Source organism: Pseudorca crassidens, chromosome 5 (assembly GCF_039906515.1).
Source record: "Pseudorca crassidens isolate mPseCra1 chromosome 5, mPseCra1.hap1, whole genome shotgun sequence".
NCBI classification, from domain to species: domain Eukaryota; kingdom Metazoa; phylum Chordata; class Mammalia; order Artiodactyla; family Delphinidae; genus Pseudorca; species Pseudorca crassidens.
The window spans coordinates 93,981,868-94,231,612 of NC_090300.1; the positions used below are offsets into that span (position 1 = coordinate 93,981,868).

Below are 249,745 nucleotides of genomic sequence, written 5' to 3' on the forward strand. Positions count from 1 at the left end.
GAAATAGCTAATAGCAGATACAGTCTATTTTCCTACATGTAAAATGCTTAAGCATCCAAATTTTCTGGAAGAAAACAATTTGCTCTATTACACAGATTTCTATGTGATGCCCTAGAGGCAGTGTTATTAGCAAAGTTAAAGCATTCTGAGAAATTTTGTTCTTATTTGAAACACAACTGGCTCAAACAAAGTAAAACCAGTTTATTTATCATAAGACTTATAGTTTTAGTGAGCTAATATGCAATTTATCTTCTCAAGAGGAGGATTTATTATGCAGCATTTCCAAAAATTATCACATAAAAGAAGAATTCCCTTATTTTTTTCAAAGCATTTTGTAGAACTACTGTTCTGAGGTATGTATTTTAGCAACTTTTTCTTCTTGTTGAACAGGCTCTTACCTTCTGGCCTCCTTCCACATTTGGGGCCTGGATTACTTGAGGGGCACCACAGAGAATATCAACTTTACCACCTTTATAAGAATTTCCATCTTGAGATGTTTTGCTTGAGATTATAAAGGAATTAGCCCTTAAAATTCAAATGCCCCAGGACAGGTAACAAAATTAGCATCCTTAGAATATCTTAGACAGTGATACTTGTTCTAGTGGATCCTCCTTCAGGTGAGATATACATTAGATTAAATTTTGAACAAAATAAGATATTTGGGGCTAGGACCTTTCTAGGAGAAGGTAAGCTCTAGTTGGAGGACCCTAGGATGAGGAACATAGAGTAGAAGTGGAAACAGGAACACCAAGAAGTGATGCACAGTCAGGATCCTGGCTAGAAACAGGTGCACCTGTCAAAAGGAATGAGGTGCAGGCAGGGCTAATGGAAAGAACAGGAGATGATGAAGCACTTGCCACTTAACAACAGAGGGAGCCCATGACAACTCCTAGGCTTAAAGGTATTAGAGAAGTATCAGTTACTGGAACCCAGTGAGATATATAGCTGTAAGAAAGGACTGCCTGGCAGGAACTATGGCTTTCAGTTAAAAACCCCCCTCACCCCCCAAAAAACCCAGCCATTTCCAGTTATGACCAGGCAAAGAGGGATTTGTGGGAAAACATCCCAATTTTGTTCTCTGCCCTCCAATCTCAATCTCCCACTCATTTTCTTCATTGGTCAAACCCAGCCAAGTCAAAGGGAAAGGCAGCCTTCAGGATACAGTCTGTAGAAGTCAGCCTCACATGATCTAAGAAAGGTGAAGAACAGAGAATGGGTCTGGAGAGATAAATATGTAAGTAAGGGGTGCTGAGAATGAATTTAATTTTAAATAGATACTATCTGTCCTGCCAGACATGGACTTTATAATTTTGTAAGTAGACTTATTCTCCTGAGCACAGAAGAGTAAATAAGGGCAATCAATTTTGAAATTTTTAACTAGATTCATCAAGACAATTTTATTGACCCTATAATAATACCTGAGATGTCCTAAATGATAAGTTGGTTCTGCCACAGGAAAACTAAGGATAAAATTTATCCAGAGGTTGTATTAAAATGATGGAAGGAGTATATAATAAAGGAAACTATGTGTGAAAAGTTCCCAGAGTTTAAGAAAAATAAAAAATTTTAAAGTGAAAAGACTCAAAGGTGGCCAGAGGGGAGAGAGAACAGTAAAGCCAATGTGGCAAGGGCTTCACATTTGAGAAGTTTAAATGAAAATTATATGAGACTAGCCTGTATTATTCTTGCAGTTGTTTTGTGAAGTCTGAAATAATGCCAAATGTAAAAAGGAATAAATATATGTGAATTACTTAGAACAGTATCTGCTATATGTGAAATAGTAAGTATAGGTGTTGATGCTGTCAGTATAACCTGATAACAAAATAAGATAAAGACACTACAAGAAAAGAAAATGACAGAAAAGTTATTCCTCATAAACATACACGGGAAAATTCTTAACAAAATTTTAGCAAGACTAATCCAGCAACATATTAAAAGGATAATATATCATGACTGAGTGGGATTTACACCAGGAACAAAAGATGGTTTAAGCTTAGGAAATCAATCAATATAAATCATCAGGTTAATGACTAAAAAACCTCAAAAAACAAAAACAACCATGTGATCATTTCAGTAGAGGCAGAAAAACTATTTGACAAAATCTCAACGTGCATTCCTGTCTAAAACAATAAAACTCTCAGGAAACTAAAAATAGAAGGGAACTTCCTCAACATAATTAAGAGTACTTGAAAAAAGCCTATAACTTACATCATTCTTAATATTAAGGATGTCATCCTTGTCAATTACTGAAGGTTTTCCCTCTAATATAGACATAAGGCAAGGATATATACTCTCACCACTTTAATTCAACATTGAACTAGAAGTTCTAGCCCAAGCAATAAGCAAAAGAAATCAAATGCATCTGGACTGGAAAGCAAGAAGTAAAGGAAGAGGTCTCACAGATGACATGATTCTGTGGAAGCTACAAAAAACGATCCGCTAGGATTAATTAGCAAGTGTAGCAGGGTTTCATAATATAAGATTAATGTATAAAATTTTATATTAGCTACAAAAAATCAGAAATTAATATTAAAATAGGAACAGAAATTAGATCAGTAGTTTTGAGGGGCTAGAGGTTGGAAGAGAGATTGACTGAAAAAGGACAAAAGGGAACTCTCTTGGGAAAAATTAAAAACAGTCTATTTTTACTCTGTGTAAAATTATACTTTGGTAAGACTAACTTTAAAAACTTGGAGATAGGAAAGAGAGAAAAAAGAATCTATGTGTCCATGTTGATAAGTAAATAAACAAAGCAATGGATGAATAAATAAAAAGGGAAAATTGTTTCTTGAAATAGAGTGGAAGGAATAATGGAGTTAGAACATCCACCATCTATCAACTTAATAACTGATTCAGAAAAAATAGTAGGTGCAAAGCTAGTAAGTTAATGATCAATGAGCAAAGTGATATTTACCTATTTTAAAATTACAAACTTTGACCAAAAAGTCTACAAATTACTTATTAATTTAAAAGGAAAATATTAATCTCTTGGTAGAGAAACCTAGCAGATATAATCTTAACTAAGTATCAATGTTAATGTTATCAATAATGAAACAACTAAAGTCATGTATCTCCTGATATGGTACACCAAGATAGACTTGAGAACTGGTTGCAACTTTGAAGGTGTTCTCCACACACATACCTCAATTGGCAACATCTGAGGAAGGCTTAGATAATTCAGCCCAAATCACTGGCTGACCACTAAACCATGCAGACAGAGAGGTCCCCAAAAAAGAAATACTTAAACAAAATGACCAGATACATTGTCAGCTTCAGAAGAAGATATCCTGTGGTTTAAGTCCAGGCAAGTTACTAAAACAAAGAAAAACAATAGAAAACCACAAAACACTGAGCCTTAGAAACATAAAACAGAATGCACAGGTGCTACAATTTTATCTAAAATTCACACAATCATTACAAGACATGCTAAGAAACAGAAGAGTGTGACCCATATTCAGGGAAAACAAAGCAGTCAGTAAAAATTGACTCTTGAAAACCCAGATGAAGTACCCAAATGGAAATTCTAAATTTGAAAGGTATAGTAAATGAAATAAAAAATTCACTAGAGAGACTCAGTAGCAGATTTGAAATAGCAAAAGTCAGTGAATTAGAAGATAGATCAATAGTAATTGTCTAATCCAAAGAACAAAAATAAAAGCGATTTAAAAAAAAGAAATAGTCTCAAAGATCTGTAGAACAATTTCAAGAATATATGTATTGGGAGTCACGAAAGGAGAGGCGATATGGAAGTAGAAAATTATTTTAAAATATAACGGCTATAAACGTCCCATTTTAGTGAAAAACATTTATTTCCAGACCCAATGAACACCAAGAAGCTCATTGAGCACCAGGCTGATACACAAACAAAAGAAAACACAACTAGACACATTATATTCAAATGCTTGAAATCCAAAGAAGAGAAAATCTTGAATGCAGGAGGAGAAACACAACTCGTATAAAAGGGGACTAGAATGTGATTAATAGTTAACTTCTCCTAAGAAACAATAGAGGCCACAAGAAGGAGAAATGATATAATCAAAGGCTGAAAGAAAGAAAAAAAAAAGGCAACCTAGAATTCTGTAGCCTAGTATAATTAGCCTTAAAAAAAAAAGCAGAATAAAGATATTTCCAGATAAACAAAAATTGATAGAATTCACTGCTAGGATACCTGACAAAACAAGGGAAGTCCTTCAGGCTGAAGGAAATGACACCAGATAATAATTCAGATCCATAGGAAAAAATGGAGGTCACCAGAAATATGTGAGTAAATAAGAACTATATGCATGTATGTATAATTTTTTTCTTTTCCTTCCTTAATTTCCTTAAAATTAGAAGATTGTTTAAAGTCATAATTCTAACACTATTATTAGATTTACAATATATATGAAGGTTTTATACATATGTCAATAATACAGAAGAATAAGGAGAAATGACATAGGGCTTTACTAGTATGCTATATTTTAATGAAATTATGTCAGTGCTAACTTGAATTGTGAAAGTTAAAAATGAATATTTTGAACCCTAGAGCAACTAAAAACAACACAAAATCTCAAAGAATACAGCTAAAATGATCAATGAGGGAATTAAAATGGTATCAGAAAAGGTTTTGTTTAACACAAAAGACAGTAATGGAGCAATAGAAGAACAAAAAAAAATGAGATATGAAGAAAACAAGCAAAATAGTGGATATAAATCCAACTATATCAATAATTACGTTAAATATGAGTGAGCTGAACACTCCACTCAAAGGCAGAGGTAAAGGGATTAAAAAAAAAACCCAAAACACCAAGATCTTACTCTGTTTACAAAAGAAATATGTAAAATTCAAAGATACAAATAGGTGAGGGTAAAATTATGGGAAAAAAATGCATGTATACAGTAATGATAACAGAGTTAGAGTGGCTACATTAATATGAGGTGAAATAGACCTCAAGACAAAGAATATTACTAGAGATCATTTTGTTGGTAACATTTCATAATGATAAAAGGGTCAATACATCAGAAAGATATAATTACAAATGTATATGCTCGTAACAAGAGAGCCCCAAAGATAAATGAAGCAAAAACTGACAGAATTTAAGGAGAAATAGAAAATACAATAGCCAGAGTTGGGGACTTAGCAACTCCTGTCTCCGTAATTGATAGAAATGGAGAGAAAATTAGTAAGGACATAGAAGCCTTGAACATTGTAAAAAGGATCCAACTGACATTTTATTTTATATCTTTAAGTTTTATTTATTTATTTAAATTATTTTTTATTGGAGTATAGTTGCTTCACAATGTCATGTTAGCTTCTACTACACAGCAAAATGAATCAGCCATACATATACATATATCCCCTCCCTTTTGGATTTCCCTCCCATTTAGGATACCACAGTGCATTAAGTAAAGTTCCCTGTGCTATACAGTATGTTCCCCTCAGTTGTCTATTTTATACATAGTATCAATGATTGACATTTAAGGAGTATTTGCCACATAGCAATGGCAAAATACACATTATTTATAGGCACAGATGGAACAATCTTCAGGATAAACTCTATGCTAGTCCATAAAGCAAGTCTCAAAAAAATTAAAAGGATTGAAATAATACAAAATACTTTTCATTATTACAGAATTAAATCAGAAATCAATAATAGAAAGATATTTGGGAAATCCCCAAATTTTTGAAAAATAATGACGGACTTCTAAATAACTGATGGTCAAAGAAGAACTCATAAGAGAAATTGCAAAATACTTTAAACTTAATGAAAATAAAGGCACAACATATCCAAATTTATAGGCTGTAGCTAAAGCAAAGCTTAGGAGGAAATACTGATCATAAAATGCTTACATAATTAAAGAAGAAATGTCTAAATCAATAATCTTATCTTCTACTTTGACAAGCAAGAGGGAAGAAATCAAACTTAAAGTAGAAAGAAGAAAAGATCAGAGCAGAAATCAATGGACTAGCAACTGAAAAATAATAAAGAATAGCAATGGAATCAAAAGCTTGTTCTTTGTAAAGATTAATAAAATTGATAAGCATAACTATAGATCCTGTAGGAACTAAAAGAATTGTAAGGAAACATGAACGACTTTAAGCCTATAAATTTAACTCTTAGATGAAATGGATAAATTCCTAGAAAGACACAAAGTACCAAAAACTGACTTGAGAAATAATAGAAAATCTGGATAGACCTATGCAAAATAAGGTTATAATTAAATTAATAATTTAAAATGATGGAAGAGGGAGAATGCAGGGAAGGAGAGTTTACTTTATGAAATTCTATAGTATTTGAATCTTTTACAATGAGAACGGAGTTCTGAATTATCTGTGTGATAATAGAAATGTCTGTTTCAGGACTTCCCTGGCAGTCCAGTGGTTGAGACTTCATCTTCCAATGCGGGGGGTACAGGTTCAATCCCTGGTCAGGGAGCTAAGATCCCACATGCCTCGGGGCCAAAAAACCAAAACATAAAAACAGAAGCAATATTGTAACAAATTCAATAAAGACTTTAAAAATGGTCCACATCAAAATTAAAAAAAAATTTTTTTTAAATGTCTGTTTCTGCCAGTTGTAGTTATTTAGAGTTCAGCTTAACAATTAAACTCATAGGACACATTAGAATTCACCCAGCACCAGTTGTTATTTAGTTTTAAGAAGGCAAACAGGAAATAGCGCACACAACAACAAAGCTGTGGTCTTGGACCTCACAGGCATAGCTTGCAATGTGCCTGCCATGCTGTTTGTAGAACACACGTGGTCATAGAAATGAAAACATGCAGCTCTCATAGCTCAGGGAATCATCAGCTCTGGGGACCCTGAAGCTTTTGGTCCTTGTCATGTTGTTCTCTCAGGTGTATGCAATTAGCCCCAAGTCTCTGCAGCTGCATCTCATAAATACCAGTTAATCATCACTCAGTCTCAATGATGAGGTATGTTTTGGTCCTTTAGTCCTTGGCCAGATCCTCTTTTAGTATAGAACTGCTATAGTTCTCTTCCTAAAAATTCTTTCAGTTAATATTACAAGGAAGAATGAACATGGATCAAATCCTCAGACTTTCCTAAGACTAAAACAAAGGTCAAAGAAACAGCTGTTAACCCCCTTTAAAAGTCTGGACAGACATCACTCAAAGATTAATAACAGGTATGTGTTAATATTACAGGTAATTTTTTCTTTCTTAGTTAAACTTTCACCTGTTTCTGTAATTTTACAATGAGTATTAATTAATTAATTCAGAAAAATAAAGGTGTTTTCCAAAATTTATAAACAAAATCAAGTGTTTGCTCAATTGGGAAAATGAATAGTTGGTACAGATGGCAAAAATTCTCACACTTGCCAATGTTGGAGCCAGAAAGAATTTCAGTGCCATGTGGCAGCCTTAAAAATTACATTTTAACTTTAATAACTCTAATTAAAAAAAAAATACTTCGAGCTTCCAAACAAACTTCAAGACTAAAAGGAACATGAGAAAGGAACATGTTTTGAGTATATCCGATTTCTATTTTTGTAGCAGGTTGGGTTCTCGGGAAGGAGACTCTGAGATAGACATTAGCTTGTAGGTTTACTAGGAGTGCAATTGGGATCAGGTGAACCTGTGGAAGACAAGCATGTAAAGCAGGACTGGGCAGAGGGAAGAGTCAAGCTGCAATGCAGTCTCAACAGAAGGTTCAGCAAAGCCCCAGCTCTGAAAATAGGATGACCTTTCAGAGCTGTTCTGAGTGTGGCAGGGCGGGGAGAGGTAAATGAAGGGAAAGAGGAGGGGTGGGGCCCTTGCAGGCCCATGTTGATAAAAACCGCCTTGGGGCTTCCCTGGTGGCGCAGTGGTTGAAAGTCCGCCTGCCCATGCAGGGGACACGGGTTCGTGCCCCGGTCCGGGAAGATCCCACATGCCACGGAGCGGCTGGGCCCGTGAGCCATGGCCGCTGAGCCTGCGCGTCCGGAGCCTGTGCTCCGCCACGGGAGAGGCCACAACAGTGAGAAGCCCGCGTACCGCAAAAAAAAAGACCGCCTTGAAGGGGGTACGTCCTTGGTAAGTCGACTCTTCACTTGGAGGGATGCCTAAAGGGAGCTGATAGCTTGAGGCCTGTTTTCCTTCCGACAACCCTACCAGCAGCTGGGTAATCAGTCCTTTATTGCTGAAGGGGAATCTGGGCAGTATGTTACGATGTTCACCACAATTAGCAAAGGACAAATGAATTATGCTAAATTTGTCTGGTAATACAGTCTGTGTAGCAGACACTATTAGTTGCCTAGGCAAGATCCAGCTTCTCCTTGGTCTAATTTGTTTGAAGCATGACGTGCCCAAGCCAGGTGAAATAACATGAATGTCTAAACCAATTATGAGAATCCTGTTCTGGGCTTCCCAGAGCCTCCACCTACCTTCCCACCCTCTGCAACAGTTATATGTGTTCAAGGAACCTGATGGTAATAAGATAATGAGACTCAAGGAAATATCTGCTATAGGAATTCTGAAAAATATTTTGTTTCCTTTGTTAAAGAGGAACAGATGAAGCTAATATCCTCTTACCTCTTCCTAATCCCCTCTTCCTTTTCTTGTACACAGCTGTGGTACTTGCAGCTGCAGAAGTTAATTTGCAACTGAGAGGAAAAGAAAGGTGGAGAGAATTTTTAAGAGTTTGTTTTGACTTGTGAGCCACTGAATAGAGCCACAAACCTACCTCTTGGTTTCTTGCTTCTTAAGGAAAATAACCCCTAATTATTTAAGCAGCTAAAATTGGATATTCTGCCACTGACAGAAAGCATATTGCAAACTGACCCTAGTTATAAGATAGGATGATGATTCTATTGAAAATATATAGTCGATAGATGTAATGTGTGTATGCGTGTGTGTTTATCAAATTGTGATATGTTTTCAATAAGATATGTTTGCAATAAGTTTGAAAACAAATACTGTATCATCATTCTGGGATTTCACACTGCATATTAGCATGAATGATATTATTTACATTAAGATGTTCTACCAAAGATAAACCTACTTCAGCAAAGTTATGCTTCTTAAACATATTTGACCAAAAAGTACCTTTTGAAACTTCACCTACTAATATGGAATGGATTGGAAAACATTATTTAGTATGTGTTCTGATCTATGGTTCATTAACTTGTTCCCTATATCTATGATTATTTTCTGAAGCAGTATTCCTAGGAGCATCCAGCTGAAGTTGAATTAAGTAAAAGCAATAAAATGTGGTCACATTTTTTCTTATGCTTATGACTTGATTACTCAAGCAAGCAAACTAGCTCTGAAAACTTGACATGCTGAACCATGTTCTAGGATGTGGTTAAAGTCCCAAAGAGAAACACATGTAGCAGCACATTTACAGGTCACAACTAATCTGCAAACTTTGTTTGCTGGTCACAATTAGCATCCTGTGTCTCTACAATTGTTATTTTTATCTGCCTGCAATCAGCCCCCTTTCACTGCTGTGCCGGCTTGCTCATTGATGGTGCAGAAACAGAGACACGAAGTGGAGGCATGAAGCTTCCTACTTCTGGAGAAGGAGTTTGCCCTCTATTTTGAGACAGGAAGTAATGATTGTGGCCACTTTAACAAAAGTCCTGAGTTGAGTTTGCTCATGTAACTTCACAACCCGGCGCATATATATATATATATATATATATATATTACACACATACATATGTGTATGTATATCTCATGATCTACAGAAGGGCTTTGGTACACTCCCTCCAAAGCCATTCTAGTGTGAATGACTGGATACTGGCCTTGCTTCTCTCTTTGACCTGCTTCAGAAATGGCCCATTTTCCCTTGTAGTTATTCAGGCATTCTTCTGAAGGAAGAACTTTCTGAAACTGAACTTTTGATTCCTTCTCCATCTTCCACGTTTTGATAACAGCACTATCATCACCCAGAAATGTAATTCAACTCAGAAACCTAGAACTCATCCTTGCTGTCTTGACATGTCTCTCACTCTCACATCCAATCCATTTTCATGTCCTGATTTGACTATTAATTAATGCACACCATCTCTTTGCTGCCCCCTGGAGGCCAGTCACCTCCATCTCTTGCCCAGACTACTGCAAAGCACCTCCCTACTTCTACACTGATGGCTTTTATGACCTATTCCCTACACAGCATCTAGAATAATATTTTAAAAACTAAATTAGACCAAGTCACTCCCTTGCTTAGTGGGAGCTTTCCATGGCTTTACATTGCACTACGAATAAAATTCCAACTTCTTACTATGCCCTCAGCCCCATGGTCTGGATCCTGCAGTTTTCCAATTTCAACATGTAACACTATTTTGCTCTATAGTCTAGAGCACGGCAAACTATAGCCCATGGGCCAAATCCACCCATAACCTGTTTTTGCAAATAACGTTTTACTGGAACACAGCTACTCTCACATCCACGGCTACTTTTGAGCTGTAAAGCAGAGTTGACTTTTAACAGAGCATATGGGCTGAAAAGCCTAAAATATTTACTGTCAGACCCTTTAGAGAAAAAGTGTGCCAGCTCTTCCTCTAGAGCGTCACTAGCTTCCTTTCCCCCCCTTGATTAAGATAAACTTTTCATTACCTCCAGTCTTTGTATTCATCCTCCCCTCTGCTTGGAGAGGGTAAAATGTTTCTTTACAAACCTTCTTCCATCTTCTCCTCAATGACTCACCTCAAACTGAAATATTCAGAACAGCCTTCCTTTATAACTCTGACTAAAGTAGGGCACCCATCTCCCCAGGTGCACTCTACACTATCATATCCTGTTTCCTGCATTACACATTAAAAAAGAAATTATTTTGCTTGTTTTGGTTTATGGTCTACTTTGCTCCCCAAGGCTCTAAGCTCCAGGAAGTCAGGTCCTGTGTCTGTCTTCCTCAGCATTGTTTCCCCACTACCTAGAAAGTGACTGCACAAGGTAAGTGCTCAGCAAATATCTGTTGATTTTTAAAAAGTAACTACTATAGCTAGCTTTCCTACATGGCATTCAGTCATTTAATTTCACATCTAATATGAATTTCCCACAAAGAATACAGCTTTTCGTCTCCCTTCAAATGCATGAGAGGATAACAACAAACGCTGTGACTGCAGCTCCTAGAGGTCATCTAGTTGCTCTTTGTATTTATTCATGCATTCATTCATTCAACAAATATAGATTGATACCATCTCTGGGACGTGTGGGGCAAGACACGATTGGATAAACTTGTCCGTTGAGCAGAAGCATGACTTTCGTTATCTTAATATGACTAAGAAATTTTGAAAATCAAAGGGACACCTTCTGAGGTTTCCCCAATGCACTACCTTACTCATCCAGAACCAGTGCCTCAGAGACTCAGCAAGAATTTTTCTGTTAACCCCAGGACAAGAACAGTCAGCACTGATCTTAAAAGCCCCAGCAGAAACTGCTCTGTAGAACTCAGCACGGTTAGATGAGGCTAAAGCATTCTGTAAGTGGGTGTAAAGTTACTGGTGTTTCTTCCAGTGGTTGTGAGTCTGGTGAGCTATGGAGAGGGGGGAGCAGGTTGGGATGGAGGACTCTTTTGGAGCTCAGTGATATTGGGCTTAGATCTGGCTCTGTGTAGGAGGGCTTTGGACAATGCTGTCACTGGGTATTTGTGGAGTTATCCTAGCTGACAGCTAAGAGTAGGGTGGAGAAAAGTATAATTTTCCTACCTTGCACCTATGACAATTGTTCCATCTACTACTGCAAATCATTTAATCGCTTCTCTTCGGCCATGGCCACATCTTGCAGGGTCTTACCTTATTTATCTTTGCAACTCTCAAAGTGTCCAACTCAGAGACTTTCACATAGAATTCTCTTAAATATTTGCTAAATTAAATAGCAAGCACACTTTGAGAGAAGGGATTTTCCCTATGATTTCATCTGCAATGAATGCACCAAAAGCACTTGCAAGGTTTTTTTTTTTTTTTTTTTTTACTTCAGTAAGGTTGGTGTTCTATGCTACTAAACCCACAGTTGGCTAATATAATCAGTTTCTGAATCTTTCTGTCAACTGTACATACAGATAAATGTACAATGGCAGTGTTAAAAGATATTAGGGCTTTCTGGTGTTATAAGATAAAGCTGCCTGGCAATTGTCATCTTGTTTGGAAATGGCAAATGATGCGTTTCAGAATGATTAGCAAGCTGTGATCTCATTAACCTTCCCTTGAAGTCAGTTTAACTATGAGCTGCAAGATGGATTGATTTCCTGTGGGAAACCCCCACTCTGCTCCTAACCCTCCCCTTCCCACCACTAAGTCTTAACTGGCATCATTTTATCATTTTCAAGGAATCTCTGCAGAGTTACTAAATAATAATAATAAAGTGATTATTTTTAAGCATCTACATTTCTAGACAAAAAGGGGAGAAGAAAGAGCATATAAGTGTTATATATACAGTTGCTATTTGTTTAGTCTTATTGAAGTACTTTGCATACATTGGTACAAACCCTTTCAATTTTAGCCTGTTCTCACTATGGAGAGAATTAAGTTTTTCAAAAAGGCTCTTTTGCCTATTTTCATTTTCATACTTGAGAGTCTTCCCTTGCTAAATTATTCCAGTAAATATTCATATATATTTTTCCTGTGTGCCACTATCCTTCTTATATCAGTGAGACTTTGTATTAGAAATATCAAAACAAATTGCTAGCAATCCATGTTTATACAAAAAGCTCAATATTGCCCTGTTGTTAATAAAAGCAAAACTGTTTGGGTGGAAGAGATCACAGCACAGGGATATCACTTTGCTCAGAAATCCAGGTCTTCATGTGATAGCAAAAAGCTGCCAGATTAAAGTCCTTAAAACCATCCAGACAAAATAAAAGGCTAATCAATCATTTTGAGAATTGTGGCCAAGGATAAATATTGGAATTTCACAGCTCTTTCAGGAACTTCCATGTATTTGAACAACACTGAATTAATTATGACCGAAAGAAAAATGAAAAAATAATTTTAGTCAGGTAAGGAAATACATTTAATGTTTTATAATAAAAGAATAGTACTATTAGCTCAATGTAAAACCAACTACCCTGTGGTGGAGAAGAAATCAACACTGTTTCCCCCTACAGGTGAAACACACAAACTCATTGTCCAGCAAAACCCGATGAGGCAGAGATCCAATTTATTTACTGAGTCTCCTGGTATTTTAAAAATCTGGATTTGTAGGAAAGGGTAAATATAGAAGTTGCTTTTAAAGGACTACAAGCTATATTATGCAACTTCTTAAGGCAGAGACTATTTCTTATGCATTTTTGTGATTCTCCATGATGCCTAAACCAGTTACACAAACGTAGGAGGTGCTCAGTGTTTATTTACCAACAGAATGGAATTAGTGCTAAATCAAACTGGTAAACCTAGACAGGCCTAAACTATAGAATGACTTAACCATACTGTACTTAAATATTGTGAAAAACTTCATTTTGTCATGTACTTAAACATTTTTTCTCTCTTCTGAAATTCAAATGCATATAAATGGATAAATTAGTAGCAGTTCTTAATGAACAATAAGCAGATTTTATAGAAGACTAGCTTTTATTTTTATAAATTTATTTATTTATTTTTGGCTGTGTTGCATCTTCATTGCTGTGTGTGGGCTTTCTGTAGTTGTGGCGAGCTGGGGCTACTCTTTATTATGGTGCACGGGCTTCTCATTGCTGTGGCTTCTCTTTGTCACGGAGCACAGGCTCTAGGTGCGTGGGCTTCAGTAGTTGTGACACATGGGCTCTGGAGTGCAGGCTCAGTAGTTGTGGCACACGGGCTTAGTTGCTCCACGGCATGTGGGATCTTCCTGGACCAGGGCTCGAACCTGTGTCCCCTGCATTGGCAGGTGGATTCTTAACCACTGAACCACCAGGGAAGTCCCGAAGACTAGTTTTTGAATTATTTATTCTATTAGCCTAACGCATGGTTCCCGTTTATCATTTAGAGTAAGCTAAAGAGATGCTGTGATCTTTAAGATGCACTTTTCAGAGCAGCTTCTTTTTTTAATCCAAAGATATTTTATATTTAACTGTTTTGCTTTGTTTTTCATTCAAATAATTTATTATCCACCTTTTAAATAAATTTTTAATTTTAGAACACTTTTAGATTTACAGATTTATAATAAAGATAGCACAGAGAGTTCCCATATGCCCCACACTCAGTTTCCCCTATTAACAGCACACATTACACTGGGTACATTTATCACAATTAATGATGGTGTATTTTTCTCGATCCTTTGACTTTTAACCTATCAGTGTCTTTATATTTAAAATGATTTCTTGTAAACCACAAATAATTGGGTATTTTTAATCTACCCTGACAGTCTCTGTCTTTTAATTAATGAATTTAAACCATTCAAATTTAGAACGATTATTGATATATTTGGATTAATAACCAGCTTTGGAACTGTTTTCTATTAATTGCCAGAGGCTTCTATTTCTGTCTTCTCTGCTTTGATCTTTTATAAGATTCTAGTTTCTCTCCTCTCCTGGCATGTCAATTATACTTTATAAAAACATATTTACTGTTTGTCCTAGAGTTTGCAATATTTATTTTTAACTAAGTCTACCTTCAATAAGACTATTCCACTTCATGTGTAGTGCAGGAAATTTCTAACAGAATACTCCTCTTCATCCCTTGTGACATTGCTGTTATTCATTCATTTATCTATAATGTTATAATCACCCAATACATCATTACTATTATGACTCTCAATAGTTATTTTTTAGATCAATTAAATTTTTAAAAAAATTTTATTTTACTTACATTTAGTCCTTCTCTAAAATATGTTCTTTCTTTATGTAGATCCAAGTTTCTGACCTATATCATTTTCCTTTCAACTAAAAAAAGTCTTAATATTCCTTGCACAGTAGGTATGCTGGTGATGAATTCACCCCATTTTAATTTGTCTGAGAAAGGCTTCATTCCTCCTTCACTTTTGAAGGATAATTTCACTACATACAGAATTCCAGGTTGATGATTTTTTTGCTTTCTACATTTTAAATATTTCATTACACTTTCTTCTGGCTTGCCTCTTTTCTGACAACAAGTCTGCTGTAATTCTCAGCCTTGTTTTTCTATAGGTAGGGTTTTTTTGCTTGTTTTTTTCCTCTTGGATTCTTTCAAGATTTTCCCGTTGTCTATGGTTCTATGCAGTTTGACAGTGATCTATCCAGGTGTACTTTTTTGATACATATTATGCTTTGTATTCTCTGGGTTTCCTGGATTTGTGGCTTGGTATTGTCATACTTTTTGAAAGTTCTCAGTGACATTATTTCAAATATTTCTATTATTCTTTTCTCTCTTTCCTCTCCTTCAGGTATTTCAATTACATATATGTTACACTGTAAAAAAATTGTCTTAGAGTTCTTTTTTTGTTTGTTTTTTGGTTTGTTTGTTTTACATCTTTATTGGAGTATAATTGCTTTACAATGGTGTTAGTTTCTGCTTTATAACAAAGTGAATCAGTTATACATATACATATGTTCCCATATCTCTTCCCTCTTGCGTCTCCCTCCCTCCCACCCTCCCTATCCCACCCCTCCAGGCGGTCACAAAGCACTGAGCTGATCTCTCTGTGCTATGCGGCTGCTTCCCACTAGCTAATCTACCTTACGTTTGGTAGTGTATATATGTCCATGCCTCTCTCTCGCTTTTTCACAGCTTACCCTTCCCCCTCCCCATATCCTCAAGTCCATTCTCTACTAGGTCTGTGTCTTTTTTCCTGTCTTACCCCTAGGTTCTTCATGACATTTTTTTTCTTAAATTCCATGTATATGTGTTAGCATACAGTATTTGTCTTCCTCTTTCTGACTTACTTCACTCTGTATGACAGACTCTAGGTCTATACACCTCATTACAAATAGCTCAATTTTGTTTCTTTTTATGGCTGAGTAATATTCCATTGTATATATGTGCCACATCTTCTTTATCTATTCATCCGATGATGGACACTTAGGTTGTTTCCATCTCCGGGCTATTAGAGCTGCAATGAACATTTTGGTACATGACTCTTTTTGAATTATGGTTTTCTCAGGGTATATGCCCAGTAGTGGGATTGCTGGGTCATATGGTAGTTCTATTTGTAGTTTTTTAAGGAACCTCCATACTGTTCTCCATAGTGGCTGTACCAATTCACATTCCCACCAGCAGTGCAAGAGTGTTCCCTTTTCTCCACACCCTCTCCAGCATTTATTGTTTGTAGATTTTTTGATGATGGCCATTCTGACTGGTGTGAGGTGATACCTCATTGTAGTTTTGATTTGCATTTCTCTAATGATTAGTGATGTTGAGCATTCTTTCCTGTGTTTGTTGGCAATCTGTATATCTTCTTTGCAGAAATGTCTATTTAGGTCTTCTGCCCATTTTTGGACTGGGTTGTTTGTTTTTTTAATATTGAGCTGTGTGAGCTGCTTGTAAATTTTGGAGATTAATCCTTTGTCAGTTGCTTCATTTGCAAATATTTTCTACCATTCTGAGGGTTGTCTTTTGGTCTTGTTTATGGTTTCCTTTGCTGTGCAAAAGCTTTTAAGTTTTATTAGTTCCCATTTGTTTATTTTTGGTTTTATTTCCATTTCTCTAAGAGGTGGGTCAAAAAGGATCTTGCTGTGATTTATGTCATAGAGTGTTCTGCCTACGTTTTCCTCTAAGAGTTTGATAGTTTCTGACCTTACATTTAAGTCTTTAATCCATTTTGGGTTTATTTTTGTGTACGGTGTTAGGGAGTGATCTAATCTCATACTTTTACATGTACCTGTCCAGTTTTCCCAGCACCACTTATTGAAGAGGCTGTCCTTTCTCCACTGTACATTCCTGCCTCCTTTATCAAAGATAAGGTGACCATATGTGCATGGGTTTATCTCTGGGCTTTCTATCCTGTTCCATTGATCTATTTTTCTGATTTTGTGCCAGTACCATACTGTCTTGATTACTGTAGCTTTGTAGTATAGTCTGAAGTCAGGGAGCCTGATTCCTCCAGCTCCGTTTTTCATTCTCAAGATTGCTTTGGCTATTCGGGGTCTTTTGTGTTTCCATACAAATTGTGAAATTTTTTGTTCTAGTTCTGTGAAAAATGCCAGTGGTAGTTTGATAGGCATTGCATTGAATCTGTAGATTGCTTTGGGTAGTAGAATCATTTCACAATGTTGATTCTTCCAATTCAAGAATATGGTATATCTCTCCATCTATCTGTGTCATCTTTAATTTCTTTCATCAGTGTCTTATAATTGTCTGCATATAGGTCTTTTATCTCCTTAGGTAGGTTTATTCCTAGATATTTTATTCTTTTTGTTGCAATGGTAAATGGGAGTGTTTTCTTGATTTCACTTTCAGATTTTTCATCATTAATGTATAGGAATGCCAGAGATTTCTGTGCATTAATTGTGTGTCCTGCTACTTTACCAAATTCATTGATTAGCTCTAGTAGTTTTCTGGTAGCATCTTTAGGATTCTCTATGTATAGTATCATGTCACCTGCAAACAGTGACAGCTTTACTTCTTCTTTTCCGATTTGGATTCCTTTTATTTCCTTTTCTTCTCTGTTTGCTGTGGCTAAAACTTCCAAAACTATGTTGAATAAGAGTGTTGGGAGTGGGCAGCCTTGTCTTGTTCCTGATCTTAGTGGAAATGCTTTCAGTTTTTCACCGTTGAGGACGATGTTGGCTGTGGGTTTGTCATATATGGCCTTTATTATGTTGAGGAAAGTTCCCTCTATGCCTACTTTCTGCAGGGTTTTTATCATAAATGGGTGTTGAATTTTGTCAAAAGCTTTCTCTGCATCTGTTGAGATGATCATATGGTTTTTCTCCTTCAGTTGTTAATATGGTGTATCACGTTGATTGATTTGTGTATATTGAAGAATCCTTGCATTCCTGGAATAAACCCCACTTGATCATGGTGTATGGTCCTTTTAGTGTGCTGTTCGATTCTGTTTGCTAATATTTTGTTGAGGATTTTTGCTTCTATGTTCATCAGTGATATTGGCCTGTAGTTTTCTTTCTTTGTGACATCCTTGTCTGGTTTTGGTATCAAGGTGATGGTGGCCTCATAGAATGAGTTTGGGAGTGTTCCTCCCTCTGCTATATTTTGGAAGAGTTTGAGAAGGATAGGTGTTAGCTCTTCTCTAAATGTTTGATAGTATTCGCCTGTGAAGCCATCTGGTCCTGGGCTTTTGTTTGTTGGAAGATTTTAAATCACAGTTTCAATTTCAGTGCTTGTGAATGGTCTGTTCATATTTTCTATTTCTTCCTGATTCAGTCTTGGCAGGTTGTGCATTTCTAAGAATTTGTCCATTTTATTGGCATAGAGTTGCTTGTAGTAATCTCTCATGATCTTTTGTATTTTGTATTTCTGCAGTGTCAGACCCTTCCTATGTCCAATAAAGGAATCTCCAATTTCTCTCTCTCTCCCCCTCTCTCTCTCTCCCCCTCTCTCTCTCTCCCCCCCTCTCTCCCCCCTTCTCTCTCCCCCCCTCCCCCTCTCTCTCTCCCCCTCCTTCACCCCGGGTCAGAGATGCATTGCAAGTCACAGCCCCCACCCCCCAACCCCGTTTCTTGCTGCCTCCCTATTTACTTTCCTGGGGCCTTTCCCCTACTAAAATCCTGGTGAGTTTAATCCCATGTTGGCATCTGCAGCTCAGAGGACTCAAAATACCACAAAGTGTTTTACTGTTTTTCAAATATGTAAGGATAACGATAGAATAAACACAAACTCTTAAAGGTATCACTAAATTCCTAAGCAGTTTTTGTTATTATGTATTACTCTTTATATCTCACATGTCTGCACTTCTTTCAACCCTCCTGCTGTCACCCTCCTCCAGAGTTCACCATCTTTCCCCAAGGTTACTCATCCTCCTAAGGGTCTCCCTGAAAGTGCCCTTGTTCCCCTCTAAGCCGTTCTCCACGTGGTACCCAGGGAATGCTTCCTAAATGCGGATATTTAGCAAACAGAATCTTGCCTAATTCTTTTCGTGAATGAGCAGGACCTGACAGGCTAAAAACATCATGCAATTCTATTCTTTCTCCCATGGACTTTCAGACCTGCATTTCTGTGCCGACTTTCTCCCTGTCAGGATGAAATCTCAAGCAGATCCTGTACCTTTTGTGAGTACTCTAGAAAGAATCAAATAGGCCCTTTGCTCTGGCATGTAAAATCCAGTTCCATCAAATGGTTTTCTAACCAGCTGAGTTACATCTGGGTGAGTTTTCCCTCCTACCCCAGTTTGGCCTGTACCAGTTTGGAAACCTCTTTGTGGCAGGGGCTGCTTCTTTGCATTTAGCTTTCCACCCCAGGCTAAGTTCTGCTCATCTTCAAGTCACATAAATGTCATTTCCACAGGGGAGATTCCTCTCTTCTTTTTCATCCTAACCCTTAACAAGTTGTGAATATACAGTTATTTCTGTGAATCACTGTGTAATAGTTAATGTGGTTTTTTGGGGGGTTTTTTGTTTGTTTTTTCCGGTACGCGAGCCTCTCACTGTTGTGGCCTCTCCCGTTGCGGAGCACAGGCTCCAGACGCGCAGGCTCAGCGGCCATGGCTCATGGGTCCAGCCGCTCCACGGCATGTGGGATCTTCCCGGACCCGGGCACGAACCCGTGTCCCCTGCATCAGCAGGCGGACCCTCAACCACTGCGCCACCAGGGAAGCCCCAATAGTTAATGTTTTTATCCCTCACTAGACTATAATATCTATGAAGGCAGAGACTGTGTTTATTTTTTTGGCAGCCCAAATCCTGCATCCTTAATAGCCTCTCAATAAAATATTTGTTTTGATAAATGAATATGAAAAAATTTTCTTACTGGATACTGGAGAGTATGACAACTATCATGGAAGTGTAAGGGATGTTTAAAAGGGGTCCTTTAAAAAAAATTGTTTCAAAACCCTCTTCTGGTTCCCTACAATGGTGACACTAAGGTCAGCATGGGTTTTTATACATTATTTCTCCACCGAGAGCAGGCTCAAGCGTGTGATTTGGAGGAAGGATTTGGGGAGCAAAACTATAGCATGAAACAGAAGCAGCATCAGAAATGTCAGATAGAATTCTGTTTCTCAAGTACTAGTCTTTTGTTTAAATAATGAACTGTTCCTCAGGAGAAAACTCAGAGGAAAGGATAATATGTGTCCCATGTACTCCACCCAATGCTTTGTGAAGAAAATGGAAAACAAGAACCAAGAAATGCAAACCTGAAGCGAGCATTTTCCTTTGGGATAAGTTAAGTGGTGGGAAAGAAAGCTCTGGATGGGATTGTCTTCCCTTATTTGGACTCCAGACCCACAAAGTGCTTCAAGAGGAGATGGAAATCTGGATTTGAATGTGAAATACCCTGGGGTTAAATGTGAACTAGTTTAATTTTTTTCAAAATATTGTGCATGGGCTTCCCTGGTGGTGCAGTGGTTGAGAGTCCGCCTGCCGATGTGGGGTACACGGGTTCGTGCCCCGGTCCGGGAAGATCCCACATGCCGCGGAGCAGCTGGGCCCATGAGCCATGGCCGCTGAGCCTGTGCGTCCGGAGCCTGTGCTCTGCAATGGGAGAGGCCACAACAGTGAGAGGCCCGCGTACCGCAAAAAAAAAATATTTTAGAATATACTTGTTTATATCTAAAAACATATTGCAGGGGTTTTGATTTTCCTCATGAATATAGATGCAAAAATAAAAGTTAGCGAGCAGCTTGATTATGGACACAGTTACACCTCTGAGGTAGAAGCGGATTTCAAAGGGGATTATGGGAGACAGAGATTATGGGCAATATCCCTTCTTCTCTCCTACTCATAGCTCAATCCCTCTGCCCCAGCAAAGAGGACCTCATGTTTCAGTGTCACGAACTCAGGCAAACTGTCTTTCTGCCCTGCAGGTGAGTAACTATGGGGAAGAATGGCAGGTATGATGCTCCATGCCCTCCCCTGTCTACCTCCCAGCACCTACACCTCCCCCCATCTCACATTTGTATTATCCTGGGGCTGAGTCATAATTCTTGGTTCCCAGAGATCCCTTCCCATTCTCATTTCCTTTAAGGATTCTACTGAGCGATTCTGGGCTTCTGCCTCTTCCCTTCCCACCTTCCTTTCATGGCTGTATATACCAGCCCTTCCTCTCTTCAGTAGTCCTGTTACAGTCAGGCCACTATCACTCCCCCTGTCCTTCATCTCCCTTTCCCTGTTCTCCTGTGTTGGTTGTTAAGGGACAGCACAGAGTTAAATTTATCATGCCCCTAAGAAAATGGAAATGCCCAGGTCCCTCACTTTCACTGGTCTCTTCCATGGCCCTATGTCTAAATTTGTTTTAGTAGTTTTTGTATATTTTTTCCTAAAGAAGACCTTCAAAATTGAATTCATTTTAGACCCCATAAAACCTAGATCTACCTCTGGGGTGCATATGGATGAAAAGTGATTATGAGTGGACCTCCTCCATCTCAAAATCAAAGGGATCTGATGTCTATGTCTCATGTGCTCATGCAGGGTCGGTTGTCACTGGCTGTGCTTGTGGCTACGGCTGTGGCTCCTGGGATGTCGGGGGGGAAACCACATGCCACTATCAGTGCAACCCAGTAGATTGGACCACTGCCTGCTGCTGCCGCCTGACCTGAGAGGGAGGAGAATGAAAACCTACTTGTGACTGTAATGAAACCATGATCCCAAATAGGAAACCTGCCTCAAACTGTCCCTTTCATTTGTTCACAACTCTGCTTCTTGGGTAACAAAAACAATTTTTGCATTTTTCTGTGTTTATATTTTTGATATTATCATCCATGGCCTGGGACTCCTCTAGCCAGAAAATGTTTCCCACATCCCAGTTATGCCATCTCAGGAAAGATTAGGAAAAATATGTGCAGAATGGGACAAACTGAGATAGGCACTCCAGCCCCTAGGTCCCTCAGTATTTAACAAAAGGATAATGACTCTATGCCAAACACTTTGCTTGGACTGGAGGTACAGAGAGACGAAGTAACACACATGTCCTTACGAAGCCCACCAACTAGAATGGTGGCCAGACAGACTTTCCAACAAGTAGGCAGGCAAGAGCAGCTTTGAAAGAATCAACTTCTACATATATACAATGGAATATTACTCAGCCATAAAAAAGAATGAAATAATGCCATTTGCAACAACATGTATGGACCTAGAGATTATCATACTAAGTGAAGTAAGGCAGACAGAGAAAGACAAATATCTTATGAGATCGCTTATATGTGGAATCTAAAAAATTGATACAAATGAACATATTTCCAAAACAGAAACAGACACACAGACATAGAAAACAAACTTATGCTTACCAAACCGAAAGCAGGGGTTGGGGGAGGATAAATTAGGAGTTTGGGATTAACATATACACACTATTATATATAAAATAGATAATCAACAAGGACTCACTGTATAGCACAGGGAACTCTACTCAATAATCTGTAATTATGTGTATGGGAAAAGAATCTGAAAAAGAATATATATATATATATATATATACATAATTAGAATAAATATAGAATAAAAGAATAAAGTTCTAGATTTTTGGCTTGCATGTGTACTCTTTCCTAGACTTATGTGCCAGAGATCTTTTTGATCAAGGTCCCAATTTGCCCTTGTTTTCTCCCCTGGAACAAAAGAGAAACCCAGCCCTTCCCTGTCATTGAGCCTTACCTTGGTTCATCGCCCTGGGGTATAAACATTTGCAGAATGCCAAGGGGAGGATTCAAAATATTGGCACCAATGTTGAGTGATCCAATGACTGGGTAACAAGTCCTTTATAAGTTGAGAAGCTTCCAGTTCGTGATGTAATGTTGAAGGAGGGCAAAACCCAGTTATCAACTGGTAGACCATCAAAAATAATTTTAATAATAAATTACAGTGTGATTTTTAACAAATAACTCAAAAGGAAGTAAAACAAATTGAATAACATTACTACAATAAAAGTTTTCCCTTCCTGTCTGCTTAACTATGAGAGGTAGATATCTCAAAGCTTATAACTATGAAAAGGAAAACTAGGAAAATAATTGGTTCTAAATTTATCTCTTTCTAGGATTATTCATTCATGGGTATTTAAACTACTTGGGAACAAAAGCAGCTCCATCTCTCTCATTTAAGAAATACTTTTCCAAAAGGTACCATTTCTGTTTATTAATTACTTATCAAAATTTGTTATAAGTGCTTTGTTCAGTGGGGTACTATTAATCATTGTAATAACTTAATACTCTTATTTGTGATAACTATAGTGAGTCTTTAAAAATATGAAATAAATCATGTCACTTTCCTGTTCAAAGTACATATTCTAATGACTTCTGATTACATGTAAAATAAAATCCGAAGTATTTATCATGGCCAAGAAAACCCTGCATCTACTCACTGGTTATAGCTCCGACCTCATTTCTGATCCTTGCTCACTTTGCCCAGGCCACATCTGCATTCTTGGTGTTCCTGTGAGTTCTAGCCACCCTCCCACCTCATAGCCTTCCTACTCTGTGTCCCCCAGAGAGACACAAGGTCAATCCTTAATATTTTTCAGAGATGTCTTCCCAGCGGGCTCTGCCTCTTGTCCTGTTTTATTTTGTTTTGTTTTCCCGTAATGCTTCTCAGTTCTGACATCATAGTATGTATTTATCTCTTAATATATTAGTTATCTCCCCCCGTGGAACATGTGATCCAGGAAAGAAGAGCGCTCATTTAATTTGCATGTCGAGTGCTTAGAATAGTGCCTGGTCCATGGAAGTGCTATAATGAACAAATGGATTCGTCCACTACCAAGTCCAAGTCTGAGTCAGCTCCTTCTCTTAGTTTCCATTCCTCTTCCTTCACCTCAACCTTGGTCACTGAGGGACAGATGTTGTTTTAACTAGTCCATGGATCCCATTTTCAAGTTGCCTGTAGGAGATGTAGCTATGCATCAGAAGACCCCTCTTTGAAAGAAAAGGGCCAAAGAGTGAAGATGGAGGCCAGAGAGGTTGGCAACAGCAGAAGCAGAAGTTGGATTTTGTAGCTCTGGCTGACACAGTTCATTGCACACTTAGTGGCCAGTTTCCCCTTTCTCAGTGTTAACAGCATCTTGATTTCATTCCGGGTAGTCATGTGCCCAGTCCCCCAAAATAAATTATGACTTAAGCCAATAGTGGAGTTCCTGCTCCTCTTAGCCAAATATTCTCTTTCTTACACACCCTTACATGGGTGGAGTTGTGGGCTGTGACCCAAATCAGGCTGAGAAAACAAAGAACTCTGCTTGGGCCTTCTGGAAAAGAGTTTCCTTCCTGAATTAAAACAACCAGAGATTCAAAATTATCCATGATCCTTGTTGCTTTGGTCGTGGTGTGAGGATGTGAGGTCTGGCGCTGTGACCCTGGAGCTAGTCAGTCATGTGACCTTTGAGGGAAAATTGCAAGGATTGTGAAGCAGAAGGAGGGAAAGAATCTGAGGCTGTAATCATGTTATTCAGCCACTGAAAAAACTCTAGAATCCTCAAAACCTCATTTCTTCATAACTAAATACCCAATGTTCTTATGTATTCATTTAACAGATACTTACTGAGTTCTGCTGTGCAACAGGTACTGGCATACATTGGTGGTGAAAATAGACAAAGATTTCTGCCTTCATGGAGCCTTCATTCTAATTCTAAGCCTCTTCCAGCTGGGACTTTATTACTTCCCTGCAGACAGAATTAGCCAAGGGCAATGTACTGATATCTGAGCAGATGGCAACCAGGACCCCGAGACCACACCTTTCCTACCTCTCCCTGTTGAAGGAGTGAACAAAAGAGCTATAACGAAAGATGTTAAGAAACTTGGCAATTCTTGGCAAGGTAGCCGTCAGGCTTGTAGAGCTGTCAAAAAGAAAGGAGAGGGGAGAGAGAGAAAGGTGGGGAGATCTCCCTAGGCAGAGAAACAGAGCAAAGGCAGCTGCTACCACTCCAGACACACTGGAGATTGTTTCAAGCTTTTTCTCAAAGCGTGAACCTCCCAACTACCTTAGGTCCCAAGTTCTGCCGTGTTTGTTGTTGGCGGGGAGGAAAAGCCCTCACAACAAGCCACTAGGGTATGAAACGTCCCTGCCCCTCCAAGCTCTGCCTAGACAGCCCTTTCCCAGACCTGGCTGGGGGAGTCTGAGGCATAGCTCTCTTCCTTGATATCCCCGCCTCTCAGGAGGGCTGCAAAAGGATCCAGGCCTCCCCAGCACTGCAGCTTCCCTTTCTCTGCTCCCATGAGCACCCATTCCTTCTTTCTCTTCTTCCCCTCCCCTCTGGACCCATGAATTATTTTTCATCTTCTCTCCATTTCTCCCTTGACCACAGGACGCTGCCTTCCTATAGGATGAACCCATTTCTCACTTCCTTTTTCTCTTCCCCCTTCTCCAGCTGATGCCCTTAGGGGCTGCTCAGTGCTCCTTAGATTTTGCTATGGATGGAAAAATAAGGCATCTCTCAGTGCCCTGGATAGCTGATATTGGAGAGGTTGATGGGGGGGGGCACTTATATTCTTCATGCTCAATCTTGCTACTAGACCCCACCCCATTTCCCAACCATCTCCAGATGGCAACCTCTAACTGGAAGATTCATCCCAAAGTCCCTGCCCTCTCTATGCTCACGGGTTCTTAGAGCTGCTGCTGATACAGTGATGAACAATATAACTGATGCTGTTGAGCATTTACTGTGTGCTAAGCCCTGTTAGGTGTTCTATTATTATTTTATTAACTCCTCAGTACAAGTCTATGAAGTAAGCACTGTCTTTTCCATTTTACAGAAGCGGAAGCTGGGGCTTAGAAAAGTTATATAATTTGCCCAACAGCACACAGTTATTTAGTGACCTGATCCTGGACAGAGTGGCTCCTTTGTCTGAACAGAAAGGCGATACGGGATTTGGGGAAGAGGGCTGGCCACTTTGGCCCCTGTCTTAGCTCTTCATCCCTCCTACAGAGTGTCAGCCCTCAGGTTATACCAGATCTCCCAACGAGCATCACTAATGAAAGTAATCCGTCCTCTTGTACCTCACGTAAATAGTCATATGAGTATGAAGGCGCTTGCTCACCCCATACGCGTTCTCATGCACCTGGGTTCAGGCTGTCAATTCATCACAGTAAAGCAGGTTGTCCCTAACTACTTCCCCCTTCCAGAAGGAAGGAGATAAGAATAATTGGGAGGAGGACTTCACTCAAAATCTAAGGCCTCTCTATGACAATCTCTAGGTCTATCCACATCTCTACAAATACAGAGTTAAGTAAGTCAGAAAGAGAAAAACAAATATTGTATATTAATGCATATATGTGGAAAATGAAAAAATTGGTATAGACGATCTTATTTACAAAGCAGAAATAGAGACACAGACGTGAAGAGCAAAAGTATGGATACCAAGTGGGAAATGGGAGGGTGGGATGAATTGGGAGATTGGGATTAACATACATACACTATTGATACTTTGTATAAAATAGATAACAAATGAGAACCTACTGTATAGCACAGGGAACTCTACTCAGTGCTCTGTGGTGACCTAAATGGGAAGGAAATCCAAAAAAGAGGGGAGATATATATATATATATATATATATATATATATATATACACACATACATACACACACATAGCTGATTCACTTTGCTGTACAGTAGAAACTAACACAACATTGTAAAGCAGCTATACTCCAGTAAAAATTAAAAAAGAAAAAATCTAAAGCCTCTGGTTTTCTCTCCCCCACCCGATGCCACGCAGGGTACATTGTCACCAGATGCTCATGTGGCTATGCTTGTGGCTCCTGGGATGGCCAAGGGGAAAGCCACATGCCATCGGCACTGTCACTGCAATTCTGTAGGGTGGACCAGCCTTTGCCACCTAATCTAAGTAAAGGAGGTAGAGATCTCAGTCTGGGGATCATGTAAGCAATAAAAACATGGCCCCAACCAGAAAGCCTCCACCCCTCTTATTCAAATCATGACTTCTCAACTCAAGTCCCCTCTGCCTGTGACCCTCTGTTTCTCAGATAGTAAAGGTAGCCTATGTGTCTCTCTGTGCTTGTGTCTTTGATGTTACTAGCCCCTCACCTGGGTCTTCTCTATCTATAGGATGTCTCCCCTACCCCAACTTCTCCAATGTGTTCTGGGATGGGGGAGCCTATGAAGAGTATCAGAAGAACTGAAATTAACATCCCACCCTCACCACCGTCATCTCATTCTTCAACAAACATTGAGCAACCCTGTTCCAGGCTCTGTTCCCGGCACTGGAGATATAGAGAAGTAAACCACACACATTCCCTAAAGGTGCACACCGTTTAGAACATTCCTTAGACTTCACGACAAGTAGGCTTTGCCTCTGCTCCTGGGTAGTCTAGCTATCACTCCCCCAATCACCACACACTGTTTTAAAATATGGATTTTATTAATATTTAGTATGTCAAGGCCAGTATCCCAGGAGTTGGCTGCCACTGAAGATAGTTTGTTATACTCATAGATCTCAAAATAAAGAGGCATGCCATGCCATGCCGTGGGAGGTCACACAGGGAAGAACTTGGGTCATTCAGGAGGCACAGGGAGTGGGAGGGGGATGGGCAAGAGCCTTTATTGTGGTTTCCATGGGGAGGAACAGGTGAGGCAGAGTAAACAGGTGTGGGACTAACTAGTCTGAGTAGTTTCAGCAGGCTCAGAGGCACAGGGGCCATCCTAAATATCTGCTACCTGACCTTGTGATGATTATGGCAGGTGGATAGTGGGGTCTCCTGAGTGTGGGACCCCAATAAAGGAGGTAAATGAGGTTATGGGCTCAATTGTTTGCTTTGAATATGAACTCACAGGAGAGTTGTTTGCGATCTCTAGAATTTAGCTAACCTGGGGAAGGGCAGTCCCTCCTGGGTCAGCAAGTCCCCAAGAGGTCAAAGCATCAGGAAATAAAAGGCATGGATAATACACACACTTTACAGGTGGTCTGTTTTCCTGCCATTCCCTCTAGGAAAGGGTCCTGACATGTAACTCCTTTTTAGACTACTGCAATGCTCCAGCCTGAGAATTCCTATATAATGCCTCAGATCCTTCCTAATGTGCTAGAATTTCTATGTCACAAGCTCAGGGAGACATTCGTCATATTGTGAGCAATTTTTGCAGTACAAGCAGTGGGCAGCTGGGCAGAATGTAGGTACCAGCTGAATCCCAGATCCTCTGAGCAGAGTTCAGCGCTTAAGTCTCACTCACTCTCAGGTTCAGGCTGTCTGAGCGCACTCACTGTGCAATTCCCCTTCCATGGGATTTGAGCAATTTGTCCGTTAGTTATGGGTGTGGAGTTGGGCCCTCTACTGATATCAGAAGAGAACCCCTGAGTTATATTAGTCTATGGATCAATGCTGTGAAACACTCAGGAAAAGAGCAGGAAAAGTCTTTTGTCTTTGGAGAAGCCAAATCAGAGAGAAAGTGGCATGTGCCAAAGGCAGCTGCTGATTCTTCCCATAGCTTTCTGGGGTCTCCAGGGCCAGTCCCCGAAGCAGGGCCTCTCTAGAGAATCATGAGGCAAGAGTGGGACATCAACTGACAATGTTCACAGCTTCCCCAAACCATAGGGAGAAATCTTCACTCTACTGCTCTGGGATCCAGCAGAAATGAGCCTGTCCCTGACTCTAACATGCGGTGACCACCCAGCCCCCACCCCCTTGAAATCTGCAAGGATTTGTCCCTGGCTGACTGGTTCTCAACGTCTCTGGTAAGCAAGATAAATCATCCAGTGTTATAGAATCATATAGCCCAGCACAGTCCTCATCAATTCTACACTAGGCACTTAATACACGACTGCTAGTTACTGGATGTATGGGCAAAAAGACAAAGATGAAATCGGGACCAATATCCAGTGTTCCTATTCTCTTCCACATGGGTCCAGAACGGAATACTCTCACAGTTCTGGGTTTGCTTTTTCTCCAATCGGGAATGGCTTAACACCATTTAATGTGTAACGATTCAGATCATAGTTCATTGACTAGGTACCATCTTTCCCTTCCTCAGAAGAACCAGGAAGTATGATTGGTGTTCAGATATTCATTCTAACGGTAGGGTGGTAACACCAATGGAGCGGACGTGGTGTGGGATCAAAGTCAGATTTTATGTGCTGCTCCCTTCTCTCCTCCTTACCTGTAGCCCCACTATAACCATTACAGCAAAGCTCTTGATCCTCACACTTTTTTCCTTTGAAGTTTGTTACTCTTTTAGACAAGAGTTGGCTTACGTATGTTGAAGATGTCTTTGAAAAATATACATTTAAGACAAATATCTTAAATACTCTATACTACTGGCCTTATCAAGTAGCCCAACACAAAATTCTCTTTATTCATGATACTGTGTAAGCCAGAACATACTAATTTTTTCCTGAACTTTTGCCTTTGGAAGAGAAAAATGGTAGCAATATTCTACAAGGAAAAAACTCTGCAAACAAGGATGATAACAGCTTTAATTTTACTACCCAAATTTTTAAACTATCATGATCACAAAGAGAATAGGAAATTTTTCATAAATCTATACATTGTTCAGTGATCTTTGATAATTTATTATTCATGAGATGAGATTGGGGAGGTAGAACATTCAAGACAGGAAACAGAAAAAGAAAATTATAGAAAAAGAAAATTAAAGTCAAAAATGTGTGTGCACGCATGTGTACATTTAGTTCTCTATAATTTTTATTTAAATGCTGAATACACCCCATATAAGCCTCACATGTTGCTCTTTGGATACCTAGAATAACATAATTCACACTCTTTTTTTTTAATCAATAAATTTTATTTTTTAGAGCACTTTTATGTTCATAGCAAAATTAGGAAGAAATTACAGAGTTCCCATATACCCCCTGTCCTCACACACATTAAATCCTCTTCTATTGACATCCCTTCACCACACTGGTACATTTGTTACAATCAATGAACCTGCACTGACGCATTATCACTCAGAGTTCATAGTCTACATTATTGATGTTGTAGTCAATGAGTTTTGAAAAATGTAAAATGACATGTATCCAGGATCGTAGTATACAGAATAGTTTCACTGCTCTAAAAATCCCCTGTGCTCTGCCTATTTATCCCTCCCTCCCCCAACCCTTGGGAACCACTGATCTTTTTACCGTCTCTATAGTTTTGCCTATTACAGAGTGTCATATAGTTGGAATCATACAGTATGTTGCCTTTCTATATTGGCTTCTTTCGCTTAGTAATAGGCACTTAAGGTTTCTCCATGTCTTTTCATGGCTTCATAACTCACTGCTTTTCAGCACTAATTAATATTCCATTGTCTGGATGTACCACAGTTTATTTATCCAGCATCTTGGAACATCTTGGCTGCTTCCAAGTTTTGGAAATTATAAATAAAGCTACTATAAACGTCCATGTGTGGGTTTTTATATGTACATATATTTTCAGCTCCTCTGGCTAAGTACCAAGGAGCATAATTGCTGGGTAGTAAGGTAAAGTATATTTAATTTTGTAAGAAACCACCAAACTGTCTTCCAAAGTAGCTGTACTACTTTGCATTCCCATCGGCAACGAATGAGAGCTCCTGTTGCTCCACATCCTCACCGGCATTTAGTGTTGTCAGTGTTATGGATTTTGGCCTATCTAATAGATGTGCAGTGATTGTTTTAATTGTGTTGTTTTAATTGTCAATGCCTTAATGACATGTGATGTGGAACATCTTTTCATATGCTTCCTTGCCATCTGTATATCTTCTTTGGTGAGATGTCTGTTTGTGTCTTTGGCTCCCTTTTTAATTGGATTGTTCACTTTCTTATTGTTTAGTTTTAAGGGTTTTGTGGTATATTTTGGATAATAATCATTTATCAAATATATATTTTGCAAATATTTTCTCCCAGCCTTTGGTTTGTCTTCTCATTCTCTTGACATCATCTTTCACAGAGCAGAAGTTTTTAATTTTAATAAAATCTAGCTTAATAATTATTTATTTCATGGACTGAGTCTTCGGTGTTGTATCTAAAAAGTCATCACCATACCCAAGGTCATTCAGGTTTTCTCCCATGTTGTCTTTTAGGAATTTTATAGGGTTGCATCTTACATTTAGGTCTGTGATCCATTTTGAGTTAAATTTTGTGAAAAGTGTAAAGACTGTGTCTAGATTCATTATTTTGCATGTGGATGTCCAGTTATCCCACAGTTTGTTGAAAATACTATTTTTTCTCCAATGTATTGTCTTTACTCCTTTGTCAAAAATCAGTTAACTATATTTATGTGGGTCTATTTGGAGGGTCTCTATTCTGTTCTATTGACCTATTTTCCTATTCTTTTGCAAATACCACACTGTCTTGATTACTATAGTTTTATGGTAAGTGTTGAACTGAGTGGTGTCAGTCCTCTGGCTTTGTTCTCCTTCAATATTAATTTGGCTATTCTGGGCCTTTTGCATCTCCATATAAACTTTAAAATCAGTTCATTGATATTCACAAAACTACTTGCTGATATTTTGATTGGGATTGTGTTAAATCTATAGATCAAGTTGATAACTCTCATCTTAACAATATTGAGTCTTCCTATTCATGAACGTGGAGTATCTCTCAATTTATTTAGTTTTTCTTTAATATCTTTCATCAGTTTTGCAGTTTTCCTTATATAGATCTTTGTTATGGACTGAACGTTTATGTCCCCCCAAATTCATATGTTGAAACCCTACCCCTCAAAATGATGGTATTAGGAGGTAGGGCTTTGATGAGGTAATTAGATGAGGTCATGAAGGTGAAACTCTCATGAATGGGATTAGGACCCTTATAAGAGTCATAAAAAGAAAAATTTGCTTCCTATGTCTGCTTTCCACCATGTGAGGATACAAGGAGCAGTTGGCAGTCTATAACCTAGAAGATGGCTTTCATCAGAACCCAAACATTCTGGCACCCCGATGTTGGACTTCCAGCCTCTAAAACTATAAGTACTTAATGTCTGTTATTTAGAAACTGCCCAGTCTATGGTAGTTTGTTATAGCAGCCCAAACAAACTATGACAATTCTTGTGCATATTTTGTTTATACCTAAGAATTTAAAATTTTTGTATGCTAATGTAAATAGCATTGGGTTTTTAATTTCAGTGCTGGTATATGGGAAAGTGACTGACTTTTGTATGTTAATTTTGTATCCTGCAACCTTGCTATAATCATTTATAAGTTCCAGGAATATTTTGTGGGCTCGTTCAGCTATTCTATGTAAATGATCATGTCATCTACAGACAAAAACTATTTTATTTCTTCTTTCCCAGTAGGTATACATTTTATTCCCTCTTCTTGTCTTATTTCATATGCTAGGACTTTCAGCACAGTGTTGAAAAACCAGTGTTGAGAGAGGACATCCTTACCTTGTTCCTGATTTTTGCAGGAAAGTTTTGCATTTCTCACCATTAAGTATGATGTTATCTGTAGATTTTTTTAGTAGATGTTCTTTATTAAGTTGAGGAAGCTCCCCTATATCCTAGTTTTGCTGAGAGTTTTTGTCATGAGAAGGTGTTAGATTTTGTCAAATACTTTTTTCTGAAGCTAATGATCTGATCATGTGATTTTTCTTCTTTAGCTTGTTGATTTTAGTTGATTTTTGAGTCTTGAACTACTTTGCATACCTGAAATAAATCCCAGTTGGTCGTAGTATGTAATTGTTTTTATACATTGTTAGATTTGATTTGCTAATATTTTGTTGAGGATTTTTGCCCCACCCTCTTTTTACACTAGAACAGTGGTTCTCAACTTGGAATTTGGAAATATCTGGAGACCTTTTTGGTTGTCACAACTTGTGGAGAAAGGATGATATTGGCATCTAGTGAGTATAGGCCACAGATGCTGGGAAACACCCTGCAATGCACAGGAGAGGCCCCACAACAATTATCCCACACAAAATGTCAGCAGTGCCAAGAATAAGAAACCCTGTGCTAGAACGTGTGCTTCTATTATCAGGTACATGGACCTATTTCTCACTCAAAGGGAACACTGAAGATGGGTCTTAGCAAAAGTGAAAAATACTAGTCTTCTAGATACCTCTACTTTAAGCTAAAATATATGTATGTCCACTCCCTAATTCCCAAGAGGGCTGCTTGTAACCTAGATCAATGCATAATAGTAATAGAGGATCTCAGCTTTCTCAATAGCTGATCTTAACACTTCTTCCTCTCATACTAGCAATTAAAACCACATTTCTCACACAGGCTCAAACCGACCAATGTTAAGTATCTGGAAGATATTTTAAATGACAGGTTTCTAGTTCTACAGAAACCATAAAAATGACCTTAAGAGACAAAAAGATTTCAGCTACCAGTGTATCATGTGTTTGAGATCCACATGCCATCTGCTTCCATTTACTTGTGTGCTCTCTGAGTTTCAAAAGCCAGAGCTTCTGCACATTTGTGCAGTAGAAACATAATGTGGACCATTTTGGAAGACATTGGTAATCTAGTAAGCCATCATCAGTCACTTGTCTTTAGCATCTCATACACTAATTTTGAGGTATTAAGTGTTATTTTAGTTAGATAAATTTTCTCTTACTTAAGTGAGAGGGATCATTATTTTTCTTTTTGTCAAATCCCATATAGATGGAATGTCAAACCACATGATCTATAAGGGAAAAAATTATGTTAGTATTAAGACTTGGACCTAAGCCCTTAGTGAATGGAGTGAAGATAGAAGAGAAGAGCACTGATTATGAATAGAAACTCCTTTAAGGCCCTAAATAGACTGAAAAGACAACAAGGAAACAGTTCTTTGACTCCACAGTGACAGTACTTGTCTGAGCAGTAATCACTATTTGGATAGTTTGTGATGTAATTTGAGAGATTCTAAGAAAGCTCCTTTTCTTCAAATGTCCTTTCTGCTTCAAATACTATCACGTGATTGATTTGAGGAGTGAAGGTAATGAGAAATCTTTGAGCTTTCTAGTTAAAAACACACACCCACAGCATTGGTCCCACTTTGAGCCTTACCAACCAGTGTCATTTGTATAATGGGAGGAACAGTAGAAACTAAGGTAGGAAAATTACCAAGGCAAAGTTTACACCATTTACTTTGGAGTCAGTCCTAGAGCTCAGCCTTGGAGGGGGAAGGAGAAGGGAGAAAACAAAGAGTTTCCTCTGCTAGTCAGATCTACCTGGGAAAGGACACCAGAGCTCAGGGGTAAGTGGTAGAAATGGTAAGGGTGTGAGGATGTGTTTGTGGGGGTGTCAGGAGAGAAGGGCTGAGAAGGGAAGGATGAGAAGCTGAAGACTGCCTGAGATGGATGTGATTAGATGAAAAATGGTAGGTTTCCTTCCACTACAGTCTGAGGGTTAGTTTGCAAGAAAAACCATTAGAGTGAGGCTGTTTCATTAATTATGGAAAACGCTGAGAGAAAAAATTTGTGAAGCCCTCACTGGCATATGGTTGGCAGGATTAGGACAGGCAAGCCACAGGGTTCACAAGGGAGAGGCTCAGTGTACCATTTAATTATACGCTTATCTTATATAAGCACCTAACGCAAGAGATTTATGGTAAATAAGATAAGCATGGGTTGTGTGGGTCACTCGCGGCATCTAGTTCTGAGTAACCCGCTAATTGTTATTGATTGTGTAAAATTTCACACACCTTGGTAAACTACATTGGGTGTGGCCTCTCTAAATAGAATCACTATCCCTACGAGTAGAGCCCTTAAGTCCTAATATTCATAATAATAGCTATTTTAATTGTATAAAACACACACATATAATTTATGAAGACATTAAAAGGATTTACTGATATAACATTTTTTGAGTTGTTTAATCAATACATTTTTGCTCTCAGTAATAATAGCTAGTTCTTAGTTTTCCCATAGTTTCCCCAGCCATTGAATTAATGGAGTCATCTCTTAGATTTGAGTCTGAAAGCTGACTTCTTTGAATCCCTAGGGAGAAAATAACGTTTAAGATACGGGTTTTCGGGCTTCCCAGGCGGCGCAGTGGTTGAGAGTCTGCCTGCTGATGCAGGAGATACAGGTTCGTGCCCCGGTCTGGGAGGATCCCACATGCCGTGGAGCGGCTGGGCCCGTGAGCCGTGGCCGCTGAGCCTGCGCGTCCGGAGCCTGTGCTCCGCAACGGGAGAGGCCACAGCACTGAGAGGGCCGCGTACCAAAAAAAAAATAATAATAAAAGTCAGGGAGACATCAATATGATTTCAAAATAATGCAGTAAATGCTGGGTGGAAGGGGTGCCCCAGGTACAATGGCGGCCCCATTAGCAACATCTAACTCAGCTTGATTTAACCACCTGAAAGATGTTGTGAAGATGAGAAACAATTTAAGTAAAGTGACTGGTATAAAGCCTCTCACATAGTAGGTAGGCTCTCAATTAGCAGGAACACTATTTTCTCATCAATTGTGTGGACTTGGGGGGACATGGGCCCAGGTCTCAGATGATGATTGAAGATGGAACTTATGCTTCCACTTTCAGTGCCTCTATTACTCTTTTAAAATGTTTTTCAAAATATTTGTAAAAGATTTTCCATTTATTGATGAAAACGTAGACTGTGCCTCTTGTTTCAAAAAAATGAGAGCCTTTGCCTCTTCTTGGACATTTTGGTTTTTTTTTTTTTCTTGCCATGAGATTATAGACAGGCAAATGAGAAGAAACCACCATTTGCCTTAGTGACTTAGAACTAACCATTTTCCTTTGTGTTTTTTCTTATGTTTCTCTGCTCAGAATCACTACCCAAAACTGCTTTATAGCCAATGTGAGGATTAAAAAGTGAACACCTAAATGGTAAGAAAAAGCATGAACATGAGATAGTTGCATAATCTATGCCTGTCTCCTCATCTGTAAAATGGGCATAATAATAATACACACCTCATAAGGATATTGAAAGAGTTAAATAGATACTATATATAAAACATTACATAAATATTAGCTTTCATTGTCTATGTAATCAAATACATTTAAAATGTAATTTTCCAAAGTACTAATTTAGGACCTCGTATATATTAAATGCTCTAGATTATTATTTATCTTGCAAAAGGTATCATTTCTTCTCTGCTATTGACATTAATCTTTTCTTTCTTGTCTGCACCAAATCATCACTTTTTCTACTACAAACAGTAGTGAATCTGGCAGAATAAGGCCTTCATCAAAAGCAAGGAGACCAAACAAGGAGATGAGGAACTGTACCAGGGATCTGTCCATTTATCATTCTGGAAAAGATAAAGAAGACATTTCTGAAGCATTAACTTATGAGCCTAGAATTCTAAATTACATCATCTATAAATCTAAGCTCCTCTTAAGTGATACTTATACCTGAGTTTGAGAGCTGAAGAATAATGGTGTTTATCTGCTAGGGCTCTGTGGATGGCAGAGATCCCAGAATTAACATTGATAATCAAGACTGCTGAAGAAGCACTGACCACTCTAAATCAATTCCAGGTGTTTTATCTGGTGACAATCGCTGTCTTATAATTCAAACAGGCAGTGAGAGTGCCATCGATGGGTAATTCTCTGGTCATAGTTTGTTTTGCTGGCTTTGGGTGGTTTTAAGGGGGTGGGGGGCGGTATTTCTTTTTCTCCCCTCAGGAAGAGCAGTTGTGATTAGCAGGAGTGACTACAGAATGGAAAAATACATGCCTTGATGGTAGGCTTCTGGCCTCTAGTAATTAAGAGCAAATTAAAAATAACATTTTCATTTATCAGATTGACCAAATGAAAAGAATAAGATTATCTGGTGCTAATGTGGATGTGTAAGGAAATAGGAACTCTCACATACTGCTATTAGGAGTGGAGCTGATTTTGCTGTTTCCAGAATAACAATTTGGCAATTTTAAAAAGTTCTTTAAAAGGGAAATGTTCTTTAAACCAGCAGTCTCATTTCTAGAAATTTCTCCTGAGGAAACAATTGGACAAGAGCCCCCCAAAATATGACATCGTTCTGTAACACTATCTAAAATAGTGGAAAATATAAACCTAAATAGCCATTAATAGATTAGTTAAATGAATTAAAACCATACAAAAATGGAATACCACACAGAAACTAAAAATAAAGATCAACATTAAATTGTTTAAAAACCAACCTGGGTGTCTCTGGGTGATGAAATTTGGGGTGATTATAGATTCGTTTTCTTTATCAATTTTTGAAATTTTCTAGCAATCAGCTGTGATCAATCATTGATCTAACCCCTGAAAGAGTCGTTGTGAGGATGAGAAACAATTTAAGTCAGGTGACTGGTATAAAGCCTCCCTCATGGTAGGCTCTCAATTAGCAGGAGCTATTATTATCTTCTCATCAATTAGGTGGACTTGTGGGCACACAGGCCCAGGTCTCAAGAGATGACTGAAGATGGAAATTATGCTTCCACTTTCAGTGCCTCTATTTCTCTTTTAAAACATTTTTCAAAATATTTGTAGAAGATATTCCATTTATTGATGAAAACTTAAATGGCCTTAAATGTGACTCTTGTTTCAAAGGAAATGAGAGCTTCTGCCTCTTCTTGAACTTTTCTTTTCTACAATGGGGTTATAGACAGGCAAATAAGAGGAAACTACCAAATGGTAGTTTAGTGACCTAGAACTAACTATTTTCCTTTGTGTTTTTTCTTATGTTTCTCTGCTCAGAATCACTATCAAAAAGTCCTCTATAGCCAATGTGAGGATTACAAAGCAAACATCTAAATGTTAGGAAAAAGTATGGTATTTGAAACTTATTTCCCTTCATCTTAGAATGTTTATTAAGAAAGTTAAGAAACCACAAGTTTCTATGTGATGTGTGAATCACATTCTAGAAACGTGTAATCTTTCGATAAAAATGGATTCTAGTGATATTTAACAAGGCCGATAGGTCACAGGACACCAGTTTCCTGAGCTGAGCTTATTCAATAATGTGAAGGCAAATTAAACAGGAGTATTATCTTGGTACTCATTAAGAATCATTACGAAGGGTTGACTGTCTCTTGATTACTTAAGTTTTCAAAGAATTGGATTCCTCCCTACGTTGCTGACTCTTTCCTTCTTTGATTCTGTTACCTCCCTTCCTTTCTCCCAGCATCTTCTAGCCTCCTGCTAACCTGTCTTGCACTTGAGCCTGCTTCTTTCTCTGCGATTCACATGCACAGGCTTCAGGTAAGGACTGCAGTGGGAATTAACCATCGGTCGTTCTTCTCACGTGCAGCAGTCTCAGGCCTTCTCTCTGGAGTCTAAAAATAGTCTACTATTGATATTTTCTTTCTACATAAGTAAAACTTTGATCATTAAAAAAAAGAACTACAGTCAAGCAAAAAAAGTGAAAGTGAAAAGTATCTGTAATCTACTCACCCAGAAAACCACTGTTATAGTTCAGAACATATCTTTCCAGTGTTTCGCTATGCGTCCAAAAGAATTTTTTTACAAAAATTGGATCATAGTCTTATACAGTTTTCTAACCCGAGTGCCTTTTCCCTTAATCATTATACAAATCTCTCCATGTCATCCAAAATTCTAGGACACCTTTTTCCATTTCAATTTAACAAACGTTTCTTTTAAACCATATACAACCCTGTGTTACCTGATAGGGACCAGAGGCGAATCAGACAAAGACAGCTTTGCTTGCAAACACAAAATAAGCACAAACCAGGTGAGTGTAGGGAGCGGGTGGACAGGGTGTTATAGTAATAAATGCCAGGAGATTAAAGTTTGACCAGAGGCTGGGGAAGGGTTTCTGAAAAAGTGCCTGTACCTCATAATCTGAATGCAGGTGTTCCAGTGTATAGATGGACCTATAGACTATCCACTCATATTTGAGGCCTCTTCACCTGGCTAGGTCTACCAGGTATTCATATCTATTTTAAAATTATGCTTCATAAGTCCTGTTAGCCATCTGTGTGTAGATAGTCTTGCTTCTTTGCCTCTGTCAATCAAGAGGGTATATGCTTATCTAACAGGTGTCTTCTAGGCCACTGGCCTATGATTAAAAAAGGAATAACACAGAAAAAAAAGTAACTGAGGATTTCTTCAGTCTGGCCTTAACTTCAGAACTGCCTGCTGAATGCACTGCAGGCACACTGCCTAGGTTCAAACTCCAGCTCTACAAGAGGCACTGGGGAAAGTTTCTTTCCCTCTCTAGGCTTCTTTCCTTACCAGTAAAATGGGGGTAATTATTGCACTTCATAAATATGTCATGGGTATCAAGTTAGAAAATTCATGTGATGTCTGGCTTAAATTTAGCATTATTGTTATTATTATTATTAATTATTCATTCATTTAACTGAAATGGCAGGAAGAGAGAGGAATGGAAGGCTGGTAACTCATAAATTCTACAAATTCCTAAGTGACTCCAGATTGCTCCTATCATTGCTAGATCATGGTACCACCGACACCACCACCTGACAGCCATGGGGCCACTCTCCTGCCAGAATCCAGACCATTTCACTACCTGAAGTTTTTCCATCTGACAAGGAACACTCAGGATAAAAGCACCAAATATCCTTGACATTAAGGAAGCCCCAGAATCCTTTCCCAAACCAATTCTTTCACTATATATCCTATTTGTCCCCTCCCTCTTCTTCCAAAAGAATCCAGACCCACGATCTCTTTTTTCCATTTCTGCTGTGTTGGGGGGGTGGGCATCCTGTTTACATCATATATTTTCTCTGACAAAGTTTAGAAGTCTAATGCCCCTGCTCTTTTCTGTCTACTAAATATCCGCCTTTGTTTTTATATTTAGAGAAAGGATGGAATGAGGGAAAGAGTGATTTGGAATATCCAATTCAGGATAACATTCTGGATATGAAATTATATAGGAAGTCCCCAATCAAATATTTGAGTTGACAAATCTCTTACCTCTTTAAAAGGGAAAGAATATATTTCTAACTGTAATCGTTGGAGTAAATGTTTTTCTGCTTCGATATGGAGACTTGGGAAAGCAGAAGAGTAGTTTATAAATAAAGTATTTTCTTGAGCAGTGGACAGCATATGGAACTTAGAGTGTGGAGAACGGTCTCCTGATTACTGGTTGTGTGACCATTTTTGAGGCTAGGATCCCGATTTCTGGGTCTTGGAGACTTGATCATCAAAAATGATCTCAAAATGCATCAAATAATACCTGCCAGTATCATAGAAACGTCGTGAGGCTCATAATATTTGTAAAAGTCACTTACAAATGTTGAAAATTTTGCAAAAGTTAATTATTATTATTATTTTTTAAATGAGCTGCCTCTTTCTTAGGTATAACATCTTAAGAAGTCCATGGAGGAGATAAGTGTTGGGGAGGGAAAACGTTTTCCTCTACCCTTTCTGGGTTCTTCTGGCTGGTCTAAGAATTAAATCGACATGAGACAGATTAACAGGAAAATATCAAATTTAGTTATGTATGTACAGGGGCCTTATAAGAAAAATGAGACCCTGGGACAAGTTAGGCAATTGAGGCTTAATATGCCATCTGAGAGAAGAAGGGAGTAGGGTATTGGGACTTCAAAGGCGAGGAAGGAAATTCACATGGGGATGGAAAAACAAATGTTTGGTAACAAATGTTTGCTGGGCCCTGCGGAGACAATGGGACACAGGGAGGACTTTGGGTTCTAGGCTCTGCTGAACTCCCTGTACCACACGTAGCCCATATTCTTTGTAGGTATCTCTGGGGATAGTGCTCCTCCTGGGCCAGGCTCTTTGTCTAAATTCTTTTAGGTAGTTAAAGGGGGGGGGGTAAAAGAAAGAAGTTCTGGAGTCTTCTGTTTCTTAAAAAATAATCAGCGTAAAATAATCTTCATGCCAAAGAGACATATTTTGAGATGGCAAATTTTGCTCCCCTATGTAAGCCTCCCTCCAACAAATTTCACAAATATTTAGGAAAGAAAATGTATTCCTTTCAAATTCATTTCATGTATTTCTGTTGCCAATTATTTCTAGGAAGTTTATTTAGTTACAAGTTTATTTCACACAAGTAGCTAAGAATATTGCAGATATTTGACTTCACCCATCAGTTAAAGAGAGGTTTTTTTTGACCTTTCACATTTTAGCGTTAGCACTTCTGATGTCAGTTCCTTACAGATTCAAGGCTGGGCACAGGAGGCACATGGCAGGTACAACTGCAGAGAGCTGAAGTCTGGTCTAAGCAAAGCTGGTATCACGGTGACGATTCACTTCCGCTGACCTGCAGGTGCTGCTTCTGCTTTGTGACAACATTGTAGTGGAGCTGGAGGAATGTGGGCTTTTGAGTTAGAGTTATGGTTCCTATGAGTCTTTCAAATTTAGTTTCCTTATCTTTAAGATGTAGATAATAATTCCTACCTTGCAGCATGTTTGAGGACTAAATAAGGTGAAGAATATTAAGTTCTGTAAGAATCCTGGAACTTAGCGATAAAAAAATAAAAGAATGCTTCCTTTCTTCTTCCTCCTCCACCTCTGGCTGATGCTCTGGTGTCTCCAGCTGAGTCCCCGGCCACCTTGCTGCAGCACAGTGAGGGTCAAATTGGCACCAAGCTCAGTTTGCTGCATGTCCCCTCCTAGGAAGGACCCTGAATTACAAGACGATTTCCTAGTACGGTGCTAATTGCTTTGTCGTATGGTATGTAGAAAAATGAATTCAAATCTGTGTCTTATTGAATGCCTGCTCATTGAACATGCACCTATTTATCACATGATGGCAGTGACGATTTTTCCCAGAAAGAAATGTTTCTGATTTACATATGTGTGACTGATACATGAAGTGGGTTTTATAAATCACTATGTTATCACCGCCAAAAAATGCCCTCTAGCTATATTAAAAAGAGCCCATGACAAGGAGCCTACTATCAACTTGAATGGAAAGGCCATAAAACCCTCAGTTCATCTGACATAAAGCTGATGTATTATGTGATAATGCTTCAGGTAGAACCCGGGACCCCATTCATCACACAGGCTGCTCCTCGGCTAGGTTCTGAGCTGTGTGTTAATGAAATGGTCACACTCGACTCATGCTACAGATTGCACTTCCCAATCAGCACTGGAAACCTACACACCAGAAAATGTTCCCATTGAAAAGACATTTCATTCAGTAATGAACTTTCCTGGCAGAAATTTACATCAGGATAGAGGTCACACTGCCTCTTGGGGATACAGTGTCCTCAAGTGTAAAAGGTTGACTCGATCCATGGTTTGCAGTAAGAGAAGCACAGCTTTAAAAGATCTCTAGGTGATTCTGATGCTCAGCCAGAGTTAAACCTTTTTTCTGTGTCATTCGAGGAATAACAGCGTCAGCATCTGCTGGGAGCTTATTAGAAATGCAGAATTTCAAACCTACAGTATAAGAATCTGAATTTTAACAAGATCTCCAGCGATTCAGCGGACATTAGAATTTGAGTAGCATTAGAACAGTGTTTCACAAGCATAGCCCCATATTAACATTGCTTGGGAAGCTTTTAAATATCCCAATGCCCAGCTGCATGACAGGCTCAAATCAGAACCCCTAGGTAGAACCCAGGCATCATTTATTTTGCTGTTGTTTTTTTTTTTTAACCTCCCCAGGAGATTCTAATATGTAGCACACTTGAGACTCACTAGCGTAGAACCTCATTTACAGTTTACACGTGAGACTTCAGCTGGAGTCACGAAAGCACGTGATAACAGGAATGCGCAGAATCACCGGCTTAGGAGGGGTTTCAAACAACAGCAGAAAGGAGAGGTATTCCTTATGCACTCCTCCTTTGGCCAGGAATCGTCTCATCCTTTCATATATGACTTCAAGACAACCCTGTCAGGTAGGAATTGTTAAATATTTTTGAAATGAGAAAATTGCGGTTCAGAGAGGTAAAGTGATTTGCCCAAGGTTATGTAGTTAGAGAACAGTGTTCATCGCACTCTGAAGCTCATGTTCTGTTATATTACCTTCCCCATCCCAGGTACCATTGCGCCTCTCCTGCTGTGCCTCCCAGAGTAGATTAGATTTTTTAAGTGGGAGCATTTTCAGGATTGATAGGTAGAAATAGGGTGATTGCCAATTCCAGGGTTATCAGAATGGAATGTGAGGAAAGATCCAAACTTGAAGCTTCCTGGGGATAAAATCAATAGAAAACTAGAGGAGCTCAGATCTGCCCAGCTGGGTGGTCTGGATTGAGACTTTGTCTTATTGTCTTTTCTCCAGTTGACTAAGGCAACCTCCTCAGGAAGTAATGACCATACTACTATGTGAAATTCAGTACTCACTTAAAAAAAAAAAACAGCTTAATTGAGATATAATTGACATACAATAAACTGCACATATTTAAAGCATACAGTTTGATAAGTATTGGTATATACATGCACCCATGAAACTGTCACCACAATAATGATCATACCTGCCATCCCCTAAATTTTTCTTTGTGCTACTTTGTAATACCTCCTTCCCGTTCCTCCATGCTCCCAGGTAGCTAATGATCTGCTCTCTGTCAATATATATAAGTTTTATGGGGAATTCCCTGGCGGTCCAGTGGTTAAGACCCCACGCTTCCATTGCAGGGAGCACGGGTTCGATCCCTGGTTGGGGAACTAATATCCCACATGCCGCCTAATGAGGCCAAAAAAAATAGATGTTTTCATTTTCTTTTTTTTTTTTTGAATTTTTGAATTTTATTTTATTTATTTTTTTATACAGCAGGTTCTTATTATCCATTTTATACATATTAGTGTATATATGTCAATCCCAATCTTTCTAGAATTTTACACAAATGGAATCATATATATTACATTTTTGTCTGGCTTCTTTCAATAAGTAGAATTATTTTGAGATTATCCAAATTGTTGTATGCATCAAAGATTTGTTCTTTTTATTGTTTATCCATTTAGGTGGTAAGGGGTTGTGATATAATAAGAAATATATATTTGGTCTTTGTCTCTAGGTCCTGACGCAGAGCTCCTAAAACCCTTGGAATTGTCTGAGTGATAAGTTGCTCAGCATGCTAATGAGATGACTCTTGGCCGAGGGGTCCCTTGATAGCTTTAGGATGGGGGCTGGTCACCTGAAAGCCTGAGACATGTGGGAACTTTCAGTGTCCCAACCCCATTCCTTCAGGGATGGGAGAGGGACTGGAGATTGAAGTACTCACCAATAACCAGTGATTTAATCAATTATACCTACATTAAACCCCTTAAGTGACAGGTTCCTGGAGCTGCCCAGTTAGTGAACACACCAAGGTGCTAGGAGGGTACCACACCTAGAGAGGGGCATAGAAGCTCCGTGCTCCTGCCCCATACCTTGTGGTATTCATCTCTTCCATCTAGCTGTTCCTGAGTTGTATTTCTTATTATAAACAGGTAATAATTTTAAGGAAAGAGCTTTCCAGAGTCCTGTGAGCCATTCTAGCAAATTATTGACCCTGAGGAAGGGGTCATGGAAACCCCCAATTTACAGCCAGTCAGTCAGAAATATGGGAATCCAGGGACTTGTGATTGGCATCTGAAGTTGGTGCAGTCTTGTGGGTCTGAGCCCTTAATCTGTGAGGTCTGTGCTGACTCTACGTAGTTAGTGTCAGAACCAAACTGAATTGGTAGGACACCCAGTTGGTGTCCAGAGCACTGGAACACTGATTGTTGGTGTGGAAAAACCCCACACATTTGGTGTCAGAAGTGTTGTGAGTAAAACTAGCTCAGAGGGGCGTTTGGGTTATTTTCAGTTTAAGCTCTATTCACAAATAGAGCTTCTGTGAACATTAATGTACAAGACTTTGTATGGACATATGCTTTCATTTCTCTGGATAAATACCTAGGAGTGAAATGTCTGGGTCATGTAGAGGTGTTTGTTAAACTTTGTATGAAAATTTCAAACTGTTTTCCAAAGTGACATTTTATATTCCTGAAAGCATCATATGAGAATTCCATATGTTCCACATACTTACCAACACTTGGTATATTCAATCTTTTTAATTTTAGATATTCTCATAAATGTATAGTGGCATGTCATTGTGGTTTTAATTTGCATTTTCCTAATGACAAATGATATTGAGCATCTTTTTGTATATTCATTTGAAGTGTGTGTGTATCTGTTCTATTTTTTGCCCATTTTTTATGGACTTGTTTGTGTTTCTATTATTGCACTTTGAAAGTTCTCTATATGTACTGGATGAATGTAACTTATGAGATTTGAAAATATTTTTGCCAGTCTATGGCTTGCCTTTCTATTCTCTTAACAACATCTTTTGAAGAGTAGTTCTTACTTTCAGATGAAGTCTAATTTATCAGTTTCTCCTTTTGTGGATTGCCATTTTGGTGTTTATGTAAGAACTCTTTGCCTAACCCAAGGACACAAAAAAAATCTCTTCTATATTTTTTTCTAGAACTTTTACAGTCTAAAATATTACACTGAGATCTATGATCCAATGCAAGGTGCAAGGTATGGTTCAAAGCTTATTTTTTTATTTGGGTATTTAATTATTCCAGTACCATTTGTCGAAAGCTCTAGTGTTTTCCACTGAATTGCCTTTAACTTTTGGTAAAAACCAGTTGTCCATATATGTAAGGCTAGACTCTATTCTGTTCCCATTGATATATTTTTCTACCTTGACATACTACCTCACTGTCTTGATTACTATAGCTTTAAAATTAATGTAGAATTCAGGTAGTGAAAGTTCTTCACCTTTGTTCTTCTTCAGTGTTGTTTTGCCTATGCTAGGTCCTTTGAATTTCCAAATCAAATTTACAATCAGCTTGTAAATTTCTACCAAAAAAAAAGTCAGTTTGGATTTTTATTGAGATTCTGTTGAATTTATAGATCAACTTGGGAAGAATTGAGACCTTAACAGTATTGAGTGTTCCAATCCATGAAGATGGTAGTTCTCTTCATATACTTAGGTCATCTGTGTACAAAAAGGGTTTTACTTCTACCTTTCCAAGCTGAATGCCTTTCACTTTTTTTTTTTTTTTTTTTGCTTTATGTCACTGCCTAGAACATTCAATACAATTTTGAATAGAAGTTGTGACAGCAGACATCCTTGCCTTTTCCAGAAAATGGAAAAGCATTTAGTCTTTCACTACTTGGTGTTAACTGTAGGGTTTTTTAATTGATGGTCTTCATCCGATTCGGTAAATTTTCTTCTACTCCTAATTGTTGAATATTTTTATCAAGAATGAATGTTGGCTTATGTCAAATGCTTTTTCTGCATTAAGATGATCATATGGCTTTTCTTCTTATCTATTAATATGATGATTACACTGATTTAAAAATGCAAACTCATCATTGCATTCCTGGGGTAAACCCCATTTGGTAATGATGCATTACTTTTTTTATATACTGTTACATTACATTTTTTAAAATGCTGTTAACTTTTGTATCCATGTTCATGAGGGACATTGGTCTATAATTTTCTTTTCTTGAAGCGTATTTATTGGGTTTGGTAACAGAATAATTCTGGTCTCATAGGATAGATTCAGAAGGATTCATTCTTTAATTTTCTGGAAGAGTTTGTGTATAGGTGATTTTATTCTTCCTTAAATATTTGATAGAATTCCCAAGTGAAGTCAGATGGGCCTGAAGTTCTCTTGGTAGAAAAAATTATAACTATAAATTTAATTTTTAAAAATAAATATAGGGCTATTTAGGTTATATATTTTTTTTCTTAAGTTTTGGTTGTTTGTGTCATTCAAACAATGTGTCCATTTCATCTAAGTTGTTGAATTTATTAGTATAAACTTGTTCCTAGTATTCTCTTATTATTGGTTAATATCTGTAGAAACTATAGTGATATCAGCTCTTTCATTCCTGATATTGTCAATCTATGTCTTCTCTCTTTATTTTTCTGATCACTCTGCTAGAGGTTTATCAATTTTATTGGTCTCTGAAAGAAATAAATTCTAGTTTTATTGATTTTACTCGTTTGTGTTTTCCTTATCATTAATTTCCACTGTAATCTTTTTAAAATTGAAGTATAGTTGATTTACAATATTGTGTTAATTTAAGGTATACAGCATACTGATTCAGTATTTTTGCAGATTATACTCCATTATAGATTATTAAAAGATAATAGGTATAATTTCCTGTGCTATACAGTATACATTGTTGCCTACTTTTTTTTTTAACATCTTTATTGGAGTATAATTGCTTTACAATGGTATGTTAGTTTCTGCTTTATAACAAAGTGAATCAGTTATACATATACATATGGTCCCATATCTCTTCCCTCTTGCATCTCCCTCCCTCCCACCCTCCCCATCCCACCCCACTAGGTGGTCACAAAGCACCGAGCTGATCTCCCTGTGCTATGAGGCTGCTTCCCACTAGCTATCTATTTTGTTTGGTAGTGTATATATGTCCATGCCACTCTCTCACTTTGTCACAGCTTACACTTTCCCCTCCCCATATGCGCAAGTCCATTATCTAGTAGGTCTGTGTCTTTATTCCCATCTTGCCCCTAGGTTCTTCATGACTTTTTTTTTTTCTTAGATTCCATTTATATGTGTTAGCATACGGTATTTGTTTTTCTCTTTCTGACTTACTTCACTCTGTATGACAGACTCTAGGTCCATCCACCTCACTACAGATAACTCAATTTCGTTTCTTTTTATCTCTGAGTAATATTCCATTGTATATATGTGCCACATCTTCTTTATCCTCATGGACACTTAGGTTCCTTCCATGTCCAGGCGATTGTAACTAGAGCTGCAATGAACATTGTGGTACATGACTCTTTTTGAATTATGGTTTTCTCAGGGTATATGCCCAGTAGTGGGATTGCTGGGTCATATGGTAGTTCTATTTCTAGTTTTTTAAGGAACCTCCATACTGTTCTCCATAGTGGCTGTATCAATTTACATTCCCACCAACAGTGCAAGAGTGTTCCCTTTTCTCCACACCCTCTCCAGCATTTATTGTTTCTAGATTTTTTTGATGATGGCCATTCTGACCGTTGTGAGATGATATCTCATTGTAGTTTTTTTTTTTTTTTTTTTTTTGCGGTACGCGGGCCTGTCACTGCTGTGGCCCCTACCGCCGTGGAGCACAGGCTCCGGACGCGCAGGCCAAGCGGCCATGGCTCACGGGTCCAGCCGCTGTGCGGCATGCAGGATCCTCCCAGACCGGGGCACGAACCTGTGTCCCCTGCATCGGCAGGCGGACCCCCAACCACTGCGCCACCAGGGAAGCCCTCATTGTAGTTTTGATTTGCATTTCTCTAATGATTAATGATGTTGAGCATTCTTTCATATGTTTGTTGGCAATCTGTATATCTTCTTTGGAGAAATGTCTATTTAGGTCTTCTTCCCATTTTTGGATTGGGCTGTTTGTTTTTTTTGATATTGAGCTGCATGAGCTGCTTGTAAATTTTGGAGATTAACCCTTTGTCAGTTGCTTCATTTGCAAATATTTTCTCCCATTCTGAGGGCTGTCTTTTGGTCTTATTTATGGTTTCCTTTGCTGTGCAAAAGCTTTGAAGTTTCATTAGGTCCCATTTGTTTATTTTTGTTTTAATTTCCATTTCTCTAGGAGGTGGGTCAAAAAGGGTCTTGCTGTGATTTATATCAGAGTGTTCTGCCTATGTTTTCCTCTAAGAGTTTGATAGTATCTGGTCTTACACTTAGGTCTTTAATCCATTTTTTTTTTTTTTTTTTTTGCCGTACGCGGGCCTCTCACTGTTGTGGACTCTCCTATTGTGGAGCACAGGCTCCGGATGCACAGCCACAGTGGCCATGGCTCACAGGCCCAGCCGCTCCACGGCATGTGGGATCCTCCCGGACCAGGGCATGAAACCGTGTCCCCTGCATCAGCAGTCAGACTCTCAACCACTGCGCTACCAGGGAAGCCCCTTTAATCCATTTTGAGTTTATTTTTGTGTATGGTGTTAGGAAGTGTTCTAATTTCATACTTTTAAATGTACCTGTCCAGTTTTCCCAGCAACACTTATTGAAGAGGCTGTCTTTTCTCCACTGTATAGTCTTGCCTCCTTTATCAAAGATAAGGTGACCATATGTGCATGGGTTTATCTCTGGGCTTTCTATCCTGTTCCATTGATCTCTATTTCTGTTTTTGTGCCAGTACCATACTGTCTTGATTACTGTAGCTTTGTAGTATAGTCTGAAGTCAGGAAGCCTGATTCCTCCCACTCCATTTCTCATTCTCAAGATTGCTTTGGCTATTCGGGGTCTTTTGTGTTTCCATTCAAATTGTGAAGTTTTTTGTTCTAGTTCTGTGAAAAACACCAGTGGTAGTTTGACAGGGATTGCATTAAATCTGTAGATTGCTTTGGGTAGTAGAGTCATTTTCACAATGTTGATTCTTCCCATCCAAGAACATGGTATATCTCTCCACCTATTTGTATCAACTTTAATTACTTTCATCACTGTCTTATAATTTTCTGCTTACAGATCTTTTGTCTCCTTAGGTAGGTTTATTCCTAGATATTTTATTCTTTTGGTTGCAGTGGAAATGGTGGTGTTTTCTTAATTTCACTTTCAGATTTTTCATCATCAGTGTATAGGAATGACAGATTTCTGTGCATTGATTTTGTATCCTACTACTTTACCAGATTCATTGATTAGCTCTAGTAGTTTTCTGGTAGCATCTTTAGGATTCTCTATGTATAGTATTATTTCGTCTGCAAACAGTGACAGCTTTACTTCTTCTTTTCCAATTTGGATTCCTTTTATTTCTTTTTCTTCTCTGATTGCTGTGGCTAAAACTTCCAAAACTCTGTTGAATAAGAGTGGTGAGAGTGGGCAACCTTGTCTTGTTCCTGATCTTAGTGCAAATGGTTTCAGTTTTTCACCATTGAGGATGATGTTGGCTGTGGGTTTGTCATATATGGCCTTTATTATGTTGACGAAAGTCCCCTCTATGCCTACTTTCTGCAGTGTTCTTATCATAAATGGGTTTTGAATTTTGTCAAAAGCTTTCTCTGCATCTATTGAGATGATCATATGGTTTTTCTTCTTCAATTTGATAATATGCTGTATCACATTGATTGATTTGCATATATTGAACAATCCTTGCATTCCTGTAATAAGCTCCACTTGATCATGGTGTATGATCCTTTTAATGCGCTGTTGGATTCTGTTTGCTAGTATTTTGTTGAGGATTTTTGCATCTATGTTCATCAGTGATATTGGCCTGTAGTTTTCTTTCTTTGTGACATCTTTGTCTGGTTTTGGTATCAGGGTGATGTTGGCCTCGTAGAATGAGTTTGGGAGTGTTCCTCCCTGTGCTATATTTTGGAAGAGTTTGAGAAGGATAGGTGTTAGCTCTTCTCTAAATGTTTGATAGAATTCGCCTGTGAAGCCATCTGGTTGTGAGCCTTTGTTTGTTGGAAGATATTTTATCACAGTTTCAATTTCAATGCTTGTGATTGGTCTGTTCATATTTTCTATTTCTTCCTGATTCAGTCTTGGCAGGTTGTGCATTTCTAAGAATTTGTCCATTTCTTCCAGGTTGTCCATTTTATTGGCATAGAGTTGCTTCTAGTAATTTCTCATGATCCTTTGTATTTCTGCAGTGTCAGTTTTTACTTCTCCTTTTTCATTTCTAATTCTATTGATTTCGGTCTTCTTCCTTTTTTGTTGATGAGTCTGGCTAATGGTTTATCAATTTTGTTTATCTTCTCAAAGAAACAGCTTTTAGTTTTATTGATCTTTGCTATCATTTCCTTCATTTCTTTTGCATTTATTTCTGATCTGATCTTTATTATTTCTTTCCTTCTGCTAACTTTGGGGTGTTTTTGTTCTTCTTCCTCTAATTGCTTTAGGTGCAAGGTTAGGTTGTTTATTTGAGATGTTTCCTGTTTCTTAAGGTAGGCTTGTATAGCTATAAACTTCCCTCTTAGAACTGCTTTTGCTACATCCCATAGGTTTAGGGTAGTCGTGTCCCTACTGTCATTTGTTTCTAGGTATTTTTTGATTTCCTCTTTGATTTCTTCAGTTATCACTTCATTATTAAGTAGTGTATTGTTTAGCCTCCATGTGTTTGTATTTTTTACAGATCTTTTCCTGTAATTGATATCTAGTCTCATAGTGTTGTGGTCAGAAAAGATACTTGATATGATTTCAATTTTCTTAAATTTACCAAGACTTGATTTGTGACCCAAGATATGATCTGTCCTGGAGAATGTTCCATAAGCACTTGAGAATAATGTGTATTCTGCTGTTTTTGGATGGAATGTCCTATAAATATCAGTTAAGTCCATCTTGTTTAATGTATCATTTACAGCTTGTGTTTCCTTATTTATTTTCATTTTGGATGATCTGTCCATTGGTGAAAGTGGGGTGTTAAAGTCCCCTACTATGATTGTGTTACTGTCGATTTCCCCTTTTATAGCTGTTAGCATTTGCCTTATGTATTGAGGTGCTCCTATGTTGGGTGCATAAATATTTACAACTATTATATCTTCTTCTTGTATCGATCCCTTGATCATTATGTAGTGTCCTTGTCTCTTGTAATAGTCTTTATTTTAAAGTCTATTTTCTCTCATATGAGAATTGCTACTCCAGCTTTCTTTTGATTTCCATTTGCATGGAATATCTTTTTCCATCCCCTCATTTTCAGTCTGTTTGTGTCCCTAGGTCTGAAGTGGGTCTCTTGTAGACCGCCTATATACAGGTCTTGTTTTTGTATCCATTCAGCCAGTCTATGTCTTTTGGTTGGAGCATTTAATCCATTTACATTTAAGGTAATTTTTGATATGTATGTGCCTATTACCATTTTCTGTTTTGGGTTTGTTTTTGTAGGTCTTTTCCTTCTCTTGTGTTTCCTGCCTAGAGAAGTTCCTTTAGCATTTGTTGTAAAGCTGGTTTGGTGGTGCTGATTTCTCTTAACTTTTGCTTGTCTGTAAAGTTTTTAATTTCTCCGTGAAATCTGAATGAGATCCTTCCTGGGTAGAGTAATCTTAGTTGTAGATTTTTCTTCTTCATCACTTTAAATATGTTCTGCCACTCCCTTCTGGCTTGCAGATTTTCTGCTGAAGGATCAGCTGTTAACCTTATGGGGATTCCCTTGTGTGTTATTTGTTGTTTTTCCCTTGCTGCCTTTAGTGTGTTTTCTTTGTATTTAATTTTTGATAGTTTGATTAATATGTGTCTTGGCGTGTTTCTCCTTGGATTTATCCTGTATGGGATTCTCTGTGCTTCCTGGACTTAATTAACTATTTCCTTTCCCATATTAGGGAAGTTTTCAACTATAATCTCTTCAAATATTTTCTCAGTCCCTTTCTTTTTCTCTTCTTCTTCTGGGACCCCTATAATTCGAATGTTGGTGCATTTAATGTTGTCCCAGAGGTCTCTTAGACTGCCCTCAGTTCTTTTCATTCTTTTTTCTTTATTCTGCTCTGTGGTAGTTATTTCCACTATTTTATCTTCCAAGTCACTTATCCGTTCTTCTGCCTCAGTTATTCTGCTATTGATCCCTTCTAGAGAATTTTTAATTTCATTTATTGTGCTGTTCATCATTGTTTATTTGCTCTTTAATTCTTCTAGGTCCTTGTTAAACATTTCTTGTATTTTCTCTATTCTGTTTCCAAGATTTTGGATCATCTTTACTATCATTATTTTCAGGTAGACTGCCTATTTCCTCTTCATTTATTAGGTTTGGTGGGTTTTTACCTTGCTCCTTCATCTGCTGTGTGTTTTTCTGTCTTCTCATTTTGCTTAACTTACTGTGTTTGGGGTCTCCTTTTCGCAGGCTGCACGTTCGTAGTTCCCATTGTTTTTTGTGTCTGTACCCAGTGGCTAAGGTTGGTTCAGTGGGTTGTGTTGGCTTCTTGGTGGAGGGGACTAGTGCCTGTGTTCTGGTGGATAAGGCTGGATCTTGTCTTTCTGGTGGGCAGGTCCACGTCTGGTGGTGTGTTTTGGGGTGTCTGTGGACTTATTAGGATGTTAAGCAGCTTCTCTGCTAATGGATGGGGCTGTGTTCCTGTCTTGCTAGTTGTTTGTCATAGGGTGTCCAGCACTGTAGCTTGCTGGTCGTTGGATGAAGCTGGGTCTTGGCGTTGAGATGGACATCTCTGAAATATTTTCGCCGTTTGATATTACGTGGAGCTGGGAGGTCTCTTGTGGACCAGTGTCCTGAATTTGGCTCTCCCACCTCAGAGGCACAGCTCTGACTCCTGGCCGGAGCACCAAGAGCCTGTCATCCACACGGCTCAGAATAAAAGGGAGAAAAGACAAGAAAGAAAGAAAGAAAGAGAGAGAGAGAGAGAGAGAGAGGGAGGGAGGGAGGGAGGGAGGGAGAGAGAGAGAGAGAGAGGGAGGGAGGGAGGGAGGGAGGGAGGGAGAGAGAGAGGGAGAGAGAGAGAGGGAGGGAGGGAGGGAGGGAGGGGGAGAGAGAGAGGGGGGAGAGAGAGAGAGAGAGAGGGAGGGAGAGAGAGAGGGGAAGGAAGGAAGGAAGAAAGAAAAAATAAAGTAAAATAAAATAAATTTATTAAAATAAAAAATAATTATTAAGAAAAAAATTTTAAAAGAAAAAAAAATCGACTGACAGAACACGAGCACAAATGGTGAAAGCAAAGCTATACAGACAGAATCACACACAGAAGCATACACATACACACTCACAAAAAGAGGAAAATGGGAAATAATAATATATCTTTGCTCCCAAAGTCCACCTCCTCAATTTGGGATGATTCATTGTCTATTCATGTATTCCACAGATGCAGGGTACATCAAGTTGATTGTGGAGCTTTAATCCGCTGCTCCTGAGGCTGCTGGGAGAAATTTCCCTTTCTCTTCTTTGTTCGCACATCTCCTAGGGTTCAGCTTTGGATTTGGCCCTGCCTCTGCGTGCAGGTCGCCTGAAGGCCTCTGTTCTTCGCTCAGATAGGACGGGGTTAAAGGGGCAGCTGCTTCGGCGGCTCTCACTCACTCAGACCACAGGGTGGGAGGGGTACGGATGTGGGGCAAGCCTGCGGCGGCAGAGGCCAGCATGATGTTGCACCAGCCTGATGCGCGCCATGCGTTCTCCGGGGGAAGTTGTCCCTGGATCGTGGGACCCTGACAGTGGCAGGCTGCACAGGCTCCCGGGAGGGGCGGTGTGGATAGTGACCTGTGCTTGCACACAGGTTTCTTGGTGGCGGCTGCAGCAGCCTTAGCGTCTCATGCCCGTCTCTGGTGTCTCTGCTCATAGCTGTAGCTCGTGCCCATCTCTGTAGCTCTTTTAAGCGGCGCTCTTATTCCCCTCTCCGCCCGCACCAGGAAACAAAGAGGCAAGAAAAAGTCTGTTGCCTCTTCGGCAGCTCCAGACTTTTTCCCGGACTCCCTCCCGGCTAGCTGTGGCGCACTAGCCCCCTTCAGGCTGTGTTCACGCAACCAACCCCAGTCCTCTCCCTGGGATCCGAACTCCGAAGCCCGAGACTCAGCTCCCAGCCCCCGCCCGTCCTTCCGGGTGAGCAGACAAGCCTCTCAGGCTTGTGAGTGCTGGTCGGCACCGATCTTCTGTCCGGTAATCTCTCCGCTTTGCCCTCCGCACCCCTCTTGCTGCGCTCTCCTTCATGGCTCCGAAGCTTCTTCCCCCCTCCGCCACCCGCAGTCGCCACCCGCAGTCTCCGCCCGTGAAGGGGCTTCCAAGTGTGTGAAAACCTTTCCTTCTTCACAGCTCCCTCCCACTGGTGCAGGTCCTGTCCCTATTCTTTGTCTCTGTTTTTTCTTTTGCCCTACCCAGGTACGTGGGGAGTTTCTTGCCTTTTGGGAGGTCTGAAGTCTTCTGCCAGCGTTCAGTAGGTGCTCTATAGGAGCAGTTCTACGTGTAGATGGATTTCTGATGTATTTGTGGGGAGGAAGGTGATCTCCGCATCGTACTCTTCCGCCATCTTAAAGCTCCACTGCCTACTTATTTTATATATAGTAATTTGTATCTGTTAATCCCATACCCTTAATTTGTCCCTCCCACATTTCCTCTCACCTTTGGTAACCACAAGTTTGTTTTTTGTATCTGTGAGTCTGTTTCTGTTTTGCAGATAATTCATTTGTATTATTTTTAAGATTCCACATGTAAGTTACATAGTATTTGCCTTTCTCTGACTTAGTTGACTAAGCATAATATTCTCTAGTTCCATCAACATTGCTGCAAATGGCAGTATTTTATTCTGTTTTATGGCTGAATAATATTCCATTGTGTGTGTGTGGGCGTGTATGCATGTATACACACATATACCACATCATATTAATTCAATCATCTATTGATGGGCACTGGCTTGCTTCCATGTCTTGGCCACTGTAAACAGTGCTGCTATGAGCACTGGGGTGCATGTATCTTTTCAAATTAGTGTTTTCATTTTTTCCAAATATATACATAGCAGTGGAATTGCTGGATTATATGGTAGTTCTATTTTTAGTTTTTAAGGAATCTCCATACTGTTTTCTATAATGGCTACACCAATTTACATTCCCATCAGCAGTGTATGAGGGTTCCTATTTCTCCACATCCTCTACAACATTTGTTATTTGTAGACTCTTTGATGATAGCCATTCTGGCAAGGGTGAGGTGATACCTCATTGTGGTTTTGATTTGCATTTCTCCAGCTTTAGTGATGCTGAGCATCTTTTCATGTGCCTGTTAGCCATCTATATGTCTTCTTTGTAAAAGTGTCTACTCATATCTTCTGCCCACTTTTTAAGTGGACTTTTTCTTCTTTTTGATATTGAGTTGCACGAGCTATTTATATTTTGGATATTAACCCCTTGTCAGTTGTATCATTTGTAAATATTTTCTCCCATTCTCTAGGTTGTCTTTTTGTTTTGTTGATGGTTTCCTTTGCTGTGCAAAAGCTCTTAAGTTTAATTAGGTCCCTTGTGTTTATTTTTGCTTTTGGTTCTTTTGCCTTGGTGATCCAAGAAAATATTGGTGCAATTTATGTCAAAGAGTGTTCTGCCTATGTTCTCTTCTAGGAGTTTTATGGTTTCAGGTCTTACATTTAGGACTTTAAACTATTTTGACTTTATTTTTCTATATGGTGTTAGGGATTGTTCTAATCTCATTGTTCTACAGGTGGCTGTCCAGTTTTCCCAGCACCACTTGTTAAAAGAGTGTTTTTTCTCCATTGTATATTTTTGCCTCCTGTGTCATAGTTGAATTGACTGTAGGTGCATGGGTTTATTTCTGGGCTCTTTATTCTGTTCCATTGATCTATGTGTCTGTTTTGTGCCAGTACCATATTGTTTTGATTACTGAAGTTTTGTAGTATAATCTGAAGTCTGGGAGGGTTATGCCTCCAGCTTTGTTTTTTTTTTTCCTCAGGATTGCGTTGGAAAATCAGACACTTCTGTGGTTCCATATAAATTTTAGAATTATTTTTTCTAGTTCTGTGAAAAATGTCCTGGTTATTTTGATAGGACTTGCATTAAATCTATAGTTGCTTTGGGTAATATGGCCATTTTAATAATATTAATTCTTCCAATCCAACAGCACAGGATATCTTTCCATTGCTTTGACTCATCTTCAATTTCCTTCATCAATGTTTCAGAGTTTTCAGAGTGTACGTCTTTCATCTCCTTGGTTAAGTTTATTCCTGGGTATTTTTTAATATGATTTTAAACAAGATTTTTTACTTTATTTTTCTGATATTTCATTATTAGTATATAGAAATGCAACATATTTCTGTATATTAATCTTATATCCTACAATACTGCTGAATTCATTTATTAGTTCCAATAATTTTGGGGTGGAAACTTTAGGTTATTTAATAGAGTATCGTGTCATCTGAAAATAGTTACAGTTTTACCTCTTCCCTTCCAATCTGGATAGCTTTATTTCTTTTTATTTTCTGATTGTTGTGGCTAGCACTTCCAATACTGTGTTAAATAGAAGCAGTGAGAGTAGGCATCCTTGTCTTGTTCCTGAGTTTGGTGAAAAGGCTTTCAGCTTTTCACCATTGAGTATTATGTTGGCTGTGGCTTGTCATAAATGACCTTTATTATGTTGAGATATGTTTCCTCTATATCCACTTTGATGAGAGTTTTTATCATGAGTGAATGGTGAACTTTGTCAGGTTTTTTTGGCATCTACTGAGATAATCATGTGATTTTTGTCTTTCTTTTTGTTAACGTGGTGTATCACATTGATTGATTTGTGTATGTTGAACCATCCTTGTGATCTTGGAATAAATCTAACTTGATCGTGGTGTATGATTCTTTTTATATGTTTTTGGATTTGGCTTGCTAATATTTTTTTGCTTGTTTTTGCATCTGTATTCATCAAAGATATTGGCCTGTAATTTCTTTTTTTTGTAGTGTCTTTGTCTGATTTTGGAATCAGGGTAATGGTAGTCTCGTAGAATGAATCTGAGAGTGTTCCATCCTCTTCGGTTTTTTGGAATAGTTTAGAAAGATAGGTATAAGTTCTCCTTTATATGTTTGGTACAATTCCTCTGTGAAACTATCCAGTCCTGGACTTTTGTTTGCAGGAAGTTTTTAAATTACAGATTCAATTTCTCTTCTAGTGATCAGTATGTTCAAGTTGTATCTTCTTGACTGAGTCCTGGTAGGCTGTGTTTCTAGAAATTTGTCTCTTTCTTCTAGGTTGTCCAATTTGTTGGCATATAAATGTTTATAGTACTCTCTTATGATTTTTTTGTGTCTCTATGGTATTGTTATTTCTCCTCTTTCATTTCTTATTTTGTTTATTTAGGTTCACTCTCTTTTCTTCTGGTGAGCCTGGCTAAAGGTCTATCAATTTTGTTTACTTTTTCAAAAAACCAGCTCTTGGTTTCATTGATCTTTTCTATTGTTTTATTGATCTGTATTTTATTTATTTCCTCTGATCTTTATTATTCCTTTCCTTCTGCTGACTTTGGGCTTTGTTCTTCTTTTTATAATTCTTTTAGGTGGTAGGTTAGTTTGTTTATTTGAGATTTTTCTTTGTTCTTGAGGAAGGCCTGTATCCCTATGAACTTTGCTCTAAGAACTTCTTTTGCTGCATCCCATAGACTTTGGAGAGTTGTGCTTCCATTTTCATTTGTCTTGAGGTATTTTCTGACTTCCTTTCTGATTTCATTGTTGACTACTGGTTATTTTAGTAGCATGTTGTTTAGTCTCCATTTGTTTGTACTTTTCTCATTTTTCTGTATGTAGGTGATTTCTAGTTTCATATTGTTGTGGTCAGAAAAGTTGCTTGAAATAATTTCTATTCTAGAGAATGTTCTATGCACACTTGAAAAGAATGTGTATTCTGCTTCTTTTGGATGTAGTGCCCTGTAGATATCAATTAAATCCAACTGGTCCACTGTGTCATTTAGGACCTCTGTTGCCTTATTGATTTTCTGTCTGGATGATCTGTCCATTGATATAAGTGGGGTGTTTAAGGCCCCTACCCTTATTGTATTATTGTCAAGTTCTCCCTTCATGTCTGTTAGTAGTTGCTTTACATTTTAGGTGCTCCTGTATTGGGTGTGATATGCTAACAAGTATAAAATCCTCTTCTTGTATTGATCCCTTTATCATTACATAATGCCCTTCTTTGTCTTTCATTATAGACCTTGTTTTAAAGATTACTTTTTCTGATATACTGTTGCTACTCCAGCTTTGTCAATACCATTTACATGATATCATTTTTCATCCCCTCACTTTCAGTCTGTACACTTTTCACCCTGAAGTGAGTCTCTCATAGTCTATTGAAGGTTCTTGGTTTTTTTATCCAATTAGCCACCCTATGTCTTTTGATTGGAGCATTTAGTCCATTGATATTTAGAGGAATTATCAACAGGTATATACTTACTGCCATTTTATTCCTTGTTTTCCAGTTGTTTTTGTAGTTCTTCTTTGCTCATTTCTTCTTTTTTTCTTTTCCCATGTGGCTTGATGATTTTCTTTTGTAGTATTCTGAGTTCCTATCTTTTTACTTCTGTGTATCTTTCATAGGCTTTTGAATATCTACTTGCTTTAAACTGATAAGCATTAAGTTCAAAGCCATTCTAAAAGATCTACATTTTTACTCCCCTCTCCCACATTTTGTGTTTTCAATGTCATATATTACATTTTCATGCTTATCGCTTTACTATTTACTGTAGTTATAGTTGCTTTTACATTTTTTTGTTTGGCTTTTAATCTACATACTGGCTTATATAAGTCATCTTTAATTCTTACTATGTATTTGCCTTTCCTATTGGGATTTTTTTTTTTCCTATTAGGATTTTCCTTTTACTATAGATTCTTACTTCTTTTCAATTTAGAGTAGAGCCTTCAACATTTCTTTTAGGGTAGTTTTAGTGTTGTTGAATTCTTTTAGTTTTTGTTGAGAAATTCTTTATCTCGCCTATTCTAAATGATAACCTTGCTGGGTAGATCATCCTAGGTTGCAGGTTTTTCCCTTTCAGTACTTTGAATATATCATGCCATTCCCATCTGGCCTGCAAAGGTTCTTCAGAGAAATCAGCTGATAGCATTATGGGGGTTCCATTGTATATGACTCTTTATTTTTTTCTTGCTGCCTTTATAATTCTCCCTTTATTGTTAACTTTTACCATTTTAATTTTGATATTTCTTGGTGTTGGTCTGTTTGGATTCATCTTGTTTGGGAACTTTTGTGCTTCCTGTGCCTGAATATCTATTTCCTTCTTTAGGTTTGGGAAGTTTCCAGCCATAATTTCTTCAAATATATTTTGATCTCCTTCTCTCTTCTCCTTCTAGAACCCCTATAAAGATGATGTTGCCATGTTTTATATTATCACATAGATCTTGTATGTTGCTTTCATTTTTTTTCATGTCATTCTGTCTGCTGTTCTGATTGGATGATTTCCATTATTCTATCTTCCAGATCACCTATGTGTTCTTCTGTGTCATTTAGTCTGCTTTCATTGCTTCTAGAGTGCTTTTTATCTCAGAAATTGGATTATCTATTTTGATTGGGTCCTCTTTATAGTTTCTAGTTCTGTGTTAAAATGATCTGTTCTCAGACTGATTTTCCTTCTTAATTAGGTTAGTGTTTTTATTACCAACTTCTTGAAATCATTGTCTGATAGATTATCTCTGTTTCATTATTTATTTTTTTAGGGATTTTCTTTTGCTCTTTCAGCTGGGAGTAGTTCCTCTGCCTTTTCATTTTACTTAACTTTTTCTGTCTCTATGAATTTAGGTAAAACAGTGATCTATTGTGATCTTGAAAGAATGTTTTTCTGTGGGAGCATCCCTATGTAGACTGTGTATGCCCAGTGTATTTGGTGCTGGATTTGATGTGAATGCCAGCCCCATATTTTCTTACAGTGTGCTGGCCACTATCACCTCAATCAATAGCAGGTGTGGCTGGTGTTGGAGGATGTAGAGAATTTGAGGGGTGTGAGGTGAGACTTCTCCTCTACGCAGTGGCTCTTGCCACCCTTTTATGGGTGGGATCTTCTCCTAAGTTGTTGGAACAGATGCCCTGAGGGTTGGGCTTGAGCTGGCTATGTTCCCTTTAAGTGTGTGTTTTTACTTCTCTCCACACTGGGGCCTTTGCCCCAAAGGAGAAGAGTGCTTAGTAAGTGTGGCTTATGTGTCTACAGAGGTCTGATGTGCTGCCTGTGTAGGCATCTGTGGCTCTGCTCAGATGAAGCCCAGGGTTGCATCTCTTTCCCTATTGTGGTTATCCCAGATCAAGTGCAAGGTCATGGTGTGGAGTGAGCAGGGCTGGCTGGAGTATTTGCTTGGCTGACACTGGGGATCGTGGCATTGTGCTTGCAGGAATTGAAGCAGCTGGGCTGCCATCAGAAGTCTGGGCTATTTCTGGGGTGTTGTTTGAGTAAGCACCAAAAATGGCTGCCTCTGCCCTAGTTGAACCATACTCCAGGCCCCTGGGTCACCTCTTTTCCTTAGATTGAGTCTTTTCCCAGGACCTGGTTGCCCTAGATCCAGTGCCAAGCTATGACATGGAATGAGTGGGGCCAGGATGTTCACTCAGCTCAGATTGGGGAACATGGCAAAGCACTGACCTCTTGGGCAGACCTCTCTCTGCCCTGTCTGGTGTCAAGCCAGCACCTGTGTACCCCTCACGAGTGGAATCTAGGCTTCTCCAGCCTTTCTATCTGTCCCAGCGGTTCTCCAAGCAGCGAAGGGGGCTTATCTCCTCCTCACAGGAACCCAGGACTGGGATGTCCAGTCTGTGGCTCAACTTGTTCAATGCCCAGTGTGAATGTCCTCCCATGTGATCTCCCTTTTCTTCTTAATCTCCTCCCAGGAGTGCAGGTCCTGACCTGATGCTTTTCTTTCCATCCTACTCAATTATGTGGAAATCTTCCTTGCAACCTTGGTTGTATAGTTCTTCTGCCAGTTTCCAGTTAGTTTTCCATGACAATTGTTCCACATTTAGATGTATTTTTTCTGTGTTTGTGGGAGGGAGGTGACCTCCACCTCCTCTTACTGCCATCTTGATCCCCCTCTCCATTGTAATTATTATTTCCTTTTTCCCTATTATTTTAGAGTTGTTTGCTCTTCTCTTTCTAATTTTTTAAGGTAGAGGCTGAGGTCATTGATTGGATACCATTCTTCTATTATAAGCCTTTAGGGCTCTAAATTTCCCTCTGAGCACTGAATTAGTACTTAGCATCAGTATTTCAACATTTCACTAATTTTTATATGCTGTATTTTTATTTTTATTCAGTACAAACTACTATCTATTTTTTGTCTCCCTTTTTTGGTTGACCTATGGGTGACTAAACCCATTTAGTTTCTAAACATTTGAGGTTTTCCTGATATCTTTCTGTTATGGATTTCCAATTTAATTTCATTGTGATCATAAAGCATATTTTGTATAACTTGAATTCTCTTTGAGAACTTGTTTTATGGCCAAGAATATGGTCTGGTTTTGTAATTTAACACACTCCTGAGGTGAAACCATTCTGAGTAGTTTTACCCATGCCCTCTGAATTGTGTATTCCTCTACTCAAGATGATGTGAAAAGGCACTATTCCAAGCCCTGTATTGGCCTTGATGATTATTCCACTTAATTTTTTCATTTTTTTCCCTCTAGTTTTGGATTATTTCCTCAGATGCATAAACTGTTATTCAGCTGAATTCTCAATAAGAACCCTCTGTAGACCTCTGGAATCCTCTCCCTGTGTATCTCTTACCTCTCTAGCATTCTAATCTGCAGGATCCAGCTGCCTATGCTGCAGTGGACTCCCAGCTCTATCCCCTCAAGCAGGGAGTTTGCCAGGCTGTATCTAGGCTTCCCTTCCCCAGAGCATGGAATTGAAACGCTTTCCAGGCAGTAAGATAGGGAAATTATAGACTACATTGTTTGTTGGCCATATTTCAGCAATCACTGTCTTTCATTTTTTGATGTCTTAAGTACTGTTGTTAAATATATATTTAGTTTTATTGGACAAGAGGATAAATCCAGTCTTTCATCTTGGCTGGAAGCAGATGTTCACTTTGCACAGTTTTTGAGAAAGTTTTCTCTTTCGTACTGTATTAGTCAGTGTTCTCCAGAGAAATAGACCCAATAGGGTGAGTGAGTGAGTGTCTGAGTGTGTGTGCACACACATGTGTGTGGGTTTGAGAGAGAGAGAGAGAGATTATAAGAAATTGGCTCATGTCTCTCATGACTGTAAAGTCTGGGAGGTCCAAAATCTGCACAGTAGGCTGACAGGCTGGAGACCCAGGGAAAAGTTGATGTTTCAGTTTAAGTCCAAAGGAAGACCGCAAGCAGAATTCCCTCTTCCTCAAGAGAGTCTTTTTTCTAAGGGCTTCACTTGATTAGATTATGCTCACTCATGTGGGTTAATCTGCTTTAGTCAGTTTATTGACTTAAATATTAATCTCACCAAGGTACCTTCACACCAACATCTAGGCTAGTGTTTGACCAAATATCTGGGTACTGCATCCTAGCCAAGTTGACACATAAAATTAACCATTACACCTACTAATGAGACTACTTATTCTGTATAAATCTCTTGTATAAACTTCTATTTTCTCATGCTTAAATCTTAGCATTACTGGATAAAGAGTTAAAAGTCCTGTAAGCCTGGATCCAGCTTCATAGTAAGGTCACTATCTCCAGTTCTAGTCCTGCCCAATCCTATCTTTCTTCATCTTCTTAATTTGTCCATTTTGTCACAAACTCAGAAAGCTTTGAGAATTAGCCCATCTCAATTATTGCATGCTATGTCCAAATATACAGAGTATTTTATATGTGAATGATACAGTGGTCTTGGAGATTATCTATTCTTCTCTTATGACCCCAGCAGTTTAATATACCTCTTTTGGTGTGAGTAGAAAATTGATGGAGCAAGATCCTGGAGGCAATGACTGAATTAAAACACATTTAAAACATGCCCTAGGAATTGGAGTATCAGGATTAAATAACCTCAGAAATCCAAAATAATAAGGGTTCTAAAGAACTCAGTGGAAGAAGTTATTGGTGTGGTGACTAAGAGTGGATGTCTCTGATTTGGTTATGAATGGGAGTAGGGAGCAGGTGATGAAGTATCACATTTTTATTGGTACCAACTGGAGAACCAGGATTGTTAGGAGCCTTGAAATCATGTCATATATGGATGAGTAATAGAACTGAAGATCCTTATTATGTAGAAGAGAGGATGTAGAAAAGGGTTCATAATAGCTATCTTATCACAGTTGATAACAAAAAACTGTCCTGTGGAAGGAGTTGAAGTTCTCTTTTATATACTCGCATAAATAAGAAATAGGATAGTACCAACAATCTGTGAAAGTTACATGGCTGTCTTGGGCTTGAGATAAAGAAAGACTTTTCAACTATTAGGATTATACAACAATAGAGAATGCTGTCCTTTGAGGTGGAAAGTCCCCTTTTACTAGAAGTGCCTGAGTAGAGGCTAGATAACCTGTGTCAGCAGTATCAGAGTCTTTAATGCAAGAATTCTGTTGTATATTGACATCTGGAAATTGGAAGGTAAACTGTATGGGCTTGTGAGCAGTACGTGCATGAGCTGGGATAGAAAACACCCTGGAAGAGGCATATCTCATTCAAAGATAAATCATATTCCTTAGTTTAAAATAATTTTTAAGCACAAACTACTATAAATAAAAATGTTAACAGTCATGACTGGGTGAATTATGATTTTTTTTCCTTCTGTTTTTCTGTGTTGTAGCTTTTGCCATTCTCATTCTGCATTTTTTGCCTTAGTTTTTATTGAAATATGACATAAGTATTGCAAAGTACATACAACTTAGATGTACAGTTCAAGATACATAGATCATTACATAAATTTCAGACCCTTTCCTAATGCCCATCCCCAGACATGCCCTTTCTATCAGATATACTTTATCTTCTCTTTGGACTTTGTTTAAAGGTAGTCGTACAGTATGTGTTCATTTTTATCTGTATTTAATTTATTCAAAATTATGTCTACATGGTTTATCTCTATTGTTGTGGGAGGAAGTAGTTCTTTTTAATTGATTTATAGTACTCCACTGTAAGAATCTATGATTTATCCATCCTGTTGTTGATGGGTTATGTCCAGTTTATAGCTATTATGAATAATATTGTTATGGACATACCTACACATGTATTTTGATGTACATTTGTACACATTTATATTGTGTCTATCTGTTATAGAGTAGGTCATTTCTTAGCTTTGATAGATCTTGCAAATCAGTTTTACAAAGTGGTTATGTCGGGATATCAAGATGGCAGAGTAGGAGGATGCTGAGCTCACCTCCCTACACAAACACATCAAAAATACATCTACATGTAGAGCAACTCTCACTGAAAACAGACAGGAGACTGGCAGAGTCTTATACAACCAAGTCTGTAAAGAAAGATCCACATGGAGTAAGGGAAGAGAAGTGATCAGGTTGAGATCTGTGCCCCTAGGAGGGGACATATAAGAGGAGGGGGATTACACAAACCACATATTGGGCACCCCAGCCCTGAAGTGTGACACTGGAAGATGAGTCCCCTCAGCTGGTTTAAAAACCAGTGGGACTAACCAGAGGGCTGTGAGAAACCTAGACTCTGCTTGTACTGAGCAGGCACACACTTGCTTACTACTCCTGGGAACAAGGCAGAGAAAGAAGATTGAAATTGCCCAGGACTCTGGCCAGCTTCCAATGACCACACCATTGAATGCCTGGGCCCATGCCAAGCACCTGCTCTGGCACCTCTAGCTCTGGTGCAGCTCCACACTGAGGCAAAGACTACGATTGCTGAAGAGGGTGCATGATTGAGAGGGGGAGCTAACTAGGACCCAGCACTGCATCTGAAGAGGGAGAGGGCAGCCATTACTGTCTTCCATAGAGGCAGCAGATGGGGATCAGGCTGGAGCTCTCACTGGTATGCCAGGACTGTCCCAGTGTGTACCCTGACATGAGCCAAGTGCCCACTCTGGCCCCTCTGGCTCCAGCACCACTCCTTCGTAGGGTGAAGGCTGTCATTGCCAAGGAGAGTGTGCAACTGTGGGGGACACTGCAACTGAATGGAGCAAGGGCAGGCATTACCAGTGCTGGCAGAGGCGGCGGATTTGGAACTGTTCTGAGCTCCGAATTGTTTTCTGGGACCACACCAGTACACATCTCAGCCCTCACTGGGAACCCGCTCTGGCCCCTCTTGCTCCAGTACTGCTCCCCTCTGGGGTGAAGGTATCATTGCTAGGAGTGGAGAGACCACACACTTAGAGGGAATGGAAAGAGCTTGGAACCAATCATCAGGGCTTCTGCTCTAGCACCTTGTCACCTACTCCTGGCCCCAGTAGGGTGGTGACAGCCACTGAGCATGGAAGAAGACCTGGCTCATACCTGGCTCTGGCTCTGGCTCCTCCATCTCCAGCCTCACTTCCCACCAAGGTAATAGCGGCTACCTGGGAGAAGAAATGACCCCTGCACATTTCAGATCAAGCTTTCCCACCAAAGTCACTGGACACACACACACTCCACAGGGATGCTCCCACACAAGGTCATGCCTTTATGATTGGGATAGGTAACTATTTCACTCAATTTCATAGAGACAGAGAAAGTTAAGCAAAATGAGAAGATAGAGGAATTTGTTCCAAATGAAAGAACAAGAAAAGACCCCTTGAAACAGAGATAAACAATTTAATAGATAAAGAGGTCAAAGCATTAGTAATAATAATGCTAACTGAACTAGAGAAAAGAATAGATGAACACAGTGAGAATTTTAACAAGGAACTAGAAAATATTAAAAAGAATGGAAGTCAGAGCTGAAGAATACAATAACAGAAATTTAAAAAAACACTAGAAGGAATTAACAGCAGATGAAGTGATACAGAAGAAAGCATAAGTGATCTGGAAGAAGAACGCATAAGTGATCTGGAAGATAGAATAATGGATATCACTCATGCAGAACAGCAAAAAGAAAAACAACAAAAAAAATGAGACAGTTTAAGGGAGTTCTGGGAAAACATCAAGCACTAACATTCTCATTATAGGGGTCCCAGAAGGAGAAGAGAGAGAGGGGTCAAGAACGTATATGATGAAATTATGGCTGAAAATTTCCTGAACCTGAAGAAGGAAACAGATATCCAGGTACTGGAATCACAGAGAATCCCAAACAAGATGAACCCATAGAGATCAACACCAAGATGTATCATAATTAAAATGGTAAAAGTTAAAGAAAGAATTCTAAAGCAAGAGAAAAACAAAGAGTTACATACAAGAGAACCCCCATAAGGCTATCAGCTGATTTTTCTGTAGAAACTTTGCAGGCCAGAGGGAGTGGCAGGATATATTTAAAATGTTGAAAGGGAAAACCTACAACCTCAGATACTCAGTAAGATTATCATTCAGAATTGAAGGAGAGATAAAGAACTTCTCAGACAAGCAAAATCTAAGAGTTCATCAATACTAAACCAACCCTAAAAGGAAATGTTAAAATGTCTTCTCTAGGTGGAAAAGAAAAGACTACAAGAAGAAGAATTTATAGGAAAGGAAAAATCCCACTACTAAAGGTAAATACATAATAAAGGCTAGTATGAATATTTAAAAGACAAAAATTATAAAATCAAATATAACTAAAATGAACAGTAAAGAAATATATATGAAGATGTAAAATATGACATCAAAAACACAAAATGTGGGGGAGGGGAGTAAAATAAAAGTAGATCTTTTAGAATGTGTTTGAACTTAAATAACTTTCAGTTTAAAATGGGTAGATATAGTCAGGGGTCAACATATGTGTACCTCATGGTAATCACAAATCAAAAACCTACAGTAGATACACAAAAACTAGAAAGAAAGGAACATAAGGATAGCACTAAAGAAAATCATCAAACCATAAGGGAAGAAACTAAAAGAAGAAAAACTAGAAGGATTACAAAAAGGTAACAAAATGGTAATAACTACATTCCTATCAATAATCACTTTAAATGTCAATGGACCAAATGCTGCAAAAAGAAGACACAAGAATGATTTGGATAAAAAATAAGACCCACTTATAAGCTGTTTATAAGAGACTCATGTCAGTGCTAAAGACATACAGACTGAAAGTAAAGGGGATGAAAAAAGATATTTCATGCAAATGGAATCAACAAGAAAGCTGTGGTAGCAATACTCTTATCAGAGAAAATAATCTTTAAAACAAAGTCTATAACAAAAAACAAGAATGGAATTATATAATGATGAAGGGATCAATACAAGAAGAAGATATAACATTCATTAATATATGTACCTAATATAGGAGCACCTAAATATATAAAGCAAATATTAACAGATAAAGAGATAAATTGACCATAATACAATTACACTAGGAGACTTTAACACCCCACTTACATCAATGGACAGAGCATCCAGACAGAAAATCAATAAGGAAAGAGTAGTCTTAAATGAAACCTTAGAACAGTTGGACTTAATAAATAGCTACAGGACATTCCATCCCAAACAGCAGAATATACATTCTTTTCAAGTGTGCATGGACCATTCTCCAGGATAGATCATATACTAGGCCACAAAACAAGTCTCAACAAATTTAAGAGGATAGAAATTATATCACGCATTTTTTCTGACCACAATGGTATGAAACTACAAATCAATTACAGGAAGAAAAATGAGAAAAACACAAACTTGTGAAGACTAAACAACAAGCTATTAAAAAAAGCAATGGGTCATAGGTCAATGAAGAAATAAAGAGGAAATCAGAAAATACCTCAAGACAAATGAAATGAAAACCAGAACTTTCTGTTCTATGGGATGCAGCAAAAGCAGTTCTAAGAGGGAGTTTAATGGCAATACAGGCTTACTTCAAGAAACAAGAAAAATCTCAAATAAGCAGCCTAACCTAACATCTAACATTATTGGAAAATGAAAAACAAACAAAGCCCAAAGTCAGCAGAAGAAAAGAAATAATAAAAATCAGAGAGGAAATAATTAGAAACCAAAAAAAAAAAAAAAAGAGAAAAATATAGAAAAGATAACTAACTGAAAGCAAGAGCTAATTTTTTGAAAAGATAAGCAAAATTCATAAGTGTTTAGTTAGGCTCATTAAGAAAAAAAAGGACACAAATAAACAAAATAAGAAACGAGGAGAAATTATAACCAATTTGACAGATATAAAAAAATCATGAGAATACTACAAACAGTTATATGCCAACAAATTGGACAACCTAGAAGAAATGGATAAATTTCTGGAAACATATAATCCTCCAAGACTGAATCAGAAAGAAATAGTCTGAACAGACTGATCACTAGTACTGAAACTGAATTAGGAATGCCAGTAAACAAAAGCCCAGCACTGGACAGCTTCACAGGGAAATTCTACCAAGTATATAAAGATGAGCTAATACCCATTCTTCTCAAGCTATTCCAAAAAAATTGAAGAAGGAACACTTCCCAATTCATTCTGTGAGGCCCCCACTACCCTGATAATGAACTAGAAAAAGACACTACAAAAAAGGAGAAAATTATAGACCAATATCTTTGATGAATATAGCTGCAAAAATCCTCAACAAAATATTAACAAACCAAATTCAACAACACATAAAAAGGATCATACAGCACAATCAAGTGGGATTTATTCCAGGGATGTAAGGGTGGTTCAGTATCCACAAATCAACTAATGTGATGCACACATTAACAAAAGTAAATATAAAAATAATATGATCATTTCAATACATGCAGAAAAAACATTTGACAAAATTCAACATCCATTCATGATAAAAACTCTCATCAAAGTGGATATAGAGGGAACATATCTCAACATAATAGAGGCTATATATCACAAACCCAGAGCTAACATCATACTCAATGGTGAAAAGTTGAAAACTTTTCCTCTAAAATCAGGAACAAGACAAGATGCCCACTCTTGCCACTTTTATTTAACATAGTATTGGAAATCCTAGCCACAGTAATCAGACAAGAAAAAGAAACTTTTATCCATCCAAATTGGGAAGGAAGAGGTAAAACTGTCACTCTTTGCAGATGACGTGATACTCTATATAGATAGCCCTAAAGTCCTCACCAAAAAAACTATTAGAACTAATAAATGAACTCAACAAAGTTGCAGGACACAAGATTAATATACAGAAATCTGTTGCTTTTCTATACACTAATAATGAACTATTGGAAGGAGAAAGCAAGAAAACAATCCCATTTAAAATAGCATCGGGCTTTCCTGGTGGCACAGTGGTTGAGAGTCCACCTGCTGATGCAGGGGACACGGGTTCGTGCCCCGGTCCAGGAAGATCCCACATGCCGCGGAGCAGCTGGGCCTGTGAGCCATGGCCGCTGAGCCTGCGCGTCCAGAGCCTGTGCTCCGCAACGGGAGAGGCCACAACAGTGAGAGGCCCATGTACCGCAAAAAAAAAAAAAAAAAAAGAAAAAGAAAGAAAGAAAATAGCATCAAAGAATAAAACACCTAGAAATAAATTTAACCAAGGAAGTGAAAGACCTATACTCTGAAAACTATAAAACACTGACGAAGGAAACTGAAGATTATTCATTTAAATGGAAAGATATCCCATGTTCATAGATTGGAAGAATTAATATTTTTAAAATGTCCATACTACCAAAAGCACTCTACAGATTTAATGCAATCCCTATGAAAATACTCATGACATTTTTCACAGAACTACAACAAACAACCCTAAACCACAAAAGACCCCTAATAGCCAAAGCAAACTTGAGAAAAAAGAACACAGCTGGAGGTATCACGCTCCCTGACTTCAGACGTGTGCTAGTAAGCAAAACAGCACAAAAATAGACACATAGCTCAGTGGAACAGAATAAGAGCTATGTGAAATAAACCTATGCCTTTATGGTCAATTAATATGTGGCAAAGGAGGCAAGAATATACAATGGAGAAAATATATTCTCTTCAATAAGTGGTGCTGGGAAAACTGGACAGCTACATATAAAAGAATGCAATTAGAATATTTTCTCACATCATATACAAAAATAAACTCAAAATGGATTAAAGACATAAATGTAAGACTGGAAACCATAAACTCCTAGAAGAAAATATAGGCAGAACACTCTTTGACATAAATCATAGCAATATTTTTTTGGATCTATCTCCTAAGGCAAAGGAAACAAAAGCACAAATAAACACATGGGACCTAATTAAATTTGAAAGCTTTTGCACAGCAAAGGAAACCATCAACAAAATGAAGACAATCTACTGAATGGGAGAAAATATTTGCAAATGATATGACCGATACAGGATTAACATCCAAAATAAACAGCTCATACAACTCAATGTCAAACAACAACAAAAACAACAACAAACAGCCCAATTAAACAATGGACAGAAAAAAAAAAATGGACAGAAGACCTGAATAGACATTTTACAAAGAAGACATACAGATGACCAAGAGGCACATGAAAAGATGCTCGACATCGCTAGTCATCAGAGAAATGCAAATCAACACCACAATAATCACTTTATACCTGCTGGAATGGCTATCATCAAAAAGACCACAAATGTTGGAGAAGATATGATGAAAAGGGAACCCTAGTACACTGTTGGTGGGAATGTAAATTTTTGCAACCACCATTGAAAACAGTATGAAGTTTCCTCATGGAACTTAAAAATACAACTACCATATGATTCAGCAATCCCACTCCTGGGCATATATCCAGAGAAAACCATAATTCTAAAATATACATGCACCCCAATGTTCATTGCAGCACTATTTACAATAGCCAAGATGTGGATGCAACTTAAATGTCCATCAACAGAGGAATGGATAAAGAAGATGTGGTATATATACATACAATGAAATACTACACAACAATAAAAAAAGAATGAAATTTTGCCTTTTGCAACAACATGGATGGACCTGGAGGATATTATGTTTAGTGAAATAAGTCAGAGAAAGACAAATACTATATGTTATCACTTATGTGGAATCTAAAAAATAAAACAAATGAATATAACAAAACAGAAACAGACTCACATATAAAGAAAACAAACTCGTGGTTACCAATGGGGAGAGGGAAGATGAGAGGGGCAAGATAGAGGTAGAGGTAAAATCTTAATTGTCATGAAATATAGATTATTAATCCACTCTTTCATGGTTAGACCTTTTTGTGTCTTAATTAAGAGGCACACGGGGATTTTTCTCTTATCTTCACACTGACAACCTGGTGGGGCTCTTAGAGGTAAAACTCACAAAACTGGAGTGAGGCCTTCCTTTAGGCTGAGTGCAGGGAGCTTATTCTGAAGCTAGTCCACACTCAGTCTCCAACAATTAGTCAGTCGCCTTTTAAGTGTTTTTACTAGTTACTGGCCCCAGCAGAGTCTTCTATTCCCAGTAAGCTGTGATTCTCTGTATTCTCCTCCCCCCATTTTCAGAGCAGCTATTTGCCCTTTGACTTCAATTCTTTGACAGATTCAAGAAGATTTGTTGATTTTCAGTTTGTTCAGCTTTTTTCTTATTATCCGGTTGGGAGTGATGAATTCCAAGGTCTTCACATGTTGGACTAGAAACTGGAAGTCCTTATGTTTACTTTTGATATTGATTTCTAGTTTAATTCTATGGTCAGAGGATATACCACGTGTTATTTCAACCCTTTGAAAGTTGTTGACAATTGCTTTGTGGCACAACATATGGTCTGCTTTGGTCAGCCTTCCAAATGTAGCTGAAAAGAACATGTAATCTGCAGTTGCTGAAAGCAGTGTTCTATTAATGTCAAGGTCTGCTTGTTCCATCACTTATTGAGACAGGTATATGAAATATCCCACAATGATTATGGATTCATCTCTTTCTCCTTTTACTTATTTCAGTTTTACAAAGGCTTTGTTATAAAATATCCCCAAATTGAGATTTTTGTAAATATCTCCCTTGAAATGAGCCCTTTATCATTATCTGTCTCAGTAACCCTAGTAATAATTTTTGCCTTCATGTCTGTTTGATCTGATATTAATGTAGCTATACCAAGTTTATTTGGCTGTTTTTGCATATTACTTTTTACATACTTTTAATTTCAACATTTCTGTATTCTTACCTTTAAGGTGTTTCCCTTCAATATAAAAAATCATTGTTGTTTTCATTTATTCCTTTCATTTATTTTTTTATCTGAGCTTGCAATCCTTGTCTTTCATGTAGAAAATTTCAGTCACTGTTATGTAATATAACTACTAATATATTTGCCATTTAAATCTATTATATTTCTATGTTTTCATATTTGTCTTTTGTGCTTTGTTTCTCTTTTGTTTCTTTCTTGCCTTCTGGCTTAATCAGCTATTTTTTTTTACTATACCATTTTCCCTTCAATTGGCTTGATAGTAATACGTTTTCTTTTTATAATTTCAGGCAGTTACCCCAGAAAGGATTTTTCTTACTATGACAAATGACAAAAATATTAAGAAACTGTACTGATGCTACAGTTGTACCTCAGTAGCCATTTGCATGTGTATCAGGAATAGAAAGAATTAAAGTTCAATAACAGTAGATTTATTAGAGCAGGGAATTGAGAGTGATATTTACAATTTAAAAAATACTGTTATAATGTTTATTACACACTTAGTAGTCTCATCTCCCAAATGGAGATGAAATCTTCCCTACATACCTTCAAAACTTTCAGTCTTCTAGATCATTGTCAGTTACCAATCTTGCTAGGCAGTATTAAGGATTATTAAAGTTTATGTAGTTCAAGTGGATCAATCAAATGTTAGGGAGATGTGGTATTTTATGCAATAGATTTACTACTCAACATTATGGGGCTATGTAAAACTGGAAGTGGGACTAATGGTTCTATTCTTTCCTCCCTTCATTTTAATAAGGATAGTTGAAGATTTAAAAAAAACTTTTAAGAATTTTTCATCAAGGAGTAAATTCAAACAGGTTGAGTGACTAACGGAAGGCTTATTACTTTGAGAACAAAGACTAATACAGATATTTACCAACAATAACTCTGTCAGACAAGTAGTCTTTCCCCCATTTTACAGAGGATTTGGTTAGAAAAACAATTTTTTTAATTTGTTTATGATCACACAACATGCCAGATGGAATTCAAAAGTTCAAATCTAGATCTGCCTGAAAAAGCCACTTTTTTCTACACCAGTGGTTTTTAATATTTTGTGTGATTCAGAACAACTGGGTACTCATTCCAAACAGATTCCCAGGTGGCCTCTTGGAATATGCAGTTTTATGAACACACCATGTAAATGTGACATGGCCAGGATTCATATTTAAGATCAATAGTCCATTAGCTCTAAAAACTGCCTACTCAAGAAAATCAGAAACCATATAGTTTTATAATAAATTAATATTCCTTTGTTGTTTTTATCTGGCTATAAACCAGATATTCCTCAGCTACTGCAGTCCTAGAATTCTTACATGAGAGGCTATGTGATGAAGTATTCCAGAAGCATTTTATAAATGCAGAGGAGATTTTTAAAATTTTGTTGTTTTATTTTTTTGTTAGTTCCTGATCATTCTTTTTTTCTTAATTTAATTTTTATTTTATATTATATTTGACTTAAAATGTTGTATTAGTTTCAGGTGTACAGCAAAGTGATTCAATTATACATATATGTATATCCATTCTTTTTCAGATTCTTTTCCCATATACGTAATTACAGATTACTGAGTAGAGTTCCCTGTGTTATACAGTAAATCCTTGTTGATTATTTATTTTATATATAGTAGTGTGTATATGTTAATCCCAAACTCCTAATTTATCCCTCCTCCCCCTTCCTCTTTGGTAATCATAAGTTTGTTTTTGAAGTCTCTCAGTCTGTTTCTGTTTTATAAATAAATTCATTTGTATCACTTTTTTAGATTCCACATCTAAGTGATATATTTGTCTTTCTCTGTCTGACTTACTTTACCTAGTATGATAATCTCTAGGTCCAACCATGTTGCCGCAAATGGCATTATTTCATTCTTTTTAATGGCTAAGTAAATGAATATTGGAGTGCATGTCTCTTTTTGAATTATGGTTTTCTCTGGATATATGCCCAAGAGTGGGATTGCTGGATCACATGGTAGTTCTATTTTTAGTTTTTTAAGAAAGCTCCACACTGTTCTCTATAAATGGTTGTACCAATTTACATTCCCAGCAACAGTGTAGGAAGGTTCCCTTTTCTCCACACCCCCTCCAGCATTTATTGTTTGTAGACACTTGATGATGGCTATTCTGACTGGTTTGAGGTGATACCTCATTGCAGTTTTGATTTCTCTATTAGCCATGTTGAGCATTTCTTCATGTGCTTTTTGGCCATCTGTATGTCTTCTTCAGAGAAATGTCTATTTAGATCTTCTGCCCATTATTTGATTGGGTTGTTTGTTTTTCGATATTGAGCTGCATGAGCTTTTTGTATATTTTGGAGATTAATCCCTTGTCAGTCACTTCATTTGCAAATATTTTCTCCCATTCTGTGGGTTGTCTTTTCGTTTTGTTTATGGTTTCCTCTGCTGTGCAAAAGCTTTTGAGTTTAATTAGGTCCCATTTATTTTTGTCTTTATTTTCATTACTCTAGGTGGTGGATCCAAAAAGATCCTTCTGCAATTTATGTCAGAGTGTTTTGCCTATGTTTTCCTCTAAGAGTTTTATAATATCTGGTCTTACATGTAGGTCTTTAATCCATTTTGAGTTTATTTTTGTGTATGGTGTTAGAGAATGTTGTAGTTTCATTCTTTTACATGTAGCTGTCCAATTTTCCCAGCACCACTTATTGAAGAGACTGTCTTTTCTTTATTGTATATTCTTGCCATCTTTTGTCCTAAGTTAATTCACCATAGGTGTGTGGGATTATTTCTGGGATTTCTATCCCATTCCATTGATCTATATTTCTTTTTTTGTGCCAGTACCATACTGTTTTGATTACTGTAGCTTTCTGGTATAGTCTGAAGTCAGGTAGCCTGATTCCTCCAGCTCCATTTTTCTTTCTCAGGATTGCTTTGGCTATTAGAGGGCTTTTGTGTTTCCATACAAATTAAAAATTTTTTTGCTCTAGTTCTTTGAAAAATGCCATTGGTAACTTAATAGGGATTGCACTGAATCTGTAGATTGCCTTGGGTAGTATAATCATTTTGACAATATCGATTTTCCAATCCAAGAACATGGTATATCTTTCCATCCGTTTGTGTCATCTTCAATTTCTTTCACAATCATCTCATAGTTTTCAGAGTACACGTCTTTTGCCTCCTTAGGTAGGTTTATTCCTTGGTATTTTATTCTTTTTGATGTGATGGTAAATGGGATTGTTTCCTTAATTTCTTTATGATTTTTCATTGCTAGTGTATAGAAATGCAAGAGATTTCTGTATATTAAATTTGTATCCTGCAACTTTACCAGATTCATTGATGAGCTCTCATAGTTTTCTGGTAGCATCTTCAGGATTTTCTGTGTATAGTATCATGCCATCTGCAAACAGTGATAATTTTACTTCTTTTCCAATCTGGATTCCTTTTATTTCTTTTTCTTCTCTGATTGCTGTGGCTAGGACTCCCAAAACTATGCTGAATAAAAACAAACAAACAAAAAACAGGTGAGAGTGGACATCCTTGTTTTATTTACAATCTTAGAGGAAATATTTTCAGCTTTTCACCATTGAGAATGACGTTAGCTGTGGGTTTGTCATATATGGCCTTTATTATGTTGAGGTAAGTTCCCTCTATGCCCACTTTCTGGAGAGTTTTTATCATAAATGGGTGTTGAACTTTGTCAAAAGTTTTTCTGCATCTATTGAAATGATCATATGGTTTTTATTCTTCAGTTTGTTAATGTGGTGTATCACACCATTTGATTTGCATATACTGAAGAATCCTTGCATTCCTGGGATAAATCCCACTTGATCATGGTGTATGATCCTTTTAATGTGTTGTTGGATTCTGTTTGCTAGTATTTTGTTGAGGATTTTTGTATCTATGTTCATCACTGATATTGGCCTGTAATTTTCTTTTTTGTGCTATCTTTGTCTGGTTTTGGTATCAGTGTGATGGTGGCCTCATAGAATTAATTTGGGAGTGTTCCTTCCACTGCAATTTTTTGGAATATAGAAGGCTAGGTGTTAACTCTTCTCTAAATATTTGACAGAATTCGCCTGTGGAGCCATCTGATCCTGGACTTTTGTTTGTTGTAAGTTTTTAAATCACAGTTTCAATTTCAGTACTTATGTTTGGTCTGTTTATATTTTCTATTTCTTCCTGGTTCAGTCTTGGGAGGTTGTACCTTTCTAAGAATTTGTCCATTTCTTCTAGTTTGTCCCTTTTATTGGCATATAGCGGCTTGTAGTAGTCTCTTATGATCCTTTGTAATTCTGTGGTGTCAGTTGTAAATTCTCCTTTTTTGTTTCTAATGTTATTGATTTGAGCCCTCTCCCTTTTTTTCTTGATGAGTCTGGCTAAAGGTTTATCAATTTTGTTTATCTTTTCAAAGAACTAGCTTTTCGTTTTATTGATCTTTGCTATTGTTTTCTTTGTTTCTATTTCATTTATTTCTGCTCAGATCATTATGATTTCTTTCCTTCTACTAACTTTGTGTTTTGTTTGTTCTTCTTTCTCTAGTTGCTTTAGGTGTAAGGTTAGGTTGTTTGAGATTTTTCTTGTTTCCTGAGGTAAGATTGTATTGCTATAAACTTCTCTCTTAGAACTGCTTTTGCTGCATTCCATAGGTTTTGGATCACTGTGTTTTTGTTGTCCTTTGTCTCTAGGCATTTTTCGATTTCCTCTTTGATTTCTTCAGTGATCCATTGGTTGTTTAATAACATTGTTTAGCCCCCACATTTGTGTTTTTTACAGTTTTTTCTTGTAGTTGATTTCTAATCTCACAGTTTTGTGGTCGGAAAAGATGCTTGATATGATTACAATTTTCTTAAATTTACTGAGGCTCACTTTGTGATCAATCCTGGAGAATGTTCCATGTGCACTTGAGAAGAATTTGTATTCTGTTGCTTTTGGATGGAATGTTCTATAAATATCAGTTAAGTCCATCTGGTCTAATTGTCATTTAAGGCCTGTGTTTCCTTATTGATTTTATGTCTGGATGATCTGTTCATTGATGAAAGTAGGGTGTTAAAAGTCCCTCACTATTATTTTGTGTTGATTTCTCCTTTTATGGCTGTTAGCATTTGCCTTATATATTGAGGTGTTCCTATGTTGGGTCCATATATATTTACAATTGTTATATCTTCCTCTTGGATTGAACCCTTGATCATTATGTAGTGTCCTTTGTCTCTTGTAACAGTCTATTTTAAAATCTATTTTGTCTGATATGCGTATTGCTAGTCCAGCTTTCTTTGGATTTCCATTTGCATGGAATAGCTTTTACTATCCCTTCACTTTCAGTCTGTATGTGTCCCTAGATCTGAAGTGGGTCTCTTGTAGTAAGCATATATACGGTTCTTGTTTTTGTGTCTATTCAGCCAGTCTGTGTCTTTTGGTTGGAACACTTAATCCATTTACATTTAAGGGAATTACCAATATGTATGTTCTTATTGCCATCTTGTTGTTTTGGATTTGTTTTTGTAGGTTTTTTAAATTTCCTTCCTCTTTTATTCTCTTCTCTTATGATTTGATGACTATCTTTAGTGTTGTGTTTGGATTGCTTTTTCTTTTTTGTGTGTGTAGCTATTGTAGATTTTTGGTTTGCAGCTACAATGAGGCTTTGATATAGCAGTGTGTGTGTGTATATGTATGTGTGTGTGTGTGTGTGTGTGTGTGTATGTATATATATATATATATATATAATTGTTCTAAGTTGCTGTTCTCTTAATTTCAAATGCATTTCCAATATCCTGCATTTGTACTCTCCTTTTCTCACGATTGCTGGTTTTGATATCATATCTGTGTGTGGATGATTTCCTACCTGAGAAGCTATGTGTGTGGATGATTCTTACCTGACAGGCTACTTGATAAGGTATTCCAGGAGCATTTTATAAATGCAGAGGAGTTTTGCTAAATTTTGAATCTCGTAAAAAAAAATTAACCGTGAAATATAATTCATCATCCATATTAGGACACTGTTGAGAGTAAAAGGGAGCACTATTAATAATATAATATATCAAGACAATGGGCATTAACTGGAACCATCCCAAGCAAACCAAGACATCTGAGGGAAAAGTCAAACTTTTCTTACCATGTTGTATCATTATTATATATTTTATTATATACTCAATACCATGTTCGTAGTCCAAAACAATCAGTAGGTTTACCATTCATTTCATTTTCTTATCTTGAAGAATATTATTTAAAATAATATTTTGTGTACATTCAATCTGAAATTGGGATGCAGCAATAAAGTACTGAAAGAGAAAACCAGCTAAGGCACAGAAGATCTGCATTCAAATCCCAGAATGCCATTCATAGCTATGACCTCAGACAAATTATTTCCCTCTTATTTGAGCCTCAGTTTCATCATCTGTAAAATAAAAAGGAGAGTATCCACGTTAAAGTTATTAGTGGATCAAATAAAGTAATATTTGATCAAGGGAAGTGTCCCATAAAAGTTGGAAAATATTATACACATGGACAATAAATATGAAGGAAAACATTACAAGACGTATTATCTGACGGCAGCTGCAGTGATATTACAGGATGCTTACGGATTGTTTTTGATTAAATATTGCTACTTCCCTCACTGAATTTCTGTGCAGTATGGTGTTCTGGATCCTTCAGCAGCCACAGGCATAACAGTGATCACTGTTTATAGAAGAATGGCCACTACAGTTGTCTTTATTGTTAAATTATACTTCAAAAAGAAAAAAAAATCCCATTACCTTCAGCATCTGCAGAATTGGATATGACTTTCAAGAGCATGGTCCTACTGTACTCTCATTATATATCAGCTATCCTGTTAAGTCTTCTGGCCCCTTTCTTGGAGCCAAGAACAGCAGTTCAGCACCAATACAGCCTAGCAGCCTGAATTTGTGGAGGAAGTATGTGACTTACCGAGTATCAGGACTCTCAAGTATTAGGACTGGCTCAGCCACTATTTAGCCACATGACCTAGGGCAAGATGTTCCTGTAAAATGAGGGAATAGATCAGAGGATCATTAAGGGCTCTATAAGCTCTGACTATGATTCTAAGGCATACTTGGTATTTTACAAGTCTAGATGACTGCCTTCCTTTTGGATATTTTCCCATCCTTTCTCACAACAGAAGAAAAAGTTAAAGCACAATGAAACAGAAATAGATGTTTGAAATAGAGATTTCAAGTAGCTTTAGGACACAGTTAAAGTAATATATACAGATAAAATAGTTACTCAATTAAGAAACATTTATTCTTTCCCACATGAAAGTGAAATTACAGTTGTAAACATGCACTAAAAAATATTTGTTTTACAAGGTAATTTGCTATATGACCATGACCTTGAGGTGTTAGACAAGATAATTATTAAAGGCCCTTTAAGTTCTGAATTGTGCAATTCTAAGACATTCTTGGCACTTTACATGTCTAGATGACTGCCTTCATTTGGGGTATTTTCCTCCACATTTTCCAGTCTATTCTCATTAGAGAAGAAAACATTTAGCATACAATTATAGAAATAATAATTTTTAAATAGAGATTTAAAGTAAATTCAAGATATATTTACACTGAAATATACAGGTAAAATAGTTGCTGAGTCAGGAAACACTTATTCACAGTATGAATTTCATTAATTTACGGAAAATAATATGAACCGTGTAACATTTTTCTTACAGGGTCACTGAATTCTTTTAATTTTGTAGCTAGAGACATGTACAACACTTATAGAATTTACACAGTACCAATTTCAAAATAGGTTTTTGACCTCTAAGAATGAAAGTTCTCAGTGACAAGCTTTAGATGTGCAGCTTTAGCTCAGTGGGTGTCAACTCTGTCATAAGAAGCAACTATACACAAACAGTAACCCCCCAGCATGAGAAAGTGAAATTAGAAACTTTTAAGGCAGAAAAAAAATCTCTCCAAAGTATAAACGATTAGGGTCCAAAGAGCATGTTTACAAATGACCAAAGTTATTCAACTGAGCAAATGACTTAATTTGCACAGTAACTTTACTTACTCCTTCCTGATTTCTAATTCTGGGGACTATTTATGCTGTACCTACTGTGAAAGACATTGAGAACAGTAAGAATCATCAGACATGGTCCTAGAGGCATACTGGTAAATGTTTAATAACCAGCTCTTGAGGGGAAAATAAGCCCTTACTTACAGCGTTTACAAATTTCTATGGTGTAAAATACTCCCACTATGGCAGATTTCAAGCTACCAACAATTTGAATAACTGGCTCACAAAATTCCTGAAACTAACAGTTGTTTCTCATAAACCAGTATAAGCCAGCTCGAAAACACCACTGTTTGGACCCCACCCTCAAGTAGCTCATAATCTATTCAAAGGTATGTATTTTAGAGAACAGAAAAGAATAGGGAAGATAGAGATAAAATGCAAATAAATAATACATATTTTTATAATCAATTTTAAAAGTTAAAAGGAACACTAAAATCTGTGGAATTTTCCTACTCTTGTCATTTATTTCAGGAAATTAAAGTTTAGTATATTTGGGAGAAAGTAAAGGATGAGTGGAATAAGGACAAAAAAAGACATCCTAGTATACATGCTAACAGTAATCATCTTTATGTTGGAAGAAAATACCTGCTAAGGTAAGGGCAAATATAATGTAACTTTTAAAATTCTATCTTCTTTTTTTTTTTTTTTTTTTTTTTTTTTTTTTTTTTTGCGGTACTCGGGCCTCTCACTGTTGTGGCCTCTCCCGTTGCGGAGCACAGGCTCCGGACGCGCAGGCTCAGAGGCCATGGCTCACGGGCCTAGCCGCTCCGCGGCATGTGGGATCTTCCCGGACCGGGGCACGAACCCGTGTCCCCTGCATCGGCAGGCGGACTCTCAACCACTGCGCCACCAGGGAAGCCCTAAAATTCTATCTTCTTTAAACCTGTTCAATTCAGTTCACAGTCCTGAAGATTTGTCCTCTCCTCTTTGGCTGCAGCTTTGATGAGTTTAGCTAGCTTACTTTGCATAATACTGAAGAGCGTACTGCTTCACATCACTCACACTATCATCAGCCCAAATAAAAGGCAAAACTAAATGCTGCAGTCTGAAAATTGAACTTCCCTTGCATAGTCACCCCGTTGTTTCAGATCTTGGGCAAGTGCTGGCTGGGGTGATCAGGAAATTCTTCTGGTAGCAAAACGTGGAGTCTGCAGGTTGGGCATGTCCCCTGTTGCATCAACCAAGGTCTAATGCACTAAGGAGCAAAAAGATTCATGTCAGTCTCTCAGATTTAGCCTAGCAGAGGCAGCTGTTACTCCATACATCAGCGTTGCCAACCAACATATCTTCCAGTGGATCTCAGAGCCTTATTTGGTGGATTGCCATGAAAACTTCTGCAATCATGGAACTTTGTCTGTGATTTGCTGAGCAATATAGTTGGTAACAGGAGAACACCTTTCAGCCAGTTTATTCTATTAAGATCCTTCCCCCCCAACCCCAATCTTCAGGAAGACTAGTTCTTCCTAATAACGAGACTGAGGAAACCTATTACATTTTTTCTCTAGTTTATTATATATTATTCTAATTTATAATCTAGAAAAAGTCATACCTAAACATACAAATGTCACAAATACCTTGTATCAAGTGCTTATGGTGTTCTGAAGTTAAAATCCCTAGATAATGGATATACTTTTCAGATTGCTCTTTCTTTGGTCATAATGGTAGTACTCTTTGGCTATGAACTATATATTAAGTTATTTGCTTGAATACTGACTCTCCAAAAACAAATCATTTTTACATGAATGAATAATGGAGACCCAAGTCAGATGAGAGAGGATTAAGAATAGGCAATAGATATGAGGCCCATTAACTTTAGAGAGTAACCTGAATGAATTACCTGCTTTCTATTCAATGAGCAATAGCAAAGAATAAAATAAGTTTTGTGAAACATTTATTTTCTAAATGGATCTTTAGGACTTTTAAAACTTCAAGTGGGAAAAACAGATGGCTAAGTATCTATCCTGGAGGTCTTTTGGGATTAGCCATTCTATGTATATCTCTTCTTATCCAAGCAGATACAAAACATAATTCTGTACCAGGTATCACATATCTTTGAAATGATGTTTTACAGATACGGCTTGAATGAGCTGGCTTATTGTTCACTTCCCTGAGAAGCCTTTCTTGTGTAAGATTATCTTTTCCTGTGTCAAATTACACCTCTGCATCAGAAGACTTGGATCATAAATTGTATATCAATAGCACTTGCACAGCAACAACACCAGAAGTTAATCTATATAAATGCCAATAATCTATATAAATGCCAATTAACAAAAGATATGCCAGCCTCCCATTTTTATAACATCAACGCTCAGGTCTCAGCATCTTCAAAAGCAAATACAGGAGCCTGGACAGACTGTTAAGTCTTATGCGTTATAACAGCCGTTGGCTATCATTAGGTGTGGACAAAGGACACTATTTATAACAAGCCAAGGTGAAGTGGCACTGCTGCTAAACTGCCAACCGCCAAGTCAATCAACATTCCTTCCAGTTCTGTTCAAAGGAACTGCCACTCTGTCCCATTAAATCTCATCATTGTCCCCTTCTCCTGCTAGGTGTATCGAGATCTGAGAAAACACAATGCAATCCATGGCTAGGTATGGGAAAACATATAAATGCTTCTGTGCGGTACCCAAAAGCCCAGAGTTATATCCAGTGAAATTCATGACACAGTAGTGGATGATACATGTATACAATTTCAAGGAATGCAGTATGAATTTCACTTAATTGATTAATGGCAAAATATTAAAAAGATAAGTTCACCTGAGAGTGGAATTTGTGCGCACAGGGCAAAACTGTGAGGTTTTCTGGAGAGAGATTCTCATGACAGATCACACAAGGTTCCTCTTCCTCTTCCTCATCATCCTAGGGAAAATACACATAAGGTTAAATTCAGCTCATTTCTCTCCTCTAACTTTAAATGTATTCAGAATCAAGTCTCAGTCTCACCAAATTATTGGCTCCTTCCCACGTGGCAGGACCTTGTGAACCGAGGGGCCTCCGGGCTGGTTTTGAGGGCTGGGCAGCATTAGCCTGAGGTGGAGGAGTATGGCTGGGTGAAGCACTATTACCATTTGGCACGGATTTTTCTTGACTCTGAAAATTAGAATATTATTATTTTTTTTAGAATTGAACTAAAACAGGAAGAACTGATAAATACCATAGAATAGGCTACCGTGAGAATTAGCAAAAGGGTAAAGGTTAATCAGGTTCATGAGAAATCTTGAAATAAATGTTGGCAATATTACTTATATACTAAGAACCAGGTAAAACCAAAAATAACTCTAGGTGCTCTTTCAATTAAAACAAGTCTTTGCAGAAAATTAGAAAAAATGTCTCCTTTTAGAGCCATTCAAAATAACCTAGAGTAAATTTCAAAAGGGTCAGTTTTATTCTAGAATGATCAGGTGGTGTTTCCCATGCCATTTGTCAAGCTGAATTGTTTGTTGTTAATAGATGATTTAATATGATTATAGACTGATTTCCTGATCATGTAATGGAGATAATTAATATGGCTAACTACTAAAGATAAGGGCCAGGAGATAAAGTTGTCTTTTCTTTTTTTCTTTTTTCTTTTTTTTTACCTGAGATCTCTTGGGGTCAATAAATTGGGAAATCTTGTGAACAATTTCATCAAATGTCAGTCTAGATAAGGACTTCCCATGAGTATCCTTCAATTTCCGTAAGAAATCTGTAAGCTCCTTTCTGGAAGAGATCAAGGAAAGAGCACTGGTGATTTTCCTACTGCCTTGAGGATGCGCCCTCCAAAGGAGCTATGAAATCCTATCACAGGATTGATATGTAGCATACAGATGTGACCCTTTAGATTTCTGATTTAAAAAAGTGATCACAGGTCCATCTGCATTTATTTTAAACCAAAATGAAAACTCCTAATGTATTGATTAATGATACTTAATGTGTTTGTGAGTAATAAAGTTTAGTATTTATTTTCTTTCCAAAAAGAAATTTTAACTGTTTTTAAAAGCTCAGTGTGAAAATTAAGTTTGTTATCTACTTATTTATTTACTGAGCTCATTATATCATCTCTCTCAATGCTCTCTCACTCAAGACTAAAATATTCTCTATGACATAAATCACAGCAAGATCCTTCTTGACCCATCTCCTAGAATAATGGAAATAAAACCAAAAATAAACAAATGGGACCTAATAAAACTTAAAAGCTTTTACACAGCAAAGGAAACCATAAATAAGACAAAAAGACAAGCCTCAGAATGGGAGAAAATATTTGCAAATGAAGCAACTGACAAACAATTAATCTCCAAAATATACAAGCAGCTCATGCAGCTCAATATCAAAAAAAACAAACAACCCAATCCAAAAATAAGTGGAAGACCTAAACAGGCATTTCTCCAAAGAAGACATACAGATTGCCAACAAACACATGAAAAGATGCTCAACATCACTAATCATTAGAGAAATGCAAATCAAAACCACAATGAGGGGGGCTTCCCTGGTGGCGCAGTGGTTAAGAATCCACCTGCCAATGCAGGGGACACAGGTTCGAGCCTTGGTCCGGAAAAATCCCACATGCCACAGAGCAACTAAGCCCGTACACCACAACTACTGAACCTGTGCTCTAGAGCCCACGAGCCACAACTACTGAGCCTGCGCGCCACAACTACTGAAGCCCATACGCCTAGAGCCAGTGCTTTGCACTAAGAGAAGTCACTGCAATGAGAAGCCCGCGCCACAATTAAGAGTAGCCCCCGCTCACTGCAACTAGAGAAAGCCCACATGCAGCAATGAAGACCCAATGCAGCCAAAAATAAATTAAAAAAAAAACAAAACAAAACACAATGAGGTATCACCTCACTCCAGTCAGAATGGCCATCATCAAAAAATCTAGAAACAACAAATGCTGGAGAGGGTGTGGAGAAAAGGGAACCCTCCTGCACTGCTGGTGGAAATGTAAATTGATACAGCCACTATGGAGAACAGCATGGAGGTTCCTTAAAAAACTGAAAATAGAACTACCATATGACCCAGCAACCCCACTACTGGGTATATACCCGAGAAAACCATAATTCAAAAAGATACATGTAGCACAATGTTCACTGCAGCACTATTTACAATAGCCAAGACATGGAAGTAACCTAAATGTCCATCGACAGATGAATGGATAAAGAAGATGTGGCACATATATACAATGGAATATTACTCAGTCATAAAAAGGAACAAAATTGAGTTATTTGTAATGAGGTGGATGGACCTGGAGTTGTCATACAGAGTGAAGTAAGTTAGAAAGAGAAAAACAAATACCATATGCTAAGGCATATATATGGAATTTATAAAAACGGTACTGATGAACCTAGTGGCAGGGCAGGAACAAAGACACAGATGTAGAGAACGGACTTGAGGACACAGTGGGGGAAGGGGAAGCTGGAACGTAGTGAGAGAGTGGCATTAACATATATACACTACCAAATGTAAAATAGTTAGTGGGAAGCAGCTGCATAGCACAGGGAGATCAGCTCAATGCTCTGTGATGACCTAGAGGGGTGGGATAGGGAGGGTGGGAGGGAGGCTCAAGAGGGAAGGGATATGGAGATATGTGTGTGTGTGTGTGTGTGTGTGTGTGTGTGTGTGTGTGTGTGTGTGTGTGTGTGTGTGTATATATATATAGCTGATTCACTTTGTTGTACAGCAGCAACTAACACAACATTGTAAAGCAATTATACTCTAATAAAGGTGTAAAAAAAAGACTAAAATATTCCTTTTTAACTATGTTACTATCAGTCTCTTTCTGTCATTATTAATAGTTCTACTTTTGTAAAATTCAGAAACAGAAAACAAAGATTTAACAGAAAATGAAAGCAAAGACTGAAAGACACATTAATTATGTGATAAAGAAACCTAGGAATATTTTAACTGATACGTTCTTTTTCCATTCCCATAGCCATTGACCCAAAGCCTGCATATACATTTTTGGTAGGATAGGGTAGGATGATAAAAGTATTTTTCTTTCTCAAATGAAATGTCATGTCACCAGCCTTATAAAACTACCTTTGATTTACTATTTATTTTCTAGATATATTTATAACAACTATATTACAGTTCTATTTTCATCTTCTATTCACTATTATATTTATAAAACCATAATCTAATCCTGAAACATAATGGTACATATGTTAAATAAAAGCATTGGTCTTCAAATGAAAATGCTGGTGAAAACTAGAATTATTTCATTTGATACAAGATTAAAGATAAAAGACACTTCATTTCTGGAGGAGTAGAATTAAATAGCTTTCTGCTGAAGTCAGAACTGTGAAAAGCACACTAAAATAATGATTTCTTGCATTTAACTATGTCCCCTTTCTTTGTCCCCTAACAAAGAAATTACAAGAACCCTCAATAAAATTAAGGAAATAGGAAAGTAAAACCTGATTATGTTTGGGCTTGTATGGCATACAATTAACTTAAAATTCACTTTGGAAATAGGTTATTAAGGTAATTATTGCAGCTAGTGGCATAAAATTGGGTAGGTTTACAACTGGTTGTACTTTCAGTAAATGAGCAAACCTAAATTTAAAAGTTTACTCTCTCATGACTTTAAACTAATAATTTTAGGGAAGAGGTTTAGCATTTATACTGAAAACTGTCTCTTCTTAATAAATTTCATTTTCCCTACCAAGGCCATGGTTAGGAAATACTTGTACTTTGTGTGTGTGTGTGTGGGGGGGGTGTTATATTTCTCTGAAACATTTCATTGGCATAATTATGGCTGTGGAAACTATAGAGTATGATCTGTACTCAACACTAAAAGAGACTGAGGTACCTGGTCTGTTGTGGAAAGGCAGTTTTCAGCCTGTCTGTAATCTTCTCCCAATTCATCATGGGGGGATCACTTCCCAGACCTGCACTGGGAGGCACAGCTTCTCCCACAGGCACTGGCACCGTCCAGGCTATGCTAGTCATCTGTAAGGAGCACAGAGTTACAACCCATCAGCTTCAATTATTAGGAAGCAAGGTTCCATGCCAACATTACATTTCCATACCTCAGAAAATGGGTAGAATGAAGAGGAATACTGACATACATGTTCCCTTTTTAGAATTTTTTTTCCTTACAGCACCATATTTCTAACTGTTTGTATATGTTTACCTTTATTTTAAAAATGGCACATGCTAGTCTCAGTAATTGCAAACATATACAGAAATACATACAGAGTGTGCATTTCTGAAAGCAACCTAAAGTTTGTTAACAGGGGAATAAGTCAATAAATTGTAGCATATCTAATCAAGTCCTTAAAAATAGATTTGTATGTCTGAGCATATGAGATGTCCACAATGTATGTCTCATTTTCTAAAAAAAGTCTACGGCACAGCATTTATGGTAGAACTCATTTTATAGTAAAACATTTTTTAAATGTGTATGCACAGAAAAAGGTCTGTAAGATACAGAATAATCTGTAAACAGTGATTATTTTCTAGGATTCAACAGCAGGGTAATTTTGCTTTCTACTTTATATAATTATTATATACTTTGTATATGCTTTATGTGTTTCTACATTATTTGCCTTTTTATAATTAACATATACTACTTTTATAATTAGAAAAATAATGAAGTTTAATTTTCAAACAACTAAATAAACATGAGAATACTACTAGAATATCTGCCCAGTGTCATGAATGTTACAAAGGTCGTATGGAAGTAGTAGCGACAACTTTGAGCCATGAAACCATCAAACAAAGTTTTCCTCATATTTTATGATGGTTCCTTCTTAGAACCATCAAGTTTCTAATTAATATCAGTAATTGAATATTTTTGAAGTGCTTATCTGATTACTAGGATAATTATAAACATGCATCCTTTACCTAAGACTACAGATTATTTTCAAATATAAGGTTATTACTTATGAAAAATTACCAACAGCCACTGAAATTACTCACACAAAGCCTAGTAAGTCAGAGAAAGAGCAGAATATCACCAGAAATCTGGGTTTGCCTGAGTGTCAAGCTTTTTCAGAGGAATCAGGAAGTAATCTTATTAGAAGGTTGAGGTACTTTAATGTTTTCAATAAAATTTTATTTATAGTTCCTTATAGAATGGTGCAGGAGCAAACCACCTGAGCAACACTGTAATATCATGGTGATAAAAAAGATGTGGTACTTAGTAAATATGTTAAGGCCTAGATACATATTTATTCATAGAGAGGCAGCCTCTACACAAATGAGTAAGTCCATTTGACTATATGTTTCAAAGGGAGGCTGTCAGCAATACATAGGTACAAAATAAACCCCAACTGACTAGAATGTAGTTATGGGAAAGTCAAGATTAGAGAATTTTTTCATTATATTAAACATCAATCATCTGGGAGAAGATTTTTCTTGTAATAAAAAGTTTACCTTGACCAAGATTACAACTAATAATCCTAATCATTTTAAATTTCTCTGTTGCTTCTTCAGGTTTGGATAAAGCTTATATGGCTCTTTGTGGCTAGAAAGATTTATAACTTTATAGTATAATACGTTGCAAGGTGATATTTATATTACCTGTTTATAGATAAACAATGTCCTACTATACACACACATATGTGTGTGTGTATATAAAATTTTTCTTTAGCTTTGTGGTATAATGTTGTGACTTTGGTAGGTTGAAAAGCAAAGAAGCTAACAATCATGCTAAATTATTTATTAAAAATATCAATCTACCCTGCATTAGTGCCTGTTATAGAAGCAAAACTGTAAGAATTCTCTACTATAATATTATATTTATCTTTGTATCTAAAAACTGTTATAATCACTTAATGAAATAGTTAAATAATATATATAATGCATTTAATGCAGTGCCTCACATGGAACTATTCATTCAATCATCATCATGATCATCATGATCATCACTACCACCATCACCTTCATCATTACTTATCAAGTATATGAACAAAGAGAAGACATTCATTCTGGAAGTCCACTGTAAGTGACAACAAGCTAGTTAATGTATATTCCACCAAGAAGGGATCTGTACCAGTGGGGGTCTAGGCTGACCAGTTGCAGAGATGACTCCAGAACAAACAGCAGGCATTTGAGGAACAGTGAGTACAGGTCTAAAGAAAGATTCTTTCACAACGGGTCTTCCCAAGAACTGCTGTATCTAAAATAGAAAAGATAGAAAATAAAAACAAAACCCTCACATATTTATATATTTACATAGTCAATAATCTAAACTCATAGAGCAATTTTTTTGAGGGGGGTAGCTGCTTTGAAATCTAGATACAAAGCATATTAGAAACAATGTTGTCATAACGTTAGTTAAGTATATGAATATTTGAAAAAGCAAAGGGCAGTAAAATATACTAAAGAGCATGGACACAGAAGACAACTGGGTTCTAGTCCTACTTTCTCTCCACCTAGCTGGGTAATCTTGGATACCAAGTCATTAATCTATAAAGTAAGAGGGTTGGGTTAGGTGATCTTTAAAGTTCTCTGACAAATGGAATAATATAGGACTATGGAAAGGAGCTCTTCAATGAGTACTGTCCATGCTGATAAACAATACTGACAGTCAGAAATTCTGCTAAAGAACCAAAGTTGTCTATAGAAAATATTACTTTTGCTATTATGTATTGAAGGGACCTTGTACCACCTGGTGGAGTTCTGACCTTATGTTTAGTTCCAAGGGCAGTGGAAAGCTGAAGTGGGGTGGGCCAAGGGAATAAACCCTCCTACAGTGACTTGCAGACATGCCTGTGAATGTTACTGAACTTCCCAGGGGGTTGTAGACAGCTAGCCCTTCTTAGCATCTACCAATGGGATGGATACCTTATTGGCTGGATGACAAAAGAGGACAGGTTTATGGAGCATCTACTATGTGCCAGGTCTAGCACTGGCATAAAGCAGAAATTCACCTATTTGTTGAATTTAAAAAATGAGCATCGAGATAGCTCTTAAGTAACAATACTGAAACCAGCAGGGTGAAAGTTAATGGGGAACTTCATAATGGAGAGATAAGGATGACATGTGATTCTTAACATCGCTAAATGAGAGACACTGTGTGTCTTCTAATGTGTGTATACATCATCACCTATAAAGTACTCTTGCCAAAAATACTGAACCTGATTCTAACTAACCCTCTAGATCTAATGATCAGGTTATAGGAAATAGAAGAATATGTATAATGGCATCACAAGGATGTAATCAGTTACATCAATAATGTAGGAAGTTAGTTTTTTAACAGATAAATGATATGAATAAAAGGGAGGGAGTTAGGTAGCTGTTATATTTTAAAGAAAAATAACCAGCCAAATGAAAAGTATAAACCTTGTTTGGATTGTTTTTTTAAAAATAAGGGTTTTTAAAGTAATGGTAATTATAACCACATTGGAAGTACTGTCAATCTAGTTAAGAAAAAGACATTTCTGAGACAACTGGGGAAATATAAATTTCAATATTAGACATTAAAAATTATAATTTTCTTAGGTACAAAATGGTGGTGTGATTATATAGCCAATAAGAGTAAGAGTCCTGAGGCATAAATCTGAGGGTAGGGAACAAGACTAAGGACTGAGTTTTATGATCACAAAGGTCAGCAGCAGCTTTATACTAAGGAAGTCACTGAGTTCACCGTGTGGCTGACAGTGTCTTGGTGCTCCGGCCTGTGTCAGGCCTGAGCCTCTGAGGTGGGAGAGCCGAGGTCAGGACATTGGACCACCAGAGACCTCCCAGCCCCATGTAATATCAATTGACGAGAGCTCTCCCAGAGATCTCCATATCAACGCTAAGGCCCAGCTCCATCCAACCGCCAGCAAGCTCCAGTGCTGGACGTCCCATGCCAAACAACTAGCAAGACAGGAACGCAACCCCACCCATTAGTAGAGACGCTGCCTAAAATCATACTAAGTTCACAGACACCCCAAAACACACCACCGGAGGCGGCCCTGCCCACCAGAAAGACAAGATCCAGCCCCACCCACCAGAACACAGGCACCAGCCCCCTCCACCAGGAAGCCTACAAAAGCCACTGAATCAACCTCACCCACTGGGGGCAGACACCAAAAACAAGAGGAACTACGAACCTGCAGCCTGCAAAAAGGAGACCCCAAACGCAGTAAGTTAAACGAAATGACAAGACAGAGAAATATGCAGCAGAAGAAGGTAAAAACCCACTAGTCCAAAATAAATGAAAAGGAAATAGGCAGTCTACCTGAAAACGAATTCTAAGTAGCGATAATAAAGATGATCCAAATCTTGGAAATAGAATGGAGAAAATACAAGAAATGTTTAACAAGGACCTAGAAGAACTAAAGAGCAAACAAACAATGATGAACAGTACAATAAATGAAATTAAAAACTCTCTAGAAGGAATCAGTAGCAGAATAACTGAGGCAGAAGAATGGATAAGTGACCTGGAAGATAAAATAGTGGAAATAACTACCACAGAGCAGAATAAAGAAAAAAGAATGAAAAGAATTGAGGACAGTCTCAGAGACTTCAGGGACAACATTAAATGCACAACTTTCGAATTATAGGGGTCCCAAAAGAAGAAGAGAAAAAGAAAGGTCTGAGAGAATATGTGAAGAGATTATAGTTGAAAACTTCCCTAACATGGGAAAGGAAATAATAGTCAATCAAGTCCAGGAAGCGCAGAGAGTCCCATACAGGATAAATCCAAGGAGAAACTCACCAAGGCACATATTAATCAATCTATCAAAAATTAAATACAAAGAAAAAATATTAAAAGCAGTAAGGGAAAAGCAACAAATAACATACAAGGGAATCCCCATAAGGTTAACAGCTGATATTTCAGCAGAAAATCTGCAAGCCAGAAGGGAGTGGCGGGACATATTTAAGTGATGAAACGGAAAAACCTACAACCAAGATTACTCTACCCAAGGCTTCCCTGGTGGCGCAGTGGTTGAGAGTCCACCTGCCGATGCAGGGGACACGGGTTCGTGCCCCGGTCCGGGAAGATCCCACATGCCGCAGAGCGGCTGGGTCCATGAGCCATGGCCGCTGAGCCTGTGTGTCCGGAGCCTGTGCTCCACAACGGGAGAGGCCACAACACTGAGAGGCCCGCGTACTGAAAAAAAAAAAAAAGATTACTCTACCCAGAGAGGATCTCATTCAGATTTGATGGAGAAATTAAAACCTTTACAGACAAGCAAAAGTTAAGAGAATTCAAAACAAAACAAAACAAAACAAAAAGTTAAGAGAATTCAGCACCACCAAACCAGCTTTACAACAAATGCTAAAGCAACTTCTCTAGGCAGGAAACACAAAAGAAGGAAAAGACCTACAAAAACAAACCCCAAACAATTAAGAAAATGGTAATAGGAACATACATATTGATAATTACCTTAAATATAAATGGATTAAATGCTCCAACCAAAAGACATAGACTGGCTGAATGGATACAAAAACAAGACCCATATATAGGCTGTCTACAAAAGACCCATTTCAGACCTAGGGACACATACAGACTGAAAGTGAGGGGATGGAAAAAGATATTCCATGCAAATGGAAATCAAAAGAAAGCTGGAGTAGCAATTCTCATATCAGACAAAATAGACTTTAAAATAAAGACTATTACAAGAGACAAAGAAGGACACTACATAATGATCAAGGGATCAATCCAAGAAGATATAACAGTTGTAAATATTTATGCACCCAACACAGGAGCACCTCAATACATAAGGCAAATGCTAACAGCCATAAAAGGGGAAATCGACAGTAACACAATCATAGTAGGGGACTTTAACACCCCACTTCCACCAATGGACAGATCATCCAAAATGAAAATAAATAAGGAAACACAAGGTTTAAATGACACATTAGACAAGAAGGACTTAATTGATATTTATAAGACATTCCATCCAAAAACAACAGAATACATTTTCTTCTCAAGTGCTCATGGAACATTCTCCAGGATAGATCATATCTTGGGTCACAAATCAAGCCTTGGTAAATTTTAGAAAATTGAAATCATATCAAGTATCTTTTCTGACTACAACACTATGAAACTAGATATCAATTACAGGAAAAATAAACTGTAAAAAATACAAACTCATGGAGGCTAAGCAATACACTACTAAATAACCAAGAGATCACTGAAGAAATTAAAAAGGAAATCAAAAATACCTAGAAACAAATGACAATGAAAACATGATGACCCAAAACCTATGGGATGAAGCAAGAGCAGTTCTAAGAGGGAAGTTTATAGCAATACAATCCTACCTCAAGAAACAAGAAAAATCTCAAGAATAAGAGTCCTCATCTTTTTGGAATGCATACTAAAGTATAAATGGATGAGATGTAGGGTTTACTTTAAAATGTTCCAGTGGGGAGGAAGAAGGGGATGACATGGCACAAGACTGACAAAATGTTGATAATGATGTTGAAGTTGGCTCTTGGGTTCACAGAGGTTCATCATTCTGTTTTTATGTATGTTTCAAAATTTTCATAATATAAAGTCCTTAAATAATGAACGATGGGTACTGAGTTAGTAGTCCTGCTCTTTTTGAGGACAACAATTACCTAACACTACTTTCAGGATTAGACAGCCAGGCTGCAAAAATCAAAACATAATGAAACACATAAAAATACTGGGTTAAACTGGGAACAATACCCATTATTCTAGACTTCTCAGGTTAGACTACTATATATATTTAAAACCTGGTAACCATTCTTTACAATACTAGAATCTCAGAAAGAAATACTTTAGTGATCAGATCATCTAGTACAATTTCCTGATTTGTAGATAGGAAAACCAAGTCTGGGACAGCTGAGTTTCCCAAAACCAACACAGTTCTTCACAGAGTTAGGACCTGAACCCAGACCTCTAATGTATTTCCATTGTATAATATCACCTCAATTTATTGCAAAAAGAATGGTTACATTTCTAGCATTTGTGCTCTCAAACTGTTCTACTAATTCTCAGTGGTCACTGATGCTTGTACTTTAACACAACTGTTAGCTTTGATCAAGCACAGCAGTGACTCTGGTTAGGAAGCACAAAAGATACACATGTACCTCTCAAGTGTTAGCAAGGGATGCTTATAAATTCCATTGAGCCTAACTGCCAGTGGGTTCTTTCCCTTGACTAAACCTGGGTAGCCACATCAGCCATAAGCAACTCTCTGAAGGGATGAGGATGTAGAGGTCAAGGTTTGATTATGTTTGTCACTTATAGTGTCACTAGTATCACATAGATTATTCCAGTCTGGTTCCAGAAAACTCCAAAGAACATCTCTGTTTCTAGCGTCCGAGTCTCTAGAGCCATTTTATATTTAGAGTCATGGGAGAGTTTAACTACAACCTATAGGCAGTAGTTTGAATACAGGCAGAGGCAACAGATTTCTAGAAATCCTACCAAGAATATGTGTTACTTCCCATAGAACTACAGGGAATCTGGTATTTCTGTCATCTACGCAACACATTCCTTATCAGGAGAGTTGGGTATGATGGTGTGTTCAAAGCCTAGAATAATAATATGCATAATATAATGCTCCTATAAAACCTGAATTAACCAAAAATATAAAAGCCAATACTGTCATTCTAAACTAAAGCCCATGGTGAATATCATAATGCTTTCAGCTCTGAATTCTGCTTTTGCAACAGTGTAACTCCACACAATTCACATAATTTTTAAGTTCTTTGATATACTCAACTAGTATTTGTAGAAAAAACATTTTTAAAGTTCTACTATAAGCAGAAATGCTAATGTCAAAAGTGATCTACCCCTAAATATATCACACCTTTCCTACCCTCAGATCCGTTATCATAATAAAGGTTATTATCTAGTGGTTCTGTTCTAAAAGGTCTTTTGGAAAGCTGTATGAGTTTATTGGGTTAAGGTGCTATGTTTCCCAGAAGGCTAACATAAACAGTATAGCATAGAGATTAGTTTGTCTGATGTAGACAGTAAGCAGGGAAGGGTAATAAATGAAAGCTGTCCTTACTGTTAAAGGTAGAATAGAAGATAAAAGTTATGAAAAACAGAGTCTAAAGTGGAAGTGGGGGGGTGAAGTCCAGCATGCTAGGGTATTATGCTGAGATGTTTTAGTCATCTAGCAGTAACGTGAGGGCATTGGGAATTCTAGGCATTCATCGGTTTTCTCTCATAACGTGTGATCGACAGGATGAATGAGCATATATTACCTCTTTAGATATCAAACGCATTACTAAAATCCAGTGATACAACCTACCTCTTGCCTCAGCTGAGTCAGCCAACTAGTCATATCATCTGTAGATGATACAGCAGGAATGGACATAATTACAAATGATACGCACTACATGTACCCTTTCCACTTTGAACACACAGACATAATGCATATTCAGTGTTTTAAAGCTGTTACCATTTTATCAAGATGAAGATGGTGATTTTTCAAAATGTTACACGGTTGACCCTTGAACAACACAGGTCTGAGTTGTGTGGGTCCACTTATACACTGATTTTTTTCAATAAATATAATCCCTGTATTTTCATTTTACAGATCTTTAAATTAACTAAATGTGGAGAAAGTTTGCATTTGATTAGAAATCACAATATGTGGAATCAAAAAACTAGGGTTTGAGTCCTGATTCTGTCCAAACTGTTTCAGCTTCCTGCTCGGGGGTAATCATTTATCAATTCTGTTTGTGAAGTAGAGAGAGCAGTACCCAGATTTCTGACTGCATGGGGTGTGGGTGGGGGGTTGGCACTCCCAAGCCCTGCGTTGTTCAAGAGTCAACTGTATTTCTTACCAGTATCTCAGGACTGGGTGGTGGTGGAGGAAGCTGGATTGGAGGCAAGGTACTCAAGGCAAACCCTTGCTTCACCTTGTTAATTTGTTCATTGTACTGTGTCTAGTAGGAGAAACAATATTTTACAGCAAAATCAACTTCAAAGAAATAGCATATGGAAGTACTTGATGTAGTTTTGAATAGTACAACATAGATGAGTGATTTCCAATCTATTATGCCAGAAATAATATAAAAAGAATTTCTGACATAAAAACAACCCTATACACCACTATCCATAGATGTAAATAGCTGTATTTTTAGAAGTATCTATTGATTGACAAGATACAGAGACATATAATTCACAGATCTCTGTGATAACTCCTCAGTGCTTCAATAATTTTTAGCCCCCAAATGGGAACCACTTATATAAAGTAAACAGAATCTAAAGATCAAGAAGATGTAAATAATCTACTTGCTGAAAAATATGGGGAAAAAAGTATTTGTAACAAAGAGTTGAACTACTTGCAAATGTTCATTTTAAAAACTGGGGGCTTCCCTGGTGGCGCAGTGGTTGAGAGTCCGCCTGCCGATGCAGGGGACATGGGTTCATGCCCTGGTCCGGGAGGATCCCACATGCCGTGGAGCGGCTGGGCCCGTGAGCCATGGCCTCTGAGCCTGCGCGTCCGGAGCCTGTGCTCTGCAACGGGAGAGGCCACAGCAGTGAGAGGCCCGCGTACCGCAAAAAAAAAAAAAACAAAAAACTGTAGGGGAAGTTTTAGGGAAAACTTTTGAATGTTTTTTTAATCTTAAAAGTTATACCTGTAGCTGTCTCCAGTTCCACATATACCTTTGTTTTTTCTTCTTAGATTTTGCCACAGGTAAGACTCCTATCCTTGAAGCTTAAAAACATAGTTTGAACATTTTTGGCATTGTCCCCATTTTGCTTTATATGTTATTTTGTAAACAAACCACAAGAGCTGGAAGAGAACGTCTTCAAACATTTAGAAACTTCCATATATAGGACACGTTCTTAGAAGAAAACAATGACAGAGAACAAGGGGCATCTCTTTTGAGGCCAGAACTCTGAATAAATCCAATAAATATGCTCAGCATCACTAAAGACTGAGTATGAACGAGTCTGGGAAAGAAACAGGGAAGACCACCAAGGACAAAGCTAGACAAGTATTCAGTGTGTTACCTCTTTAGATTACTGTTAGCACAGTCCTAATTCTATTACATGAATAATTAAGAATTTATTATTTTGCATTAGGGAGTAATTACATAAAAAGTTAAGATTGAAAACTAATACAGATCTGCTTGATCTTCCTTTTAATTCTGTAAACACATAATTACTCAGATCAAGTTAAGACATTTATTTCTGACTGGAGCAGAGTTAGCTTTGGAATTCTAGTAAAATTGTGTGAGGCACAATTTTTGAGTTTACCACTTACTAGACTAAGGACCTAGAAGACCACAAGTAAGAGCCTAGGATGTTATCTACAGCCAACTACAATGGAAGTAATCAGTCTCAAACCTCAAAAAGGCATAAATTTTAATAACTGCAATGAAAAAACATGTTCTTCCTTAAATTCCTCTAGTAATTGTTTTTAATGTTAGATGTTTCCTTTAAGTATATACCACCTACACCATTCAGTCAATTTACTCTAAATACTTCATGACTTACCCTGAGGAATGCAATCTTGTTTCTAACATCTGTCACAATGGCATTCCAACTGTCTACTGCAGCCTTTAATTGAAGTGATTTTAGGTTGCTGGTATAGAAATGGAGACACAAGAGAAAGTTCTTTCTTTTTATATGCCACTTAGATTTCCAAAAATTTCTATTATGTTCTCTAGCATGTATATAGATAAAGTAAAACAACAACAAAATTACCTCTATCACCAATTACCTCAAATGGGCAGAAAGTTGTATGGAAGGGCTTGTTATCAAAAATTTTTAAAAAGCTTAGTAAACAAAGACATTCCTTTGTATAGGAATCCTCCATTGAAGAAGGGAGGCAAAGGAGGCCACACAGGGAAACTGCCCTAGCCATCCAGTGCAGGAGCATTCTCAAAGATGTTGACATCCTGAAAGCAGGTTTTGGACTATCTTCACATTAACCCTGACATCACAGGGCCACGGTTGGCCTATCAGGCTCTTTTGCAAATTAGAAAAAGATATTCCCTACAGAAAGGAAAGTTAGAAAGAAATACCTCTTCTGTGAGGATGAATTAGATTGTTGTCTCTATGATACGCTAAATTGCACAAACACAGCAGCTCTGCCCACCATGCCCATCAAACGACTTAAGTAAAACAGCTTTGAGGTGTTTACGGTCTGGCATCTCAAGAAGAGAGATTTCACGTGGCCCTTCAAAAGGCTCTATCTGTTATAACATCCCCACCCCAGTATCACCTGGCACAAAAGAGCATAACAAGTTATCACTGAGATCATCTCATACAAAGAAGCTTGATAATATTCTAATTTATAGAGCATCCTTTCTCCCTCTAGCAAGCAAAGATAGACTGATCACTTACAACAGTGCTTCCCTGACATGAATGCACATCAGTGTCTCCTGGGAATCTTGTTAAACATCAGAGATTCTGATTCTTTAGAATTGAAGAATAATGATGATCATATTAAAATAATAATCATTAAAAGTAGTGATGCTTTGGTCCCAGAGATTTTAATCTAATTAATTCCTTAAGTTCAAAGGTGTACCCCATAAAATTATAAACTGAAGAATCCCATGCAACCTGCCTAAAATTTGAAAACCACTCATTTGTAGCACAGCAGGAAACTGCCTTTAACACGGTTTTAGGTGTTAATACTGATTTTTCCGTCAATGTATTTTTCCAAAGGTATTTAAAATAAAGCGTTAAGAGAGAAAAGAATTAGAAAAAAGTTTTCCAATTAGAATCCACCTTGTTTTGTAAATATCTGGTCTTCATGCATGTCTCTGACTGAGACTTTTGATCTGTTTCATTGTAGAGGAAGGGAAAAATCTACCATCAGCTACTACTGCACTTAGTAGACTACTCAGTGGCACAGCAGGAGCAACAAAGTAAAAGCTCAAAGTGACTAAATGACATTTGAGGTTTAAAAAAACAATGGCTTCTTCACTCCAAAGACTCTGATGTCATATATGTGAAACACATCACAGATTATGTTCAACCTTGGAGCCACCTGTGAGTACCTCAGAGAACAAGACACATTAAGGAAGAGGAGCGGTTACCTTGCTGCCATGTGAGTCGCCCTGGCAAGCTGACTGAGGCATTCCTTTTCAGTCTGCTCTAGATGAAGCAAACCAAAATCTCTACGACACTGTAAGAAATATACCTACAGATTTTTGAGAGAAAGAGAAAGAAGTTAAAGATGTCCTTGTAAATGAACACATTCTTTCCTCAAACATTTCAAGTAAATTTAAAGTTATTTTTTTTCAGTCTCTTCCAACAACACCTGAGCTTCTTTCCTGCCCATAACACATTTTAAAGCTCTTTGATCAATTCTGAAATTCTCATATTTTTATTCAAAAGTTACTGGGTTGGGAAACATTTTAGAACATTAGTTTTTAAACTTGCATATGCACTGGAATCATCTCAGAAACTTAAAAAAATGATGTCTTGGTTTCAGAGATTCTAATTTAATTGATAGTAGGTGTAACCTGGGAAACGTTTTTTTTTTAAATTTCTGAATATCTTTTTCTTTTTATGTCATTGATTTTTTAAAATAAACATTTATTTATTTACTTTTGGCTGCGTTGGGTCTTCGTTGCTATGCGCAGGCTTTCTCTAGTTGCTGCGAGTGGGGGCTACTCTTCGTTGCGGTGCGCGGGCTTCTCACTGCGGTGGCTTTTCTTGTGGAGCACGGGTTCTAGGAGTATGGGCTTCAGTAGTTGTGGCACATGAGCTCAGTAGTTATGGCTCACGGGATCTAGAGTGCAGGCTCAGTAGTTGTGACACATGGGCTTAGTTGCTCTGGGGCATGCAGGATCTTCCTGGACCAGGGCTCGAACCCATATCTCCTGCATTGGCAGGTGGATTCTTAACCACTGCACTACCAGGGAAGCCCCGAAAAGGTGTTTTTAAAAGCTCTCAGATAACTCTATTATGCAGCAAGTGTGTTTAAGAACAGTCAAAATAAGTCCTGCTATTTGATTTTTTTTTTAATTGATGAAGGAGTAAGAAAACAATCAGACCCTACAGGACTATGCTGTCCAAATGGGCCTTGGAGGTCATCTAGGCTGATGTCTCTCCAGCAGTGGGAATCCCTTCCAACTATTATTGATGCATGGTCATTTGGCCTCTGTTTTTTCCTATTGATCACTTAATATTCACTGAAAATAGCTCATACTCTTAGACAGCATTAAGTGTTTCTAAAATTAATAATGGAAGTAGAAAGGAACTTTCTGATTAAAAGCAGTGAAAAACAAAGTCTACAAAGTTAAACTCTTAAGGTAATCTGAGCTTTTTTTTTTTCTGGTTAAATTTAATACTCCAATACTTTACTGTCCAGGGATTTTTGGTGCAGATATCACCCCTTGATTGTTGAGCTCTGGATTCCAGAGTGCTCTGCTAAAAAATAGACCTTACCATGACAAAGGTGAGAAGGTTTGTAATGCTTTTAATGTCAACGAGTGCTCCAAAATTTGAATTTTATTGTATATCAAGTTTGGTTATCTATAAATAAAAATTACATACATACATACAATCACATTTCTTTTGAGAGATCCTAGCTGTGGTGTTCTAAAATAACTTAGAAGAAACTGAATGCCTTTCTGGGGGAAGAGGTAAGTTGGTTTCCGACACTGGAATGTATGGTGTGTATGTGTTTTTGGAAGATCTATGTAGTTAAATAGCAAAGGAGATATTACGGCAGCAGTGAAATGTTATTCTTAGAAGTTTGGCTTAGTCACCTGGATTAATGAGAATTTTCTAAGATGTCTATATTTGCTATACATACTGAAGCAAAACAATTTCTTGGAGTCATTTGGGGCAAAACAACATAAGATCATCAATTTCAAGTAAAAATATACAAAATGCCAACAAGTCAAAAAAGCACAAGAGTTTGAGCTGTGTTTTTCTGGCTGGTCCTCAGATGTCTTAATTCTGTTTATTCAAAAACAATATTTTAAAAATTCTTTAGTATACCAGTACACAAGTAAAACTTCACTCCTCAACCCCATCTCTCTCTCCCTCTTTCTTTTCTTTTACCTCAGCTGTTAAAGCTCTGCTAGTTTCTGCATTCAGTTTGTTTAAGTATGTTTTAATTGTGCTTTCCAGATTATGCTTCTCCATTTCCCACTGAGATCTGAAATATATGATAAAGAGTCAGTAACACTGCAGCAAGGACAGACTTTTCAACCTTATTCAGGAGGCAGACAGATACAAGCTATTCAATGAATAGGAAATGATTTCCTGGAAAGTATACAGCATATAAAAGCAACAGAAGACATTACTTAACTCTTACTGTTAACCCTTTACTATCATGAATGTGGAGGGTTTAAAGTTGTCATTTAAACCTTGGTTCTGAAATCAAGTTGTCTGAAGATGAATCTGACCTCCACAACTTATTAAATGTGAAACCATGGGCAAGTTACTTCTCTATACCTCAGTTTCCTCACATATAAAAATGGAAAAATTATATTACTTACCTAAAAGAGTTGTTGTGAAAATTCATTCAGATAATATACATAAAGCACTTTGTGTTTGGCACATACTAATTACTAAATAAATGTTAGCTATTATTATTAATAAATTTTACATAAAGTTTCTACAAGTCTTTTTGTGTCCTAACAATAGCAACCACAAAAGTTTTTATTATCCCTGTCATAAAGCTAAGTCACCGTATTAAAATATTTTACTGTTTATCTCAGTGCTCACATTCAGTACCTTAGAATGAAAATAATTCCCATAGCTTGAGAAGGAGAGAAGGAGATGATGATAAGGATATTATTTATGAAGGACATTATGGAAAATGGCTACCTATGAGGTTTCTCTTTTTCCTATTCCATTTCAGCTTCCTACACTTGAGCCCCAGAATGCTAGAGCATACAAACCAAATTATTTTTCTAATGAAAGCAATTAATTGGACGTATAACATTTTTGTAATAAGGACGTTCACAAAGGCTTTCCTCAATGTTTTATTATTAGAAACAGCTGGATGCTTGAGTACCTGACAAACATTGATGAGAAGCCTGATAAGACAATATGTTGTTAATATCAATAAGGCCAGATTATTTTGAGGGAAAAAGTTATAAAATATTCAAGAAGTCAACAAAAGGGAATTACGATGCCACTGAATACTGTGAAAAACTTGCCTACGAGAGAAAAAATAGATAAATTGGACTTCATCAAAATCAACTGTGCTTCTAAGGACATGATCAAGGAAGTGAAAAGACAACCCACAGAATGGAAGAATATATTCGAAAATCATGTATCTGACAAGGAACTTGTATCCAGAATATACAAAAAACTCTTAAAGCTCAATAGTTAAAAGAGAAACAACCCAATATTAAAAATAGTCAAAGGAAGTAAATGGACATTTCTCCAAGTAGATACACAAATAGCCAATAAGCACATGAAAAGATACTCAACATAATTATTAGGAAAATGCAAATTAAAACCAAAAAGACATACCACTTTACAAACACTACAATGGGTGAACTAAAGACAGATAAAATAATAAGTCTTGGTGAGAATGTGGATAACTGGAACACTCATCCATTCCTGCTGGGATTATAAAATGGTGCAGTCACTTGGAAAACAGTTTGGCAGTTCCTCCAAAAGTTAAACAGAGTTTACTGCATGTCTCAGCAATTCTACTCTTAGGTATATACCCAAGAGAATTGAAAACATATGTCCACACAAAAATTTGTAGACAAATGTTCATACCAGCTTTATTCATAACAGCCAAAAACTGGACACAAACCAAATGTCCATCAACTGATGAAAAGGTAAGCAAAGTGTGGTATATCCATACAATGGAATATTATTTGTCCATAAAAAGGAATGAGTACTGATACATGCTAAAACACGATGAACCTTGAAAACATTATGTTAAGTGAAAGAAGTTAGTCAAAAGAGGCCACATATTATTATATGATTCCTTTTATATGACATGTCCAGAATAAGTAAATCCACAGAGACAAAAAAATAGACTAGTGGTTCCCAGAAGCTGGGGGACAAGAGAATGGGGAGTGACTTCTAATGGACCCAGGGTTTCTTTTTAGGGTGAGAAAAATGTTCTGGAATTAGATAGTGATGATGGTTGTACACCTCTGTACATATACTACAAACCAAGGAATAGTATGCTTTAACAGGGTGAATTTTATTCTATGTGAATTAGATCTCAAAACAGCTATTATAAAAAATATGTAAATCAGAACAAGACTTACCCAGTTTCATGAATCAGTCACACCTAGTAGTATTGATTACAGTAAAGAAAAAAGAATTCATAAGCCCTAGTTCCTGACAGTAGTTTGTTGTGGCACCACAACTTTGCTGATTTAATCACTCTCAGCAGTTTCCCAGGGCCAGAGGCAAGGTGAACATTCCTCCCTATTTGCCTAGGACATTTCCAGCTTTTATCTGTTGTCCCAGTGTAATTATTAATACTGCTCAGTATCATGCTCAGAAGTGCCCTAGTTTGGATGTTTATGTTATATGGCTACCTTAGCCAGAATATTCTGAGTGGAATACACAGTTTCAGAGAGGGTGCACTCAACCAAAGCAACAGCTGTTTGTTACCTTTTCATAGAAAGTTGCTCTTTAAGGTTCTTGATTTCATTATCTTTAGCATGGCTCTGACGCTGCAATCTAAGAAAAGAAGAAAGAACGCCATAAAATGTTAGAAATTATTTATCATTAACAGTCAGAACAACCCTACTTGTAGCTGAGGAGGGACTAAGTATGTCCATTTTGGGCCATAAATCTTGAGCCTGAAAATAACTGGACTCCTCTACCTTATTCTTCTAAGATTTATCTTTCTTACATCTGATGTCCGATTTACTGACTTTACAAAGAAAGAACTAAGTTCTAACCCTGAAAATTAGAAAGCCAAACTGAAGAGTTATATCGTATCCCCAGCTCAATGACTCAGAAAAATGACTTCAGCTCTTTGTTCTTTAGTTTACTCACTAGAAAACAGAGATGGCATCTTGTGATGTTCTAGGCCTATGGTGGGATTGAGAACTTCAAATTCCTTAAAGAGATAGTATATCAAGTCATGCAAACTATTAAAGACTTAAGTTCTGAAAGAAATCAGATCTTAAATACAGAAGCAATGAGGCTGTGTACAAATAAGAATTTTAATTAAAACTATACATTATGGGGCTTCCCTGGTGGCGCAGTGGTTGAGAATCTGCCTGCCAATGCAGGGGACACAGGTTCAAGCCCTGGTCTGGGAAGATCCCAGATGCCGCGGAGCAACTAGGCCCATGAGCCACAACTACTGAGCCTGCGCGTCTGGAGCCTGTGCTCTGCAACAAGAGAGGCCGTGACAGTGAGTGGCCCCCACTCGCCACAACTAAAGAAAGCCCTTGCACAGAAACGAAGACACAACACACCCCAAAATAAATAAATAAATTTATTTATTTATTTAAAAAAGACCCCAAAACTATAAATTATAACAGGGGAGTCACTCACATGACCTAATCAACAGAAGATTGGGTAAAAATTTTGTATACATCAGAAAACGTAACCCATGATTAACTTAATAACCGACACGCCAAAAACTATTAAAAGCAATGCAAAGTAATACTTTTGGGGTTGACATATATTCACATACCATTTTTGATGTTCCTCCCTTGTGCTGCATTTTTCTTTACCACCTGTTAATCTGCTTCAATATGAAGAGATTTATAGCAAAAGCACATTTCTCTTTAAGTCTCTGATATGTTCAGACACTTGGGATACATATGAGTTTTGGTTTATATAAACTATGGAATGATAAAGCCTTAAAACAGTGACGTTACATGTTGGCTGGATTGCTCACCACTAGATTTCAGAGACCACCTACTTACGTTTAAGCTTCTTGGAAGCTGTAGAGACTTACAATGAATGTTGTATTGGACTGATAAATGCAATGAAAAGAAAACAGGTCTCTTTAGATACAAAAGAGATCATGTTCTTGAGTAAAGAATAAGAAATACAAGCTTTGTTTCTATATACTCTACAGGAGTATGTAGAGAGAATTGAAAAGTAAGTTGTAAGATTTCTAAGACTGACATCTTTCTTTCCCATGTATACTGCCATTACTTCATTATTTTACCCAGCTCTAGTTTAGAGTGGGCGATAAGAACTGACAAAGCTGATCGGGACTTCAGAAGACCTGGATTCTTAAGTAACAGAGGATAAGGTAGGCATAGTTCCTATCATCCTGCTCATACATGAACCAGCTATATATGTTCAGGTAGTCATAACTAGTTAGTCCTATTTTTCTCATGAAAACCATGACAGGGTGGGATTAGATTTTGTTCTCTAAAATATCTAAAGTTCTCAAGCTTACTCTGGCTGGCTATGAAGTTTACTATATAAATTTTATGGACAGCAGTTTCCTAACATTTATTAAGTATTGTAATTTGTGCAAAATATGTCACTTTTGTATGTCTTCTTTATTAACACTGCAATTATCATCAACATATTGACCATTTACTGTAGTATTGGCATTGAATTAGGCCAAAGAAAAAAGATGTTTTTGCTTCCAAATAAACAATATGTTCTAAGATGAAAGAAATCAACATTTTACAATGAAAGAATATTTATATTTTTATCACATGCTCTTGGGACATGACCAGGTGAATTAAACAAAGAAAGGCTCAAAAGCTTATATGAGAATACATGCAACATTCATGCTTTCCTATCTGGTCTGAATGCCCTCTGTCTTTTCTCCCATCTCACCCTATGTATTACCTAGCTTAGGTAAAACACTATGTCTTCAATGAAGTTCTTCCTTATCTCAACATCAAAAGTACTCTTTTTACCCCACAATATCCCTATTAAATACAGCTTCATTTGACATTTATATGTACTTTTTCAAAAAGTTAAGCTTTTCAGATAAACATACATTCACATGCAGGTATAAGAAATGATACAGACAGATCCTATGTACCCTTTATCCACATTCCCCCAATGCAACATCTTGCAAAACGACAGTATAATAACCCAGGATGTTGTCAGTGATACAGTTAAAGATAGCGAACAATTTTATCACCACAAGGACGCCTTATTTTGCCCTTTTATAGCCACAGCCACTTCCCTCCCTCTTCCATCTCCTCCTTAAAACCTTGGGACCACTAATCTAATCTATTTTTCATTTTTATCACTCTGTCATTTTTGAACTATTTGAAATTTTGTCATTTCAAGAATGTTACAGAAATGGAATAATATAGTATATAAGCTTTGGGGATTGGGTTTTTTCACTCAGCACAATTCTCTGATGTCGGCACGGTCTGTAGTGATATCACCATTTCATTCCTGAGGGTGGTAACTTGTGTCTTCTCTTTTTTTGTCAGGTTTGCTAGAGGTTTGTCAGTTGCATGGATATTTTCAAAGAAACCAGCTCTTTGTTTCATGGATTTTCTCTACTGCTTTTTGTTTCCAATTTCAATATTTCCAATCTTTATTATTTCCATCCTTCTGCTTGTTTTGGGTCATTCTGCTTTTCTTCTTCTGGGTTCTTGAGGTGGGAGCTTGTATTGTATTATACATTTGAGACTTCTCCCCTTTTCTTATGCGCACATTTAGTGCTATAAATCTCAGAACTGCTTTAGCTGTGCCCCACAAACTTTGACATATTGTATTTAATTCAACATATTTTTATTTCCCTTGAGACCTCTTCTTTGACTCATGAATTAATTAGAAGTATATGTGTAGTCTCCACGTGTTTGCAGATTTTCCTGTTATATTTGTTAGTGATTTCTAGTTTGTTTCCACTGTGATCTGAGACATGCTTTTCATGATTTCAATTCTTTTAAATTTGCTGAGGTTTGTTTTATGGCCCAGAATATGGTTTATCTTGGTATATTTCCTGTGGGTACTTGAAAGCATATGTATTCTGTTATTGTCTGGTGAAGTGTTCTATAAATATCAATCAAATCCTGTTGCTTGATGGTGTTGTAGAGGTCTTCTATTTCTTCTTTCCGTTCTGTTTTGCTTCATATATTTTGAGGCTCTGTTGTTTGGTATGTACACCTTTAGGTTCTTATGTCTTCCCAGTGGACTGATCCTTTTATCATTATGTAATGTCCCTCTTTGTCTCCAGCTTTCTTTGCTCTGAAGTCCATTTTATCTGATATTAATATAGACACTTCTTATTTTTTGATTAATATTTACATGGTATATATTTTACCATCCTTTTATTTTCAACCTACTTATGTTGTTGAAACTGAAATGTATTTCCTATAAACAGCATATTGTTGGATCACACTTCTTTTTGTTTTGTTTTTAAAATCTATTCTTCCAGTCTCTGTCTTTTAATTGATATATTTAGACCATTTATACTTAAGGTAATTATTGATATGTTAGGGCTTAAGTCTGCCATTTTATTATTTGTTTTCTGTTTGTTTCCTCTGTTTCTCTTTTCTTACTTTCTTGTGGGTTACCTGAACATGTTTTAGGGTTCCATCTTAGTTTATTTATAGTGTTTTTGAGTATATCTCTTTATGCAGCTTTCTTAGTGGTTGCACTAGGTATTACAATATGCATACATAGTCTACTGGTATTGATCTTTTCTTACTTCAAGTGAAGTGTAGAAGGGCTGACTCACACTGCTTTGCTGCTGTATGGTAGAGAGAGGCAGGAGCTCCCTGTCGGGTGCCTCTGGCACCAGCTGGGGAAAGCAGGGGAAATGGAGTACCACCTGGCGCCAGGGTGGAGATTCAGCTCCCCATGAGAGAAAGAATAAAACCTAGTATTGACTAGTCCCACCTTGGATCACTTTGTTAAGTCTTGTTGATGCTAGGTAGAGGTAGAGGCTTAGCTCGCAGCTGGACCATATTGATGCTATCCTGGCAGAGAAACTGGAACACCCCTTGCTTCCACTTGGCGAGGAATGGAAGATTAGCTACCTGCTCAGTACTGCTACCCCAGCAAGGGAATCTGATTTCTGCCATCTTTTGTCAGAGTGCAGTACCTGTGTCCAAGGGGTGGTGTGGGTCTAGTGGTGTTTGGCTGGAGTAGGTGGGTAGTGCCAAAAAGGTTTCATGTTATTATATCTTCCTTTCCCTGATCCTCTGGCTAAAGGGAACAGACTCTTCTTGGCACTTTAGTGGCCCCCTACCCTGTGCTTACTGACAGTTGCATGTTGGAGGTTTCTGCAGTGCTCTGTCTAGGATAAATGGGAGGCAATTTTAAAAAAATCACTGTCACATCATTCTTTCAAGTTCCAAGGTTTCTAGACAGTCTGCTTCCTTCTACCTTTCAGAGTCTTCTCATGTTTGTTGTGTTCTATCCAGGGTGTTTAAGTTGTAAGAAGGAAGACTTGCAAGTAACAGAGCTACTACATTTTGGTGCAACTGGAGGTCCCTCTGTTACATGTAATTTTAATCCTCTCATATTAATCTATACTTTCCACTAGCTCACAGTTAATGTCTGATATGTCTTGGTATCCTTTACATGTGCCTTACATAATTCTTCGCATACTGTGGGAACTTGATAAAAGTTTGGTGAATGTTCAGCACTGAATGTTCCTTGTGTGAAGACATATGCATTCCCTAAAGTGGTCTGTTTGTAGTCTCAAGCATACAAGGGAGTCTGGGTAAGGTATTAGAGTTGAAGAGAGATATCTCAGATAGCAAAGGAGAGAGACAGGTCATCTGCATGGATGGCATTACTTTTCTGATCTCTGATACTATATAACATATTTATGGATTGGTCATTGTCTTTCAGGCTAAAAGACAAAATTTTGAATCCTGAAGTGTGGCTTCTTAAGTGATTTCAGTCAGTTTAATTTATCCAAGCTATTTTAGGTCCACAAAACTGAAAGTGTTTGCAACTGATACCATGTTGCCAGAGCTATGGCATCCTGTTCTTCCTAAAAACCTGTTCAGGTTGGATGAAATGTTATGTGGGAGAAAATTTAAGACCAAAATCTCTGCCTAATATTTCTCCAATTTAACTATTGACATCTTGGACTCCTTAAACTAAGATATTCCCTAGAATCTGTCTATTTTCCCTATTAGCAGTCTAGGAACTGCAGTGGATTTCAAATTAGAATCATGGATGACTAGTATTTTGTGGTATTACTGTTTATTAAAATAATGTGTCACAAATTATATTACTATTTCACTTCAAAATGGTTCGAGGCAGTCGTTAGTATAAACAGAATGGAGCAGGATACTCATTTTTCCTTATTAAATCAGAATTTTTAGTCTCAGGCATTTTTAATACTTGAGGTTGTAAGAGAAATGAGATTGATGGGGTGAAAAGATTCTCCGGGAATTTGATTTGTTTCCAATCTCTTGCGCTTAGAACACAAATACTCTCAGAAACCAACATTAAAAGGTATGAAAGTGAGTCAGTGATGTCTTTGAGGAATGTACTTACCATATGCTATAAAGAAACAGCCAATCATTAGTCACATTTTTACAAATTAGAGTCATGACCTGAAAGCTAATTATCATTCTCATGTAATTCTATTATCTTCACACTTATTCAGCCAATACATGAAAAGCTTGATATTTAGAGTGAGCAGTTGCTTATTTCTCAATCCAGCTGGCAAGGCAAAATATAGTGGGTTTTTAAGCAATTGCAGCCCTGTGGTTGGCAGTTCCTAATGTGCAGTCACAATGCCACCTAGTGGCTACATAGGGATTATCTTTTAAAGGATACTGTTCATTATGGGGCAAACCCAGAATTTTCTTCTATCAACAGATTTGCACTTACTTGGACACCTTATTGATTCCAAAAGCCACTTGTTGGTTAAGAGTTGAGATGATTTTATCTTTCTTTTTAATCTGCATTTGGTTTTCTTGCCACCGAAAAGTAACTGTTTTCAATTGTCTTTTGAAATCCTGATCAATGAAAAATATTATTTCAGTTAATTCTGTTCAAGCCACCAGAAATTTAAAGAAAAAACTGGGCTCTTTAAAAATATATACCATTAAATTGAACATTTGAAGTACCTCTAACTTGTCTCAGATATAATGGAAAAATACTTACTTCACACTGATAGTGCAATTTACAAAACTGCCGTTGTCGAGCAAGCTTTTGCTTCTCAGTTTCTCCATATTCTGTAGTTACCTTGTTGGTTGAGCCCTATTGAGCAAATGGAATATTCATGCTTTATTTTCCTCTTTAAAAAAGCACTAATATTATAGAAATTTAAATGAAAAACACTACTATTATTGTTATTTAAAGGGGATTTAAGTTGCTGTCTAACTCATACTCATGCATTATAGGTTTCAATGCAAATACCACTTCTCTGATTAATTTAAATAAACCTGCCTCTCTCCAATTACAGCATTCACTAAACAATACCATAGTTACTTGTCTACTGCTGCTACTACTGAATAATGTTATCTGTATGCTTACCATTTTTAAAGCATTTTTTGTAATGCTTTTATTGTCATAAGAACCATATGAGGTAGGCACTCACTACTACTTTAGAGATGATAAAACTGAGTAACTTGCCCAAGGTCACACAGTAAGTGAAGGAGCCAGAATTCTAAACTCAGGCAATCTTAACTGCTAAACTACTTAATTATTACCTTAGTAATTATCACCTTAGGTTAATGTTCAACTTCTCCACTGGATTATAAACACTGTGATCACAGGGACCATGTCTTAGCATAGCTCTTGACACAAAGTAAGTGCTAAGTGTTTTTTGAATAAATGAATGAATAAACATTTTTCAAAAGCTGTGTGACATTTTCGTTCTATTTTTTGAGTTCTTATAGCTGTTGGATGAAAACCAAAGGCCCCACATTTAAACTTTAGTGTGACATCCAAAGCTTAGAATATGTCATTTCAGTTAAAATATATGTATATATTTTAATTAGAAAGGAGACAAAAAGGCATGACAATTATACTAATGTACTATCAGCCAGGAAATTGTTTGTACTAACTGTATCCTTAGATATCAACATTACTATATATTATATATTATTATACTTAAACCATGGAACAGGATATAATATATTACCTCAGTACAGAATTCTCATGGGTAGGTTAAGCAAGTGATTTTTTTTTTGAAAAAAAAAAAGCTTTCTATATGTTTTGTCTCATTAAGTGCTCTGCTGAGCACTAAAATCATGTTCATATGCACCTTCATATATAAGTATGTCATTCCCAGCACTGACTACCACCAGGAAAGGAACCAAAAAATTGTTGTTTGTTAATATTTTTTGTAGATATTTCATGGTAACAAAAAGGTTTAACTTTTTGAAAAATGAAAGTAGATTTGTTTTATAAAACTATTTTTCTCATGAAATTTAATCCAATGGGATTATGCCAGGGTATTTTTTTCTTCCTTGTGGTATTTGAAAACTCTTTATAAGGAATGCATTTGTAATCAACTCTGCCCAATACTTAAAATCAGGAAATGGTCTGAGGACTAAAGTGAAAAGTTTCCAGTTCCTAGGGTTCTTTTTTATGTCAGCCATCCCTCTGTCCCTCCTTTCCTGTTTTTTCTTTTTCCTCAGAAATACAACATAAATCACTAGGTTAACATGCTGTTCAAAGAGTCATGGGGAAAAAATGGTTAACAATTGTTCTGGAAGAAGGAAGGCAGGGCTGTATCCTCTCAAATCAGGCTTACCTGCTCTATCATGTCCAGAATATGCAGTTCATCCAGGCTATAGAACTTGTCTTCAGTTGCAGAATCTTCTTGAACATCACTTGCATCATCTTTCATAAATCCACTGATTGAGTATAGATTTGCTTGTTCTTTCTTCAATTGCTCTTCCTTACCTATCATATTTGGACTATAGTGGTGACATAATCAATGTGATCTTTTATAATTGTATAGTGCTTTTCATCTAAGCCATTATTTCCCAAATTAATATTGTACTGGTCTCATGAGATGCTCAGATCAGAAGGGCTCATAGTCAAAGTTTGGAGAGTAGTCATACTGTGTATTTCTTTTGAAGATTCACAATGAATTTTAGCATATTTCAGATAGCACTCAACTGAGGTACCTATTCTGTTCATAGTAGTGTTTTTAAGAACTATCAGAATATGGAGTTCACTTTTCAAATTATAACTATTAACATCAGTTACTTTGAGAAACAATACTTTGGGAAATATTGACAAGCATGTCTACATCTGCTATATTATTTAATCATCACATCATTCTTGACAAGTAGGTTGGTTTAATCAACTTCAGTGCTTAGGTCCCATGTACATTTAAATAAAGGGCTGCAAACAGCAATATAAAGTAGATTAAAATGGAGGTTTCTTTTGTAACAGGACTTTAAAAAAAAACTGTAGTGATAATGAATTAAAGTAACTAGGAACCACTGAGAAAACAATGAAAATATTACATGTACAATGACAATTAACTCATTTTTATACCTATGTCTAAGATTTAAATGCATGCTACTATCCTTTCAAGTTGGCCCACTATTTAGTAGCTATGAATTTCCTTCCTAATCTCATTGAACAATAACAAGAAATAGAACTTTTACTTATAGCATGAACTGTATTACTTAATTTTATAAGTGAAAGAAAATTATTTTTATTTTATTATTAGAAAGAAAATAGATAACTCCAGGATGCATCAGTACTTATTTTAGGCCACTGAGACCTAGAAAAAAAATGATATCTAACGCTTGTAGAATAACTTGTAAAACACTATAAAACAGTCATTAGGTATCACTGAAGTATTCTAGACTGACTCAAATATTTTGGAAAGTTCAATGAAATAAACTGCTTGTGTAGACCACAGTTCGAAAACCCAATCAGTTTTCCATATTACTTAAAAAGCTGTTAAAAAATTACATTTTTCTGACACCCCAACACTGTAAAAATATGAATCTGTAGTTTTGAAAAGCTCCAAAACATTATTCCTACATTTTTAAAGTATGATAATAGCATTATGATAATATAGAAAAATATTCATCTCTTATTAAAGAGATGAAAACTGAATCATGTAGAGGTAAAATTATATGATGTTTGGGACTGAAAACATTCAAAAAAGAACAAAATGTTAAGGAAAAAATGAAGCAAATATGGAAAAACAGTGATAACTGTCGAATCAGGATGATAGGTATACATACAAATGTAGATATATCATTCTCTTTACTTTTGTGTGTCTTTGAAAATTCTCATTTAAAAACAAAGCTCGCTGCATGATTTGATGATCATCCAGGTTTGGCTCTATGCTGTAAGTCAAAATGAGCAAAATGACTGATAATATTGTTTCATTCTTTAGTAAGTTATTTTTACGGTATCTAGACATAGCATGAAAACACACACACAAAAAAACTATTGGAGAGGGCAGACAGCAGAAGCAAGAAGAACTACAATCCTGCAGCCTATGGAACAAAAACCACATTCACAGAAAGACAGACAAGGTGAAAAGGCAGAGGGCTATGTACCAGATGAAAGAACAAGGTAAAACACCAGAAAAACAGCTAAATGAAGTGGAGATAGGTAACCTTCCAGAAAAAGAATTCAGAATAATGATAGTGAAGATGATCCAGGACCTCGGAAAAAGAATGGAGGCAAACATCGAGAAGATGCAAGAAATGTTTAACAAAGACATAGAAGAATTAAAGAACAAACAAACACAGATGAACAATACGATAACTGAAATGAAAAATACACTAGAAGGAATCAATAGCAGAATAACTGGGGAAGAAGAACGGATAAGTGACCTGGAAGACAGAATGGCTGAATTCACTGCTGTGGAAAAGAGTAAAGAAAAATGAATGAAAAGAAATGAAGACAGCTTGAGAGACCTCTGGGACAACATTAAACACAACAACATTCGCATTATAGAGGTCCCAGACGGAGCAGAGAGAGAGAAAGGACCCAAGAAAATATTTGAAGAGATTATAGTCAAAAACTTCCCTAACATGGAAAAGGAAATAGCCACAAGTACAGGAAGCACATAGAGTCCCATATAGGATAAACCCAAGGAGAAACATGCTGAGACACACAGTACTCAAATTGGCAAAAATTAAAGACAAAGAAAAATGATTGAAAGCAGCAAGGGAAAAACGACAAATAACATACAAGGGAACTCCCATAACTGATTTCTCAGCAGAAACTCTACAAGCCAGAAGGCAGCAGCATGATATATTTAAAGTGATGAAAGGAGAGAACCTACAACGAAGATTACTCTAGCCAGCAAGGATCTCACTCAGATTTGACAGAGAAATCAAAAGCTTCACAGACAAGCAAAAGCTAAGAGAATTCAGCACCACCAAACCAACTCTACAACAAATGCTAAAGGAACTTCTCTAAGTGGGAAACACAAGAGAAGAAAAGGACCTATACAAAAAAACCCAAAACAATTAAGAAAATGGTAATAGGAACATACATATCGATAATTAACTTAAATGTAAATGGATTAAATGCTCCCACCAAAAGACACAGGCTCACTGAATGGATACAAAAACAAGACCCATATATATGATGTCTACAAGAGACCCACTTCATACCTAGGGACACATACAGACTGAAAGTGAGGGGTTGGAAAAAGATATTCCATGCAAATGGAAATCAAACAAAAGGTGGAGTAGCAATACTCATATCAGATAAAATAGATTTTAAAATAAGGAATGTTACAAGAGACAAGGAAGGACACTACATATGATCAAGGCATCAATCCAAGAAGAAGATATAACAATTATAAATATATATGCACCCAACATTGGAGCACCTCAATACATAAAGCAACTGCTAACAGGTATAAAAGAAGAAATCAACAGTAACACAATAATAGTGGGTGACTTTAACATGTCACTTACACCAATGGACAGATCATCCAAAGAGAAAATTAACAGGGAAACACAAGCTTTAAATGACACAACAGACCAGATAGATTTAACTGATATTTATAGGACATTCCACCCAAAAACAGCAGATTACTTTCTTCTCAACTGCGCACGGAACATTCTCCAGGATTGATTACATCTTGGGTCCCAAATCAAGCCTCAGTAAATTTAAGAAAATTGAAATCATATGAAGTATCTTTTATGACCACAACGCTATGAGATTAGAAATCAATTACAGGGAAAAAAACGTAAAAAACACAAACACATGGAGGCTAAACAATACGTTACTAAATAACCAAGAGATCACTGAAGAAATCAAAGAGGAAATCAAAAAATACCTAGAGAAAATGACAATGAAAACAGGATGATCCAAAACCTATAGGATGCAGCAAAAGCAGTTCTAAGAGGGAAGTTTATAGCTATACAAGCCTACCTCAAGACACAAGAAATATCTCAAATAAACAACCTAACCTTACACCTAAAGGAAAGAGAGAAAGAAGAACAAACAAAACCCAAAGTTAGCAGAAAGAAAGAAATCATAAAGATCAGAGCAGAAATAAATGAAATAGAAACAAAGAAAACAATAGCAAAGATCTATAAAACTAAAAGCTGGTTCTTTGAGATGATAAACAAAATTGATAAACCATTAGCCAGACTGATCAAGAAAAAAAGGGAGAGGACTCAATTCAATAAAATTAGAAATGAAAAAGGAGAAGTTACAACAGACACGGCAGAAATACAAAGCATTCTAAGAGACTACTACAAGCAACTCTATGCCAACAAAATGGACAACCTGGAAGAAATGGACAAATTCTTAGAAAGGTATAACCTTCCAAGACTAAACCAGGAAGAAATAGAAAATATGAACAGACCAATCACAAGGAATGAAATTGAAACTGTGATTAAAAATCTTCCAAAAGGGGCTTCCCTGGTGGCGTAGTGGTTGGGAGTCCACCTACCGATGCAGGGGACATGGGTTCGTGCCCCGGTCTGGGAAGATCCCACATGCCACAGAGCGGCTGGGCCCGTGAGCCATGGCCATTGAGCCTGCACGTCCGGAGCCTGTGCTCCGCAACAGGAGAGGCCACAACTGTGAGAGGCCCACGTACCGCAAAAAAAAAAAAAAAAAAATCTTCCAAAAAACAAAAGTCCAGGACCAGATGGCTTCACATGTGAATTCTATCAAACATTTAGATAAGAGCTAACACCCATCCTTCTCAAACTCTTCCAAAAAATTGCACAGGAAGGAACACTCCCAAACTCATTCTATGAGGCCACCATCACCCTGATACCAAAACCAGACAAAGATACTACAGAAAAAGAAAATCACAGACCAATATCACTGATGAATATAGATGCAAAATTCCTCAACAAAATACTAGGAAACAGAATCCAACAACACATTAAAAGGATCATACACCATGATCAAGTGGGATTTATCGCAGGGATGCAAGGATTCTTCAATATAAGCAAATCAATTAATATGATACACATATTAACAAATTGAAGAAGACAAACCATATGATCATCTCAACAGATGCAGAAAAAGCTTTTGACAAAATTCAACACCCATTTGTGATAAAAACTCTCCAGAAAGTCGGCATAGAGGGAACCTACCTCAACATAATAAAGGCCATATACAACAAACCCAGAGCAAACATCATTCTCAATGGTGAAAAACGGAAAGTATTTCCTCTAACATCAGGAAAAAGACAAGGATGTCCACTCTCACCACTATTATTCAACATAGTTTTGGAAGTCCTAGGCACGTCAATCAGAGAAGAAAAAGAAATAAAAGGAATACAAATTTGAAAAGAAGTAAAACTGTCACCGTTTGCAGATGACATGATACTATACATAAAGAATCCTAAAGATGTCACCAGAAAACTACTAGAGCTAATGAATGAATTTGGTAAAGTTGCATGATACAAAATTTATGCACAGAAATCTCTTACATTCCTATAAACTAATGATGAAAAACCTGAAAGAGAAATTAAAGAAACACTCCCATTTACCATTGCAACAAAAAGAATAAAATACCTAGGAATAAACCTACCTAGGAAGACAAAAGAACTGTATGCAGAAAACTATAAGACACTGATGAAAGAAATTAAACATACCAAGAGATGGAGAGATATACCATGTTCTTGGATTAGAAGAATCAACATTGTGAAAATGACTATACTACCCAAAGCAATCTACAGATTCAACGCAATCCCTATCAAATTACCAATGGCATTTTTCACAGAACTAGAACAAAAAATCTTAAAAGTTGTATGGAGACACAAAAGACCCCGAATAGCCAAAGCAGTCTTGAGGGAAAAAAAACGGAGCTGGAGGAATCAGGCTCCTGAATTTCAGACTATACTACAAAGCTACAGTAATCAAGACAATATGGTACTGGCACAAAAACAGAAATATAGATCAATGGAATAGGATAGAAAGCCCAGAGACAAACCCATGCACCTATGGTCAACTAATCTATGACAAAGGAGGCAAGGATATACAATGGAGAAAAGACAGTCTCCTCAATAAGTGGTGCTGGGAAAACTGGACAGCTACATGTAAAAGAATGAAATTAGAACACTCCCTAACACCATACACAAAAATAAACTCAAAATGGATTACAGACTTAAATGTAAGACAGAACACTATAAAACTCTTAGCGGAAAACATAGGAAGAACACTCTTTGACATAAATCACAGCAAGATCTTTTTTGATCCACCTCCTAGAGTAATGGAAATAAAACCAAAAATAAACCAATGGGACTTAATGAAACTTAAAAGATTTTGCACAGCAAAGGAAACTACAAACAAGATGAAAAGACAACCCTCAGAATGGGAGAAAATAGTTGCAAACAAATCAACGGACAAAGGGTTAATCTCCAAAATATATAAACAGCTCATGCAGCTCAATATTAAAAAAACAAACAACCCAATCCAAAAATGGGAAGAAGACCTAAATAGACATTTCTCCAAAGAAGACATACAGATGGCCAGGAAGCACATGAAAAGCTGCTCAACATCACTAATTATTAGAGAAGTGCAAATCAAAACTACAATGAGGTTATCACCTCACACCAGTTAGAATGGGCATCATCAGAAAATCTACAAACAACAAATGCTGGAGAGGTTGTGGAGAAAAGGGAGCCCTCTTGCACTGTTGGTGGGAATGTAAATTGATACAGCCACTATGGAGAACAATATGGAGGTTCCTTAAAAAACTAGAATTACCATATGACCCAGCAATCCCACTACTAGGCATACACCCAGATAAAACCATAATTCAAAAAGACACATGCACCCCAGTGTTCATTGCAGCACTATTTACAATAGCCAGAATATGGAAGCAACCTAAATGCCCATTGACAGATGAATGAATAAAGAAGATGTGGTACATATATACAATGGAATATTACTTGGCCATAAAAAAGGAACGAAATTGGATCATTTGTAGAGACGTGGATGGACCTAGAGACTGTCATACAGAGTGAAGTAAGTTAGAAAAACAAATATCATGTATAAACACATATATGTGGAACGTAGAAAAATGGTACAGATGAACCAGTTTGCAGGGCAGAAATTGAGACACAGATGCAGAGAACAAATGTATGGACACCAAGGGGGAAAAGTGGCGGGAGGGGTGGTGGGATGAATTGGGAGATTGGGATTGACATAGATACACTAATATGTATAAAATGGATAACTAATAAGCTGCTCTATAGAAAAAAAAAAAAGGCTTCCATGGTGGCGCAGTGGTTGAGAGTCTGCCTGCCGATTCAGGGGACACGGGTTCGTGCCCTGGTCTGGGAAGATCCCACATGCCGTGGAGCAGCTGGCCCGTGAGCCATGCTCACTGAGCCTGCGCGTCCGGAGCCTGTGCTCCGCAACGGGAGAGGCCACAACAGTGAGAGGCCCGCGTACCGCAAAAACAAACAAAAAAACAAAAAAACCTATTGCATTAGTGGCTCAACTTGTTGACAAAGAAAGAGAAAACCCATCTTGGATGATGAACTATTAACTTACCGAGTGGATCATGTCCATTAATCAATGAGAAAATATCAAAATCGATGGCTTTAAAGTTACCAAAATATGTTCTTGTTACCATTTTAAAGTTATCTTAATTATGTCCTCACAGAGAGTTCTCTAAAGTAACTAATTTTCAGTTAACAACTCTTTGGTGGGTATAATGATCTCTTTATTGAATGTCTCCCCCACTTCCTTCCTCTACTACACTGTCATTAATCATATGGTTGTAGAATATAGCTCTCAATGTTCTTTAGACATTAAAAGGTTTCCAGTAAAGGTTCAAAATTCACCATTAACAACTGGGGTTAAAAAAAACCAATCAAACATCTCAGGTTAATTAAACAAACCAAACCAAACCAAACTCTTTTATAAAAGGGTCACTGGGACAAACAATAATCTGCCTTTAAGGTTAAGTTTAACTTAGTCTATATTTGGCTAACTACAATCTAGACTATATTTTAAAGGATTTTATACTGGAACCAAATTTAGTCCTTGAAGAAAGCAGTTAGCATTGGATGACTCTTGAGTAGCCATACATTGATAGGAAAATGCCAAGAGATTCTATTCTCCCAAAATAAATGATAATTTAACTTTTTGTCACTTTCAGTTAAAAAAACCTGACAACTTATTAAGACAAAAAAAACTGTCTATTCTTCTCTTAGTGAGAACACGTTCTAAAGCAAGGCTGTGTCATTCTGGCAAAGCACACTTTGACAGTACTAAGACAGATTTAAAAATTAAATAAACTAATACTTACACTTGCTCTTCTTTAGATTCCTTATTCTGAAAAATAACATCAAGAATTAGTATTATGTATCAACTATGTTGATACAGCACAGTGATCTAACTGCATTTAGGTCAGCATTTCTCAAGCTTTTTGACCACAATCAAAATAAGAAATATAATTTACATTATAACTCAAATGTACTTACATATATATTTTTATACATAAGCATAAAACTGAAATATAAGTCCCATGAAATAAACCTTACTCATATTATGTGTGTTATGGACTGCATGTTTGTGTGCCTCCAAAATTCTTAGGTTGAAACCCTAACCCCCAGTGTGATGGTAACTGGAGGTATGGCCATTGGGAGGTAATTAGGTTTAGAGGATGTGGAGTCCTCATGATGGGATTAGCACCCTTATGAGAAGAGACCAGAGAGCTAGCTTGCTCGCTTGTGCATGCTTGATCACTTTCTCCAACGTGTGATGATACAATGAAAAGGTAGCTGTCTGCAAATTAAGAAGACAGCCTTCACCAGACACTGAATCTGCTGGCACCTTGATCTTGAATTTTCCAGCCTCCAGAACCGTGAGAAATGTTGTTTTTGCCACCCATTTTATGGTAGTTTGCTATAGCAGCCCGAACTAAGACAATGAGTGATGAACTCTGAAATTTTTTTTATTCATACTAATTCTATTTCTTTTTTTAAAATGATAGTTGTGACGCACCAAATTGATTTTATAATCTACCACTGAGTCATGAAACACAACTTGAAAATCACTGATTCAGATATTGGAAGTAAGTGTTGTGGCAGAGTTTGTATCTATTGCAATATCTTGGGACAGATATTGCAATTGTGTATGTAATTTTCATTTACAGAATCCAATACTAATTACAAGAGTTCTTGAAAGTCTACATGTAAAGAGAAAGCAGATTGATATATTAAGAATCTTATAGGGGAAAAGTGTTAGGGAGATCAGAATTGGGAGGAAATATTAAAGAGCCCTATATTTTATTTTCATTAAAAATAAAACTATAACAGCAACCTATTATAATATCAATGACAGTTAACATACTAAAGAGTATTAATTACTCTTTTATATCACCTTTCTATTGAGTATCAATTACTGTCATATAAATTACAGTATTAATTTCTACTACCACCTTGTTTACAAGAAACTTCAGGCCTCTTTCCCCACAGATTCCATGATATACTTACTAATTTGTTTTATTGTCTGTATACTAAGAAGATTTTTGCATTTCATTGTCTGTTCAATGTCCAGTGCCAATTTGATTTTACAATTTAGAATTATCAACTCCTGCCTTGGTTCTAGTGTACTTGAATAACTAAGTTGAAAAGACCTTTGATTGTTCATAATGAACATATCTAGTATAATTAAGTATACGTTCCCCCGCTATCCCAAAGTAGAGCATTCCTTTGGAACCTTTCATAAACTGAAATGGCATAAAATGAAGAAGCAATTACAGGCATACCTCAGAGATAATGAAGGTTCGGTTCCAGACAACCCCAATAAGGTGAATATTGCAATAAAGCAAGTCACATGAATTTTTTGGTTTCCCAGTTCATATATGTTTATACTATATTGCAGGCTATTAAGTGTGCAATATAGCCTTATGTCTTAAAAAATGTGTACACCTTAATTTAAAAATACTTTATTGCTAAAAAATGCTAACCATCATCTAAGCCTTCAGCAAACTGTAGTCTTTTCTTTGGTAGATGGTCTTGCCTTGATGTTGATGGCTGCTGACTAATCAGGGTGATGGTTGCTGAAAGTTGCAATGGCTGTGGCAATTTCTTAAAATACGACAACAGTGAAGTTTGTTGCATTAATTGCCTCTTCCTTTTATGAATGATTTCTCTGTTTGACAGCATTTTACCCACAGTAGAACTTCTTTCAAAATTGGAGTCAATTCTCTCAAACCCTGCCCTTGCTTTACCAACTAAGTTTCTGTCATATTTTAATCCTTTGTTGTCATTTCAACAGTTGTTACAGCACTGTCACCAGGAGTAGATTCCATCTCAAGAAACTACTTTCTTTGCTCATCTGTAAGAAGCAGCTCCTTATCCATTAAAGTTTTATCATGAGATTGCAGCAACTGAGATTCAGTCACATCTTCAGGCTCCACTTCTATTTCCAGTTCTCTTGCTATTTTCACATCTGCAATTACTTCCTCTACTGAAATCTTAGATCCTTCAGTTTCATCCATTAGGGCTGGAATCAACTTCTTCCAAACTCCTGTTAATGTTGATATTTTGACCTCTTCCCATGAATTATGAATATTTTTAATGGCATCTAGAAAGGTGAATCCTTTCCAGAATGTTTTCAATTGACTTTGCCCAAATCCATCAGTGGACTCACTACCTATGGTAACTGCAGCCTCACAAAATGTATTTCTTAAATAATAAGACTAGAAAGTCCAAGTGACTCCTTCATCCACAGGCGGCAGAACAGATGCTGTGTTAGCAGGCATGAAAACAACATTAATTTCACTGTACATTTCCGTCAGAGTTCCTCAGTGACCAGGTACATTGTCAATGAGCAGTAATATTTTGAAAGAAATCTTTGTCTTTTATTTTGTTTTACTTTATTTTTTTGAATTTATTTTATTTTTTATACAGTAGGTTCTTATTAGTTATCTATTTTATATGTATTAGTGTATATATGTCAATCCCAATCTCCCAATTCATCTCACCACCACCCACTGCCCACTTTCCCCCTTCAAGTGTCCATACGTTTGTTCTCTACATTTGTGTCTCTATTTCTGCCTTGCAAACCGGTTCATCTGCACCACCTTTCTAGATTCCACATATATGCCCTAATATACAATATTTGTTTTTCTCTTTCTGACTTACTTCACTCTGTATGACACTCTCTAGGTCCATCCACATCTCTACAAATGACCCAACTTTGTTCCTTTTTATGGCTGAGTAATATTCCATTGTATATATGTACCACATCTTCTTTAATCATTCATCTGTCGATGGGCATTCAGGTTGCTTCCATGTCCTGGCTATTGTAAATAGTGCTGCAATGAACACTGGGGTGCATGTGTCTTTCTGAATTATGGTTTTCTCAGGGTATATGCCCAGTAGTGGGATTGCTGGGTTATATGGTAATTCCATTTTTAGGTTTTTAAGGAACCTCCATACTGTTCTCCATAGTGGCTGCATCAATTTACATTCCCACCAACAGTGCAAGAGGGTTCCCTTTTCTCCACACCCTCTCCAGCATTTGTTGTTTGTAGATTTTCTGATGATGCCCATTCTAACTGGTGTGAGGTGATACCTCATTGTAGTTTTGATTTGCATTTCTCTAATAACTGTTGATGTTGAGCAGCTTTTCATGTGCTTCTTGACCATCTGTAGGTCTTCTTTGGAGAAATGTCTATTTAGGTCCTCTGACCAGTTTTGGATTTTTTTTTTTTTAATATTGAGCTATGTGAGCTGTTTATATATTTAAGAGATTAATCCTTTGTCTCTTGATTCATTGGCAAATATTTTCTCCCATTCTGAGGGTTATCCTGTTTATGGTTTCCATTGCTGTGCAAAGGCTAAGTTTTATTAGGTCCCATTTGTTTATTTTTATTTCCATTTCTCTAGGAGGTGGGTCAAAAAGGATCTTGCTGTGATTTATGTCATACAGTGTTCTGCCTATGTTTTCCTCTAAGAGTTTTATAGTGTCTGGCCTTACATTTAGGTCTTTAATCCATTTTGAGTTTATTTTTGTGTATAGTGTTAGGAAGTGTTCTAATTTCATTCTTTTACATGTAGCTGTCCAGTTTTCCCAGCACCACTTATTGAAGAGACTGTCTTTTCTCCATTGTATATTCTTGCCTCCTTTATCAAAGATAAGGTGACCATAGGTGTGTGGGTTTATCTCTGGGCTTTCTATCCTGTTCCATTGATCTATATTTCTGTTTTTGTGTCAGTACCATACTGTCTTGATTACTGTAGCTTTGTAGTATAGTCTGAAGTCATGGAGCCTGATTCCTCCAGCTCCATTTTTCTTTCTTAAGATTGCTTTGGCTATTTGGGGTGTTTTGTGTTTCCATACAAATTTTAAGATTTTTTGTTATAGTTCTGTGAAAAATGCCACTGGGAGATTGATAGGGAGTGCATTGAATCTGTAGATTGCTTTGGGTAGTATAGTCATTTTCACAATGTTGATTCTTCTAATCCAAGAACATGGTGTATCTCTCCATCTGTTGGTATCATCTTTAGTTTCTTTCATCAGTGTCTTATAGTTTTCTGCATATAGTTCTTTTGTCTACTTAGGTAGGTTTATTCCTAGGTATTTTATTCTTTTTGTTGCAATGGTAAACGGGAGTGTTTCCTTAATTTCTCTTTCAGATTTTTCATCATTAGCGTATAGGAGTACAAGAGATTTCTGTGCATTAATTTTGTATCCCGCTACTTTACCAAATTCATTGATTAACAGTTTTCTGGTGACAGCTTTAGGATTCTGTATGTATAGTATCATGTCATCTGCAAATAGTGACAGCTTTACTTCTTCTTTTCCGATTTGGCTTCCTTTTATTTTTTATCTCCGATTGCTGTGGCTAAAATTTCCAAACTATGTTGAATAATACTGGTGAGAGTGGCAACCTTGTCTTGTTCCTGATTTTAGTGGAAATGGTTTCAGTTTTTCACCATTGAGAACTGTGGCTATGGGTTGGCTGTGATGTTGGCTGTGGGTTTGTCATATATGGCCTTTATTATGTTGAGGTAAGTTCCCTCTATGCCTACTTTCTGCAGGGTTTTTATCATAAATGGATGTTAAATTTTGTCAAAAGGTTTTTCTACATCTCTTGAGATGATCATATGGTTTTTATCCTTCAATTTGTTAATATGGTGTATCACATTGATTGATTTGCGAATATTGAGAATTCTTGCTTTCCTGGGATAAACCCCACTTGATTATGGTGTATGAAACTTTTAATGAGCTGCTGGACTCTGTTTGCTAGTATTTTGTTGAGGATTTTTGTGTCTATATTCATCAATGATATTGGCCTGTAGTTTTCTTTCTTTGTGACATCTTTATCTGGTTTGGTATCAGGGTGATGGTGGCCTCATAGAATGAGTTTGGGAGTGTTCCTCCCTCTGCTATATTTTGGAAGAGTTTGAGAAGGACAGGTGTTAGCTCTTCTCTAAATGTTTGATAGAATTGGCCTGTGAAGCCATCTGGTCCTGGGCTTTTGTTTGTTGGAAGATTTTTAATCACAGTTTCAATTTCAGTGCTTGTGATTGGTCTGTTTATATTTTGTATTTCTTCCTGGTTCAGTCTTGGAAGGTTGTGCTTTTCTAAGAATTTGTCCATTTCTTCCAGGTTGTCCATTTTGGTGGCATATAGTTGCTTGTAGTATTCTCTCATGATGCTTTGTATTTCTGCAGTGTCCATTGTTACTTCTCCTTTTTCATTTCTAATTCTGTTTATTTAAGTCTTCCTTTTTTTCTTGATGAGTCTAGCTAATGGTTTATCAATTGTGTTTATCCTCTCAAAGAAGCAGCTTTTAGTTTTATTGATCTTTGCTATCATTTCCATCATTTCTTTTTCATTTATTTCTGATATGATCTTTACGATTTCTTTCCTTCTGCTAACTTTGGGATTTTTTTGTTCTTCTTTCTCTAATTGCTTTAGGTGTAAGGTTAGGTTGTTTACTTGAGATTTTTCTTGTTTCTTGAGGTAGGACTGTATTGCTATAAACTTCCCTCTTAGAAGTCCTTTTGCTTTATCCCAGAGGTTTTGGGCCATCATGTTTTCATTGTCATTTGTTTCTAGGTATTTTTTAATTTCCTCCTTGATTTCTTCAGTGATCTCTTGGTTATTTATTAATGGATTGTTTAGCCTCCATGTGCTTGTGCTTTTCTACGTTTTTCTCCCTGTAATTTATTTCTAATCTCATAGTGTTGTGGTCAGAAAAGATGCTTTGATATGATTTCAATTTTCTTAAATTTACCAAAGCTTGATTTGTTACCCAAAATGTGATCTATCCTGGAGTATGTTCATGTGCACTTGTGAAGAAAGCGTAATCTGCTATTTTTGGATGGAATGTCATATAAATATCAATTAAATCTATCTGGTCTATTGTATCATTTAAAGCTTGTGTTTCCTTGTTATTTTTCTGTCTGGATGATCTGTCCATTGGTGTGAGGTGTTAAAGTCCCCCACTATTATTGTGTTACTGTTGATTTCCCCTTTTATAGCTGTTAGTATTTGCCTTATGTATTAAGGTGCTCCAATGTTGGGTGCATATATATTTATAATTGTTATATATTCTTCTTGGATTGATCCCTTGATCATTATGTAGTGTCCTTCCTTCTTTGTCTCTTATAACATTCTTTATTTTAAAGTCTATTTTATCTGATTCGAGTATTGCTACTCCAGCTTTCTTTTGATTTCCATTTGCATGGAATATCTTTTTCCATCCCCTCACCTTCTGTCTTTATGTGTCCTAGGTCTGAAGTGGGTCTCTTGTAGACAGCACATATATGGGTCTTGTTTTTGTATCCATTCAGCGAGCCTGTGTCTTTTGGTTGGAGCATTTAATCCATTCACGCTTAAGGTAATTATCTATATGTATGTTCCTATTACCACTTTCCTAATTGTTATGGGTTTGTTTTTGTAGGTCTTTTTCTTCTCTTGTGTCTCCCACTTACAGAAGTTCCTTTATCATTTGTTGTAGAGCTGGTTTGGTGGTGCTGAATTCTCTTAGCTTTTGTTTGTCTGTGAAGCTGTTGATTTCTCTGTCAAATCTAAATGAGATCCCTGCTGAACAGAGTAATCTTGGTTGCAGCTTCTTCCCTTTCATCACTTTAAATACATCATGCCACTCCCTTTTCGCTTTTAGTTTCTGCTGAGAAATCAGCTGTTAACCTTATGGGAGTTCCCTTGTATGTTATTTGTCGTTTTTCCCTTGTTGCCTTTAATAATTTTTCTTTGTCTTTAATTTTTGTCAATCTGATTACTATGTGTCTCCACATGTTTCTCCTTGGGTTTACCCTGCCTGGGACTCTCTGCGTTTCCTGGACTTGGGTGGCTATTTTGTTTCCCATGTTAGGGAAGTTTTTAACTATAATCTCTTCAAATATTTTCTCAGGTCCTTTCTATCTCTCTTCTCCTTCTGGGACCCCTATAATGCAAATGTTGATGGGTTTAATGTTGTCCCAGAGGTCTCTTAGGCTGCCTTCATTTCTTTTCATTCATTTTTCTTTATTCTCTTCTGTGGCAGTGAATTCCTCCATTCTGTCTTCTAGGTCACTTATCTGTTCTTCTGCCTCCGTTATTCTGCTACTGATTCGTTCTAGTGTATTTTTTGATTTCAGTTATTATATTGTTCATGTCTGTTTGTTCTTTAATTCTTCTAGGTATATTTTTGTTAATTCTTGTAGGTCTTTGTTAAACATTTCTTGCATCTTCTCAATTTTTGCCTCCATTCTTTTTCCGAGTTCCTCGATCATCTTCACTATCATTATTGTGAATTCTTTTTCTGGAAGGTTGCCTATCTCCATTTCATTTAATTGTTTTTCTGGGGTTTTATCTTGTTCCTTCATCTGGTACATAGCCCTCTGCCTTTTCATTTTGCCTGTCTTTCTGTCAATGTGGTTTTTGTTCCACAGGATGCAGGATTGTAGTTCTTCTTGCTTCTGCTGTCTGCCCTCTGGTGGATGCGGCTATCTAAGAGGCTTGTGCAAGCTTCCTGATGGGAGGGATTGGTGGTGGGTAGAGCTGGGTGTTGCTGTGGTGGGCTGAGCTCAGTAAAACTTTAATCTGCCTGTCTGCTGCTGGGTGGGGCTGAATTCCCTCCCTGTTGGTTGTTTGGCCTGAGGCAACGCAGCACTGGAGGCTACAGGCTCTTTGGTGGGGCTAATGGTGGACTCCAGGAGGGCTCACGCCAAGGAGTACTTTCCAGAACTTCTTCTGCCAGTGTTCTTGTCTCCGTGGTGAGCCACAGCCATCCCCTGCCTCTGAAGGAGTCCCTCCAACAGTAGCAGGTAGGTCTGGTTCAGCCTCCTATGGGGTCACTGCTCCTGCCCCCTGGGTCCTTATGCATACACTACTTTGTGTATGCCCTCCAAGAGTGGAGTCTCTGTTTCCCCTAGTCCTGTCAAAATCCTGCAGTCAAATCCCACTAGCCTTCAAAGTCTGATTCTCTGCAAATTCCTCCTCCCATTGCCGGACCCCCAGGTTGGGAAGCCTGACGTGGCGCTTGGAACCTTCATTCCAGTGGGTGGACTTCTGTGGTATAATTGTTCTCCAGTTTGTGAGTCACCTACCCAGCGGTTATGTGATTTGATTTTATTGTGATTGCACTCTTCCTACTGTCTCATTGCAGCTTCTCCTTTGTCTTTGGATGTGGGGTATCTTTTTTGGTGAGTTCTAGTTCTTCCTGTCAATGATTGTTCAGCAGTTAGTTGTAATTCTGGTGTTCTCGAAAGAGGGAGTGAGCACACGTGCTTGTGGTCCACCATCTTGAACCGACATCCAGAAATCTTTCTTTCTGAGCAGTAGCTCTCAACAGTAGGCTTAATATATTTAGTAAATCATGTTGTAAACAGATGTGTTGTCATCCAGGCATTGTTGTTCCATTTCGGGAGTACAGACAGAGTTGATTTAGCATAATTCTTAAGGACCCTAGGATTTTCAGAATGGCAAATGAGTACTGGCTTCAACTTAAAATCACTAGCTGCATTACTCCCTAACAAGAGAGTCAGCCTGTGTGTTGGAGTTTTGAAGCCAGGTATTACTTCTCTTCATCTATGAAAGCTCTAGATGGCATCTTCTTCCAATAGAAGGCTGTTTTGTCTACATTGAAAAATCTGTTATTTAGTATAGTCACCTTCATTAATTATCTTAGCTAGATCTTCTGGATAACTTGCTGCAGCTTCTGCATCAGTGCTTGTTGCTTCACCTTGTACTCTGAAGTTATGGAGATAGCTTCTTTCCTTAAACCTCATGAACCAACCTCTGCTGGCTTCAAACGTTTCTTCTGCAGCTTCCTCACCTCTCTCAGCCTTTACAGAATTGAAGAGAGTTACGGCCTTGTTCTAGATTAGGCTTTGGTTGAAGGCAATGTTGTGGCTGGTTTAATCTTCTATCCAGAATACTGAAATTTTCTCCTTATCAGCAATAAGGCTGTTTCACTTCCTTACCATTCCTGTGTTCACTGGAGTAGCTCTTTAATTTACTTCAAGAACTTTTCCTTTGCATTCACAACTTGGCTAACTGTTTGGCACAACAGGCCTAGCTTTTGGCCTATCCCAGCTTTCAACATAACTTCCTCTCTAAGGTTAATCATTTCTAGCTCTTGATTCAAAGTGAGAGACCTGCAACTCTTCCCTTCATTTGAACACTTTTAGAGGCCTTTGTAGGGTTATTAATTGGTCTTTTTCAATATTGTTGCATCTCAGGGAATAAGAAAACCCAAGGAGAGGGAGAGAGATGAGGGAATAGCTGGTCAGTGGAGCAGTCAGAATACACACATTTATCTTTTAAGGTGGCATTATCTTGTAATGGGCATGGTTTGTGGCAACCCAAAATATAAAAATTACAATAGTAATACCAAAGATCACTGATCACTTCAAGTGGGATTTATCCCAGGGATGCAAAGATGGTTCACTATCCACAAATCAATCAATGTGATATACCACATTAATAAACTGAAGAATAAAAATCATATGATCATCCCAATAGATGTAAAGAAAGCTTTTGACAAAACTCAACATCCGTTTATGATAAAATTTCTCCACAAAGTAGGTACAGAGGGAATATACCTCAACAAAATAAAGGCCATATATGATAAGTCCACAGCTAACATCATACTCAATGGTGAAAAGCTGAAAGCATCAGGAACAAAACAATGATGCCCACTCTTGCTAGTTCTATTCAACACAATTTTGGAAGTCCTAGCTACAGACAAGAAGAAGAAAGAAAAATAATCCAAATTGGAAGGGAGGTAGTAAAACTGTTCCTGTTTGCAGATGACATGATATTATACATAGAAAACCCTAAAAACACCACTAGAAAACTACTAGAGCTCATCAATGAATTCAGTAAAGTCACAGGATACAGAATTAATATACAGAAATCTGTTGCATTTCTCTACACTAACAAAGAAATATCAGAGAGAGAAATTGAGAAAACAATCCCATTTACCATTGCATCAAAAAGAATGAAATACCTAGGAATAAATACATGGAGGTAAAAGGCCTGTACTTGGAAAACTAAAGATACTGATGAAAGAAGTTGAAGATAACACAAAGTGATGGGTAGATATACCATGTTCACAGATTGGAAGAATTAATATTGTTAAAATGACTATACTACCCAAAGCAATTCACAGATTCAATGCAATCCCTATCAAAATACCAATGGCATTTTTCACAGAACTAAAACAAATAATTCTAAATTTTGTATGAAAATTCAAAGACCCTGAATAGCCAAAGCAATCCTGAGAAAGAAAAGCATTGCTGGAGGTATCATGCTCCCTGACTTCAGACTGTACTACAAAGCTACAGTAATCAAAGCAGTATCGTACTGGCAAAGAAACAGACACATGGATCAAAGGAATAGAATAGAGAGCCACCCAGGAATAAACCCACACACTTACGGTCAAGTAATCTATGACAAAGGAGGCAAGAATATGCAATGGGGAAAAGACATTCTCTTCAATAAGTAGTGCTGGAACAGCTGAACAGCTACATGTAAAAGACTGAAATTAGAACATTTTCTCATGCCATATACAAAAATAAACTCAAAAGAGATTAAGGACTTAAATTTAGGACCAGAAACTATAAAACCCCTAGAAAAACACATAGGCAGAGCACTCTTTGACAAAAATTGTAGCAATATATTTTTTGGATCTGTCTCCTAAGGCAAAGGGAAGAAAAGCAAAAATTAACAAATGGGACCTAATTAAATTTAAAAGCTTTTGCACAGCAAAGGAAACCATCAACAAAATGAAAAGATAACCTACTGAATGGGAGAAAATATTTGCAAATGATATGACCAAAACCGGTTTAATATCCAAAACAGACAGTTCATACAACTCAATATTAAAAAAAAACAACAAAAAACCCAAACAACCTGATTAAATAATGAACAGAAGACCTGAATAGACGTTTTTCTTCAGAGGACATACAGATGGCCAACAGGCACATGAAAAGATGCTCAACATTGCAAATCATCAGAGAAATGCAAATCAAAACCACAATGAGGGGCTTCCCTGGTGGCGCAGTGGTTGAGAGTCTGCCTGCTGATGCAGGGGACACGGGTTTGTGCCCCGGTCTGGGAAGATCCCACATGCCGTGGAGCGGCTGGGCCCGTGAGCCATGGCTGCTGAGCCTGCGCGTCCGGAGCCTGTGCTCCGCAACGGGAGAGGCCACAACACTGAGAGGCCCGCGTACCGCAAAAAAAAACCACAGTGAGATATCACCTCACGTGTCAAAATGGCTATAATCAAAAAGACCACTAATAACAAATGTCAGCAAGGATGTGGAGAAAAGGAACACTGTACACCTTTGGTAGGAATGGAAATTGGTACAGCCACTATGGAAAACAGTACAGAGGTTCCTCAAGAAACCAAAAATACAACTACCACATGATCCAGCAATTCCACTCCTGAGTGTACAGCCAAAGAAAATAAAAACACTAATTTAAAAGACACATGCACCACAATGTTCATAAGCATTATTTATGCTAGCCAAGATATGGAAGCAACCTAGCGTCCATCAATAGATGAATGGGTAAAGAAAATATGGTATATATACACAATGGAATACTACTCAGCCATAAAAAAGAATGAAATTTTACCATTTGCAACAACATGGATGGACCTAGAGAGTATTATGATTAGTGAAATAAGTCAGACAGAGAAAGACAAATGCTGTATGGTATCACTTATATTTGGAATCTAAAAAATAAAACAAATGAATAAATATAACAAAACAGAAACAGACTCAAAGATATAGAAGACAAACTAGTAGTTACCAATGGGGAGAGGGAAGTGGGGAGGGACATTATAGGGGTAGAGGATTAAGATGTACAAAATACTTTGTATAAAATAAATAAACTAAAAGGATATATTGTACAGCACAGGGAATATAGCCAATATTTTATAATAACTTTGAATGGAGTATAATCAATAAAAATTTTGAATCACTGTTGTATACTCAAAACTAATATAATATTGTAAATCAACTATACCTAAAAAAAAGATCACTGATCACAGATCACCATAATAAAATAATAATAATGAAAAAGTTTGAAATATGAGAATTACCAAAATGCGACACAGAAACACAAAGTGAGTCAATGCTGTTGGGAAAATGGTGCCAATAGACTTGCTTGATGCAGGGTTGCCACAAACCTTCAATTTGTAAAAAATACAGTATCTGCAAAGTGCAATAAAGCAAAGTGCAATAAAATGAGGTTAGTCTGTACCTTTTTTTTGTATAAGCAAAAATCCTCTTCAGATTTCTTTTGGTTAGCACAAACAGATACTAATGCAGGTCTTTCATAAAAAACGAAGTGGCATAAAGTGAATTTCGAAAAGCGTGAGATACCTGTATTTCTAAAACTCCTTTTAAGCTCTTTCCAGGACAACTTCATGCCTGTCTTACATGCATCTCAGCAACTTCCCTTTAGAGGTGACATCCACTTTGAAAAGCCTGATTTATTTCCTGCCATATTTCTTTTTTCCCCAAGGCTTCAATCTCAAAGCATTCTATACTTCTGCTATCTGCTTTACCTTCCTTTTCTATTCCTAACCCTCAGTCCCTCTGAGTAGGGAATGGAATTGGGAAGAAAGAACTAATGAACTCTCAAAAGAGTTATTTACACCTCTATACATACTCTATTTGCTACACAAATTTTACTTTTTCGTCATCTTCATCCAGAGAATCCCTGATAGGTGTTTTTAGGACCTCAACTATTATTAGGTAGACATGCTGAAAATCAAATAATTAAGAGAGGACATAATTTCACACATAAGGACTTTATAGTCACTCTGTATAACACAAACTTCTATATGCTAGAAGTTTTCGTGAGGAGAACTCTTGATAAGAGAATTTGATTGACTCAGCTTTTTATAATTGGTTGCTTACATTATACTAGACAATTATTTGCTTCTATAACAGTAATTGAGTTAATGACTAGGAGGACTATTGTATATGAAATAGTCATATGAAAAATTTTAAGCGTTTTTTAGGTTTATACTTCAAATGTCGATAAAAGATATAAGATACACGATCTCTCTTCTGATGCTGAAATTTTATCTTGATAAAATTAGTTTGTTTTCAAAGTATCTCAATTTTTTTAATAAAAAAAATTGGAAGTAAACTTAGGATGTTTAAAGAAAACAAAAAAATTCCTAGATAGTTGCTGAGTTTAATAAGAAATTTTTAATATTACTAGTGTATAAATTTTAAGTAGCATTTACATTATTTCTGCTTATGTTTATTCCCTGTTTAATTTCAATTTGACAGAGAAGTGGGGCTTTCCATTTAGCTAAAACTGAGAATCCAAGTATTAACATATTTTAATATTTTGGAAGTAAGGAAGAGACACACTGTAACACTTGGAGCTTAGATTTGTGGTCTCATAGCTATAGATTTACTTGGTCAGCCTTATGCAGTATTAGACCTGGGACTTACCAATGCTTTGGCAAAAATAAAAAATAGCAGCTAAACTAATGAATCAGGTTGCATTTTATTATATATGAATAGTCTAAAAGTAAGAAAAAATATTTGTACTCATGTCTTTTAAAAACAAAATTTATTTTAAAAATTAATTTTCAAAATAACTTTTGATAAATATGAAAATTATATTGATATTTTACTGATCAGAGTATAAAATAATCTTTATTTTGTTTTGTACCTCAGTAAGTATTTTGTAAATTTACTTTCATTTGTGTAAAATTTCATTTATGACTAAAGTTTGTGTATACTTCTAAATGACTAATAACATGAACTTATCAGATTGTAGTTGGGCAAATATTCTCAGTTTATAATATAATCTAGACTTTAAATATATGTTTCAAACCAGAAAATAACATTTTTCACAGTAAAGTTTACATAGCATAGCGGTTAGCTATATGCTTAATAAAAAAATTATCTTGAGTCCAAATCCATAGGAATGTACAACAACAAGAGTGAACCAAAATGTAAAGTATGGACTTTGGATAATTATGATATATCAATTTAGGTCCCTCAATTGTAACAAATGTACCACTCTGCTGGGGAATGTTGGTTGAAGAGGTTGTGCATGTGTGGGGGCAGGAGGTATATGGGAAATCTCTGTATCTTCCCCATAATTTTGCTCTAAACCAAAAAAACTGCTCTAAAATAATAAAGTCTTAACTTTAAAGAATTAAGCCAATAAAAAAATACTCTTGACTTTCTCTTGTAATTTTTCAAGCTATTAAGAGACTTCTTGCTAAAACTGTGCTACAGATCATAACTTGTTCATTTTACAACTCTCAAATAACAGGAAGAGGCATAAAGAAGCTTCTTGGATTTGTATCATTTTTGTACATTACTGCATTGTTGGAAGAGTCTTAGACACAAAGGAGAAAATCAAGATTTCTTAGGTTTTGAAAAATGCTTCTGAACTTATCTGTAAAAATATGAAAAGAAGCTGTGTTTAAAACAGAGTAGGCAACCTAAGTGTCCATCATCAGATGAATGGATAAAGAAGATGTGGCACATATATACAATGGAATATTACTCATCCATAAAAAGAAACAAAATTGAGCTAGTTGTAATGAGGTGGATGGACCTACAGTCTGTCATACAGAGTGAAGTAAGTCAGAAAGACAAAGACAAATACCGTATGCTAACACATATATATGGAATTTAAGGAAAAAAAATGTCATGAAGAACCTACATAAAGAACCTACATAAAGACACAGACCTACTAGAGAATGGACTTGAGGATGTGGGGAGGGGGAAGGGTAAGCTGTGACAAAGTGAGAGAGTGGCATGGACATATATACACTACCAAATGTAAAATAGATAACTAGTGGGAAGCAGCCGCATAGCAAAAGGAGATCAGCTCGGTGCTTTGTGACCACCTAGAGGGGTGGAATAGGGAGGGTGGGAGGGAGAGAGATGCAAGAGGGAAGAGATATGGGAATATATGTATAATTGATTCACTTTGTTATAAAGCAGAAACTAACACACCATTGTAAAGCAATTATACTCCAATAAAGATGTAAAAAAAAAAAAAGAGTAGGCATTTTTTTAAAATGAGAGTCATACACAGAAATTAGTGAAATTTCCAAGTGACTAATTCAGTTTCTTTACTTATATATTTAAATGTATATGTTATGATTTAGGGAAGTAAAGTAGGGCATACTGTAAGTTTAAATCATTTTCAGAATCTAACATACATAGACTTCTCTATAATCATATATTCAATAAGCTATGAACATTTATAAGTCATTTGTGCTACATGTCTACTTGGACTAATTTTAAGTTCTAACTAATAGTAAAACAATGTATTAAACCTAAGTGTTCATAATCAGACATTCCTCTATTATAACACTAATATAGCCTCTTACCTTTTTATTCTTGGTCTTTTTCTTTTTCTTTGGTTTACTCTTAACCTGATAGATAAGAAATAAATCATTTATTTAATATGCAATTCAAATTGCACAATGGATTACTTTACAAAACGTATTTCCTCTAACCACTGGGATCTTTTATCTTCTAATATAGATCACACTTTCCTTCTAGATTCTATGGAAAATTATTTTCATCTTAATTTTAATCTCAGTTTTCTGCTTGAGAAATCACTGATGTATAAAGGAACAACATATAATGTCAATAAGTAGGCTACTGAAAAGAGCTCAGAGGTCCTCACTTGCACACGTGCATGCATGAGTAACAGAGGAGGAAGGCACCTTAAAAAAAATCAACGTATTCAGGTTCATTAGATGAAAAATTAAGCCTAGGAAGAATTTAGTGACTACATAATATCTGTTACCACTTATCTGTAAAGAAATACATCCTGGATGGTTTTAATTCTACCTCTGTGTAAATAGCATTGAAATATCCCTGTTTTCTCTTCCTTTCTCTCTCCTTCTATTCCCCACTATGCTTTCTTCTACTTTCTGTTAACCTCCCACATCCATTCTACCACTCAGGATGAAGAAACATGTGCCAGGCACATAATAAGTGTTCAATAAATGCTGCCAAAATATATGGCTAAGGCAGGAAAGATTATGGAAGAAAGTATTGGGAAAAGAACCATTCCAATTCAAGCTCTGTGTAAACACTTTGATAAATATAAACTAAGATTGTCTGGGAGGCTTTAAGAATAGCACATGCAACAAGCTAAAAGCCTTAAGTTCTTCTAATTCAAATATTAATGAGCAGTTATACTTCCTGGAGATCTTTAATAGATTCTGTTGAAGATTCACTGGGTATCGATGCCCCATCTTTATTCATTTCTGCTAACTGTATTTCAGGGATTGATTTCACATTTATATTGTACTCCATAAGAGGTGGACTTAGTTCTTCTTCTTCATTTTGTAACTCTTCTATTTCAATACCTAAATATTAAAACCAAAACACTCAAAGTCCGGATGCATATAATTTTAGCCTCTTATCACTATTTTGAATATATTTACTACCCCCATAACACCACCCCAGAAATGGAAGACATCTTACTCTGTTCAAATACTAAATGAAAATAAAATGCCCATTTATCAATGACCAAATAACAGGTACATATACTAGCCTGAAACCAATCAATATAAACTCAAATGCTAAGATACTTGACTGTTATCTTAAGCAGACTATAGATACAGATAATGTAGAACTTAAGTCAATTCTAAATACTAAGTTTTTGAGTATCCTGACATTGACCTTATTAAATATTGCAACTAGTATTATTTTAGGGCATAAGTCTGAAACATAAAGAGAAGGAAAAGCTAGATTTTTTTTCCCTTTTTTATAATCAAAGGTTATTAAAGGGTATCAGTCCCCAATTATGTGACTTCCTTGATACCATGATCCTTGACACTGCTCTAGAGATTCAATACCTAAACTTGTGGACTTCATGTGACTGGTCACAGATGGTCCAAACAAAACCCATTGTGTTACTTTCTTAAGTATAATTTTACTCCAAACAAAACCCATGGTGTTACTTTCTTAAGTATAATTTTAATTGCAAAATTTGAATTCCATTTTAAAAAACCCAACAGTACATAAATGGAAATTTAAAAAATTAGCAACTTACCACCTGGCAGAAAAGTATATAGCTTAACAATGGATAGTTAACCAGATAAAAGTTACATAAGCTAAACAGTAGCATATATGAGCAGGTAGAGCAAGCAGGTAGGCATTTTTGCCTGTTGAAGTGCCCTGTGTGTCAAAAGTTAAAATACTCTGTTAGGGTAAACCCTAGGGCATGTGCACTAAGACAAAGGCAGAATAAAGGCTCATACTAGATTCAGCTGACCAGTAGTAATCTGACCATAAAATTTTCCGATCTTATAACAAACAATTACTGTTTATCATACAGTTTATCTGACCAAGTAAAAATCTATAGGTGCCCCTTAGCTATCCAAGGTCACTTAGGCATTTGGTTTTTAAACATACTTACGTTGACTGCCCGTTATTGACTGTAGAGCAATTCCTATGATACATAAAGAAAAAAATTAGATATATAATTGCAAATGTAATGTAACTAACAAATATCAGACTGAGACTAAGAAAAACCAGAAGATTTTTTACACTGCACCAATAAATATTATAACTAAAAATAACCAGCTTCACTCATGAATCCAGTTTAAACAAGGCTTAATTAGATTATAACATAAAGGTTATAAACCCATGTTTAGAGAAAGAAAGGTTTAAAAAAAAGATAGTTCATAATAGATAATGCCTAGGACACAAGCACTTTAAATCAAGAAGCAAATTTTTACAGTTTACAGTCTAAGTTCATGAAGTAATTGTCAATTATGAAGCAAACCTCCATTGAAAGTTTGAGCCTTTTTTTTAGCAAAATCCTGATGAGCATTCTCTCTCCTTGCCCATTAATATTTATTAAGCACCTATGATATATCAGGCTGTGTTAGGCTCTAGAGTTTGAATGGTGAGAAAAAAGATAACCATCATAGAGATTTAGTGGGGACAATGGATATTAATCAAATAATCAGATACACAAATGAAAACAAGACTGTAATAACTACTAGGGAAGACATATAAGATACTAGGAAAGCCTCTATTAAAGGGACTTGAGCAATAAGCTCGTCAGACTTTCAGAGTGAAAACTGTTTGAAATACCTTGAATTTATTGCTCAACTCACTTTCCCAAATATTTTTATTCTCATAAGTTTTTGTCATTCAAAATCTTAATAGAGTAAATGTAAAAAAGAAAAGTCTCTAATTTATAAGCCAATTTACAAGTCAAGGGTGCTTGCCTGACTTTCTTATAGCATCAAACTCAGCATTCTCTTCTTTTATGTTCAAAGAAAGCTTTCTTAGAGGTTAAGTAGGAAAACACAATGGAATCCCAGAGCCTTAGCAAAAGGAGTGGGATTGGGGGCTAGCAATTATAGCTGAAGAAAATCTGGACCAGGTCAACAATTACTAGAAGCTTGGAAAGTCATACATTTAAATAGCATCACTGTGATCATCAGTTGCTCACCAGGTAGTATGACTAATAATTTGGGACCAGGAAAATTCACCTAGAATAACACAGCAAGGGTTTCAGTGATGCTGACATGGCTTCAACTCCACTTTCCACCATGACAGCTGAGAAGCTATCCTGGAATGTGGGGAGGAGGTCTGAAGTCTTCCCCATAACAACAAATAATGTTTGGGAATGGACACCGCTAATTAGACAACCTTAGACCTTGCATAAATGTTATCTGATTTTTAAAATTACCTATGACCAAACTTTTAAACAAAAGTCAAGGTTCTGATAGAAAGGAGAAACATACACTCATGGTGTCTAAAAGGGCATTCTTGAAATACTCAGTACCTGTATTTCATGGTTTTAGTCATCCTTAATTTTGTAGAAGTGATAAAACTCCTCTACTTAAAAATATTCAACAATTCCTTTTTGAAAACACAAATTCCTCAACATGGCAAGAGAAATCCTCTTGAATGTATTCTATGAACTCTCCCCTACTTTAATCTCAGTATTGCCAAACTTTTTAGTTCCTTGTACTATAATATATTTTTATGTTTCTATACCTTTGCTCTTGTTTCCTTCTGAAACATCCTTCTCCATCTTCTTCACTTGGCTAACTTTTACATGTCATTTAACAACTCCTTAGATATTCTATCTCCAGAAAGCCTTTTTGGATTCTCTTAGGCTAGAATTTCCCATGGTATTCTGGAAACATCTCTAGCACTGTAATTTCTATTGGCTTCTTGATGAGGATATTCTCTCAAGAATGTGAGCTCACTGAATCTCCTACCCTTAGCACTGTACCTGGCACATAGCAGACACTCAGTGAAGGTTTACTGGCTTAAGTAAATAATTATTTTGTACCTTGTTGATAGCAGGATAACATCCTCTGAATGATTTCTGGTACTGGTATGCCTAGGTAGATGGACAGCTGATGGTAATCAAGGGAGATATTCTCAATGGGATTCTCCTTCACTTTGTCAATGTCTTCTTGCTTCATCCCGAGGCGCAGAAGAATATCTGAAACTTTTTTCCAAATTGAATTGAATTGTGACTCAGTGAGACCATTCATCAAAATCTCACTAAGGAGGATATCCCTGTATTTGCACAGCCTCAGGATGTCTGCAGACTTAGAGAGATCAGAAGATGGTGGTTCCATATTCCAGCCTTTTTTGGGTGCAGGGAACACATTCAAATGTTTTATGAGAGCTAATAGGAGGTATAAGTCAAACTGTTTGGACTGTGGCAGCTCCTTGTTTGGGGGATAAAGCAGATGCCATGCTCCACCCAAAGGGTGATTGGTCCAAAGATGGTTGTAGTAGGGTTCCAATACATTCTTGTGTATAAGAAGCTCTTTTTTCAAAAGAGGGGGTGGCATAGCCTCATCAAATATTTGCCGAACAATGTCAGTACCAGAAACAATAATTATATGAAGCAGATGATAGAAATAATTATAATCAAGTTTGAAGATAGGCATTTCATCTGAAAATGAATTTTGAGAAGTCAAAAGATTCCACATTAATGCTCTTTTTCTATGTGATTTCTTGCATTACATCCTAAGCTCCTGTAGGACAGGCACTATTCCAAAAGAATGAAGTACAGTACAGTGCTTTGTCACAGCCAATGCTCAATAGGCATGCTGCTATCTGTCTAGCTGTCAAAAAGTCAAAACAAAAACAGTATGTTCCAAGCAAAAGTAATCACAAAAACTAATCACTGTAGAAGGCTTTCAACCATCCAGGGTTTTGTTCAAATAAATGAGCTTTGGCCACCAAATGGCATAAAAGTATTAAGCCTTTGAAAATTCTGAAGACTGTCAAGAATGGTAACTGCCAGTGTTTAGTTATACTTTACTTAGGCAATTATATTTTATCTTAATCAGCATTGTCCAGTAAAACTTTTTGTGATGAAAATATTTTAGATTTTCACTGTCCACTAGCCACTGAACAGTGGAAATGCTGCTTGTCTGACAAAGGAACTGAGTTTGAAATTTTATCTAATTTTAATGAGTTTAAATTTAAACAGCCACATATGGCTAGTGACTACTGTATTAGACAATACAGAACTATAGCAAGAAACATAAAGTGATTTAATGCCTTGCTTCTCAAAGTACAGTCCACTGGCCAGCAGCAGCAGCAGCCACATGGGAGCCTGCTAGAAATACAGAATCTCAGGTCTCACCCCAGAGATACTGAATTGGCACCGACATTTTAACAAAATCACAGATGATTCAAATATATATTAAAGTTTGAGACACACTGATCTTATGAACCTCTTTTTCTTATCCTTTCAAAAAATAAATTAATGATTAAGTAGGTATTTCATCAATGAAATGGAATAAGGCATGAGACGGAACTATTTGATATTTTTCTGGTTTAGTAGCACTTCCCAAAGAGGAAAGTAGACTGAGGTGAATTAGAAAGTAATAAGAATTTGGTATATGATGGTATATTTTTAAAACTAATAAAATATGTGTTTATTATAAAGCACAACTTTATTATTTTATCCTTCATGATTCTGTGTTTCAAAAGATTTTTAAAGTAATATTCTTGTTTGATATACTTGACATAAACTGTGGAGGCAAACAAGGTTACAAAGCAAATGACTCAAGGAGCTTTCTCTGGGCTGCCAAATAAGAAGCTGGCTAGGATCAGGGACATCCATTCTCCCTAGCAAGAAGGAATGCCACCAGACTACTCTTCCATGGGTCCAGGAGCCCTTAAGCTCTCCAAGTGCTGAGCAGCTGGCATTTCCTAGCACACTCCTAAAGAGCTGGCACCTAAGTTTAGACTACTTGGCCTTGAGCCCCAAATGTTCATTCTTTCCATTTCACCCTTTTAACAGGGAATGCAACAAGTGAGGAGTTGGTAGGGAACATCAGCTGAAGCTCAATCTGTGTAGTCACAGCTATGCACCAAATCCAGCAAACCTCTCTATAGATAGATGCAAGGTAATGTGATACCCATACACCTGCTAATCTTTCTGTCCATAAATTCCAGCCTACACCAAGTGATGTTTGTTAGTGTAAACCCAAGCCCAGCGAATGACAAACTCAAAGAAACACACAGTTGTTAATGGCATGATACTTTACAGAGCAAGTCAAAATTTTTAACAGTTTTCAACAGGAGACATATGAAAGTAAAATATACCTTTTGTACCAAATTTTAAACTGATCTTCGGTCTTATATCGCTATCATCTATTTTCAGAGACATCAACTTTTTATAACTGCAAATGGAAAAAAAATTAGGTTAAAAAAGTCAGTGAAGATTTCTAGTATCAGCATGGCTAAGTCAGTGAGCATTTTCTTCTCTTCCTTCTGGAAATAACTTAAAAGCAAAGGAGAAAAATATATGAAAAAATAAAAAACACCAACAGTAACAACCCTACATTGCCACTTTCATTAGAATTCGGAGGCAAGTAGAATTGCTAGATTTCATACAAAAAGAATCACATGACTAGCTTACTTGCAAGAAGACTATTTGGTAGTAGGAAAAAAGAAATCTTTGCACTGTAAAAAGGCAGCAAATCTGGAACTCCTCCCAGACCCTCCTCCACCACGGTATCTTATTACCAATAACTATGCCAAGAAAACTCAACTCATTTAATGATTAGTGATTAAAAGAGAAAGAAAGAAACTGGCATAGCATCAATACAAATAATTAGAAAAAAATTGAGGGAAAAAGTAGCAAAATTCATTAAATAGACTAAACACTAAGTAAATGCTGCTATGAAACAGATGAAAAAACTTGTGGCTTGGCTTTGAAATGAACTCTCCCACAGAAAACAATACAAAAAAAAAAAAGGGACAGAGATGTTGGTTTGGTGGTGGTTGTTGTTAACTGATTTTATGTCCAGCACCAGCATAGCACTGCTAATCAGCTACTACATTGAAAACACTTTAAACTCTAACAATATAAAGTACTGGCAAAGATACTGAGTAAAAGGAATTCTCCTACACTGAAAGTGGGAGTGTAAATTGATAAAAGCACTGCGGGAAACAGTTCAGCCATACCAATCATGGAGCACATCCTACAGCTTGCATGGCAAAGGAGAAAATTTCGCACTTCTGCCTAACTCTTTTTTTTTTTTTGTGGTATGCGGGCCTCTCACTGTTGTGGCCTCTCCCCCGTTGCGGAGCACGGGTCTGCAACCCTGCCCAATCACAGAATCCATCCGGTGACAACACCCAGTCAGGCTAAGCGGCCATGGCTCACGGGCCCAGCCGCTCCGCGGCATGTGGGATCTTCCCGGACCGGGGCACAAACCCATGTCCCCTGCATCGTCAGGCAGACTCTCAACCACTGCGCCACCAGGGAAGCCCTCTAACTCTTAAGCACAGTCTCCAGTCCCACTTCTCTGGGAAATATGGCTATAGATGGCCAGTCGGTACAGAGCACATACTATGGCCCACTCAGACAAGGGAGCAAATGTTGAGCTCTCACCCCTCTGGGAAGCATGCCCACATATACCTAGCAACCACGAAGCACATCCTACAGCCCGCCTGGGCAGGGAGTCAAGCCAGTTGCCATACCTAACTATTGAGCATAGTCTCTGGCCCTGGATAATCAGGAAGCCAGAACAGGGACCCTGAGTAACCTCAGAGCCCAACCTAAGGTACTTTCCAATTGCAGAACCCAGCCTAACACCTAATGCAGCAGCAGAGCCCAGGTACAGCCCTGCTGAATGCTACCTATGTAATCACTCAAGCAGGGAGCCCAGCCAGTAACCTGCCCAACATCAGAGGACAGCCTCTGGTCCCATTACGCCAAGGAATCCAGACAGCAACCCTGACATTTTATGCCCCACCAAAATGTGGGGTACAGCTGAAGGCCATACCTCACCCAAGAGCAGAGCACAATGAACAACCTATCTGATTGTAAAGTCCAGCCTGTGGTCCTGCCCAACTTTGGGGCACAGCCTGTGGCCCTGCCTGATTGCAAAGTACAGCTTAACATCTCATCTGACCATGAAGCCTGGCCTGTGGCCCCACCTGAATGTAGAATCCAGCCACTGTTTCCATCTGCTCAGGAAGCACACCTTGAAGCCCCACCTGACCAGGAACAATTGCAGAGCATGGTCTGCAACCCTGCCCAATCACAGAATCCATCCGGTGACAACACCCAGTCAGGGCAAAGACTGTGAATGTGCCCAACCAGAGGTGATTACAGAACACAGCTAGTAATGCCACCTGATCACAACATAGCCATCAGCCCAACTTGACCTGGGAGCCCACCTAGCAACCCCACTTGAACATGGAACCCAGCCACCAGCCCCACCCAACAGCACCCCACCCCCAACCTCAGAGCACAGACTGTAGCTTCACAGAAGTAGAAAACCCTATGGGAAGTTCTATTTACCTGTAGATGCTACCAGCTGATTGGTGAAGGTCCTTCCCTGCCAAAACAAATGTGTAAACTCTGCAAGTGGAGACCATGTACTCCAGTGTGCAGATACCAATGCAAGTATACAAAGATCATGAAGAATCAGGTAATATGATGCCACCACAAGAAACTAATAAACTTCCAATAAGTGACCTTAAAGAAATGGAGATCTATAGACAGTGCAAAGAATTCAGAATAATCCTATTAAAGAAGTTCAGTGAACTACAAGAACACACAAACAACTAACTGAAATTAGGAAGACAATGCATGAACAAAATTAAAAGGTCAACAAAGAAATAGAAATCATAAAGAAAAAAAAAACTCAGAAGTCCTAAAGTTGAAGAATACACTGACTGAACTGAAAAATACAATAGAGAGCTTCAACAACAGACTTGATCAAGCAAAAGAAAGAATCAGTGAACTCAAAGACAGATAATTTGAAATTACCCAATCAGAGGTGGAAAAAGAACAAAGAATGAAACGAGTAAAGAAAGATTACGGGATGTATGGGACAACAATAAGAGAAACAATATACTAGTATGGTAATCCCAGAAGGAGAAGAGAAAGAGAAAGGAATGGAAAGAGTATTTAAAGAAATAATGTCCCTTTCCCAAACTTAAGGTGAGAAATGGACATCCAGATTCACAAGGCTCAAAGGACCACAAATGGGTTGAGCCTGAAAAAGACTACATTGAAATGCATTATAATTAAACCGACAAAAGTAAAAGACAAAGAGAGACGTTTGAAAGTAGAGAGAAAAGCAACATTGCCTTGAAATCAGTCTTGGCAATGATTTTTTTAATTTGATATCAAAAGCACATGCAAAAATAAATAAGTGGGACTACATCAAACTAAAAAGCTTCTGCACAGTGAAAGAAACAGTCAACAAAATGAAAAGGCAACCTACAGAACAGGAGAAAATATCTGCAAATCATACATCTGATTAGGGGTTAATATCTAAAATATATAAGTAAGCCATACAATTCAACAGCAAATAAATAAATAATCCAATTAAAAAAGGCAAAGAACCTGAATAAACATTTTTCCAAAGAAGATGTAAAATGGCCAACATGTACAGGAAAAGATGCTCAACATCACCAATCATCAGAAAAGTGCAAATCAAAACTACAATGAGATATTACCTCACACCTGTCGATAGAGCCACTAGGGGAAACAGTATAGAAGTTCCTCAAAAAATTAAAAATAGAAATGATCCAGCAATCCCACTTCTGGCTATATATTATATGTCCAAAGGAAATACGATCTCTGTCTCAAAGAGATACGTACACCCCCATGTTCACTGAAGCATTATTTACAATAGCCAAAACATGGAAAACGACTTAAGTGTCTGTTAATGGATGAATTGATAAAGAAAATGTGGCATCTATATATACCATGGAATACTATTCAGCCATGAAAAGGAAATCCTACCATATGTGATAACATGGATGAACTTGGAAGGCATTATGCTAAGTGAAATAAGCCAAACAGAGAAAGACAAATACTGTATGATCTCATTTATATGTGAGAGCTAAAAAACCCTGAACTCAGAAACAGAGTAGACTGGTGGTTGTCAGGGGTGGGGGTGGGGTGTGGGAAATGGGTAAAGGGGTCAAAAGGTACAAACCAGAGGTCCACAGTACAGCATGTGACTACAGTTAATAATGCTACATTGTATACTTGTAAGTTGTTAAGAAAGTAGATCTTAAAAGTTCCCATTGGGGCTTCCCTGGTGGTGCAGTGGTAGAGAGTCCACCTGCCGATTCAGGGGACACGGGTTCGTGCCCCGGTCCGGGAAGATCCCACATGCCGTGGAGCGGCTGGGCCCGTGAGCCATGGCCGCTGAGCCTGCGTGTCTGGAGCCTGTGCTCCACAACGGGAGAGGCCACAACAGTGAGAGGCCCACGTACCACAAAAAAAAAAGTTCCCATCACACAAAAAATCTATGTGAGGTGATGGACGTGTTAACTAAACTTATGGTGGTAACTGTTTCATATATACATATATATAAAATCATCATGTTGTACACCTTAAACCTACACAATGTTATATGCTAGTTATAGCTCAATAAAGCTAGAAATTAAAAGACCAGCAGCAATATGAAAAAATAAATAGATTATGACCAGTTGCTATTTATTCTTGGAAAGCAAAGTTGATTCAACATTTGAAAATAAATTGATGTAATTCAACATATTAACAGATTAAAGAAGAAAACCATATGATCATCTCAATGCATGCAGAAAAGCATTAGTTCACTATCCATTCATGATAAAAATTTTCAGAGAAGTAGGATGAAAAAAGAATCTCTTCAACCTAAAAAAGGGTATCTGTAAAAATTCTACAGCTAAGAGCATACTAAATGGTGAAAAACTGAAGACTTCCTCCTAAGATCTAGAAAAGGCAAAGATGTCTGCTCTCACAAGTGTATTCAACATTGTACTAGAGGACCTAGACCACGCAATAAGTAAGGGAAAATAAACAAAAAGCATATAGATTGCAAAAAAAGAAATAAAGTTGTCTTTATGTATAGATGACATGATCTTTAGTAGAAAACCTCAAAGAATCTATAAACGATATTAAAATTATTAATTATCAAGTCACAGGATACAAGATCGACACAAATCAATTCTGTATAACACAAATAACTAGAAATTGAAATTTTAAAATTATCATTTGCAATAACATAAAAAGTCAAATATACATGGATAATCTAATAAAATATTTATAAGACTGTACAAATAAGACTATATACACAGAAGACTACAAAACATTCCTGAGAGGCATCAAAGAAGACTCAATTAAGTGAAATTAATTATACACCATCTTCACGGATGGGAAGTCTCAATATTGTTAAGATGTAAATCATCCCCAAATTGATCTACAAATTCAATGCAATCAAAATCTCAGCAAGAAGTTTGGAGAAATTTATAAGGTGTTTTTCTAAGATTTATCATGTAATAGCAAAGGATATAAAATTAAAAAATAGTTTTGAAAATTTAAGCGAATGCAAATTAAAACCACAATAAGATACCATTACACATCTTTTAACATGGCTGAAATGTTTAAAATTGATAATACCAAGTGCTGGAGAGAATGCAGAGAAACTAGAATTCTCTTATGCTGGTGAGAATGACAAAATGTACAGCTACTTTGAAAACAGTTTGGCAGTTTCTTATAACATTAAACACATACCATATGACTCAGCAATCCTGCTCCTAGGAATTTATCCAAGAGAAATGAAAGCATATATCTATACAAAGAGTAACACATGAATATTTATAGCAGCTTTATTTATAACAGCCTAAAACCAGAAACAACTCAAATGTCATCAACTGTTAAATGAATAAATAAGTTATGGTACATCTATACAAAGGAAGACTACTCAACAACAAACAAAAATGAACTACTGATACATGCAATAACAAGGATGAATTTCAAAAGCATTATGCTAAGTTATAAAAAATCCAGATGCAAAAGGCTTTCCTACTAGAGGATAGTCAGAAAAAAGCAATATTAATCAGAACAGAAATCATATCAGTGGTTACCACGGTTTGGAAGTTGGAGGGGGGAATGACTATGTAAGAGATTTTAGAGAAACTTGGGATGATGGAAATACTCTTGATCATGGTAGTGGTTACTCAGCTGTATAAAAATAAAATCATTTAAAATGTATATTTTTAGAAAGTAAACTTTACTGTATATGAGCTATGGCCTGAAAAACTGACCTATAAAAAATTCAGTGTTTAGAAATGCATTTATAATTAGTACATTTATCAAGAAAGCAAGGAGATGATTACTGTGAAGGTCAGGATAACAGTTACCTAGGAAGCGGATGAGCTGGGGGAGAGGGGAACAGTGAGTGCTTCTGGGGTGCTGACAAAATTCTATATGGGTGGAGCCACAAGACTGTCTGCTTCATAATTCGTTTTTAAACTCTGCATTTATATTTTGTGAGCTTTTATTTATGCATATTTTAATAACAATAAAGCATTTTAAAGTTAAAAAACAACCAAACGTTTTTGTCATTCATTCACAAAACCTCACGAGGTAGCTCTTCCACTTTTGGTAATAAGGTCCAATTATCAGAGGGTTTTCCCACAGAAAATAACTATAAAACTTAGGCAAATTACAAAAAGCAACTCCTTGAAGGCACGGAGAGCAGAGAAACAAACCAACTCTGCTGTAGGGGGTATATGCTTGGGGAGAAGAGAAGAAGAATGTATGAAATTAAGTTCACCAATTTTAGAGCTTTGAGCCTGAGGCTAAGTATACCATGGTAGAAAACAAAGGTCTCCTTGGCTGAAGGAACCAGACAATTGAAGCCATGGAACCATGGCTGCTGAAGAGTGTGGGGGAATCCCAGAAAGGAAAGTCAGAGAAGAGATCCCCCAATTTTTTCCGGCCACATCTCTGACTGACTGCTGAACCATATGTGTGGAACAGACTCAAAGTAGCTCAGCTAAAGGCTGAAGTTCTGAATTGAGACTGGAACCACCATCCAAGGAAAACAGGTTCGCATTTCATCTCCAAATAAGTTAATTGCCTGTCAAACAAAAGTAACATACTCATTGTAGAATAATGGAAGTTAGAATCTCTACATCTGTCATGTATTTATTGGGTACCAGCTATATGCCAGGCATTAGGTTATGTACTGGGAATATAGCAGTAAGCAAGTTAAAGTTCTTGCCCTCAAGGAGGCTATAGTCAAATGGAGAAGAGAGCCTAGAAAGTGTAACAGAACTTAGTAAATGTTTTAATAGGAGAAGTGAAGGGAATATGTGATTGAAACACCTAATGCAAAGTAAAAATGACTTTCTGGAAGTTTTAACCAGGCAAAGCCAAAGGAGTGGCATATTCTAGGCAGGTCCTAGAGGTAAAACAGATGGCACACTTAAGAACTAAAAGAAGCTCAGCATAGTTGGTGTATATATAGTAAAAAAAAGAATGACAAGAGATGACACTAGTGAGTACAGCAGGGACCAAGGTGACTAAAGAGCCAAGCTAACGAGCCTGAACTTAATTGAGAGCAATGAGAAGCCTCTGAAAGATTTTCAAGCAGAGAAGTGAAATATTTCCATTTTTTTTTAGAAAAGTGATTTTGATGGCTGAACAGACTGTTCAATAGACTTGAACAGTCAGACTGAAGAAAGGTAAGACTGGAGACAAAAAGACGGGTTTAGAAGCTGTTTCCGAATTCCAAATAAAAGAGGGAGGAGATATGGGGATATATGCATACATATAGCTGATTCACTTTGTTATACAGCAGCAACTAACAACACTGTAAAGCAATTATGCTCCGATAAAGATGTTAAAAAAAATTAAATAAATAACTTTAGCACAGGGACAGAAGCAAGGAGGCATGTACAATATATTTAAGGAGTTGAATTTATTGCACCTAAAAAAAGTTATAGAGCAACTGTAACTGGGAAGAAATATTGTGAGTCTAGTTGTGGGCATACTGAACTATAGATCTTTTTGAAAAATAAAAATGGAAATTTTTAGCATGCAGGTAGACAGACCTAGATTTTTAAGAGTGAGATCTACAGCAGAGATAAAGATTTGGGTTTCATTAGCTCATAGGGAAAACTTAGATATCAATGTAATAACACTGGTAGATTAAAAAATGGTAGACATTTTAAACAGAAGAAAAGAGAACCAATGGATTAGGATAAGTTTTATATTGAAATTTCTAATTTCAATAGCAACAGTCTACACCTCTATGAATTCCCAACTTATATTATATATTCCTCTGCAATAAAGCTTTCTCATCTAAGAAACAGGATGATTCTAATTGTCAGACAAGCCTGGAGGCTTGAATGAGTTTTGAAAGCTAGGAGAAAGTTTTTATATCATAACAATCTAATTTAAATAACTTTAAGAAAAATACGTTTGGTTTTCAGGAAAGAATTCTTTTCATACTTAAGGGAAAAGTATTCACATTTCTACTTTCCTGCTTTAGAATTTAAAAGTCTACAAAGTGGGGGGCAAAGGGGTAGACAAATGTCAATTAAATACAATTTTTTCACACAACTGATACTGTCTTTAAGTTTAATGGAGCTCCAGAAAGTAACAGAAAACACAGAAGAAAGAAGCAAATGAAAAATACATACATGCTCAAAAAAAAGAATATTTAATTTCAAGCTTACCTTGCTCCTAAATTTTCAATGGTTATATATTCATCCCTTCTCACAACTTCAAACTGCAAGTGATGAAAAAAAAATAGCCCTAAAGTAGTTCAATTTTCAAAATCCTTTAATATTACTTTTTAGCCTTAATATTTGAAAGAAAACAATGAGAACGAAGCTATAGTGAATATAAAACAAATAAAACAGAAGAAACAAGCTATAAACAATCTTAATCAAATAACAAACTAGAGTTGGTCTTAAAAACTAGTTCTACTTTATATCACTATAGGATTTAAATGTCAAATCTAAAATACAAGAAGACCATACTAAACATTAAAAAATATATATATTCCTATTTATAATTTTGGTCTGTTTACTAATTAACTGAAAATTCAACAAGATATTTCATTAATTAAAAAAATAAAATGGATACCATTTAAGTGCATTTTATGTAGCAGCAACTCTATGAGATGTTCTATAGATATTTTTATAGGAAGATGCTTAGAGACTAAAAAAGGGTTCAGAAAATCTAAAATTATTTTTAACCATAGGTGGAACAGAATTAGATTATCATCCTTTGTTCATGATAACGACTTTCCTCATTGCTACAGCCATGGCCTGCTTTGTCTGTTCCTGTTTCTGTGTGTGTATGTGTGTGTGTCTTTATTTTTTAAATTTTCTTATTCTTAAGTACCACTTAAATACTACTCTGGAGAAATCAATGCAATAAAAAGATTAGAGAGCTTAGTCCCATCAAAGAGAATATGGCTAGAATACTATTACTACAATTCCCAAATCTGTTTGAAGTCAAAAACATCATTCCAGTGAAGGAAAGCAAAAAAGAGAAAGATACTCACCAAAATTTTGACAATTCCAGGTACCTCACATTGCAGCATCCTTACCATGTCACCTGTACATCCTTTCTTCAAACATTTTTTCCCACTAAAACTCTAAAGTTATCAATAGAAAAAAAACCAGTAAGTTATCAATAGAAAAAAATAATACAAACAATAAAAATAGAAAAAACCTGCTGATGTGCAAGACTGATTAAATAAAGTTAGAAGCAGATGTTGCTAGACAGTAAAAAAGATGTGAATAAACATTTGAGAGTCAGCTGTTCAAAGATAGTCCATTTCTTATACCAATGGATTTCCTATTTAAAATTTATGACTACACTTTTCTCTCTCACCATTTCTACTTCAAAATCTTCAAATAGTTATATTACAAACTAAAATGTATTTGCTGCCTCCAATAAAAGCAACTTCAAGTAAAATATACTAATTAAGTAAGTGCAAAAAGGAATACTGAATTTCTGTTAGATATATAAGGATTCCAGGGAAAACGAATTTGAGTCCTTTTTCTGATTCTGACCTTGTTATTTCCTCTGGTTAAGTTACTTAGTTTTCTTTTACATCTCTTTCTAAAGTTGAGCAAAATGGATTGCCCTAATAATCAAAGAAAGTGAAAAGTATTTACACACTGCTTAAAAAGTGAATAATAATGCTTTATATAATGATTTTTACAACGTACAATGCAAGTTTATCTTTTTTACCTGTTAATCCTCATAACAAACTTATAAAGTAGGTATTACTATCCTCACTATATGGCTTAGAAAAATGAGTTTCAGCCTAGTGCAAAGAAAACTAGTAAGTGGCTCAATCTGGACTTGAACTCGGAACTCTCAACTTCATATACAGTGCTCTTTCTATTCCACCACAATTCCTTTATAAGTGTTTTCTGCTTTTTGCACAATGTAAACACTCTAGAACCAAACATTATAGACCCAACTTATGGCCATTACCTCATTAAAGACTAATTAATATAGAATTGGGCTTTCGATTTCTACTTTAATTTTAGCGGCAAAGAATTCAATTTAGTTATATGACTTTAGGCAAATATAAATAATACAAATATATTTTGGGTTGTTTTGTTTTGTCTTGTTTTTTGCTGTTTTGTTTGTTTTTTTTGGCTGTGCTGCATGGCTTGAGGGATCTTAGTTCCCTGACCAGGGATCTAATGCCAGCCCCGGCAGTGAAAGCACCAAGCCCTAACCACTGGACTGCCAGGGAATTCCCAATACTACAAGGATAGTTCTGAAGACTATAAATTTATCACTGTCCTCTACCCTTAAAATAGAAACTATCCTTAAAATTATACAGTTGTCCTTTCTTTTTATTAAGTGATTCTATTTATGTCCTTTATGTGAATATACGTAACAATATTTCTATTCTTAAGAGTATAAATCTCTAAAGGGAAGAGAACAAATTAATAGAAATCAATAAGCAAAGCAACTAGCAGAGTATTTCCTACAAAGACCTGTTTAATAAATGGTGATGATGAACAAATAGTGAGGAGAAGAGCATCAGAGAGAATAGGAAAAAAAAAATGAAGGGAGAAAAAAAGAGGAGGAAGGATGTGATCAGGAAGAAATGAAGAGGAAAGAGGGAAAATAGAGGAAAGAGTAGAGGAGGATATGCTGTAGTAAAGTTTTTAAGGAAGAACAAATATAATACCTGATCATTTTCACCTGGATATTTTAAATTCTTGAACTTTTTCCAACAAATTTTATGGAAGTAAACACAACAGCTTTTACTGCACATTAACTGAAAAAATCCCTGGAAAAGAATAAAAGCTGCTGTTAAGAAATAATAATCCATGTAGATATAGAAAATACCACCTTAAGTCATTTTTTAAATTATTCTATAACTAGATGAGCTTTAGATGGCATTGAAAATTTATCAACAGATCACTGGTAATCAAAGAACTATACAAGTCATTTTTATATCACTAAAGACAAAAAAATAGGCAATAATTTGAATAAGTTAATGTAATATTTTCCACATGCTGTATACAACAAAATATCAGAAACTTGGTGAGTGATCTTTGTAGATGAACATGCTGTCTGCCCCACTTCACCTCAACTTTTACATTTCTCTTTTCTTTCAGCCCCAATTCCATACCATTATTCCCCAAAACTTCTTTGTCACCAATCACCAGACCTTAGGTTGCTCTCTTAGTGAGAAATGGCTCCTGAGCTACTGCATTATCCCAAGGTATAGATTTCTTGTCTTTCCTAGTGTGCCATCCCTGGGAACCACAGTCCTGCTTCCTTTAAATAGGTACACTGCTTAGATGACAAAAATCTAAATTTTGTGACCAAGACTTCCTGCTGCTACATGCTACCCATTTGACTGGAACGCTGATTCCTCCCTGGGAAACCACAGGACCATATCACCATGTCACCAAAACCAGGACTGACCCTGACCTGCCCTGAGCACTGCACTTCACCAGGCCTACACTTCCCAATACCCATCTTACCCTAATGAATAGATCTTGGCTTTCTCCTCCTTCCCATCTACGCCATTTGCTCTATACATCATGCTTTTCAACTCAGATTTCCAGTCTTGTAGAAGTAGTCAGATTTACACTGATGATCACATCTCAGCCTATCTTGTGATTTTCCACAGTCTTATTCTGATAGATCCAGGGAGAACTAGACTTGAAGTACTTTGATTGTTGAATTTCTTCAAATCAAGGCTGGTTATGTGTGTGTGTGTGTCCCACCCAAGGCCCATAGAAGAAATAATGATCCTTACTTAGTAACATAATTCTTGAGGAGTGACAACCTTTCTCCTTAGTAAAATGCTAATATTCTCAACCTGTAACATTTCTAACTATAAAGAATATTTTAGATAATTTCCATTATATGATTACAAGAATATTTATTATAACTTCAGAAACTTGTGAATATACAAAAACCCTAGCAAAGCCAATTCATTCTTTTACTGGCTCAAAGGATTTAAATATTTCCTGATCACAGTGAATCTAACCTCTGAGACATTCAAACAACTTCTGAACTGCATTATCACTGTAATTAAACTAAGTACTTTTTAAACAATATTTTGATGCATGATAATATAATAACTTTTATCTAAGTTTAACTTTACAATCACATTTTTAAAATACTCAGTTAATTGGTAATTATAGTACCTTATAATTGGTGTTCTTTAAAATGTCAGCTTCACAAGATCGCTCACAATCTAGATAACTGCAAATGGTCTGCTTCATTATATTACCCTCAGTTGTCTTGATGAAATTGTTAAGAAGGTCCTAAATTTTTAAAATAAAAATAAATCTCATGAATCAGTAATAAAAAGACTACAACACTTATCTTACCTTAAGTTATATGTCCATTTCATATCCTTTTTTGAAGGTGTTGTATATATTTTTTTAAATAGTTATAGAACCTATTTCCCTCATTCAAAGTAAACAATACATAGAAAGGCCCTAAATAAGAAATACTACACTTCTTATTGAATACAAACATGGAGAAAGGACAAAAGTCTATATTCAAAGCTATATGTCTACTCTTCATTCTAACTCATAACACCTAGCATGTTCCTAACAAGAATTACTTGCTCTGATATAAATACAGAGAGACAACAAATCATTGGAAACCCAAGAGAGTCCTTGCTAGAACTGGCCCCCAAGACACCATGTTGGTAGTGGAACTACTGTAGTGGTGCAACAGGCTGCTCAGCCAGAAGGGGCAGAGGCAGGGTACAGAAGTATGTTTTCAGTGTTCAGAGTTACAACTTGGAATGCAATTTCCATATTTTAAAATGCTAGTTAAAGGTTTGTGAAACACGTTATCAAGTCTAAGTTAAACAGGTCCTTAATACTGTCCCTCAGAGAGACATACCCATATATATTGAGGGTATAAGACATGATAAAATAAACCTCTACAGACTATTTTACAAATCAAGTCATCATTCATAACATTTGTTTAATGGCATTCAGAATTTTATGAGGAATAAAAATGTTTTGACCAAGTTGACTAGAAAGTTTTAAGTATCAAGAGAGAAATAAAGAAGCAGCATTCAAGGACCTATCAATATGAAAGTAGTATATCCTGTGAGGATAACCAATAGTCAAGTGGAGATGCTGAAAACAAAGGGATAGGACTCATAGTAGGTATATAACTACTGTGGTTTCACAAATCTGACACTTAATAGTTCAATATTGATCTGTTGAGTCTCCTACCAAAATCTGTTCCTTGTTCCTTACTCCTCATCTTCTGCCTCAGTCACTGATATTCACTCATTCAATAAATATTTACTGAGTGCCTGTTATGAGCCAGGTTGTTATGAATGTTAAGGGATGTTAAGGATACAGCAGTGAACTTAGCAGGTTAATACTTAGTCCTCATGGGACTTACATCAATTTCATCTACCACAATCTATTTAGGTTCAAGCGAGTAGTCTTGAAGTCATCCATTGTATAATTATTCCATCACCCTGTACATGCAATATATTAGCAAGTACTGTTGAGTCTTCTCCCAGAATATACTGCAAATTTTTCTAATTCTCGCTCCATTGCTACCACTCTATGTCTCACCTACATTACTAACTATGACAACTGCCTAACTGGTCTGCCTCTTTCTTGCCTACTGTGTTCAAAACACTCTCTGCAAAATAACAAAAGATCATTGTCAGTTCCTTGCTTAAAACTCTTCAATGGCTTTCCACTACCTAAAACAAAATCCAGAACCCTTATCAAGACTGACTGCAAGGTCCTGCAGAACCTGCAGAATCTGAACCCTGTACACCTAGCCATCTCTGGTCCATCTCTTCACATTCATCTCTAGCCTCACTCACTATAAAATTCACGATTTTATATTCAAATTTGCCCTTCAAGGCCTGAGGGCCTTTCCACATTCAATTCTGTTTACCTAGAATGCTCTTACCCAACTCTTTACAGAGCTAGTTCCATTCTCAACCTTCTGCTTCCAACTTAAATATCACCTCCCAGATAGGCCTTTCCTAACCACTACACATAGATACACATACACATTTATGCATATATACATATAGACAAATATGGATATATGCAGGTATACAAGTGTATGTCTGTGTGTTCTCTATTTTGTCTGTCCCAGTCCCTTGTTTTTCTTTAGAACACTAACTACAATTTGTAACTATTTTATTAATATTTTTTTACTTTCTGAACTCCTCCCTTACCATAAATACAGAAACTCTTCAAAGTCCTAAATTCTATAAGTCATATTTTACTATAATTTGATTATAACACCCCACTGTTTAAAAGTTTTGAGGGGTTTCACATGACCCTCAAGATACAGTCTGAGCTCCTTACTTGGTTTATAAAGCCTTACATGATCTAGCTAACATTACCTTTAACATTTACCTCTAAAATTCATGAAAAAAGGACAGGATATTATTTTTTTTTTAAAAAAGTAACATTCATAACAACAAGAAAACTCCTGGTAGATGATAGCTGAAATAATCATTGAATTAAAAAATTCAATAGAAGGATAGAAACAAGGGTAATGCTGAAAATAATAATATGAAGGGACACCCCCCTGCTAGGGTACCAGCAACTCTAGGAGTACAATCTTCCCCCCAACAGGGTGAGTTCATCTAAGGAGACACATGAGGATAGGAGCAACTGGGGCAGGGCAGGCCTCTGGTGGTACTCACCTGAAACTCCTCAGTGCCAGATAAAGGGGTAAAGGCCAGCCCTCTAAGTTTTCTTAAAGAAAAACTAATCACAGTGTTTGGGAAGTAGGACTTTTGGTGGGCTGACAGGCATAGGCACTGCTTATAACAGATTAAGAACATGCTGGCCTAGAGCCAGAGCATGATCATGGAAGCACTCTGCTCTCTTGGACATTAAACCTTTAGCTATTGGATTTTAACTTAAGAAGTATGGAGAGAGAGGGATGGAGGAGAGTCCAGGGCATCTGGAATGGTGGCTGGTTACCCAACTATTTTTGAAGCAGCCACTATTTTCCAAGCAGTATGGAAATATTTTAACATTATAAGAACTAATATGGGGCTTCCCTGGTGGCACAGTGGTTGAGAGTCCACCTGCCGATGCAGGGGACACGGGTTTGTGCCCCAGTCTGGGAAGATCCCACATGCCGCGGAGCGGCTAGGCCCATGAGCCATGGCTGCTGAGCCTGCGCGTCCGGAGCCTGTGCTCCACAACGGGAGAGGCCACAGAGGTGAGAGGCCCGCGTACTGCAAAAAAAAAAAAAAAAAAGAAATAATATGATAGCACTAGTGCATACTGGCTGAATATTAGCTCTATGCAAAAAAGATGAAGTTAAGAAAATATCCTAGAAAGTAGAACAAAAAGACAAAAAATTAGGGACTTCCCTGGTGGTCCAGTGGTTAAGACTCCATGCTCCCAATGCAGAGGGCCCTGGTTCGATCCCTGGTCTGGGAACTAGATCCCACATGCCGCAACTAAAGATCCCACATGCCACGGAAGACCAGGCACAGCCAAATAAATAAATAAATATTTTAAAAAGAAAAGACAAAAAATAAAAATTAGCAAAGAAATAAGAAAACCAGAAATTCAGTCCAGGATGTCAAGTATCTGAATAAAAGGCATTTCAAAAAGAAAAGAGAAAATGAAGAATAAATCATCAAATAAATAAAAAAAGAAAATGTCCCAGAACCAAAAAACATAAGTTCAGAACACCAGGAATATACAGAATATCCTAAAAATTCCCAGAAAAAAAAATAGGTTATAACAAAAGATTGATAATCAGAACATCAAATTTCTCAAAAATACTACTGTTGGAAGTTAGAAGATAACAGAAACACAATTCTAAAAATTTAAGGAAAATGATTTTCAACCTACAATTTTATGCCCAGGCAATATATAAATAAAGTGTACAAAGAATAAATTATTTTGAGACTTGAAAGATCTCAAAAAATTTATCTCCCAAGCAATACCCTTTTCCAGGAAGCTGCTGGATGAGTTGCACCACCAAATCAAGGGATTATACCTAGAAAGAGGAAAACTTGAGATCCAAGAAATAGAGGATCTACAAAGGAAATGGGTGAGGGTATTCCCAGGAATAGAGTAAAGGGAAACCCTAACGCCAATTTAATAAAAACTTATAACTATTAGTAGGATGGGGAAGTGAAGTGTGTTGTGTGAAGGAGATGTATAAGGAAGCTACTAAACCCTCCTCTTCCACAGTGGGAAGTCAAAAGATAACATCTAAGATGGAGAAATTTTTTAAATAGCAGTATAGCTTTTAAAAAATACAGGTAAATATCAAAGGAAAATGCCTAGAGGGTTGGAAGAAGTTACCCATAGTCAGGAACTACAATTAGAGATGATAAACCACAGACCATTAATTTTTAAGCCTTTTAATATTACTCAAAAAACTGCATACATGTATTACTTTGCATAAAATAAAAATAAGAAAGTTTGGATAAGAAATAAAAATATTTTAAAAGGAGAAGGAAAAAAGAAAAACAACCAAGACCAGGTAGGGGCTGCTCCAGATAAACACAGAAATTCAATATTTTTCCAAAATCTATAAAATTACTACTTTATTAGGTCAAAGTTAAAAGTCATATGATTATCCTGGCCAACACCAAAGACTACCTACTTATTCTATTGATTACTGAGAGAGGTACATTAAAATATTCCACTGTGACTGGGAAGTCTTCTATTTCTCCTTTTAGTTCTACCAGTTTTTGTCCCAGGTATTTTGAGGCTGTATTATTAGGTATATACAAACTTTGAGTTGTTATAGCTTCCTAGAAAACTGAATTTTTTATTTTTATAAAACATCCCTCTTTATTTTGAGGAATGCATTTGGCCTTAAAATCAGCTAAAATATAAGGATCCAGAAAGGTTTAAAGTAAAAGTTTGGAAGAAGATATGTCATTCAAACGCTAACCAAAAGAAGCCGAGTGTAGCTATTTTCATATTAAACAAATAAAAAGTGACCAACATGGCTTATCAGATGAGGAAAAATTACCCAAAAGGTAAAAAATATCCAGAGGGTGTGGGGAAATGGAAACTCTCATAGTCTGTCTTAAGAATATAAACTGGTTACACACTTTCTGGGAGGAAATGTGGAAACATACACAAATAACTGTACAAGTGTATAAACACTTCATAATTCCACCTTTAGAAATTTATACTAAGGGAATGATGTGAGAAATACAAAAAGATCACTTTCCATAATAGTGAAAAACTAGAATGCTTAGGATAAACTAAATCTTCAATAGCAGGGAATTGGTTAAGCAAACTAAAAGCACAGTTTAAGATGGACTATGAAAAAATTATACTATATAATAATCTACTTGCTGGGAAATTCACAATAATATATATTTTCATACTATAAATCAATGTGTATAACATCACACCAATTTATTAAAAATAAAAGGTAAAGAGTGTTTATACAAATGTGTGTATGGAAAGATATAAATGAAAATACTAACAATGGTTTCTCCATTTGAAGAAATATATGGATGAATTTTACTTTTATCTTTGGCATTTTTACATTTTTCAAGTTTTTTAATGTAAGCATTTAGTACTTTTAAAATTTAAATCAACAGCAAAATAATGGTAAATATAGTTAGACAAAAGAAGTTAACTATTACACTTAGCTGTAGCCATGTGAAGTACTGAACTAGTACAGCTTTTAATCTTGTTATTTGGAAACGCTAACACATCCACCTCATTTCTCTCTACTTGTTGAATCATACTAACATTCTGCACTAGATAATGGAATCAAGGTTGTTTCTCACACAAAAAGCTAATGCCCAACAAAAGAATGTGTTTGCTATAGAATGACATAGTTAACATAAACTGCAGTTTATCAAAGATGATTCTGATTAGCCACAGATGAAACGTTATTCTTAAATAATTTCTTACTTTAAAAGTTGTAGGTAAATCTTCATTTTCCATAGGATCTATGTCAAACCAATGATCATCTGTATCTCCTGTTTCTTGTAAGCTTTTATGAAATTCTAGCAGTCCTGCATTATATCTGCAAGGCATTTTAAAATAGAGTTAGTTTGAACAGGACTCTGTAAGTAGACAGTTTACCAATTAGACAACAAGCAACTTCTTTTTTTTTTGTGGTAAGTAGGATGGTGATAACCTCTGGCATGCTATAGAAATACAAACACTAGGACTCTCACCTGTGGTAGATTGGGATGAAATACATGTGGAAGGGGAGGCAATAGATTATATAGTAGCTCAAGCTTGAACATTATGGGGGCCATGGTAATTAAAGGGACTGTAGAGTTGGCTGGCTTTTTTTTTACTGTCTTGGAAGCCTTGAAGAAAGAAAATGGCACAGGTCATCCAACTATTGACTCTGGACACAATGAAAGACAGAGGCCTCTGAGGGTACCATTTAAAGAGACCCTCATCTCCTACAGACATAAAGATAATCTGTGCTGAAAATCAGGCCCAGATTTAATCACAAAGTGGAACAAACTGCAAAAGAAACCAAATACACAGCCTCAACAGGACTACTACTATCAACTAAGGATACTCCGTGAAAGTTAAAAGGCCACTTTGGTAATGTTTCAAAAACCTTGACCAACTCTAAACATAAGGCAGACCATGCTGAAAATGAGGCCCAGTATTTAATCACAAGAGTAGAACAACAGCAAAAACCAAAAGCATAGCCTCAAAAGAACTATTGTACTATCAGGACTCTGATAGGGAACAAGTAGACCATGCAAAAATATGATCTGAGGTACACGTCTCAAAAGATGATACTCTTCCTTCTCAAAATCCTCTCTTATATCTGCTCATTGCCTACAGACAAAAAAAAAAAAAAATCTAGGATCAAGTATAAGCAAAGCCTGAGTGGGAAAACAGAGGAAGAAAAAGCTTATTCACCATAAGCATTGTAGAACTTGACTACTATGTACTGGCAGGAACATGTCTAGGAGTGGATCTTAAGAGTGCTGAACCCATGGTCAAATATATAGCTTGACAGGGAAATATATATTGATATGGGGCAACTCTTCCATAATTCAGCATTTACTTTCCTAGCGAGGACACCCAAAGCCAGTCCTAACATGCTGCTGAGAAGGCTACTTGAAGCTCGGAAACCACAATGGCCTCTAGTAATTGAGGTGGAAATGTTGAAAATTTCTTGGCAGAGTTTTAAAGAAAGCTCAGGGAGGTAAACATGTTAGAATGGACTTACTGCATAAGACCATAGAATCCATCACTAGACAATGTTCCCTAGAAAGGCCCAGAAGACATTCCATCCATTAATGTAATAAGAAATACAGAGCGAGAAGGACATCAGTGTCTTTGAGCAGCTCAGTGGTGGCTATTCTCTATAGGCCAGGGATGAAAGTAAATGACACTGCCAGATGACTGGGCTTTCTAGTGTCAATGATTTGGGAAAATGATTTTTTTCCAATGCCCATCAATAAGGAAAATAAACAGTAGTTCACATATCTGAGGAAAGGACAGCAGTACAGATTCTCTGTCTTGTCTTAGAGCTATGTTAATTCTCTCCACAATATAGACTAAGGGGATTCTGATCATCCTGACATTCTGCAAAACATCACACTGGCCAACTACATTGATGACATCATGCTAACGAACAGGAAGTGGGACATCTTCTGGACAGTAAAAAACAGGCATGCCAGAGGATAGAAGATCAACCTTACAAAGAATCAAGGAACTACCATATAAATGATGCTTTTAGGGATTCAATGGTTGGGCCCAGCAGTAATCCTTCATAAGGATTTGCATAAGTAAATTTTGCCTAATTCTCCCTTCAGATCCCAGCCAAACATTATTTCCTCAAGGAGACTTTTGATTCCCAGAAAGACAATAGGGTTCTAATAAAGACTAATTTTTCATTATGTTTTCCTTCATAGCACTTTATCACATTTCATAATTGATTATTTATATAACTGATTATTTGATTAAGGTCTATAACATTCACTATACTGTCAGTTACATGAGGACAGGAACTATCTATTTTGTAAACCATTTTATCCCCAGCACCTAAAGCAGTCTCTAAAATAGGATAAATGTTTAGCAAATAAAATGAATTAATGATGCTATAAATGGCTAAGGATCTACATATGGGAAGTGAACAGATGGTCCATAAACATTCTCCTGTACAATTTCACTAAGTGTGTAATACCCAATACTTCCAGACTCAGAATTTGGACCCTTTCAATGAGTTATAAGCTCATTCGTAACTTAAATACCTATTCCAAGTGGTGATAACATTAATAACTACAACCATTAATTATCTATTAAGAATAGCATTTTTGTGTCCTGGGCACTGTTAATCACTTTATGAGGTGGGCACTATTATTAGTTCCAAAGATAAGGCTTAGCAACATTAAATTTCCTAGAGTCATATATTAGATAAGTGGTAGAAAATGTATTTGCACCCAGGCCTATCAGACTCCAAAGCCTATGTTCCTAATGCCTATGCTATACCACCTTTTATTGCAATGGCCTGTTAAGTTTGATACTTAATATTCTCAAGTACACTAAAGAAATTATCTATAGAATCAGTGATGGAGAAAAGAATCAGTAGAGCACAAATGTCATGATCCCTGGTATGTACAAACTTTATTCCCATTACATAATGCTAACAGTTGATAGGCAAGATCTACCCATTAATTAAAATCCTTACCTCTTCTGAGCACATCGAAGTAAACCACGTCCAAAATAAACTAAAGACATAAAGTTTTCACAAATTTCATTTTCTTGGATCACCATCTTCATCACCAGAAATTTATTCTCAGCTTCTATACAATCCTGTAGCAACATAAAGCTAGGTTTGGCTGATGTAAAAGTCATTTTTTTCCTTTTACAATAAACAGTTATTTCCCAAACTGGAGAAGTTAGGGCAGCTTTAATATTGATCCAGTCATTTATTCATATCTCTAATACATCTCTGTATATAATCCCATAAATAATGTACTCAGTGCTTTAGTTATTTACAAAAGAACTAAAGATCTTTAACCAGTGTTTCAAAGTGAATATTAAAACAACAATCTTTATATCTAAAACTGACAAATATTACTAGCCAAAATAAGGGCTCTTCTGATGACTATGGGAACATAGTTCTTTATATTCTTCCTAATTTTTCATTCTAATTAGAGCACAAATCTTCCTAGTTTTTCAAATAGGAAATAAATGACTTTTTGCCCACACATATAGACTCTTTTGAGGAATGACAACCTTGATCATAAGCAATATAGGTTTAGAAGTAAACTACAGAATCAGTTCTAATAAATGCTTTAGTTATCATTATTAAAACAGGCACAGTAGCCCCAGTCTCCCTGGGAAAAAAACATGCTGCATGGCCTCATTTAAAAATATTCTCTAGCACATCACACTAAATAATTAGCATTATGTGAAATTATTTAAAGTGGAAATGTTTTCAGTTTGGTGCTTATAAATTCTACTTCACCTAATTAACAAGTCAGATGTATTTATTTATGAAACCAAGTAGAGAGTACAAATTTAGGAATACAAAAAGTAAAAGAGATATCAAGGCTGCAATTGAGAAATCATTAAAAATAAGAAAAAGAGAATTTAAATTTGTAAGGACCCTTAGAAATCACCTACTTACCTCCTAGATTTTTACTTTTGCACTTCACTTTATTTGATAAAGAATTTGAGGTAAAACTCACATTTTACAAAGAGGATAAGATGAAGACCAGAGAGATTAAACTACACTAAAAAATGGATTAAAATTTATTATATAAGTGAAAGAAGCTAAACAATTTTCTGTTTTATATGTGATAAGTATTTCAAAGATAAATAAAGTTATAAGCTAACATTAAGTTTCCCCTACCAATATTTTTAGTTTCACAATATAGTCTCTAGCATAATTACTCTACATTTTCAATATATGACAGAAAAGTCACAGAGTGGTTTCAACTTTTAGAGAAGGTCAAAAATCAACATTTTAATTTGTTAAAATGAAGTCAGTGTATGTGAAGAGATTTATAATGTGCAAATAACACATGCTACATACCTCTTTCTTTCCTCTTTCAGTGACTGCTACTCCATACAAAAATAGTAATGTCAAATAATAACCAATATTAATCTGATGTGCCTAAAAAGATAAAATATACTTTAGTTGATTATTTAGACTATGGTACTTTTTACTGTAGAAAGCTTAATTAAATATCCTAGGCCTATTTAATAACTATTAAAAATAGTTAAAATTATCATTATATTGTCAGTCATCTAATAATCACTACAGAGAATTCATTTTAGATGTATTTAATAGTTTGACCCAGAAGAGAGTCAATAATCTCAAAATAAAACATTAGAGTTTGATCAAAGAAAATGAAAGCAAATGCCATCAAGATTTGTTATACTAAAACTTGCCAAAAAATTCTCTTTCTCTCATGATATTTTTGTATAGGAACACTTTAGATAATAACAAATACTACCATCCAGCTTAGAAAATACAATGATCTCTTAAATCAAAGTCTTTTGTTGTCCACATGTGGGTTTTGTTATAACAGTATGAACATAAAGCTTATCACTTATTTAATGAAAAATTAAAACACAAATATTTCCTTCATTTGAAAATGGTCTATGCCAAATTAGAGATGGAGAATAGATTAGGGGTTAGGGAGAGTGAGGAGGGTAAAGGGTGCATATGACTATAAAGGGGTAGCATAAGAGATTTTCATGGTGATGAAATAGTTCTTTTATCCTGATTCCAGTAGTGGTTTCAAACATATACACTTGTGATAAAATGGGACAGAACTACACACACCTGTGCATAAAAAACTTATCACAGCTGACCTGAGAATGCTATCCTTAGAAAGGTCTGCTTGCAAGGCTGACCCTCGGCTGGTATCTGTAAATCTGGATTTCAAGAGTGTTCCCACTGTTCTCTGACAGGGGTGTCTCACTGTTCCTAGACTGTTTGTGCCAACTATGTGATTTATGTTGAGCACCAGGAAGTTTCTTCTGGGAATCTGAAATTTTGATACATGTTAGGCAGAGGGTGCCTACATGACCAACACCCAATAAAAATCTTGAGCACTGATTCTCTAATGGACATCCCTGGGCAGAAATATCTCTCTCACACACACACACAGACACACACACAGACACACAGACACACACACACACAACCACAGACACACACTGCTGCATTTTTGTTGCGAAGGAGGGAAAGAAGGAATGTACTCTGTGTAACCCCTCATGGAAGGGAGAAAACATAAGGAAGCCTGAAGATGGATCCCTCTAGACTCTGCCTACGTTATGTTCTGACCATTATAGTCTGGGTGTGTATCTTTACTATATAATTGCAATAAATCTCAGCATGAGTACAACTATATACTGAGTCCCACGAGTCCTTCTGAACACGGGGGTTGGAGACCCCTGACAAAACACCCACTGTACCAATGTCAACTTCCTGGTTTTGATAATATATTGTTATGAAGATGTAACTATTGAGGGAAACTGCCTGCAGGGTACACCAGGACCTCTCTGTACTTTTCTACTGTACAAAGTTGTATTTTTGCAACTTCTCTGCATCTAAAATTATCTCAAAATAAAAAGTTAAATGGGAAGATGGCAGAAGAGTAAGACACGGAGATCACCTTTCTCCCCACAGATACACCAGAAATACATCTACACGTGGAACAACTCCTACAGAACACCTACTGAATGCTGGCAGGTGACCTCAGACCTCCCAAAAGGCAAGAAACTCCCCACGTACCTGGGTAGGGCAAAAGAAAAAAACAGAGACAAAAGAATAGGGACGGGACATGCACCAGTGGGAGGGAGCTGTGAAGGAGGAAAGGTTTCCACACACTAGGAAGCCCCTTCGCGGGCGGAGGCTGCGGGAGCCGGAGGGGGGAGCTTCGGGGCCACAGAGGAGAGCACAGCAACAGGGGTGCAGAAGGCAAAGCGGGGAGATTCCCGCCCAGAGGATCGGTGCCAACCGGCACTCACCAACCTGAGAGGCTTGTCTGCTCACCCACCGGGGCGGGCGGGGCTGCGAGCTGAGGCTCGGGCTTTGGTCGGAGCGCGCAGGGAGAGGACTGGGGTTGGCTGCGTGAACACAGCCTGAAGGGGTTAGTGCACCACGACTAGACGGGAGGGAGTCCGGGAAAAGGTCTGGAGCTGCCGAAGAGGCAAGAGACTTTTTCTTCCCTCTTTGTTTCCTGGTGCGCAAGGAGAGGGGATTAAGAGCGCTGCTTAAAGGAACGCCAGAGACAGGCGCGAGCCGCAGCTAAAAGCATGGACCCCATAGACGGGCACGAGCCGCGGCTAAAAGCGCGGACACCAGAGACGGACATGAGACGCTAAGGCTGCTGCTGCTGCCACCAAGGGGCCTGTGCGCGAGCATAGGTCACTATCCACACCCCTCTTCTGGGGAGCCTGTGCAGCCCGACACTGCCAGGTTCCCGGGATCCAGGGACAACTTCCCGGGAGAACGCACAGCGGGCCTCAGGCTGGTGCAACGTCACGCCGGCCTCTGCCGCCGCAGGCTCTCCCTGCACTCCGCGCCCCTCCCTCCCCCCGGCCTGAGTGAGCCAGAGCCCCCGAATCAGCGGCTCCTTTAACCCCGTTCTGTCTGAGCAAAAAACAAATGCCCTCCAGCGACCTACATGCAGAGGCGGGGCCAAATCCAAAGCTGAGCCCCTGGGAGCTGTGAGAACAAAGAAGAGAAAGGGAAATCTCTCCCAGGAGCCTCAGAAGCAGCAGATTAAAGCTCCACAATCAACTTGATGTACCCTGCATCTGTGGAATACATGAATAGAAAACGAGTCATCCCAAATTGAGGAGGTGGACTTTGAGAGCAAGATTTATGATTTTTTCCCTTTTCCTCTTTTTGTGAGTGTGTATGTGTATGCTTCTGTGTGAGATTTTGTCGGTATAGCTTTGCTTCCACCATTTGTCCTACGGTTCTATCCATCCGTTTTCTTTTTTTCTTAATAATTAATTTTAGTTTTAATAACTTTATTTTACTTTATCTTCTCTTTCTTTCTTTCTTTCTTTCTTTCTTTCTTTCTTTCTTTCTTTCTTTCTTTCTTTCCTTCCTTCCTTCCTTCCTTCCTTCCCTCCTTTAGACAACGAATCATCCCAAATTGAGGAGGTGGACTTGGAGAGCAAGATTTATGATTTTTTTCCCCTTTTCCTCTTTTTGTGAGTATGTGTATGCTTCTGTGTGAGATTTTGTCTGTATAGTTTTCCTTCCACCATTTGTCCTATGGTTCTATCAGTCCATTTTTTAAAAAAAATTTTTTTCTCTTAATAATTATTTTTTAATTTAATAACTTTATTATCTTCTATTTTATTTTACTTTATCTTCTTTCTTTCTTTTTTCCTTCCTTCCCTCCTTTCTTCCTTCCTTCCTCCCACCATCCCTCCCTCCCTCCTTTCTTTCTTTCCTTCTTCCTTCCTTCCTTCCTTCCTTCCTTCCTTCCTTCCTCCCTCCCTCCCTCCCTCTCTCTCTCTCTCTTTCTTTCTTTCTTCCTACTTCTACTAATTCTTTCTCTCTACTTTTTCTCCCTTATATTCTGAGCCGTGTGGATGAAAGGCTCTTGGTGCTGCAGCCAGGAGTCAGTGCTGTGCCTCTGAGGTGGGAAAGCCAATTTCAGGACACTGGTCCACAAGACACCTCCCAGCTGCACATAATACCAAATTGCAAAAATCTCCCAGAGATCTCCATCTCAACACCAGCACCCAGCTTCACTCAACAACCAGCAAGCTACAGTACTGGACACCCTATGCCAAACAACTAGCAAAACAGGAAGCGCAACCCCATCCATTAGCAGAGAGGCTGCCGAAAATCATAATACGTCCACAGACACCCCAAAACACACCACCAGACGTGGACCTGCCCACCAGAGAGACAAGATGCAGCCTTATCCACCAGAACACAGGCACTACTCCCCTCCACCAAGAAGCCTACACAACCCACTGAATCAACCTTAGCCACTGGGGACAGACATCAAAAACAACGTGAACTACGAACCTGCAGCCTGCAAAAAGGAGACCCCAAACACAGTAAGATAAGCAAAATTAGAAGACAGAAAAACACACCACAGATGAAGGAGCAAGATAAAAACGCACCAGACCTAACAAATGAAGAGGAAATAGACAGTCTACCTGAAAAAGAATTCAGAATAATGATAGTAAAGATGATCCAAAATCTTGGAAAAAGAATAGACAAAATGCAAGAAACATTTAACAAGGATCTAGAAGAACTAAAGATGAAACAAACAATGATGAACAACACAATAAATGCAATGAAAAATATTCTAGATGGGATCAATAGCAGAATAACTGAGGCAGAAGAACAGAGAAGTGACCTGGAAGATAAAATAGTGGAAATAACTACTGCAGAGCAGAATAAAGAAAAAAGAATGAAAAGAACTGAGGACAGTCTCAGAGACAGCTGGGACAACATTAAACGCACCAACATTCGAATTATAGGGGTTCCAGAAGAAGAAGAGAAAAAAAAAAGGACTGAGAAAATATTTGAGGAGATTATAGTTGAAAACTTCCCTAATATGGGAAAGGAAATAGTTAACCAAGTCCAGGAAGCACAGAGAGTCCCATACAAGATAAATCCAAGGAGAAATACGCCAAGACACATATTAATCAAACTGTCAAAAATTAAATACAAAGAAAGCATATTAAAAGCAGCAAGGGAAAAACAACAAATAACACACAAGGGAATCCCCATAAGGTTAACAGCTGATCTCTCAGCAGAAACTCTGCAAGCCAGAAGGGAGTGGCAGGACATACTGAAAGTGATGAAGGAGAAAAACCTGCAACCAAGATTACTCTACCCAGCAAGGATCTCATTCAGATTTGATGGAGAAGTTAAAACCTTTACAGACAAGCAAAAGCTGAGAGAGTTCAGCACCACCAAACCAGCTTTACAACAAATGCTAAAGGAACTTCTCTAGGCAAGAAACACAAGAGAAGGAAAAGACCTAAATAACGAACTCAAAACAATTTAGAAAATGGGAATAGAAACATACATATCGATAATTACCTTAAGTGTAAATGGATTAAATGCTCCCACCAAAAGACACAGACTGGCTGAATGGATACAAAAACAATACCCATATATATGCTGTCTACAAGAGACCCACTTCAGACCTAGAGACACATACAGACTGAAAGTAAGGGGATGGAAAAAGATATTCCATGCAAATGGAAACCAAAAGAAAGCTGGAGTCGCAATGCTCATATCAGACAAAATAGACTTTTAAATAAAGACTATTACAAGAGACAAAGAAGGACATAATGATCAAGGGATCGATCCAAGAAGAAGATATAACAACAGTAAATATTTATGCACCCAGCACAGAAGCACCTCAATACACAAGGCAAATACTAACAGTCATAAAAGGGGAAATCGACAGTAACACAGTCATAGTAGGGGACTTTAACACCCCATTTCAGCAATGGACAGATCATCCAAAATGAAAATAAATAAGGAAACACAAGCTTTAAATGATACATTAAACAAGATGGACTTAATTAATATTTATAGGACACTCCATCTAAAAACAACAGAATACACATTTTTCTCAAGTGCTCATGGAACATTCTCCAGGATAGATCATATCTTGGGTCACAAATCAAGCCTTGGCAAATTTAAGAAAACTGAAATTGTATCAAGTATCTTTTCCGACCACAATGCCATAAGACTAGATATCAATTACAGGAAAAGATCTGTAAAAAATACAAACACATGGAGGTTAAACAATACACTACTTACTAATGAAGTGATCACTGAAGAAATCAAAGAGGAAATCAAACAATACCTAGAAACAAATGACAATGGAGACACGATGACCCAAAACCTATGGGATGCAGCAAAAGCAGTTCTAAGAGGGAAGTTTATAGCCATACAAGCCCACCTTAAGAAACAGGAAACATCTCGAATAAACAACCTAACCTTGCACCTAAAGCAATTAGAGAAAGAAGAACAAAAAAAAAAACCAAAGTTAGCAGAAGGAAAGAAATAAAAGTCAGATCAGAAATAAATGCAAAAGAAATGAAGGAAATGATAGCAAAGATCAATAAAACCAAAAGCTGGTTCTTTGAGAAGATAAACAAAATAGATAAACCATTAGCCAGACTCATCAAGAAAAAAAGGGAGAAGACTCAAATCAACAGAATTAGAAATGAAAAAGGAGAAGTAACAACTGACACTGCAGAAATACAAAAGATCATGAAAGATTACTACAAGGAACTCTATGCCAATAAAATGGACAACCTGGAAGAAATGGACAAATTCTTAGAAATGCACAACCTGCCAAGACTGAATCAGGAAGAAATAGAAAATATGAACAGACCATTCACAAGCACTGAAATTGAAACTGTGATTAAAAATCTTCCAACAAACAAAATTCCAGGACCAGATGGCTTCACAGGCAAATTCTATCAAACATTTAGAGAAGAGCTAACACCTATCCTTCTCAAACTCTTCCAAAATATAGCAGAGGGAGGAACACTCCCAGATTCATTCTACGAGGCCACCGTCACCTTGATACCAAAACAGGACAAGGATGTCACAAAGAAAGAAAACTACAGGCCGATATCACTGATGAACATAGATGCAAAAATCCTCAACAAAATACTAGCAAACAGAATCCAACAGCACATTAAAAGGATCATACACCATGATCAAGTGGGGTTTATTTCAGGAATGCAAGAATTCTTCAATATACGCAAATCAATCAATGTGATAAACCATATTAACAAAGTGAAGGAGAAAAACCATATGATCATCTCAATAGATGTAGAGAAAGCTTTTGACAAAATTCAACACCCATTTATGATAAAAACCCTGCAGAAAGTAGGTATAGAGGGAACTTTCCTCAACATAATAAAGGCCACCATATATGACAAACCCACAGCCAACATCATCCTCAATGGTGAAAAACTGAAAGCATTTCCACTAAGATCAGGAACAAGACAAGGTTGCCCACTCTCACCACTCTTATTCAGTATAGTTTTGGAAGTTTTAACCACAGCAATCAGAGAAGAAAAGGAAATAAAAGGAATCCAAATTGGAAAAGAAGAAGTAAAGCTGTCACTGTTTGCAGATGACATGATAGTATACATAGAGAATTCTAAAGATGCTACCAGAAAACTACTAGAGCTAATCAATGAATTTGGTAAAGCTGCAGGATACAAAAGTAATGCACAGAAATCTCTTGCATTCCTATACACTAATGATGAAAAATCTAAAAGTGAAATCAAGAAAACACTCCCATTTACCATTGCAACCAAAAGAATAAAATATCTAGGAATAAACCTACCTAAGGAGACATAAGACCTGTATGCAGAAAATTATAAGACACTGATGAAAGAAATTAAAAATGATACAAACAGATAGAGATACACCATGTTCTTGGATTGGAAGAATCAACATTGTGAAAATGACTCTACTACCCAAAGCAATCTACAGATTCAATGCAATCCCTATCAAACTACCACTGTCATTTTTCACAGAACTAGAACAAAAAATTTCACAATTTGTATGGAAACACAAAAGACCCCGAATAGCCAAAGCAATCTTGAGAACGAAAAACGGAGCTGGAGGAATCAGGCTCCCTGACTTCAGACTATACTATAAAGCTACAGTAATCAAGACAGTATGGTACTGGCACAAAAACAGAAAGATCGATCAATGGAACAGGATAGAAAGCCCAGAGATAAACCCACACACATATGGTCACCTTATCTTTGATAAAGGAGGCAGGAATGTACAGTGGAGAAAGGACAGCCTCTTCAATAAGTGGTGCTGGTAAAACTGGAGAGCTACCTGTAAAAGTATGAGATTAGATCACTCCCTAACACCATACACAAAAACAAGCTCAAAATGGATTAAAGACCTAAATGTAAGGCCAGAAACTATCTAACTCTTAGAGGAAAACGTAGGCAGAACACTCTATGACATAAATCACAGCAAGATCCTTTTTGACCCACCTCCTAGAGAAATGGAAATAAAAACAAAAATAAACAAATGGGACCTAATGAAACTTAAAAGCTTTTACACAGCAAAGGAAACCATAAACAAGACCAAAAGACAACCCTCAGAATGGGAGAAAATATTTGCAAATGAAGCAACTGACAAAGGATTAATTTCCAAAATTTACAAGCAGCTCATGCAGCTCAATAACAACAAAACAAACAACCCAATCCAAAAATGAGCAGAAGACCTAAATAGACATTTCTCCAAAGAAGATATACAGACTGCCAACAAACACATGAAAGAATGCTCAACATCATTAATCATTAGGGAAATGCAAATCAAAATGACAATGAGCTATCATCTCACACCCGTCAGAATGGCCATCATCAAAATATCTAGAAACAATAAATGCTGGAGAGGGTGTGGAGAAAAGGGAACACTCCTGCACTGCTGATGGGAATGTGAATTGGTACAGCCACTATGGAAAACAGTATGGAGTTCCTTAAAAAAACTACAAAGAGAACTAACATATGACCCAGCAACCCCACTACTGGGCATATACCCTGAGAAAATCATAATTCAAAAAGAGTCATATACCAAAATGTTCATTGCAGCTCTATTTACAATAGCCAGGAGATGGAAACAACCTAAGTGCCCATCATCGGATGAATGGATAAAGAAGATGTGGCTCATATACACAATGGAATATTACTCAGCCATAAAAAGGAACAAAATTGAGCTATTTGTAATGAGGTGGATAGACCTAGAGTCTGTCATACAGAGTGAAGTAAGTCAGAAAGAGAAAGACAAATACTGTATGCTAACACATATATATGGAATTTAAGAAAAAAAAATGTTATGAAGAACCTAGGGTTAAGACAGGAATAGAGACACAGACCTACTGGAGCACGACTTGAGGATATGGGGAGGGGGAAGGGTGAGCTATGACAAAGCGAGAGAGAGGCATGGACATATATACACTACCAAACGTAAGGTAGATAGCTAGTGGGAAGCAGCCGCATAGCACAGGGATATCAGCTCGGTGCTTTGTGACTGCCTGGAGGGGTGGGATAGGGATGGTGGGAGGGAGGAAGATGCAAGAGGGAAGAGATATGGGAACATATGTATATGTATAACTGATTCACTTTGTTATAAAGCAGAAACTAACACAGCATTGTAAAGCAATTATACCCCAATAAAGGTGTTAAAAAAAAAGTTAAATGTCTATGGAGAAAAATATTGTTCATTCTTTTCATAAGCCCTATACTGACTAAAAGTATAATGGCCAACAGTATATATTTATAACTGGTTGGGGTTAGGAGTTTAGCTTCAAACTAATTTCAGTGGAAATACACATGTATGTTTATTAGCAATGGGCCAAGTGAGTTTATAAACACAAACTCCCCTGTAACATCTAATTGGTTTCCATCTTAAACTTCCTATCTCTGCAGAGGCTCTGAAGCCAACACTACATGGGTTTGTATTTTGACTCCACTACTTACTACTTGATGAATTAAGCAAATTAGTTAACCTCCGTGCCCTAGTTTCTAATCTGTAAAATGGGAATAATGAGATGGGTTGCTTGTGAAGACTAAATAAGCTAATCCTTACAAAGTGCTTAGAACAGTGTCTGCTTTATAGCAAGCACTAATAGGTGTGAACTATTAGTTTGTAACTTTAAAAAAACTAGCTTCATTAAAACTACAACAAAGTCCTTGTCTCATACAATTCTAAACAAAAAGAGCATTTGAGAACAAGATAAGATGCAGAATTGTGGTAATGCTATCATTAGATGTAGAATGTAAAGAATTTAAAGATGCAAGTGGTACATTTCTAACCTAAAGGCCCTGCCCTTTCCTTCCTACCTTGCCCCCATTAACAGAGAGTATCCCAGGTACTGGAACTAAATGTATATAGAGATGTTACTGGCAGATGTCCCCCACCCCCACCCTACTGCCACTTCCTAAAAGGTTGCCTCGCCTCTCCCGGTGGCCTTGAGGAACAGAGAGAGACATCTGGATATAGTAGTAGGCTGCTCTGATTGTGACAATTCTGATTCTGCTCACAAGTGCCAACAACAGAGGAAACTTTTCCATTCTTAGTGTAAGACTCATCTTTGAAGTAATGCCTAAGTAGAGAAGGCTAAGCAATCAGCATTTGTTAATGCTGAGTTTATAGTGATTTATTTCACTGCTTAGCAGCCTGGTCACTGGGAGAAATAGCAGGTCTGCAGCATCCCAGAAGTTCTTGGGATTACATGTTGATGCAAACTACTTTTCTTTGTTCCCTCTTTTGACTCCATCTAGAATTCCTTTAGGGTGGTATATATACCTCTTAGAACCTGACCTGAGAATCCTAAAAAAAGATGATTTTTCTATCTCTTTGTATACTATTATAATATGGGATGTGGTGTCTTAGGCTACTTTGTTTGATGCCTGGGTAGTCCATTCTTGAAGATAGCTCTAATCCATCTTCTACATGTGTGCAAAACTTAGCGTATTTTACTGATCCAAATTATTCAAAGGACTGATTTTTCCTTTTATGTCCTTACTATTGGTTCTTATTTTTGATGCAATGTTTACTTTTCGTCAGATTTTTCTCTATTTCTGAAGTATCATTTGACCTTGAACATATAAGTATGTCTTGTCAATTTTATCTCACATGATTACTCAATAATAGATGACAGAAGTTCCAGTTTTTACACATACAGAAATATCTGTAGAATTACATATAGAATGGATAAACAACAAGGTCCTACTGTATAGCACAAAGAACCATATTCAATATCCTGAGATAAACCATAATGGAAAAGAATATAAAAAAGAACGTATATATATGTATACCTGAATCACTTTGCTGTACAGCAGAAATTAACACAAAATTGTAAATCAACTATACTTCAACTTAAAAAACAGAAATATCAGTAAAAAGAGGAGCTGATTATCAATTAGGGGGAAAGGAAGGAGTAGTTTTTAAAGTTCATGACTCTCCATTTCTAATTGGGAAAGCCCATTTTTAGGGCTTTCAGAAAGTTCAAGTTTACTCTAGAAAGTTCAAGTTTCTCTATTTAAGATGAACAATGTTATGGTAGGAAAGAAAACTAGAATCGGCTCATTAAAGAGAAGCAGTCATGAGAAAGTACAAGACATGTGAAAGAAATCAATCTATGTATACCTTTCTCTAGAGGTAAATGAGGAAAATACAAATTGGCCTACACCTTAAAATAAGCATACATTGACAGTTCTCTCATTGAAAAAATGTTGTCCAAGTCCATTATTTCAAACTTTCAAAAAGAAAACACTTACAGTATAATTAGTAGCTTGAATGTTCCTAAGTGCTGCTTCCAGTTGGGTTATTAAGAAACGTAAAGTCAAAGCAGGAACAATTTCCTCCCCATTTTGGCTGTTGGCTGCAACTTCTCTCTGTGGAAAATAATTTGGTTGAAAGTGTCCTTAAGTTAGAGCAAATATCAACATTTATTTTTATTATACAAATAATACATGCTCATTGTAGAAAATTTGGAGAATAAAGATGATTTTTTTAAAAATCCACATGACCTAGATAAAATTGTTCTCATATTTGTTTGTTTTTAAGTAGTTCAACAAATCATCTTTGTAACTACTTCCCCAAGATACTAAAAAGCACTCCTATGCCTGCTGAAGGGTTGGCAATGTCCACTCCTACTTCAGAGGAAAGTCATAATCCCACTTCATTCTCATACCTTCTATTCTCTAACACAGCTAAAAATCTTAATTCCAGCCCTGAATCTCTGGTAAATAGGAATGCTGGCTTTAAAAATACCAACACCAAGGCAAACCATCTTATGCTGTCATCTAATTTGAACCAAGTTAATATATGGATTATTACGTACCATAGTTTATTTACATAGATGAAATGAAAGGAATTAACTATGTCTTATCTTTGTGTCCATTCCCCAATGCCTCGTACCCACAAATGCTTGGCTTAAATTACATTATTTGTTTAATGATGTATTATCTATGTGGGAAATTTAATCTACACTTTCTTAACTTGGTTTCAAGTATACAATACTTCCCTGTTTTTCTCCTAGCCTAACTAGATACTTTACTTCAGTCTCCGTAACACTCAATTTAATGAACCTCTTCTCTATCAACACACATTCCCTAGATAAAGTAATCCACTGTCATCTTTTTAAATAGCGTCTACACACTAACAGTTTTCCAAATTTATATGTCGAGCTCAGAACTATCACCTGAATTCCAGACTCATGTATCCAACCATATACTCAACAATATCTCTTGAATTTGAATAGGTATATAAAACATAACACTGAAGTTCCACCTTTGCCAAACAGTTTAGGTAGTTTCAGAGCAATATTCTCAACAAGAACTAAAAAAGCTGGATAAAATACAAAAAAAAAACTTTTTTTGTTTGGAAAGCTACCAAGGCACTGAAAATCTCTGGGGCCAACATGCAATAGAGGAGGAAGGCCCAGAGACAGCAGACTGACTTTTGGAGCCACTTATCTCCTTAAGGCAATTGCTGTATTCAGTTATGGCTGAGAGGCTGAAATGCTAGACAGAGCTTTCCACAAAGCTGCAGAGCTAGAGGGAAAATTGGAGTGTATGACCTATCAAGGAAGAGGGGTTCTGGTAAACACCTTATTCTTTTGGTTGGGACCCTGAAGAAATTTACCCTTAGAGTCAAAGTGTCTGTTTTGGTTCCAGTTGGAAGCAGTAGTGGAGTGGTAGTGGAGTGGAGCAATGGTAGTGGAGTGGAGAAGGGCATCAGGGAAGAGAAAGCAAGCTTTAAATGAACAGATGTGTTATTAAGCTAGTTACCCACAGTGGATGACTAGGGTTAATACAACAGAAAAACATTGAAAAATTCAAGCCTCAGTATTATCCAACTTAAGGGGAGAGAGAACTGGGATATTTATATAATAATTCCCAAGGTTTATTGACTGAGTGCTTTCTGAGGTAAGGGGGGAGTATTAATTCCTTGGGATCTCTAAACTGCCATGAGAATTACAGCCTTCTGCAGTTCCAGAAAAAAAAAAAAAAGGCAGGCTTGAAGTATAGAGATGTAGATATGAAAACTGGAAACTGTCCAGAGTATACTGAAATGATAGAGTTCAAGGGGCCAAGGGGTATGGGCAGGGCACTGACAGTATCTGCTACAAAGGGTAAACCACAAATAGACTCTTCTTCACAGAACAGAAGTAAAGCTTGGAGTCATCTCAGTCCCTAGTTGAATTAAGTGATCTGCAAGAAAAGCACAAATAAGCAAGATTCTGTCCTGTTTTCCTAGTTCTTCTCAAAAGAAGGTTGCTCTAAACCAACCCAGGCAGCCACTGCAAGTAGCAGAATTCTGTATTATCCTTTAGATGACTATGGAATTTAAAAATAATTTTATTGAGTTATAATTAACATATTTCAAGGTGTACAACATAGTGATTTGACATTTTTCTTATGACATCATCATGAAATGATAGTTGCAGTAAGACCAGTTAACATCCATCATTACATGAACTTTTTATAATATTATTGACTATGTTCCCTAGGTATATATTATATCCCCTTGACTTATTTATCTTATAGCTGTAGGTCTGCACCTCTTAATCCCCTTCAGACAAAATAGATAACTATGGAATTTGTACTGATGTTTTTACGTTCATTCATGATTTTGGTTCTTTTTGCCTTCTTTTTTTTTGAACATTCTTACCAGGCATTTATCAATTTTATTGGTCTTTTCAAAAAATCAAGTTTTGGTTTAACTGACCTTTTCTAGTTTGTTTTATTCTATTTCATTAGTTTTAGCTATCTTTATTCTTTTTTCGCCTGTTTTTTAATTTGCTGTTCTTTCCTTAGCCTCTTGAATTTTATGTTTAGATGACTGATATTCAACCTTGCTTCTTTTTCTATTACATGCATTTCAAGCTATAAATAATCCTTGCAACACAACTTTTATCTAATAACACAAATTCTGATATATGTTTTTCATTCAGTTCCAAAATTTATCTAATGTCCAGTGTGCTTTCTTCTTTGATCTCTGGTTTAACTAGATTAGACGTATATATCTTAACTTAGGAACAATGGTTTTCTAGTTTATCTATCTGTAACTAATTTCTAAATTAATTGTACAGTTGTTAGAGAACATGCTCTGCATGTTCTGATGTTTTGAAATTTGATGAGATTTGCTTTGTGAACTAGTATATCGTCAATTTTTGTAAATGTTATATGCATTTAAAAAGAATATACATTTTGTCACTGTTACACATATATAAGTCAATTACATCAAGTTTGCTACAGCTCTACTAATTTTGTGTTCATGTTCTATTACTTATTAAGAGAGCTATGTTAAAATCTTCCACTGGGATTGCTGATTGGTCCACTTCCCCTTTAGTATTACCAACTTTTGTTATTACACATAACATTTCTGAATGTATTTGGGTCTACTACTGGAATTTCTCTTGTATTTTCTACACTTGTCTGTAGAGCCAAGAGCAAGTAACACAATCTTTTAATTATTAGAGCTTCATAGTAAGTTTTTTTTTTAATTTATTTATTTAATTTATTTATTTTTGGCTGCGTTGGGTCTTCGTTGCTGCGCAAGGGCTTTCTCTAGTTGTGGTGAGCGGGGGCTACTCTTCGTTGCGGTTCATGGGCTTCTCATTGCGGTGGCTTCTCTTGTTGAGGAGCATGGGCTCTAGGCATGCAGGCTTCAGTAGTTGCAGCACGCGGGCTCAGTAGTCATGGCTCATGGGCTCTAGAGCACAGGCTCAGTAGTTGTGGTGCACGGGCTTAGTTGCTCCGCAGCATGTGGGATCTTCCCAGACCAGGGCTCAAACCTGTGTCCCCTGCATTGGCAGGTGGATTCTTAACCACTGCTCCACCAGGGAAGTCCCCATAGTAAGTTTTAATATCAAAGTGGGCAAATTCCCAGTCCTTCTCTCCCACACTTCTCTTTCGTAATTTTCCTGGCTATTCTTCCCTTAATTTCCCTTTAGAACTAGCTTTTAGTAACAAAAACAAAAACAAACAAACAAAAAGAAACAACAAAAAAAAACCTTTTGTTATTTTTATTGGAATTATATGATATTTGTAAATTTTAATTTCAGGAAAATTGACTTCTCTATCACATTGTGTCTTCCTACATGTATTGCTTCCCATTCTGGTCTTCGTATCTTACCTTTAATAGAGTTTTAGAAATTTTTATTTATTGTTTTAATATAAAGTATTGATTTCTAAACTTAGTGTAAAAAAATCAGTGTGTGGGGGTACTTACTAAAATGCACATTCCCAGACCTCCCCCCAGAGATTTTGATTCTTTAGGACTAGTATGGGGGTCAGATAGGCTCACGTAAGTGGCTTAGGAAAAACTGTGAGAAACACTAGTTTATATCTTGTATATTTCTTAAGTGTTTTCCTGGGTATTTTATCTTTTCTGTTACTATTAAAAATATTTTTCTTTCATTTTTACCTTCTAACTGGTATTGTTTATATACATAAAGCCTACTGATTTCTATTTCTTATTGTGGTTTCTGGGTGATTTCCAAAAGATAAGAGGGAAATAGTGGCATTATTCCATCAATTTCAAACCAGAATTCATACTTGTGGTAAATTACCTCACTTAAGATTATAGCTGTATATAAAGTCTTTGGATATTTTTAGAGTTTTTTATATTTTTAATCATAATAGTATTAATTTGTTTCATGGAAATAATTAATGATATATTCTTTCACAGAAAAGGTAAATGTGGCCTTTTCAGGACACCTATGGTGTTCTGTCTCTGCCCCCCAATTAACTGTCACAAAGAAGAGAAGATCATTTTCTTTAACTTCGGGAAATTCCATTAATTTACAAACTGATACCCATCTTGTGTTGAAAGTTTCACAACTTATTATCTAGAAAAACTATTTCTAAGATGCAAATTGACAATATATTCTCTAAAATATTTATCTCATTAAAAAATCCAGGTCTTATTATTTTTCTTTATATTTTACATTTTTGAAAAATCTGTCAGTATTTTACAAATTAGGAAAACTGAAAGCAGTTTCCTCTCCCAGAGTGGCATGTTGTGAGTTATTAGAATAAACACTAGACCTTATAGTCAACAGCTTATAAGCTACTAACCCACATTCCTATCATTATCCTTGAAAGGCTAGCATCAGCTTTATTTAATTAATAAAAGTGTAGAGTCAAAGCTGAAACCAAAGCCCTTCACAAGATATAAGATGGAGATGTCAAGACCTTAGTGGCACTGTTATGGTAAAGAAAGAAAGGAAAGAAAGGAAAGAAAGGAAAAAAGGAAGGAAGGAAGGAAAAGGAAGGAAAAAGAAGGAAGGAAAGGAGGGAGGGAGGGAAAAAAGAAAGAATGAATGAAAGAAAGAAAAGAAAAGAGTCATTGTAAAACAATAGGAAATGCATATATAATAAGAAATACATATATTGATCTGTCCCCAGTTCCTGCCAATATTTGGTCTTTGCCTCTGGTTCCAGACACAGAGCTCCTAAAACCCTTGGAATTTCCTGGATGATAGGAGTGTCTTTTGTTCTAATGAGGTGACTCTCAGTGGGCTTCTGGATGGAGTCTTGGTCACCAGAAAGACCAAGCCATGATTAGAAGCTTGGAAATTTCAGCACCATACCCCAAAGAGGGAAGAGAGGCTGGAAACTGAATTAATAATTAATCATGCCTACGTGATGAAATCTCCACAAAAATTCTAAAAGTATGGGCTTTGGAAAACTTCCAGTTTGCATATGCACATGCCAGGAGAGTGGTGTACCCCAACTCCAAAAGAAGAGAAGCTCCTGCACTTAAGACCCTTCCTTGCCCTATGTATATCTTCCTGTGATTGTTCAGCTGTATCCTTTATCAATCATATTATTTATCATGTAATAAACTGGTCAACGTGTTTCCCTGAGTTCCGTAAGCTGTTCTGGCAAATTACTGCACTCATGAGGGGTCATGGGAACCCCAATGTATAGCCAGTCAGTCAGAAGTACTGGGGCAACCTAGTACTGGTGATTGGCATCTGAAGTGGGAGCAGTCTTGGATTGGGCCCTTAACTTGTGGAATCAGTTGCTAACTCCAGGTAGACAGTGTCAGAATTGAATTGATTTATAGGACACCCAGGTAACGTTGGAGAATTGACTGTTGTGGACTAAACCCACACATCTAGTGTCAGAAGTGCTGTGAGTACGGCAGTAGTGTGAGAGTAAAAGAACACAGTGTATCATATACACAGACCTACACTTCTGCTCCAAATATCAAATTATGATCTTACCTGCATAGTTTGGAAGGAAAAATCTTCTTGTAAGAACTTCTTGATGTGAGGAACCACACCTTTTGGTAGAGTATTAATTGCATTCAATAACTTCTTCACTTCTAATAGCAGGTTAACAGGGACAAGATCAGTAGGTATGTTCTTTTCCTGTTTGTCCTAGAAGACATTATTAAAAATTTACACAATTATACATGTTCTAATTTACTCTAATATTAAAACCAGCTAAAGTATTTTTTTTTAAAAAGTTCCTTTACATGCTATATGTAGATCACTCTGACAGACTACAATAAGAATAAGACATTCTCTCTGCTCTCAAGGAACTTACAACATAGCTGAAAGTTTAAGACTAAAACTCAAGAAGCTTTAATCTAAGGAAGGCCATCATACATGAATTTAAAAGTTATAAACAAAGCATAGATTCTAAGATGGGAATAATTATGTCTTTTTTTGATGGTGGTGGTATGGGAAACATGAATGATTTTAGGCTTAAATGTGAGTGAAGCCTTAAAAAATGGTTGCCCTTGAGAAAAACACAACATGTACTGAACTGGTCCATTTAAGGCATAAAAAATGCTAAGTTTAAAATATTAAATAGATTATTCTACAAAATAATATGAAAACTATATGCAACAGTGCTTTTTATGTTATGTGACTAATGTTTCAGCTACTAAACACAGCAATTTGAAAATGAATAGTTATAATACTTTAAATTATAAATAAATTAGTATAATATAATGATTCTACATATAATCTCAATTCAATCAGAGCCGAATAAATAGTAATAATCTTGGGACTTCAGGAACTGATCCTACAGACTTAATAAAGCTGTAGTTAATGGTTAACTGATAGCTATATAGTCAAGTCTTGCTGGATTTTCTATTAACATTAATTGTGAGGAACGAATCGGCAATAGAAATGAATAAAGATCCTGGAACAGATGGATGATGGCCTTCCTTCAAACCTTAACAAGATACCACAGTCCTTACACCCTGCTGAAACTTTGGGAATATGAATATGTAGCCACTGACCTCTGTATTTGAGAACAGACAGGTTATTACTACAGAGGCCATGTAGAGTCACTGAAAACGCAAAATAGTCACTGGTGTGTGGTAACTGTGACTGCCTGGTTTCTAACAGACCTGGAACTACCCAGGAAAGTAACTAGGAACCAATAATGTCCACAGCAGGACTACTACTCTTCCTCTTCCTCCTCCTCTCCACTTCTGGTTTTGAGTCTTAAATTGAGATTCCTTCAATCCCAACAACACCCAACAAACACATCTTACATTTTACGGTACTTCATTATATTTACACCCAAAAATGTAGGAAATGTTAACAGTTTGCTAAATCTCAGTAAAGAGTATATAAGTGTTCATTGTAGTAGTTTTGCAACTTTTCTGTAGGTTTGAAATTTTTCAAAAAGTTAAAAAAAAAAAGCTTCTAAAAAATAACCAAACAAACCTTTATAAAGAATGACCATTGTCGCACTGTTGGTGGGAATGTAAATTGATACAGCCACTATGGAGAACAGTATGGAGTTTCCTTAGAAAACTAAAAATAGAACTACCATACAACCCAGCAATCCCACTACTGGGTATATACCCTGAGAAAACCATAATACAAAAAGAGTCATGTACCAAAATGTTCATTGTAGCTCTACTTACAATAGCCAGGACATGGAAACAACCTAAGTGTCCATCAACAGATGAATAGATAAAGAAGATGTGGCACATACACACAATGGAATATTACTCAGCCATAAAAATAAATGAAACTGAGTTACTTGTAGTGAGGTGGATGGACCTAGAGACTGTCATACAGAGTGAAGTAAGTCAGAAAGAAAAAAACAAATACCATATGCTAACACATATACATGGAATCTAAAAGAAAAAAAAAAAAGGTTCTGAAGGCCTTAAGAGCAGGACAGGTATAAAGATGCAGACGTAGAGAATGGACTTGAGGACACAGGGAGGGGGAAGGGTAAGCTGTGACAAAGTGAGAGAGTGACATGGACACATATACACTACCAAATGTAAAATAGATAGCTAGTGGGAAGCAGCTGCATAGCACAGGGAGATCAGCTTGGTGCTTTCTGACCACCTAGAGGGGTGGGATAGGGAGGATGGGAGGGAGACACAAGAGGGAAGAGATATGGGGATATATGTATAGCTAATTCACTTTGTTATAAAGCAGAAACTAACACACCATAGTAAAGTAATTATACTCCAATAAAGATGTTTAAAAAAAAAAAGAATGACCATTGTCATTTCAAACTAAGGTCGATTCTGTAATCAAAAGTCATTGCAGAATCATCTAACACTAATTACCAAATTGATACACAAGTAAGATTATGGCATGAATAAAATTTTTTCAACAGGAACTACTATAAGCTTCCTGTTTGTTAAATAATCTTATTATAAATACAATTTTAATTTTTAAGTTAGTTGTCAAAATATTTGATGCTCAATCCATTTTTGCAAAATAGATTTAGCATCTAAGCCAAATTAACGTTAAAGTTTCCACCCCCTTTCCCTCTGTATTCCGAAATCTGTATCTAGAAATGGCTTTTCTGGATCCAATCCCCCGGTCCAAGTATACATATTGAACATATTGTATTTCATCTGCAAAATTTTTTACAGTGATAACCTCATGCAGGTGAATACTATGGTTATTTTACGTTTATATATTTTTTCTCCTCCTAAGTTACTGGATAACCTTTATTAACAAATGGACATCAATCATTATATAAAACTATGTGGAAAGTAAAAATTACACTAACAAGAACCTAACAAATACCTCTCATCCATCCTTCACTAAACATAAATACATGTGGTATTCACAAACATGTGTCTGTATTTTTTTCGGTACGCGGGCCTCTCACTGCTGCGGCCTCTCCCGTCCGGACGCGCAGGGTCAGCGGCCATGGCTCATGGGCCCAGCCGCTCTACAGCATGTGGGATCCTCCCAGACCAGGGCACGAACCCGTGTCCCCTGCAACGGCAGGTGGACTCTCAACCACTGCGCCACCAGGGAAGCCCTCTGTATTTTTTAATTTACCATAAAGTATATTGTCACTGGCAATAAAAGCTTTATATTAGTGTATAATTCAGTTATTCATTTAGAACTGGAGGTTCTGACAGTAAAGATGATAAAAACAAGACGAGAATTAACTTCAGAAAGAACTCAATGAAATGTCTTACTAAATAAAATTCTCTGTGTATGTTTTATTTCTATGTGTATAGTGTTCACTTTGTTTGAATTTTGCTTTCAAAAGACAAATAAGAGATTTCTTACAATTGATTGTGGGATGTTTCTGGGCAAGTCGATTCAATTATCTACTAATTTTAACCGACAGGTAGGATTGGTGTTTAGAATGATAACTTTGAGACACAAATATCAATTATCAAAGAAAGATTTAGTGATGACCACTAAGGTAGGAAAATTTTTAGCAGATAATTAAATTGATTAGATTTAGCATTCTATTCTCATAAAGCATTAGTTAACTGACTACATTGTCTCTTACCAGTTGATCCGTTGATTTTTCTACCTTATTCTTGGTTTCCTCCTTAGCCTGCTCCTCCACAGGAAGATCCCTATTTTAAATGAAAAAGCATTATATTCAGAGCATCTCCTTACAAAGAACACAATTAAACTGTAATAGTAAAGAATCTGACATGCGAATTTTTGCCCGAAAGTTTCAGAAGTGTAAACAATATGTACCAAAGACTGGTAATAGTGGTAGAAGCCATATCTCTTTAGGAACTCAAGTTAAAGAAAAGAAATTATGCCATGTCCTTACTGGATAGTGGCAGAGAGAATACAAAGCTGATGTAAAAAATTTTTCATCTTTAACAAACACACAATAGACCAAAATAATGGGAAAAAATAACTTTATAGCACTGTTTCTCAATGTAAAGAAAAAAAAGGTTGCAAAGGTTGATTTTTGATTTGTGTGTGTACGTGTGTGTGTGTGTGTGTGTGTGTGTGTGTGTGTGTTTATGAAAATAATTGAGGTCTGGAAAGGATCTATCTTACAGACATCTTTTTTTTTTTTCAGTTTCCTGGCATTGCAATTGTCCAGTTTTTCAAAATGGCTTTTTAAATTGAGGCAGAATATCATATTTAGAAATTATTAACTATTTTTATAAAAAGGAATAACAAGTTTTGCTTTTGAAATGGGCTTGAAATGTGAACATATGCAGTATTATTTACTATATGGAAAAATTCATTTATAAAATTGCTTTTGCCTATATACAGCACCATGACACAGGATTCATAATAGAAGAACCATAACATAGGGTCATATATGATTTATATAATTTTCTTAATCTTATACACTAGCAGAGATAAAACTGATGTGAGACACTTATGTCAATTGATTGACTTATTCAGAATTGTACTTTGTAAATATTATCCTATTTTACTTCATATTTATGTACTCATTTGACAGACAATCATTTATCATTTACCATGTGCTGATTTTGTCAGGGGAAACTGAGACATAAACAATGCAGTATTGTCCACACAGTGAAAGTTTCAAACAAACAATATTTCACAGTATGAGTCTCAGTGCTCTTTAAAATATCATGGTAAAGAGAAACCTGTTAACTGTTTTTTCCTACACTTCTAAGCCCCACTACAAAAAGGAACACAAGGAACTGTGTTATCAAGGAATGAAAAATACTGCAGCAGTATTCTGAAGCCTCTCCATGTTTAAGAGTACAAAAGGTACTCAAAATGGATACTCTACTTGCTAACTCCATTTCATGATAATTCACTCCTTAACCCAGTAGTTCTCAGTCCCAGATGCATATTAAAATCACCTGTGAAGCTTTGGAAATATCCAGATGTCCAAACTCTACTTCAGAGCTTCTTAATCAAACGTGTGGAACATGAGCTTCTATATTTTCCATAGGTTCCATAACAAATTTTGATATAAAAACTTAATTCATCTGTACTGCCTCCCCAACACTGAAATTGCTCTAGTAAAAGTTGCTAATGAAATCGTATCTGCTACTACAATAGCTTTGTCTTAGCTCTTCAATCTACCTAGCTTTTCTGCCTTACTTAACATTATCCATCATATACTCCACCCCTCCTTGAAAACCTCCACATCCTTCGCTGCTATTGGTTCTTCTAGCCCCTCCAGCTGTCCACTTCTCAGTTTGTACCACTGGCTATCTCTCTTCCTTTCATTCACCTTATTCATCTATTATTTTAATAATATTTAATATAGAACTGCTTACATTAACACTATCAAACCATGCTCCCCATGTATTAGAACAGGAAGGTACATCAGTGGTCATATATGGCAGGCTACTTTATTTTGTAGATGGGTAAATTAATGCCCAGAGAGGTCATACACTAGAAAGCAGCAAAGCTAAAACTAAGTGCAAGACTAGTATTTTTCTTTTGCTATTCTGCTACTTTTACCACCTGTGTACTTTATTCTGCTGCTGGGAGAAGCTGAAATTTTGGTATAACAATATACCTGAAATATTGAATATATATAGTAATGTTCCATTTTTAGCCCTCTTTTTTCTTAGTACATTTTCTACTTAAATTAATCTCATTTATGCCCATGAGTAAACACTCCTAGATAGGATTCACGTCCTTCTTATTGAACTACCTTACCTTCAAGTCTCTAGCCCAATATTTGACATAAAGTAGGCACTCATAGTTATTGAATGAATAAATATAAAAACAAATAAATGAGCAAACTTCCATGAACTCAAATAGCACCCCATTCTAATGATTCACAAATCTATTTCTGCAGACTTAATCATTCTTTGATGCTACAGCTACACATTTCCTTCCACCTACTCGACAATCTCCATAAGAATAAATTAGCGACACCTCAGTCTGGCTTATGTCCAAAGCTGAACTCATTATCTGTCCTCTCTTACTTTCTCAACACACATTAAACCTGTCTCCTTTTGTGATCCTCATATTAGCTAATGTTACATATTTCCTTCTGGTCATTAGAAACTTTCAAACCAACTCTACTACTCTTTTGCCCCTTTTCTCACATTTAAGTAGTCAAAGAATTCTGTTGATTCTAGTTCTGTAAATCCTTCCTCTCTTACTATTTACTATTCCTATCATACAAGCCTTCATTAACTACTTCCTGAGCTATTACAATTGTCATATCTTGTCATCCTTCCCACTATCAACAGAGGTAGTCTTCCCAAAATACAGTGTAAAATTTCATTTCTCTTCTTCAAATGTCAATGGCTCTGTACAAAATAAAGCTAAACTCCTTACCAGGAGTCAAAATCCTCCCCAAGAATTTAAATACTTTTTCTTGCTGTTTCCTCAGCCAAATGACCTCCCATCTGCTCTGTTTCTACACCCATCAAAAGCCACCTTTATCCTTTAAAGTTCAGTTCAAATGTCACCTTGTGGAAACCCACTGAACCCCACTCAATAATTATTGTTCCTTTCTATATATAGCCACAGCATTTCTACTATAACACTTAGGCATGCATTTTGCCTAAAGATAAAATAACTTTTTATATATCTTCCTACTATGTTATAATTCTCTCTCAGTACATACATTTTGTCTTAGTCTTTATTCCCTAAGTACAATGGAGGTAAGTAAATACTTGTAAAACAACACATTGCTTATTATATGAGACAGTGAAAGGTGGCAAGGAGATCTCCAATACTAACCTGCTCTTTAGTATTATATGGGAGAGGTACAAGCAAGCTGAACTTTCCCTAATTTGAGGGGACAGATTGACATTTAGCCTACGCCCAGTTGAACCACTCAGTAGTCTTCTATGTTACGCTTAGGTTACCTTCTATAAAATGGGAATAATAATAGTATCCACCTCACTGAGTTGTTATGAAGTTTATATAAGTTAATGTTGGTAAGTCTATGTAAGTGCTTGTTAAATGATAAATAAAACATTACTTTGTTGAGAATGGCCCAGGTGTGGCAAGCTATGGTTCATCTTTCAATTCTTAGCTATTTACCAGGGTGTGGTCCTTAGAGAAATTTTCTAAAATTAGATTTTACCCAGTTTACATCCCCCACTAATCAAAATTGCTAAACTGTCTTGAAACATAAGGGTATCTCATTCACACTAGCTTCCCAAAGTTATGTGAAAAAGACCAATGTCGTGTCTTCAAAATGCAACAACTGCAGTTGGTTTTTTGTCAACCCATCCCTTACCTCACAAAAAATTCTTCTGGTAGAGAATCCATGCTGCACAATATTCTCTTGCAAGTTTTATTCCAAAGCTTGCAGACTGACTTTTACGACTGCTGTTTAAAGCTGTAAGGAAAGTAATACTTTTAGTGGGAAGGTAGAAGGATTTCATTCTTTCTTCCCACTATCTAAATAGTACATAATCATTAAAGAAAATTTTGAAACTGCTATAAAACAAAAATCACAGTTTCATCATCTAAACATAAATCACTACCTATATTTTAATATACTTAATATTTTCCAAGCATAGATATATCTTACCAATTTGTAATCATATTGAATAGGGAATACTCAGCATTACATTTTTCACCACTGAACACTATATCAAAATCATCTTTCATGTTATTTTATACTCCTAGTAAACATTCTCAATGGCTACATAACAACTGGTTGACTGGGGTTTCCTTGCCCATTTCCTTACAGTTGGACATTAAGATTGTTTCACATTTTTTTCATTATAAATTAGTATTGTGATAAACTGCACTGCTTATGAAGGCTTTTCTATATTTATGATTAATTCCTTACAGTAAATTATCAGAAATAGAATTCCTAGGTCAAAAGACACAAATATTTTAGGCCTCTAGGTGCATATTGCTAAATGGCTTCCCAAATGGTTTGTAATAATGTATTTCCCAGAGGTATAAGAAGTTTCTCTTTAACACAATCTTGATAGCACTCATTGTTTTATTTTCTTTTAGTCTAAAAATAACATTTAGCTACTTTTCCGGGATGTAAAGAACTCTTGCATATTTTCTAGTTCAGATATCAATGGATGTTGTGGATATTTCCTGAAGGAAAAAAAAATACTGAGGCAAAATAAATGAAAACAAAGAGGAATAGTGTATTATTAGCATATCTATTTATTTATATTGCTCTCTATTTAACTACCCCAAGACCAATTCTTCTAAAATTAGTTCCATTTGATCTCTTTTGCTGAGAGTTCAAGCCTCCAAACTCCATTGCCCTCTGTTAGACTGACTTCCCTTTCTGATCCCACTGTACATAAGCCCAGGAAGTGTTAGAGTGAAAGTAGGTAAAACTATTGCTTGGTGCTCTGGGGCAAAGAAAGAAATGATGAGAAAAAAGAAAAGAAAGTGGCAGCAACAGCATAAATAAAACAGACCTAGAGTGCCTTGCTGCCAAGCACAAGACTGGATAAAGTTTCTCATTTGTTGCCTCTAGACTGCTTATTTATTTCAGTAACTGGGTAGCCAGTTTCTCTAACAGCATATTAATATACACCCATAAATTAGATTGATAAGAGCTTTTGGAGGCCCATTACTAAAAGGCAATTCAGCAGAGGTAATTCTTAAATCAAGAAAATATATTCCACAAGATCATCTGTAAGTCACCTGTTAAGAATTCAGATTGTATTTACTCAAAGGAACATTGTTTTAAATGAGGCCGAGTCTCCCAAAAAGTCAGAAAAAGCCAAAAACACATAGAGGGGAAGAAAGAACTGTAGGACCTGAACCATCCTAAGCCTTTAGGGTTGAGTATCCTATCATTAACAAACTTATGGGGAGGGGACAACTCAGTTCCTGGTGTAAGGGCTAAAAGAAGTTCTGAGGGGATCATCTGAAAAACAAGTATTCCTAATCATGATACTAGCTATTTTCTGTATTTGACTCACATCAGCTCTCAGTTACACAGAAAGGCTGGAGAAACAAGGGTAATTCTGCAACAATTCAATGTTAGCTGATACTTCTTAATCAAAACACAAGTGCAAAGATTCACACACACAGACTCACACTAAATTCCCTCATTTAAAATGGAGCTTTCTAACACCTCTTAGTTTCTTGCCCATCCCTAATAAAACACTTCTTGCTGTCAGTATGAATATAATTCACCTATTCAGAATCTAGTTCTGTACATTATTTTGTACTTTTAGTCTTATTTTAAAAACTCAGTATACAAAGTCATATGCCTATTAAAATTTGCATTCTCTATTCAAATACTGTTGAAATATACAACCTAGAGCCCATAATGAAGCAGAGAGAGGTTGGACAAACCTTGTTATTCTTTCACACTAATCAGATCTGCTTCATTTCTTTAATAAAGCTGTATAGAAAAGGGCATGGCTTTGAGAACTGTAGGACTGTGATCAAACTTTTTCTTTTATGGTTTCCTTAACCTCCCTGGTTATTTTAATACAAAGTAACAGGCATTATTTCATAGCCAGAGCATACAAACGTGTGCCTTTTCCAGACAAAACAATCCTCTCATTTTCAGAATTTAAAAGCTCAGACATGGATAATTCCCCTTCTAATAAGCTCTCCTTCAGTTAGTAGCTGTTTGCACAGATCACAGTGAGGCTGAAGAGAAAGGAGGAAAATCCTCTGGCAACAAGGCAGAGAGGATGGAAGGCCTATGCTAAGCTATTCAGTGTTCAGCTTGAAAAAGAAAAAGATATAAAATTAATCAATAAATCAGAAGCTATTTGGATCCTGAATTAAGAGTTAAGAAAGGCTAATGGCTTTCTTTTTCAGCCTGCTTTAAAATACAACCTGATGTGAATCTCTGTGATGAAAGGTTTTCCAGAGGAGGATCATCAATCCCATCATTTCCCAGAAGCTGAGCTGATATGTGTGGCAAGCCCTACCGGCAACAGTGGCAGCAGTAGCACTTTACAGCCTCTGCTGGGAATGAAGGTGTAAGTGCCTAGCAACAGGAAGGAAGTAGCCAGCCTGAAACGTTACCACTGTATTTCTGAAACAATCCGAAGCCCTTACCATTCTAGAAGAGGCTGAAGGAAACCTTTAAAATCAGTGTTAACATGGGAGAAATGGTGAATCCAGTTTCCCCTGGTGTATTCGTTTCAATAGACTTTCCCTGTCAGCAGGAAACTTTACATTTACTCTGCCTTCCTGGAATTGAGAAACAGCTCTTCCGCAGGAACTATTCAGGTTCTGGCTGGTTGATCACAGGGCAAGTTAAAGTTCAGTGTCAATTTACAGCACACCTTTATCCACCAACCAAAATGATTTTATCTGCAGGCTGTTTTACTGGTTGGAAAATAAGGTACTGCCATCCATTTCTTGAAACAGTAAAATACCTTTCTTACTGCTCCCTCTGAGCTTCCAGTTACCACTTTTCCTCTTACCTAATGAAATTATAACAAGCTTTTTTTAAATTGTAAAGGCTTTTCTTTCCCTACTTTTAAAGCTGTGCATATTCACATCAAAGTAGGCACAGCTCTTGTTTATAATTTTTCAATCATTCATTTAAACATTTACCTTGTAGCACTCCTGTCACCTCCCTAAACTGTATATTATATAAGTACATTGCCTTTAAATCCACTCAAATGATCATCTTAAGTCACCTGACCAAGTTAGAGGCTCTAATTGGCCAACAAGGTTACATTTCAATGTGTGGGTGATGTTCCATGGTCCCATGAATTTGCTACCCTTGTCAGCTCTGGCACTTACATATCACACAATGCCAGGTGGGAAAAGTGAAAAGTATCAGTGTAAAAAACAGTAAAAATAAAGTTTGCTTTTCTCAGTGCTACTAGTTTGAAAACAAAATAATATACTTGGTATTTTTCAGGACAGGAGTCCAATTATAGAGAACTTTCCTTATGCCAACTAAATCAGGGTTTCTTGGCACTATTGACATTTGGGCTGGATAAATCTTGGTTACGCAAAGTTATCCTATGCATTTTTAGGATGTTTAGCAACATCCCTAGCTATCCAGTAGATGACAGTAGCAACTATCTCCCATCTCTCAGCCCCACTGTGACAAGCAAAAATGTCTCCAAACGCTGCCAAATGTCCTCTAGGGCACAAAACTCTCCACAGTTGAGAACTACCTACCTAAATGAACGAGTTAAAATGAAAGGTTAATTAAAAGAACATAGATTGTTTTCAGCAATAAAAATAGGACCATCCTGTTATTAGGTATCATGTATTATATAAACACAACAAATCATTTGTCTACAAGAAAGAAAAATGACAAAGTATCTCATTTAGTTTCCATCAATGTCAAAAGTAAGTTGAGAGGATGCATATAGAATTGGTAGTTAAGAGCAGAGAGACATTGGAGCCAGTCTGCAAGGGTATGTAAGTCAGCTTCGACACATACTTGCCATGCAACCTTGTGTGGAATTAACATCTCAGTTTCCTCATCTGAAAAATGTGGATAAAGATTATCCATGCTTCACAGGGTTGTTGTGAAGAGTAAATGTTTAAAACATGTAATTGAACAGTACCTGGCACATAGTAAGGACTATGTAAGTGTTCCTATCATCATCTTGATTTAATTTTGTTTAAATTTGTGGCGAAATTAGTTCACTTTTCTTACAATTCTCTACCTTAGAGAAAAGCTATTGTATGAAAAGGAATGGTAATAATGAGACTTTAAGAATTGGGACAAAAAATTTTTTCAAATATATCCCATATGGTACAAATGGCAGCTTAGTTTGCATATGTTCAGCACTTTGCATTTTTCACATCAGCACATATTCATCTGCCACATTCTTTAAACTGCATAATATGCCGCTGTTAAAAATTTATCATTTTACCAGACCACTATTGATAAATACATTGTATCCAGTTTGTGTGTGTTTGTGCTTTTTTTTTTGCTATGATAAACAAAGTTGCAATAAACAATCTTGAACATGCAACTTGGTAAAATTTTAAAATCTATTTTAAAAGCTGAATTTACTATTTCAGCACTGAATTAAATGTACTCCAGAAGTTCATGGGTCTGTTAATAAAGAAAACCCTGATAATGCTAGTTATCGCTTCTGCTAGATTTTACCAAAAGAATTCCAAAACACTCCTTAAAGTTGAGATGTGAGATGTTTTAGCTACATATAAGAAGTACAGTAACCAGTTCAAGGCTGAAAAAAATATGAAGAGGACATTTTCTAGGAATAACTCAAGACATTTTGATGGGAGTTCCTTAAAACCAAACTTTTAACCATTACTGATCTGACTATATCTGCTAGCCAAGCAGCAACAGCCATTCTCGGTGGCTTTGAAAGGAGTAAAGCAGGTGTTCTATGGCTCTAGCACTCTCAAAGTCTATTTCTCACACGTTAGATAGATGCAGGTAAACAAGAAGGGCTAGGGCCATCAGGTTAAACTCAAAGAATAACAGGTTGAGGTTGTACCATTAGTTTATCAGCTGTGTGAAGAATAGGCGAAATATACTGATTATTTCATTTTCTAATTTTCCATTAATTTCTTCCATTTTGTATTTGTTTAGGTTCTTGGCAAGGCCTCAAAATGAACATACCTAGGCAAGGGAGGCCAAAACACTATTTTCCCACAAGGAAAAAATACATAGTTTGCTTAAGCAAACTCCAGGACTGAGAGACAATGGTTGGAAAATCTTTGCAAAAGTTATCAGAAACCAAACATATTTTCTGCCCCAAAATATCAGGGTACTCACTGTCCATCTCAGCTCTTGCCATTTAGCAAAGATCATTGTTAGCATTATCTGGCAGTTTATACCAGGAAGCAAGAAACTTGCAATGCATACCCAATGCCCCATATTTATAAATCTGCCAATATAGGGAACATCCTTGCCAAAATTAGCATCTTGTCTGAAGCAGGTATTTGATTCTCTTCAGATCTATTCAGTCGCTATTCCTGGACTTACACAAGCAAACCTACAGAATATATACATTAATTTGTTAAAAATATATGGAATGTACTGTACCTACAAAAATATGCACAGGTTAGAATTTACCTGAAAAAAAATTCCAAATATTAAACTACCCATCAGTTTCAGGTTATTTACAGATAGCACTGCCAAAACCATGCTGTTCAAAAATGTAGCTTGGACTGTTAGAAGGACCGTATGTTACCCCTAAGCAAATTCTCCAAAAGTGGAATATTTTCAGCAATTTAAAAATATTATGTTGTCATAACAGTTGTTAGACAATAATGGGAAAGAAAGGAAACAAGACAGAATGTAAAGACATGACACGTGGAGATGATAATCAAGAATGGAATGGAGAATACAATATGTACTTGACTCTCCCACCACCAACGACCCTACCCAAATCCAACTTGATTCTCTGTCAAGGTTAAAGATTTTGGAGAAGTCCCCAATTTTTTTGATCACATACTTCTAAAGCAGTAAATTCTGAAGATATATGAATACACTGAAAATATATGACTAGCAGTTCATTTATGCTATTCATGCTATTGTAGGTACTACTATAATATAAAATTTAAAAAATGAGATTAAAATAAGCAAAAAGGGGCTTCCCTGGTGGCACAGTGGTTTAGAGTCCACCTGCCGATGTAGGGGACACGCATTCGTGCCCGGGTCCGGGAAGATCCCACATGCCGCGGAGCGGCTGGGCCCGTGAACCATGGCCGCTGAGCCTGCGAGTCCAGAGCCTATGCTCCACAACGGGAGAGGCCACAGCAGTGAGGGGCCAGGGTACCACAAAAAAAAAAAAAAAAAAAAGCAAAAAGTAAAGTTCTAATATTTGTTCCCACACCCTAACAGTCAGTTTCACATATCTCAGGTGTGCATATTCTACTTTGGACAGCCCTGTGTCAGAAAATGACTTCACATTTTAATTCAGGAAACAGATATATACCCATTTCATGAACTTGATAATATCTATTTCCTAAAAGACTAGAAATTTTTAAATGAGATATGCAAAGGGCCCTGCTCTGCACAAAGGAGGCTTTCAACAAATACTAGTTATAATTAAAAATGATTACCATACCTTAACTTAAAACAAAAGTATGTCATTTTCATCTTTACTTACCTGTAAAATTAGATTCAGAAACAATGGATAGTACCTTTTTTTTTTTAAAGGAAAACTTCTGATTTGGGGCTATGAAATTAGATGTGAAAATGCGGGATAAAACATTTACCCAAATTATCCAAACCTTGTATTCTTAATCTAGAGTTGAAGTCTGTGAAATGTACATTAAAAAATCATGAACTGTCTGAAAAGTAAGAAAGTTAATTTCATGGTTTGGCAAATTAGCTTAATCATAATACTTGATAGTTGGGAGAGAAAACAGGAAGAAGAATAATTACAAAGGGAGAATAATTTTGGTTTATTTAGGTTTTCTGGCTTTGTGATGAAGGTTAACATTTCTGAAAATTCAGAGTTGACATTAACTGTGCAGACTGTTTCCTGGCTCTGTATAAAGGGTAAAATCAATTTAATATTAGTACATATTTGAATTGTTTTAACCATAGTGGGGACACAGTATCCAAATGACCCCATGCCTAGACCTCTGCCAATTTTCTATCACTGATTTCTTTGCCTTGAATCTTTGGAACCTGGGCCAATGGAATTTCCGTTCTGCTGTTTATGCCTATTGAATAAGCTCTTAGTTTTAGATTTGGCCTCATGCCCTCACTAGCATGGAATTCCCAAAGTCAGGAAAATTTTTTTTCTTTTTCTAAATCCCTTGCTACATCCCCAGTGCCTAGTACCTGGCATACTTTAAGCATGCAATATTAATTTAAAGAATGAAGCCACCCATCCTTCTGCATAGTTCAAGGCCTCTGAAGGCAGAAGAGTGAACCTGTATGTAGATTAAGACTTCCTTCTTTGTTGACCTAGAGTCTTTTTTTAGAAGTCAAAGCAGCCCAGATACTGCAGCTAAGATGGATCCCTATAGACAACCATGGGGTCAAGATAGGTCGCCTGTCCTCCGGCAACTACTTCTCAGTATTTTTTATTGGTTCTTCACATCTCTCCAACCTCTAAATACTTAAGTACTTTGGGGTTCAGTCTTTTCTATCCTACTCACCCTATATCATTTAGTCTCCAGGCTTTAAATTTTTATCTCTGGCCTTGACCTCTCCCTTAACTACAAATAATATATTCAACAGCCCAATCAATAGCTCCCAGATGTCTAGTAGACACCTTGTCATAACTGAAATTGAGCTCAAGATATCTCCCCTACCCCACAAAACAGCTAAAGCAGAGCTACCCAGCCAAGTCATGCCTTGATCAGACTAACTGCACTCAACCCACAGACCAAGAAATACATGTTCATGGTTTTAACCACTGAGTTTTGAGGTGATTTGTTATGCAGCAAATACTGATTAATACTCCACCCTAACTAAAATTGCAATTCTCCATCCTGACTCTGATATTTCCTATCCCCCTTCCCTGTTTTTTCCTATACTGCACTTATTACTAACGTTAATATATTTTACTTATATCTCTTTTTTTTTTTTTTGCTATATCTCCCATTAAAATAAAAGCTCTACTTGGGTAGACATTTTTTGTCTATTTGATTCACTGCTGTACCCCCAGAACCTAGAAAGGTACATGCCACTCAAGCTAGCATTAAATATATGGTGGGTAAATGAATTAACAGTCAGCTCTGTGTTCACACCTCTGATACAATTCCCTTAGTACAATATTCAGTATTCTACAAACTCTGCACATTCATCAAAAATACAGTTCACAACACATACAGTTCATGATACATACAGTTCATGAATCATACAGTATGATTTATCTAATATGACTTAAAACCTGGTAATGAGACATTAAAAAATTCCATTTTACTATTCAGCATTGAAGATATGCTCTTTTAAAGTTTTTCCAGAAGAAATAAAGGAGCTTCCCAGCCCTTGAGTTGTAAGCTCCTAAGCAAATTTTGCTTAACTCCCTTAAATGTGTTTCCTGAACTATAAATTAGGAAAAATACCTACATCAAATACAAAGAACAGACAGGAATAAAAATGTACAAAGAAGAGGGATTTCATGCCACTCCTTGATGAAGGAATTGGATACTTAATATTTTGCCTTAAAAAAATATGTGTTCCTACAGCATTCTATTTCTCTTGAAAAGCACTGATTCTGGTTTGCTACTTTCCCAACAGACTCTAAGACCTTTGAAAAATAACTAGCATTCAGTGAATATTTGATAAATGAATGAATATTAGCACTTTAAAAATATTTACCAGAATGATTAAAATAATTAAACTTTTTTTAACTACAATGTGGATGCTCACTTTAGCTACTGTCTTTTTAAATTTTTCTGGCATGAACAATCTTTAATAAAAAATATAGTATGGAAATATACTAAGTCTTCAACTTTTAAAAAATTATAAAAGGAACAAATAAAAGAAAAATATATTTATATGGATGAAATTTTTCAAGATAAAAGTAAAATTAGTGATTCTGAAGAAAAAAAAATTTAATAAAACCAAAGTTGCTTCTTGAAAAGCTGAATAAAATAGACAAACCCCTGGAAAGCCCCACTAAGAAAACAGATAACATTATAATGAAAATGGAAATTCAAATCTACAAAGAAGAGATTAAGAGAATTATTGTATACTGATGTAACTTTACATCAATAAATTTTCAAATTTAGAGAAATAGTTGGTATGTTAAAAATTTTTATTTCCAAAGCTAACACAAGAAGATAGAAAAAATTATCAGATCAATAACCATATTACAAATTCAAATATTTTCTAAAGATCTACCACGAAATAAGCTATCAAGCTTGATTTTATAGGCCAGTTGTACGTAATCTACAAGGATCAAATGATTCTATTTGATTCTCATTATTCTATAGCATAGAAAAAAAGATGGAAAATTTCCAATTCATTTTTCAAAAGTAACATACAATCCAAATTCCAAAAGAGTGAATAAAGAAAATTTATTTTAAATTCTCCCAAACATAAATATAAAATCCTGAATAAAATATCTGCAGCATAGCAAATATAAGGTTTGCTACTACTTCTTGTGTGACCTTGGGTAAATTACTTCACCTCGCTCTCATTTTTTTCCGTCTGTAGAATGAAGATCATAATAGTACCTAAAGCATGACATTATAAAGATTAAACAGTTAAGTTCTTAGAACAGTGCTTGGCACATGGCAAATGCTCAATGTGTTAGCTATTATTATCCTAAAAATAAAATCAATATAATCCACTGCATTATCATTTTAAAGGAAAAAATAAGATATATAAACATTTAATAATTTTTTTAGCAGACATTTCAGCAAATCTTTAAATAAAACTGGTATAAAGGGCAATCGCCAAAACATTTTAAAGAATATTTATCTCACGCCAATAGCACAAATTATACTAAGTGTTAAAATACTGGTCATTCCCATTCAATTAAGTAATAAGACTACGATGTTCAATATCATTATGATTATTCCATACTTTAAAGATTACACTAATGAAATAAAGTATAAGAATATTGGAAGGGATGAAATTATTATTTGCAGATGATATATAGCTAGAAAATCTAAGAGAGGAAGCAAAACTGAATCAATGAGGAATTTTAGTCAGTAGGCTGGATAAAAGATATACCAAAAATCAGTTTCTCTTTTAACAGTAGCAATAACAAATAAAAAATTTATAGGAGAAAAAGAGAACCCACTCACAGTAACAAAAATTATATAATACCCAGGAATAAATTTAATGAAAATGGTACAAGACTATATGATAAGCTATATTAAATTTCATTGAACATAAAATACAACCTGAATACTTAATATTGACTACCTCAGCAGTTTCTATATCTTCTCTATCACCCAACCTAGAAACTTGGAATCCCTTCTAGTTTCATCCCTATCCTCACTCTTCACATTTGAAATCAGTCACTAAGTCCTGCCTATTCCACCTCATATATATTTCTCAAATTTGTCATCTTTTTGCTCTCCACTTCAATTATCTCGGCTATCCTTTGGAAAGATTCCAGTATATTAAATACTCTCCCTACTTCTGGTCTTATCCTCCTCAGAATCATAGCCTGTCTAGCTACCAGGGTAATCAATCTAAAACACAAACCTAACTAGATTAGGCCCCAGTTTAAAACCAGAGATCACCACTGAATTCAGGATGGAGTCCAAGCTCAAGGTTAATAAAGCCTTCAGTCATTTGGACCCAGCTTCGTCTCCTTCTCCTCCTTTCCCATCTTTTTGTGTCTTAAAACATGGCTCTGTTTCTCATATTAGGATACGCAAGTATCTCCAACAAAAGATACTTCTCACCGCTACCACAGTGGTATATCCTACTAAATTTACATCAATTTTTGGTGAAGATTTTTTGAGAAAGACCTTATTTTACATTAAAATAAATACGGAAGAGATGCAAAATTTGTGACTGCTCAAGTTAAAACGCAAGATTTCGAAGAAAGATGGCACTTACAGCAAACAGCTTTGACCCTTTCCCTCAGGTCAAAATGGGGATAATCATGATACATTTGTCATTATTAGTGAAAAATCTGACACTGCCAAACTACTATCACTGTATTTGCCAAGGAACTAAGATGTAACTAATACTTGCTGAGAACATAACTATGCCAGGCAACTGTTCTAAATTCTTCGTTGGTTAACTCATTTTATAATAACTTGACATGATTTCATCTCTACTACTCTCACACTTGCTCTCTACTCCAGCCATAGTGGTGTCCTTGCTGTTCCTTACACACATTCTCAGGCTCCCATTTCAAGGCCTTTGCCCTTGCTATTCTATCTAGAAATCTTTCCCCTTAGAGAGCATAGGTCTCTTTTTCAACTCCTTGTAGTACTGATATTTCCTCCAATGTTGTTTTCTCTATCCTGACCTCCCATTTCCCTTCCTTTTAACCATAACTCTAGAAGAATAATTCTCTATCTTTTTTTCTCCATCTCGCTTTCTTTACTGTGCTTGTTATTTGTTTTTCTTCCCCCTATCAGAAGGTAATGGTAGGATTTTTGTTCTATGACAATAGGATTTTTACGTTATTCACTGAATCTAGTGCCTAGACCACTGCCTAGCACATTCTAGGCTCTAATTATTTACTGAAGGAACAACTTTATGAAACAGATACTACTGTTAGTCAAATTTTACTTTATGAAGAGACTGAAGCAGTGAGAATTTGCCTGTGATCCCATAGTAAAAGGCAGAGCTAGGATTTGTAAGCAGACAGCCTGGCTTCACTCTTTACCACAACTGCATGGTGCCTCTAATTTGTGCGGTGAATTCCATATGCACGATCTACTTAGTACATTTCCTTGATTAGACAGTTCCTTCCCAGCCGGTTCCCTGACTGGCAGGTTTAGCGCACTTTATACAGTCAATTGTTTACAGAATGAATAAATGCATAAATACATTAATTACCCAATGATTTACGCCTCAATTATTATTTTAAGCTTTCAGGCTTAATTTTTAACTTAATATAAAAATAATTCCTGCCTTTAAAAATACAGTGACGTAGAATACTTTCTTTGAATTGACAAAACATGATTTCTGACAAATGGTTTAATTAAAAGGACGTGTACCCTATTCTTAAAATTTTATCCAAACTGGCTTTTAAAGCTTCATTCAACATTAGCATACATTAAGCAAAAAGCTCCAGAACCAGCCTGACTCATTTCATTATATATACATGCATAATATTATCTCTAATGAAAAACCGCGAACAGTGCCATTTCCTTAGACACCAAGATTTATAAAACAATCAACTATGCCAGATAAAAACAGCACCTTCACTTACAAAAACTGACGCTAATCAGAACACCCTCCGGAGCAACACTTGGCTCAGGAGTCACCTGGACCAGCTTTCTCAAACAAATTTGACAACCACTATCATAAGGGCATGACTAACTTGCCACCGAATCCGAATGGCCATAGGTTTACTCTAAGAAACAAACATTCCTGAGTAGAAGGGGTGGACAAATGAGCGGTTTTAAAAAGAGGCCCCTCCCAGGCCGCCTCAAAATCTAGAGCCCAAGATTCTCCTCCTCAGAGCTCCTCACCGTGTCTAGACTAGGGGGAAGCGACCATTTCTCAGGTAGAGGATGATGAACAAAGGAAAAACTGGCCATCCAGCGTGAAGGCCGAGGAACCAAACGCAAACAGACCGCACTGATTAACAAGGACCCCCCGGGCGTCCCACCGGCCCACCGCCCCTTCACAGGTGGAGCCGCAATTGCACTTCTCGCGAGATGTCTCGTCTTCACGGGATCTCGAACTGAAACCTCGCGGCTTTTCGGAGCAGGGGGTCTAAAAGGACAACTCGCAGCCCGCCTCACGGACTCACAAAGGGCCTCGATCCCCACCTCACCCTCCCTCCACCACCACGCCCCTCCCCTCCCTTCCCTTCCTAGAAGGGTCACTTCCCCAGGTTGCCCAGGGACTTCCGCAGCCCGACCGGAACCGGAAGCTTCTGGGAGCGAGTGGGTGGGGGCGGAAAATTTTTTAAAAAGCGCGGGTCAAGCTAGAGGACCGAGCTGGCACGGTGGTGGTAACCCCGAAGCGGGACTGTGGCGGGTCCTGATGGACAACACCGCCTGCTTGAAGTCCTTGCTTCTCACCATTAGTCAGTATAAAGCAGTTAAGTCGGAAGCGAACGCCACCCAGCTTTTGCGGCACTTGGAGGTGAGGGCTTTCGGGGTGGCGGACGAGACGGGCTTCCTCGTAGCCTTCGGTCACTTGGTGGCCGGGATGTAGTGGTCTCAGCCTAGAAAAGAAAGGACAGCTCGCTCCCTCCGCAGCCTTTTTGTATTGGTAAAGAAGGCTAAAGATTGTCAGCTTTGAATTCCCACCCTCCTCTATCCCGCCCCAAGCCCCTCCGCGTTCAGCTGACTGCAGCAAGGGATGAGTAACTACTGATAGCCCTAGAAAGAGGGGGGTTGAGACAAAAGGTTGGGGGATTTAGGCCGTATTTGGAGTTGGTAGAGGAAAGAGCTAGAGCTGTTATCTTTTCCTTTGCTTCTTATGTTGGTTTTTCCATTGTAACAGAGCCTTCTCAAAATGTACAACAATTCTCAGAGGTGGAGGTCATGGGGAGTAACGATTAAAACTTGATTTACCCCTGTCACTAGGCAGTTTACAATCTGAACCTGTTGCTTACTGCTTTTATTTGAACTCATGTTGAACTCGGGCTTGAAAATTATTATTTAATCTTTCTCTGGATTAGGAAGCAATCTCCCTTACTAGTAATCACAGTTTTTCTTTACCAAAATTTATTGCTCAGTTTTTCAGTCCTAAAATGCTGAATTGTCACTTTTTCTGTTAGTTCCTAGTGATTTGCATCTAGAGTGTACTTATCTTATACTAAAAGTTATACTCACAGCTTTCTGTGATCCTATTTGTTTTTAGGCTCTTAAACTCCTGCTGTCATTAGTTATGCATTCAGGGAATTCCAACTAATAATGACCTCAGTTTAATAAAAAGTAATTAAGCTCAATCAAAGCTTATTTTAATTCTCTGTCGCAACTTCTGTTAACATAGAATTAAAGTTCTCTCTGTCGCAGCTTCTGTTAACATAGAATTAAAGTTCTCTCTGTCGCAGCTTCTGTTAACATAAAATTGAACATAATTTTTAGATATATTATTTGTTTTATTAACCTTATGATAAAAGGCTAAATTACCAACGGTTTGCAAAATACTACAGAGAAGGCAACAGTGAATGGCACAGCAACATCAGCCTTTGTTGTGACAGTAGTGCACTAACTGTGAATTTTTTCAAGCTTCACTGGTGCTCCTCTTCTTACCACTTCAGGAGCTTACCTCTTAACACTTTTCTTTTTTCATTCATTACCTCAACAAATCCCTACAAACCTAACAATGAAGGTGTTAGCTGTTAAATAAATGCTAGGGCTTTGCTTCTCAATGAGGATAGAACAGTGCAGTAGTGGACTCCAGAAGCCACAGAATAATCAGAGCTGTCAGTTTTATTTAAGAATTTGGAGTTAAGAAATTTAGATTCTAATCTGAAATATTACCTCTCTTTGAGAGTAAACAGTTGTGTTGTGAATCTGAACAGGGTGTTATCATGAATTGAAAGAGACTTCAAAGAAATTTGAGGCTTGGAGATTGGCTTCTTGGTACTGTGTTCCCAAAGTTTTCAAGAGGTTTACCAAAAATTCTTCGGCCATTTAATTGAGAGAGAACATACATACATTACATAAAGTGCATTAATCTTAAGTGAAGAGCTTGATAGTTTTTTTTAAACGTAAGTGTACACTCAAGTAGCTACCACCTGTCGTATGAGACAGAACATTTCCAACAACCTATAAGTTTTTCAACTATCCCTAAGGTTTCAGATAAGTGGATTAATATGTACGTTTGTGTCTGGCTTCTTCCTCTCAATATAATCTGTAAAATTTATTCATGTGGCCCACGTGCCAGTATTTCATTCTTTTTTATTGCTATTTAGAATTCCACTGTACAGAGGTACCACAGTTTATATATATCCTGTTCATGAGCAGCTGGGTTGTTTCCAGTTCTGGGTGGAATTATGAGTAACTCTGTTATAAACATTTTTACACATTTTTTTGTGGATGTATGTATTCATTTCTCTTATATACCTCATAGTGTAATTGTTGGGTCTTAGGGTAAGTTTATATTCAGTTCTGGTTAAAACACCAGTTTTCCACAAGTTATACTGATGTATCCTCCCACCAGCAATATGTGAATTTTGCTGTCATTCATCCACACCACTCCTTGGTGCTCTCAGATTTTTAAATTTTAACTCTTTTGGTTGACAGTATTAATGGTGAATGTTTTTCATGAGACCTCATGAGAGCAACCTCATGAGAGCAACATCTGAGGATACAAAGGGTGATAGATGGTTATCATGTGAACGATTATTCACTCTGCTATCCTGCTGCGCTTCTGCTGCACTATTTTTGTCTTCTTGCAGAACCTTAGCTTTGGATTTTTTTTATGATCAGCAGAGCTGAGCTGGTATCATTTTTTTTTTTATATAAATTTATTTATTTATTTATGGCTGTGTTGGGTCTTCGTTGCTGCATGCAGGCTTGGGCTACTCTTCATTGCAGTGTGTGGGCTTCTCATTGGCGGTGGCTTCTCTTGTTGCGGAGCACGGGCTCTAGGCGCGCGGGCTTCAGTAGTTGTGGCACGTGAACTCAGTAGTTGTGGCTTGCGGGCTCTAGAGCACAGGCTCAGTAGTTGTGGCGCAAGGGCTTAGTTTTTCTGCGGCATGTGGGATCTTCCCAGACCAGGGCTCGAACCTGTGTCCCCTGCATTGGCAGGCGGATTCCCAACCACTGTGCCACCAGGAAAGCCCTGGTGTCATTCTTGATGGTGTTTCACGGCACTAATCTTATGTAATGATTATGGAGCAGGGATGCAGGAACAGTGAATCCCAGTTGTACCGCTGTCTATTATGTGTGCCTCAGTTTACTCATCTGTAAAACAATTAGTACAGGTTTGTTATGAAGCTGAAAGGCATTAACATACATAATGTACCTAGAACAATAGCTAGGCCAGAGTAAGTGCTAGAGTATTAGTTATTACTGAAATAAGTCCAATTTGCATTAAAACATTCAGTGTGTATGAGTAAAGAGGAAAATATGCAAAGTGATTTTTTTATTTTACCTTATAATAAATAATTATTATATCTTAGAATACTTATGTTGTTGAAATACAGGTCCAATCCTTAGGGAAATTGTATTTAAAGCAGAAGATGTCTTAATATTTTAGAGGGCTAACTGTATAAGCAGGCAAAAGGGCAATGCTCAGAAGGTTCCTTACCTCAAAATATTTACTATCATTATCTAATTTCACTTTTGGACCTGTTTTTTCAGTCTGATAGACTTTTACTTTAATGTTAAAATACATACTCTATGGGAACAGATATTCTGAAGATCTCTTATCGGCAAAGCTTTACAAGAAAAACTGACATCTGGGCGAGGGTATAAAAGGGATATAGAAAAGAAAGAAACAATTCTGATTATAGTCTTTTTAAAAAAAAGTCTTTTAAGAATAAAAACGTTTAGGGCTTCCCTGGTGGTGCGGTGGTTGAGAGTCCGCCTGCCGATGCAGGGGACGCGGGTTCGTGACCCGGACTGGGAGGATCCCACATGCCGAGGAGCGGCTGGGCCCGTGAGCCATGGCCGCTGAGCCTGCGCGTCCGGAGCCTGTGCTCTGCAACGGGAGAGGCCACAACAGTGAGAGGCCCGCGTACCGCAAAAAAACGTTTAGAACAGATTTAATCTAATCTTAAAGTAAATGATTGTTTTTTTTATATTTATAGAAAAGATTTTCTTAATAATGAATAATATTCATAAAGCATTTTGAAAGTAAGTGGCTGTCTGACAACTGTTCCCAGCCCTCATCCCAGCTTACCCTTTCGGGAGGTGGTGCTAGTAGGCAGTAGGTAGTATGTTTATAGTGTTATGAGAGGAGTAAATAGTGAAATAACAAATAATAAAATTTTTTAATTCCTGACCTGCCTACTCAAAAAAATTTTTTTTAACTTCTTCTTTGTGATCTCTAACTTCTGGGCTTAGGTACTGTCTGGTAGGGAGCAGAAGGAATACTCACATAGTTAATCCCATGAATAATCCTTTGGATTTAGCTGCTTTCCACTTTCCATTTGCCTCCCTCAAAGAAGATGGAATTCATTTATTCGGTAAATATATTGATAGTAGAATGCTATCTGTAGTCTGTGCCTTCATGGAGTCATCAATGTAGTGGGGAGGATAAGTATTGCTAAGTTGGCAAAAGCTTGCTGACTTAGCAAATAAAAGTGTAATGTACTATAGGATAGTATAACAGGCAAACCTAACCTAGTTAGTGGGAGAGGATTAGAGAAAGCTTAGTGGAAGAAACAAAATTGAGACTGGAATGATTACGTTAGTTAGTGAGTGAAGGGATAGGTGATCTTCCATGCAGAGGGAACAACATGTATGAATTTTCTAAATTGGGAAAGAGTGTGGCAATGGCACTTTGGAAGAACTGGATTTTTATTTGAAATGGAGAAGTGAAAATTGCCAATTCTTAACTAACATTTTTTCTTTTTTTAATATTTTCTTTTTTTAAAAAATTATTTTTTGTCCCTCATGACTTTTAAAGAGGGCTCTTTTTTGTTTTGTTTTGTTAATTTATTTTTGGCTGTGTTGGGTCTTCGTTGCTGCGCGCGGGCTTTCTCTAGTTGCGGTCAGCAGGGGCTACTCTTGGTTGCAGTGCGTGGGCTTCTCATTGCAGTGGCTTCTCTTGTTGTGGAGCATGGGCTCTAGGCGCACAGGCTTCAGTAGTTGTGACACATGGCCTCAGTAGTTGTGCCTCACGGGCTCTAGAGTGCAGGCTCAGTAGTTGTGGCACACGGGCTTAGTTGCTCCGCGGCATGTGGGGTCTTCCCAGACCAGGGCTCGAACCCGTGTCCCCTGCCTTGGCAGGCAGATTCTTGACCACTGCACCACCAGGGAAGCCCTAACTAACACATTTTAATGACTCTTTTCTAGGTAATTTCTGGACAGAAGCTCACCCGATTGTTTACATCAAATCACATACTACCAAGTGAATGCTTAAGTTGCCTTGTAGAGCTACTTGAAGACCCAAACATAAGTGCTTCACTGATCTTAAGTATCGTCAGTTTGCTATCTCAACTAGGTAATGTATTAGTTTCTCTTTTTTATTTTTTAGAAGATGTATGAATTTAGTATTTTTTTAAAGGGCAGTTTTAGTTATAGAATCTTTTGTAGAATGATTCACATTCAAAAGATTTCTTCATTGCAGGACCTCTCAGAACTATTTTGTATTGTGGATCTCTTGAAAAGGGAAAATTATATGCAGGCTTTCTTAAGATTATTAGAACAAAGAATCTGAAACATATCAAGGGTTCAGTGGTCTACAGAAAAGAATGTACCTTGGGAAATGCGGGCCTATTTATGAATTAAAAAATATGCATGTACATAATGTCTGTGTGAGCTACAGCGCTCTGGAAAGTCATAGCTAGTGATCAAAACATCATCCTTTTTTGATAGACTACACTGAACTTAGAGCTAAGGCTAAAAATGCAAGTGTTACTTTTTCTATTTTTCCCTACCTTACCTTTAGTTTTAAAATTTTCATTCAGTGGTTACTTTATTCTTGATTTGTGTTTGGGGGTGGAGGGGAGATATTTCTCTGTGTGATTATAAAATTAATACATGCTTATTTAAAAAAAAAAAAAACCCAGTGATACAGAAGTGATAACATAGAGCAGCATGTCCAGTAGATGATGAAAATGTTCTATATTTGTGTTGTCCAATATAATAGCCACCCTGGTTAAATTTCTGAATTGGAAGGTGTTTGTAAACAAAATAGCCATATCATATTTGATATTTTTATATAATGGTAAATTTAATATGAAATAAATTTTAAATTATTATTTATAAAAATGATCTATCTTGTGTCATTTTATTTTAACTTACAGCTGTAGACAATGAAACCAGAGACTGTCTTCAGAATACGTACAGCCTGAATAGTGTGCTGGCAGGAGTGGTTTGTCGGAGCAGTACTTGCCACAGTGATTCAGTGTTTTTGCAGGTATGTACACCCACACAGTACTTTCCACTTAATGCTCATTCTTCCTTCCTTATTTTCAGATCAAAATTGATAGTATCTATCGTAAACTGCTGGCTTACAGTGTACTATATGCTGGTATAATACCGCATGATTAGGCACAGTTCTCACCATTAATAAATTTAAAAGCTGGTTGGTCACACATGTACTACTATTTACGAGTTTCTAAAGAAGAGAATTTTATTCACATCTAGCACTATAATTTAAGAAAAATCCAGATTATGACTATTTTGACAGGCTTATAAATACAGATGTCAGCTATTCATGTTAAAATTGTAATTTGAGTTGGCACCTAGTCTCAATCTATTGAGGAAACATTCTACAAAAACTGAAGCTACAGATTTGGTATTATTTAGCATAGACTCAAAGCTCTTATACCCATAATATTTCTCAACCTAATATGCCATCAGTTGTAAGAAAGAAAAACATTGCAAGTTAAACTGACATGCAATTTTAAAAATGGTAAAATAAGAAAAATATTTATCTTAGAATTGATAGAATATGTGTTTCAACTTGCATATAAGTTTAAGATGATTAAGTGAGCCAGGTTAATGACAAGATGCTGTTTGAGATAGAATATATAGAAATGTGTGAATCAGGAGATGAACTCTAAGGTCTAATTACTTGTGTGTGTTTAAGATCTCATTACTTGTATGTGAAGATAGAACCTTTTTAAGATATGGAAAAGTTCTTGCTCTAAATGCCTCCTAAAATGGTTACATGCTCAGAATATGTACAGGAGTTCATTCTTTTGAGCACACAAATGTGTTTTTATATGTTTATATTCACTGCTATTTTCTTATTCTCAGTGCATTCAGCTTCTGCAGAGGTTAACATATAACGTCAAAATTTTGCATTCTGGTGCCAATATAGATGAATTAATTACATTCCTGATTGATCATATGTGAGTATGCAACCAAACATGTAAGCAGATAATCTACTGGTTTAACTAAAGCCGTGTAATAGTTCTATTTTTCTTAAATAAGTTTTTCCAACTTTTTAAACTGAATGAGGCTGATTCTTATTTATTCCTCTTAGATGATTTCAAGGATCAAGTGGTGTAAAGCAGCTTTAATTTTTATAACAAAAATTTATGAAATGAATTGATTGAGACAGAAAAACTTATTGAAACTGAAAATTATGTTTATATTTAATTTTATTGACCAAAGAATATACTGATAAGACAGCACATGGTTACTCTGACAATTATTTCTATATTTGTATGCTGCAATTGAGTAGGATCATTTAGTTTCAAAACATGAAATAAATGATCAGTACTATTCAAAGCTTGGCAGTCTTCACATGTTAATCAGATTTTTCTTTTCTTAGAAAAAGGAAGGAATTTAAATGTGTAAATGACTATATAATTTTGAGTAATTTAGAAGGAACCTAATGTTTTTATCTTTTATTATTTTTCTTAAAACAACAGTCAGTCTTCTGAAGATGAGTTGACAATGCCTTGTCTAGGATTATTGGCAAACCTTTGTCGGCACAGTCTTTCTGTTCAAACACACATAAAGACTTTGGTAAGAAGTTTATGAAATGTTTCTCTCTAGTTTTGTGGTGGGCTCTATGCTTAAAGAAAATTTTTTTCACCTTTTTCTTAAAAAAAATTTTACAAGAATTCTCCTGTGTTATCCAGCTGAGCCATCAAAGTTAACAAAGAATCATATTGACATATAAATAACTTGAAGTATTCCAACCTTCATACATGTTTAATTAAGACAAGTTAAGAGTTAATAAAAATGTTAAATACTAAAAGTTTTTCTTCTCCGTAGCATCCCATTATTTGTCATATTGAATAATACAAGAAATGCTAAATTATTTTGTGCTGATAGAAGGGAGACACGGGGCTTCCCTGTTGGCACAGTGGTTGAGACTCCGCCTGCCAATTCAGGGGACATGGGTTCGAGCCCGGGTCTGGGAAGATCCTACATGCTGCAGAGCAACTAAGCTTGTGCGCCACAACTACTGAGGCTGCACTCTAGAGCCCGCGAGCCACAACTACTGAAGCCCACATGCGTAGAGCCTGTGCACCGCAACAAAGAGTGGCCCCTGCTCACGGCAACTAGAGAAAAAGCCCACGCACGGCAACGAAGACCCAGCACAGCCAAAAATAAATAAATAAATAGATAGATAAATAAATTTATTTTTTAAAAAGGGGAGATATGCCGTTGGCAGTTGCATTTACCTCACTCTTGTATTTCCACAAAATCAATTACAGCTCTCCCAGAAATATTTATGAGTAAGTGCCTAACATCACTACCAGTACTCGAGATAAGTGAAGGCACTCAAGTGAGGTTAACTGAACTACTGTTAGAAATATATTAAATCAGGAAAGTTCATTGATTCTTTAAGGTGCTTTGTGAACAGTTCCCTTGCTATGCAATATTCAGTATTACTTGTTTTAAATTAAATAATATCTCATTTGTTCATGTGCTGGATTTTTCTGACCTGGTCTTATTTTGTTGGTGGAGGTTATTTTGAGCCATGGAACTGTTTGAGGAAGGTAAACATTTGCTCATAAACCCATGACTACACACTGCTCTTCACTTAGATTGTACCTGTCTATACTACTGTAAGCAATATGTAAAAGTATCATCTTACTCACTCCTTGAATGATCTCTTAAGTTGATAATGTTTAATAAAAGTTTACCTACTCTGTGTAAGATATACTTTCTAAAACAAAATGTAAGACTTATAATTTTTTTTATTCTAATTTTTTTAAAAAATTTTTTCTTCCTCAGAATAATGTGAAATCTTTTTATCGAACTCTTATAAGCTTCCTGGCCCATAGTAGTTTAACTGTGGTTGTGTTTGCACTTTCAATATTATCCAGTTTGACATTAAACGAAGAGGTTGGGGAAAAGGTAAGTTTTTTTTTTTTTTTTTTTTTTTGCAATTTACGAAAATCATTCTGAAGTTTATATTCTCTGATACTTTAAAAGTCATTGAGACTCTTTGTTGAGTTTTAGGATGGTCAACTTAAATTTTTTTGTATAATATACTTTTCCTGATTTGTTTTTAAGCTGTTCCATGCTCGAAACATTCATCAGACTTTTCAACTAATATTTAATATTCTCATAAATGGTGATGGCACACTAACTAGAAAGTATTCAGTTGATCTACTGATGGATCTTCTTAAGAATCCTAAAATTGCCGATCATCTTATCAGGTATGGTTCTCTGACAAATTTTAGGACATTTTTTTAAACCAAGATGTATTTGTAGTAAACAAAACTGCCTTTTTAGATTTAGTAAACTTGGACTCTACTAATTCGCAATAGACTAAAATCAAAATGTTTTCATGTGCTTTATTCCCATTCTTTTTGCTCTCCTGACTTGAAATGTAAAAGTATAACAAGGGTGTGTGTGTATGTTTCAGTCTTTGTCTTAGGTATATAAGGTTGTGTCATTCTCCAAAATATACATATCTTGATTAATCTGTTTCAAAACCAGTTTTACATCTGAACAGTATGATTTATTTTATATAAAAGTCATTTTTAATATATCAGTTTCATAATTATCACTTGATGTGTATTTTTATTTTGAACTTAGGTATGAACACTTTTCTTCATGTCTTAATCAAGTATTAGGTCTTCTTAATGGAAAGGATCCTGATTCTTCTTCAAAGGTATATAAAAGCACAACTTTTCATTTTAAAGTTTTTAAAAACTATAATGTGCAGAAAAATCTAAGTGCATAGATCTCTGAACCTTTACAAAATGAGCACAGCCATATAACCGGTATCTAGAGCAAGAAACAGAACATTACCAATACTTTGGAGCCCTCCTTGTATCTTCATAAACTGGCATAATCCCTTTGGAAAACTGTTTCACGGTGCCTGTTAAACACATGTACAACCTATGACACAGCTATTCCACTCCTAGCTATATAGCCAGTAGAGACATTTCACCAAAAGACATGTAGAAAATGTTAAATAGAAAATGAAAGTTTAAAACTGGTACTATTTACAGAGCGGGAAAAGATATCTACAATACATATATTGAGCAAAGGACTCTTATCTAAAGTGTATCATTTAAAAATTTGCACCTATAAAGGAGAAAAAACACTGAACCCAAAAGATAACCTGAGCAAAAAAAAAACCTTGAATTGGTCAATAAATATGAAATGGTTGCTCAACTTTATTAATCTTCAGGGAAATGCACTGGTAATACAATACCAGTACGTACCCACCAGATGGTTAAAATTAAAAATGTGGATAATATCAAGCATAGAGAGAATGTAAAAAATATAAAGAGAGTGTCGCTGTACTCATGGGCCAAAAATTGGTACAGCCATTTATGAAAACTTATTATCTACTAACATCGGATATATGCAACTATGACCAGCAATTCCACTCTTAAATATTTACCCCAAAGAATTGAATACTTGTGTTCACCAAAAGACATGTACAAAACATAGCAGTACTGTTACCAATAGCCAAGAATTGTAAACAACCTAAATGCCATCAACAGTGGAAATAAATTGTAGTATATTTATACATTGGAATACTATAAGCAATGAGAATGTGTGAAATGCAGCTGCATGCGAAAATATGAATGAATCTCACTAAGATAATGCTAAGCTAAAGAAGCCAGATGTAAGAGTATACACTATAAGATTCTATTTATATATAAAGTTCCATGTGAGTTTTTAATATAAGCTGGCAAGCCGATTGAAAAATTTATACAGAAATGCAAAGATCCAAGAATAGCTAAGGTAAAATTAATCTCTGGTGTCAGAAATCTGAGGTGGAGTAGTGGTTGGAGCATTGTCTGGGAGGGGACACAAGGGGACTCTGGAGTTTTAGTGGAATTCTCTTTCTTGACCTAGTTGCTAGTTATACAGGTGTATTCACTTTGAGGAAAACATCTAGCTTTGCAGTAGCAATTGATATGTTTACTTCCCTTTATGTTATACTTACAGAGAAAGTGTAAATGAGAAAGTATTTGCTTGTATGTGCAGAACGTATCTCTGGTAAGATAAATAAGAAACTGGTAATATTGTCTGTTGCTTCCAGAGAGTGTAGTTAAAGGTCAGGCTAGTACCTTTGACTTTGGAACCAAAAGAATGTATTACCTATTCAAAAACAAGTACTACAATTTATATTTAAAAGAGAATAAGTCAAAGAGTTTATCATATGTAACATAGTAAATGCTAATGGGCTGCATTCTGTTAAAAGCAGACACTATCAGGTTAATTAAAACACAAATCCCAATTGTATGCCATTTATAAGAAACGGATGAAGAAAGGTAGAAAATAAGTGAGTAGGCAAAGAGGTACCAATAATTTTTTTTAATGATAAGTTGGTAGTAAATGAAATACGGTAGAATTTAACTTAACAGCTAGTAAACAAGTTGATGTGGGATGCTATGTAATGGAATAAGGTTCAGTTATGAAGCAAGGAAGAAATGAAGTAGAATAGGGAGGCAGGCTAAGGGGCTGATTGCCACACTGTGTAAACAATATGGAAGTAGCCATCCTTAAGCTTTTAAAGCTATGGGATGCCACTTTTAAATATTATCCTAAAGTATGCTTTATAGCAGTTCTTAAATCTTAGCATGATAGCAGGTATTCTTAATTACTAATTTCATTTTTTCATTTTTGAAGCAACATGTTTGTGCTGAAAAAAAATTAAGTACTGTAGAAGGTATATAAGATTAGTTGAGGTTGCCCTTTCTTCTTTGGCTCTCACAATCCTGTTATTAGAAGTAACTACCATTAACAAATTTATTTGTAACCTTCTGGAACCTAGTGACACATTTTGAAAAATAATACTTGGAAAAATTGGAAGCAATTTTTATTTTATTTTCTTTAAAAATGTATTTCATTTCCAGCTTCATTTTTTGGTTGCTTTGTGCATTCAAGTCTAATGAAATTGACATTTAATGAAGGCTTTATATTGCACAGGTTTTAGAATTACTTCTTGCGTTCTGTTCAGTGACTCAGCTGCGCCATGTGCTTACGCAGATGATATTTGAACAACCTCCATCTGGCAGCACCATTCTGGGAAGCCGTTCTAAGTGTTTAGAACCTCCTGTAGCTCTACTTCGTTGGTCAAGCCAACCTTTGGATGGATCAGAAAACTGTTCTATTTTAGCACTGGAGTTGTTCAAGGAAATATTTGAGGTACTAGAGTGATTAACAAATTGACTTTTCCACTTTTATGATTCTCAGTGAACAGTTTGTTTTGTAAAATGTTCATAATAAACTTCCAGTTGTTCATACACTTCAGGAAAACTTCTCAATTACTAACTCCCTACCATTCAGCTACTGAATTCCTTTTTTCTGGCAAGGTCACAAATATTAGCGAGAATTTTGTTTGTTTGTTTTCTCACTAAATAGCATATATACTCCTTTCAGTATAATAAGTAAAGGTATTGACTAAGATTTGTATGGGTTGTTGGTGAATGACTGTGCTTCTTTCAGTAGTCACATTCTATCTCTCCATCTCAGTAGATACTGTCTACTGTCTTTATGGAATGGATATATAGAACATTGGATTAAGTCAGTCAAATAGAGTGGAGCATGCCAGGTACTTAGGATATAGACAGAAATCCTTTCCATAGAGGCCTTTACATTCTGGTAGATTCTACTCTCTAGGTCATTTAGTATTCTGTACTATTCTCCCTGTTTTTTTTGTGGTACGCGGGCCTCTCACCGTTGTGGCCTCTCCCGTTGCGGAGCACAGGCTCCGGATGCGCAGGCTCAGCGGCCATGGCTCACGGGCCCAGCCGCTCCGCGGCATGTGGGATCTTCCTGGACCGGGGCACGAACCCATGTCCCCTGCATCGGCAGGCGGACTCTCAACCACTGCCGCCACCAGGGAAGCCCTCTCCCTGTTTTTATACCCATTCTGTCTACCCCAGTGTCTTAGTAGAATGTTTACCCTCTCATGACTGGATCTTGTGTACAAACCAAAATGCTTATGAGTGATTAAATATATTTGTTAAGGATTATGCACAAATTATTGTTTCATGTTGATCTTGACTGTTAACAGTTTTTGCATTTAAAAAGTGCTTTGAGATTCTTGATGGGAATTATTTGTGGTTGTAAAGTATTAAGACCATTGTCTGTTATTGTAATTACATTTAGCAAATTCGGGATATTTGTTTTCAGTACATACTTTTAATTTAGAATAATTTTTAAATCACAGATACAGTCCACCTTAATAAGTCTTGTTTGCATTCGATTAACCCAAAACCTTACTGTTCCATTTGAGAAAAAAGTCATCATAGCCCTCAAAACTGGATAAAAGGGTAGATTTTAAATCGGAGACACAGGTCAAAGAATTTTTGAAGTAATTACAGTTGACCTTTGAACAACATAGGTTTGAACTGCTTGGGTCCACTTATATGTGGATTTTTTTTCAATAGTAAGTACTACAGTACTACACAATTCAGGAGGTTGGTTGAATCCGTGGATGCAGAACCACAGATACAGAAGGCCAGGGCCAACTAAGTTGTACTGAGACTTTCGACTGTGTGGTGGGGTCAGCGTCCCTAACCCTTACGTTGTTCAAGGATCACCTGTATAAGAAATTTAAAGAGTGTTGCAGTTCAGTGATGACCGTTTATGCATTCTATATTCCATCTCTGTTTTTATTTTTAATCGTTGGTGGTGGTTAATTCTCCAGGATGTCATAGATACTGCTAACTGTTCCTCAGCTGACCGTTTTGTGACCCTTCTGCTGCCTACATTCCTTGATCAGCTTCAGTTCACAGAACAAAATCTAGATGAGGCCTTAATAAGGAAAAAATGTGAAAGGATGGTCAAGGCCATTGAAGTTTTGTTAAATATCCTTCAGTATAAACATGGAAACTACTTATTTTTTTAGTTGTATTTACTGCATTTTTGTCTTTATAATTTTGTCATTTCTCATGCTTGAATCTTTTCAGAATTACTGAACTCAAGTTTAAACTTACAGACCTGATATTCAAGGATGAGTCTCTTAAAAAGTTATCTAGACTTTTTTCCCCTTGTTTTTCTGTGTAAAACTTTTAAGCTAAAGAATATTTCCAGAAATGCTCTTTAAACTTGATCTGTACATTTTTATCATAATTTGAGATTAGGAGATATATTCTAAAATAACTACCCTGGTACTCTCTTTTGATGCAAATTGTTGCCCCTGGATGATGTGTGGTGCCATTCTTTGATGGAGTGTAGCAGAGAAGAAAGAAAGATTGGTAGTTATTATTTTAGCTTAGTTTTTTAGCTTGTGTTTTAAAAATTAACACCTCTATAAATGTTTCAATAAAGATGACATTAACACTTGGTTATAAAAAAGATAACCTTGTATTTCAGAGCAACAAGAATTTGCTCAACTTTTTCCTGCCCTAGAGCAAACTCTGCATCTCTTTAATCTCTTCTTTGAGCTGCTGCTTCTTAATTTTTCTCTTTCTTGATGGCAGTGATTCTCAACTCTGGCTATGTATTAGAATAATGTGGAGAACATTTAAAAATACTCTTGAACATTACTTCCAGCGATTCTGATTTAATTAAAGTAATGTGAAACCCTGGGATGGAGGAGTGTTTGTGATTGACTGTTTAAACTACCCAGGTGATTCTAACGTACAGCCAAAGTTGAAAGCCACTGCTGTAAAAACACATGATTATTTTGCTTGACCTTAGAGATACTATCTGTAAAATATTCAGGCTTTCTCTCATTGAGTGGTACCAAACTTAACCCTTTTTAAATGATAGATATTCAAATTAACTACAGTACAGGAAGAGAAATTGAGGAATAACAAATGAGAAAGTAACTTCCCTTATTTCAACAAGTATTTATTGAACCGTTGTGACACCTGTTAATAAAAAGCTAACATCCCGTAGAAAAGCAGATCCTTCCTCTGTTTTACCTTTGAGTCAGAAACTTTTGATGTCAGTCCCATCTCTTGCCACTTGTCAGTCACTTAAGTGCTCTGAGCTCTAGTTTCCTAATCTGTCATTGAGCTAATGTAACAATAATTACACCAAATTGCAGGAACAAGAATAATTTGTATGGAATCATCCTAAAAGCTGTAAACAGCTATAAAAATATAAGGGTTTTGTTTTTGAGAATTTTTTGTTTGTGCTCCTTAACAAAACTTACCTCTGTGTGGAGATGATGCTCTAAAAATGCATATTGCAAAAATTCTGACAACTATCAAATGTACCACTCTGATAGAGCAACAATTTACATATGGCAAGATTGATCTGGGGTTTGGAACAAAGGTAGCAGATTCTGAATTGTGGTAAGTATATGAAATACAAATGGCAAAATGGTAATAAAAATCAAAAGATGTAATGATTCTCATTCCTTTTGGAGGGTCATCCTTGGGTATGTTCTGCTAAGCCAAGGTATAACAGAGAATTAAGAAAAATATTTTCATGATGAATTTTTTTTAATTCGTTTAATTCATAGATAACATGCTTCTGAACAGAGGTATTAATATCTGTGATTTATTTTTCATTGTTTAGGTTTGTCTTATTTTAATTTGTTGTGATTCTCTAAGGGTCTTTTATACTTCTGAACATTTTTTTTCTAGAGTTCCTTTTTGACATTGCCTGAGTATTTTTATATTCATTTAACTTTATATTTTGAAGTGAAAAAGCATGAGAACACAGGGATTGTTTTTATTTCAAAGAAATCCATCACTGCTGAAGGTTTCTAATAACAAATACAACTCTTCTTTAGCATGTAAAGGCTTATGGTTAAATGTGGATTTTCACTGATAGTAATGAGATTATTTTATCCCTTTTCTCCCCCATAAATTAAGTCCATCTAACAAGTCTTTGTTGAGGACCTGCTAAATGCTGAACAGTGATTTGTTCCAATTTCCATGAATGTCAAAACTGTCAATAATTACATTCCTCAAGAACAAGAATTATCTCTTTTTACTTTTTTGTACTCCTTTTCAGTTACAAGGCTGAGAAAAACGGCTTAGTATAATTTATTCAGTAAATATTAGATATTCTTTATTGCCTAAGGTTGCCCTCTATTGTTAATATTTTAGTGACAAGGCTAAGAATTAAATGAATCATGTTGCCAATGCTGCTAGTAATTTCAAGCAGAAAGTTGAAGCATATTGGTATTTGAGATTAGAAAAAGAAACACTGTCTAAACTTAAACTATTAATGCCAGTTTGTTCTCTTTGGATCTTGGGTTATAAGGATGTTGGTCTCTGATATTTTTTCTTCTCTTAAACAATGCTTAATCTTCTTGAGGTATAAGAACAAAGGTTTTGGGTTTTTATTTTCTTTAGATGTATGGACAGAAATAAGCTAAGCAATTTTTGAGTTATTTAAGTTAAATATGACTTATTTTTAAAGCAAACTTGCTGCTGATGTAATTTTGAAAACTCTTGATTTGATGAACAAACTTAAACAGTTGGTTCCTGGTATGGAAGTAAGCTTCTACAAAATCCTTCAGGTGAGTTTAAACTCTTCAAATATTGAAGTTGATTTATATATAAATGTTTCCTATTATATGTTTCTGTTGTAATATTCTTAGTCTTTACAAGATTAATGTTTTTCTTAGAACTGGCCATTGGAAGGAAGTTTAAAAATTGTTAATTGTCTTACATGATTATAATATTCTCACTACACAGTTATTTTACGTAGTTCCACAGCAATTGAACATAAGTGCTCCTGACTCTAATGTATGGAATGTTCACGATAGCGGTGCTTCCACAGCCTTTTCCTTTTTTGTGTCATGTTTCCGGTTTCTTCATTTGTTTCTATTGGCATTGTGGTGGGGGGAGTGGTATTTGTTCTGGGGTGTTTGTTTTTGTTTGGGGTTGATGAGGTAGGGTTTTAAGACAAGAGGGAGACTCCTGGAAGAAATGGACTTGATTGTGAGTGATAATAAAATTAGAGAGGTGTGCAGAAAATAGTTAACTTACAGATTTCAATAATAATAGTAGCTGAATAAGAGCTCTAGGTGTTTACCTTGATATCCACAAAACTTGGCTTTTAACAGATATTTAACAAACGTGTGAATTAAGTTACTATAATAACACAGATGTCTCCAGTGCCTGTATAGACAGGGTAGAAGCCAAAACTGGATCCTTAGGCAGGGTCTACTTATACACTTTGAGAGCACAGTGCTTAGGAGATGGGGGTTCAGATGCTTACTCCACCATTTCTTAGTCAGTGCAGACTTGAGCAAGTTACTTCACCTCTCTGAGCTCCAGTTTTCTTGACTACAAAGTAGAAATAATGATCCCTGTTGATGGGAAGAGTTATAAAGGGTTACCATGAGGGTTTTGGAGATAAAATCCATCTCTTAATAGTTCTGTGGCATTAGATTATACTTGAGTACCTATAAAACACTTAACATTCTAAAATGTTGATAATTATAAAGATTTATATTTTAATATTTTTCTCTGATTTTATGTCAATAAAAATTTTTTTCAGAATAGATGATTTGAGGCTTAGTACTAATATAAAATTTACTGACATGACGGACTTACACTTTAAAGTATAATTGTTACATTCACTAAATTAAAATTTTTTATTGAGTTAATTTGAATTTTACTTTTATTTTTTACTTTAATTTGGAAATGATTAGCCATTTGTTCTTCTAGCCAGTTTTTCTTTTAAATAGTAGCTAGAAAAATAAAACAGTAACTCAAAACATCATTCAATTGTAGGTGATATTTAAATTACTCAAAGTATTTAAGACATGATTTTCATAGGCACAATAAAGCATTCAAAACCTTTGCCAGAGTTTTTTAAGCCAACCTTACTATTGATTGTATAGACAGTTATAACAAGGTAAAGACTAATTAAATACATTCAAACATCAGGTAGAAACACTTTCGAATTTGCCTAGAATTATTTTATGATTTAGGTCTATTTATTCACCTTACTCTTAAAAACCTGACATTATTTATTCTTTCTGCCTTTTATTTTCTGGTTTCTGATTTACTTAGGATCCTCGCCTGATTACTCCCTTGGCTTTTGCTTTAACATCAGACCGTAGAGAACAAGTACAGTCTGGATTGGGAATATTATTGGAAGCTGCTCCACTGCCAGATTTTCCTGCATTAGTGTGAGTTATAATCATTTGCAGTGTGTCTCTTGTGGTGCTGGAATACCCTGCCATGTTTCTTTAGTAGTCCTGAATATAGATAGATTGGAAAATTCGTGAATTGAAGACTTCATTGTAATAGTAATTTTTCAAGTGAAAAAAGTTTTTCAATTAAAAAAAATTTGATTCCCACAATTAAAAAGGCCAGATGTATACTCACTTAGGGAATAGCTAGATCCATCCAGGTGATTAAATGTATTATCCAGATGCTACTCCTCTCTGTCTCAACACCTCTTTTTAACATAGTAGCTTCTGTACTAAGCTTAAATCCTACGAGTTTAGTTTCTCCATATAAAGAGTTTTTCTTTCCCAACCGTTTGAGTGATAAGTCTAAGCATCGCTTTCATTGACCAGATCTGGGTCGTTTACCAAGGAAGGGATTCCTAAAGAAAAAAATCTGTTATTATCAGAAGGTGGGATAATGGCCGGGCAGAATTATCTACTATGTTCATCTATTTTAAACATTAAGAGAATATTTGCAATTAGGTTTGAAAAAAATTCAGATTTTCGGTGCTGTGTGTAAACTAAATGGTTGACAAAATGTCTAGTAGGGTTCTACTTTAATTTTAATAAGTTTAGGTAGTTTATATGAATGAATTTACAAAAGTGGTTTGAATGAACTGAGACAGTTGTTAAGTGGTAAGACATTCCTGTATGCCAGGGGTCAGCAAACTCTAGACAGCAGCCAGGAGCTTATTTTTATAAATAAAATTTTATTGGAACAAAGCCACACCCATTCATTTTCCTACTGTCTGTATTGTCTACATCTACATTTATGCTACGACGTTAGGGTTGGGTAGTTGTAACAGAGACTGTGGATCCTCAAACCTAAAATACTTAACTACCTTGTCCTTTAACAAAAAGTTTGCCAACCTCTGCTATTTCTGTTAACTGACTGAGCAAACTCATTTTTCAGAATTAATAATTTAAGTAGTCATAAATTAAGAGATGAAGAACTGTGGAAAACATGACCTAGAGACCATATAATTGAAATTCCTTTCATTTTATCATATTTTTTAACAACTAAATGGATAAATAGAGAGCTTCTCAAGTTACAAGGTAGACGTGTATGAGGCTGCTTTATTTTGTGGTAGCTTGCGTCTGTGGTAATTACTGTGGTAATCTGACATGAAGCAAAATCCCCCACGCTTCAGAGTAGAAAGCTTCAGCTTGACTGAAAGGTGGAGTTTCACCCTGTGTCTCTGTATGTGCAGCCTTCCTATCATTTCACTATGTCTTTGCCATCCCTCCCTGTCTTGTGTTGTATAATTTTCTCTTTGGACACTATCTCAGATGTCCACTTATGCTGTTTTATTTATGTCCATTTATGCCTATATTTACATTATCTTAGTTTAATAAGGTACATTTATATACTCGATGGGTAGGTAGGGAGGTGTGTAGGTTGGTTTTTTGGAGTGTGTTTGTTTTATTTAAACATTTAACAAATGTTTAAATAAGGTGAGGGCCAGCTTGTGCCAGGCCTTCTTCTAGGCATTTTGAATATTGCAGTAAATTAGGGGACCTTCTATCATGAGGTTTACAAAATGTTTCATAATGAGCATGTCACTATGGGTGGAGGGCCCGAGGAAGTGAGTCTGAAATGAGATCTGATGATAAGAAGGAGCTGGTGCTATGCAGATCTAGGGGGAAGAGTGTTCTAGGTAAAGGAACAACTCGTACAAAGGCCCCGAAGCAAGAACAAGATGGGATAAATGGCAGGGGCAGAATGGAAGTCAGGTTGATGAGAACATACTGACTGAGAAAGGGGAAGGGCAAAGGAAAAAGTAAAGGCTAGGTGATGTTGCCCATGGTTAGAAGGATGTTCTTACCAATACCAGTAACTTTGTATTTAAGTTTTACAAATAATCCACACTCAGAAACTAGTTCTGACGCCTCCAAACCAGAGGTGGAGTTGTCATTATAAAGGGTTATGAGTAGAAAAGAGTTTCCTCTGGCAAATTTAGGATATTTACCCAAATCCTGCTTCATCATAGATTCCAAGATTATTTCAGAAATATTTGAAGACTTACACTCCCCAAAAGACCCATTCTCATTGAGTCCCTAATTCTGTACCAACTCTGCCTTTTGCTATATTTTCATATAATTATTTCTCTTTTTTTGATTCCCATTCAGGCTTGGAGAAAGTATAGCAGCAAACAACACCTATAGACAACAGGAAACAGAACATATGCCCAGAAGAATGCCTTTGCAATCATTGAATCACAGTTTTCCAACATCAGTAAAATGTTTAACTCCTCCACTTTTGAAAGATAGAGTTCCTGGATTGAACATTGAGGAATTAATAGAGAAGCTTCAGTCTGGAGTTGTGGTGAGTGAGAAATAGCCATTATAAGTAGGATTCTGCCTGGAACATACCAACTAAATATCAGCCCTTCTTATAACATTTATCTAAACAACTTTAGATGCAGATTTGATCATTGAAACTTTATCTTTTACTATAAAAAGTGGCAGTATTCTGGAAAGTTTGGAAAGAGGAAAAAATCAGTCATAAAATTCCTACATTTTAACATGGCTGTCATCTTCCCTTAGTCCCCCCTAACCAGCTCAGCCTCCCGCCGCCCCGCACCACCCCCGACTTGAATGTACTTTAAATTTCCATGAGAGTATCAGATCTTACCCAGATATTCTTTTGCAATAGCCAGGTTAGTGAAATGGTTGCGACCTGCCTGGTATGACATTAAGTTTCAGTGATTTAGTCTCACATTAGGCATTTGTATTTTTATTTTGTTGAGCGTTAACAATTTCTGATTTTTTAACTATTAAAACCCAGGTAAAGGATGAGATTAATGATGTGAGAATATCTGACATAATGGATGTATATGAGATGAAACTATCCACATTAGCTGTGAGTACAAGCTTATTTTAATTATGTGTAACAGTTAAGCTTTAAGAGATGTTTTCTAGTAAATGATGAAGATTAATGATATGTTTTCTTACAGTCCAAAGAAAGCAGGCTACAAGATCTCTTGGAAGCAAAAGCTCTGGCCCTTGCACAAGCTGATAGACTGATTGCTCAATATCGCTGTCAAAGAACTCAAGCTGAGACAGAAGTGTGTACAATATAAAGACACATCTGATGAGTAGAAAAATAAATGTAGTAAATAAAACGTACAAAATATTAGTTTTATTTTCATGACTCTGATTGAAGTAAATTGTCCTTAGCATTTAACTAGTATCCCTCTGTCTCGAAACTGTCTCCCCTTTAATTTTGGTTACACAATTATCTTCTGATTTTTTTTTCCTACCCTAATGTATACTCTTTCCTATATCCTTTTTTTCTACTCACCCCTTAAATGTTGAGTTTTCCAGGATTATGTTCTAATCCCTTTTCCCTTATTTAGGTGATTCACGGTTTCCAGTCATTACCAGAATGTTAATGCCCCCAATTTTATATGCTGAGCCCAGATCCTTTTTCTCAGGCACTAAATGTCTCCTGTGTAGCTCCATTTAAATATACATCAAATACTTCAAACTCAGCAGAACCAATACTGAACTCATCACCCTCCCTTTTTAAAAATGTATTGTTTCTTATGTATTCCCTGTACTGTTCTTAAGAGTTTTCCAGACAAGAAACCTGGAAATCACACAGTTTACCTTCTACAATTAGTCATTCACCAAGTTCAGTTGAATTCTACCTTCTGAATAGCTACTTTTTTTTGCATTGTCTCTATTCTTACCACTGTTTGCTGCAGGTCAAATTCTTTTCATTTTTCACATGAATCTCAGCAGAGCCTCTGATTGGTCTTCCTACCTTTCCTTCCTGTCAGCCACCCTCAACATACAAAGGCATCTTTCTTCTGTATTTAGATCTACCTTCCCTTCTTCCTCCACAGTCATCCCTGAGGCAGTACTCTGGTTCCATTGCCCCTGTGCTGAATATCCTTCAGTGTCTCACCGTTTAGCTCTGAAGAGAGTTTAAATTCCTTAGAACTTATTGCATTCTCTGCAGTGAGACATATTAGATTGCTTTTCAGTTTCTGAAACTTGACGTACTCTTCTGTTTTCTGTCCCTGCACTTGCTCTTCTGTGTCTGGAATACCTTTTCCTCTCTTTCTCTAACTTTTAATAATCCTTCAGATGTTAGTTTTAATACCTCCTTTTCCCAGGAAGCTTTCTCTGGTCTTCTCCTTCCCGCACTTCCGGTGGTCCTCCCTCCCTGTGCTGGCTGCCCTGTTTATAGTACTTGTTACACTATGTGAAAATTGTATGACCCCACTTTCACCCTTGATGTTGGGGAGCAGAACTTGTCCTCTACCCCTCTAGACTGGCCTAATGATTAAATTGACAATAAGACAGATTTATTTGGCAAATCTTTTAAATTGTAGAAAATGAGCATATTATGTAAATGATAATGGAAGAGTCTCTATTCCATTTTCTTTTAGGCACGGACACTTGCTAATATGTTGAGAGAAGTTGAGAGAAAAAATGAAGAGCTTGGTGTGTTGCTGAAGTCACAGGAGGTTGAATCAGAAAGAGCCCAGAGTGATATTGAGCATCTCTTTCAACATAATAGGAAGTTAGAGTCTGTGGCTGAAGAACACGAAGTACTGACAAAATCCTACATGGAACTTCTTCAAAGGTAAATTAATAAAGCAAAAGTTTCTGTGTAAGGTTAGAGTCTAGAATGAACACACGGCATTTCTCTTCTGTGTCCCTAAAATCCAATTCTGAGGATTCATATATTCTGATGATACTATAAGGTAAGTAGTTAGCAAGAAACTTATGTCATAGTGCAATGAAGTATTGCTTACTCAAACTCAGTGTCATGGTGGGAAACAGAATACGGGTGTCTCTATTTCTTTCCAGTTGATGCTACTTCTTTCCTTTATTCAGAGTCATCAGTCATCTGGGATGTTAGCACCTCAAGGATAAATTTTGTCCATTTTGTTCACTGAGAAATCCCTAGGGCCTAGAACAGTGCTTGATACATGGTTAGACACTCCATAAATAATTGTCGAATGACCTTAGTTGTCACAATTCATATCAGGTTGAACCATATGAATTGGCCATTTCTGAAGATCAAAAGTGGTTGAATATTAACAGTTGTCATATAATTCAGCCTAATAGCATAGAAATTTGGGTGTTCATGTTTAATTCACCTCTTAATTTGTAGTCAGTATTTCTCTTTGATGTCCTTGAATGTAGTTTACTTATATGTATGACTGTATCTGCAGAATAAATTCTTATAGGTGAACTGCTGGTTTAAAGGGTGAGTGCTTTTAAATTTTTGATTGATTGCCAAATTTCCCTCCAAAAAGGCTATGCCAATTTATATGCCCACCCACTAAAAAAGTATGAGACTGATCGTTTTTCCCTCCCTTGACACTTTTTTTCTTTTAAGCCAGTTTTAAAACTTATGAATTATAAGGAAGACCAGGAACAGTTATATACTTTCTACCAAACAATAAAAATAAAAACACTCTAGTTAACTTGTTTCTTGTTTTTCTTTATACTTTAAGACTGGTTAAGATTTGAAAAAATGTTCTTCTTTCTGTGGTATTAATGTAGAGATGTAGAAATTTTTATCTTTGCAAGGTCCGTGTGCTTATTTTATTTGCCCATCAATAAAAATGAAGGGTGGAAAATGTACAGCATCTAGAAAATTTGTGAGGACAAGGTGATTTTTAAACAGGATATTTTCCCCCAACAGCTTTTTCTGAAGTCTGATTGTTAGAGGCAGGCCCGATAAAGTGGACTATTTGTGTTAAGTCAGGGTATAAGAGAAAGTAGGCAGTGGTCCAAGAGAAAATGGGCTTTCTAGGACCTGCTTATGTTCCAGACGGTGATTGAGGGGTGGGCCCAGAAGTAAAACTCCAGCTTTGAGGGGCCAGGTGAGTAACAAATAAATGAAGCTGGCTGGGGAAGATCATTTGTAATGGTAGGAATATCTAAAGGCATTCAAATTCAGAATTTTAAAAACTCTGTGTGGGACAAGTAAAACACTTTACTGGCCACATTTGGCCAGTGCCACCAGTTTGTTTGTCTTTGTAGTTAGAGGCATGAAAACATTTTATGCTTAAGATAGTTAGGTGTCAAAGTATTACTTTGGAAAGGAATTCTTTTATGTGGTTACCTTGCAGGTAAAAATAAGCAGGACTATAAGATGCAGAGCTATAGAGGCAAGAGAAATTTAGAGTCCTCAACTACTTAATTCATTAATTTGACATTTTTACTTAAACATATATTATGCCCAAGAGGCCAGTGATGAGAGGTGCAAGTTTAATTTCTTTTGAAGATGTCATCCTTTTATAGAAGTTGTTTCAATTTCTGGACTTAACTATAAAGATAGAGGCATGTATTTTATAGCAAATTATGTAATGCAACATTATCTGTAAATGAAGCTCTTTATCCATAAATATGAAGTTAAAGCCCCACGTTTCCACTTCATAGTAATTTTTACCTCCTCAGTCAGCCAAAACATATCTTTATTATCTTTTAGAGTTAAACTAACTCTGTTTATATCCCGCTTGTTCATGCAACATTCCTCCTCTTCCCTGCAGTATATGCAATTTGATCAGAAGAAATGGTAAGGAAGACACTGAGTTTCTTTTCTCCATCATATGTGTTCCTCCATAAAAATATCACCTCATCTCCTTGTCTTTTCAGGAATGAAACTGCTGAGAAGAAGAACAAAGATTTACAGGTCACGTGTGATTCTCTAAATAAACAAATTGAGAGTGTGAAAAAGTTGAATGAGTCACTCAAGCAACAAAATGAAAAGTAAAATCTCTAGTTCTTTATTCTAATTATTTTGGATTTTTCAAAAACAAAATGATTCCCTGTATATAGAACATTGATTTTTATAGATAAAATTAATGGAATTATTACTTATTGCATATATAAAGTGCACATTTGGCAGAAGTTAAGGGTGATTACCATTCTTCGGAATTTCCTCTTAAAATACTTGTTGGGGAGAAAAAGAAATGATATGATTCACTGATGTTTTCTTCTGTATTGTTTTATAACTTCAGAACTATTGCCCATCTAATAGAGAAAGAAGAACAGAGAAAAGAAGTACAGAACCAACTGGTAGACAGAGAATGTAAGCTAGCAAGTAAGTAGCTTATTTAACAAATTGTCTATATTTTAACCTATCTTGTGTTGGAAGAAAATCAAAGCATGAGTGGTTTTTAGTTTGCTGTTTCATTATTTTCTACTTCTCTCATTTTTTTAAACCTTAAATCACATCTTAAACAACTCTCCTTTTCTTGCCATAACATTTTACAAAGTAGTTTAGTTAGATTGATCAAATTGAAAAAGCAATACATTTTTTTGAAATCTAGGAGTTATAGGAAATGATTGCCCTTTTTAAAAATAAAGATTTTTTAAAGAATGTAACAGCAGGTGGCAGTGCTAGGTAACTTTTAGTTACTAGCTTCTTAATGGTAGTACTGAAATGATCCACAAAAACATTTTTGTTCTAACTCACTTGACTTAGAGCACAGACATCTACCTATATAATTTTTCATTGTTTTCTCTTGCCTTTTCTTTTCTAACCCTTAACTCTGAGGATTGTCCTTCCTCTCATTACTGTATATTGTGTTTAGAACAGAGGAAGAGGGAAAGACATGGAGATTTGGCATTTTCTGTAGAATACTGGCATAGGAGAAGAGTTTCATGGTGTTTTTTTATTCATCAAGTACTGTATAACTTTTATTTCTAGCAAGATGTTCTTCTTCTTTCTAGTTGTCTCTTTTTTGCTTTTATATAACATAATAGCTTCTAAACTTTTTCAGGGTAATGTCAGTATAGGACCTTAGAGTACAAAGCTGACTGTTTGTTTGTTTTAAGACCTGGCACAAAAAATAAAAGTACAAGAAGAAAAGATTGAAGTCTTACAAAGAGAAACGGAAGATAAAGAAGAAGCCATTGGTGTCCTTAGAAAAGAGTTAAATAGAACAGATCAAATAAGAAAAGAATTGAGCATTAAGGTAAGAATCTGTTGCATTCTCATTTGCAGTAAAATGAAAAAGTCTTATTTTGTGAAAAAGGTAAATTTGGATAAGTTAATATTCTGTTTCTTTAGTAATTTTGCTTAGAAGATAATATTAGAATCTCAAAGTGATTTGACAATAGGTTTTTTATGAGGGCTCTCACAGTGTGAAAACTTGTACTTCCTAAAATTATTACACGTTAATTAAATGTATACTGTGTTACAGCACTTGCTGCTTTAAAGGGGGCAAAGGATACAGAAGGGGGTTCCCAGTTCTTAATGTCACATACAGGTAGCTACCTGTATATATGTATATAGCTGCATCTCTCTACTTACAGGGATGGTGATAATAATAATCGTAGTTCGTATTTGTTTAGAACTTTATAGTTTACAAAGGACTTTTGAAATGTTTTTCTTAATCTTCCTCCCTTTAACAAATATATTAATATATAAGTATTAATAAATATTTTCATCCTACAAATGAAACGGAATCTTGGGTTAAGTTACTTGCTCAGGGTTAGTCACATAGCTAAGTGAAACAGTAGACTTATATATTCTAAGGTCATTGTTCTTTCTACATTATCATGATTGCTTGAGTGCGGTAGCCATGAATAGTGCTTTCTGGACCATCTACCACCAGGAAGATGAGAACAGACCAAGATTTTAAAAAGACTGAACAACTACAGAGCATAAGTGACAGAAGAGGCATAAAATTTAATGCCACATTTACAGATATCCTGGTTCTGCCTTAATGTGTTTATCTTAATAGTAATTCTAAATGATAATATGTAGTATTTTCTGCAAAAGTCCAACTGCTAGCATTGACTTAAAAAGACAAATTGAATGTGTCTCCCCAATTTGTATTATATTGTTTATCAACTATTGATCTTAAACTTACCATATAATTGTTAATTAAAATATAATACATATCGTAATGTATCTTTTGATATGGTTGTCTTACAAATAAAAACTAAGGACATCTTAAAGCATGTTTCTGTGAAGAGAAAACATGCTAAGTTTGTTTTCTTCAATTTCTCTCCCCCATGCCCCTTTTTTAGGCTTCCTCCCTAGAAGTTCAGAAGGCTCAGTTAGAAGGTCGTTTGGAAGAGAAAGAGTCCCTGGTGAAACTTCAGCAAGAGGAGTTGAACAAACACTCTCATATGATAGCAATGATCCACAGTTTAAGTGGTGGGAAAACAAATCCAGAAACTGTGAATCTCAGTATATAGATATTATGTATTTTTCTACTGGGAAGGTGGGGTAGGAAAGGTAATTTGTGACTCCAAAACAAGAGCAAATTATTATCTAATTATTAATTTAGTAAAGAACCTGATCTGATACATGTTTTTATTTGGTCTTAAAGTTTTACTTCTTGTTTCTGGATTTTATTGCTTAAAGCTTTCTTTGGTTTTTACTTCAGAATATTCTTCTTAGCCTCCATTATTGTTTTTTCTAAGGTGTTTTCTTTTTCCTTAGTTGCTTTCCACTCTCTTCTGCTTGTTTAATTTATTCTCATTTGTGATTAGATTTTTAAAATCAGTTGTCAGTGAATTTATTTTTCCTTCTACTTTTATTGAGATATGATTGACACACAGTACTGTATGAGTTTAAGGTATACAACATAATAATTTGACTTACATACATTATAGAATGGTGACCACAGTAGGTTTAGTGAACATCCATCATCTCATAGAAACAACATCAAAGAAATAGAAAAAAAGTTTTTTTCCCTTGTGATGAGAACTCTTAGGATTTATTCCCTTAACAACTTTCATATAGGAGGTAAAGAAAGCAATGTTAATTATCTTTATCATGCTGTACATCTCTAGTACTTTGTCTTATAACTGGAAATGTGTACCTTTTGATCACTTTCACCTGATTCCCCCTTCATCCCTACTCAGTGAATCTAAAATAACTTTATTACTGCATTGAAAATGTAGTAAGATATATGGTATAAGTTCTAAATCTTTAAACACGCAGTGAATATTTGCAGAAATAATGTATAAAAGTTAGAAAATAGGTGATATATTGTGACTATATTGTTTGTCACATAAAAAACTGTAGTAACTTACAGAATTATCAATATTTATGAATTTCTTACAATTTACATACAGGTAATGTGGATTCTACCTTTGCCACATATTCAGAAATTTATTTGTTGTTAATTCTGATGTGAATTTCATTTGATATATTGTCTTTCATTTACATAGTTTTTAATTAGGCTGTTAAATTTTAAAGCATGACTTAAATGTCCTTATTTATGTATTTCTTTAATACAAGGGAATTTTTCAGTACTCTTCATTTGAATCAAATGTTCTGAGTAGTGTTTAAGAAGAGTTTTTATATTAAAAATTTTGGTTGATTTTATTGCTATGCTATTACAACCATTGATTTTACTTGGTATTTTCTTCACTATTTGTATCTCTGTTTGACTTAGGTAACTTAGATTTACTTCTATTTTTCAACCATAGTATATCTGAATTTATATTTAGAGAACATATTTTTATAATTCACTAATTACATTAAATAATATCAAACTGATAGTTCTATATATTTGTATACATTTTGTACAGTTCTGCAAATTTTTTTAAAAGCATTGTGTTGTGTTAACACATTTTAAATTGCTACTCTTTCCATAAGGGGTACATTCTGTTCCTTTTTGAAACTGCATGCATTTTCAATTTAATATGAAAAATAATGTTGAAATGGATAGATATGACTGAAGAACAAAAGGCCCTGTAAGATAAAAACCAAAAAAATTCTATAAAATAAATACATAAATGAAACAAAGAGTTCTAGGGAAAATCAAGCTAACTTTACAGTTTAGACATCTCAAGACACTGAGCCTAGCCAAGGGCTACCCAGTTGAACTTTTTGTGGTGATGGAAATGTTCTGTATCTACACTGTCCAGTACCATAGCCTTTAGCCACATGAGGCTGCTGAGCGCTTAAAATGTGTCTAGTGCAGTGGAATAATTGAATTTTTAATTTTATTTAATTTTAACTTTAATTGCCATCCTACTGGACAGTGCAGATCTAGCCATTCTTGCAAGTATGCATTTGTTTAAGCCACTCAGTTTGCCTATTCTTAATGACCTATATAGGTAGAGACTCCATATGTTTTTCAGCCTTTCTTTAATACAGTAGTTTTAACCTGTTAATCTCTTCTCCCTGAAGAAGAAAAGCCATATTTCAAAGGTGAGTACTAATTGTCATCCACCTTCACTTCTCTTTTTTCATAGTCTTTCTGTCTCTCGTAGCATCTTTCATATTGTTCCTGTTGTGTTGTTTTTCTTAACCTTAGTATGTTGGCTACCTGTTTTTTTTTTTTTTACTTTTTGGTTCTGTGTACCTCAGATCAGAAAAACAAGTGTGCATGTGTAAATGTATTTTTCTTCTTTTGTAAAAAATTTTATTTTAAGCAAGTTTGAGTCACTACCATTGTCAGAGTTTTACAAATGATTTCTATGTGTGTATTCCCATTTCTTAATGGGGAATACAAAACTAAGTAAATGCATCATTATATTAGAATTGTTCATATTCTCTAAGAATTTTGCTATAAAGAGTTTGAATCCAGGTGTACATTAACACACTTCCTTAAACTGTTTAAACTTGCTACTTGAACAAATAGAGTTTCCATGGCTGATTGGAGTTATACTAAACTGTCATCTGTTTAATGTCAGGGCAGGAAAAAAATGCTCATTAAAACTTAATGCTGTGTTGGGGGAAAATTGTCAGATTAGTGCCCTTTTAGTTTTCTTTATTATATGTTGCAAAAACTAGTTATTTATGTTAAGGATATAGTGAGGTTCTATCTTGAGTTAGAACTGTTAGTTAAATGAAAATGTAACTGAATTTCAACTTCTACTTGAGGCTCATTCTTATATGTTATAGATAACCTCTAATCAAGGTATAGTCACTGAAATACATAACCCTATTTTACTTTGATATTTTTCTTTTCCTCTTTTCAAATAGTTATGAATCGTATTTACTACTTTGCTTTTGACTTGCCTACTGTTGGATAAAACACATGTCCTGTGTGTGACTTAATTCCTTTGCAGAAATCAGCACACATTTTCTGTAAAGGGCCAGGTAGTAAATATTTTAGGTTTCGTGACACATACAGTCTCTCTTACAACTACTTAACTCTGCAATTGTAGCATGAAAGTAGCCGTCCACAGTACGTAAATAAATGGGCATGGCTGTGTTCTGATAAAATTCTATTTACAAAAGCAGTGGAAACTTTGCTATTAAATGTTATATCTTACTGATTAATTTGACCCTTTTATCATTAAGAAATGTATCACTTTATCTTTGGTAATCTTTGTCTTCACATCTATTTTATTTGATATTAATAGCCTTTTTATGTTTTCTGTTGGCCAGGTATATCCTTTTTTTTTAATCAACTTTTAACCTGTGTCTTATAAAATGCATGACTTGTAGACAGTATATAGTTGGGTCTTGCTTTTTTACCTGTTTTGACAAGTAAGTCCTTAACTTTCACATTCCACTTGGAGTTAATATTGTACTACTTAACATAAAATGTAGAAACCTGACCACTATGTGGATTCTCTTATCCTCATCCTTTATGCTGTGGTTGACGTGTATAAGTATATACATTATTGACCCCCAAAACAATGTTGTGGTTTTTGCTTTAAACAAGTATATAGAAATACCCTGGCTTTCAACATCATAATATATTTACCTATCTTCACACAATAAGACACACAAAGTAGTGCCTTCAATGTAGCGTTACTATTTTTCCTTCTGGAAATAATAAATAACTTGTGGGAAGATACCGCAAATATCCTGTTTCTTCCAACTTTTGCCGCCTAGTTTTCGTGTCCATTGATGATTCTCACTTGAATCAGTTATTACTCAGATGGTTGCCAAGTGGTTATTTGCTTTTACTTTTTTAATAGGAGACTATTGAACATTTTGTTAATACTATGATATACTGGGCATAACAGTCTAAATTGCATTATCTGTTACATCATTGACAAAATACAGTGCTTACAGTTTTACAATTAATAGAGTATGTACTTTTTTGTTTGCATATTCCCATAAGCCAAGAATTTTGAGGTTTGCTTTCTGTAATTTGAGAAAATAAATAATATGTATGTTAAGCATATTGAATATTTTTTCAAACCATAGAGCCCTTTTGATATTATCTTCCTTCCCAAGCTCCCTAATTTGACAGTTGCTCATTTGGATTATAAGATTCTGTTTGTTTCAGTCACTTGGCCTTGGCTCTCTCAGTGATCTCCAATAAATATTAAATGCATGTTACCTGTAATGATAAATATTTTGAGTTAAGAAACTGATTGTATATTTTTAGCATTCACTGAGTTTACACTCAAGATAATAAATTTTAAAGAAATAATTAAGATGAACAAAAAAATATGACCTATGCCTTTAAAAGGTAGATGGTTTATTTTATTTTTATAATACCGATAATGAGCCTGATAAGTACTTGAAATCGCATGCCTCTGTAATCCATAAGTTGAGAGGAAGCATTGTAAAAATTAAAAAAGCATGGGTTCTTTGAGATGCACATGTCCTATCTGGTCTTCTCAGGAACCCTTATCTCTGCCATCTTTTTAAAGGCAAATTTTAAAAAGATGGTAAAGTAATTTAGAACTTGACTTGTCAAGGATAAATAGAAATCTTAAGTGTCTTTTCTGTAAACACTAGTGAAAAGGGTTTAGCCATCCAGGTAGGTGACCTTGATTTGTTCCATCTGCTAGAAGCCCAATTTGAATCCAACCCCTTGTAACTGATGGCTTTTATGTTGTACCTGACTGAGGGCTGAAATCTTGAATGGGAACTATGAGGCCTCTGTGTTTGTTGTGTGTTCATATGTATCTATATGTGTGTTGTAGGTGTATGATATTGCCAAAAATGAATTCATAAGAGAGCTCTACTTAATTGGCATTAAAAAAAATTAGGTGCTTATATAAATACTCAAATAAAAAACAATCTGGCCAGAATGAATTTTCAGGTTCATGTCATCTGGAAACTGATATCTGGCATTGAAGGTGTATTAAGCTTGTTGGTTTGATTAATATAGACATGTTTCTAGAGTCATCAACGTTAAACATAATACTTCTGTTATACCTTGGTTTATTAGAGGTCAAATAAGACCTTATTCTATCTGTTACAAATTTGTCAACAAGAAAGGTAACTCAATGTGAAAAAACTTTTAAGAAAAGTAAGATACGTGTTTTTAGTAAAAGAAGTGAGGATGAAAAATACTGAAAAGAGTTATGCATGATTAGGATTTTGTAAGGTTGGATTGAATTTAGTTGGTAAATGGATTTTGTTAGGAATGGGCTAGAACAAGACTGGATTTGGTTTCTCCCTCCGAAGTATTCTTGAAATGCTTCTTTTGACAACAGATTATGTGAGTTTCTTTGACTTTAAGTGACTTGTGTTTGCTTTTGAGCTCTTTTGTAACTTTGGCTAAGAAATAAGTATTGTCTCACAGTGACCTATGATCCTATTTGACCAAGTGTTTTAAAACTTTCTGAAAAACTTCCCAAATACCAAATTTTAATTGTTTCTTTTGATTTCCAGCTAACTTTGGGGTACTTTAGAGGGCCCCTGAGGTATGTTAAAGAGAAATATTTAACTAGGATTATTTGGTATGTTAAGTTAAATGTAATCAGTCGTAATTCTGTTTTTTATAACCAAGTTTCTATATCGATTACACTGTAATCAGACGTTTTACCATGCCTTTTAAGTCTTTTGTCATTTATAGATATTTTTGTACTCTGAAGCTGTTACAAAAATTGCTTCATCATCAAGGAGATTCATAGAAGGGCTATGGAAACAGTTCTTCCACACCAAGATGATGGCTATGCGAGGATTCCAGCCTATACCAACTTAAAACAAGGTTTCCTGCCCCTGGGGCCCCTAGATCAGGCATCCAGAGATTTTTACTCCCTGACAGGTAGGGTCGACGCTCCTACTCAGCCTTGAAGCAGTTACAGAAGACAGACCATCGCCCTTCTGCTTCCCATAAGAATATGGGAGTAAAATCTCTGAGTGGGGAATGAAACAGGAAGAGGCAGGGCAGAACCTTTGAAAGAATGATACAGCCCAAGGACACAACATAAACTGATTAGAACCAAACGGATCCAAGATGGCAGACAAGTAGACTTCCACTAGACCTTAAGCCTCAGTATACACTCACATCAGCAAGCTAAATGACACACCCACAGGCACCATGACAGTTCCAAGACTGACCATAAGGATCAAAAAGTAGGCGGTGGCCCAATTCCTGGAAATCCCTGCCCCTCCCTAAAATAGAATACTCCTCCCACTCATTAGCCTATGAAATTACCCACTCCTATAAAAACTGACAACCCCATACCCTGGTGCCTTTCTCACCTGAGAGGGCCCACACTCTGGAGTGTGTTTCTAAATAAATCCACTTCTTAACTAAAAAAAAAAAAAAGGGTTCCTTTGAATCTGCAATTTACTTTGAAGTTTTATGCAGTCTTACTCTGCTTAGCATTTTGTAGCTAATTGACTTTCTTCCTGTCGTACAAAGAGGCCTATTTTGTTTATGCTTGTGTTTATCTAAGCATTTCAAAAATACCCTAGAGAAAACATAATTATCATCATGAATGAAGAAGTACCTTAATTCTCAGAACCCAGCTTTTTTGCACATTGAGCCACAAATAGCCCTTCATAAAGAAACTAAATGTGAAAAGAAGTATCTTTCATCCCAACTAAATGCACTTTTTTTGTTATCTAATTCCCCAAGGACCCAGCATTCATATGCTTTTTTTTTTTCGGTTTTTTAAAAAATTTATTTTCTTGAAGTATAGTTGATTTACAATGTTGTATTAGTTTCTGGTGTACAGCAAAGTGATTTAGTTATGTATATTTTTCAGATTCTTTTGCATTATAGGTTATTGCAAGGTACTGAATATAGTTCCCTGTGTTATACAGTAGGACCTTGTTTATCTAGTTTATATATAGTGGTTTGTACCTGTTAATCCCAAACTCCTAATTTATCCCTTCCCACCTTCCCCTTTGGTAACCATAAGTTTTTCTATGTAAGTCTGTTACTGTTTTGTAAATAAGTCCATTTGTATCATATTTTAGATTCCACATATGATATCATGATATTTGTCTTTCTCTTACTGACTTCACTTAGTATGATAATCTCTAAGCCATCTATGTTGCTGCAAATGACATTATTTATTTACTTTTTATGGCTGAGTAGTATTCCATTGTGTGTGTGTGTGTGTGTGTGTGTGTGTGTGTGTGTGTGTGTGTGTGTGTATACGTATACCACATTTTCTTTATCCATTCATCTGTCAAAGGACATTTAGGTTGCTTGGCTATTGTAAAACATTGGGATGCATGTATCTTTTCAAATTAGAGTTTTCTCTGGATATATGTCCAGGGGGAGATTGCTAGATCATAGGATAACTGTTTAGTTCTTTAAGGAACCTCCATACTGTTCTCCATAGTGGCTGCACCAATTTACATTCCTACCAACAGTGTAGGAGTGTTCCTTTTTCTTCGCACCCTCTCCAGCATTTGTTATTTGTGGACTTTTTAATGATGGCCATTCTGACCAGTGTGAGGTGATGGCTCGTAGTTTTGATTTGCATTTCTCTGATAATCAGTGATGTTGAGCATCTTTTCTTGTGCCTGTTAGCTATCTTTATGTCTGCTTTATAGAGAAATGCCCATTTAGCTCTTCTGCCTATTTTTTGATTGGATTGTTTGTTTTTTTGTTACTGAGTTGTATGAGTTGTTTGTTTAGTTTGGAAATTAAGCCCTTGTTTGGTCACATCATTTGCAAATATTTTTCTCCCATTCTGTGAGTTGTTTTTTTGTGTTGTTCATGGTTTCCTTTGCTGTGCAAAAGCTTATAAGTTTGACTAGGTCCCATTTGTTTATTTTCGGTTTTATTTCTTTTGCCTTACAAGACTGAGCTAAGAAAACATTGGCTACAGTTTATGTCAGAGAATGTTTTGCCTATGTTCTCTTCTACGAGTTTTGTGGTGTCCTATCTTATATTTAAGCCTTTAAGCCATTATGAGTTTATTTTTGTGTGTGGTGTGAGGGTGTGTTCTAACTTTATTGATTTACATGCAGCCGTCCAATTTTCCCAACACCACTTACTGAAGAGATTTTGTCTTTTCCCCATTGTATATTCTTGCCTCCTTTGTCAAAAGATTAATTGACCATAGGTGTGTGGGTTTATTTCTCGACTTTCTATTCTGTTGCATTGATCCATGTCTGTGTTTGTGCCAATACCACACTTGTGATTATTGTAACTTTGTAGTATTGTTTGAAATCTGGGAGGGTTATGCCTTCAGCTTTATTCTTTTTCCTCAGATTTGCGTTGGCAATTCTGGGTCTTTTGTGATTCCATATAAATTCTAGGGTTATTTGTTCTAGTTCTGTGAAAAACGTTATAGGTAGTTCGGTAGGGATTGCATTAAATCTGTAGAGTGCTTTGGGTAGTATGGCCATTTTAAAGATACTAATTCTTCCAACCCAAGAGCATGGGATATCTTTCCATTTCTTTAAATCGTCTTCAGTTTCCTTTATCAATGTATAGTTCTCAGCGTATAAGTCTTTCACCTCCTTGGCCAGACTTCTTTAGTGTAAAGAAACGCAACAGATTTATGTATGTTAATCTTGTATCCTGTTACCTTGATGAATATGTTTATCAGTTCTAGTTTTTGTGTGAAGTCTTTAGGGTTTTCTGTATATAGTATCATGTCATCTGCATATAATGACAGTTTTATCTCTTCCCTTCTAATTTGGATACCACAGAGGGTTTTTTATATGAAGTCTAGCCAGTGCTGAATAAGAGAATGACATTTTCAAAGTCAATAGAGTAGGTTGAATTACAGTTTCATTATGTTATTAGAAACTAATTTTTCATTAAGTAGCTGAGCATTTGGCAGGGATTTAGTAGTGAACATGATTCTGCCTCTCTGTTAACATTATGTACACACTTATTCCAAGAGTTATATTTCACCTCACTTATCTCAAAGAGCCAAAAGATAACAACGTATTAGAGTAGCCTTATTCTTTTTGCGAACTTCAAATAAAAAGGCTTATGATTAGCCCTTAGAAAAGACAACACTGTTCATGTTCAGTTAAGCAGGGTTTTTCTTTACCCAAAAGTAAAGACTAGTATTAACTACTACAGACTAATTTCTATAAAGCTCACAGTTAATCAGCATGTTAGAGCTCTGGATTCTTAAAGAACAGTGAGCCCAGGCCTCATGCGTTTCACAAAGATATTTAAACTTTATATTGCATTTTCTGAAAAAAGACCCGATGATTCAAACACAAACTGATATGTGATTAAAAAAACATGTATTATGGGCAGTTTCACTTCTGGGAATTTATCGTAAGGAAATAAGGATGTGCACTAAGATTTAGGTACAGTAATATTCATTACAGCACTGTTTATTGTGGCACAAAATTGGAAGCAATCCATGTATACAGTTAGAGGAGTAAAGTACATTCATTCAATAGAATAATGTGTTGCCTTTCAAAAACAAAGATATTGAAATGTATAAGTACATGGAAAGAGATTCCTGTTGTGTTAAGTGCAAAAAGCAGGAAACCAGACTATTTGTAAACAAGGATTCATTTCTCTGCCTATCTTTAGGATATAAATATATATATCTTGTAGGTGCATATAAATATGTATGTGTACGTATACATATTATAAATGATGAAGTGGTTGCCTCTGAGTAATGAAATTGTTTGAATTTGTTGTTTATTTACATTCTAAAATTTTAAAATAAATTTAACTTTTTAAAACCACGTTTCAACACATGAGTTTTATAACCACATCTAAATTTAAATTTTGGCTCTACGTAAAGAAAGTTTCATCAATAAAATGAGGATAATACATACTTCATAGTATTGTTATATTTTTTTAAAAACATAAAGAGCGTGGCTTTTAGTAGTTTCTCAATAAGTGTTTATCTAAACCCTTTTGGAAGAATGGAATAGAAACCTTTATTTCCTTTGTCCATGGTTTCTTATTTCTCTGCAAACCTATAGCCAATTATAGAAAGTAAAATTAATGGTAGAGATTCTGCATTTTCAAAAGTAGTGCAGGGTGGTGAGGTTAGTACTAGGAGTTAAATCAGTTCAGGGTATTCTTGTCTACACCTAGGGGTAACATTTTATTGACTAAAGTTAGTCTACTTGCTTTCTTACTTAATTTACTTCTATGAGCAGTGTTAAGTAAACATTTTTCTCTTAGAATTATCCTTCATACTTTAAATCAACCTTCTCTTGGGTGTCATAGCCTTCTCCAACTGATGAACATATTTACAAAATTTATTATGAAGTTGCACATTGTTATTTTATTTCCTGGAAGAGAGTATGAGGGAAAGACACAGTTGAGAAAAGTTTGCCAAACTTTAATAACAAAACGATATGTCTAGGATTTGGATCTTGTTATATTCCTAGCTCTTTTGGTAGATTTATGGACGTTAAAGGCAAACAAGCTTTAAAAAGATACTTGGCTACTTAAGCCACATATTTGTAACAGCCTCATTGATTTTCCACTTAATATAGAGTTTGCTTATTCTGTTAATATTTCTATTTAGAAGTGTCAATTTCATGTTACCCTCTTTTAAAAAGTCCAAAAATGTTTAGGGCCATGTATTCCAAAGTAAAGGTTTATACATTTGTGTTTACAGAGATAATAAAAATATAAAAGTTTAGTTGTAATATCAAGGAAGGGTTAAAGAATATTGGAAATCTATATAGAATCAAGAGGAGAGATACTGTAACGTGGTAAGAGATGTTTGAAACTGGCTGTGTAAAAATACCAAGAGAATAAGCAAGGTCACCCTGAACCATTTAGTCTGAGTGGCATTTCACGCCAATACCCTTGAGCTTGAGGTTAGACTGATTGAAGCCATGACTTGAATTGCTGCTGTCTTTGAGCTGCTGATCTCAGAGACTTGAGGTATTGATGTTGTGGATGGATCCAAGTAGTAAAATGTCTCATTTGCTATGACGCCTGCGTGGGTACTTAACTTCTGATCATTCTGCTAATATTTCCAGGGGCTGTGTTTCTTTGTAAGGTTAGTTCAGCGATGATTACATATTAATCAAATGTATTTATGTTCTTTTTGGATCTGTTCCATTCTGTGGACAATAGTAGCACCTTAATTTTAACAACTGTGAGATTCTCTATTTGGGGAAGGGGTGGATGATAGAAATAGATTATATAAACACATGGTGCAAAATTCAAAATTTAAGAAAAAGATACATGAGCTTTTCAGCTTCGACATGTAAAGCTTGGAAGCTGTCTCTTCTACCGTCACAACAAGAAAAAACTGAACAAACTGAAAAATCAATGGCTTTTTTAGATCCTTTGGAGAATTGGGGTCACCGGACTAACCACCACCTCAAAAACAGGAGAGATAAATGAATGCAGAGAATATAGATCAACCTACCTGCAGCAAAAGCATGATGGGAACCCTTAAATAATAACTTTGGTAATTGCGAGAGGCTGTGTGAACTAGCTTGAGAGTTATAAACTTCTGGGAACCATCATGCTTTTACACTTTCCTGAGTTTCACCTCTGGGAGCCCCACCAGGTTCTCACAGAGGAAACTTCCCCATGTTTGGCCTGGAGGAGAGGGAAAGTAACCCTTTTGAAATAAGCCCAGAACATTCTCCATAACAAAGTCCTATCAGACAAGGAAAAAACTGAAGCCTTATCAGGCTTGGAGGAAGGGTAATTACCTAACTCCAGTCCCTTTTAGAACTTCAAGTCTCACCTAAGGGAGAAAAAATGCTGAGAAGCACTTGTAAAGGTTACAGCCCAGGGACACAGGACCACTCAATGAGAGTGGTCATCGCTACTTATCTCATTAATATGAAAAGGATAGTAAAGGAATATTATGAGCATCTATCTGTCTACAAATTTAATGACTTAGATGAAATGGACCAATTTTGTGAGAGACAAGCTACTAAAATTCACACAAGAAGAAATGGATACTCTGAATAGGACTGTATCTATTAAATCAATAATTACTAACCTTCCAAAACAGCATCAGGCCAAGGTGGTTTCACTGGTGAATTCTACCAAATATTTGAGAGAAATGATACAATTTTTCTACAATCTCTTCCAGAAAATAGAAGCATATCATTCTGTGAGGCCATCATTACCCTAATACCAAAACCAGACAAACATTACAAGAAGACCAATATCTCATGAACCAAAGATATAGTCATACCTTGGAGATATTGCAGATTCAGTTCCAGACCACTGCTAATAAAGAAAAGATCTCAATAAAGTGAGTCACAAATTTTTTGGCTTCCCAGTACATGTAAAAGTTATGTTTATACTGTAGTCTATTATGCATGCAATGGCATATGTCTTAAAAAATGTACATCATTTAAAAATCCAAACCGAAAAACAATTACAATAGTAACATCAAACATCACCAAAACAAACATAATGATGGAAAAGTTTGAAATATTGTGAGAATTATCAAGATGTGATACACAAAGTGAACAAATGCTGTTGGAAAATAACACTGATACACTTGCTCAACGCAGGGTTGCCGCAAACCTTCAATTTGTAAAACATGCAGCATGTGGGAAGCGCAGTAAAGTGAAGCACAAGAAAATGAGGTATGCCTGTACAAAAATCCTCAACAAAAATTAGCAGATTGAATCCAACTTTTGAAAAGAATTATAAGCCACAACCAAGATGATTTAATAAGTAAACTGTTACATCCATACAATGGAGTATTATTCAGCAATAGAAAGAAAGGAGCTATCATGCCATGAAAAGACATGGAGGAAACTTAAATGCATATTGCTAAGTGAAAGGAGTCAGTCTCTAAAAGGAGTCAGTCTCTAAAAATTAATAAACAGGAATCTCAATTAAAATAAAGTCAGGAGGCCAGAAGGGGGAGCTCTTACACCCTACAACAATAGCAGAGCCAACAGGAAAAAGAAAGACTTCCTCTTGTTTCCTGGCAACGATTCAACCAATGAAAAGCCATGGACTCTTTGTTTACTATAGCCCTCCCAAGTCCCTTTTCCCCTCTATAAAAGAGTTCTTCCCTTACTGTGTGAGGAATTGGCACTTGGCTCACTAATGTTGCAAACCCTGAATTGCAATTCTTTGTTGATCCGAATAAACCAATTTTTGCTGGAGAAACAACTAGCAGTTTGTTTTAGATCAACAATTCTAACCACATGACATTCTGGAAAAGTAAAACCTAGCAACAGTAAAAACGGGTTGCCAGAGGTGGGGGTGAGAATAGCAGGAAGGATGGCGAAGTAGGTGGAGCTTAGGGTTTTTTTAGGGCAATGAAACTATTTTGTATGATACTGTAATAGTGGGTACATGACGTTCATTTGTCAAAATCCATGGAACTCTGCAACACAAAGAGTGAACTTTAATGTAAACTGTAAACTATGGTTAATATATCAGTATTGGTGCATCAGTTGTAATAAATATATCAGACTAATGCAAGGTGTAAATAATAGGGGTCCCAAGAAGTGGGTAAGTAATAAAAGTATATTATTTTTAAATGTTAAGAAAAGATACATGATAATTATTCCCTTTTACTCCTCTCTCTTAGCCATCTAGTTCTCCACAGAATCACTCACTAGTTACTGGTTTCTTTATATAGTCTTAAATAGAGGTATAATACATACGAACATGTATATGCATATACATGTTTTTGGTGGGTTACAGAAATGAAAACATTCTATACATATTGTTCTATACTTTCCCTTTCTCAACACACAATATGTAGGAAAATGTTCCAGGGTATCAGCATGCGTAGAACTTCTTGATCATTTTTGACAATTTCATAATATGCCACTGATAGATATGCCATCATTATTCAACTCATATTAATGAATACAAATTATTTTTCATCTTTTGCTATAATGAAGACTCTGCAATTAATATCTTTATATGAATGTCATTTGAAGTAGGATTACTTAGTCTAAATATATGTGCATTTCAGAATATCCCACCAGCAATGTTTGTTTCCCCACATCCTCATCATTTTATTGTAAGCAAACAGTATCACTTATTATGGTGTTAAACTTTTCATGGCTCTTGTACATGTGACAATTACTTTTCTTTTTCCTTTTCTGTAAATTGCTTAACCCCTTTCCAGTTTTTTCTCTTGGGTCATCCATTATTTTCTTATTGGATTGCAGACAGTCTTTACTAAGTAAATTTTCTAATTACATATGATAAAAGTTGCAAATATTTTCCCCAGTTAATTGACTGACTTTTGACTTTGTTTATGGTGTATTTTTCTATGAAGATTTTTTAAATTTTTAATCTTGTCTAATTTTTCTATTGCAGCTTGATAATGTTTTAATATTTTATAGAACTGATCTCTCCTCATTTTTTATTTAAGAATTCTCCTGAATATACTTGTTCATTTATTTTTTCCGCATTATTTTAGAATCATCTTGTCTAGTTAAAAAAAGTTTGACATTTGTATTTGAATAATGTTAGATTCATAGATTATTTAGAATTAACATCTCTATAATGTTAAATCAACTTTTCTTAACATGATATGCCTTTCCATGGATTCAAGTCTTTTATGACCTTCAATAATATTTTATATGTATATAGTTTTTATAGGTTGTTAAATTTAATCTTTTCGCCATCTTTTTATCTACTATATTTTCTGATTTAATATATATGTGTACACATATATACATGAAAGCTATTGATTTCTATAAGCAGTTTCATATTTTGTACCCAAACTATTACTGAATTTACCTGAAAGAATCCAAGAGAACCACCTACAGTATGATGTTAACATTTCACCATTAAGTATGATTGATTTCTTTTTTAAGAAATGCTTTATGGGATTTTAAAGCTTTCTATTTTTAGTTTAAAAGAATTTAAAATTTTTAACAAATGCTTTCCCTGCGAAGGATGTAAGTAGGATGGGCTCCTCTATTCCCACTGATGCAGCAGAATTGGAGCTTCCTGCTCCATCAAGCTTAGGCTCTGCTAGGTTTGAGTTTTTGTTTCCCAGAGTAAAATTCTTTCATCAAGGGGTACAACAAATGTTCTTTTTTTTTTTTTTTTGCTTATGTAAATTATTTTTATTATAATGTTTGGTAAAAATATATCAATATAATCTTGGTATAAATGCCTTATGCTTATATAGCTATAAAACCAAAACATATAAACAAATTCAATATAAATAAAGTCAAATAAGCTTCACTTGAACAATATTTGATGTGACACTTGATGTCGTTTTGTTGAAATTAAGACCCTACCTGAAATGTGAATTGGTATGATATAGATTCTTTGGAGTTCAGTGATCCATCTCACAGCTCTTGACTGCCCATTGGGGAAGATGCCTGACCTTGGGGAGGGGGGACAACAAATGTTCTATTAAACTGGACTTTGAGACCAACACCTGGCTCTTTGAGTTTCTAATGCCCAGTGAACCACCAGGAAAAGAAGGGGTTACTGTACTGGCTGAGATGAATGATCCTGCACAATACACAATGGAGGACAAGGTCTGGAACACAGGAGAGTCTCTGAGGGGCCTCTTAGTACTCCTATGTCTGTGAGAAAATTAATAGAAAACTTCATCAGTTGCTAATGATTCCAGACTTTTAGGAATGACAGTTTGCATCACCCCAGTAGGCAACAGCCTAAGACCTGAAGTGTTTGCTAAGAGCAAAGAGATATGGAATGGATAGTGCTAGAAGGAAGATAGAAATACCAGCAGTAACCACATGTTCAGTTATAAAAACAGGGCCTGTAGTAGTTATGAGTATTTCATCCCAACTTTGAAGTGAATGTGTGTATTCTTTTCTTTCCATTTCAGTTCTTTTTCTTTGCTCTCCCCCCACCTTCTCTTCCCCTGTTATCTAACCTAAGATGTGTTAATAATGGTTAACCTTATGGCCTGGTATTTAGGTTACAGGATATCGGAGGGGTAGTGTGATGCAACCCAATGAGGAATGGACATCTCCAGTGACTGAGGTGGTGTGGAACTCTATGTCCTCTGGGGAGAGGGTAAGTTTTGATTTGTACAGGGATAGATGAATCATTTTAAGTGGAAGCATAATTTTTCTACTGTCTTTATTTGTAAGTTAAGTATGGCTGGAAGTAAATATATCAGAACCCGTTTTTAAGGTTTATGATTAGAGAGTCAATAGAGAAACTGCATAAGATTTGGAAGACAGAGACAAAGCAGCTGCCATTACTTTCTGAAGGTTTCCATGGTTAGGTGTGGTGAGCGAAAGACGCAGAGACAGCAAGAGATCCAGGTTACCTTCACACTCTCTCCTCTGGATGCAACTCTTCCTCCCACCTGCCAGTCCTACTGAGCCACAGCACCCCAGGCTGACCACCGTCCATGGGGGCAGCAGCTTTCTGTAGATGTCACCAGCTTTCCTTCACAGTCTCCCCTGGCAGCTGCCTAGATTCTCTTTCAAGCTCCCAACTTGCTTCAGTGCTTCAGGAGGCTGGCTAGGAGATTGTCTCTGATCCACCAGCTTCCCTTTGGAGGAGGGCCATCTTCTTCCACAATTGTTCTTCTTATTCCTACAATAACCCTTTATTCCATAATACCCATAGTAGTTCTGCTCTCCTGATGGAACCCTGACTATCACACTCATATTCCTTTCTACCTTCAGAAATTACTATCTCTGATCCTTCCAACATTTACATTTGATTTTATTCGATATTATTAATGTATTCCTCATAGGTTGTAGGTTTCAGAGCTAAGCAAGCCAGCCTCCCTCCTATCCCAATTGAAATTTTCCCATTCAGTCACCAGGGACAAAGCAGTAACCCTCTCCCCACTCTGAGGAGGGCTGTCCAGTGTGTACCACAACAGAGAAGTCACTGAAGAGGAGAATACACTTCACTTATGGACAGAAAGTCCCAAGAGAAAGAGAGGTGGACCTGCATTGTCTGTGTTTCTCCAGAATGATGTAGTCATGGATGTCATGCTCTCCCAAGTTTCACCAGGCAGATAAGTTACTCCTCCCAGGAAGAGCAAGTGATGATCTCTGAGGAACCCCACAAGTGTAGATTCTAATGTGGTCCAGTCTTTGGGTGTAGGGGACAGCACCTCACTGGAAACTTGGGGACCTGAGACTTGGGGTTCCACCTTGACACATTTCACTTGCCCTTCTGTCACTGCAGCTTGAAGATCCTTCTTGTAAATATTTACTTTAGTTATGGCTCCCTGGACTGACATTTCCTATTTATAATTCTGTAGACTGACTGACTTATTACTCATGTCAACCCCTTCTTGCCTGTATGAGTTCTTTCTTAAAGAACCATAAATTCTACCATATGGGAAAACATAATTCTATACTTGCTTTCCCATTATCCCGTGATGCTAGGGATTATCCTGAATCGCTGTTCTGGCCAGTGAGCCATAGAAATCTGCAAAGTTGAGTGTTGTTCTTGAAAACCTTCTGTTTTCCTAATAAAAGGTGATAGACACAGGTATCACCAACCCTCTCTCCTTCTTCCTGTCTTGCACATGCAAGTATCTTCTAATGCTATTTGTTGAGACAACAAAAACCACAAAGGAAACGTCATTATGCATATAAATAACCCTCACCAATTATTCTGAACTGGGAAGGGGAGGGTCTTGGCTAGAGGATACTTATGTCAGATTTGGATGCTTTCTGCCTGTCTGTCATTAATTATAAGGCTATCAAATAATAAGTCTGATCATTAATATTTTTTTCTCAACATGGTTACCTTAGTTACAAAAAAAAAATTTAGTACCTTTTTCCTGGGCTCTCATGTTGTTAGTACCTTAGCGGTTCTCAAATGTGAGTGTACATCAAGAACACCTGGATGGTTTGTTAAAATACAGATTTCTGGGCTTCTCTGGTGGCGCAGTGGTTGAGAGTCCGCCTGCCGATGCAGGGGATACGGGTTCGTGCCCCGGTCCGGGAAGATCCCACATGCCGCGCAGCAGCTGGGCCCGTGAGCCGTGGCCGGTGAGCCTGCGCGTCCGGAGCCTGTGCTCCGCAACAGGAGAGGCCACAACAGTGAGAGGCCCGCGTACCGCAAAGAAAAAAAAAATACAGAGTTCTGGGACCCATGAAACCCATCCCCAGTTTCTGATTCAGTAGGTCTGGAATGGGTCTAAGAATTTGCATTTCTAATATGTTCCCAGGTGATGGTAATGGTACTGATCTGGGGACCACGCTTTGAAATTTGCTCTTTTACAGTATCAATGCTGTGTTATCTTTTTCCACACTTATTTTGGGATAATAGACCCCAGATGATGTCAGATTCTGTGAGCAGGGGTATTATGTTAAATTTTGATAAAGTAGAAGTGCTGAAGTGACTCAAATGCAAAAAACACATTATCAAAAGTTGCCTTCTCAAAAAGAAAATAGTTTTCTTCTCACATCTCTTTAATGATTTCTTGTACAAATCTCTTTAAATTTTAGGAACAATATGTAAAAAGAATAATTAATAATCAGTATTTCTTAACACATGAATTTTTAACAAAAATTAAGTGAGAAAGTTAAACCACTTTCTGGTTTGATAATAATTGAATACTTTACTTTTTTTGAGTGGGGGGGAACTAATGGAAGACCACATGATTTTAATTTAGTTTTGGATGTCATTGGTTTAATAGCATTTTTATCAAGCATCCTTCTAAGGATAAACCTATTGGAAAATAATGTATTATCAAATAGACTGGTCTAATTTTCTATTTGCAAGTTAAATGAATTAATACACCTGACATTTGCTTTATCTTCATATGCAACTGGAATTTTCTGATGTATGCTTTGATGATTACTATCATTCAGCTTTCTTAAAGAACCTAGGCATCTCATTAGTATTCTCTTACTGAGCAGTGTGATCATTTGTGCAGCAGCTGGAGAAGGATCACATATTTCACTGGACTCCTTGGATTAATGGCAAGAAATGCTCTGGTAGTAACCCATGAATAAAAAACAGGAACCTTTCAAAAAGCTTCTCATATTAATGAGCTTATCTTTTTCAGAGTAAGTGATTTTTTTTTAATGCTTATAAGAAAGATCTACTTGGCTCTCTATCTAGTATTTCTCTACCACCAAATCTACGAAGGCATGGTCTCTCTCCATCTATAGTTTCAGCCCCACCCAACAATTTGAGGTCAGTTCTGGCTTTGACCGAGAACCATTTTAAAAACCCTGCAGGATGAAGCTCTAGCTCTAATCAGGTGTCTAGATTCCACTACGCAGGCTTTAATCTTTTAATTAAATCCTACGTTAAAATGAAGTTCTAATAAATGGATTCCTAACCTGCCACCTGTGTTCTGGTTTCCTATACAGAACCCTAACTCCTTCATGACTGGGGCCTTGTCTACTGTCCAGGTCTTCCAAGAAGTACAACCTGACTCTCTCTCATAATCTGACTCCCTGCCCTATGCTGTAAGGAATCAAGTGTATCTGCCACTGGACGATTAGATCATCATAACCAACACCTGTGTAGGGCCTTACCTTTGACAAACCACTCTTATTTTTTATACATTCTCTTCTTTGATCATCAGAAATGTTCAGGTGAGCCTGGTGATAGTACTTCAGTTTGATTTAATTACAGAGAATCTAAGGCTCAGAAGGATTAAATAAATTGCCCTGGGTCCCTGAGCTAGTAAGTAATCAACAATGATATGCAGTTGGGTTCTCTGAACATAAACTCAGTACTGTTTTGAAACCAGCAGAATGCATCTCAGGACTTGGTAGAGTGTAGGTTCTTCTGTCTCGGCACAGAAAGAATTCAGCGAGAGGCAGAGTGACAGGTAAGGAAAGAATTTATTAATATAAGACATTTGTGAGAGATACAAGCGGGAGGGCAAGGGAGTGTCACCCCCAGAACTTAGTGGGCTACAGTTTTCTAATCAAAGGAAAAGTGGAGGGGGTAGAAGACCACCTTCTTCCTCATTCTTGAGTAGACATCAAGCTTCCTTCATCAGCTTCTCCTCCCCCTCCATGTTGGGCAGGGGAGTTTTCTTGTCCCTACATGGTCGAACTGGGACTGTCATGGCACAGTGGAAATGAGCAAAAAGGTTGTAACATATACTAATATATGGTAAATCATCTCAGGTTTCAGTATAATGTCACCTTTTCCTTAGATTTTTGTTTTTAGTGCACACAGAGAAGCATGTCCTAGGAATCATTAAGTTACTGACCTCACTGGGCAGGATGTGGATCTCATTTCACCATTGTTTTATTGTTTTGAGACATGTCTCATGCTTCTGTTGCACGGTTTTGTTGCTAAGCAAGCTTGCTAGGTTTTGTGGTTAAGCAAACCTGCTTTCTTGAGTGATCATTAACTTACAGGCGTTTCCCAAACTTTTTTATACTTACAATCCCCTAGTGGGATTAACTATTTAATCTCCTACTTTGGCCTTTACTCTGTCCCTATCAGTTTTTCTTAACCCTCCTCATGTACCAGACTTCTCTGAAATTCTGGCCGTTACTTCTGCCTGAACTTCTTTCTCATGCCTGCCGTTGGGACCTTCTCTAGGGTATCCTGTTCTCCAGATGAAACAGTCTTGCCTATTTTGCCTGTCCTGCTCAAAACTCATGAGAAGGAAAAAAAAAAAAAAGGACTCTGAAATGTTTTATTGTTTTGCTACACCTGAGTTGAATTAAAGCACAGTCACAAAAGATATATAGAGACTAGGAAGAACAAATCAGCCAAAACAAAATTTTGTCTCATACATAAGTTTCCCTTCCTTTTGATTGCTCCCTTGAAATTGCTTATTCTAAGGTGAGGGAGGAGCTCCCTATCAAATCTGAGTTATTTTTCAGTTTTCATGTCTTCGCCTCTATGGCATCAGGAATTCCTTCTCTGTGATACAGTCTTTTTATTTCTTTGGTCACATCTGAAGTCCACATCCTTGGGGAAGGAGTGTAGAAGAGTCGGGAGAAGGGGGTTGAGGACTGGGAAGCAGAATATCTAAATGCAATTCCTGACACCAGCTTGTTGATTTAGGTGAATTGCCTAACTTCTCTGGGCAGGGTGGGAATGGCCAAGGGTGCTGGCATCTGGAGAGAGACTCGCTATCAGCCTAAGGCAGATCAGGCCCTGTGCAATGTCCCACCACACCTTCCTCTCAGTAAAATGGTGGTAATATTTGCTTCCCTTACATTCCTTCCAACTGAGACTCACTTAACTTTTTTTGTAAATAAAATGCCCTGTAATTGAGAAAATTAATATTACTACTTTGTTTTTACATCATTTTATATTTTCCAAGTGTTTTTGCATGTTTCTTTACACATATAAACTTGAAACTTAGAGACGTTAAGTAATTATTCCAAGGGTGCAAAATTAGAGCAGAAAGCAGAACCAAATTGCCTGTATTCTTATCCTCACTTTCCTCCACATGCACGGTTATTACCTTGACCCTGGATTACAATCACGTGGAGCTTTGCTCTATTCATTCCCTCCTTTATTTCTACAAGCAGTAACTAGAGACCACTTCCACAAAAATACTTGTTATGGGACTCTATTCTATGCAGTGTGTCTGACTGTGCATAGTGCTTTGAGATACCAAAATCTACCTGAGTAAGGGAAGTCTTTTGCACTTAATAAATGCTTGAAAGAATTAGAGGTGGAAAAAAAG

General features: G+C 36.5%; 2 protein-coding genes across 5 annotated transcripts; one reads left to right on the plus strand and one right to left on the minus strand.

Moving 5' to 3' along the window:
* Positions 1–80,918: 80,918 nt before the first annotated feature.
* On the minus strand, positions 80,919–200,853 carry DZIP3 (DAZ interacting zinc finger protein 3). 4 transcript variants are annotated; one of them, XM_067738945.1, is made up of 32 exons: positions 200,530–200,853; positions 187,793–187,894; positions 184,139–184,208; positions 180,616–180,771; positions 174,653–174,769; positions 163,407–163,487; positions 162,054–162,178; positions 159,296–159,410; positions 153,578–153,697; positions 152,101–152,202; positions 150,445–150,537; positions 149,609–149,661; positions 141,230–141,306; positions 138,945–139,562; positions 137,046–137,078; positions 135,821–135,990; positions 134,998–135,042; positions 119,449–119,474; positions 111,479–111,644; positions 109,882–109,977; positions 109,606–109,733; positions 103,471–103,539; positions 100,936–101,032; positions 98,958–99,061; positions 97,408–97,495; positions 95,745–95,846; positions 89,032–89,157; positions 86,845–86,984; positions 83,633–83,753; positions 82,998–83,144; positions 82,812–82,913; positions 80,919–81,246 (listed from the first exon to the last, which is right to left on the minus strand). In XM_067738945.1, the coding sequence occupies exons 2-32, from the start codon at positions 187,822–187,824 to the stop codon at positions 81,136–81,138; spliced, it is 3,630 nt and encodes a 1,209-aa protein (XP_067595046.1). In that variant the 5' UTR covers positions 187,825–187,894; positions 200,530–200,853; the 3' UTR covers positions 80,919–81,135. The 4 variants fall into 4 exon arrangements, 3 of the variants coding, with proteins under 3 accessions (XP_067595046.1, XP_067595049.1, XP_067595047.1); XM_067738948.1 differs by having other exon boundaries at positions 138,945–139,106; positions 200,530–200,852; XM_067738946.1 differs by lacking the exon at positions 200,530–200,853 and adding an exon at positions 200,268–200,472.
* On the plus strand, positions 200,850–228,455 carry CIP2A (cellular inhibitor of PP2A). The gene is made up of 21 exons (XM_067738949.1): positions 200,850–201,151; positions 205,987–206,134; positions 206,940–207,052; positions 207,898–207,992; positions 208,518–208,614; positions 209,836–209,958; positions 210,118–210,263; positions 210,646–210,721; positions 213,001–213,219; positions 214,727–214,886; positions 216,182–216,323; positions 217,402–217,501; positions 219,006–219,124; positions 221,297–221,492; positions 221,955–222,029; positions 222,124–222,234; positions 223,567–223,763; positions 225,791–225,904; positions 226,156–226,238; positions 226,976–227,115; positions 228,176–228,455. The coding sequence occupies exons 1-21, from the start codon at positions 201,050–201,052 to the stop codon at positions 228,344–228,346; spliced, it is 2,727 nt and encodes a 908-aa protein (XP_067595050.1). The 5' UTR covers positions 200,850–201,049; the 3' UTR covers positions 228,347–228,455.
* The last annotated feature ends 21,290 nt before the right edge of the window (positions 228,456–249,745 follow it).

Coding starts and splice junctions, on each gene's coding strand:
- DZIP3 (XM_067738945.1), bottom strand. CDS start 187,824: ATGGATTCTCTACCAGAAGAATTTTTTGTGAG. Junction 162,179..163,406: donor CTGAAAGAGGAAAGAAAGAG/GTATGTAGCATG, acceptor ATGTTGCTACAG/GATTGTATAGAAGCTGAGAA. Junction 95,847..97,407: donor ACAAGATTGCATTCCTCAGG/GTAAGTCATGAA, acceptor TTCTCCTACTAG/ACACAGTACAATGAACAAAT.
- CIP2A (XM_067738949.1), top strand. CDS start 201,050: ATGGACAACACCGCCTGCTTGAAGTCCTTGCTTCTCACCATTAGTCAG. Junction 219,125..221,296: donor CCAGATTTTCCTGCATTAGT/GTGAGTTATAAT, acceptor ATTCCCATTCAG/GCTTGGAGAAAGTATAGCAG. Junction 222,235..223,566: donor GAACTCAAGCTGAGACAGAA/GTGTGTACAATA, acceptor ATTTTCTTTTAG/GCACGGACACTTGCTAATAT.